Source organism: Bubalus bubalis, chromosome 7 (assembly GCF_019923935.1).
Source record: "Bubalus bubalis isolate 160015118507 breed Murrah chromosome 7, NDDB_SH_1, whole genome shotgun sequence".
NCBI classification, from domain to species: domain Eukaryota; kingdom Metazoa; phylum Chordata; class Mammalia; order Artiodactyla; family Bovidae; genus Bubalus; species Bubalus bubalis.
Genome location: NC_059163.1, coordinates 6,807,553 through 7,061,340, shown reverse-complemented (window position 1 = coordinate 7,061,340; position 253,788 = coordinate 6,807,553). Strand labels below are relative to the sequence as shown.

The window sequence follows — 253,788 nt, the reverse complement described above, 5'->3', positions numbered from 1 at the left end:
TTGTTATGCCTGGGGGTTGAAACCAGAGAAGATTTTATCTGGAAAAATACTTTGTGTGCTAAGATGTGTTCTTTTAAATAGGTGGGAGATATGCAAATAAAACAAGGAATTCAACAGCTATAGTCTCTCCCATCTCATCCTCAAAACACCAATGGTATTTGCAATCAGGAAGGGGTGAAAAAAAAATCTAGAGATACCCTGGGAGATTTCAGAGATTAGTCAGTAGGTCATTTTCCTAAATTCTTTATCATGATAGTGTCTCAGGACAAATATTTGTCATTGTAGTTTTAACAAAGGTAAGGGCACGGCTGTCCATTGTAGTAAGATATTGTTTCTCATGTGTTTCCCAGGTAATGAATTCTAATAAAGCAAAGCATATGACCACTGATTTATGAATGAGTTAATGGAAGGAGCGAACAGGAGGAGGAGAGGGCATGGCCAAACATCTGAGCAAATGACTGTCCCCTCTAAGTCTCACACACCCTTTAGTTCCACTGTTTCTCAGTGTCAACATCGTTCCCCACTGAACTGCAATTCCTCAGATAATCTAGCCCATAATACTCTCATGCCCACTCCCCTGGCCACAGTATTCCCTAGCTCCCTCTTTTTTTTGCATCCGGTCCATCCTTCCACATTCTTTGCTCATTCATATAATAAATATCATTCAATGCCTCTATGCATGAATCATTACATTGGGTTCTATGAAGATAATACAACACCAAGATGAATTTGGTGCAACCCCTTCTATCCACTTTCTAAGGAAATAAGAAAGGCAATGACACACATGCACACACAAAATACCTAGAATTCTGGAAATAATCATGCTAAAATATGACAAGCACTAAACTGGAGATAAAGACAAAATACCTTGGAAGGAATGCTGAGGGGAAAATGTTGACTCCAAAACTGGGATGTGAGAGAAAAAACAACTAGGGAAATCTCTGCCCCCTTGGCTTGAAGTGACCTATGGGACATGGAATGGCCAAAGTGAAGGGAGGGCACTTCCGATAGAGGGAACAATGGGGACAAAGCAGGAGAGTGAGTGCAGAGACCCAAAAGAGGAATCCATAGGCCATATCTGCAAGAGTCTCAAATGGCAACCTGAGAACTGGAGATTGTATTCATAAGAAAGTGTGAAGCCCCTGTGTGTTCTAGAGCTGGATGCTACTATTCACTATCGAGGGTGAAATTTACAATGATCAAGCAGCTGTACCTGTGGGCAATACTTCCTTCTCTCATCTTGCAGATCTATCTTGCTTTCATCTATTTCCTCTGCCTGCCATGAATTTTCCACTCATGGCTCTCCTTCCGTGTCAGGACATGGGTCTGGGAGGCCAAGGTAAATAAAGATTAGAGAAGAGAGATAAGAGGTGGTTTGAGATAGTCAGTTCAGTTCATTTCAGTCGTTCAGTCATGTCCAACTCTTTGCGACCCCATGAATTGGAGCACACCAGGCCTCCCTGTCCATCACCAACTCCCGGAGTTCACTCAAACTCACATCCATCCAATTGGTGATTCCATCCAGCATTCTCATTCACTGTCGCCCCTTCTCCTCCTGCCTCCAATCCCTCCCAGCATCAGAGTCTTTTCCAATGAGTCAACTCTTCGCATGAGGTGGCCAAAGTATTGGAGTTTCAGCTTTAGCATCAGTCCTTCCAATGAACACCCAGGGCTGATCTCCTTTAGAATGGACTGGTTGGATCTCCTTGCAGTCCAAGGGGCTCTCAAGAGCCTTCTCCAACACCACAGTTCAAAAGCATCAATTCTTCAGCGCTCAGCTTTCTTCATAGCCCAACTCTCACATCCATACATGACCACTGGAAAAACCACAGCCTTGACTAGACGGACCTTTGTTGGCAAAGTAATGTCTCTGCTTTTCAATATGCTATCTAGGTTGGTCATAACTTTCCTTCCAAAGAGTAAGAGTCTTTTAATTTCATGGCTGCAATCACCATCTGCAGTGATTTTGGAGCCCCCCAAAATAAAGTGTGACACTGTTTCCACTGTTTCCCCATCTATTTCCCATGAAGTGATGGGACCAGATGCCATGAGCTTCATTTTCTGAATGTTGAGCTTTAAGCCAACTTTTTCACTCTCCACTTTCACTTTCATCAAGAGGCTTTTGAGTTCCTCTTCACTTTCTGCCATAAGGGTGGTGTCATCTACATATCTGAGGTTATTGATATTTCTCCTGGCAATCTTGATTCCAGCTTGTGCTTCTTCCAGTCCAGCATTTCTCATGATGTACTCTGCATATAAGTTAAATAAGCAGGGTGACAATATACAGCCTTGATGTACTCCTCTTCCTATTTGGAACCAGTCTGTTGTTCCATGTCCAGTTCTAACTGTTGCTTCCTGACCTGTATATAGGTTTCTCAAGAGGCAGGTCAGGTGGTCTGGTATTCCCATCTCTTTCAGAATTTTCCAGTTTATTGTGATCCACACACTCAAAGGCTTTGGCATAGTCAATAAAGCAGAAATAGATGTTTTTCTGGAACTCTCTTGCTTTTTCCATGATCCAGCAGATGTTGGCAATTTGATCTCTGGTTACTCTGCCCATTCTAAAACCAGCTTGAACATCTGGAAGTTAACAGTTCATATATTGCTGAAGCCTGGCTTGGAAGATTTTGAGCATTACTTTACTAGCATGTGAGATGAGTGCAATTGTGCGGTAGTTTGAGCATTCTTTGGCATTGCCTTTCTTTGGGATTGGAATGAAAACTGACCTTTTCCAGTGCTGTGGCCACTGCTGAGTTTTCCAAATTTGCTGGCATATTGAGTGCAGCACTTTCACAGCATCATCTTTCAGGATTTGAAATAGCTCAACTGGAATTCCATCACCTCCACTAGCTTTGTTCATAGTGATGTTTTCTAAGGCCCACTTGACTTCACATTCCAGGATGTCTGGTTCTAGGTCAGTGATCACACCATCGTGATTATCTGGGTCGTGAAGCTCTTTTTTGTACAGTTCTTCTGTGTATTCTTGCCACCTCTTCTTAGTATCTTCTGCTTCTGTTAGGTCCATACAATTTCTGTCCTTTATCGAGCCTATCTTTGCATGAAATGTTCCCTTGGTATCTCTAATTTTCTTGAAGAGATCTCTAGTCTTTCCCATTCTGTTGTTTTCCTCTATTTCTTTGCATTGATCACTGAGGAAGGCTTTCTTATCTCTCCTTGCTATTCTTTGGAACTCTGCATTCAGATGCTTATATCTTTTATTTTCTCCTTTGCTTTTTGCTTCTCTTCTTTTCACAGCTATTTGTAAGGCCTCCCCAGACAGCCATTTTGCTTTTCTGCATTTCTTTTCCATGGGGATGGTCTTGATTCCTGTCTCCTGTACAATGTCACAAACCTCCGTCCATTGTTCATTAGGCACTCTATGTATCAGATCTAGTCCCTTAAATCTATTTCTCACTTCCACTGTATAATCATAAGGGATTTGATTTAGGTCATACCTGAATGGTCTAGTGGTTTTCCCTACTTTCTTCAATTTAAGTCTGAATTTGGCAATAAGGAATTCATGATCTGAGCCACAGTCAGCTCCCAGTCCTGTTTTTGCTGACTGTATAGAGCTTCTCCATCTTTGGCTGCAAAGAGTATAATCAATCTGATTTCAGTGTTGACCATCTGGTGATGTCCATGTGTAGAGTCTTCTCTTGTGTTGTTGGAAGAGGGTATTTGCTATGACCAGTGCATTTTCTTGGCAAAACTTTATTAGCCTTTGCCCTGCTTCGGTCCGTATTCCAAGGCCAAATTTGCCTGTTATCCAGGTGCTTCTTGACTTCCTACTTTTGCATTCCAGTCCCCTGTAATTAAAAGGACATCTTTTTTTTTTTTTTTTTTTTTGAGATAGTCATCTGCCTCTAAATAGCAGCTGAACCTGGAATTCCAAGCTGTAAAGTTTTTTTTTTTTTGTTTTGTTTTTTTTAAGAAAAATACAACAACCAGCCAACAGGAAAAGTTTATCTGGGGAAGAACAAAATACAGGCCCTTTGAAGACTATGGGATTTTCTGAAGAAACTGAAGATGGAAAAGTCATGAAAGACAGTCATGACCCAGAAGAGTATTATGTAATTTAAATTTTCTTCTCATGATCCTTTAATGCATTCATTTTTTGGACTCCGTTTTATTTACTTATCTGTTACATGTTTCTTGCAAAGCCTATTTTGAGTAGCTTTTTAAACTGAAGTTTCTTTAGCTGGAGGCTTGGTTCTAGGCCAAGGAATGAATTTTATTTTGAAATATCTGGCAGGATTGTGATGGGGATCAGAGAGCTAAAGTGGGAAAGGAAAGGCTATTTTGGTTTTAAAAGGATAAACTTTTAAGCAAAAGCAGGTGTCTTTTACTCCTTAAAAAATGACAGATAAAATTTATTCACATTTACTGATATTTGTATAAGGAAAGAAGAACAATTTTGGTTTAAAAAACTGCAAGTCCCATTCCAGTCATTCTTCATAAGAGCTGACTTGTAATGAACATGTATCAAGAAATGTTGGTTGACAATGTACTGTCTCATTCCATAAGGATTTAAAGCCACTTGGAAAGATTGATAAAATACAGAAAGGACACACGGGTCAAAAGAGGATGAGAACAAAAGGGCAAAACAAATAAACAAAAACAAAAGGGGGAGGTTAATACTAAACTGTGTCTGCATGAACACGCATGAACCTCTGTTATCCATTTACAGAACACATGTGTTTCCTTGTATGGGGGTATACAGAAGAACATTCCCAGGTCATTCATCATTGTGAATGATGTTTTTTGTAATGGAAAAAAAAAAGATTCCATGAACTTTAAATATACTTTTTCTCAGCCACCCAATGAAAAAGATCATGGATGTTTTATATTTAAAATACATTTTAAATATTAGTTATTGCTGCTTTGGAGAAGAGATTCTCCAGTATTCAAGCCTGAAGAATTCTATGGACAAAGGAGACTGGCAGGCTACAGTCCCTGGGATTGCAAAGTGTCGGACACAACCGATTGATTAACACTATTGTTAGTTTATACCTTCCTTTCTCTCTCGTTCTGTAGTTCCGCTATCAATAGATGCCATCACTACTCACCCTGTCACCAAAGCCAAAACCTAAGGGACATTCCGGATGTCTTCCTTCCCTTCCCCGGTGAATTTCATTCACTATAAGTGTTCATGGTTCTAGCCCCTAAGAGTACGTTTCTGAATCATTGTAGCTTTCCATTGCCAGTGTCAAGGTTTCATTTGTACATTTACCATCTCTCCTCTGAACTAATAAAAAAAAAAACCTTTTAGTTGAATCTTGGCCCCTGGACACAATCCTCCAATCCATTCTCCATATTAAGCTTGATCTGTCCTTCTATATGGGAGAAGGCAATGGCACCCCACTCCAGTACTGTTGCCCGGAAAATCCCATGGATGGAGGAGCCTGGTAGGCTGCAGTCCATGGGGTCGCTAAGAGTCAGACACGACTGAGAGATTTCACTTTCACTTTCCACTTTCATGCATTGGAGAAGGAAATGGCAACCCACTCCAGTGTTCTTGCCTGGAGAATCCCATGGATGGAGAAGCCTCGTAGGTTGCAGTCCATGGGGTCGCACAGAGTCAGACACGACTGAAGCGACTTAACAGCAGTCCTTCTATATTAAATACATGGTCAGGTCACTCCACAGCCTGAAGGCTATCAATGGCCTTCCAATGTCTGCAAAATAAGCTGTTTCTTGAAACCTAGACATAGTATTAAAAAGCAGAGACATCACTTTGCCAACGAGGATCCGTATAGTCAAAGCTATGGGTTTCCCAGTAGTCATGTATGGATGTGAGAGGTCAACTATAAAGAAGGCTGAGCACCAAAGAATTGATGTTTTCAAACTGGGTTCCGGAGAAGACTCTTGAGAGCCCCTTGGACAGGAAGGAGATCAAACTAATCAATCCTAAAGAAAAGCAACCCTGAATCTTCATTGGAAGGACTGATACTAAAGCTGAAGCTCCATTACTCTGGCCACCTGACATGAAGAGCCAACTCACTGGAAAAAACCCTGATGCTGGTGAAGATTGAGAGCAGGAAGAGAAGGGGGCAGCAGAGCATGAGATGGTTAGATAGCATCACCTACTCAATGGACATGAGTTTGAGAAAGCTTCATGAGATAGTGAAGGACAGGAAAGCCTGGCATGCTGCAGTTCATGGTGTCACAGAGTTAGACACAACTTAGTGACTGAACAACAATTTGAATATATTTATTTGCTACCTGACATGCATATCATTTTTCTGATATTCATACACAGTGTCCTCCTAAAGGACCACCTTCCTTCACATGCTACATCTTTGAGCTTCTAGGTAGAATAGACTCTTGCAGCTTGTAAATCTCAGGCCTGACCAATCAAAGCATAGCATTCTGCTCACCAAAATAATTCATTCAGGTAACTCAAACAGAACTGTGAGACTTTGCTGGTATGTCTATAAAAGAGACTCTCTTTCTTTCCCATTGGACTTGACCCTGTGAGACTCTAACAACCATATTACAATCACAAAACATAAACCACATGAGAGTGGAACCATGCACAGATGGTGTCAGAACACAGAGATAAAGAGAGAAATTTAAGATCACTTGGATCTTGATCTAGACATGTCTATAATAGCCAGCTCTTCCTTTGGACTTTTCAGTTACGACTGCCATTAAATGCCATTTCACTTAAGTCTTTTTGAGGAGGGTGTTCAGTCACTTGAAAAAGATGTTATCCTTCCTAATATTATTGCAAACAGCCTTTAGTTAGGCATTAGACTCTTTGGGATCTAGCCTCTGCCTACTTTTTCCTGAATATTTAGAAATTAGTCATTTATTAGGTATTAGACAATTCACCTTTTTATCTCAATCAATAGATTATATCATATGATATAAAATGTGTGTTTAATTTCTTTTTTAAATGATTCTTATTGTGATAAAAGTCACATGTATAAGAAGTACTATCTTAATCACATTTACCTGTACGATTTGGTGGCACCAAGTACATTCACATTTTTGTGCAACTCCCACCATCATCCATCTCCTCAACTTTTCACCTTCCTAGACTGAAACTTTGTCCCCAGTAAGTACTAAGTCCCTGTTCCGTCTCCCCACCCCACCTTCCATGCCCCTGACATCTACCAATGTGCCTTCAAACTCTACAAATCTGACTATTCAAGATACCGCGTATGTGAAAGTGAAAGTCGCTCAGTCGTGTCCAACTCTTTGGGACCCCATGGACTATACAGTCCATGGAATTCTCCAGGCCAGAATACTGGAGTGGGTAGCTGTTCCCTTCTCCATGGGATCTTCCCAACCCAGGGGTTGAACCCAGGTCTCTTGCATTGCAGGTGGATTCTTTACCAGCTGAGCCACCAGGGAGCCTTATACCTCATATAAGTGAAGTCAAACACTATTTTCTGCACCTGCTATATATTGGAATGCATTTTAAGATTCACTTAATATATGCCTTACAAACAGATTGTACCTTCTTTTTTTCCCTCTGCTATACAGTGAGTTCTCATTAATTATCTATTTTTTACATAATGGTGTATATATGTCAATCCCAGTTTCCCAATATATCCCAAATTCCTGCAGGTGAAGAGAGAAATAGTACCCCAGAAAAGCCCTGAGCCCATCCTGTGAGTTAATCAAGACTCTTAAGGTTATAATGGACAGAATCCAGTTCAAACCAGCTCAAGAATGGGGAACTCAATGAAGTAGCATTAAATTCTCTAGCCATATCTGGGTTCTCATTCATTGTCACCAGGATTTTATCTCTTCCCATCTCACAGATGGGTTCTCACCCAGTAGATTTCACTTTCAGGCAGACACCTGCCATTGTGACAAAGACAGCCACCAACAGCTCCAGGTTTGCATTTTGCAGTCTCAACAGAGAAAAAATATATACATTTTCTCTTTCTCTTTCTCAGTACTCCTAGCAAAAAATCTAAGGATGACAGTCCTTTAGTTCTGATTGGTCCTGCTTAAGTCATGAGTATGCCCCTTAATCAATGATTGGCTAAGGGAAGGTGGTGTTCCCATTGGCTAGGCCATGTCACATGTCCATTCCTAAAGTGAAGGACAGAATCAGCCCCACCTAAGTCATATGGAAAATAAAGGCACCAGGTCTAGGGAAAGAGAGCCTACTGATGGTCAGTCAAAAGCAACAGGTGACCTCTGTAGGCTGATTTCATATAAAATCAAAACCATATTTATTTTGTCTGCATTATACAAGATCAATCTGTTACCAGAATGGCTTTTCTCTGAGATAATCTAATTTTGCTCCTCTGTCCATGGAATTCTCCAGGCAAGAATACTGGAGTGGGTAGCCATTCCTTTCTCCAGGGGATCTTTCTGATCCAGGGATCAAAGCCGGGTCTCTGGCATTGCAGGCAGATTCTTTACTCTGAGCCACAGAGGAAGACTGGTATTTTGTCAGACTTGCTCAATACTGTACACTCCACAAACCTGGCATCTGAGATGATCACTCACTATAGGCTGTCTTAATGCTAGCTCCCAGTTGGCTTTTAATGAAAGCATGGATTGTTCTCAATTGAAATCTTCTTCTTCCCCTAAAATCTTCTGATTTTTCATATCAATATCCTAATATGTACAAAAATCTATGCAATTACCTTTGATAATTATAAACAAGAAGGAGCAAAGCATCCTTGGAGATTGGTCTCTTTGCAGAATCAAAGAAAAGCCAGTAAACCCAGTGCCTTCCTTGGCCAACATAATAATAGCACTGCTATGGGGCCCCATCAATTTGGCTGCATCACTATCGTCCCGTTTTCCTTCTTGCTTCTTGAGAGATCATCACTTGATGCCTAAAGGCACCAGCAGCTGCCATTTGCTCTGTGTCTTCTTTGTAACCGGTACCATCCTGGGTTCTTTTAGCTTTGTACCTTATTTCCTTCTCAGGAAAAGCAGTGCCTCTCCCACTTCCATCTCCCGCTCAAAGGAGCAGCATAGGATGGACACATCAGGACCCTCAATGCTGGGATGTAGCTTAAGAATGACAAGGGATGAGATCAAAGTTGAGGCCACCTACCACAGTCTCTATGGGTTCCTCTCGCCTTTGAATGTGCCACTCGGCGTCCAAACAGGACACACTAAAAAGGATTTCACTGTAGAGAGGTCAGTGGAACAACTGGATTCAGAAGGGCAGACAAGGTGAAAAGAAGCAGAAGCGTTAAGGTCCAAGCACTTGCCAGGGCAGGAACCATCACTGCCCCAGGCCTAGCGGGGAGGGGCGTGACAGTAGACGCTGAATGCAGCCGAGAGTGGGAGACTCGGAAGGAGACCTTCCTCCAGGAAGCATGCCTGGAGTGTGCCTGGCCATGACTAGGACCAGGCAGAAGTGGGGAGGGAGCCAAGGCAGGAAACTCTGACCCTGTGCTCCTCCAACCCTCCAGTATTCTCTCTCTCTCCTTCCCCAGCCAAACCCAGCAGATTCAGGAAGAAAGGGAGGCTGGGCAATGCTGTATGCAGAGAGGGGCTTCTCGGGGAAAGAACTGTGCTAAGAAGGATAGACAATTGAAGAGGAGTCAGGAATCGGGGTGGGAGCAAGTGAAAATTAAACAGCGCAGGACTCCTCTTTTTTGTTGTTTTCTGTTGTAGGGGGTTGCTTGTTTTGATTTTTGTTTTCGTTTTTTTTGTTTTTTTTTTTGCCTCACTACATGACAAGTAAGGCTTCCCTGATGGCTCTGGGGTAAAGATGCAAGAGCCATCGTTCAATCCTTGGGTCAGAAAGATCCCCTGGAGAAGGAAATGACAGCCCACTCCAGTATTCTTGCCTGGGAAACCCCATGGACAGAGGAGCCTGGCGGACTACAGTCCATGGGGTTGCAGAGTTGGACACAACTCAGAGACTAAATAACAACAACAACAGGTTATGCATGATCTTAGTTCACTAATCAGAGACTGAACCCATGCCCTCGCAGTAGAAGTGCAGAGTCTTAACCACTGGACCACCAGGGTCCCTCTCCTTAATCCCTTCCTTCTCTAGTTTCTCTCCAAAACTCCATGGAGGGGGTGCAATAGCCCTGTTGCCTCCTCTTGAGAAGAGCAGAAGGAACACCTTCTGGAGCTGCTTAGGGCTGTCAATAGTTCAAGCATAAGGAGCCCTCAGGCCTCAGAGTGGTCCAGGTCCAATTACAAGAAGATTACACTAGAGTTTGGGGCCAAGACCTGGCCATGATGACCAGATTTTGAAGAAGTGTCCCCTCCGTAAATCCCTCTCCTAAACTTGCAAAAGCCACAGGTAGCTGATTCCACATTCAAGGGTTCAAGTTTCTACCAGAGTTCCAGCTCATCAAGAGTTAAGTGTTCCTCTTACCCTGTTAGAGATGAGAAAAGCAATTCTGGGAGCCACTGAGCAAGAAGACACAGTCAAGCCTTAATACACATGGGGTTGGAATTCCTGCCTACTTCACCCCTGCTCTGTTATGAGCACACACACCTTACTCCCCGCCTCTCAAGACCACTTCACGGAGACCCTGTTTCATAGAGAGCTCATTGTGCTATGAGGGAAAAGCCCCATTTCTCAGCTGTCTTCCTTTCATGCTGGTTAATATACTTCCTACTTCAACTGGTAACTAAGCCTGTCACTATCAGGATGTGCTCAAGCATGACCAAAATATTCACTCTGGCTAGACCATGTAAATTTTACTTAGTGAAAACTGCACCCACCACCCTTGTTCTGCACACGGGACAAAGACTGGCCCTAAGAGACTGGTGCCGGGTCCATGGGTCTGGTTTAGTTCTGCCAAGGAGAACCCGGGCAATCTTTCACCATCATCATCATTATATCGCAGGCTTAGAAAAACCAGGCAGCCTCGATGCCTCTTGGCTTTCTTCACCAGACAGTCTGTACCGTACATACGTGCTCACACACACTCACACACACATACGCACACGCACACACACACACAGAGAGCCAGGAGCATGCAGGACTGCGCTTTTCATGGGCTTCATGCGTCCCTCAATGTGGGACCAAGATCAAGTGTAAGATGTACTGAATATGTTGGGTACCCAGAATTTTCTGGAGAAGAAAATTTAAAAAAGAAAAAAAGAAATTTGCCATGAGGATTGCTTAAATTCTGTGCCATGGTTTCCAAAAGACACAGTGACACGGACATGTCTCTTCTTTCTCTTCTACATCAGCAATACTGACGTTTGAAGACAGAGCATCTTCGTTGTGTGGTCTGTCTTGAACATCCTAGGACATGGAGCAGCATCCCTGGCCTCTACCTGGGGTAGTAGGAGTACCCAGCTCCCCTTCAGTAGCGAACAATCAATAATATCTCCAGACACTGCCAAATGTCCCTGGGGTCAAAATCGTCCCAGCCGAGAACTTCTGTACAGTATGTTCACAGTGACAGAGTCTACTCAGTCCCCACAATCTGCTTGCCAACAACCATCTTCCAAATGATCTTTTTATTCACAGACATAACCATGTGGCTGGTCACCATTTCAGGTAAGATCCTGGCTCCTTTCTGAGAACCCCTAGCTGAACTATATCCTGTCTTGAAAGCACACAAGAAGCAGCCAGAAACTATGCCCTCTCCCTCTCACCTTCCCCATTCCCTCTCACCTTAGCCAACATATTTCCCTTTTGTTTTGTCTAGGATACAAAACTCACAGAGTCTCCAACTTCGAAGCATGTATTCCAAGAAAATAATTGATCGTGCGTACAAAGATTTAATTACAAGAAAGAGCCTGCACTGAGGTTTATAATATGGAAAATTGGGGAACAGCCTAAGTGTCTGGTGATAGAATCGTGGTTAAACAAGCTGTGATACATTTATTCAGCAGAATATATACAGTGTCATTAAAAGTGATGAGGATGGAAATGCCTGGGCACCATAAGATGTTCAAGAAATAGTAACAGAACAAAGTAGGTTACTAGAGAATCTTTTCAGCGGTCATCCCATTTTTAAAGTCTGTTTGCATATGCATAGAAAGAGTCTGCATCAAAAGTAGTTACTAACAGAGTTTTTTTTTTTGTTGTTTTTTTTTTTTTAATTTTATTTTATTTTTAAACTTTACATAACTGTATTAGATTTGCCAAATATCAAAATGAATCCGCCACAGGTATACATGTTTTTTTTTTAATTTCTACCCTTTTGATCTTGAACTTCAATTTGTATAATAAATATATTTTACATAAAATTTTTATATAAGTTCTTAGATAGTCAGGGTCATCACACATGATTACACTTCCAAAGGACTGCAGAGAAAAGAGTCTAAGGAAAAAGAGGCTAGACACTATAGGCTGAAGAATGCACGACACCATCTTTGAAATTTCCTGGTGGCACAACTGGTTGTCCAATCCAGAGAGTTCTTTAAGGCAAAAACAAAGCAAAACGACCCCAGTTTATATATATTTTAAAGTATCCCACCCTAACTTAAACAGGGAAGGAAATGAGTCTGGAATTGACATCATTTTATTGTGTTTTTATTAGTCAGGAACTATAAATCCGAAGGGTTACCCACAGTATGGAGTCATTTAGAACCAAAGCGTTTCCTGGCTGGCAAAGGTGTTTATGAGCGGCCATATGAAGACGACTGGATCATGGCTCGGCTCCAGGACCATCATGGAGGTGGCAGGATTTATGGAACTCACGCCTTGCTCAATCTGGTCAGAATTCCAAGAAATAATCTGAAATCACTGAATGCAGAAAAATCATAAATCCTAAGATGTTGCAGCCATCCTCTTAAATTACAGCACCATCTTTTACAAGACTGCTTGTGAGAGACTGCCCCCGCTGAAATAAACAATGGGAAAAAGCTGTCTCCATAATCCCTCCCTGCCACAGCTTCAGACATTCTTAACATGGCAGTGCAGCTCTACCGTTACTGAAATTCCGCTGAAACAACGACGGCGTTTCAAGGATTTTCTGCAGAAAACCCCCAGGTCTAACTGTGCAGTCGGTCCTTGGTACACCCATCCCACTTCAGCTGATACTGCGGGCTGATCGGAAGGGGCTCAAGCATCCAGGGATTTGGGTATCCACAGGGCATCTGGAAACAACCCCTTGCTATAGTGAGGAACAACTGTATTCAGAACTAAAATTAAAGTACAGCTGCCTGAAGTGTTCCCGTGGTCAGAGTATTGGCAGATAATAATCAGATGGTTGGTAGGTGAGATGGTCAGAATCCCGGACACATATGTTGTTTAATCGCTCAGTCATGTTCTACTCTTTTGTGACCCCATAGACTGTAGACCTCCAGGCTCCTCTGTCCATGGGATTTCCCAGGCAAGCATACTGGAATGGGTTGCCATTTCCTTCCCCAGGGAATCTTTTGGACCCAGGGATCAAACCTGCATTGGCAGGTGGATTCTTTATCGCTGAGCCACATGGGAAACCCCAAACCAGAATATATATAAGTCACTATATAAAGTTAAATACATGCCCAAGAAGTCCTTATCCACTTGACTCCTCCTAGGCACAAAATTCAGATTAAATTCAGGATGTCCAATCAAATTTGAGTGTCATCTAGTGCAACAAATAACTGTTTGAGAATAAACATTTAACTGGGTGCCCTGTATTCTTATGTGCTAAATCTGGCAACTCTATCTGACTAGAATTCTCCTGCCAAGGCATGACATGAATCCAAGTGACCTTCAGGAGGGCTATGCATTAATTTCTCCTATAATAAGAAGCAGCTTTTCTTTTTTTTTTTTTTAATTTTATTTTATTTTTAGACTTTACATAACTGTATTAGTTTTGCCAAATATCAAAATGAATCCACCACAGGTATACATGTGTTCCCCATCCTGAACCCTTCTCCCTCCCCAGCTTTTCTTATGAGAAGGGATTCTTAGATTCCTGAAACAGCATCAAAGTCAGATTTAACTGAATCAGAAAGACAGAAGAAATGTTGGATGGAAAGTCAGAAGACAGAAGACCTAGTCCTGACTGCTGAGCCCTGCGTCCCAGGGTCGTAGATCTGAGACCTCACACCAAGGCCTCAAAAGTGGAGCCCAGAACCCAGGTCACCTTCAAAGTTGACTGAGCCCCTTTGTAACTGTTACTAAAAGCCCCTGATCATTTTAACAAGTTTCCTGTCTCCCAATTAAGCAAAGATACCCACTCAGTAAATACACTATAGTGTCTCAACCAATCACCTAATGCCAAGCATCCAGGAATTTACTTTGTCTGGAGGCTATAAAAATTGGCTATTAACCCCCAAGAACTGTCAACTCTCTCTGGTCTGTTGGGAGGTCAGCCTGCTGTGTCGCAGTGCTCACATTATCTCTGCTTTTTCTTCTTAATAAACCTGCTCCCTTCTGAAATGCTCTATATCTGGAAATGCTTTTCCAACCCATGCTCAGACTCCCTCAGTATTGGCAATTCCAATAACCAGCTTTGCATGACTTTGAGACAAGCCCTCTAAACCCTGTTTAAAGTCTGTTTCCATAGTACATCCAAAGCAGAAAACAAGTGATTGCCGCCCTTTCTCTGAACTCACAGCAAACATTGCTAAGTGATCACAGCGTTCCTTCCCACTGTGTCCAGAATTCTGCTTGGCAAAATCTCCAGGAGGCCACCATCCATGGACAAGACTACACCCTTGACAAGAAATCCACTTGCCTTCCTTGAAATAAATGAGCCAGCTCCAATGAGAATTTAGAATCCTTTGTGTTCCAAATTCAACCCTAAATGGCAAGATCATACCTAGTTTCATACTATTAAAAGCAAAACTTGACAACTACCTTCTGATGTAGATTTTTTTTTTTGCCTTATTTATGTATTTTTTCCTTAAACTTTGTATTTCGTATTAGGGTATATCCAATTAACAATGTTGTGATAGTTTCAGATAAACAGCAAAAGGTCTCAGCCCTACATATACATGTATCCATTCTCCCCCAAACTCCGCTCCCATCCAGGCTGCCACATAACCTTGAGCAGAGTTCTGTGTGCTGTGCAGTAGGTCCTTGTTGGTTATCCATTTTAAATATAGCAGTGCGTACATGTCTATCCCAGCTCCCTAACTATCCTTTACCCCCGTCCTTCCCCCTGGTGACCATAAGTCTGTTTTCTAAGCCTGTGAGTCTGCTTCTGTTTTGTAAGTTCATTTGTATTATTTCTTTTTAGATTCCACCTATAAGGAATGTCACAGGGTATTTCTTCTTCTCTGCCTGATGAAGCAGATTTTTCTTAATTCAGCACAAAAGAAATGGTCAAGGAATCCTGCTTTGATCAGACCTTGTAGGAACTGTCCTTGAGGACCTCAGTGAAGGATGTGGCAGGTCCTGATCCTCTCCTCAATATTGCCCTTGATTTTTCTTCCCTCCTTCTACATTGACCTTGATCCCTCTCCCCTTTGTGTCTGTTTCCTTCTGCACTCATGGGCTCCTCATATGACCCCTGGCTTTGCACCTCTGTGTGTCTTTTCTACCTTGCAGATTCTCCTTTCTCATCATTTCAGCCTCTCCTGGCCATTCCTGGTCCAGGGCAAGGTTGTGGCATCTTTCTTGCTTCAGGTCCAAGTGCCCGATCTATGCCTAATTCTCTCCCCATTTTCCAGTTCAAATGCCCCAGGGTGGGGGGTCTCACAGCTTAGCTGGTCCCTGTTTGCCAAGGGGCCAGTCTGGGGATGGGCTATGTGCTGAGTCAGAGCCCTCCCCTGGTCCAGCCAGCCAGGACTGGAAAGACCTGGTATAAAACAAGACTGCCTGGGCAAAACCCGTTAGCAGAAGATGTTAGTGTCTTCGTGTGTTTGCTTCTCTTTCTTTCTTTTCAAAAAGGTCTAAAGGGCAGATACCACGATGTACATAACATCATAGGATTTCTTGAAGACCAGAATTGACCGTGTATGTGAAAAGTGACTGTTCTAACTGGTTTCTTCCAAAAGCAGGCCCTAAGGCAGGGTCCTGAATGTAAGTAGTTTATTTGGGGGGTGCTGAAAACACCAATAACATAGTGAGGAAGCGATGGAGGGAAAGGAAAACAGCTCATATGTGTGTGTTACTAGGCAATGACCACAGTAGCTGACAGAAGTTTATTCCAGAGGGAAGCTGGGGAAATGGGAGACAACACAAGCCCAGAATGAGCTCGCCCCAAAAGCGCGGGAGCTGGAGGGTTTAAAGACCAACTCCCAGGAGTCCTTGGTGGGTGTTGTGTTCCCAGCACTTTGGACGCACACTGGTGGCCCTGCAGCACAGCGGATTCCCAAGGCTCTGCGAACCTCCTGTGGCTCAAATGGTAAAGAATCTGCCTGCAATGTGGGAGACCTGGGTTCGATCCCTGGGTCAGAAAGATCCCCTGGCAAAGGGAATGGCAACCCACTGCAGTACTCTTGCCTGAGAAGTTCCATGGACAGAGGAGCCTGGTGGGCTACAGTCCACGGGGTCCTAAAGAGTTGGACACGATTGAGTGACTAATACTTTCACTTTCAACGTTCTGGGAAGAGACCCCAGGCACAGAGAGGGAGATAAGACAAATGGACAAGCTTCCTGAACTCATTAAAGTCTAAGGAGTAGAGGAGAGGCACTGATATCACCCGCTGTAGCCCTCTGTCAACTCTCAAATCAACGTCACCTCCATGAGGGTGGGGAAACAGTGCCCAGCACATAACAGATGCTCAATACATATTTAAGGGATAAGTGAATGAATGATATAAAGTCCTATATAAATGAATGTAATTATTACTGGGGCCGTTGTTGTGGATCCTTCTTGTTTGTTTGCCTTCTATGCTCCTTGGAAGAAAAATTATGACCAACCTAGACAGCATATTAAAAAGCAGAGACATTACTTTGCTAACAAAGGTCCATCTATTAGTCAAGGCTATGGTTTTTCCAGTAGTCATGTATGGATGTGAGAGTTAGACCATAAAGAAAGCTGAGCACCAAAGAATTGATGCTTTTGAACTGTGGTGTTGGAGAAGACTCTTGAGAGTCCCTTGGACTGCAAGGAGATCCAACCAGTCCATCCTAAAGGAGATCAGTACTGAATATTCATTGGAAGGGCTGATGCTGAAGCTGAAACTCCAATACTTTGGCCACTTGATTTGAAGAACTGACTCATTTGAAAAGATCCTGATTCTGGGAAAGATTGAAGGCAGGAGGAGAAGGGGACGACAGAGGATGAGATAGTTGGATAGCATCACCAACTCAATGGACATGAGTTTGAGTGAACTCCGGGAGGTGGTGATGGACAGGGAGGCCTGGTGTGCTGCAGTCCATGGGGTCACAAAGAGTCAGACACAACTGTGAGACTGAATTGACTAATCCAATGAGGGCTTCCCTTGTGGCTCAGCTAGTAAAGAATCTGCCTGCAATGCAGGAGATCTCGGTTTGATTCCTGGATTGGGGAGATCCCCTGGAGAAGGGAAAGGCTACCCACTCCAGTATTTTGGCCTGGAGAATTCCACGGACTGTATAGTCCATGGGGTCACTAAGAGATGGACACGACTTAGAGACTTTCACATCACACATAGCCAGTGAAGGGATTAATAGGGTTGGAGATGGGTAAAGGGAGTGTTAAACAGGAAGAATGGACCACTAGCTGGTACCAGAAAAGGCCTGGCTTTTAATACCAACTCTTCTTTCATCACTACCACGACTTGGACAAAGCAGAGGAAGCATTTTCCTCCTGTATATTCTTCAAGTTGTATTTTAATGACTTCTTTTCTGTAATCTGTCCTTTGTATTATTTCAGTTTGATTTCAGCTGAATACAATGGTGATCGAGGAAGGAGGGGCGTATTTGTCTTCTTTCCTCAGTCCTGCATTCCAAGAACAACTTGGAGCCCTACTTTTGCTTAACCCCCAGCCCAACCAGGTCACAAACAAGACTGCAATAATGAATGTGAGGGGACAGTATGAACCCACCTCCACTGATAGTGGAGATGTTTCCATGTAATCCTGCTTCTCTCCTTGGCCACCACTAACCCGATTGTAAAATACACACAAGTGGAACAAAATACGGGCTTTCCCACTGGTAACACAGAGTCAAAGAATGCAACTTGGATATGAGGCTGAACAAACTCTCCAACAGTTGCCCCAAGGTCCAGAGCTTGGGGAACATTTGTCCTAGAGGATCGGAAACTTCTCTGGTCCTCAGAAAGGACCAAAGTCAGCTTCACCCCAGGTCAAGTTCATTGAACCCCACATTGTCCATACCTGCAAGTGGCGCTTTACACACAGCCCACTCCCAAGAGTGCCACAAAGGCCAGTGGATTGTAGACTCTTGTCATCTCACCAGGCAGAGAAGTTAGTCCTCCTCCCTCCACCCTTTGAAGTCATTGAAAGATAGAGATTGGCAATTTCAAGCCAGTAAGAGACTCAAAGTTCCTATTTTTTAAGATGGCAGGAACTTGGGGAGAAGGAGAAAACTGTTGCCTTCCCCATGTATCTAAGGGCTGAAAATTTATGTCCTATCAAAAAAGCAGATCTGAAAACCTATTTCTTTTTTAACTCTCAGTGAATGGATGGGAGCAAGCCCCTCATTGGATATGCAGAGGGAATTGCTCTACAGAAGAGTCGTTTCCAATTTCTCTTTCGTCCTGTTACACAGCAGTGCATTTAGGTCTGCACAGAAATCCTCAGTGCTTCTATAACAAGAACTGCATCTTCTGTTCGTTCCATCTCTCACACTAGTGTTAGTAAACTCTGCAGTCAGCGTTTAGCCCAGGAATTTAAGGATGTCAAGACCGAGGCTCAAATATGTCAAAAATAAAGCTGTTTTCTTTCCCCAAAACAGGGGGAGAAAATACACTTTTACTTTTGCTTCAAGGCTGTCTTTGATGGCAGGATGGAAAATGGCCAGCTTACTTTTAAGGGACTGACCTCTAGTGGCCAGCAACGATAACTCGTCTACTAGAAAACATTTTTCGACAAAAATCCAAGAATGAGCTTGGAGAGACATTAAAGATCATCTTTCTCTGTCCATTTCGTTTCTTAGTTACAGAAGAGGAAACAGCTATCCATGAAAGATCAGGAACTTGTCAATGGTTGCTAAGGCGGGACTGGAGGCCAAGTCTTCTATATTTCATTTGGTTCATCTCCTCCCATTGCCCAGCACATATTTAAAAGCTACCTTTCCATATATTCTGCAATTAAGAGACAAACAAAACTCTTTCAAAAAACTAAAAATAGAGTTACCGTACGATCCACCAATCCCACTCCTGGGCATATATCTGGAGAAGAGAAAAATGCAGTTCAAAAAGATGCATACACCCCAATGTTCATAGCATAGCACTATTATAGTAGCCAAGACATGAAGCAACCTAAATGTCCATCAACAGATGAATGGATTAAGAAGATATGGCATTTATATATATGAACATTACTCATGCATTAAAAGAAGAATGAAATAATGCCATTTGCAGCAATATGGATGGACCTAGAGATTATCATACTAGGTGAAGTAAATCAGAGAAAGACAAATACTTCCATCACTTATATGTGGAATATAAAAAATGATACAAATGAGCTTATTTACAAAACAGAAATAGACTCACTGACACAGAAAACAAAATTATGGTTACCAAAAGGAAAGGCTGGGAAGAAATAAATTAGGAATTTGGGATTATCTACACACTAATATATAGATATAATAGATAAAAAACAAGGACCTATTATATAGCATGTGCATGCTAAGTTGCTTCAGTCATGTCTAACTCTGCAACCCTATGGACTGTAGCCCTCCAGGCTCTTCTGGCCGAGGGATTTCCCAAACAAGAATACTGGAGTGGTTTTATTTCCTTCTCCAAGGGATCTTCCTGACCCAGGGATCGAAGCCAGGTCTCCTGCATTGCAGGCAGATTCTTTATGGTCTGAGCCACCAGAGAAACAGTTATTGTATAGCACAGATATATATTCAATATCTTACAATAAACTGTAGTGTAAAATAATCTAAAAAAGAATACATATATATGTATACATATATGTTAGGCTTCCCTAGTAGCTCAGATGGTAAAGAATCTGCCTGCAAAGCGGAAGACCCAGGTTTGATTCCTCGGTTGGGAAGATCCACTGGAGAAGGAAATGGCAACCCACTTCAGTATTCTTGCCTAAAGAATTTCATGGACTGAGGGGCCTGGAAAGCTATAGTCCATGGGGTCACAAAGAGTCAGACTGAGTGACTAACACTTATACATATGTGTCACTGAATCACTTTGCTATAAACCTGAAGCATTGTAAATCAACTATACTTATTTTTAAAAAATAAATTAGACAAATAGAACAACAACAAACTCTAATTTCAGGCAACCCTTCTATGACTTGCCATAAATCTAATTGGATAAAAGTGATTAGATAGTTCAATCCCCTTCTAGGTGGTAAACAGCTAGAAATTAAGAATTTTTTTAATTATCTTTAAATCTCTAGTACTTTTCATCATACTTGTCACATGGCATACATTTAATAAATGTAGATAGATGGACAGTTAGATTTTAATTTGAAATTATACATCAACCAAAACCAAAAGTCACTTGCCTGGTTCTCCAATTAGCAAGTGGCAGATCCAGAGTTTGAGACCAGCAGTTCAGTCTTACACTAAAAGCCACCATCCCAACCACTTGCCCTAGAGCCCCCTGCTACTGAGGATGGCCTTTCTAAATTTCACAGAAGCAACCTTTCTGACTGTCTGAATCAACACAGCTGATTCAAGAGGAGATAGTATTTTTCAGATGCACAGCTAAATGATTTTGCCCTCAAATAATGACCCAATAAAAATCATCCCTCGTATGTTGGTTCATTCCTTCAATCATTCAGTATATATTTATTGAGTGTTTACTATGTGCTGGGAATTTCCCTTAGTAATGAGAACCCACTGGGAAAGACTAAATGATGTCCCAGCCACTACGCTATCAGTAAGCCCTGGCAGAATAAAGAAAGAAGGCAGCCCTGATACCGAAGACAGAGCTTTCCCCAGGGTTAGTGGAGACGTGAATTAGGACACAGCCCTGAAGCTTGCGAGAATTTATGAATAAACCTCAACATCCCTTGATAAAATAACCCAGGTTGGTGGCGAAGAGAGAGAATCTTCAGATGGTCAGGGGCAAAACTGGTGTTTCTTTCCCCCAACCATCATTCTTAGAATTCATTTTGTTTTTGAAGATCTAGCAAACTCTACTAATACCATCATACTTGCTTCTGAAATTATTCTTCATCTCCTTACCCTTCCACCCCAAGCATGGGTATGAACCCTTTCTTTAATTTCCCACAGCCCAGATGAGGCCATGTGGGAATCATTCCAAGATTTTACTTAAGTCTCAGGGAAAACAGAGAGGAATGATAACAGTGTTTTTAAAAGATAGCAGCTATACATGGGGGCACCTGAGACCTACGGGCACCCTCCAGAGGTTGGCCAGACTCCTGTAGGATTGCTTTCCTATCTTGCCCTGGTTTGGCAGCATATGGCCGTGTCCAAACTTCCTACCACCCCAGGAAATTCCTCAAGTGTGTCAAAGCCCCTCAGAGTCCCAGCCCAAGACAGCAGAGTGTTGCATGATGACAAGAGTCCCTTTTCCCTTTTCCCCAAATTCCATCTCTCACCTTGTGAGAACACCAGAAGCTTCCTATTTACAGAGGGCTTTTACTCCAGAAATCTATTCGCTAGACAGTTTTTTTGGAATCAGCCATGCATTTCCAAAACCATCAACAGTTATTCAAATCAGAGGCAAGTCCTAGAAACTGCTATTTATATCCTGGCCCATCCAAGGATATAATGGACCAACTAAGGATGTTGGAAATACAGCTCTCCAGTTTGGCAGAAATCAAGAAGCGAACACAGACGCTCCTGCGGGTGTGCTTGCTAAGTCGCTTCTGTCATGCCTGACTCTTTGTGACCCTATGGACTGTAGCCTGCCAGTCTCCCCACAGGATTCTCCAGGCAGGAATACTAGAGTGGGTTGCCGTGACCTCCTCCAGGGTATCTTCCCAACCCAGGGACTGAACCTGTGTCTCCTACATTTTCCGCATTGGCAGGCGGGTTCTTTACCACTATTACCACCTGGGAAGCCCATAGATGCTCCTAGGCACTCTCTATATCCATATATCATCTGTACCAATATGAGGAGTCCATCCCCTACCAAATCCCCTGCATCTGGAGAGAAAGCGTTCTTGCCTCCACATGGAACTGTGGCTACAGAGACAAGAAAATTCTTGACCTGGAATCAATAGAGTAGTCATTCCTAAATTGAGTCCAGTAAACTCCCTCTGTTTCCTGAGTACCTTTAGTATTTGGGGAATTTGAAGGAAATGCAGTATAATTTGTGGCACCATAGGACATGAGAAAATAATAGATGGATCAGAGTGCAGAGTGAAACCGAATATAGTATTTTTTATCAAGAGATATTGTCAGCTGCTCTTCTATCTAGTAATCCCAGCAACTTTCCTCGGATAAGACCTTGTTTCCATGAAGGGTCATTTGAGCACCTCTTCTTGATTATGCAACGAAAGACAAGGGGACACCCATTGCCCTGGGAAAGGGGGACATCACAGAATTTTCTGTGACATGACGGATGCTGCCCTTTCCGTCCCTTGCATCCTTGACATCAGTGAATAAATCTGCAAAATATCCTGGGGACAAAAGAGACTTAGATGCTGACCTTCCTGCTAAATTTCGACAGCACTTAAACCTCTCTGATAGAAGACCTAAACAGATATTTCGCCAAAGAAGGCATACAGAGGGCCAATAAACACATGAAAAGATGCTCAACATCATTAATAATGAGAGAAATGCAAATCAAAACTACAATGTGGTATCAGCTCACACCATTCAGAATGAGCATCATCAAAAGATCTACAAGCAGTAAATGCTGGAGAGGACTGGAGAAAAGAGAACTTTCCTACACTGTTGGTGGGAATGTAAACTGATACAACCATTATGGAGAATAGTCTTTTAAGAACTAGGAAGAAATCTACCAAATGACCCAGCAACACCACTACTGGGCATATACCCTGAGAAAACCACAGTTCTAAAAGACATTTGCACCTGAATATTCATTGCAGCACTATTTACAAAATCCAGAACACAGAAGCCACCAAAATGTCTATCAACAGATGAATGGATAAAGAAGATGTGCTCACAGCAGGAGAAGCCACCGAAATGAGAAGCCCCTGCGCCGCAACAAAGAGTAGCCCCTGCTTGAAACAACTAGAGAAAAGCCTGTGCGCAGCAGCGAAGACCCCATCCAGAAAAATAAATAAAATTCAAGAAAAGAAAACGAGATTGTCGTGATATTTGTACCCTAAGCTGATGACACAGGTAAGACCAGTGAGATGCACTTAAGGGAATTAGCTAGAGAAGAGAATGTAAAAATTGTAGGAAAGGAACCTTTTCGAGGCTTCCCAGGTGGAAAGAAGTGAAGTAAAGCAAAAGTCGTATCCAACTCTTTGTGACTGACCCCATGGACTATACAGTCCAGGGATTTCTCCAGGCCAGAATACTGCAGTGGGCAGCCTTTCCCTTCTCCAGGGGATCTTCCCAACCCAGGGATCGAACCCAAGTCTCCCACATTGCAAGCGGATTCTTTACCAGCTGAGCCACAAGGGAAGCCCCAATGGTAAAGAAACCACCTGCCAAAGCAGGAGACACAAGAGACATGGTTTTCATCCCTGGGTTGGGAAGATCCCCTGGAGGAGGGCATAGCAACCCACTCCAGAATTCTTGCTTGGAGGATCTCTTGGACAGAGGAGCCTGGAGGGCTACAGTCCATAGGGTCGCAAAGAGTCAGACACAAGTGAAGCAACTTAGAACCCAAGCATGCAACATTTTCAAAGAGAAAAATACTCAGACTAGAGCACTAGTTTTCTGTACATAAGAGCATCTCCAGTCATTTTAAATTATGACATGAGTCTCTAAATAAAATGAATCTTACAACATTTTCTTCTGAATAGCTCAGACAGCTCTCTTAGGAAGTGGGAGTGTTGTGCTGGCTTCCGCAGCACATATACTAAAAAAAAAAAAAATAGGAAGTGGGAGTGTGGTGAAATGAAACAAATGAGGAAAAAAAAAAGTGTTGCAGTTCAACAAAGGTTGGAAATCATGGCCCCGGAAGAACAAAATTAAATGCTTTAATATCTATAAAATAAAAATAGGCCACACAATCAACATATCTGAGTCAGTAAATGTTTCTCTCCATTTGCTATAGAAACAACAGGTTCAAATTTACTGGAGTCCGAGTTATATTTCAAGGAGAGATGTATATAATTCAGTAAATTGGAAAATATAAATCAAATGTTGAAGAATGCAGTTTTATAAAATTTATGATTCAAAGGTGATTCTTCAGCTTCCAAGTTAAGCCTTATTTTAGTGATGTATTTTCCCCTGTGAAACATTTTTCTTTCGTGGAGAATAAATCAGCTACAATCAAAAATATTTTCAAACTGCAAGAGCCGAGTAAGAATGACACATTCGTCTGAAGTTGAAACTGTGTTCCACATGTCCAGATGTACAAGCAGGCTTTAGCCATTTATTGACTTAATGCATCATTGCAGCTTTTATCTGGGTGCTTTCCTACACTTTCATCTCAGGTACTATAATTTTTCCATGTTGATTCTAGTGTTCTAATCTCCCAAAAGGGTTTCTAATGCATCATGCTTTAGTGATATTACCCTTGAAGGCATTGAGTGCATTTTTCTAGTTTCTTTTATGTATACATGTAGAAATTATGTGTCTCAGAGTCCCATGTAAAAAAATAATAACTATATTTCATTCATCAATTCATTCATTCATCTATTTATTTATTGAAAGATATGACTGCTACGGTTATCATTGATGCATAACAAATGAGCCCCAAAATGCAGTGACTTAAAAGAGTGATTTTATTATGCACATGGATTTCATGAAACAGGAATTTGAACAAAGCAGAACTGGTGGACTAATCTCTACTCCACAATATCTGGGGCCTCAGCTGAGAAACTTGAACCCTGGGAGGTGAGTCAATGTTTAGGGGCTGGAATCACCCAAAGACTTGCTCAGGTGCAAGTCTGGAGCCCTGACTAGGGCGACTCAAGGACTAAGACTGGAACTGTGAAACGGCTCAGCTGCCAGGGAAAACAGTTTGGCGGTTCCACAAAAAGTTAGACAAAGGATTATGATGCCACCCAACAATCCACTGCGAGGTATATATACGCAAAAGCGTTGAAAATGGGGCTTCAAACAGATTCTTGTACATGACTATTTACTGCAGCATTATTCACAGTAGCCCAAAGGTAGAGACAAGCAAGCGTTCATCAGCAGATGGAGGGTAAGCAAGGTGTGGAATATTACTCGGCCCTCCAAAGGAACGATGTACCGATGAGTGCTGCAACGTGGACGAAACTCGGAAGCCTCGTGCTAAAAGGAAGGCCAGACACAAAGGGACACGCGCTGTGTGAGTTCACTCACGCCAGGTGTCTAGAATAGGCGAGTTCACCGAGACAGAACATAGATTACAGGCCGCCCGGGGCAGGGGGGCAGGAGAAATGGGGATTTATTGTTTAAAGAGTAAAGAGCTTCTTTTTGTTGTCTATGTGCTATAGTCTTCTGTTAGTTTGGCTGGCCCAAAATAAGCTTTGTTTCCTTTAAATAAAAAGAATTTGTAGTCAAATAATATAATTACTATGTTAATTAATTAAATATATTAATTATTTAACTGCAGATTCTTTGTTTTAATTGGAGGATAACTGCTTTACGATATGGCCTTAGTTCTGCTGCACACAACGTGAGTCAGCTGAATGTCTACATACATCCTGCCTCCCTCGAGCCTTCCTTCCACCCACCCCGTGGCACCCCTCTAAGCATCACAGAGCACCGAGCTGAGCGCCCTGTGTGACACCGCAGCTTCCCACTAGCCATCTATCTTACACACAGTAGGGTAGATATATGTGAATGCTGCTGCTGCTGCTGCTGCTAAGTCACTTCAGTCGTGTCCGACTCTGTGAGACCCCATAGACGGCAGCCCACCAGGCTCCCCCGTCCCTGGGATTCTCCAGGCAAGAGCACTGGAGTGCGTTGCCATTTCCTTCTCCAATGCATGAAAGTGAAAAGTGAAAGTGAAATCGCTCAGTCGTGTCCGACTCTTAGCGACCCCATGGACTGTAGCCCACCAGGCTCCTCCGTCCATGGGATTTTCCAGGCAAGAGTGCTGGAGTGGGCTGCCATTGCCTTCTCCGATGTGAATGCTACTAAGGAGTGAAGAGTCTCTGTTTGGGGTAATGAAGTCACAGTGACGGTGCTTGTGCAGCCTTGTATGCAACTGAGGCCACTTACTTGTACACTTAAAAATGGCTAAAACAGCAAACTTAATGTCACATATATATTTGTCATATATATATATTCATAACAAAAATGTCTCACCAGATACAAATAGTTTTATGGACAAGTTCATAAAACAGATCATGTATGTGTATGTGTGATAAAGACAGAGACAGACAGAAACAGAGAGACAGAGAAAGACAGGGAGAGAGAGAAAGAAAACATATCTGTCTTCCTTTTTAATATTAGAATATCCTTCATTCTCAAGAACAATACAGGAAAAATAATAGGCCAAACTCAGCAACGAACATTAAGGCCCCCAAAAATCTAAATATTAGTAACAAAATCCCAACAATTAATTTTTAAAACATCTTGACCAAGTTTAGTGCATCCTAGGAATATCATTGCAATAACAGCATTAAGAGAAGAAAAATATCATATACGATTACCTCAAAAGATCCAGGAAAAACAATTCCGTGACGTGTGATCCAACGCTCATTCATGATTAAAAGCTCTTCAGTCAGATAGGAACACTTAACCTAAAAAATGAGATTTTTGCATTTGAATTTAAAACAAGTCTGCTAGATTCATCTATTTTGCTTGCATAAGAATTTTTGCAAGAAATGTCATTTTTGAACACTGCTTTTTAATGATTTTAGAATGTAATGGGAGATGGATAATTCTTATGAACTGTTTTAGTTTAAGTAAATACTAAAAGATAAGGGAGGATTTCCCTGGTGGCCCAGTGGCTGAAGTTCCACGCCCCCAGTGCACCGGGCCCGGGTTTGATCCCTGGTCAGGGAACTAGATCCTTCATGCTGCAACTATGAGAGCTCACGTGCCAGAACCAAGACCCGATGCAGCCAAATAAGCAAACAGTTCAAAGAAAAGGGAGCTCATAATCAGAAGGTAGTTAGCACAAATGTAGTAAACAAATTCTACCTGTTTTAACAGTCGACCACTTCAAGTAGATGATCTTTTATAAAAATATCTACTACGTCCCCCCAAATTATTCTGTTCTCAGCTAATCCTCAATGTGACTGTATTCAGAGATAGGGATTTTAGGAGGTAATTAAGATTAAATGAAGTCTTAATGGTGGGACCCTAATTATATAGGACTCGTACCTTTATTTCAGATCAGTTCAGTTCAGTTCAGTTCAGTCACTCAGTCGTGTCCAACTCTTTGCAACCCCATGGAAGGAAGCACACCAGGCCTCCCTGTCTATCACTAACTCCCGGAGTTTACTTAAACTCGTGTCCATTGAGTCAGAGATGCCATCCAACCATCCGATCCTCTGTTATCCCCTTCCATTCCCACCTTCAATCTTTGCCAGCATTGGAGTCTTTTCCAATGAGTCAGCTGTTCACATCAGGTGGCCAAAGTACTGCAGTTTCAGCTTCAGCATTAATCTTACCAGTGAATATTAAGGACTGATCTCCTTTAGGATAGACTGGTTGGATCTCCTTGCAGTCCAAGGGACTCTCAGGAGTCTTCTCCAACACCACAGTTCAAAAGCATCAATTCTTCGGCGCTCAGCTTTCTTCACAGTCCAACTCTTACATCCATACATGACCACAGGAAAAACCATAGCCTTGACTAAAAGGACCTTTGTCAGCAAAGTAATGTCTATGCTTTTTAATATGCTGTCTAGGTTGGTCATAGCTTTTCTTCCAAGGAGTAAGCATCTTTTAATTTCATGGCTGCAGTCACCATCTGCAGTGATTTTGGAGCCCAAAAAATAAAGTCTGACACTGTTTCCACTGTTTCCCCATCTATTTGCCATGAAGTGATGGGACCAGATGCCATGATCTTAGTTTTCTGAATATTGAGCTTTAAGCCAACTTTTTCACTCTCCTCTTTCACGTTCATCAAGAGGCTCTTTAGTTCTTCTTCACTTTCTGCCATAAGGGTGGTGTCATCTGCATATCTGAGGTTATTGATATTTCTCCTGGCAATCTTGATTCCAGCTTGTGCTTCATCCAGCCTGGCATTTTGCGTGATGTACTCTGCATATAAGTTAAATAAGCAGAGTGACAATATACAGCCTTGACGTACTCCTTTCCTGATTTGGAACCAGTCTGTTGTTCCATGTCCAGTTCTAACTGTTGCTTCAGATCTGTTATTTCAGATCAGCACATGGAATTCTCCAGGCCAGAATACTGGAGTGGGTAGCCTTTCCCTTCTCCAGGGGATCTTCCCAAGGGATCTAACCCAGGTCTCCCACATTGCAGGCAGATTCTTTACCAGCCGAGCTATGAAGGAAGGTGGCTTTACATAAAGAAGAGGGAGCGCTCTCTCTCTCTCTCTTCTTCAGGCACCAGGAAAGGCCATGTGAGAACACAGTGAGAAGATGGTTGTCTGCAAGTCAGGAAGAGAGTCCTCACCAAACACCAAACCACTGGCAACTTGATCTTGAACTTCCGGCCTCCAGACCTGTGAGAAAATAAATCTCTGTGGTTTAAGCCACCGGGGCTATGGTACTCTGTTAAAGCAGCCTAAGCTAAAACAGCATCCACATTTTTCTTTCAATTTAATAAACCTTACAGCATTTACTGGGCTTTTCCAGGTGGCTCAGGGGTAAACAATCTGCCTGCCAATGCAAGAGACGTAAGAGATGCAGGTTCAAGCCATGGGTCTGGGTCTGGAAGATCCCCTGAAGAAAGAAATGGCAACCCACTTCAGTTTTCTTGCCTGGGAAATCCCATGGATAGATGAGCCTGGTGGTCTACAGTCCATGGGGTCACAAAAGAGTTGGCTGTGACTTAGCAACAAAATAACAACAGCATTTACTGTGTGCTGGACTTCCCTGGTGGCTCAGACGGTTAAGCATCTGTCTACAATGTGGGAGACCCGGGTTCGATCCCTGGGTAGGGAAGAGCCCCTGCAGAAGGACGTGGCAATCCACTCCAGCACTCTTGCCTGGAAAATCCCATGGACAGAGGAGTCTGGTAGGCTACAGTCCATGGGATCGCAAAGAGTTGGACACAACTGAGCAACTTCACTTTCAGTTTTGGGCAAATATTAACTCAATAAACCTTATCATGACCCTCTACAGTAAGTACTATTATTAACCTCAATTTACAAATGAGGACACTGAAATCTTAAGAAGTTAAGGAATTTGACCAAGATTCCTCAGCTCTAAGATCCAGTGTCCAGAGTCTCTCTCTTCTCTGCTCTTGAACTACACTGGACATGGTGCTGCTGCTGCTGCTGCTAAGTCGCTTCAGTCGTGTCCGACTCTTTGCGACCCCATAGACCGCAGCCCACCAGGCTCCTCTGTCCCTGGGATTCTCCAGGCAAGAACACTGGAGTGGGTTGCCATTTCCTTCTCCAATGCATGAAAGTGAAAAGTGAAAGTGACGTCACTCAGTCGTGTCCGACTCTAGTGACCCCACAGACTGCAGCCCACCAGGCTCCTCCATCCATGGGATTTTCCAGGCAAGAGTACTGGAGTGGGGTGTCATTGCCTTCTCTGACTGAACACGGTAGATCTCATCAATTTCTCCTCCATGTCTTTCATCCAAAATTTTCCTAGTTTCAATCTCTCTGTGCCAACTTTGAATTTTTAAATCTATCTTTTACATCACTCATTTTCTGTCCAGCTCTCTCATCCCATCCTTTGCTTTAAATTTAAAAATTAATATATATATGAATATATGACTCATACATATACAGCATTGCAAATCAACTATATCCCAATAACTTTTTTAAATTCACTACTTTATTATTCACTTCTAAAAGCTCTAGCTGGTTCTTTTTCACCTTTTCCTGATCTTTTTGACAGTATCGCCCTCTTTCATAGTTTCAAAGCCTCCTTTTAAGTTCTTTAATGGTCCTTGTTTTTTTCTGATTCTCCATATGATCACTGTATCATCAGAAGTTCTTGGGTATCTGTTGCACCCTCTGACTGTCGGCAGACTCCTGAGTGTTTCCTCCTATGTGTCTGATTTTGGATTGTGAGTTCACCTTTAGCAGGTTTTTTCGTGATTATGCAGTCATGTCCGACTCTTCACAACCCCATGGACTGCAGCATGGATCAGGTTTATCTGCAGCAACTCTGAATGGACTACTTGAAGGCGTGTGTCTCCAGAAAAGTTTTGTATCTGCCCTTGGGCACCCAACAGTAGCCTGATACAGTAGCCTGAGCCCATTTTTAAAAATGTGTCCCCTGGGGAGTTCCTAAATGATGTAGGTAGCATAAATAAGGCAATTCAGCAACCTGGTGCAGGCCGGGGTTATGAACTCCCTGGAGAATATTTCTCCTGCCACATGCAAAGCTGGCGAGCCGAGACAGAGCAGTTTTCTCCTGGTGGCCCGGCCCAGCGCTGGGTCACAGGCCCTTTCAATTGAAAGACTTCTTTCAATTCTGAGAGTCTTCTTTGCGTTACTTCTTTGACACATTGTGCTTTTTTGCTTGCTTGACTCTCTTTCTGTTTAACTGCAAGTTGCATTTCTTAACCTGTGACCCTCTCGGTTTCTCTCTATTGCCTTTCTGTAAAGGCAACGTGCTGCTTCTTTCATTGAAGGAGCCAGAAATGCCTGTGCCTGGGACCTGCTATTTGTGACCATTCAGTTCCTCCAGAAAATAATGTCCTGTGTTTTTCAATTTGATGCCAGTGAAGGTGGGACCATACAGTCCATGGGATTCTCCAGGCCAGAATACTGAAATGGATAGCCTTTCCCTTCTCCAGAGGATCTTCCCAACCCACGGATAGAACCCAGGTCTCCTGCACTGCAGGCAGATTCTTTACCAGCTAAGCCACAGGGAAGTCCAAGAATACTGGAGTGGCTAGCCTATCCCTTCTCCAGCGGATCTTCCCAACCCAGGAATCCAATCCAGGTCTCCCGCACTGCAGGCGGATCCTTTACCAGCTGAGCCACCAGGGAAGCCCCCTACTTGATTAGGACCCAGCTTAATGACCTTACTGTAAACTGATTACCTCTGTAAAGACCTTGTCTCCAAACAACGTCACATTCTGAGGTCCTGGGAATTAAGACTAGAACATATCTTTCCGGGGGACACAATTCAGCCCAGCACACTGCAGGGCGAAATCCTGGGCCTCTCTGAAGTGCTGCTGAGCAGACCAGCTCATGCCCTCATTCTGGTGCCTAGCTGACCCACCCCACCCCTCCCCACACACACACAGATGCACACACACATAAACACACACACACAGATACATATACGCAGGCACACATATATGCATAGTCACATACACAAACACATAGACACAGACTCTTAGACATATACACAGAGACACACATACACAGAGAGATGCACACACGCACAGATACACACACATACACATACAGAGACTCACACACGCATGCAGATACATACACCCAGATACACACATGTACACACACACCTAGACACTCAGACAGACACACGTACACACATATGCAGACACACACAGACACACAGATGCACCCACATACATATACAAAGATGCACGCACAGAAATACATACACAGACACACACAGATATATACACACACAGAGACAGACCCAGAGACACACGCAAACCCACACAGACAGGGACACACACAGAAGGACCCAGATACACACATACACACGTCCTAGGATACTCGGCGTGTGGCTTTCTTTGGTCTGTTCATTCCAGTCCTCAATCATTGGCTTTGCCTCTTTTTCCATTTCCTTTGCTTTTTGAGCCTTACCAGTGATCTCCTCTTTCAATAAGTTCAGGTTGATTCAGAGAATAAGCAGAGTCATCTCACACATTCAATTTTCCACGTTTAACCAGAGAACAGTCCACACCAACCTCAGGGAGCATGAGAGGCAGACAAGTCGGACATCCTCACCCTGTAACGAGGACCCTTCCTGATTCTAAGCCACCCATCTCTGAGCATTGCCTGCCTGCCATTGATCAGAAGTGCCCAGTGACCTATAACGTGAGGGAGGGGGCTGCTCTGAAAACTTGGCCTCCTGTCTGCCCAGCGCCCCCAGGCTCATTCTCTGTGTGCTTCTCCTGTGAGCTGTGCGCTTCTGCTCACCCTGGTGTGTGCTTCTGTGCTAGAAGTAACCTGTCGCTTTAAAAGAAAAAAAAAAAGCCGTGGAGTGACCTTCCTTAGGAACGGGTTGCTAAGCGGGTGTTTTTGCTGAGACGTGGCTGCAGCTTCCCAGGGAGCAGCCCAGGAGCCGCCCCAACACTCAGCCTTTGCCCTTCGGAATTTTTTAGAAGCATCATCAGGGAGAGCCGTCTCGCTCCACTTTCAACACAGAAAGCAGAATCTGCAAAGTGCCCTGAAAAGTTCCTTAAGGTAAATCAGTTCCTCCCGGGAGCAGGGCTGGAGCAGTGAGGTCCTGCTAGCGCAGGCTCGGAGCTCAGCCTCTCCCCTGGATACCCTGAGCCGATTTAATGAATTGTAAACATAGGAGTCCTTGTCGTTATAATATTTATGCTTTACTTCTGAGATGAAAACATGGAGCACGACTCGGGCTGCTTTGCTTAGAGCCACTGCCTGGTGCCTAGCTTGCAGGAAATGTAAGTCCAGCTCATGACAGCCCCTGGGGGAGAATGCCTTCTAAAATCTCCCTCCACTTCCTTCCTGGAACGTGCCCGCCATCCTCTTGCATTCCTGTCTCCCAGAAATACTGGTTGCAGGCTGCATTTCTGGGTCTTTTCGTGCGAGTCGGTTCAAGGGGCAAAGTACTAGTTACTGCAAGCTTCACTTTCCTCAGCATTAGACAGAGGAAGGGCTGCTACAGACAAAGGCTGACTGCTCTCCCCCAGAGACAAAGAATTCTATCAGCTGCGAATTAAGCTGATCCTTTCCCTTCGTTGCAAAGAGGGGCTCTGAAAGGCTGATAAAGCCTAAGGGGAAATCCATGGATGTTACTGGATGTTCATATAAACTTTTCTGCAAGTAAATTCAGCACCAGAAAGAAATCTCTGGCAAATGGATCTCCTCGAGCTTATTTAAGGAGTCATTCAACCAAACATGCATTGAACAGTCCAGGGCACCAGGCTTCAGCAAGCTGTTGAAGTTTAGAGTGTGCAAAAGGGAGCCAGACCAGGTCAGGAGCTCGGAGTTTGCTGGAGAGACAGACCTATGAACAGATAACAGCACAGCGAGATAACTGCCACAGGAGATTTATGAAAGGCTTTGAGTGCTCAAAGCACCGCGGAATGACCCCCAGGGAGGGCCCGGAAGCACTTCGCGCTCACGCAGTGAATGCACTGGGCGTGTATCATCCCACAGCTCAGATGCGGTGTTTATATGTACTCTGAAGACCATACTCACTATATTGAGCTGATAAAATGATTCTATAAAGCTGCTTGTCACTCACCTTTTACTCTAGGAAGCAATGGCTGGAAGAACTTGGAGAATTAGGTAAAGAAATCAAACAGGGTGTGTTTCGACCTGCCCAGAGGTCCAGGCTTTAACAAGATAAGACAGAAAAAGCTAAGTGCTGTCCATGGGTAGAAAAGGCTCATGGGATTTAAGACACAGGAAGGTTTCAGAAACACCCTAAAAGGAAACAGAAAGGAAACTGCCCTGGGCCAGCTGAGGCGAGGGTGAGAAGTGTTATTCGGTCCAATGACTCAAAGTTGAGAACCGAAGGCATTCCTGGAAGATCTGATGTCACCTAAGGTCTTTCATATGATTCCATTTCCACCCCCCCACTTTTTTTTTTTTTTACCCTCCCTATAACTTTCTTCTACTTTCCCCCCTCTAGGATCACATTTTCTTAAAAATACCACTTTTCAGTATTGACAGCCTGGTCCATGATGGGCAGTTTACTACATACATTCTATCATCATTTGAAAGAAAGTGAAAGTGAAAATCACTCAGTCATGTCCAACACTTTGTTACCCCACAGACTATACAGTCCATGGAATTCTCCAGGCCAGAATACTGGAATGGGTAGCCTTTCCCTTCTCCAGGGAATCTTCCCAACCCAGGGATCAAACCCAGGTCTCCCACATTGCAGACAGATTCTTTACCAGCTGAGTCACAAGGGAAGCCCAAGAATACTGGAGTGGGTAGCCTATCCCTTCTCCAGGGGATACTCCTGACCCAGGAATTGAACCAGGGTCTCCTTCATTGCAGGCGGCTTCTTTACCAACCGAGCTATCAGCGAAGCCCTGAGTCATGGAGATTCTATCATTTAACCCTAATAAAACAATCACTTATCGAGGTAGGAATTATAATCACAAGTTTACAGATACAGAAATGTATCTCAGAGGGCTGAAGGCATTTATCCCAGATCACATAACTGATAAATAGAGCTGGAATTTGAACCCAGGTCCATACAATTGTTTACAAAGTCCTCACTCTTTCTATAAAACTATGTCTTAGGTGTTCTGGAGTAGGGTGCATACATTATATTATCTTTCTTTCTTTTTTCATGGAGATATTAGAAGATCGAACCTGTTATGTTATCTTTTAAGCAGCCAAGTTTGAAATGCCTCGCATACAACGCCACCCTCTTCGTATACTTTCCGTCCTTTTCCCCTGCGTCCTATAGAATCTACCACAAGATGCTCTGGGTAGGACTCTGATCACTTGATGGCCCTTGGAGAAGGTCCGGTTGTTTGGGTGAAGGTGTCAGTACGTTCCTTGAAAAATATCTTTGGTTTCCTGCATTGAGTTAAACTAAATAAACCGGTGACCTAAAGTAGACAAAGTCCTTTCACAAGGGGGAAGTCCTCTGTGCTTTTCAGTTGTAAGTATTTCCAGAATGGTGGACTAAGAGAGACGAGTTACTGGCATCACAAAACAAGGCTGAGTGCTGAAACAGAGAGGCAGGGGGCCATGGAGGAGGGCTGCAGCGGTCAAGTTCTGAACATGACGTTTAATAATCATAATGGCAAATCGTGGAGCCTGTCCGAGCTTAACCTCAGAGGATCCTCCATCGCCTCCTGTGCAAAGGCCTTTACTGCTGGCTGGAAGTGTTCCTGTGAGCCCTAGTGATAAAGTGCATCTAGAGAGAGCACAAATAAGGCTACACTGAACCACAGCTCCCATTTTGATGTTGCAGGAGGAATATATTATTAATGACACACACTCAATACGCATGATGATGACAAGCTGCATATTAACGTTAGGGAGTATTGATTTGTTTTCTCAGCAACAGTGTTCATAACAAGATAAATTTTGATGTCATTTGATTTCCTTGGAAACTCATTCAAAGGTAATGATCAGGAATACACACGGAGGAAAAAAAATCAACCCCATCACATTTTTCATGTTCTGCTTCTATTTCTTTCATATGTAACATTTTCAATTTATGGAGGATCTTTTTTTAGCCACTAAAATATTGCACAGTTCTTTTTTCCCCATTTCATAATTACCAGAGTTGTGCTTCAGAGAGTTCCCATGTCCTGTAGCATTTTACGTTGACTATCTGCCCTCTGGTTCTCTCTAGATTACCTCCTCACCCTTTTATTTTTCTTGGCTGCTTGCGGCATTTCCCTTCCTCCATTCTTTGTAGCCTGTGAGAAGGTCTGAACAGGAGACAATAGAATTTCAGATGTTTTATTTCCCTTCAACATTCTAACTCCTCGTTAGGGTCAAAGAAAGCTTGAGTGCTTCAGATGAGCTGCTTACGTGACCAAGTCCAGTTAAGATTCCAATTCCACAGCTATTAAGAAGGGCTTATAATATGTCAGCCCTGCCATTCCTCCTGCGTTCTCTCCTTTAATCTTCTCAGCATCTCAAGGATGACAATGACGTGCCGAAGGGCTCCAGAATGTGGCCAAGGAAGACACGGACAGAAAAGAATGATTTAGTCATTCATTCAACAAACATTTATCATGTCTACTGGGTACAGCAGTCCTAGGCTCTGGGGCTAAACAATGACCAAAGATTCCTGCCCTCCTGTAACTTGTGTTCTAATGAGAATGGGCAGATGGCAACAAATAAATATATATGTCAACTGGTGATAAATACCATGGAAAAAGAAATCTCTATAAGGTGGTTGAGGAGCTCCAAGGGGGTGGCGGGGAGGCAATTATTGTAAGCATTCAGGGAGGATGTCTCTCTGATAAAATGAAATATGAGCAGAGCCTTGAGGGAAATGAAAGAGAGAGAGAGTCCGAAAATGCTTGGGACAGAGAGTTCTAAGCAGATCCACTGCAAAGGCTCGGAGCCAAGAGGATTCAAGTGTAGATCCTACAAGGCCTTGTAGACCATTGAAGGATTTTGTGCTTAACTCTGTTAAAAGAGGGAGGTCACTGGAGAATTTTGAGCAAAGGAATGATATGACCTCACTTACACACTAAACAATTCACTCTGGCTTCAATACAGAGAATGGATTGTAGGTAAGTGAGGCTGGAAGCAGAGAAGTCAGGAGAAGGTCGCTCAGTAGAGTCCGACTCTTTGTGACCCCATGGACCGTAGTCCATGGAATTCTCCAGGCAAGAATACTGGAGTGGGTAGCATTTCCCTTCTCCAGGGGATCTGCCCAGCCCAGGGATCAAACCCAGGTCTCCCACATTGCAGGCAGATTCCTTACCAGCTGAGCCAAAAGGGAAGCTTAAATCAGAAGACTCTTACAAAAAGTCCCTAAGAGATAACCATGCCAGACCAGGGTGGCAACAGTGAGGTGTTTAGAGCTGGTTGGATTCTCAATATAATATGAAGGTGAAGCAGGTAAGGTTTCTGATGGACTGGACGTGATGTGTCGTGTGAGAGTCACAGAGGACTCAAGGATGACTCCGATGTTTCTGGCCTGGTGGGGGAAAAGATGGAGTTCTGTGCATTATAGCATGCAGATGACACCACCCTTATGGCAGAAAGTGAAGAAGAATTAAAAAGCCTCTTGATGAACATGAAAGAGGAGAGTGAAAAAGTTGGCTTAAAGCTCAACATTCAGAAAACTAAGATCATGGCATCTGGTCCTGTCACTTCATGGCAAATAGATAGAGAAATAGTGGAAACAGTGGCAGACTTTATTTTGGGGGGCTCCAAAATCACTGCAGATGGTGGTTGCAGCCATGAAATAAAAAGACACATACTCCTTGGAGGAAAAGTTGTGACCAACCTAGATAGCATATTAAAAAGCAGAGACATTACTTTGTCAACAAAGGTCCATCTAGTCAAGGCTATGGTTTTTCCAGTAGTCATGAATGGATGTGAGAGTTGAACTATAAAGAAAGCTGAGCACCGAAGAATTGATGCTTTTGAACTGTGGTGTTGGAGAAGACTCTTGAGAGTCCCTTGGACTGCTAGGAGATCCAACCAGTCTATCCTAAAGGAAATCAGTCCTGAATGTTCATTGGAAGGACTGATGTTGAAACTGAAACTCCAATACTTTGGCCACCTCATGTGAAGAGCTGACTCATTTGAAAAGACCCTGATGCTGGGAAAGATTGAAGGCAGGAGAAGAAGGGGACAACAGAGGATGAGATGGTTGGATGACATCACCAACTTAATGGACATGAGTTTGGGTAAACTCAAGGGGTTGGTGATGGACAGGGAGGCCTGGTGTGTTGCAGTCCATGGGGTTGCAAAGAGTCAGACCCAACTGAATGATTGAACTGAACTGTGCCGTATAGCAAGGAAGGCTGCAGGACATGCAGATTCAGGGTGATGACAAGGAGCTTGTTTGGGGCCCAGGTAGTAGAGTGGTAAAGAATCTGGCTGCCAATGCAAGAGACACGGGTTCAATCCCTGGCTCAGGAAGATCCCCTAGAGTGGGAAATGGCAACCCAATCCAGTATTCTTGCCTGGAACATTTCAGGAACAGAGGAGCCTGGCGGGGTCACAAAGAGCTGGACACAACTAAGTGACTGAGCACACACACAGGAAGGTGTCTGTGGAGCATGTGCATACTTGAGTCTGGAGTTCTGGGGAGATGTGTGGACCTTGGTCTAACTGTGGGGAGTTTCAGTAGGCAGACAGTACTTAAAGTCAAGAGACGAGACACGCTCACCAAGGGAGTGAGTTGAGGGAGGCTCTTCCCCAGACACTGTCACGCGTGGTGCTCACCAGACCAGCAGTTTGAGCAGGAGAAGCAGTGGGCAGGCGAAGAACTGGAAAAGAGTGTGCCTGAGAAGCCAAGAAAAGAAGGTCTTGCAAGAAAAAGAAGGCAACGAGTCACTTTCCTTACTTACCGCCTTTGATGGGGCAACTAAGCTGAGGATTGAGGACTGAACATGAGACATGGTGATGCGGAGGTCCTCATGAAGAAGAAAAGCTAAAATTTTACATAGCCTCCTTCTCCTTCTGCCTCTGTAACTCAACTTGCAAAGTCTGGATCATATAGGTCACGTAGTCTCAGAAAGTGGGGACTCACAACACTAGGAATTGGAGCTTATCTCACTCACACTTGTCCTGCTCTTTGCAACTGCCCAGCCCCTGCAAACCTGTTTAATCAAGTGTAAAGATCAGGCACCCCTCTCCCCGTCTTGACTGCTGTTCCTGCGTGCACGTGAAATCTCTTAGTTTAAACCAGCCTATTAACAGCTGGTGTTGCCCATTGTAGTCTGTCTACAAAAGCTCTGTAACCCCTTTGTTCAGGGCTCAGATCTTGGAGTATTAACTCCTCTGGGCCCGCCAGCGTAATAAACCTGAGTTCTCCAACTCTCCGAGTGGTGCTTGGTTTCTCGAGGACTGGTTTCTGCAACACTCAGAGATGCTGGCAAGAGCACAGTCAGGAAGTGCTGGGCTCAAAACACTGATTTGGAAAGAGAGGGTCTGAGGAGTTCCTTGTAGAGGGCTGAACAATTGAGTGATGGGTAGAAAGAGACATGAAACCCAGAGAGAGCTTTTTTTAAGGAAACGGCCTTTGTACACAGATGGGAATGAACCCAAAAAGCAGGAAGAATGGATTATGCAGGTAAAGGGGGGAGACCGTCTGAATCAAGGTCCTGGACAGGGAGAGGGTGGAAGCAGGACCCAGGCAGAGACCTTGGCCCAGATGGGAGCAGGACAGACCACAGGAGCTATTGGAAGCAGAGGGGATGCCATGATTCAGTGGGGTGGGGCAGGGGAGGGAAGGGGGCCTCTCTGGCCTCACCTCTTTGCCCTTGAAATGAGAACCAAAGCCAAGAGCAGAGAGTGAGGAGGGACAGAATGGTGGACATTTGAAGGGAGAGGAAAGTGAAAGTCACTCAGGCGTGTCCGACTCTTTGCGACCCCATGGATTGTAGCCTGCCAAGCTTCTGTGTCCATGGGATTCTCCAAGCAAAAATACTGGAGTGAGTAGCCATTCCCTTCTCGAAGGGATCTTCCCAACCCAGGAATGGAACCCAGGTCTCTTGCCTTGCAGGCAGATTCTTTAACGTCTGATCCACCAGGGAAGGGAGAGGAGAGGCTATGAAATAATCGTTCCGGAGCTAGATTTCCACCAGGGTCGTCGGACACCAAGGGCAGAACCCTCTCCTGAGTCCCACCTCCTGCACAGGAAAGCCAGGTTCCTTGCCAAGCTCTGGGGACTGAGGGTCCAGCCTCCTTCCTTCTCCTCTGGGGTTCATGTCCATCAGGCCTGGGGCCTAAGAATGTATTCCTTGGGGCTGGACTCAGCTCAAACACTTCCCTAGCCATCAAGGTTAGCTTTAGAGTTGTCAATAGTAAGAAGAAAGATGTTTGGCTGAGTTCAAAGGGCCTGACTTCTTCTTTGTTCTTTGCCTGTCAGGGAGGAGCCACCTCCGAGAAAATGAAGTCCAAGGAAGAAAAAGTGAAAATAATTACAGAGGTGAGTGGTGGCTTAGATGTACCTGACAGATGTGTGAGTGTGTGTATGCACGTGTGTCACACGTGTTGGTGAATGGAAGTTAGGCCAGCAACAAGCATTTATTGCACACATACTGCAAGTGTAGGGCTTCCGCAATGGCTCAGAGGTAAAGAATCCACCCGCAATGCAGGAGACACAGGAAATGCGGGTTCGATCCCTGGGTCAGGAAGATCCCCTAGAGGAGGGCATGACAACCCACTCCAGTATTCTTGCCAGGAGAATCCCATGGACAGAGGAGCCTGGCGGGCTACAGTCCATGGGGTCACAAAGAGTCGGACTTGACTGAGCATGCTTTGTCATCATTTCGTGAATTCCAACAGACAGCAGTTCTGAGTTACCACCTACGACAGGGCCCAGTTCTGCTGAAGCACCTGGTCTCCAAAGAAATTCAACATGAGGGTAACAATTATAGATTATGACAGCTAATAAAATCCCCACAGGGTCCTGCAATTTCTAACTCTTTCTGTGCAAAACATCATTAAACACCATCTGGAGCAGAGGAGGAAGGCCAGCTCCAGTTTGGAGATTATAGACCACCAAACAGAAAAGAAAGTATTCCTCTCAGTCTTTGCTTCTCTCTTGGCTCCAGTGCTTAGTAACTTGAGACCACAGAGGCAGAAATGGGACAATATGCTGTTTTCAATATGTACTTCACAAGCCTGAAGGAATCCAGATCAGACCAGGAAGACTCACTTTAAGCAAGATAAGTACTAACAACTTAGCTCCATCTAGCTGTGTTCATTCATTCACGCAACAAAGATGGATTGTGCCTCTGGTCCCTGGCGCTACAACACTGAAAAAAACCCTGAGTCCTCTTGGAATTCACATTCGGTCTAATTTGAGGTCCTTCTGCACAGCTTTCCATTGATGGAGGATCGAAACTTGATTGGAAAGCCAAAAAAAAAAAAAATATATATATATATATATATATATGAAGATTTCTCACAAGTCCGATCTAAGTCAATAAGAACTTTGACTTGAATTAAGAGCCATAGTTGCACACTCAACATTAATGTCTTATAATCCAAGTTGGTGAATTCCTGGTAGGCCCTGAAGAAGAAGGCTTAAAAGAGGGTGGGGCTCGCACCCAGCGGACGTCAGTTGGATCAGGTCCTGTAGACAAAGGCCGTGCCCCTTCCCTGGCTGGGACCTCACTTCCCTCCGCAGTTAAGGCTCAGGTCTCCTCTAACTGAGGCCAAGCACACTGTGGTGTGGTTAGAGCCCAGCCCAGCAAACTGTATGCCATTTCTTTGAAACCTTATATGATTCAAATCCATGCTTTGTGTTCCAAATTCCAGCAGAAGTACCGAAATTTCCCAATTTCAGGAAAAAAATGTCAAATAAATCTGGTATCGCAGGAGAGGTTCTAGATTCATCCCGCAACCTCTTTTACACTCAGAGGTGCTTGTGCTCTGGTTTGAAAAAGTCAGACTAGAAAACTTTAAAGCTGGAAACTAGAGAAGCTTCAGTTTTAAAAACTTTTGACCACAAATTTAGAAAGCATCATGTGGAAAAAGAAACCAAATTGGCACTGTTACAGGATTTCTCCCCTTTCAAAAAGACCTGCAAAAATTTCCATTAAGTCCAAACATCCATGGTGATTTCACACGTACCTTCATTAACCTCTACCGGCTTGTAAGGCTGGGAGCAGAGAAGCCCAAGCCTGGAAACCCTTAGGCTGATTCTGTCTTCTTGGGCTAGGGGCCTCCATCTGGGTCAGAACATCGGTCCTGGAAGATCCACTTGCTGGTGGCCTTCATGATGTTATGACTTTTGAAGGAAGTCACCAGGCACCTCTTGTGCCCACAAGGCCTGGAACACAGTGAAAGTGAAAAAGTCACTCAGTCGTGTCTGACTCTTTGCAACCCCATGGACTATACAGTCCATGGAATTCTCCAGGCCAGAACACAGGAGTGGGTGGCCTTTCCCGTTTCCAGGGCATCTTCACAACCCAGGGATTGAACTCAGGTCTCCCACATTGCAGGTGGATTCTTTTACCATCTGAGCCACAAGGAAAGCCCCCTGGAACACAGTAAGCACCCAGTTAATGCCCCAGGCCTGAATGGGCACCTGGGGCCATGGAATCTCCAACACCATCTCATTGACCATCTTTCCATCTGGATACAACTTTTCAAGAATGTGTCTCTTTGGAGCAAAGCAGATGGTGGCTGTGTAGCTCTGTCAACTGCCCCTTCAGCCACATTCGGCAGTAGGGGGTGTAGGGTCCAGGCCAAGGCGGTCATCGGAACACCTAAGAATCCCACCCCTCTTCCTTTCTTACCATTTTTTCTGATTTACACATACACACTAAGTGACCACACTTCCATTTGCATTTTCACAAAGGAGTTCATTGACAACGGTGAGGATGCAGAAGAGGAAAGACAGAAGAAGCCCTTGAAGGTTCCAAGACAAAAAAGAAAGAAGCAGGTAGGGACGGCAGAAGCCCGCGTCTGCCTACTGGGCTGTCGGAGAAGAGCCCACCGCATCCAGAGGGGCCGCGCGGCCTCCCGTGGGTACCAGCACTTGGGATTCTCTGGAGGAGACAGGGATGCGGGTGGGTGGTCCAGGTGAAGGGCCTCATGGATGACCCTCACCATGAAGCCATGGGCAGCGTTTGGAGCATCTTTCCCCTAAGGTTTCTCCCATCCCTGGAGAGAAGTTTGGAAGTGCTGGAAAGAGGCCCTTCAGTACCGTCATTGTCGACCGCAACTCAGCACTTGCCATGGCTGCTTGCCATCTGCCTCGACCAGGATGAAAGCACGAGCTGCTGTAGCCACTGACCTCCAACATCCCCTGGAGGAGTTCAGGGTGGAGAGCAGACAGGAGGCGCTCTGTGCTCTGCGAAACTGGCAGGATAGGTCATAGTCAGATGTTCTCAGGAGCTGATTTTACGAGCCCACTTCTTACATCTCCTTGTATCTAGAAAAACACTAAACTCCTTCATGGGGACGACTGTTTCTCGTGACTAGCAGAAGCTTCACGAGACCAGCAGAAACTTTCTACAAAAAAAAAAAAATACGTGCTTGATTGCATGTACCCACCCTTTACCAAAATCACTAATATACCGTCTTTTCCCCCTCCCTCTTTGGAGCAGCTTCTCCAGAAGCTGCTATCAGAGGTGCTGTCTCCCAAGCTGCAGTCCTCATTTTGGCCCAAATAAAACTTAACTCGCAGCTCCCATATCGTGCATCTTTTTTTTTTAAGTCGACATCATCAAAGGCCATAAACTAAGATGTGCAGTAGATGGCAGTGCAGGATAACAAATCTTGGGAACTCCCACTTTCTCCAACTCCAAGCCCAAATTCCGGCTCGGTCTAAACCAGAGGCCAACCCCCTTCTCCCGGGCGGAGTGCTGGCTGGTGGTCCCGCCCCTGGCCCTGCTCTCCCTCAGAAGCTGCCCTTCCTGGCTTAGAGCATCCTGGGTAAGAGCCACCTTCTCAAGGTAAATAGATGCCCTTGCCAAGGAGTCGTCCCCTGTGGAGGGAGGCAGGAAAGATCTCGTGGAGGGGCAGTTTGATCGGGAAAATCCAGATGCCAGCAAGGGAGGAGGGAGGAAGAGGGAACGCCATTTTGAGCCAGCAGTCACGTGATGCGACTGCCTGGAGGGGGAGCCAGGGAGGTGGGGAGGGCAGTGGGAGAGCTGAAGTCTGGAGATAGACCCCCTTTTCAGCTCCCTGCCTCACCCAGCACCATCCCATTGGGACAAACTGGGCCTTGGCGCCTCCTTCTCTGCTGGTGGATGGAGCGGGCCGGTGGGGGTGGCGGGGGGAGGGAAGTGGTACCCGGCCAGAGGGCTGGTCCCCTGGCCACTCAGGGAGCTTTAACCCTTCCTGCAGGGCCAGCCGGGGGCCAGGGAGCCCCAAGGAGACAGCAGATGAGCCAGTGCAGAAGCAAAGAGCTCAAGTTCCCAGTTCCAAGGCCACAGGCACAGTGAGCAGGGGTGACCAGGGTGGAGGTGCAGCTACTGAGCTGGAGGAAGGCATGGGGATGGAGAGAAGGTGTGCACTTTCCAGAGACATGTCTTTCCTCCACTGCACAGGAGCCCTGATCAAGACCACGTGCAGTTGTCCGGGCTTTGTGAGAAATCTGGGGGACGGTTTCTAACCCCAGTGGCACTTCAGAATCACTAGAGGATTTTTTAATATATATCAGATGTCTCAGGTCTACCCCAGGACATTTATTTAAGTCAGAATGTCTGTGGTTTACCAAGTGCCTGACAGGTAGCAGCATCTCAGTGAATGGGCTTTTTATTTCCCTTCGTTTACAGTGAGGAAGGAAGGTAGGCAGTTCACTAACTCACCCAGAGTCCCACTGTACATTGGGGTTCAGAGGCCAGCCTTTGGCTGGTCCAAAGGCCATCACTCACCTGTGGCCTCCATTGCTCCTTCTGCTCACCTGCCCACCCTCCTCTAAGAGTCTGCGGGAGGAGTCAGAGGCTGGTGTTTGCCTTAGATTAACCCACAACATTTTGACTGCTTCTTTCAAATGGGCTTCCCTGGTGGTTCAGTAGTAAAGTACCTGCCTACCAATGCAGCAGAAGCAGTTTCGATCCCTGGTCAGGAAGATCCCCTGGAGTAGGAAATGGCAACCCACTCCAGTGTTCTTGCCTGGAGAACCCCATGGACAGAGGAAGAGGAGTCTGGCAGGCTGCAGTCCATGGGGTCGCAAAGAATCAGACAACCGAGCATACTCTCTCACCAAATGAGTTAGGGCTGGGATCAAGCAGTCTGATCCCGATTTTTATAGTTCCCTTTCCTCCAAATTTTACAGAGTGCTACACATTGTACCTAGAAAAAGTGAAAATACTCATTTTATTTTAGGATGCCTGGGTCACTCTCTCCAACAAGAAACCTCTTAGAGAAAAGATCACCACTGCTTCCTGTGGGGTGAGAGGGTGGTGACCACAGACATCCAGGTGACAGAGACCAGGATTATCTAGATCTGAATAGGATCGAGGCCTGTCCCTTTGCTAAGTGACCCACCTCATCCCGAGACAGGATCTGAGTCAACCAAAGCTCTGGGAGCCACAACCTCTGACTCTATGCCCACAGCTGCCGGCTGCCGGCCGTGAGGAAATGGTGTTGGAAAACTCCCCTGTGGACCAACAGGAGCCGGTACAAGAGGGCTCTGACACCCGCCTCCTGGGCATGACGAGCCGACGGGGCGCCCGGAGTAAGTGTCTCTGCATTCAGTTCATTCGGTATTTATCTGCTGCCTCCTGTGACTGGCACAGAGCAACACAGGCACTTGTCATGGGAACTGTTTTGTTTTTTTTTTTTGGTACGTGTCCACCACCCTCCACAACACTTCACCCCAGTTCTGAGAGTAAATTTCTAGGTTAGCATCTGTCTGGGAGACAGGACACAACCACAGGACATAGTTATATAGCTACAGAATTTTGGAAGCAAATAATCAGATAGGTAGAAATTCAAAGGCAGGTGAAATAGCAAGGCATATTTGTCAATGATGGGACTGGAATCTGATGATGGAAAATCTGAGGATGTCTCTGAGGCTCTCAGAGACCTTGTCCTTTGAGGGCCCCTTCTCTCATCCCTCCCCCAACCCCTCCCACAACACATACACACTCAATTTCCCCTCCAGGAACCATGGCCTGTATTTTACCACAGGATTACTCTTCCTCAACACAGTGACCATTATTCATTATCTGCTCATTGTAGGGAAAATTATTACCCCTCACTTGTTGCTTTAAAAAAAAAAATCTATTTACTTAATTATTTGGCTGCTTCGGGTCTTAATTGCGACACATGGGATCTTAGATCTTTGTTGCAGCATGCAGGATCTCTAGTTGTGGCATGTGGGATCTGGTTCCCTGACCAGCGATTGAACCGGGCTCCCTGCATTGGGGAATCTTAGCCACTGGACCACCAGGGAAGTCCTTGTTCCTTTTTTCAAGCAATGGATTAGACCAGAGAAGGAAGTGTGTTACACTTCTTAACTGTTACATAATTATTACTCAGTTGTTACCCTATTTCCCTGTAACTAAGCTGGGGAGTAAAGTACCTATTGGAAATTAGAGAGCTTTTGGAAGTAAGCTCATCTGAAGTCCGACCCTAAGAAAAATGCGGTTCCCATCTGAGAGCAATAACACAATAGGACTGGTACAAGTGACTAGAGCAGAACCACGCTTTAGTCCACACAGCTGCTTCCGTTCCTAAATGCACAGAATTGTTCATTACCAAAGATTACAGTTTATCTTGGTGTGCTCAGACTGCCCGAATATACTATACCATAGCCTGGATGGCTCAAAAAAACAAACTTTTATTTTCTCACAAATTCTGGAGGCTAGAAGTCCACGATCAAGGTGCCCACGGGGTCAGCCTCCAGTGAGGCCTTTCTTCCTGTCTTGTAGGTGGCCGCCATCTCCCTGTGTATTCCCTCTGGTGTCTCCTCCTAGAAGGACACTAACCCTTTTGCACTGGGGCCCCATCGCATAGCCTCTTCATGACCTCTTTAGGGGCCCTATCCCCAAATACAGTCACACTGAGGGTCAGGGCTTCAACTTACAAATGTGGGGACAGTTCAGTCCATAGCACAACTATGGAATATTTAATTACCTGTTTTAAGCTCAAGGGGGAAGAAAATGTCAGAATGTGTCCAGGAATAAAGGCTCTGTGAAATGTGAATTCTTTCCTTCTTTCTAAAATGGGAGAGATAACACTTCAGTATCACCATGGGGTTGATTGTGAGGATCAAATCAAGAGGATGTGCAAACATTTTAAATAGTGTGTGCTGTTTTAAATGTTTAAATAATATGCATTAGTATTCTAAATTAGAGATTGAAATGGCAACCCACTCCAGTATGCTTGCCTAGAAAAATCCCATGGACAGAGGAGCCTGGGGGGCTACAGTCCATGGGGTCGCAAAGAGTCAGATACAGCTGAGCACTTGTCAGCAGCAGTATTCTAAATAGATAAATACACAGTAAATAAGGGGGTTTAGAGGGAGATAAGGGCTTCCCAGGTGGCACTAGTGGTAAACAACCCATCTGCCAAAGCAGGAGACACAGAGATATGGGTTTGAGCCCCGGTTGGAAAGATTCCCTGGAGAAGGAAATGGCAGCCCACTCCAATATCCTTGCCTGGAAAATTCCATGGACAGAGGAGCCTGATGGGCTACAGTCCATGGGGTCGCAGAGTGTCAGACACGACTGTGCACACATCTAGTAGTATAGTGAAAAGTGAAACTGAAAGTCACTCAGTCATGTCCGATTCTTTGCGACCCCATGGAGTATACAGTCCATGGAATTCTCCAGACCAGAATACTGGAGCGGGTAGCCTTTCCTTTCTCCAGGGAATCTTCCCGACCAACAGATTGAACCCTGGTCTCCCACGTTGCAGGTGGATTCTTTACCAGCTGAGCCACAAGGGACGCCCAAGACAAACACAACCATCATCTGGCACACTGGCCGGGAATCGAACCCGGGTCTCCCACGTGGGAGGCGAGAATTCTACCTCTGAACCACCAATGCGGTAGTATAGTAGAGAGAGATAAAAGACAATCTATGCATTAGTCCAAAAGAAAAAGATTAAAACCACTATGTATGATTTGAAGAGGGAAGGGACGATCCAATGCTAAGGTGTGCCTGCCTGAGAAAGGTTGTGACCAGCCTGGCGCTCAGGGCAGAGCTGGAGGCTGATGCTGATTCGGCAGCACTGGTGAGCGAGATGTAGAGAAAACCCCAAATGAGCTGGGGGGCACTAGGTGGATGAGCAGCCTGAGTGGACAGGCATCCATCAGAAACGAGAGGTCAAGACCAGCAGGAAGCAGTCAGTGGTCAAGAGGGCAGATCAGGTCTCATTCACTGTGTCAATGCAGGTCAGAGTGAGAGGCAGATGCGTTCGAGGAATGAGGATCCCAAGGAGACTGCCTGAGACAGGCATACATCAGAAGCCATACAGGACATGCAGGAATCTCCGTGGGGGGGTCCTGGGGACCGAGGGCTCCAGACCGAGAGCTCTGAAACACAAAAACGAGTGCAGAAAACAGTGCATCTGAAAGCCTCCGTGTCTCTTTTTTAAAGTTAATTGTTATTGGAGTATAGTTGCTTTACCATGTTGTGTTAGTTTCTGCGGTACAGCAAAATGAATCAGACATATGCATACATACGTCTCCTCCTTTTAAATGTCCCTTCCCATTCACGTGACCACAGAGCATTAAGTAGAGTTCCCTGTGCTAGACCCTGGAGGAGGGCATGGCAACCCACTTCAGTATCCTTGCCGGGAGAATCCCATGGACAGAGGAGCCTGGCGGGCTACAGTCCATGGGGTCACAAAGAGTTGGACACGACTGAGAGACTAGGTGTGCATGCATGCCTGTGCCATAGAGTAAGTTCTCATTAGTTGTCTATTTTAAGTTGCTTCAGTCACGTCCTAAGTCCTTGAGACCCTTTGGTCAGTAGTCCACCAGACTCCTCTGTCCATGGGATTTCCCAGGCAAGAATACTGGAGTGGATTGCCATGCCCTCCTCCAAGGGATCTTCCTGACCCAGAGATCAAACCCATGGCTCCTGCGTCTCCTGCCTTACAGGCAGATTCTTTACATTGAGCTGCCAGGAAAGCCCCGTCTATTTTATACATAGTATCACTGGTATATGTGTGTCAACCCCAATCTCCCAGTTCCTCCCACTGCTCCCTTGGTGTCTATACATTCATTCTTCTCTACGTTTGTGTCTCTGTTTCTGCTTTGCAAATAGGTTTATCCGCACCATTATTCTGATTCCACATATGTGCATTAATAGACAATACTTGTTTTTCTCTCTCTGACTTGCTTCACTCTGTATGATAGTCTCTAGGTCCACCCATGTCTCTGCAAACGGCACGATTGTCTAGCAAAAGGGATTTCCATCATGCAGGCATGTTTTCTACTTGACCCCTTTTCTTATTTTTCCACAATGAAACTGGAAACATAAACTTATTTCCTGTACTAACAACATTTCAGCTCATCTATTAAGGTTTTATATGTATGGTTATCAAAGGAATTTGGATATTCTCAAAGTAAATCTGATGTCACCAAGGCAACTGCCAAGAATCCTAAACAGAGTACCCTTGGGGACCCTATTTTTCATTATGAAAATTCAAATCTACACAGAAGTAAAAAGTATAGTGAAGCGTATATTATCCAAGGATTAACAAGATTTTGCCACATTTTTTTTTTCTTCTTGTCTTTGCCAGAGAATTTTTAATTATTAAAAAAAAACATAAAACTTTCCATCTCAATCGTTTTTCAAGGTACAGTTGAGTAGAATTACCTATATTCACGCTGTTGTGCAGTAGATCTCCAGAACTAGTTCATTTTGTAAAATTGAAATGCTATCCCTGTTAAAGAGCAGCTCCCCACTTTTCCTCCCCTGGGCCCTGGAAACCACTCTCTGTTTCAGTGAATTTGACTACTTTGGATACCTCTTGGGCTTCCCTGCTGTCTCAGTGGGAAGGAATCTACTTGCAGTGCAGGAGATGAAAGAGAAATGGGTTTGATCCCAGGGTGGGGAAGATCCCCTAGAGAAGGAAATGGCAACCCACTCCAGTATTCTTGCCTGGAGAATCCCATGGACAGAGGAGCCTGGTGTACTCCATTCCATAGAGTCGCAAAGAGTCAGACCCAACTGAAGCACCCAAGCACGTGCACACACAGATGCCTAGTGTGAGTGGAATCATACAGTATCTGTCTTTGTGACTGGCTAACTTCACTTGACATCATGTCTTCAAGGTTCATATTGTAGCTTGTGACAGGGACCCCTTTTAAGGCTGAATAATATTCCATGTATCCCAAGACTACCCTTGGCTTATCCATTTATCCTTCATGAACTTTTGGGTTGCTTCTCCCTCTTGACTATTGCTAATAATGCTGCTTTCAATATGAACATGCAAATACCTCTTCAAGATCCTACTTTTAATTTTGTTGGATATATACCAAGAAGTGAAATTCCTGGTTCCTATGGTATTTCTAGGCTTCCCAGGTGTCTCAGTGGCAAAGAATCCACCTGCCAATGCAAGAGACATGGGTTTGACCCCTGGGTCCAGAAGATCCCCTGGAGAAGGTAATGGCAACCCACTCCATTATTCTTACTTGGAGAAGCCCATGGATAGAAGCTACAGTCTACAGGGTCACAAAGACTTGGACATGACTAAACATGAGCAAGAACAAATATGACATTTCTAATTTGAATTTTTTGAGGAAACCATCATTACTCTTTTCCATACCAGGTACACCAAAGTTTTACATGTCCACCAACAATGCACAAAGCTTCCCATTTTTCCATATCTTCACCAACACTGGTTGTTTTCCTTTTGTTTGTTTGTTTTTTAATAGTAGCCACCCTCATTTATGTGAGATGATATCACACGGTGGTTTTACTTTGTGTTTTTCTAATGAGTAGTTGTAGCTCAGTCAATAAAGAATCTGCCTGCCGTGCAGGAGACCCGGGTTCGATCCCTGGATTGGGAAGATCCCCTGGAGAAGGAAATGGAAACCCACTCCAGTATCCTTGCCTGGAAAATCTCATGGACACAGGAGTCTGGTGGGCTTCAGTCCGTAGGGTTGCAAAGAATCAGGCACAACTGAGCAACTAACACTTACTTACTTTAATGAGTAGTGATGTTGGCCATCTTTTCACAAGCTTGTTGACCAGTTATCATCATTGCAGAAAGGCCTATCCCTTGACCATTTTCTGATCAGATTACTTGCTTTCTTGTTATTATTGTTGAGTTGTAGGAGTTCTTTACATATCCTGGGCAATAATCCCTTATCAGATATATGATTTGTAAATATTCTCTTCCACTCCATACTTCGTCTTCTTACTCTGTTGACTGTGTCCTCCAAGGCACAGAAGTTTGAAGTATTTTAGCCATTGTCTACTTTAATCCTCGTTGCCTGTGATTTTGGTGTCACATCCAAGAAATCATTACCAATCTCAGTGTCAGAAGATTTCCTCTGTGTTTTTCTAGCAATTTTATAATTTTAGGTCTTACAATTATGACTTCAATCCATCTTGAGTTTATTGTATAAGGTAAGGGCCAACTTCATTCTTTCCCATGTGGATAGCAAGTTTCCCATCACCATTTGTGGAAGATACTGTCTTTTCTCCAGTGAGTGATCTTCACATCCTTGTTGAAGATTATTTGGCCATATCTTCAAGGTTTTATTTCTGAGCTCTCTATTCTATTTTATTGCTCTATATGTCTGTCTTTGTGCCAGTACCCACTCCAGTACTCTTGCCTGGAAAATCCCATGGATGGAGGAGCCTGGTAGGCTGCAGTCCATGGGGTCGCTAAGAGTCGGACACGACTGAGCGACTTCCCTTTCACTTCTCACTTTCATGCATTGGAGAAGGAAATGGCAGCCCACTCCAGCGTTCTTGCCTGGAGAATCCCAGGGATGGGGGAGCCTGGTGGGCTACCGTCTATGGGGTCGCACAGAGTCAGACACGACTGAAGCGACTTAGCAGCAGCAGCAGCCCACTGTTTTCATTGCTGTAGCTTTTTAATGTTTTCAAATCATGAAGTCTGAGCCTGCAACTTCGCTCTTTTTCAAAATTGGTTTGGCTATTGGAAGGTCCCTTAATAATCCATATGAATTTTAGGATGAATTTTTTAATGAGAGAAATGCCATCGAGACGGTGATAGTGATTGCACTAAGTCTATTGATTGCCTCAGTAGTATTGACATTTAATAGTGTCAAGTTTTCCAGTCTTTGAATATGAGATGACTTTCCATTTATTTGTGTCTTTAATTTCTCTCAGCAGTGTTTTATAGTGTACAAGTGTTTTCCCTCTTGGGTTAAATCCATTCCTAAGTGTTTTATTTTCATGCTATTATAAATGCAACCATTTTCTTAGTTTCCCTTTTTAGATGTTTCATGGTTAGTGTATAGAGACACAACTAATTTTTGCATATGAATTTTCTATGCTGCAACTTGGAGAAGGCAATGGCACCCCACTCCAGTACTCTTGCCTGGAAAATCCCATGGATGGAGGAGCCTGGTAGGCTGCAGTCCATGGGGTCGCTGAGGGTCAGACACGACTGAGCGACTTCACTTTCTCTTTTCACCTTCTTGCATTGGAGAAGGAAATGGCAACCCACTCCAGTGTTCTTGCCTGGAGAATCCCAGGGACGGGGGAGCCTGGTGGGCTGCCGTCTATGGGGTCGCACAGAGTCGGACACGACTGAAGCAACTTAGCAGCAGCAGCAGCAGCATGCTGCAACTTTGCTGAATTTGCTTATTTGCTTCCACAGTTTGTGCATGCATACTTGTGTGTGTGTGTGTGTGTGTGTATGCATTTGTGTGGAATCTTTAGGATTTTCTCTACAAAAGACCATATCATCTTATACCCTGAGGAAACCACAATTGAAAAAGATATATATTCCCCCAATGTTCATTGCAGTATTGTTTGCAATAACTGGAACATGGAAGCAACCTAGATGTCCATCAGCAGATGAATGGATGGGGAATTTGTGGTACATATACACAAGGAATATTACTCGGCTATAAACAGGAACACACTTGAGTCACTTCTAATGAGGTGGGTGAACCTAGGGCCTGTTATACAGATCGAAGTAAGTCTGAAAGAGAAAGACAAGTACTGTATATTAATGCTTATATATGGGATCTGGAAAGATAGTACGGATGATTCTACATGCAGAGCACCAAAGGAGACACAGATGTAAAGAAGAGACTTTTGGACATAGTTGGGGAAGGGGAGGATGGGATGATTTGAGAGAATAGCACTGAAACACACACATTACTGTATGTAAAATAGATGGCCAGTGGGAGTTTGATCCATGATGCAGGGAACCCAAAGCCAGTGCTCCGTGACATCCTAGAGGGGTAGGGTGGGGAGGGAGGTGGGAGAAGCATTCAGGAGGACACAGTATACCCATAGCAGATTCATGTTGATGTATGGCAAAAACCATCACAATATTGTAAAGTAATTATCCTCCAATTAAAATAAATAATAATTTTTTAAAGAAAGACCATGTCATCTGCACACAGAGATAATTTGACTTCTTCCCCTCCAATCTGGATGCCTTTTGTAACTTATTCTCTCTGTGTTAGTCTATTAGCTCTGTTAGTACTCTAGACTGGGGAGCTTATTAGGAGCAGAAATTTATTTCTCACAGTTCTGAAGCCTGAGAAATCCAAGATAAAGGCACCAGCAGATATGGTGTCTGGTAAGGAGGGTCTCCTTTTTCGTTCCTATGTGGCCGTCTTCTTCTTGTGTTCTCACATGGTAGAAGGGGCAAGGGAGCTCTCTGGGGTCTTTTTCATAAGGGCACTAATCTCATTCGTGAAAGCTCTACCCTCTCATGACCTAATCACCTCCCAAAGGCCCTGCCTCCAAATACCATCACACTGGGGATTAGTTTTCAACATCACAGTTTGGGAGGACACAGCCTACAGCTCTTGCCAAATGCCCAGGTCTGGATTTGTAGCACTGTGTTGAGTGCTAGAAGCTTGAGCTTCCTAGAAGTGGAGAGGGGGGCTTCCTTGCCTTGTTCCTCACCTTGGAGGAGGTGCTTTCAGTTTTTCACAACTGAGTGTGTTAGTTGTGGGCTTTTCATATATGACCTTTACCATGTTGAAGTAATTTCCTTCTGTTCTGAGTTTGTTGAATGTTTTTATCGTAAAAGGATGTTGAATTTTGTCCGATGCTTTTTCTGTATCCATTCGGGTGATCATGCGGTTTCTGGCCTTTGTTCTGTTAATGATGTGTGTTACATTGATTGATTTTCATATATTGAGTCCTTCTGGCACCCCTCCCCAACCTGCGCTGGGACTAATAAAAGGTTCAAGAGGCTGTTTCTCATGACCGATTTATAAACACTACTTATCTACCCTTTTTCTAGGCAAAACCTCGGATTCAGTGGTTTCCCTATTCCAAAAAGGTTTACGCTAAGGAAGTTGTGGGATTGTTTTAAGCTCATATGATTTCATTGTAGTTTTCTTCCTTAAACACTTGTTTACCTGAAGCATCCTCCTCTCCCCCAGAAAGAGAAAAAGAGACAGAGGGAAAGGGGAGGAAGGGAAGGATGGAGGGAAGAGACAGAAAAACAAATCTGGCAACCTTGAACTTTGAGAGTAAAAGAGGAAAGAAAGGAAGGAAGAATGAAAGACAAATAGATCATAAATCTCTTGAACTCAGAGAGAGAAAGCAGACAAACAGATGATACACCTGATGACCTTGAACTCTGAGAACTTAATACTGTGTGCTAAGCCAGGCAGCGAGCTTTCTGATGAGATTTCCATCAAGATTCCTCATTCTCTTTTCTTACGCTTACTCCATTATGTTGCCCAAAATTAAGAGAAATAAACATTTCAAGTCCACAAACATTCCCTGACATCAGAGCTCACTACTACTTGTCACTGCTTTTGGTCATGGGACCTGGAGCAACAAGCTAGATTCCCTCAGCTGCAGGAGCCTCGTTTATAAAATGAAGATCATAAAAGCCTTGGCTTCATGCCGCTGTCATGACAATGAAATCAGATGATACATAGCAAGCGCCCCGCAGAGGGGCTGGCACCAGCGTCCTCACCTTCTCCAGCTGGAAGAAGAACTTGATACTAAGTAACCAACACAAAGAATTCCCTCTTCTGAGGGTGAGGGTGATCATACAGCAGGCCCCGTCTTTATATGCACTACATTACTCCGAGCAGCTCCGTCATCAGGCATTGTTTTACAGTTCAGGAAATTCAGGTTCAAAGAGAACCAGCCCCTGTAGATGGTAGAGCCAGAACTGAAACTCCAGCCTACAGATGTCAGGGAAATCTGTTCTTTTTGGTTTTGCTATTGCTATTGTTGAAGTGTAACTGATTTACAATGTTATGTTAATTTCTGCTGTACAGCAAAGTGATTCAATCGTACACATATATACATTCCTTTTCATATTTTCTATTATGATTTATCACAGAATATTGAATATAGTTCCCACAACTTATCTCATTGATACTAAATGAATTTGTGTTTATAATTGCCGCACTACAGCCTCATTCTACACCCACAAATCTTAACTCTGATCGGTCTTTAAAGATAATGGTTTACAGTTGCCCAGGGAAAGTCCAATGCTGTCTGTATTTTACTCGTGGCCATGCTCTGGCTTCCCTGTGGTCACTTACTACCCAATGACCACAACACCAGCCCACCACATCCTGCCAACCAAGTCTGCCTGCTCTGTTGTTGTTCATTCTCTAAGTCTTGTCTGACTCTCTGCGACCCCGCGGACTGCAGCATGCCAGGCTTCCCTGTCCTTCACCATCTCCCAGAGTTTGTTCAAACTCCTGTCCATTGAGTTGGTGATGCCATCCAACCATCTCATCCTCTGTTGTCCCCTTCTCCCCTGCCCTCAATCTTTTCCAGTATCAGGATGAGTCAGCTCTTTGCCTCAGGTGGTCAAAGTACTGAAGCTTCAGCTTCAGCATCAGTCCTTCCAATGACTATTTAAGACTGATCTCCTTTAGGATAGACTGGTTGGATCCCCTTGCTGCCCAAGGGACTCTCAAGAGTCTTCTCCAACACCACAGCTCAAAAGCGTCAGTTCTTCAGCACTCAGCCTTATTTATGGTCCAACTTTCACATCCATACATGACTACTGGAAAAACCATAGCTTGGACTTGCTCACCTACGTCCAAATTTTTGACTCCCTCTTGATGGTTCACTCCCCAAACCTCTTATGGGTCTGGTCTGTTGCTCAATTCTACTCCCCCAGCTCCTGACCTTGAACCTATGACCTTCTCTATACTGTAGCATCCCTACAGGCTACAGGGCTCCAAGTGTTGTCAAGTCCAGATTGTCTTCAGATACTTAGATACAAGCATCCTTGATGATCTGGCGTCCCCCACTGCCCCAGGCACATGCCCAGAGGGGCCACCTCCCTGATGAACAGCAGTATAAACCCACGCACTGAAAGCTTCGGCTTCTAATTGCTATTCAAACATGTACATAGTCAACGACATATTCAGTGACATTCCAAATAAAGACGATAGCATTGCGCTGAACGGGTGCTTGTTCCAAATCAAATAAACATTTAGGAAAAAAGTACACATTACTGCCGCAATTCCAACTTGCACCATCTCTTAAGGGAGGAACTATCAAATGCTAAGTAGTTTCTTATGAACATAAATTTCTTCATTACTGACATCTGTTTTCCATTCATTTGTGTTGGTTTCTCTGATTAAAGCATCATTTCCGAGCCAATTTTTCAGTATCGATTGCAAATAAAGTTCAGAATCCAGTGAAATTTGATGCAAATGAAAGAAAAACAGATCATTTATTTTAGGCATACTTTTAAAAGTCACCAAGAGCTGGAGAGACTGACCCAGGAAACAAATGTTATAAAGTTCAGTACAAGACAAAGAGAACCTCCCAAAGGAGCGGCTCTTGGGAGTTGCCTTGGAGCCCAGCAGCTGGAGAAGGAAAGAAGATTCTAGTCAGAGGATGCACACTGATGTAGGAAATGTCAAAACTTCATCCATGCTGGAGTTCACGACCTCACAGGGAACTGGGTGGGGGGGTTGAATTACAGTACTAAGTAAAATATTTATATAAATAAAAATAAATAGTATGCTATATTCAGTAACATTTTTTTCTGAATATTATGTTTGACATTTTAAGAAAAAAAAAAAAAGAAAACTTTCTGGTTGGGGAGACACTAGCCAATTGTTTAGAAATATAGAGACAGCAAAGACCCCAGACTGGAGCATGCCTGAAATGCTAACTAACCAAGCCAGAGCCTTACGCCTTCTGTTTGGCCAGTCCAATCCTAGGAAGCAAGAGTCCTCTGCCTGGATCATCGCAGGGCCAGGTACCCGGCAACAAGGGACCACCCTGTACCTCAGAGCCCATCAGAACGGCTCAAACTGGCCCGTCCTAACCTGCTTACCCCGCCCTGCCCCCTCTTTCCCTCAGAAACCCCACAAAAGCTGAGGTAGAAGCCCTCACCCTCTTCTGTCTTCTCCTCCTGACCACCTTATTGCCTTTCCACATGCCCTGCATGGCACACCCTGCCCCCTGCTACAGAACCTGAGCCTCTCCTCTGTCTCTGCACGTGGCCACACCTGACTGTCCGTCTCTTAGGACAAAGAATATTAAACAGACCCATCTTTATTATTGGGCTTCCCAGGTGTGGCAAAGACCCCTCCTGCCAATGCAAGGGACATAAGAGATGTGGGTTCGATCCCTGGGTTGGGAAGATCCCCTGGAGGAAGGCATGACAACCTCTTCCAGTAGTTTTGCCTGGAGAATCCCATGGACAGGGGAGACTGGCAGGCTACAGTCCATAGGGCTGCAAAAAGTCAGACATGACCGAAGGGACTTAGCCTGCACACATCTTTATCATGAATTATCAAGAAAGGCATTTTCCCAAAAACTCCTTCATAGCAAAATTTCTCCAGGGCCATCTATTCGCATTCTATCTGCAGTCTTGAACTTTCTCCTCTAACTGAGATCCCCACTGCCTGTCGACCCTGTCCTTATTGAGGTCCCTGTGAACCACACATTCGCTCAGTTCTAGGGTCAGCTCTTCATCTACCTTCCTCAACAGTCAGCCGCACTCCCTGCACCTCGCACTTCCCCTCCTCAGCACTCAGCTCCTAGTCACCACTCTCCTGGGTCTTCCATCTCCCTCGCTGGCTGGACCTCCCCACCTCTTCGTGGGTTCCTGCACCCCAGCCTCTAACAGTTGGAGCCCCTAAGCTGGGTGATCAGCCCCCTTTCCTTAATCAACATTCATTCTCTCTGTCATCTCGAGACTTTCAATTCCAGCTTCTAGATACTGTAAGTATAACTGATCAGCCCCCGGTTTTTTAAAAATTTATTTAAATTGGAGGCTAACTACTTTACAATATTGTATTGCTTTTGCCATACATCAACATGAATCTGCCGCAGGTGTACATGTGTTCCCCATCCTGAACCCCCCTCCCACCTCCCTCCCCGTACTGAATGGGTAAGAAAGCTGTGGTACATATACACAGTCCCCGATTTTTATCTCCAGTCTGGGACTTTCTCAGACTAAATGTGAACTACCTACTCAAAACCACGTTTGCCTATCGCATAAGACAGCTCGCATTTTAATAGACTTGTGGAAGTATAACTTGCATATCATAAAATTCACCCATTGTAAATATACAATTCAATGACGTTTAGTAAATGTCTAGATCTGTGTAACCATCACTAAAATCCAGTTTTAGGACATTTTCATCACTCCAAAAGTTCCTTGATGCCTATTTGAAGCCACTGCCATCCCCAGCCCTAGACAAACACTGATTTGTGTTAAATATTTGAATTAAATATATTCCTGTAAATATGCCTTTTCTAGACATTTCATGTGAACAGAATCATACAATATGTAGCACTTTGTGTTTGACTTCTTTCCTTTAGCATAATGTTTTTCAAGATAATAAACGTGGTAGCGTATATCCTCACTGTGTTCCTTCTTATTGCCAAATCCTATTCCATCATCTGGATATGTGTGCACACATTTTATTTACATTCACCTAGTAATGGATATTAGGATTATTTCTAGTTTGGGGCCATTATAAGCCATGCTTCTATGAACCAGGTCATATGATGAATGTATATATTTAGCTTTATATGAAACTGCTAATCTGTTTCACAAAGTGGCTGTATCATTTCACTTTCCCACCAACAGTGTGTGAGAGTTTCTGTTTGTTCACTAAAAACAACTGATTTTATCTGTGATTTCCATTGAACCCTTTATAAGGCATGAACAGTGATATTTCATTGTGCTTTTAACCTAGTATTTCCCTAGTGCTTAATGATGTGGAGTATTTTTCAGATGCTTATTAGCCGCTTGTATATTATCTTAGTAAACTATTTAATTTTTTACACATTATTAATTGGATTCTTCATCTTACTGAGGAATTGTAAGAGTTCTCTATATACCCTGAATACAAGTACTTTATCCGGTCTATAGTTAGAAAGTATTTTCTCCAAGCAAATGTCTAACCTTTTCATCTTCTTTGCTTTATAATCGTATTTATGTGTTTATTTTGGCTGTGCTGGGGTTTTGTTGCTGCGTGGGCTTTTCTGTAGTTGCGCTGAGCAGGGGCTACTCTCTCGTTGTGGTGTGCAGGCTTCTCATTGCAGTGGCCTCTCTTACTGCGGAGCACAGGCTCTAGGGTGAGCAAGCTTCAGTAGTTGCAGCTCAAGGGCCCAATAGTTGCAGTCCCCAGGCTCTAGAGACATTACTTTGCCAACATAGGTCCATCTAGTCAAGGCTATGGTTTTTCCAGTGCTCATGTATGGATGTGAGAGTTGGACTCTAAAGAAAGCTGAGGGCCAAAGAATTGATGCTTTTGAACTGTGGTGTTGGAGAGGACTCTTGAGAGTCCCTTGGACTGTAAGGATATCCAACCAGCCCATCCTAAAGATCAGTCCTGGGTGTTCATTGGAAGGACTGATGTTGGAGCTGAAACTCCAATACTTCGGCCACCTCACGTGAAGAGCTGATTCATTGGAAAAGACCCTGACGCTGGGAAAGATTGAAGGTGGGAAGAGAAGGGGATGACAGAGGATGAGATGGTTGAATGGCCTCACCGACTCAATGGACATGAGTTTGGGTAAACTCTGGGAGTTGGTGATGGACAGGGAAGCCTGGCAATCTACGGTCCTTGGGGTCGCAAAGAGTCGGACACGACTGAGCAACTGAACTGAACTGAACTGAGGCTCTAGAGCCACAGGTATGTGGGATCTTCCTGGACTAGGGATCAAACCCATGTCCTCTGCATTGGTAGGCAGATTCTTTACCACTGAGCCACCAAGGAAGCCCCCTTTTCCAAAACAAAAGTTTTTAATCATGGTGAAGTCAAATTATCACTTCTTTTCTAATATGGATTGTATCTAAAAATTCTTTGTTAAACCCAAGGTCATGGACATTTTCTCGCATATTTTCTTTTGGAAGTTTCCTGTTTTTAGCTCTTACATTTAGTTAGGTCCATGAACTATTTTGAGACAACCCAAATGTTACTCGACTGAAACTGAGCTTCTGATCTCCTTCTTTCAACCCTGACCTGTTTCTCCTACAAAATTCTTCCAGTTTCAGAAGCTTTATCTACCATCTCTCCTCTTGGAAGTCTCTGAAGCTTATTAAAGTTGGTCATGAGGGTGGGAAAATCCTGGTCATCTCCATCTCACTAGAGAAGACATTTCATCTTTTCTGCTATTGTTGCTAGTCTCTCAGTTGCGTGTCCAGCTCTTTGCAGCCCTATGGACTGTAACCCTCCAGGCTCTTCTGTCCATGGGATTCTCCAGGCAAGAATACTGGAGTGGTTGCCATGCCTGCCTCCAGGGGATCTTCCCTACCCAGGGATCAAACCTGTATCTCCTGCATTGCAGGCAGATTCTTTACCATCTGAGCCACCAGGACAAGGTTGGAGTGGACAGATGTGGGTTGCCATGCCCGCCTCCAGGGGATCTTCCCAACCCAGGGATCGAACCCATGTCCCTCATGTCTCCTGCATTGGCAGGCAGGTTCTTTACCACTCATGCCACCTGGGAGGCCCCAGGTGAGAGATTTCTCCCAGACCCCTGGGAGAAAGATTTTGTAGTTGATGCTTGAACTGAATTCTCTAAGCCATCGGTCCCAAGAGTGGGTTGGGTAGACTGTGTACTCATACTCTGTCAGAGATTAACTGCCGCAAAAACATTTCAAGCTCAGAAGCTTTACCTACTATTTCCCTTCTTAGAAATTTGAGAAGCTTGTTTGAGACGGTCACCCTGGCATCTCCCACACAGCGCTTGGCCCTCCTGATGCTTCTGTTGTCTTTTCCACTCCGCTCAAGGCAATGTGGAAGGCTCAACCCGAGGCAAAACGGTCAGGTCAAAGCGTATCTATGATGTTCTTTACCACTCTTCAGAGTCTCAGGCCCGTTGGAAGCCCCATTGCCCTGTGAAATCACCATGATGGTGCCAGAGTGCAGGGACAATCTGCAAAGCTGGCGGGGCTGGTCTCACCCAGACAGATGGTCCCTGTACCTGCTGGCTGACGCTGCTATAGATGTGTGGCTTGAACTGCAGACACTGAGTTCTCACTGTTCTAGAGGTTGGGAGTCCAAATCAGGGTGCTGGGAGCACTTCCAAGATCGTGGAGGGAAGACCTTAGAAGCCTGCCTGCCTGTCCATAGAAACAAGGTCACATCGACTCAGGGGCAGTAGGTGAGAAGATTGGAAAATTATTTCAAAGGGCAGTGCCTTTTTTATTAGAAGGTGGTGTGTGTTTTCCGAGGAGTCAAGTATCACAGGAGTGTTTTAGAGAAAAATGGACGGTGTTCATCGTTTGACGAAGTCTGTAAAGAGAGAGACATGGGGTGCAGTGAGTGTGGGTGACGGGAGAAGGTGTCAGCACAGAGAAGATCTGGGAGCCGTTTGCAAACATGAGGCTGATGAGGCTCTCAGGCTCACAGGTCTGCTGGACAGCCGGGGAAGTGTTGTCAAATCCATTGATATAACCCCTGCTGCCCTGATGAAAAACATCCCTTGGCCACAGAATCCTGGACATTATGTATATATTTTTAATGGAATGTCTTGAAATTCTCTCATTGTCCATAAGCTCTTGCACACCCTCAAATCAAATCTTTCAAAATTCAAAGAATTGTTTGCATTGCACTCTTTCAGTCCAATATCTCTCATACCTTCATATTCCTCCATGTTTTCCTTTTCATTACAATGTGCCAGGTACAAAAGTCACCGACAGAGTCCTTGCCGTCAAGCAGGTCACATCCTAGCTGGGGAAATAACATCTCACCACCTAGTTGTACAGATCGGATTTAGAAATCTTTATACCCTCCAAAGTTGCTTCCCTGGTGGCTCAGAGGTTAAAGCATCTGCCCGCAATGTGGGAGACCTGGGTTCGATCCCTGGGTCAGGAAGATCCCCTGGAGAAGGAAATGGCACCCCACTCCAGTACTCTTGCCTGGAGAATCCCATGGAGGGAGGAGCCTTGTAGGCTACAGTCCATGGGGTCACAAAGTGTCGAACACGACTGAGCGACTTCACTTTTACTTTTCATACCCTCCAAATGTCTTTCACTAACACCGAGTGTATTTTTAAAAATCAAGAAAGAGCTATTTTTTACCCCCTCAACATTTTTCAAGACTTTTTAAACTAATACTTGCTAAAGAAGCCCCTTCCGTTTTATTCAGAGCAGATGGTTTTTAAATAAAATATCTTGTCTCTTTTAAACAATATAAAATTATTCTAATGAACTCTGTGTTTGTTGTTTTGTTGTTGCTTAGCGCTAAGTCATGGCCAACTCTTTTTGCGACCCCCATGGAGTGTAGCCCACGAGGCTCCTCTGTCCATGGGATTTCCCAGGCAAGAATACTAGAGTGGGTTGCCATTTCCTCCTCCAAAGGATCTTTCTGATCCAAGGATTGAACCTCATCTCCTGCATTGGTAGGTGGATTCTTTACCACTGAGCCATCAGGGAAGTCCCATGGAGTTCATTAGAACAATTTTATGAATTATATCTTGCCTCTTTTAAAGAGTAACTCACAAAATTATTCTAATGAATGCTATGTAGGCAGCAGCTATTTTAAGTCAACTTGAAAAACTAGATCTCTTTTAAAAATAAAAGAGGAGGAATAGTAAATAAACAAGAGGTTTTTTTTTGTTTTTTTTTTTTCATGTTCAAAGACATTGCTTCTTTCTGGGGGCAGAAGGAGGGGGGTGATCAGCCAGAGAGCAGGGGTCCAGTCTAGAAATCCTTCCCTTCTTTATCCGCCTAGGTGGTCCACACACACTTAATGACGCTTAACCTGTGCCCACCCTCTGTGGCTGGAGACCACAGAACCTGGGGGAGGAAGAAGATATTAATGCAATAACCACACAAATACATAAATTCAAAGTGTGACAAATGTGAAACAGAAAAAGTCACAGGCCTCTGACATGGGGATATGATCCACCATGGGTAGATGGTCTTTATTTATTTATTTATTTATTTTCTGTTTAACTTGCAAGTTTTGGGAAACAATGACTTGATTTTTAAAGTTGGCTTTAAAAAAAAAAAAAAAAAAACGCCAAAGGCCTGTTCAGGCTACTGAAGGAGATTCTTGTAAAGAACTTGAACCTCAGCCCGCACATGTAAGGCTGTGATCTTTAAGATGATTATTTCAGGCCTTCCACCAGGCACGGAGGAAGCCTCGGGCAGGTGGTTGGCACCTGATAAAGTAGGATTTTACATCCTTCTGTCACACGAAAGGAAGGACACTTGGCCTTGGCACTGAGTGACCAGGCTGCAGAAAGCTCCCTCTTCTACACAATCAGAGGCGAGGGGTCAGCACGGCGGGCTCTGCCCAGCGCAGCTTCCTCTCTCCCCACTGTTCCTTCCACCTGCTGATAAAGCATCTTGCCTTCTCTCTTTGTCTTTCACTTGTGAGCGTTCTTCCTTTAACAGGGCAGATGGCTACAGGATCAGAAAACTCCTCTCTCCATACTCTTTTTCTCAAATGTCAGCATCACCAGGGTAGAAACACTTCCTCGGTCTCCATCTCAGGCACTGGACCCCTTCCTGGAGCTCAGCATGCAGGACCAGTACACGTTCCCATATCCTGCCGGCATCTCAGACTTGTCCCAGCTCTGATTTACAGGAGTAAACCAATCCCCCTCCTCACCAGTACCCCCTAGGCTGGCATGCCTCCACTTTTTCTCTCTCAGGAGCCCCAAATCCATACTTACCTCAGCCGAAACCTCAGACACGTTCGCCTTCTCTAAACTGGGGGTCCTCCGGACTTGAGTGTGTCTTAAAAATTACCCAGATGGTGGCTACAGGTTCTGCAGGTGGTGGCTACAGGTTCTGATTTAGTGGATCTGTCTGGGGTTAGGCCTGAGCGTTTGCCGGTCCACCAATTGCCCAGAAGGTGCTGCTGCTGGGGGAATTAGTGCTCGCCTCGGGCTTCCCTCATGACTCAGCTGGTAAAGAATCTGCTGGCAATGTGGGAGACCTAGGTTTGATCCCTGGGTTAGGAAGATCTCCTGGAGAAGGGAAAGGCTACCCACTCCAGTATTCTGGCCTGGAGAATTCCATGGACTGTATAGTTCATGGGGTCGCAAAGAGTCAGACACAACTGAGCAACTTTCACTCCCCATCATCACTAGGAACCACCGTGTCATCTTTTTGTGGCCTCTTTGCAACCATGCCCACTGGCTCCCTCTTTATTATCCCAGCTGGGGTCTCTCCATCTCCACCCCAACCATCCTGTGCCTGCAGCCCTAGGAGCAGCTCCAGAAAATGCTGCTTCTCCTTCTCTGCTCTCCATGTTCTTCAAGGCATCCCCACCACATAGAAAATATATTCCAGTTTCTTTCATGTAACATCAGAGGCTCTCCGTGACTTGACCCCAAACTCCTTCTGCAATCTTTTCTTCTACTTCCTCCCAGTAGAGCCCTCTCTCCTTTAAGTATCGTAACATTCTGTTCCCCAAGCCTTTTGTTGTATTCCTATCCCTTTCATTATGGTGTAGAGCATTTAGGATCAAATCCTAAGCACTGTACCTCCTGAGTATGCAATCATCATCCCAGTCACTTTTTTGAAGACTTTTTTAGTATTTATTTTTATTTATTCATTTGGCTGTGTTGGCTCTTGGTTGCAATACACGAGACCTTTCAGTTGTAGCATGTGGGACCCATTTCCCTGAAAAGGGATCAAACCCAGGTCCCCTGCACTGAGAGCAAGGAGTCTTAGCCACTGAACCACCAGGGAAGTCCCACAATGCCAGTTACTCCAGGGTCTTCATCTTCAAGAGGCCTAGTGAGTGATCCCTCCTAGCAGGAATGGCATAAAGTTGATGAGAAGATGCAGTCAGTCAACACATTATCACAGAGCCTGGGACATAATAGCTAAACAACATTTCATGATATTTATGTATAGGTTTGTGCTAAGTCACGTCAGTCGTGTCCAACTCTTGGCAACCCCATGGTCTGTAGCCTGCCAGGCTCCTCTGTCTATGAGGATTCTCCAGGCAAGAATACTGGAGTGGGTTTGCCATGCCCTGCTCCAGGGGATCTTCCCAACCCAGGGATCGAACCTAGGTCTCCTGTGGCTCCTGCCTTGCAGGCGGATTCTTTACTGCTGAGCCACGAAGAGTTTATGTACAGGTTTAATACTATGTACAAAATAAATGTTGTCTGTTCAATATAGCCCAAGGCTATGGCTTGAGCCTGTAGAAAAACTTTCTCTGATCGAAGCTATCAGCGTTGTTGAAAGTCGAACCCCAAAATCAATCAATAGTCATTCATTCATCCAAGGAGCCTATTGTCAAATCAATAAATTCAAGAGCTTCTTCCCAATGGTAATTGAACTGGTGTGCTTGCGCCTTGAAAAATCAAGTGTCATTCGTTCAATTCTTAGTTAAGTCCACGTGTCAGCCCTGGTAGGACCGAGGTTGTCACTGTCTGTCTTAAAGAAGCCAAGACACGTCCTTATTACGTCACATGGTGGGGGTGTTGCTCAGCTTTATCTCATGATGGCTTATGTGAAATTCTAAATTTGCAAAATAAAATGATATTCTCTTGTTATTTTTTAATCTAATCTTCCCTTTGGAAGAAAAAGATGTTGTTTTAAAGTAATTTTCTTGTATTGTTTTAGGCTTGCCTCCAATCCCTTCAGCTTCCAGAACAGGCTTTGCAGAATTTTCCATGAGAGAACGCATGAGGGAGAAATTGCAGGCTGCAAGGGTGAGAGAAACCCCAGAGATATTTTGCTCGGCGCCGATTACCTTGCTTCCAGTCTTGTCTAGCTTGATTCATTTGCTCAAAACTGCGTGAATTTGAATACTGTTAAATTTGTTTTCATGCTCCAAAGGTTAATGCAGCATTTAACTATGAGCACAGATGAAAGTTACACTTAAGAAGAATGTAATGTCCTTCTTCTAAACCATTGTTTTTACCTCTTAAAGAAGCATAACATGCGTATTTTACTGACTGATTTCCTCCCGAGATGGTGACTGAGGTTTCGTAGCATCACTGACATTCTGTAGCAGTAATTTTCTCTTCGACTTTTTAGTCCAAAGCAGAAAGTGTGCTCCTGCAGGAAATTCCCACCCCTCGGCCCAGGCGCTTACGAAGACCCACCGAGAAAGAAGCGGAGACTGAATTTGGCACGGAGGTGAGAAATAGGCCACCCCTACTTTGTGACCAAAGACAGTGATGCCAAATAGAAATGTTCCAGCAAAAGTTCTAGAACAGAGCTATGCACAGAGGGGCTGTTAAACACTCATTAATAACAATAGCTGCTATTTATAGATGCTACTTGGTGCTGGGCATTTTGCCAAGTCTTTCCCCATGTTATTAGATGCCCTTATCCCAACACCTCTATGAGTTGGGTACCATAATTTTCATTCACATTTGACATATGAGGTTCAGAGGGCCTGTCAAGCCATCCCCAGGTCACAGAGCACGTGTGTGGACAAGTCAGTATTGGATTCCAGCTCTGTCTCATTCCCAGTGTGTCTCATGGGTCAGTGGTGCTGGGTCCATGGATCTTGCTGGCAAACAGAGAAAGAGATAAGAATAGAATCCAATCGTGGGGATTTTGAGTGTTACACTAAGGTGCCCCGATGGTTTTTTCTTAGCCACGGAAAGCAACTGACAATAGGATCGGGTGGTGATTTGAATGCACCGGGGTGACTTGTTTGAGTCTGAGATGCTAGTGAGACACCTCAGCGTGCTCCTCAGATGCACAGAGAGGCAGGGACCTGGCCTGGAGACACAGATTTAGGAAGTATTTGAACTGTGGTGAGTTTTGAAGTTTTAAGGGTGTGAATGACGATGGTCCCACACTTGGAGAAAAACTGACAATAAAGGCCCACGAGGCAAAGAGGAAGCCTGTTAAAGACCGAAAGATGTATCAGCCATGTGGCTGAAGGACCAACACATCTAGGGTGGAAGAAGGAGCATAAAGATCAACAGGGCACATGGCTCAGTGAAGTGTTTGCAAGTCTAACCCAGTGGTGTGTTGATGATGATGGTTTTGGTTGTTTTTAAAGTCTAAGCATTAGGGATATTTCTGGAGCAAAGTCACAAATTTCTTAGATGATGCCTTTTCTTTTTCTATAATGAGATGTTACAGATTTTCATTTACCTATATTCATCCCCAACAAGCCAGAGATTGCATGATTACAGGGAAAGTTGCAGTCATGCTCATAGGTTTTCAGAACACTCACTTGGTCCCCTAAAATGGCTTCATGACAACTGGCTACTCTGTTCTACAGAGGACACATTTCTTTTTCTTTATTTCCAATTTATTTTCTTCCATGAGAGCCGTAAGTGTAAGATCCATAGTTCTAAAGTATTGGAAAATAAAGAAAAAGTACCAAGACTTTCCTGGTGAGCAGGTGGTTAAAACTTCATCTTCCAATGCAGAGGGTGAGAGTTTGATCCCTGGTCAGGGAACTAATATTCCACATGCTTCTTGGTCCAAAAATCCCAAAACATAAGAACAGAAGCAATATTGTAATAAATCTAATAAATTCAATAAAGACTAAAATAGTCCACATCAAAAAAAATGTTATTTTAAAGGAAAAAGTCCCTAAAATCCCATTATTATGACACAGATACTTTGGTTGTTTTGGTAGGTGTGTGAGTAAGCAATAGGAGGGTGTTGTCTCCCATGTCTGGTGTTGTCTGCACCTTCTTGATGGATAATCCTTTCACACAATCGTGGTAGTTTTAGCTTGTCCAATAGGCCATGAATACGATATCCAAATCAAGTTGGTAGTTTTAGAAGTAAAAATATACTCCTTTGGCTCACAGAGTTGTTTATTTCTCTTTGTGAGCAGGAACTTGACCTTTTGTCTAACAGAGTGCATAGCTCCTAAGAGCCACTCTCTGAAAGTGAGGCAAACACCACATGCCTTGTCCGCGGACCTGATCTCAGATTTCCAATGGAACATATCACTCACAAGCACAGTTATTCATGTACATACCTTAGCCCAGAAGAAGAATATAAAAAGCAGTCGATTTTGGTCCTATGGGGCAAAGAGCACATGAAAAGGCCAGGTGCTGGACCTCAGCTGCCCAGCACTAAATTCTGGCACTCTCACTCACTAGCTGCATGACCTTGGATGTGTAACTTAAAGAAGTGGGAATAACACAGAACATTTGACTCCTTGGTCTCCACTAGGCATGACCAAAATGTCTCTGTTTTGTGGACCTGGCTCATTGTCCCAGGTGCCCCAGGTTCTGATCCCTTGACACACTCTACCTGTCGCCAGCATCTCTCGGAGGCTCCTTCCTGCCGGGTGTCCAGTGGACTCTGAACACACAGCAGTGACAGTCAGGGCCCCTTTCAAGGAGCCCAGTGGGGATGACAGGCAGGTGACCAGACAGTGGAAGTGCAGGCTAGTTAAGATCCATGGTGGGTGCCTTGAGGAAGCCTTGGAAAGGGCACTTCCCTTGGGGTCAGGTTATGTAAAATATGAAGTGTTTTGCCTTAGGCAATGGTTTCTTATCTGTGACTCAAAAACACAAGTGGCAAAAGAATACATCAGTACACTGGACTTCATCAGAATTAAACACGTTTCCATTTCAAAGGAAACCAAGAAAAAAGTGAAAAGATGGGAATGCAAACTAGTACAGCCACTATGGAGAACAGTGTGGAGATTCCTTAAAAAACTGGAAATAGACATGCCTTATGATCCAGCAATCCCACTGCTGGGCATACACGCTGAGAAAACCAGAAGGGAAAGAGACACGAGTACCCCAATGTTCATCGCAGCACTGTTTATAATAGCCAGGACATGGAAGCAACCTAGATGTCCATCAGCAGATGAATGGATAAGAAAGCTGTGGTACATATACACAATGGAGTATTATTCAGCCATTAAAAAGAATACATTTGAATCAGTTCTAATGAGGTGCATGAAACTGGAGCCTATTATACAGAGTGAAGTAAGCCAGAAAGAAAAACACCAATACAGTATACTAACACATATATATGGAATTTAGAAAGATGGTAACAATAACCCTGTGTACGAGACAGCAAAAGAGACACTGATGTATAGAACAGTCTTATGGACTCTGTGGGAGAGGGAGAGGGTGGGAAGATTTGGGAGAATGGCATTGAAACATGCAAAATATCATGTATGAAATGAGTTGCCAGTCCAGGTTCGATGCACGATACTGGATGCTTGGGGCTGGTGCACTGGGACGACCCAGAGGGATGGAATGGGGAGGGAGGAGGGAAGAGGGTTCAGGATGGGGAACACATGTATACCTGTGGCGGATTCATTTTGATATTTGGCAAATCTAATACAGTTATGTAAAGTTTAAAAATAAAATAAAATTAAAAAAACCAAAAAAACAAAAAAAACAAAACAAAACAAAAAAAAGAGGTAGACTGGGAGAAAATATATACAAAATATAGAGATATAAGCCTATTGAGAAATAACAAGTAACTACAATGTATATCCTGAATGGGATTCCGTAACAGATGAAAAAGGACATTAGGTGGCAATCTGTGGAAATAAGAATAAAGTATAAACTTTAGTTAATAATGTACTATTAGTCCCTTATGACAAATGTACTATATTAATATATTAATAACTGGGGAAACTGGGCATGCATACACTGGAATTCTCTGTATCATTATTACTACCTTTTTAATCATTTTGTAAATCTAAAATTGTTCTAAAATTAAAAGATTATTTTAAAATGTGAAAAAAAAAAAGTGAAAAGACAAACATGCATAATGGGAGAAATTATTTGCAAATCATTTATCTTGATTAGTATCATTCCTCATACTGAGAATATATAAAAATTGGAGATATCTGCAAGACCATCTAGATTAGGCTGTCTTTAGGGAATTAAAAATATTGACTAGTAGTTAGAAGAGAGGTAATTATGCTTTGGTCAAAGTAATGAGACTTGAGATTGTCTAGCTCAAGCTAGAAGAGGGTCATAGAGCCTTCTTGGAGGTTACAACAAATTCAAGGATGAGAAAGAATTCTTAGCTGGACACAGCACACATCATCACAGGCATTCACTTGAAATTGAATATTATTACTTTAAGCTTTTATGAAGATACTATAGATAATAGTTCTTTAAAATTTAATTCTGCACACAGTCATTTTAAACATATTTAATGGCTTTTCTTATGCTAATATAATTTATAAACTTTTAAATACTTTGAGATTTTGACAAAAATTAAATTACCACCGTTTTGATCAAGTCCATACATATCATAGTAAAACTGTCAATCTTATAATTTTAAAAGATACCAAAGAAATTATATTGTCCAAACTTACTGTCCTTTCTGTCAAGCTGATGCAGAAAGAGATGGAAAGAAACAGAAAGAATAAAATACTGATCTCCACATACACATATTTGCCAAATGGAATTTTACCTACTTATTTTATTTTTTAAATTGCTAACGTTAGACTTTCTGCCTGGTCTTCTTCTGTTTTATTATCATTCTTTAGATGTCTCTAAAACCTAAGGCTTGCCTATACAGAGCTAAGCTTCTCGTCTCTCTGATCAGTTGACTCCTTGGCTTATTTATGTGTTTCAAATGTATCAGTCTCTGTCTTGGGCTCTAGGAGGTGAAGGATTCTGAGGCAGACAGGAGCAGAATGGCATCTTCAACAGTGAGCAAGAAAGGTTTAGCCTTATTTTATGAGAAAGACTGAACTTAGCAGACCCTTAGAAAGCCTTCCTGACCCTTCCCTGGTGGCTCAGTGGTAAAGAATCTGCCTACCAAGCAGGAAATATGGGTTCGATCCCTGAGTCGAGAAGATTCCCCTGGAGAAGGAAATGGCAACCCACTCCAGTATTCTTGCCTAGGAAATCCCATGGACAGAGGAGTCTGGTGGGCTATGGTCCATGCAGTCACAAAAGAGTTGAACACAACCTAGTGACTAAACCACCACCACCAATTTTTAAACGTGTTTATCCTTACATTACATAATACTCATCTGCTTCTTTCCTTGTCTTCAAAAGAGCCACTTAAAATTCTGGAATTTACCAAGACAAATATTAACTCTGCATTGCACTGTGAAATTTATTCATTACCACTGCTTCAACCTTTGTATAATTGAATGCTATTAGTTAAGTATTTGGGCTTCCCTGATAGTTCAGCTGGTAAAGAATCTGCCTGCAATGCAGGAGACCCCACTTTGATTCCTGGGTCAGGACAATCCCCTGGAAAAGGAATAGGCTACCCACTCCGGGATACATGGGCTTCCCTGTTGGCTCAGATGGTAAAGAATCCACCTGCAATTCAGGAGACCTGGGTTCTATCTCTGGATTGGGAAGATCCCCTGGAGGAAGGCATGGCATTTTTGCCTGGAGAACCCCATGGACAGAAGAGCCTGGCAGGCTTCAGTCCGTAGAGTTGCAAAGAGTCAAACACGACTGAAGCAACTTAACACGCACGCACAGTTATCTATTTAACCTACTACTGCAAAATGAGAAAATGGAGGGAAAGCACAGAATCTTACATAAATCAGAATTGTATGTATTCTCTTAATATCATGATAGATTGCACCCAACTGATGCCCTCATTTTTATTCTGCCCATTGCTGGACATTCAGCTGCACTTGCGTGGAATTTCATAGCACCTTAGCTTGCTGTTCCAAGTATTTCTAGCTTTCATCACAGAATGTCTCTGGATAAATGCCTGAGGAGACCCACTCAGCCATTCTGAGATTCACACAAAACTGGAAGAGCCAGGGCCTGGGGCAACCCTTACCCACTTGTACTTATTTACAACCAGATGTGGTTGACGCTCTTCATCATAGACTGTTTCAAGATGATCCTCTGTGAGCTGGATAATCTATTGATCTTTAGGGTGAAATAGCATTTCCATTTGGAGGTTTATTGACTGTAAAATTTTGTATTCATTTAGTCATGAGAGAGACAGAGCTGAGGAAGAAAACAATCAGCCACTTTACCATTCAAATATATTTGTAAACATTTCATTCCCTAGAAATTGTGAGATGCATCAATGGTCAGAAGATAAAGCCTTTTGAGGGCTAATGCTTGTTTTTTTTAATAATCCTCAGTTTCTTGCTTTAAATGATGTATCTGTTATTTTTTTCCATTTGTATAGCTGGATAGAGAGGTACAAAGGACTCAACAAGAACATGACTCCCACGGTCATTCAAGAGTAAAGTTCCACGATTCTGTACGAAAAATCAAGTCTAAACTCCCGGTGAGAAATCCTGTCTTTTAAAATCATGCTACCTTTAAATTATGTAGGCTTTAAATCATGTATCTTATTGATTTGTTTCTGTTTTTTCAAAATTGTCAATGAGAGATAACTATACACGTAAGCTGACTCCTACTACATGAAATATGCAAGAAAAAAATATGAGGAATGAGTCCTACTTTTAAATCCTAGAATCTTATGGAGAAATTAGAAAGGAAAGCTGCCTATTGTTGGGAAAGAAAAATGCCTGGAAGGACAGGAAATGTTCTTGATAAGCTGATTTGTTCAGCTGTGAAGTTGTTACCAGCTTTTATTATGGGAAAAAGGGAGATACTAATGCAAGAATTAAAACAAACCAGAAATGGTATTTTTTCAAAGTTTAACAAACCCTGTATTGCTCATAATTAAAAGTATCTCAGCACTGGCCTATAAATCACTTTTTGGCATCTTAATCATCTTTTCTAAAGCTTTTAACTTCTGTGAATAATATGTTTTTGTGTTTGTAGAAAGGTAAATAATTGCTGATTTATATTTTTTAAAAAGTAACTCATTAAAGTTACTTAACTAAGGAGGCCTGTCGTATTTGTTAAAGTTCATTACCATCAACAGGTAATGTGTTTAGGAAGCCTGGAATGCTCTTAGCGTCCAGCCAGCTGTCAGTGAACTGTGCAGAGCTTATGTCAGCACAGATAATCTGAAATTCTATTGCTTGCTTCCTCTCTGTAGGTTCCACCTGGCTTCCCTTCTGCTGAGGAAGCGTATAACTTCTTTACTTTCAACTTTGATCCCGAACCAGAGGAATCAGAGGAAAAACCAAAAGCCAAAAATAGACATGGAGCTAACCGAGAGGAAAAGGAAGGAGAGGAAGAAGAGCCACCTGTACAGGAAGGAGTAAGCAAAATGGTATTTAGTATAAGAATAGTAATGAGGAGAGGGAAGACCTTAACGGTGGTAGTGATGATCACGTTGGTGGTGATGGTGGTGATGATGATGGTGATGATGATGATGGCCGTGATGCTGGCAGTGGTGATGGTGGTGGTGATGATGGTGATGGGTGGTGATGGTGGTGATGATGTGGTGATGGTGGTGATGGTGGTGATGGTGGTGGTGGTGATGGTGGTGATGGTGGTGGTGATGATGGTGGTGATGGTGGTGGTGATGATGGTGGTGATGATGATGATGGCCGTGATGCTGGCAGTGGTGATGGTGGTGGTGATGATGGTGATGGGTGGTGATGGTGGTGATGATGTGGTGATGGTGGTGATGGTGGTGATGGTGGTGGTGGTGATGGTGGTGGTGATGGTGATGGTGATGATGATGATGGTGGTGGTGATGGTGATGGTGATGGTGATGGTGGTGGTGGTGATGGTGGTGGTGATGGTGATGGTGATGGTGATGGTGATGATGGTGGTGATGATGGTGGTGATGGTGATGGTGATGATGATGGTGGTGATGGTGGTGATGGTAGTGATGATGATGATGATGTCCTAACTAGGAAGAAAGTGGCTAGGAGCAAACACACCACCACCATATAGATCAGCTCATCCACATCCTGAGCTCTTCAGATGATTCAGAAGGATAAACAGGGCTCTTTTAAAGGGTTTGTTAAAATAGATGGCTGGCCATTTTTCCAAGTTCCCAATCTAGTAGGTCTTCCCTGGGACGAGAGACCTTACTTTTTGGCACCAGGTCTAGATACAGGTGGTCTGGCTAACCTGCCTCTTGAGAAACCTATATGCAGGTCAGGAAGCAGCAGTTAGAACTGGACATGGAACAACAGACTGGTTCCAAATACGAAAAGGAGTCCGTCAAGGCTATATATTGTCACCCTGTTTATTTAACTTATATGCAGAGTACATCATGAGAAACGCTGGGCTGGAAGAAGCACAAGCTGGAATCAAGATTGCCAGGAGAAATATCAATACCTCAGATATGCAGATGACACCACCCTTATGGCAGAAAGTGAAGAGGAACTAAAGAGCCTCTTGATGAAAGTGAAAGAGGAGAGTGAAAAAGTTGGGTTAAAGCTCAACATTCAGAAAATGAATCATGGAATCTGGTCCAGATCATGGATCTGGTCCCATCATGGGAAATAGATGGGGAAACAGTGGAAACAGTGTCAGACTTTATTTTTGGGGCTCCAAAATCACTACAGATGGTGATTGCAGCCATGAAATTAAAAGACACTTACTCCTTGGAAGGAAAGTTATGACCAACCTAAATAGCATATTGAAAAGCAGAGACATTACTTTGCCAACATAGGTCCGTCTAGTCAAGGCTATGGTTTTTCTAGTGGTAATGTATGGATGCAAGAGTTGGACTGTGAAGAAAGCTGAGCACCAAAGAATTGATGCTTTTGAACTGTGGTGTTGGAGAATACTCTTCAGAGTACCTTGGACTGCAAGGAGATCCAACCAGTCCATCCTAAAGGAGATCAGTGCTGGGTGTTCATTGGAAGGACTGATGCTGAAGCTGAAACTCCAATACTTTGTCCACCTCATGCAAAGAACTGACTCATTTGAAAAGAGCCTGATGCTGGGAGGGATTGGGGGCAGGAGGAGAAGGGGACGACAGAGGATGAGATGGCTGGATGGCATCACTGACTCGATGGACATGAGTTTGAGTGAACTCCGGGAGTTGGTGATGGACAGGGAGGCCTGGTGTGCTGTGATTCATGGGGTCGCAAAGAGTCAGACATGACTGAGCGACTGAACTGAACTGAACTAGATACAGGAGATCATGGAGAAAAGAAGAATGATCATAGCTTTAAAAGAGCCTGGAATGAACTTAACTGGAAAAGAAGAGAGAGTGGGTTTAAAAACAAACAGCTAGAAGAGATCAAGCCCTGATCCTTTGGAGTGGGAGCACAGACTCCAAGACCCTAGACTACCAGAGAACTAACCCCAGGGAGTATCAAATAGTGAGAACTCACACAAAGAAAATCACCTGAATACAAGACCCGGCATCACCCAACCACCAGTAGCACCCTGTGCAGGACACCTCATCTAAACAACAGACTAAACAAAACTACAAACCCAATCACCAGCAGACAGGATTACCACCTCACTCAGCCTTGCCCATCAGAGGGAAAACAAACAAATAAACAAACAAACAAAAATTCACAAATCTCACCCTATAAGCTTATACCAATCACTGGACCAACCTTAGGAGGACAGAAACCAAAAGGAAGAAAGAATTCAACCTTGAAGCCTGGGAAAAGGAGACCTCAAACACAATAAGTTAAAAAAATAATAATGAAAAGGCAGAGAAATCCTACACAGATGAAGGAACAAACTAGAAACCCAAGTCCAAACAAATGAAGAGGAAATAGGCAAACTACCTGGAAAAGAATTCAGAATAATGATGGTAAAGATGATCAAAAACCTTGAAAACAAAATGGAGAAAATGCATGAATCGATTAAGCAAGACCTAGAAGAATAAACATTCAGAGACAAACAGCACAATTACTGAAATTAAAACTACTCTAGAAGGAATCAATAGCAGAATATCTGAAGCAGAAGAACAAATCAATGAGCTGGCAGATAAAATGGTGGAAGTAACTTCTGAAGAGCAGAATAAAGTAAAAAGAATGAAAAGAACTGAGGATAGTCTCAGAGACCTCTGGGACAATATCAAACGCAGGTCCTAAAAGTGCTGTGAATGCTAGGTTCACATTACTTTCTGTAGCCTCAATTTCACCCTATAATTTGGGGGGTGGGGGCCTTGATTAAGTATATTCAGCTTTCTCTCTCTCGTGGGGAAAAAAAGTGGAGCAATACAGTTTGCAGATTTTTCTTGCTAGACTCCACACAAGGATTAGTATTCATTTCACGTACAAAAATGTCTGCCTCTCCAAGGCAAATGCAGCCTAGTGCTCTCTCCTCTCCGCCTTACAGGTGAACAGTTTTCTGTGCCCCATACCACACCCAAGCTACAACTCAGATTCTGTAATTGTGGGTGGGATATGTGAGACCAGAGAAAACACACCATGAAAAATGGGCAGACTTGAATAGCCATCTCTCCAAGGAAGATACACAAGTGGCCAAAAAGTACATAAAAAGATGCTGAGCAGCACTAATCATTAGGGAAATGCAAATCAAAACCACAATGAAATACCACCTTACACAAATCAGAATGACTATTAAAAATAGATAGGAGGTAGATAGGAAGGAAAGAAGGAAGGGAGAGCAGACAAGTGTTGGCAAGGATGCAGAGAAACTTGTGCATTGCTCATGCTGTTGCAAGGTGGTGTAGCTGCTATGAAAAATTCCAATGGCTCTCCAAAAATTTAAACATAGAACTACCATATGATCCAGCAACCCCAGTCCTGGGTATATACCCCAAAGAATTAAAAGCAGGCATTCAGATCACTGTATACTCAAGTTAATAGAAGCATTATTTACAGTAGCCAAAAGTGAAAGCAATCTAACTGCCCATCAAGAGAAGAATGGATGAGTAAAATATGGTATATACAAGAGAATATTATTTAGCATGAAGGAAGGAAATTAGAATAAATGCTAAACATGGCTGAACCTTAAAGACATTATGCTAAGTGAAATAAGCCAGTTATCTGAAATGAATAAGACAAACTTTGTGTGAGTATTTTCACACTCACCGTGGATGCAGTCTTTCTGGTGAACCAGCTGCAGGTCCTGGCTTTGCTCTGCTATCCTTTCTGAAGTTTTCTCAGCCTGTCTTTGCTCAAAGTAGAGCTGGGGCAGGAACAAAAAGGGTCACATACTGATACTGCAGGATATTTTCTCTTTTCATTCTTTTGAAGTTTCTGACATTCTCTGTCTTCAGCTCTTGCTGAGAGCTTGGTTACTATGCAGATTTACTTTACTCTTTTTATTATTTTGTGTACTTAGCAAGGAAATATTAGGTAATTCAGCTACAGCCATTGTCTTCAGCTACCTGGCAGTCTCCATAGCATTTTAAAGGGTGCTGCTCTTAGATGGATGTCAGGTTTAAACTTTAGAAAGAAGAACAAGACAGAGAAAGAAAAGAAGGAAAAAAGGAGAAGGAAGAGAAAGAAAAGGCAGAAAAGTTTGGAAAATATTCAAACTACGTTAAAATACTTCAGCTGGCAGTTGTGATTACAGGTTCTGTGCTTAGAATTTTTACATGCATCATTTAATTTTTATTCTCACAAAACCCAAGGAAATAAGATCTATTAATATCTTAATCTTGAAAATAAGAAAACCAGGGATCTGAAAGGTAGGTAAATTCCTCACAGTCACCCAGGCAGTACAAGGCAAAGCTGGGAGTCAAGCCCAGGCAATCTGAACAGGGTGTGGACCCCACACTTGGCACCTTTCCCGTGGGGTTAGTGCCAAGGCCGAAGGTTAAATTATGCATAACTCATGAACCCAAGTTTTTTAAGTCATTGTCAAAGAATAGACACCCACAAAGGAGGACACACTCACTGAGGTTTCACTTGCCTTGCTTAGCACATCTCTTCTGACTCTTGTGATTTTGGCATTTTCCAAGTATGTGGAATAGTGAAAAAACAAAGCATATTAAATAGGAAAGTCAGTATCATTTTATGCTTTCTTTCAGAAAAAGATAAAAGGAAAAGGTAACTTTGTCTTAGGATATGTTGTTTGGTGCATTTAATATCATGGATTGTTTTTCCAAGTACGTTAATTGTCTTTGGGACTTCCCTGGTGGCTCAGTCAGTTCAGTCACTCAGTTGTGTCCGACTCTTTGCGACCCCATGGACTGCAGCACTCCAGGCTTCCCTGTCCATCACCAACTCCTGGAGCTTGCTTCCCTGGTGGCTCAGATGGTAAAAAATCTGCCTGCAATACGAGAGACCTGGGTTTGATCCCTGGGTTGGGAAGATGCTCTGGAGGAGAGCATGGCAACCCACTCCAGTATTCTTGCCTGGAGAATCCCATGGACAGAGGAGCCTGGCAGGCTCCAGTCCACAGGGTCACAAAGTCAGAGCCGACTCAGCAACTGACACATTCACTGTCGCTAACTATCTTTGCGGGATTGTTCCTTGATGTTCTTTCATGTGATGCAGGATGAGGAAGAGTGGTTGGATGGCAAAGATGCGGAGGATCTTCTCCTGGGCTTAGATCACACAGCTGAAGACTTTGTGGCAGTCAGACCTGCTGATTATGAAAGTGTCCACGTTCGGCTGCAGAAGGAGAAAGAGCTCCTGTTCATACCCAGCAGACGGACAGGTACTTTCTCTCTTTATCTTCCTGCCCAGCTTCGGCATGCTTGTTTTCCTTCAGACAAAATAGAGATGGTGTGTAAAGTTCAAGTGAAAGTGCTAGTCGCTCAGCCATGTCCGACTCTTTGCGACCCATGGACGATAACTCGCCTGGCTCCTCTGTCCATGGGGTTTCCTAGGCAAGAATACTGGAATGGGTAGACATTTCCTTCTCCAGATGTATAAAAATGCCCCATTTCCACAAATGAACCCAATTTCCAATTTGACTTAATAATCAAGAAACAGGTTCAAATCATCCTACTCATCCCTTCTCCTACTGTGTCTGCAAGTCTGTTCTCTATGTCTGCATCACTTTGAGAGAGTAGCGTGGAAACATACACATCACCATGTGTAAAATAGATCAGTTCAGTTCAGTTCAGTCGCTCAGTTGTGTCTGACTCTGTGACCCCATGGACTGCAGCACTCCAGGCCTTCCCTGTCCATCACCATCTCCCGGAGTTTACTCAAACTCATGTCCATCAAGTCGGTAATGCCATCCAACCATCTCATCCTCTGTCATCCCCTTCTCCTCCTGCCTTCAATCTTTCCCAGCATCAGGGTCTTTTCCAACGAGTCAATTCTTCACATCAGGTGGCCACAGTATTGGAGTTTCAGCTTCAGCATCATTCCTTAAATGAATATTCAGGACTGATTTCCTTTAGGAAATTGGTTGGGTTGGTTGGATCTCCTTGCAGTACTAGGGACTCTCAAGATTCTTCTCCCACACCACAGTTCAAAAGCATCAATTATTCAGCACTCAGCTTTCTTGATAGTCTGACTTTCATATCCATACGTGACTACTGGAAAAACCATAGCTTTGACTAAGACGGACCTTTGTTGGCAAAGTAATGTCTCTGCTTTTTAACATGCTGTCTAGGCTGGTAAAAATAGACAGCCAGTGGGCACTTGCTTATGACACAGGGAGCTTAGATCTGGTGCTCTGTCACAACCTAGAGGAGTGAGATAGGCTGAGAGGTGGGGGGGGAAGGTTCAGGAGAGAGGGGACAGATGTATACCTATAACTGATTCATGTTGATGTGTGGCAAAAGCCAACACAATATTATAAAGCAATTATCTTCCAACAGTCCTTGGCAGGCTGTTGCTGCCTGTCACTCCCACAGACCCCGCAGACTGTGTCCGCAGAGATCTGTTCTACGAATAGATCCAAGAGTGAGGAAGTAAATGGAGTCATGTGGACTCCAGCAAACTTTGTAATTTACAAAGCACTTCCTCATCCTTCACCCCATTTAATTCTCCCAGGAGCCTAGAAAGACAGATATTTTCATCCCTTATGTACGAGAGGACAGAGCTCAGAGAAGAGGCTGGCCCAGGCTCACGCCACTGATGAGGCCAGCAGCCTCCCCTCTGGTCTGGGTACCATACTCCTTGCAGTGTGCGAAGCCACGGGGGCCAGTTAGGTATTGAATTATTTCATGATTCTCCAACATGGTGCTGCAGGAAAACACGTCCACCTCCCCCTTGGTCCTGCTTCTAGACATCGGTCTGGGGCATTTGCACTTTCCAAGAACAAAAGTAAAACCTCTGCTGGTGACTTTATTCACCAAACCACAGTTTGAAATGTTCAGGTTGGCACTGATGTGGCTTGTGTGTGCTTATGAACTGTCTAGTGCCTACGTATAAAAAGCTTCCTGAGAACGTGCAGCCCAGGTACCTGGAAGATGAAGGCCTTTACATCGGGGCAAGGCCGGAGGTGCCGCGAACCAACCAGAACATCATGGAGAACAGGCTCCTGACCCAGGAACCGGTGAGCTCTCAGCCCTGTTCTCTAGTGTAGACAAGGAGGGATTCACAGAGGGTCTTTATCCTGACGGCGTCACTGCGGGGTGGGGCTCATTTCCTCCTGAGGGTGTCTGCAGACTGGTTCATTCTGTCGCTGTTTTGTTGTTATTGTTTTTTAATTTGTTGTCAATACCTTTAGTGACCCTCAAACATCACCGCTCTCCGCTCAATCCTACCTTTCCCAAGCTGGATTTAGGCTCTTCCTACTAAACCAGATATTGGCAAACCTTTTCCCAATTCACAGAAATTTTTAATTGTCCCAAGATAGAATGTTCTCAATTGTTTTTCTCCATGGTCGTCTGTCTTGAAATTTTCACGAATACAATTTCCCTGGTGGTCCAGTGGTTAAGAATCCACCTGCCAATGCAGGGACACGAATTTAATCCCTGGTCCAGGAAGATCCCACATGCCATGGGGCAACTAAGCCAGCTCTCCGCAACTACTGAGCCCACGCTCTAGAGCCTGGGAGCCACCGCCACTGAAGTCTGTGTGCCTAGACCCTGTGCTCTGCAACAGGAGAAGCTGCCACAATTGGAAGGCCCAGCACTGCAGCTAGAGGTTAGCCCCTGCTCACCCCAATAGAGAGAGCCCCTGCTTAGCAACAGAGATACCAGTGCCACCAAAAAACTTAAAAATAAATTTTAAAAAATTGTTTCATAGAAAATATGCTTTTCTTAAGCACTCCTTTTAACGTGAAAATGAACGTCACTCAGTTGTGTCTGACTCTTTGTGACCCCCTTGGACTGTAGTGTATGAACTTCTCCAGGCCAGAATACTGGAGTGGGTGGCCTTTCCCTTCTCCAGGGGATCTTCCCAACCCATGGATCAAACACAGGTCTCCTGCATTGCAGGCAGATTCTTTACCAGCTGAGCCACAAAGGAAGCCCAAGCACTCTTATTAGCTTTTTCTTAAACTTTTTTTTATCAGGAGGGGGCTGAAAACTCTCTCTTAACTCTGGGTGGGTGGCGAGGGGGGTGCATTACTGAGGACTCAATTTTTTTAAATTTCTATTGGAATACAGTTGATTTACAATGTTGTGTTAGCTGCAGGATATACATATAGCCACTTTTTTTATGTAGACTCTTTTCGTATATAGCCATTGCAGAGTGCGGAGTAGAGTTCCCTGTGCTATATGGTGGTGGTGGTTTAGTCTAAGCCGTGTCCAACTTTTGTGACCCATGGACTGTAGCCCACCAGGCTCCTCTGTCCATGAGATTCTCCAGAAAAGAATACTGGAGTGGGTTCTCCAGGGAATCTTCCCGACCCAGGGATCAAACCCCATTCTCCTGCACTGCAGACAGATTCTTCACTAGCTGAGCTATGAGGGAAGCTCATGCTATTTCAGTTCAGTTCAGTTGCTCAGTTGTGTCCGACTCTTTGCAACCCAATGAATCACAGCACGCCAGGCCTCCCTGTCCATCACCAACTCACGGAGTTCACTCAAACTCATGTCCACCGAGTCAGTGATGCCATCCAGCCATCTCATTCTCTGTCATCCCCTTCTCCTCCTGTCCCCAATCCCTCCCAGCATCAGGGTCTTTTCCAGTGAGTCAACTCTTCGCATGAGATGGTCAAAGTATTGGAGTTTCAGCTTCAGCATCAGTCCTTTCAATGAACACCCAGGACTGATCTCCTTTAGGATGGACTGGTTGGATCTCCTTGCAGTCCAAGGGACTCTCAAGAGTCTTCTCCAACACCACAGTTCAAAAGCATCAGTTCTTCGGCTTTCTTCATGGTCCAACTCTCACATCCATACATGACCACTGGAAAAACCATAGCCCTGACTAGATGGACCTTTGTTGGCAAAGTAATGTCTCTGTGTTTTAATATGCTATCTAGATTGGTCATAACTTTCCTTCCAAGAAATAAGCGTCTTTTAATTTCCTGAGGTTGTTGATATTTCTCTCGGCTGTGGCTAGTTCATGTTGATATATGGCAGAAACCAAAGCACTATTGTAAAGCAATTATCTTTAATTTAAAATAAATATTTTTTTTAAAAATAAAAGATCTACAGGACCAGGGGGAGGTGCATGAAATATACATGGTGACAGAGAATTTCCCCACAAACGCTGTTTATTTTTGTAAACTATTTTCTGTCCTTCTGCTTGATCCCAGGGGAGGAGATGGTTCGGAGATGACGGGAGGATCCTGGCACTGCCAAACCCCATCAAGCCGGTTCCTTCACGGCCACCCATGTTGACACAGGAGCAGGACATTAAGGTAGAACTGGAAACACTGTATAAAAAGGTAAACCTCCCCTCCCATTTTTAATACATGAATTTACTTGAAAGTGCTTTGCTTTTTGAAGGGCTTGGAGTGATGAATTTGCAACATCCTATTTTGACTTTTCTTAACTAATTCACTATCTTGCACATAAAGAACAAACAGCAAGCCTGTTATATAAGACTGAGTCTCCTGCCCACACCGAATCCTTCCTTAAATCCTTTCTTACATCAGCAACAAGCTTCTCAGGTAGGAAGGCTTGGGTCAGTGTCTTTATTCCCATATCCAGGTTAGCTGCCCCAATATTTTTTCTTTTCTCTCTGTCATCTCACATATACTGCAGGGTTATTTCCCCCACTGTCTCTGTATTATGTCACTGGAGATTTTCTATCGTCACAAATCCTTTCTATGGTATTTTCCCCAGCTCTTTTACCACACTGCCTGGCTTGAGTCCTGGCCCTGCCTCTGGTTTGGCTCACTTGACCCTCCCTCCTCTCTCTGCTGGTGTTTCTTCCTTTGCAAAATGGCATGGGCCTACTAGGATTGTTGTGCAGATGGTTGAGATAATACACCAAAGTGCTTAGAACAGGACTCAGTGAGGTCTGATGGGCTGGTGTTGAATAGGCAGTTGCCTGCCTTCACTTTTTTTTTTTCCCCCAACAATAAATGATTACATTTATGAATTATCCTTTTTTAAAAAAATTATCAAATAAATATATTCTTGGGGAAAGAAGCTATATTAAAATTAAAAGAATTGCTAGGCTTTGGTTACATGTTTCTTTAATATCAGATACATTCTTACTGAAAGTTCAGATAAATCTATGAACACATAGTGACATTAGAGATTAGAGGATTATTTTTTAAATGTTTCCAATTTGGGTCAACATAGAATGACTTTTTACTATGAAATCACTTCTAAGCTTTCAATCATGTCCCTTAAACGTCATATCATGGTTTTTGTTTGCTGTATTATCATTACAACATTATTATCAAAGCTTACAACTTACACATCTTGTCCAGGACCACAATTTCCAATATTCTTTAGCTTTAGTTTTGTACTTATATGAATTTAATGATGCAGTTTATGCTTTTTTACAATCTTTCTGTTCCTCAAGGATTTTGTTTTTCTTAGTTTTTTAGCTGACAAATATTTTGTTTCTGTGTCTTGGAGCTTCTGTTGTTGTTTCCTTGTTTTCCTAAGATATATCCATTTGTACTTGGGCTTCCCTGGTGGCTCAGACATTAGAGAATCTGCCTGCAATGCAGGAGACCTGGGTTCAATCCCTGGGTCAGAAAGATTCCTTGGAGAAGGAATGGCAACCCACTCCAGTATTCTGGCCTGAAGAATTCCATGGACAGAGGAGCCAGGCCGGCTATAGTCCATGGTGTTGCAAAGAGTCAGACACAACTTAGCAACTCACACCCCCACACACAATCCAGGTGCACTTATTCCTTAAATTCTTGTGTATTAAGAAAGACCTGTTTTATTTTTTCTTGTTTGTTTTTATTTCCTTCCTTCATGTTGAATTATATTGCTCTTGCTCTCCTGAAATGTAGCAAGGATCACGTCATTCAGAAACTTGAAATGTGTAACACTTTGACACTGCTAAAGCCAAACAGAATAAGAGGATATAAGATCATTCTATAAAGCTATAGAACTATAGAGCTATAGAGTTGGGTGATGAACAGAGAAGACATGGACCCAAATCAGAGAATCTAAGCTGGGTGTCTACTAAGTCGTGGCTTTGGGCAGCTCCCTTGACTGCTGTGAAGATGTTTCCTTAATTAAAAAATCACCATCATCTCTACCTCATACGACCATTATGAGTTTTGAGATGATGTATGTATTTGCCCTTTTATTAAATTGTGAATTTCTATAAAATATTGTTATCAGAGACAAATATTAATGAGTGGCTACTCTGTACAGAAATGTGGACCCTAGGAGTGGATTTACAAAGCAAGCATAAACCCAAGCCCCAGGCCATGAGGGATTTACCATCTACTTGCTTTATGACAAAGATACATGATATAATTAGTGATCTAGACAGTATCAACTTGTACCTAATAATCCATCAGTTTCTCTCTCCATCCATCCATCTCCTTCAGCATGAAACACTGATATAATGAAGCACAAATTTATGGGCTAAAATTAGAAAATAGAAGAGTCATTACTATGGAGAGTAGGATCTTGAGGGAGGCCATTAATCTTATCTGTCTCCTTCAGAAGTTCTGCGCTACTTGGGAAATGCACAGGAATCAGAGAAGGGTGCAGATCTCAGTTTCAGCTACGGGTGAGGCTGGATAGGAGAATGCGGCTTGGACCCAAGACGGATTGGGCTCCCTGCTCCCTCTCCCATGAATTATGGCCCCTGTGTAGAGAGTTTACCATGTGGAGTGCATGCTGAAGCCACGGGCCAGTGAGCAGGCCCTCAGGAGATGGCTGAGTAAGGACAGCTAGATGCCACCGGTGACTCTGTCCAGCCAAGAACCTGGACTAGTGGATCTTGGGCTTCAACTAAATCTCCACTCAGACACAGTCTTCCTTCTCTTTGGGCAAGGAGCCAGTGGGGAGAGCACAGAGGGTTTCCTTCCAGTCCTTTTGAGAGGGGAGAGCTTCCTAGCTTTGGGAAGAAACAGGAAAGTAGAGGAAGATAAGAGTTCCACTAAGAGGGGCTGGTCATCCTGCATCACAGAGCAAAGAAGTTAGAGAAGAGAGATCTGCATGAGCTGGAGTCTTCTGAGACCATTTCCTGGAGTTAGGCTGCAAACACAGCAAAGCATGGAGAACATGCCAGGCTTCTGCTATGAAAGAAGCAAAGGTCATATTAAAAGAGTTATTCTGTTTAGTTGCTAAGTCATGTCCAACTCTTTTGCAAACCCATAGACTATAGCCCTAGGCTCCTCTGTCCATGGGATTTCCCAGGCAAGAATACTGGAGTGGGTTGCCACTTCCTCCTCCAGGGCATCTTCTGACTCAGGGATGGAGCTGCATCCCTTGTGTCTCCTGCATTGGCAGGCAGGTTCTTTACCACTAGCATGCCCTGGGGAGCCCTCTGTCCCCTGCTACATTAGAAGAACTGTAGTAGTCAGCACTCTTTGAGTTGTAAGTGACAGAAACCCACCGAAAACTAGCCTAAGAGGAGAGAACTTAGTGACTCACAAAGCTGGAAGGACCTGGAGATGAATCACAAAACGAAGGTGGGGCTTTAGGAACCGGGACCCTGGGGCCAGGGACTCAGTGCTGGCAGTCTCTCTCTCTGCGTCTCCTTCCTCTGGTTCTCCTCGAATGGAGAACCCTCTGTCCTATGGAATGGAGAAACTTCTCTCCTGTTGTAGGCAGTCCAGAATTTTCCATGGCTTAGGACATTGATAATGTAAGCTCAGAGATGCCAGAGGAAAAGGATCATATCTTGTAGCAAGATCCCCATGATCAACACCAAGGACAAACTGGTCAGTTTTAAGAGGAACATACACTCCCCAACCTGACATCCTGGAGACATACCCAGAAGATGGAGAATGAGAAAACTTCCCAGGAAGACCAGAACAACAGCTGTAGAATCTATTGCTGGCTCTGGGCTGGATTCAGGTTCTCTTGCTATTGTTTTCTGAGGGAGGGCAAATACATACATTTTACTTTAATTCCACCAATGATTGCTCTCTCTCTGTACAACCTTGAAATTTTTCTTTCATCGGCATGCAACCCTGCTTGCACTGAGAATGTCAGCAGACAATCCACATGCTCCGCCTCTGATAGTTTAGATTTTCAATTTTCCACCAAAGACTGAAGAATGAAACAACTTCGAAATGAAAATAATATACCATAGAAATATTATTGGTTCAGCAGTAAAGAATCCGCCTGCAATGCAGGAGCTGCAGGAGATGAGGGTTCGATTCCTGGGTCGGGAAGATCCCCTGGAGGAGGAAATAGTAACCCACTCCAGTATTCTTGCTGGGAAAGCCCATGGACAGAGGAGCCTGGTGGGCTATAGTCCACAAGGTCGCAAAGAGCTGGACTGAGCACACAGCACACACACAGGCCCATGCCATCGGCATTACTCACTCACACCAAGCAGAGTATAAGGCAGAACCTGAGGGCCACACTCTGAGTGAGCCCATAACTCTGAAACCTCTGGTAAGAGGAACGGCTAAGCAAGAACCAGCAGGAGCCAGGCAGTTGGAGAGGAATGTTTCCATTAAGTCTCTGGATTGATGCTCAGGGGCACAAGTCTTTAAGAGGTGGAAATGTTTTAATTAATCCAGGTGGCCAGAAAGATCGTAAGACACATGGTCACCACCTGCAGGTTCAAACCCTTAACACGACGGCAGGTTATAATTGAATACTCTTACCCAAAAGAAAGAGGAAAGAGATGGGCCTTTGTTGTGGCAGCATGATGGGTGAAGATATTAATGTCAGAACTAGGGCTTTCAGAAGGTACAAAATATTGGTGGAATATGACCTCTGTGGGGATGGGGTTCCCTCCCTGTAAATCCAAAGGGAGATTTGACTCAGCATATTTTGGAGCTATAATACTTTGGCCATCTGATGCAAAGAGCCGACTCACTGGAAAAGACTCTGAGGATGAGAAAGATTGAAGGCAAAAGGAGAAAGGGGTGGCAGAGGATGAGATGATTTTATAGCATCACCTACTCAAGGGACATGAATCTGAGCAAACTTCAGGAGATAGAGAAGGATAGAGTAGCCTTGTGGGCTGCAGTCTGTGGGGTCACAAAGAGTCAGACATGACTTACAACTGAACAGCAATGCCTGAGGTATAGTTAATCCATTTTTTTTCAAACCTACCTTATTTGTAAACACATCCCAATTTTACAAGAACAATTTTTTTTAAATAAAAAAATCTGTGTGTAGGTCTTCTCATCAAAGACAGACTGACTTATTTTCTAAGAAAGAAAACTTACTGTTTTCTGAAAATGGAGGGTATGCCATATTGGATGCCTGTAGGAAATCACAAATCCTAAATATACATTAAGAGTCTGCTAATCTTTTAGGGGGGAAATAAGTATGAAATTGAAAGACTAAAATGAAATACACTCATATATCCTTACTCATGAATATCGATACAAAGAAGGTAACACAAAACCCAACAACGAATTTACTGGTAAATGAAGACTCATATGTGTATGTGTTACTGTCAAATATTGCTACTACTTCAATGACTAATAGTAACTGAAAAGCAGATCACACTGTATAACAAGTGTGAATGCCTCTTTGTCCATGCATCCATGCACATCCACACACATCCACACAGCGTGACCTCCAAGCTTAGTCTGATGGGGAGAACAATGGGATCTTGTGAGCTAGGATTCTAATTCTGGAGTCCGCCCATCGGCTTTCCATCCCTCCCTCTGCATATCTCAGGCTTCATCCTTCCTGCTCCAGGTTGTAAAGCTCATGTCCCAGTTTCCCCCTTTCAATCTATGGCTGCTCACAAACAGGTCCCGCTACGTGTAGTCAACCACTCATCTCTTGGAGTTATTGCAGGAAGGTGGACCCCTTCCAGAGCCCACGAGTAGGATCTTGTGTAACAGCCCGTGGGTCCCTGACAGAATGAGTGAGGTGATATACGTGATGTACTTTATACAATGCCTTGTTCTTGTTCAGTTGCTCAGTCATGTCCAACTCTTTGTGACCCCATGGACTATAGCTTGCCAGGCTCCTCTGTCCCTGGAATTCTCCAGGCAAGAATACTGGAGTGGGTTGCTATTCTCTTCTCCATGGGATCTTCCCAACCCAGGGATTGAACCTGGGTCTCCTGCATTGCAGGTGGATTCTTTACTGTCTGAGCCACCAGGAAGCCTTATATGATGCCTGGTGACATACAAAATGCCAGTGGGATCTTTATCCTCAGAGGTGGAGCCAGAGCTGGAATCCAGGGCTTCTGTCCCTAGTTCAGCACCTTTACATGATACCATGAAGAAGGTTAAACGAAGAGACTCCTGAACATGTTACCCACAGCCAAAGAAGGATGAAAGCGTCACTTCTGAGTAGAGTAGTTGCAGCTGCCATTTAACCTCATAACTTGTAAATAAAACATTTGGGCCACATAATCTTTTCAACCTAGACAGTATATTAAAAAGCAGAGACATTACTTTGCCAACAAAGGTCCGTCTAGTCAAAGCTATGGTTTTTCCAGTGGTCATGTATGGATGTGAGAGTTGGACTATAAAGAAAGCTGAGCGCCGAAGAATTGATGCTTTTGAACTGTGGTGTTGGAGAAGACTCTTGAGAGTCCCTTGGACTGCAAGGAGATCCAACCAGTCCATCCTAAAGGAGATTAGTCCTGGGTGTTCATTGGAAGGACTGATGCTGAAGCTGAAACTCCAATACCTTGGCCACCAGATGCAAAGAACTGAGTCATTTGAAAAGACCCTGATGCTGGAAAAGATTGCAGGTGAGAGGAAAAAGGGATGACAGAGGATGAGGTGGTTGGATGGCATCACTGACTCAATGGACATGAGTTTGAGTAAACTCTGGGAGTTGGTGACAGACATGGAGGCCTGGCATGCTACAGTCCATGGGGTCGCAAAGAGTCGGACACAACTGAGCAACTGAACTGAACTGAACTGGCTGAATATTTTCCAGACAACATAAATAACTTCCAGAAGTTCCTCTCTGCAAAGGGGAGGCTTGAAGAAGTGTGAAAGCCCACATTCTGACTGTAGTCAGTATTCATGACAAGGAGAGAACATGAAGACACAAAATCAAAAAGGTCACCTCCCCGTTTTGGAGCTCCTGGCCTCCAAAACTAGATTCCCAGAAGAGCAGCAGTGATCGACATAGAGTATCTGAATGAGTTTAATGAAGAAAAACACACGTTGATATAGCACACTGTGCACCAAGTGATCCAGGAAAGTCCCAGTGGAAATTTCCACTCCTGTTTTTGACACACTCAGCTGCCCACCTCCCTCTTGCTCTGTTATTTTGCAGACTAATTTTCTTCTTCCCAGGAAAACAAGAGCCAGCACGAAGCTCGGTTCAGTAAGTTAGTCTCTGGCTGTTGTCTGCAAACTAAAAACTTGTCCACATGGAGAGAGTGTCTACGATCCAAGTAATGATCAGTTTGGACTAGAATCTATGCTCTTCTCATTAAAAGAATTTCAAGGTCACCAGCTGCAAAACCCGAGAGTTCCAGGAAATGAGATAGTCGCATGACAAAGATTAGGGCTATGACTCAGTAGAGATAAATGCTGAAAGACCTAGAAAAGCAAGATTGAAGTGGTGTTCAGAAAAGGGCAGGCCCCGAAAGCTCCAGGGAACGGGGACTGGAGCGTGGTTCTCCTGGCTTGATCAGGGTAGAAGGGACTTTGCGCCTGGCTTTCCCATTGCACGTTAGAACTAGGAAGTGCTTGACTGTGTTTCCCCCACACTCTGCTCTCTTTGGCAGGCAGTAAAATACATCCACAGAAGTCAGCATCTCATTGGATCTGGGGACTCTCCTGGCAATTTCCAACTGGACATTGATATTTTGGGGTTAATCTTCACGCATCACCCCTGTTTTAGCCGAGAGCATGTGTTGGCAGCCAAGCTGGCCCAGTTGTATGACCAGTACCTCGCAAGACGCCAGAGGAACAAGGCAAAGTTTCTCACTGATAAGGTATCTGTGATCTCTTGCATGCCAATTATTGATGGGGTTGGTTCTCCCGAGGAGCCCAATTGATACAAATACCTAACCAGCAGCAAAGGCTCATGTGCCTCCTTCATGTTCCCTCTGTCTAGGATGTGATGTGTTGTCCTACCTATAGGCACAATAAAGTCTAGGACAATGTACGCTTAATGTGTGCAAATTCAGTGGCACATGCTTGGCTTATAGAGCCATTTGTGCAAACCGAGCAAATGATCTCACCTACCTCGAATGGGTATTAGATGGAAGATACGAGGCTGCGTCTTGCCTGTGTGATCTCAGAGGGTGAGATTGTTCACGGTTTGAGAATTTCTTGGTCCTCAGAGACATTCTCATCATTACATGTTAATTTCCCCAATAGGATACCTATTGGGGTATCAACAAAAACAACAAAAGTCAGTTGTTTCAACTGATGCTCAAAGAAATGGCTATCCATTTTGGATTTACTTCTAATGTGACACTGTCCTGTGGAATATTCATGGGTAGTCTTGATTACAGATAATTTTAGTCTTAGGCCCTGATCTTAAATCTTACTGCCCAAATAAGAGATAATACCACAATGCCTGCTCTTATGAGTCTGTAATTTTATGTTCTGTATCGCAAGAATATCATTCTGTGTCCAGACTTCAGAAAAGACTCCATTTCCCTTGAAAGAAAACTTGTTTCTGGGACACTAGAGTAAAGGAAGCACCTGTCATGAGCAGATGGGTCTGGACCACAGAATAAGAATGGACACACACGGTCCAAGAGGGAGGGGACGTATGTATACCTGTGGCTGATTCATACTGATGGATGGCAGAAACCAGCGCAATATTGTAAAACAATTATTCTCCAATTAAAAATAAATAAACTACACAAATAAAGACTAGAGGCAATACTTCTGTCAAAGTTCACTTCGGTGGAAGCGTGCAGATGTCTGAGTGCTTGCACATCCGTTGCGTCGTCCTAAACGATGCCTGTCTGAGGTTGCAGGCATCATCTTACCCTGGAGAAGTGGGCGGGTCCAAGCACATCACTTGTGGTGAGGAGTAGAGCTTCTAACTCAAAACTTGAATCCACATCTCTTTAAGCTCCACGCTCTAAGAAGTGCTGTTCAGATGGGCCTTAATCCAGCAAAAACTCCTAAGACTCTTGAAACAACCCCCAAAACCATCAATGAATACAAATCTGAGATTCGGTGAGTAAAGTCTATGATTATAACTGCTGCTTTTTTCCCTGTGCTTGTTGAGAGTTTATTTTTTCAGAGTTTTTCCTGAATGCATTGAATACATTATAACCAAATGGGCTTCCCAGGAGATGCTAGTGGTAAAGAATCTGCCGGCAATGCAGGAGACCCAGGTTTGATCCCTGGGTGGAAAAGATCTCCTGGAGAAGGAAATAGTTACCCACTCCAGTATTCTTGCCTGGAGAATCCCATGGACAGAGGAGCCTGGTGGGCTACAGTCCATGGAGTCACAGAGAGTTGGACACAACTGAGCGACGGGCACTTTCACTGTCAAACGAAATAATGAGATATGTCCAGTGTATTAACACCAAATTTGAAGCCCAATAAGAGAATGAGGATGAAGGTGGGGGCATGGAGGACTGGGGAAAGTGGTTGGGGGGAGCAGAATATGATAACTTGCACCCTCTGTTGGTGTAAACAAATATTGCTACAGCCACCACTTCTGAGAGAGTGTCTTGTTCAGAAATGAACAAAGAGTTGAAAATGCCCATGAGTTAGAATCCTGCAATTCTGCTTAAGACACTCCAAAGAGCTATGGGCACCTGTACCCTGGAGACGTGTGCAAGGGTTCCACAGTATCACTTACAACAGCAAGAAGCTCGAGATAACCCCACACCAGAATGAACCCCTCAGCTTCGGTCTTGTAATGAACATCCATACTAGTTAAGAATGACTGAATTAGACCTGTGTGTATCGTGGATACAATAGTGTGGAGTGAAAAAATCCAGTTGGAAGAGGATACTCGCTGTGTGATACGGGTCATGAAACCTAAAGACCACGTGAAATGATACTCATGTCTTCCAGGTACACACACATCTGTGTCACGTAGGGATAGAAAAGACACATATGCCAGTTTCTTCCTCCAGGGCGGGAAAGAAGGGGATGAATGGAGAGGTCTCCAAACGTAACTCTAAACATTGCAAACAAACAAAAACCCTGAGTAAATGATCACTGAAGACTCAGATGATCGGATTTTTCAGAAATGAAGTAGTTTTTTTTTCAGGTTTTTAGGTTACTTCTTGAAGTACCTTTATTATTTTTTTTTTAACTTTTGAACTTTTTGTTTTATATTGGAATAAAGGCTTCTCAAGTAAAGAATCTGCCAACACAGGAGCCGTGGGAGACACCGATGCAATCACTGGGTTGGGAAGATCCCCTAGAGGAGGAAATGGCAACCCTCTCCAGTATTCTTGCCATGGACAGAGGAGCCTGGAGGGCTATAGTCCATGGGGTCACAAAGAGTCAGACACGACTGAGTGATGGAGCAAGGACACACACATAGCTGATAAAACAGTGTTGAGATAGTTTCAGGAGACAGCAGAGGGACTCAGCCATGCATATACATGTGTCCATTCTTCAAACTCCCCTCCCGTCAAGGCTGCCACATAACATTGAGCAGAGTTCCCTGTGCTATACAGTAGGATCTTGTTGGTCATCCATTTTAAATATAACAGTGTGTGCATGTCCATCCCAAACGTCCTAACTGTCCAAAACGAGTCTTATTCTAGTTCATGGCCTTCTAGCTTTTCTAAGGTCTTCAAAGAGTCCTCAGTCTTGACCACCCAATAACTAACTGGCTGTTATTTTCCGCCATCTTCCTTTTCCATGATACCGACTGAATGACCTTCAGTCCTTTATCTGTGTGTCTGTCTTCTGAGCTGAACTATAAACTTCTTGAGGATAGAAAGTAAAAGTGTTAGTTACTTAGTCATGTCCAGCTCTTTGTGACCCTATGGACTGTAGCCCGCCAGGCTCCTCTGTCCATGGGATTCTCCAGACAAGAATACTGGAATGGGTTGCTGTTTCCTTCTCCAGGGGATCTTCCCGACCCAGGGATCGAACTTGGGTCTCCTGCATTGCAGGCAGATTCTTTACTGTCTGAACCACCAGGGAAGCCTCTTGAGGACAGAGACACCTATCTCTTACGTGCTTCTGAATCCCCTGGGATGACATCAGGTGCTTGCTCAAGAGGAAAAAAAATTGAATTAATTAATCTACTAACTAATAGCATAATGAAGCACATTTGGGTTTTGGATTTGGCTATTATTTGTAGAGGGGACAAAATTAGGCATTAAATAATTCCCAAATACATAAAGTATCATTTTCATTCAATAAGAATGAAAACATTTTCAAATGATGCCTCTACAAATCAAGCCAAACTTTGCTAATCTAGTCAGCACAGAAAACTCGCCAGGGCATGTAGTAGCATTACTTCATCTCCTAAATGTAGAACTTGTGATTTGTACTAACACAGATAGACTTTAATATACCAGTTGTTAACTGGTTCAGCAACATACTTTCCTATTTACAATAATTTAGTCCTTGAGAACTATATTTACTGGGCCCTTTATTTTCACAACTTCAAAGGTGGCTGTTTGTTTAAGACTGCACTGTATAAATGAGAATTTTAAATGGTTCAGTTCAGTTCAGTCACTCAGTCATGTCCAACTCTTTGTGACCCCATGAACCACAGCATGCCAGGCCTCCCTGTCCATCACCAACTCCCGAAGTCCAACCAAACCCATGTCCATTGAGTCGATGATGCCATCCAACCATCTCATCCTCTGTTGTCCCCTTCTCCTTCCGCCCTCAATCTTTCCCAGCATCAGGGTCTTTTCCAATGAGTCAACTCTCCGCATGAGGTGGCCAAAGTATTGGAGTTTCAGCTTTAACATCAGTCCTTCCAATGGACACCCAGGACTGATCTCCTTTAGGATGGACTGGTTGGATCTCCTTGCAGTCCAAGGGACTCTCAAGAGTCTTCTCCAAAACCACAGTTCAAAAGCATCAATTCTTCGGCGCTCAGCTTTCTTTATAGTCCAACTCTCACATCCATACATGACCACTGGAAAAACCATAGCCTTGACTAGACGGACCTTTGCTGGCAAAGTAATGTCTCTGCTTTTTAATATGCTGTCTAGGTAATTTAGTCTTATTGAAGTCAGATTCTTCCAGAGAAAACAAAATTAAATAACCTCTCGAAACAGACCAGTATCCTACTGACTTCAAATTTGCATTTCATATTTTTGGTTTTCTAGTACATAAGAAATGTCATAGTTATGAAATTAATTATACAATCACTATAGTGTTATTAGTTTTTATTTTTAATTTGCAAACACACCCATATAACTTTTAAATACATATCCATATACTATATCTCCTAGGCAAACAAGAAAACTGCGTGATGCTGAACAAGAAAAAGATCGAACATTGCTTAAGACCATCATAAAAGTCTGGAAAGAGATGAAGTCCCTCCGAGAGTTCCAGAGGTTTACAAATACTCCCTTGAAACTTGTTTTGCGAAAGTAAGCTTTTTTCAAACATTGTTTTATTGGGTTATAGCATGCATAGAAAATGTATTTGCTGTTATTATTACTCTGTCACTTAATTTCAAGAAATACCTAGAGTGTTGTAAATTATTTTAAGGGAAAAAGTTGACCAGAAAGCCGACGAAGAAGCATATGAAGCAGAAATTCAGGCCGAGATAAATGAATTGCTGGAAGAGCACACAGAAGAGTACGAACAGAGGATGGAAGTGTACAGAGTCACACTGCAGCAGTGGAAAGCCTGGAAGAAAGCCCAGGTCTGTGAACAGCCTTAAACAGAGCTGCCCTGGAGGACAGAGGGTGCTGGGAGGAGGCCGCTTGGGGCAGGAGGAGGGAAACTGGGCAGGCAGACTGGGGTCCCCTGCTTGCTCTTCTCTGTCTCCTCCTGGCCCTCTTGCTCGGGAACAAAAGGATGAGAGGGTGAACTGGTTGATGCACTTGTCGAAAATGTGACCCGGCCAGCGGATACCAGAGCCAGCTTTTTCCAAAGACTGGTCTCTGTATCAGGCTGTGACTATCTGAGTGAGCAAATAAGTAAAACATAGTAATTGCTCATGAGTGTGTCAAGTGCTGTGCTAAGCCTTTTACACACCTTACACCAATGAATGTAGGGTATTGTGCTTCTGGGTTTCTGTCAGAAAATTGTGTGACTTTGTACACATGTCCCTGCAAAACTGAATCAGGAACAATAAGTAAAAATCAGGATGTGTAACAGGCATAAGTTCATCCACCTCAGTTCAACTGACTCACATTTCTTCTTTTTCATGGCTCAGTAATAGTCCATTGTATACATGTACCACAACATCTTTATCTATTCATCTGTTGATGGACATTTAGGTTGCTTTCATGTCCTGGCTATTGTACACAGTGCTGCAGTGAACATTAGGGTACATGAGAGGTAGGAAGGAGGCCCAAGAGGAAGGGGATATATGGAGATATATATATATATATACTTACAATTGATTCACACTGTTATGTGGCAGCAACCAAAACAAAAGTGTAAAATGATTGCCCTCCAATTAAAAATAAAAATTAAAAAAAAGATCAGTGTGACCTGCAGGACCAGTTCTGCTCACAAGCCTTACTTTAATTTCAAGATGCGTCCTTGGTCTTTAGAACTGATCACATGAATAACCAACTTTTTTAAGCTCTCTGTAGGGACCAGGCACTGTGATAAGTGCTTTCCAGGCGTGATCTCATTTCAACAGCTCTGGGAAAAAATCTCCTATGATTGTTCCCATTTTGTAAACGGGGGTGAAGCTGGGTTTGCATCCCAGGCCTATCTGAAGACTGTGCTTTTCAAAGAAATTCCAAAATTTCTACTTAAGATAAGTTTGCCTCTTACCCAACAGAGGGCCAAAAAGAAGAAAAAGAAACAGGAAGTGGAAGAGGATCCGGCCGATGAGGAGAGGGAGGAGCCAGGTCCCGGGGAGGAGCCTGAGAAGCCCGCCCCTCCAGAGCCCGTGGACAGAGCGGTGATAGAGCAGCAGGTGAGGGAGAGAGCAGCCCAGAGCCGGAGGAGGCCGGGGGAGCCCACGCTGGTCCCGGAGTTGAGCCTGGCGGGGAGCGTGACGCCCAACGACCAGTGTCCCAGGTGAGCAGACGCTCCGACCGTGAATGAGGTTGACATGCGAGGCACACACGCACATGTGCACCCTATGGAGTATACACCACCTGGCCAGCATGGAATGATCGGGAGGATCCTGAGCTCTCTATAGCCATATGTTAGCTTGGACTGTATGCTGCTGCAGGTATTTGTCCAGACTTTGGTGATTTCCTATGGCTCACCCACCCAGTATACCGCCACTGGCCCCAGGGGAGTTCACTACTGGAAGCTGCCTGGAGGGAGTGCTCTGCACAGTGCCTGCCTGCGTGGCTTCTGCATCTGTAACCTCAGTGTGTCCTTTCTGATCACTGCTAGCACATGCCCTCTCCCTGGCAAAGTGGATTCCTATCCACTGTACCACCAGGGACGTCCCCATGGTATGTCTTTTAAAGGGAAAATTTAGGTTTGATTTTGCAGTCTTTGACAATGAGTCCCATTTTGACCAAAAATGTATACCTCCGTCTGAAGTTTCTGAGTTTTCACTGGGTTTGGGGACTATAAACCAGGTTTCCCTGAGTCAGTGATTATAACCCACCCCCTTCATCAGGCCGTCAGGGGAGGGGGCTGAGCAGAAGAAGGAGGTGTATCAGGTCTGTCACTGGCGTGAGGTTACTGGAAATAAGCCTTTTTAAAAATTCAGAGTCAAGTCTTTGGGGGTCTTGGATACTTCTTGAGATGGTGTCAAATGTTTTTTATAGGAAAAATAATTGAGCAATTTCACACCTAGGATGGGCCTAAATTCAGTTCAGTTCAGTCACTCAGTCATGTCCGACTCTTTTCAGCCCCATGGACTGCAGCACAGCAGGCTTCCCTGTCCATCACCAACTCCCAGAAGCTTGCTCAAAACTCATGTCCATCAAGGCCTAAATTATAGAGATGTAAAAAGTTAAACCTACTCTCCCAGTTTAATGAGTACAGAATTTCTATTTGGGATGATGAGAACATTCTAGAGAAGAATAGTGGTGTCGGTCACATCACATTGCAGATGTACTTAAGGCCACAAAATGGTTTACTTAAATAATGTTAACATGGTAAGTATTACATTGTGTGTATACATATAACCATAATATTAAAAAAAATAACACTCAAAAAACCCTGAGTATGTTTTGGATTTTTCTGCTCTCACCTTTTCAAATCCTTAACAGACTGAGTTACTATTGACTTAAGCAATAAGTGGCATTTGGAGTGGGCATCTCTACAAATAAATAAGTGGGCATCTCTACAAATAAAGACTGCTCTTGAAGGTGTTGACTTTTTTTTTTTAACTTCCTGGCTATAAGAATGATATGCTTACTGGGATACCTCCTGTCTTCTACTGGGATTCAAACGACCTTTAAAAATAAGGAACCTTTCTTAGTTCCCTACAGCCAAAGAGCAGTGACTCACCGTCAGAAACTATTAGGAAAAAGTTTGGATTTTGGAAAAGCTGAGTTGACCCAACTGCTACAATATGCTATGATTTTTTTTTAGGATAAAACATCACATCCAAACATAAACCACTATTAGCCTTTATGGTCTGAATTCACTCCATTTGACAAATAATATGATTCTGTTTACTTAAACTGTTGGGATGCAAACGTAAGGCTTGCTTGGAAAAAAAATTTAAAGACTGTAGCACAACAATGCTTGGACCACAGTTCTAAATCACCTGTAGGCTTTCCAGTACCTCTTATTTCACATCACATGTATTGTTATATCGGATTTCCTTCCCATTTAGGTCACCGCAGAACACTGAGCAGTTTCCTGTGCTATACAGTAGGTTGCAGGGAGGTGTCCCTGCAAGACCTGTGGCTGCCTTGGTTCAGTGAAGACTGAAGCAACTGGAACGTCACCTCCAGTGTATCTCACTCTGCTCAGCACCCTTGTGTCAGCCACTCCACTTACACTTAGTACACGAATATTGACCCACCCGTGGATGGTCTCACTCTGCAGGGTGGAGGTCATGCGAAGGGAGGACATCAAGAGACGCTCAGTGTTCCTAAAGGTGACCTTCAACAACAAGGAGGTGTCCAGGACAGAGAGCCGGCCGCTCGGGGCGGACTTCCGAGTTCACTTTGGACAGATTTTCAATTTGCAAATATTCAACTGGCCGGAGAGCTTAACGTTGCAGGTACCTTTTTAAAATTTTCTCTCCATTTTTTAAAATTCATTTTTATTGGGCTATAGTTGCTTTATAATGTCGTGTTAGTTTCTACTGTACAGCAAAGTGAATCAGTTCTACGTATACATGTATCCTCCCTTTTTTGGATTTCCTTCCCATTTAGGTCACCACAGACCACTGAGTAGAGTTCCCTGTGCTTTACAGTAGGTTCTCATTAGCTGTCTGTTTTATTCATAGTAGCAATAGTATATGGGCTTCCCGGGTGGCTCAGTGGGTAAAGAACCCACCTGCCAAAGCAGGATACACAAGAGATATGGGTTCGATCCCTGAGTTAAGAAGATCTGCTGGAGGAGGGCATGGCAACCCATGCCAGTATTCTTGCCTGGAAAATCCCATGGACAGAGGAGCCTGGTGGGCTACAATCCATGGGATCGCAAAGAGTCAGACAACTGAAGTGACTGTAGTGTATATATGTCAGTCCCAATCTCCCAATTTTTCCCACTCCATATTTTAATATAGTCACTGTCCCAAGAATTTTTGCTCATCACAGGTGCGAGATGGCTTTAAGTCGTCCATTGGTTACACTGGTGTCCTGATAGAGTCTCAAAGGCAACAGAAGGTCGAGGCACATCTTAAGGTCTTGGCAGAGAAGATCTGTTACCCTGCTTGGCTCCCAAAAATGCTGGCAGAGTAACTGACCACGGTGCTCAAGTGTGTGTCTCAGGACAAGACGGGGGGATAAGGGAGAGGGGGAGAGTAGAGAGATCTCTGGCTCATTCATTAGAGAACTTCAACCTCACGCTGAACCAAGATTCTGGCATAATATACCAGAGAAGTCAATTTCTGTAATCACAGATCATTTTGATAGGGGTGGTGGTACAGGTGCTAGGATCCCCCCAAAATAAATCAAACTCCCCACTAGCCTAAAGGCCAGCGTTAGCAATCTATTTATTTGTGTCTGTTATCATTTTCTAAAGCTGGCATAACTAAGTACCACAAATCTGGTGATTTAAGACAAAAGATGTTTATTCTCTCAAAGTTCTGAAGGCCCTGAAGTCTGAGGTCAAGGTGTCAGTAGGGCCGTGCTCTCTCCAGAAGCTCTAGAGAAGAACCTTTCCTGCCTCTGCAGCTCCTGGTGGCTCCAGGTGTTCCTTGGCTTGTGGCAGCGTCACTCTAAACTGTGCTTCCATCTCCACGTGGCCTTCTCACATCTGTGTGTCCTTTTTTGTCTCTTACGAGGACACTCTTGTTGGATTTAGGACTCACCTTAATCCAGTATGAGCTCATCTGGATCTTTAACTAATTATACCTGGAAAGACTATTTTTTTCAATTACGGTCACATTCTGTGATCCCAGGTAGACATAAATTTTTACAGGACACTATTCAGCCCACTGGGCTTCCCTAGTCGTCGTTCAGTGGAAACTACCTGCAGTGCATGAAACGCAGGTTCAATCCCTGGGTCAGGAAGATCCCCTGGAGGAGGAGATGGCAACCCACTCCAGTATTCTTGCCTAGGAAATCCCATGGACAGAGAAGCCTCATGAGCTACAGTCCATGCGGTTGCAAAAAGTGGGACACAATTTAGTGACTAAGCAACAGCGATGAAAAACAAGACAAATTCAACCCACTTCAGTGTCTTAGGCTTGCTGTTCTGGCAAAGCCTCTCATGTTGCTGACAGGTTCTGGTTCACGATACTAACAGGCACGTTAATTAGGCTTGCAAATATGTGGCACATGTGCTGCTGTCTGCCATCTCCCACCCATGCAGAAACCACTAGTCCTTATCCACCACTTGTGCAGAAATCTCTCTCTCTTTTTTTTAATTGGAGGATAATTTACAATGTTATGTTAGTTTCTGCTGTACATCAACGTGAGTCAGCTCTTTGTATATATATATCCCCTGCTTCTTGAGCCTTCCTCCAAGGCCCTCATCCCACCCATTTTCCTTATCACATAGCACGGGGCTGAGCCCCCCCAAGCTATCTGTTTTACATATGGTAATATATGTCTGTCGATGCTGATCTCTCAATTTGTCCCTTCGTCCCACCCTGTCCTTCCCCCACTGTGTCCACAAGTCCTTTCTCTGCATCTGTGTCTCTATTCCTGCCCTGAAAATAGGTTCATCAGTACCATTTTTCTAGATTTTATATACATGTGTTAATATATAATATTAGTTTTTCTCTTTCTGACATACTACTCTGTGCAACAGACTCTAGGTTCATCCACCTCACTACAACTGACTCAGAAATTTCTCCTTCTTATCCACCACCCTTGCTAGAAATGACAGCTAAGCATGCCTATTTTCCCCCACTGAGCCTGGATATAACTTCAGACTCCTCCTCAACATTGTACTCCAGGCAGCCAATATTTCTTATTATAATTGACATTAAGTCCACAGATACAACTACAGCTGTGTAGTTAGCAAAATATTTTAGTATTTCTCCACTGAATGATTGAGTACTGGTTATAGATACAGTTAATTGAGAGAATATTGTATTTTGACTGTCTAGAAATAATATTGTACCATTTGGAAATTTTCCATATGATTGCAAGTTTTGAATAAGGAAGGTTCAACAATTACTGGCAACTTCAGGAGGGTAAGAAAAGTCACCTTAAAAGCATCTGTTTATGCCAGTGATATCAAATGCTTAACTTTAGAGGGTAATGTGCTTCAGAAAATGTTCCGAGACTCTCAGAATGATCATGTATCCCTTGATGATTCAACACCAAGCTCCAAATGTTTGTTGCTTGATTGTGGAGAGCCAACTGAGGGTCTGATGCTGAGCCAGGAGTTTAGTGGAACGTTGGAAGCTGTGTATAAAGAGCGATGTGCATGGCCCTGCCTGTGGGAGCTTTAAATCCAGCTGGGAGATGAGAGAGACAACTATTGGAGTGACCCAGAAGTTCATTCAGGTTTCTCTATACTCTGTCACAAAAAACCCAAATGACCCTTTTGATCCACCCAATGCAAAGAAATAACACTAAGCAGAGTATGGATACACAGGATATGGAAGGGAACAGTGTCGACTGTGATGTTTGATTTTTTTTTGCATGTTTCAAACCATAGGACTCAGTGTTTCCTAGCCAGGCTTGAGATCGGCTGCCAGGGCAACCCTACAAAGCAGAGGATAAGGCCACCAACTCACCCGGAAAGCCCAGGAGGAAGGGGATGAGGCTGGGGACTCACAGAGGAAATGGGAGGAGGAATTAATTAAAGCAACACTGCAGCCTTGAGGGCTTCCCAGGTGGCGCTAGTGGTAAAGAATACTCCTGACAATGCAGGAGACATAAGACACGCGGGTTCAGTCCCTGGATTGGAACAATCCCCTGGAAGAGGGCATGGAAATCTATTCCAGTTATTCTTGCCTGGAGAATCCCCATGGACAGAGGAGCCTGGGGGGCTACAGTCCATGGGGTCACAAAGAGTCAGACATGACTGAAGTGACTTAGCGCACACACATACACAGCCTTGAAAGAAGGGATTGGCAGGACTTGATGATTGCTTCATTTGTTGTTGTTGTTCATTCGTTGAGTCTGACTCTGCAACCCCATGGACTGTAACCCACCGCACTCCTTTGTCCATGGAGTTTTTCAGGCAAGAATACTTGAGTGGGTTGTCATTTCCTTCTCTAGGAGATCTTCCTAGACCAGGGATTGAACCCGCATTTCCTGCATTGACAGGCGGATTCTTTACCACTGAGCCACCTGGGAAGCCTGTGATGGTTTGACTAGAGAGAGTAAAAAGAAAGAGCCTCAGAGTTGGCCCCAAGTGAAGGGTGAGATGGGACTTCACAAGACAGAAGCTGAAACGGGACCAGAGTCCTTCCAGAAAGGTCTTGAAACTTCGGGATTCTGAAGTCTTTCCAAAATAAATGCTTGTTGTTGTTCAGCCACTCAGTCGTGTCCCACTCTCTGCAACTCCATGGACTTGGTCTTTCACAAAATTGAAGTTTGACTTAGAAATAGAGAAAGCTTAGTGATAATGACCTTCACTCCTTTTCCTTTATCATGCACACCTGTCAGGCCACCCCATACTCATCAACCTGACTCCCCAAAACTAACAACAGCTGTGTAATATTGTTGGGTGGCTTTTACGCATATTAGCGTTATTGTTTTTTTCCTTATGAATCAGTCCTGTTGAGCTTTTATATTCCTGGCACGTGGACTGAGATAGGGAACTTTCCTTTTAACCCAGCTGGAAGTCACTTGACTCTCCCTTTCAGAGTCTCTCCTGGTTTCTCTGGCTTTTCTGATAGAACCGCACTCTCTGGGTGGAGACACCAGTCCTGTTTGGAGATGTGTCCTGGATGACCCTCCTTCATCTTCCCGGGACAAGGGGGAGAGAGAATGAAATACCCAGAGGAGGCTTCCTCCCAGAAGCTCAGCAGGGAAGGGATCGGGGGTTGACAGGGGACCATGGTTTACTTTAGGGTGTGGTTGATTGGAGCACGTTTGTCAGCTGTGGGAAAAGCGGCCAGTGCAGAAAAGATTGATGACTTGGAAAATAAAAGGGAAAACTGGAAGGAGAGGGTGGGAGAGGGAAAGGAAAGAGGGTGGGAGTGTTGAGAGATGATGGGATGAGATACTGCATCCATCAACCACAAGTGCTCCAGTCAACAACACCCTAAAGTACACCACGTCCCGTCAACCCCCGACTCCTTCTCTGCTGAGCTTCTGGGAGGAAGCCTCCTCTGGGTATCTTCATTCTCTCTCCCCCTCGTTCTGGGGAGATGGAGGAGGGCCATCCAGGACACATCTCCAAATAGGACCGGTGTCCCCACCCTGAGAGTATGGTTCTAACAGAAAAGCCAGAGAAACCAGGAAACTCATGAACCTGTAGTATCCCATAGGTTCATGAGAGGTGAATCAAGACAGAATAGCAGGACTTTCCTGGTGGCCCAGTGGTTACGATTTTGCCTTCCAGTGCAGGGGCTGGGGGTTCAAACCCTGGTCAGAGCTAAGATCCCACATGCCTTGCATCCAAAAAAAAAAAAAAAACAGAAAACAGAAACAAGATTGTAACAAATTCAAAAATGATCCACATCAAAAACACTCTTTAAACAAAAAATACAGAATAGGAAGTTCCTTTGAGTTGGGAGTGATGACACAGAGGAGGGCGGGCCTCGGTCACCCAGAGTCTTTTCAGGGAGGGAGGGGAGTCTCTGGGTGCAGAAGTAAACAGTGTCTGATCCAACACTGAGGGGAAGTGGGGACATCAGCCACGGCGCCACCGGGGCTGAGATCGCAGGGCGGCCCCCTGAACCAAATCCGCTGCTACCACATGTGCAGGATAAGCCGTGCCGTGCTTTGCTTTGCTTTGCTTTGCTTAGGTTTTAAGATCAGAGAATCACGACTTAAGACCTTGCCATATAAACCACTTCACGATGGACTCTTCTTTCATCTGGCTTAATGCCCCTACATTTTTCTAAGATTTGGCTTATCGACACTATCCTAAGCACGGTTGTTAGCAGGTAAATTTGCACCAGAATGTTGACTTAGAGCAAAGCTCATTCCAAATGCAGCAGAAGTTAATAATAACCTCACAGAGTCCCAGTTTGGTAGCAGTTGATCTAATTGCTATTCTGAATTCACTGCTGCCTTTTTTTTTTTTTTAATACAACAGGAATTTTTGAACCATTGAACATAAATTATATTCCCTGTCTTATTTCTTCATTAACATTTCACCTTCAAACAGACACACACACTCATTTTGCTTAGAGCAGTGCTTCTCAATGAAGATAACGTTGTACCCCCGGGGGCCATCCGGCAATGTCTGGTGACGTTTTAATCATTACAGGTGAGGAGCTACTGGCACCTCTCGTAGGTAGAAGCCAGCGATGCTGGTGAACACTGTGCAGCGCACAGCACGACACATCACAGCAAAGGGCTGTTCAGCCCCAAAGTCAGGCGTGCTGAAGCTGAGAACCCCTGACTTGGAAAGAAAACACACTTTCAACTTAATTATGCAGAAAGCGGTTTATAAATATTTATAAAGCCCAATGACTCAATGGACATGAGTTGAGCAAGCTCTAGGAGTTGGTGATGGACAGGGAAGCCAGGTGTGCTGGCGTACATGGGGTCACAAAGAGTCGGACATGACTGAACGACCGAACTGAACTGAACTGATGAAGCCCGAAGTGTCCACTCTCTGACTTTTAAAAAGAGCATTCTATTCTAGCATTAAATAGAGCTGCGATTTAAAAAATTAGGGAGTCTTGAAAACACAGATCTTACATATTCAAGTTTAATGTAAATAAAAAAAATTCTTATTTTACAAAGCTTTTGTTGTTGTTGTTTAGTCACTAAGTTTTATCTGACTCTTTTGAGACCCCAGGGACTGTAGCCTGCCTAGTTCCTCTGTCCATGGAATTCTCCAGGCAAGAATACTGGAGTGAGTAGCCATTCCATTTTCCGGGGATCTTCCTGACCCAGGGACCCAACCCGGATCTCCTGCATTGCAGGTGGATTCATTACTGTCAGAGCGACCAGGGGAGCCCAAGAGTTAGAGATACAAAGTCAGGAAAGGTTTAACTAAATGCTTAATACGCATTTATGTCACCTTCTGAAGCATTTTACCAACATAAATGGTATTTTCTGACTGTTGGTATGGTTTGTATTCCCTTAACTTGAAGTAATATCAAAGTTTTATTAGTCCCTCATGTTTTTAAGCATTTGCGAAAATGCAGTTTGCTTTTTACCTCCTTATTTTTGGGCACCCAGAAATATAGATGATTTAACTCTAAATATGGAATATGCCCTAACATTCCTATAAATTCTCAGAAGCTTAATGTCTTCCTTGAGAAAAACTAGGGTGCCTTGAAAAGACATTCTTACAAGTTAAAATTTAATTTAAATAAAAGAAATGCCTATTTTATAAAACTGAATAAAATCAACTGGCCAACAGGATTTAATGAGATATTTGGGAAGCGTAATCATGTTTATGAAAGACCTTTGTAAACTGCAAAGTATTAGAAAAATGCACATGCTTGTTGCCAACTGTATGCCCAGATGAAGAAGAAACGGCATTTATACAGAAGGAAAGAGGTTTTCATCCATCTCAGCTAAGCTGCACCACTGCCTTCCTGCTGAACTTTGGGTAACATCCTCATTTTACAATGAGAGCAAAAGTGGGGGAATGTCACGCCCAAGATCAAGTTGCAGTGTCAGGGTTCAGATCCAGACCAATCGGACCACAAGGCTGCCCCATCCTGTCCACCACACCGCCCTCTGCAGGCAGTGGGAGGAGCTGACCGTCCACTGGGCAACTCCCAAGTCTACCAGCGGTTTAGAGAAGGGAACAATTCCATCCCATGGATTTGTCATCTAACACCTCGCTTCCAGTGACAGTCAACATGCTCCTTTCTAAAGATATCAATACATAGAGACGAGGTACTGAGCAATCAAAGGGAAATCAAACAAGGTCCCTACCCTCAGGAATCTCACTCTTCAGTGAGACAAATGATAAACAAGGAATTTCAGTAGAGGGGATAAGCAGTCCTACAGGGAAAGCCCAGGGATTGGTGGGGGCATTCAAGTAAGTGTGGGTGGGCACGTGACAACCTCGTGCAGTGCTCACGCAGGGTCCGATACAGCAGAGCACTTTCCAGGGAGTTCAAACACCCTCACAAAGTGGACAGTGCACCCTCCCCTGGCCAGGAGAGCCAGTCCCTTGAGAATCTGAGAAACCAGAGAGTCGGAGACAGGAAGGGCTCGGTGATCTTTTAATCACAACTGCCCGTGCTAAAGGCTGTGCTTTAACCTTTTGTTACCGTTGTGTTGTTGTTTAGTCACTAAGTTGTGTCCCACTGTTTTTCGACACCATGGACTATAGCACACCAGGCTCCTCTGTCCATGGGATTTCCCAGGCAAGAACACTGGAGTGGGTTGCCATTTCCTTCTCCAGGGCATCTTTCCAACCCAGGAATTGAACCCATGTCTCCTGCATTAGCAGGTCGTTTCTTTAACACTGAGCCACCTGGGGAAACCCAACCTTTGCTTTTAGCCATTGTTTATACAGCATTTCCATGTTTTGTGATTCTTTCATTTAGGTTCTTAATTCTCTTTCAATCATTATTTCTCACCAATCTGTCTAAAGTAATTATATTTACTTTATAAATCATGGATTATGGCTATGGCTTTAAAAGATTTCTTAACTTTTATTCACCTTTCTGATTTTCCTTGACCCGAGAGGAAAACATAACAAAAAGTGAATGCATCCTGAAGTGAGACAGTGGTAGATTCACATCCCAGCTTTGTGACTCACGAGATGAAGGACCAGGAGAAATTTCTCCCCTCTGCTGAGCCCCACATCCATCGTCTAGGATTGCGGGGTCTGATATCTTGCTCAATCTTTACCAGAAACCATCCTTTATAGGACTGTGGTTAAGATTAAGCACAGTATCAGACCTAAAGCTCTTAGTGGCTTCACACAAAGAAAGGCCTGTCTGGGTGAATAAAAATTCAAGAAGTACAAAAAGAATTTTAAAGAAAGAAAAATGCGCCATTCTCTCTGGCTGGAACTTTATGCCAGAGAGTCCATAACTTAGCAGGTCAAACCAAGGTCTCTTGTACAGTAAGCAACAACCTGTTCCATGTTCTTTATAGTCTGTGATATTATAAAACCGCAGGCTCTTATGAGAAGCTGGGATAAGCCAAAAAATTGACCTTTCTTTTTCCATTAGAGTTCTAAACCAATAAAAGTATAGAGAAAATCTGTAAAAAAAAGATACAAAGAGAGAGGGATCATTTATAAATTAATAGAGGCTTGAGGGACATACCAATCAACTGCCGTGTATGAAATCATTGTCATCCTGATTCAAAATATTATAGTAATTTTTTGAGATTCTGAAGGGCATTTGAAACTTACTGATATTTGGCATTATTCAGGAATTGCTGTGATAATTGTATGGTAATTATGCCTTTTTATATCCTCTTTTAGAGATACATATTGAAATATTTACAGCTGAAATGATGTCTAAGCTCAGAATACTAATGAAGAGGCAAATAGTTGAGAAGATAGATAAAACCAGATTGACAATAACTTAATGGTAATTGAAGCTAGGTAGGTGATGGGTTCATTGTATATTATTCTTCTGATATTACATATATTTGAAACTTTCTTTAAAAGATCTTTTTAATATAGATCACAATATCAGCAAGATATTTAAAAATATCACCTGTCTACTAATTAAGATGAAGTTGGAGAGTGTGGCTCCCTGCTGAGCCCTTGAATCAAGCAGGGGTAAGCCCTGAACAGTCACAGGTCTCTTGATGCGCCCAGCATGTTAGAAGAGCTCACAGTGGTACTCAGTCTGGGGTCTTGAGTTCAGTTCCTATGGAGCCTCTGCCTTTGTCTTTGTCCCAGTAGCCCCTACAAACTCAATCAGCCACGTTGCAAATGTGAGCTGGTGAATACCAGGCAGATGAGGCCTGCATAGCAGGCCACACGAATCCATCCTTCTCATCCTTAGAAAAGAATCCACAGCACAACATGTGCTGTGTTAAGGGAGGATGGGCAGAGAGACTCCATAGTGTCATCTTTGCACATTCAGGTGGTGAGTGGAAAGATAATCAGAGGGGGATCGATTACATCAGAAGAGAAACAGGAACAGTTCATCGAGAGATGAATGGATAAAGGAGTTGTGGTACATACATGCAATGGAATATTACTCAGCCATAAAAAGGAACGAAATTGAGCCAGTTCCAGTGAGGTGGATAAACCTAGAGCCTGTTATACAGAGTGCAGTAAGTCAGAAAGAGAAAAACAAATATTATATATTAGCGTATACGTATGGAATCTAGAAAAATGGTACTGATGAACCTATTTGCATGGCAGGAATAGAGATAAGATGTAGAGAATGGACTTTTGGACACAGTACAGGGGAGGGGAGAGTGGGACGAACTGAGAGTGCAGCATTGATGTATATACACCATCACATGTAAAGCAGAGAGCTAGTGGGGAGCTGCTGAACAGCACAGGGGACTCAGCTCAGGGCTCCATGATGACTTAGAGTGGCAGGAAGGGGGTAGGTGTAAGGGAGGTTCAAGAGGCTGGGGACATATGTATACCTTTGGCTGATTCGTATGGATGTATAGCAGAAACCAACAACTGTAAACCAATTATCCTCCAATTAAAAATAAATTTAAAAATAAAAAAGAGGGAGGAGATATATGTATACTCGGAGAAGGCAGTAGCACCCCACCAAGTAGTACTCTTGCTTGGAAAATCCCATGGATGGAGGAGCCTGGTAGGCTGCAGTCCATGGGGTCGCTAAGAGTCAGACACGCCAGAGCGACTTCACTTTCACTTTTCACTTTCATGCGTTGGAGAAGGAAATGGCAACCCACTCCCGTGTTCTTGCCTGGAGAATCCCAGGGACAGGAGAGCCTGATGGGCTGCCGTCATGGGGTCGCACAGAGTCGGACACGACTGAAGTGACTTAGCAGCAGCAGTAGCAGAGCTGATTCACGTTGTTGTACAGCAGAAACTAACACAGCATTATAAAGCAATTATCCTCCAATTAAAAATAAAAAGATAGAAATGTTTCATTAGTAGAAATAAAAGAGCAAGATCTGCATTTTAGAAAAATATGTACCAGCCAGAGAGGCTTCGTGGGGAGAGACAATGGAACCTGGAAGGAAGGCAGCAGAACTGAGAAATATTTTATCTTTTTCCCACAAAAGTGAAATGACCCAGGAATGCAGGGGAAGCTTGATCACATGGAGCAGAGGGTCCGACTGAGACCATATTGTATATTTGCAATCGGTGGATGCCCTGGCAATGGGGTCTTCATCTCGAGGTGAAGGCATGATGATGAGACCACAGTAATTAGCATCAGAACTATAGATGGTCCCGTTGACCCCATTTGGGGACAGAAGGTCTGTGAAGGAGATGGATAGGGCTCAGCAACTAACAAAAAAAATGAAGGTCCTAAAGGAAACACTGAGAGGTTTACCAAGAATAGATTTTATATTAATAATACCAATAATTCTTTTCTATTACCAATAATAGATTTGACCCAATACCCTCGAGTACTTCAGGGTATAATGCTTTTCCTACTGACTCTGAAGTTGGTGCAGATAATAAACCATCTGGTGGCTTGTCCAAATTATCTCACCTTTCTACCTGATGCTGTTGCTCTCTGAAATAACTGGAACCAGGAAAAAGAGGAAGCCTATTCTCCAAAACTAATGTGTATTCATTTGAAATAGAAATATTTGCAGTACCCTGGTGCTTTGTAATCAACCTCTCTACCACAGATGATTGGGCCAGGCAAGAAGACAGGATGCTGATAACGTGCCAAATAGGGTATGATCTGGTCTCCATGGGGACCAGAGCAGTACAACTCAACCCTCCACTCTGACATGGATGCTCTGGACTAGACCAGTGAACAGCACAGACAAAGGGACTGATGATCTGGGAGCGAGCACCCTCTGTTGCTATTTTTATTTGGCTCTTTCTCTCCCTCAATTGCAGGTCTATGAGGCAGTTGGACACAGGGGCACCACCCTGCTGGCGGAAGTGTTTCTGCCTATTCCTGAAACCGCTCTTGTCAGTGGAAGGGCTCCCATTGAAGAAGTGGAGTTTAGCAGTAACCAGCATGTGACCCTGGACCACGAGGGCGTCGGAAGCGGTACTGAAGGCCTCAGCGGCTCACAGAATCACTGTCAGATTTGAATATCTTTTTCTTTTCCCTTATCAGACAACCAGACAATTACAACATTGCTATCAGAAATTCAGATGAAAGCAATAATCACATATGATTTTTTGCAAAGTAATTTTCACACACTATGGGCAGCCAGTAAATTCATGTAACTGCACAAGTATGGCCACGTGCATTAAGGGCCTTTAGATTGCCTTTGACACCTTAATTCAACTTCTAGGAATCTTTCCTGAAAAAATAATTCAAAATGAAGATAGAACTTTTGTGCATTAAAAAAAAAAAAGTACATCATAGTGTTATCTGTATGGTGGAAAAGTCTGAAAGAAAATAACTGTAATGGGGATATTATTAAATACTATTCTCTCATCTCTCATTCTCTCATGGACTTTCTCACTCTGTCAACCATGTTTTTTTAACCTCTCTTTAATGTGCTTGACATCTCTTTCTTTCACTTCTATATTCTGTGTAATCTCTTTAAATCAGTCTTCTAAGCCATGAATTCACTTTCTGGCTGTGTCTAGTCATTGAAATTCATCACTGAGTTCCTCATTTCAATGATTGTATTTTTCCCCTTCCTATTTAGTTTTTTTCACAATCAGTTCTGACAGCCTTTTGCCATTTTCTGGCACTCTCAGTCATTTCATTCATTCATTCATTTGTGTGCGTGTTAGCCTCTCAGTAGTGTCCAACTCTTTGTGACCCCATGGACTGTAACCTGCCAGGCTCCTCTGTCCATAGAATTCTCCAGGCGAGAATATTTTTCAGTATTCTGTATCTGGCATTCCAACACCTGTCTGCTTATCGGTCTGATTCTGTTTCCTCGCATGCCTGGTGATTTTTTGTTGTGAGTGCATATCTGGAGGCAAGAATCCCTTGAGTCCCAAATGCGATCACCAGTTGAAAAGCCTGGAGATCTAAGCTTTTAGTTCCAACTCTGTTACTGACAAACTGTGTGACCCTCATAATCACATAACCTCTTTGACTATCATCTTCCTCTTTCATAAGAGGGGTCTAATAATACCTCCCTTAAATGTCTTATGGGGTTATTTTGAAGATCAAGATGCAGTGTTCAGTATGAAGGAAAGATTTTTTTTTAAGTCATAAAGTAAAATAAGTACACTTTGTTTAATTATTTTTATTTTGGCTGCGCTGGGTCTTCATCGCAACATTCAGCTCGTCATTGCAACACACAGGCTTAGTTGCCCTGTGGCATGTGGGATCTTAGTTCCCCGCTACTACTAAGTCGCTTCAGTCGTGTCTGACTCTGTGACCCCATAGACAGCAGCCCACCAGGCTCCCCCGTCCCTGGGATTCTCCAGGCAAGAACACTGGAGTGGGTTGCCATTTCCTTCTCCAATGCATGAAAGTGAAAAGTGAAAGTGAAGTCACTCAGTCATGTCCGACTCTTTGTGACCCCATGGACTGCAGCCTACCAGGCTCCTCCACCCATGGGGTTTTCCAGGCTAGAGTACTGGAGTGGGGTGCCATTGCCTTCTCCTGGTCAGTTCCCTGACCAGGGGTCAAACCTGTGTCCCCTGCATTGGAAGGCAGATTGTTAACCACTGGACCACCAGGGAAGCCCCTGAAGGAAAGCTCTTTAGAAAACACAAAGAGGCTATTATAGGGTTACCAGTGGTGTTGTTTTGTGTTAATATCACTAATATTAACTTGGACTCCAGAGCAAGAAGTTCCTGTAAAAGTGAAAAAGTGAAAGTCACTCAGTCAACTCTTTGTGACCGCATGGACTATACAGTCCACGGAATTCTCCAGGCCAGCATACTGGAGTGGGTAGCCTTTCCCTTCTCCAGGGTATCTTCCCAACCCAGGGATCGAACCCTGGTCTCCTGCATTGCTGGTGGATTCTTTACCAGCTGAGCCACCAGGAAAGCCTATGTTTCATGCTTAAAAATCTTTTCTCCTTTTACATGATTAATGTCCTGTCCAGAGACTTTTTGTCATTAATGTCAAATCAGTGGGAGCCCAGTCAGTGAGGCTTTAAAGTTTCTAGCATAGCTGAGCGACAGCATCTGTGGACTGGTCAGTGCCTGCCAGGTCTGTCTGAGGCTTTGCAGGTTTTTCCTCACTTGACATGCTGTTTCTCATTCCAGGCACGCTCTCACCTGAGGGCCTTTGCATCCTTCTTTCTACCAAGAAGGCTCTTTCCCAAGACACCTACATGCCTCCCTTCCACTTTCTTCAGGCCTTTTCATTATTCAGAAGGGACCTCTCAAGGAGCCTTCCCTTGCCACTTAACATTGGAAAGTTCAACCCCTGCCTCCTCCTCAAACATATATTTTCTAACACTTTTCATACTTTTTTCTCTTTTGCACTTACTACTCTCTAACATGGGGTTTCCCTAGTGGCTCAGTGGTAAAAAATCTGCCTACAATGCAGGAGACATGGGTTGGATCCCTGGGTGGGGAAGATCCCCTGGAGAAGGAAATGGCAACTCACACCAGTATTCTTGCCTGGAGAATCCCATGGACAGAGGAGCCTGATGGGCTACAGTCCTTGGGGTCACAAAGATGGACACAACTTAGCAACTAAATCACCACCACCACTCTCTAACATGCTAGCCTAATCTCTTTATTTATCACATCTATAATCTGTCTTTCCTACTTGAATGTAAATTCCGTGAGGTCAGGGATTGCTATCAGTTTTCTTTACTGCTGTCTTGGTGACTAGAGTAGTGCCTGGCATGAAGTAGGGGCTCAAATGGGTATCTACTGAATGAATGAAGGATGTCTTCACAGTAATCCTTAAAAGGGGGTACTATTATTATTATTATAGTATGGGCTTCCCTGATAGCTCAGTTGGTAAAGAATCCGCCTGCAACACAGGAGACCCCAGTTCACTTCCTGGGTCGGGAAGATACGCTGGAAAAGGGAAAGGCTATCCACTCTGGTATTCTGGGCCTGGAGAATTCCATGGACTGCATACTCCATGGGGGTCACAAAGAGTAGGACACAACTGAGCAACTTTCACTTTCATTATTATTATCTCCATTTTATACATAGCGAAACTAAGGTTCAGAGAAGTTAAGCAATTTGTCCATGGTCACACAGCTGTTAAGTGGCAGAATATATATGCAGTTGGTCCCAGCGCAGAGTGCATCACTCCTCATAATGCTACACTCTGCTATCAGAGATACAGCCGAGGGGCCCACCGTGTCACCACCTGAAGCTCCACGCTGTTGATCTGAATGATGTGTTCCATCCCCCTACCCCCACCCATTCTGTTCCATTTGTCTGCTCTCTGCTTTGCCTTCTCACTAGCATGGGGCTCACTCCCTCTTTCTAAACAGCATCCTTTTTCATCCGCTGCTTCCTCAGGAGTGCCCTTCTCATTTGAAGCTGACGGTGGTAATCAACTGATTCTAATGACCTCGGGGAAAGTGTCCAACAGCGTGGCATGGGCCATTGGAGAAAATGGGATTCCTTTAATTCCTCCGTTGTCGCAGCAGAATATTGGATTCAGAAGGTAACGTGTGGCTAGAACAGCTGATGAGCGAGGGCAGCATTGGCGTCAGCGCGATTCAGGGGGGAAAGGCTTGCAGTCTCACAGTCTTTCCTTTTATTGTCACGTGCCAGTATTTTCAGGGGTTTTGTGTGTGTTCTTATGATAAAAACTAAAATGTTAATATCCTGAAAAATACTGGATGTTTGTCAGCATCAGACACCAGTAAGCCTGTGAAATATTCTTTTCGCAGTTTTGCAGATGGGGAAAGCACATGGTACGTGTTGTTGCTCAGTCTGTCAGTCAAGGCCCACTCTTTGTGACCCCGTGGACTGCAGCTCACCAGGCTCCCCTGTCCTCCACGATCTCCAGGAGCTTGCTCAAATTTGTGTCCATTGGGTTGGTGATGCCATCCAACCATCTCATCCTCTGCCACCCTTTTCTCCTCCTGCCTGCAATCTTTCTGAGCATCAGGATCTTTTCCAGTGAGTCAGCTCTTCGCATCAGGTGGCCAAAGTATTGGAGCTTCAGCATCAGTCCTTCCAGTGAACATTGGCATGGCATATAGTTGTATCTATTTGGCCCTCAGTCAGAGATCACTGTAAAATGTGACTGATGTAGAAACTTCTGGGTATATGAAAGGCCCTATTCTCAGTCCCCTTCCTTGATTGCTAGCTGTCGGTTTCACTCAGAACAGCAGGAAGGGACTCACTCCAGACGGACAGGCCACCCCTCTTAGTGGTTGATGCCCATCCAGGCAGCCTGGACTGTAGAGCCAGGTGCCTGGGTTCCAGTCTTGCTTCTGTGGCTCCCCAATAGGTGTGTCTTGAGTGGATCATCTTACTGTCATGGCCTCAGTAGCCTCCATAAAATGAAAGGACTAACCTTTTCTTTTTTTTTTTTTTTAATTTATCTATTTGGCTGCACCAAGTCCTCGTTGCAGTGTGCAGGATTTTAGTTGTGATGGGATCTAGTTCCCTGCCGAGGGATCGAACCCAAGCCTCTTGCCTTGGGAGCAGGGAGTCTTGACCACTGGACCACCAGGGAAGTCCCAAGAGGACTTATCTTGATCATCAGGAAGATACGTTCCAAGTCACAGGCTGTCATTTGCAACATGTGGAAAAACAGCGGAACAGGGCTGGTTTTGTTCCCTTTACGCCCTCTCCTTCCAATGTAAACACCTGTATCCATGTGATAATAACAATACGGTCTTTCTCAGCCAGGAGCCTGGCAGCATTTCCAGGGGAGGCTTGTTTATGCCTTTACGTACAAGCCTCCTGTACTTTGTCTCATTGAGTTTCCTGCTGAGGTCAAAGCTCCAGCTCCTCGGGAGAGAAGGAAAAACAGTGTGAGTGATGGGAGACGCAGCCCTGTTAATAAAGGCCCAGCTCAACTGTGGTGACCACCTGGCCCCCTTGGAATTCAGTCATGTCCAAAGTTGGGGCTTAAGTTAGTTGTATAAATGTTTGTTTCTTCTCTTTTATTTTAGCCTCAGCCCCAAGTGGTCCCCAGTTACCTAGGAAGTGGGACCTTCCCGGCATCCTACACCAGGTGCCCTGGTCTGGATCCAGAGACTCAGGACACTGGTGTGCTGGGCACAGTTGCAGAAATGCAGGGTCACATTTTGATTCCTTCTATTTATGCTTCTTTTCCCCCCAGATGTACTGAGATCTCATTGACATGTAAAATTGTGTAAGTTTAAGATGTACAACATAATGTTTTGATATTCTAGATATTGCAAAATGATTTTCACAATAAGTTTGGGTAACATCCATTGACACACATAGTTACAGATTTTTCCCCCCTTGGGCTGAGAAATTTTAACATCTACTCTCTTAGCAATTTCCAAGCGTACAATAGAGTATTATTAGCTACACTCATATAATCATACATAGATTGAAGGCAGGAGGAAAAGGGGGTGGCCCAGGATGAGATGGTTAGATAGCATCACCACACTCTGGATATGAATGTGAGCAAACTCCGGGAGATGGTGAAGGACAGGGAAGCCTGGGGTGCTGCAGTCCATGGGGTCACAAAGAGATGGGCATGACTGAGCGACTGAACAACAACAGCAGCTACGGTCACCACGCTGTACATTAGAGTCCCAGGACTTATTCATCTTACAACTAGAAGTTTGTACTCTGAAATGGCTTCAGCCATTTATCCACCCCCCGACCTCTGGCTCCACCAATCTTTTCTCTGTTTCTACATGTTTGGTTATTTTAGATTCCACATCAAAGTGAGATCGTCTCACTTAGCATAATGCCTCAGTGCCCATCCATGCTGTTGCAAATGGAAGGACTTCCTTCTTTGATGACTGAATTATATATACATACACACAGATCACATTTTACTTGTCCATGTGTCCACTGACGGACACTTGGGTGGTCTGCATGTCTTGGCTGTTATAACTCATACTGCAGTAAACATGGGCTGCAGAGACCTCCCCAGGACACTGATTTTGTTTACTTTGGATGTATCCCCAGAAGTCAGGTTGCAGGACCATGTGCTTGCTCTACTTTTAACTTCCTGAGCCTCCATACTGTTTTTCACAGCGGCTGCACCAACTTATGTTCCCACCAACAGTGCACAAGGAATTCCCCTCTCACATCCTTGCCAGCACTTGTTATTGCTCGCCTTTTATGACAGCCATTCTGACAAGTGTGAAGTGACATTTCGCTGTGGTTTTGATTTGCATTTCCCTGATGATTGAGCACCTTTTCATGTGTCCGTTGGCCATTTGTATGTCTTTGGAAAAATGTCCATTCAGATCCTTTGCCCATTTGTTAATCAGATGGTTTTGTCGCCATTGAGTTGAATGAGTTCCTTATATTTTTTGGATGTTTTTATGCCTTATTAGATACATGCTTTGAAAATATTTTCTGCCACCATTCATGCTTTTTTATTACCCTTATAACATATTTAATAGCAACTATCAGGTAAGGAAAAATGGCAGAAGTCCTTCCTACAATCAGACTTTCCTTCACAGAGCAGGGCTGACCCTGCAGTCCTGTGGTCCTGATGCAGACTGCTCTGTGAGGAAGTCTGTCTCAAGGAATCAACTTCTGTTTTCAGCGCTTTGAAGAGAGCAGATGCCATCTCTTCTATCGGCACGTCAGGACTGACAGACATGAAGAAGTTGGCCAAGTGGGCAGCAGAGTCCAAGCTTGACCCCAACGACCCCAGCAATGGCCCCCTGATGCAGCTGATCTCGGTAACGTGGCAGGAGACATGGGCACACACCACTTCTCCCCTCAGTGTGGAAACCAAAGGGCAGGGCTTTTTACACAGGTCGTCTTTCACACTATGTTCTCCTGCACCGGAGTGTGTAAGAACGTGAGGGCTGGGTTGAATGACAGGTTTAAATTCTAGCTCTGCACCTACTGACTGTGTGAGCAAGACAAACGTGGTCCGAAGCCCATGATGCCCTCACAGTGTTGTTGGGAAGAAATGAGCTGCTGGTGTCAGCCTCTAACTGTCCACACTCAGCACGCAGAAAGCACCAGGTACTGCTGAGGCTACGGGGCTTCCCAGGTGGCGCTAGTGGTAAAGAACCCTAAATGGTAATCTAATTGTCCAACCAGAAAAACGAGCAAAACCACCATTTCTGAAGACACCCCAATACAGGAGAAATAAGCAATGCAGGTTCGATCCCTGGGTTGGGAAGATGCCCTGGAGAAGGAAATAGCTATCCACTCCAGTATTTTTGCCTGGAGAAGCCCATGGACAGAGGAACGTAGCCCATGGGGGGCTACAGACCATGGGATCACAAAGAGTCAGACACAACTGAGTGACTAAACACTTGGTCCCCTTGATGTTTCTTCTTTTTAACTGTTTGCCTCGCAGAGAAGCACAAAACACAGGGCTTGCTTTCCTGTTGCTGTTGCTTAGTCACGTCAGACTCTTTGCGACCCCACGGACTGCAGCACGCCAGGCTTCCCTGTCCTTCACCATCTCCCGGAGTTTACTCAAGCTCATGTCCATTGAGTCGGTGATGCCATCCAACCACCTCATCCTTGCCTTCCTGAATAGCCCCTTTTATGAACCAGGATTGTCTCCGCAGGATCACCTTTCCCATTGCAAAGCCCCAGCGGATCTCTGCTCCTGGAATCTCTCTCTCTGCAGGTCAAGGCTGCAGCTGACAAAGCTCCCAGCAAGGGAGCAAATGGACCCCTGGGCAGAGTGCAGCCCAGACCTGCTCGTCCTCTCAGGGTTGCTGAAGCTGTGCTTTCTACGCTGGTGCCTGGGCCCATCTCTGGTTCACTTGTCCTAACAACCAAGGCCACAGAGTGCCGGCCAGGAACAAGACAACGTGGCCGTGGAGCCAAGTGCAGCTGACTGACCGGGGCCCTTATTTATGTGCATAGTTATAGTCTAAAAATTATATTTTAAAAATGTTTTAGTCACTAAGTCGTGTCCGAATCTTTGCGACCCCATTTACTGTAGCCCGCCAGGCTCCTCTGTCCTTGGGATTCTCCAGGCAAGGATACTGGGTGGATTGCCATTTCCTTCTTCAGGGGATCTTTCTGACTCAAGGATTGAACCCAGGTCCCCTGCATTGGAGGCAGATTCTTTACCAACTGAGCTACAAAGTTTAAAAAATACATTTAAATATATATTTTATATATATTATGTATATGAATAATCTTATTTGCAGTGCTGTGTGCTCAGTCACTCAGTCCTGGCTGACTCTCTGCAACCCCCATGGACTGTAGCCCACCAGGTTCCTCTGTCCATGGGATTTCCCAGGCAAGAATACTGAGTGGGTTGCCATTTCCTTCTCCAGGGGATCTTTCTGACCCAGGGATCGAACCTGAGTCTCCTGTGTATTTTTTGCAGTAGGCGTTTGGTAACACGCTGATATAATTGACTCATTTATCAGTCTGTTATATTTTCATAACACCTATTAGGGGAACATGCATACCAGACATGAACCGTTTACTTTTTATTTCTGTGGAAAAAATGATTTACGGTACTTTTAATAACTATTCAATGAAGATAATAGCATCTCCCTCATTGCCATTATATTTGACTGTGTTTTCTCTTTAAATGAAATAGTGGATGTTTCAAGCATATCCAAAACTGTTCACCATTCAACGTCATTCCCAAAAAGCTCAGTGCCAGGTTTCCTTGGGTGAAGTCTGCCTGTCACCTGGAGCTTTGTATTCCCTGGTTTATAGGTTGCTACCAGTGGTGAATCCTACATCCCTGATTTCTTCCGACTCGAACAGCTACAACAGGAATTTAACTTTGTTTCGGATGAGGAATTAAGTAGATCCAAACGATTCAGGCTGCTGCTTCTTAGAAGCCAGGAGGTGCCAGAGTTCCGACATTATAAGCAAATTCCACTGTATGACCGAGAAATTATGGAAAAAGTATTTCAGGTAAGAGATTGTCTTAGAGGGGTTAATAAAATAATGAAATATTTACCATGCCATTTTGTATACTATTATATATATGTGGGTATCCTTGTGGTGTTCTCAGTAGCAATATTGATTTCTTCTTTATTGCACTTTACATAGCCTTTTCATTATTTTTCTTGAATCCAAAGTTTAAATCATCTCTTTGTCTCAGTCTAGTGACATCTAAACTAGGAAAAATTAGTGTCATAGGGGCTGAAGAATCTCTTCAGTGTTAGTGTGGCAAACAGTCCTGCCTGGCTTAGTCAGGAATTCGATGCCCTTTTTTTTCAAATTAATTTATTTACTTAAATGGCTGCGTCGGTCTCGTTGAGGCCTGCAGGATCTTCGTTGCATCACGAGGTATCTTTCCCTGCACTGCACAGACTCTCTAGTTGTGGCTTGTGGGCTTAGTGGCTCACATGTGGGATCTTAGTTTCCCGACCAGGGTTCAAACCTACGTCACCTTCATTGCAAGGCAGATTCTTAACCACTGGACCACCAGGGAAGTCCCTCAATACCGTTTTAACCCATTAAGTATTTACTAAGCACAAAGCACAGCGGTAAGCGCTTCTTGGAAGATAGATGGGTAGGATTGAACAGCCTGGGTGAGGGGGTAGGAAGTGGGGAACAGGTCTGGTCAGGATGCTGCAGGCAGCTGGAGACAGAAAGCCTTGGGGGAGGTTGGAGTGGGGCAGGCCAGGGAAAGCTGGACAAGTGTATGTTTGATGAGGTAAAGAAATAGCCACTAGAAATTAATATCAGTATGACTTCTTTTGTTTGTTTATTTTCACTGCCATTACTCTAGGAGGTGGATCCCAAAAGATACTGCTGCAATTTATATCAAAGAGTATTCTGCTTTACATTTTCCTCTAAGAGTTTTATAGTGTGTGGCCTTACATTTAGGTCTTTGATCAAAAGCAGTATGATTTTTCATGCAGAAATTATTCTTGGAGAGATGTCTTTGGTTACTTGGTTCTTCTTTGTTATCAGTTTGGACTTGTGATTATAAGTGATAAAAACCCAATTTGAGCCAGCTCCTGTACCGGGGGAGTTTATGAGATGATGAAATCACAAAATCAAGTTAAGTGTCTAAGACATCTGAATGACAGGAGCTCGTCTGCCCCTCAGAGCCACCCAAGGAGTGCTAGGCTCCTTCTCCTTCCTGTGGGGGCTTCACGTGGTATGGTGGCTTCAATTTCCCCCATTGCAGACAGATTTCTCTGCTTGATCATTTGGCCACCAGTATTACCCAAGTTTATACCTAGGAGCCTCAGCCAGGAGGGAGAGGTGTGTCCTCTTGTCCCAAGTCTAACAATCTTGGGGACAGGGTCTTCTCTAGTGTACAGTGGTTAAGAATCTCCTTTGCAAGGCAGGGGATGAGGGTTTGATCCCTGGGGAACTGAGATCTCACATGCCACAACAAAGACCCCATGTTTTGCAACTAAGACCTGATAATAAATAAATATTTTTTATGCAGCCAAATAGTAAATAAAATTTTTTTTTTTAAGAAAACCATCTTGAAGATAGCTCTTAAGCCACAAAGGCTGGGTTAGGAGCCACCCAGGCTGGGTTAGGAGCCAGGGCGTTAGCTATGACCAGAGAAGGACTGAAGGAGATCATGGCAGCTTCCTGGGGCCCACATGGAATTTTCTTGATAGAAAAAAAAAAGAGGAAAGTATAGCTGCCTAGGAAGAGAAAGCCAAAGGCACCCACTACTCTCCTCCAAGTAGGTGACCCAGGTCAACTGCAACCAGTTACTAACAACTAAGATGTTAGTTACTCATTTTGTATTTGCTTTACTTGAAATAGAAAGACAAAAATTAAGCAGGGGCTTTGGCTAAGCCATTTGGGTGAGCTTAGTATCTTGATCTACAGTGACTCGATTATCTCTATGGCCTCAGTTTCTTCTGCGTGAACTCTCTAACTTGTTACAAACAAATATCGTGTATTATACAAGGAATTTAGAAAAATGGTACTGATGAACCTACTTGCAGGGCAGGAATAGAGACGCAGACCTAGAGAATGGACTTTGGACACAGAGGGGGAAGGAGACGGTGGGGCGAATTGAGAGAGTAGATAGCTAATGGGAAGCTGCTACAAAGAACAGGAAACTCAGTTTGATGCCCTGAGATGACCTGGAAGGATGAGATCCTGAGTGGGGGGAACGCTCAAAAGGGAGGGAATATATGCATACATATAGCTGATTCACATTGTTGTACAGCAGAAACCAACACAAACTGCAAAGCAATTATACTCTAATTTTTAAACAAAACTTTTGTTTTGTTTAAGCATTGTAACTTGTAACTACTTGTAAAGCAGTTCAATCAACTGTTTCCAAATCCTGGATGCTGCATCAAAGATCAACTCTGAACCTGAAGTTCAGAGGGAAGTAGAAGGAAGATTTAGAACCACAATTTGTGACTTAAACTACACATGACGAATAATTCTCTAATGTGGACTGTAGCCGCCAGGCTCCTCTGTCCATGGAATTTTCCAGGCAAGAATCCTGGAGTGGGTTGCCATGCCTTTCTCCAGGGGATCTTCCCGACCTAGGAATTGAACCCTGGTCTCCTGCACTGTAGACAGATTCTGTACTGTCTGAGCCACCAGGAAAGCTCAATCTCAAAAAAGGCATGAGAGTACCAGTATTTTAAAATCATAGATGTATTGTTTCCTTTTCATTTTAGGACTATGAGAAACGGTTACGAGACAGAAATGTAATCGAAACCAAGGACCACATAGACACCCACAGGGCCACAGTAGCAAAGTACCTGCAGCAGGTAAGGAAAATCATTTCAAACAGTCCTCGTAGGGGGCAGACAGGCAGCATCCTGATGTTGGAGAAGGGAGGTCTCCATCCTCAACCCTGTTGGCTTATTTTCTCATAATCGTTGTTGCTGTTTACTTGCTTATCGTGTTCCACTCTATTACAACCCTATAGACTATAGCCCACCAGGCTCCTCTGTCTGTGGGATTTCCCAGGCAAGAATAACTGGAGTGGGTTGCCATTTCCTTGTTAGGGAGTCCCTCAAAGAATATTCTAAACTGCAAAATTCCAGGGTCACAATGGCAACATGAATAACCGCTCTCTTCTTTTAAGACTAGACATAAAGTCACTTATCCTATAGTAGTCTGTAATCCTTTATGGCTTGCCAGGATCCTCTGTCCATGGGATTTTTCAGGCAAGAATACTGGAGTGGGTTGCCATTTCCTTCTCCAAGGGGTCAAACCCACATCTGCATTGGCAGATGGGTTCTTTACCACTGAGCCACCAGGGAAGCCCTCCTCATAATTACAGATATAAAATTGATTAGCAACTATCTTCATCTTTGTAACATAGTTACTTGGTTCTCCTTTGTATTAGCTTGGATTCATGATTATAAGTGATAAAAAGTCCAGTTTGAACTAGCTCCGGCACCGAAGGGAATGTATTTAGTGAGGAAACACTGAAACCACCAGGATTGGTCTCGGTTTATTATCAGTGGTTATCTTGAGGCGTATGATTACAAGGCACTTACTTTCTAAATCATGATTTTTTAAAAAATATTTGAATGTTTGCTGTGCAAAAACTTGCAAATTTGATTCGATCCCATTTGCTTACTTTTGTTTTTATTTCTATTATTATTTATTTCTATTATTATTACTATTGTTTTATTTCTATTGCCTCAGAAGGCAACTAAATACAGAATTACCATATGAATGTGTGCATCTTATTACCTTGGTAATAAAAAAGTTTTATAAACCACATACTCACTGCCCTTCTGCACTAGAAAATCAAAATATTTTGTCCTTCCTTTAATTAATTTAACTTGTAAGAAATGCTACGATGACTACAGTACATTTCCCAGCCGGTTAATCTACCCTGTAGGTTTTATATAAAAAAATAATTTATGACATTTAAGAGAGCCTCCATTTAAAAAATAATTAGGAACTAAATCAGTCTGAATAGGGGAAGAACTTAATCAGTTCTGAAGTGTGTGTGCTTCAAAGTGTGTTAGTCACTCAGTTGTGTCCAACTCATTGTGACCCCATGAACTCGAGCCCGCCAAGTTCCTCTGTCCGTGGAATTCTCCAGGCAAGAATATTGGAATGGGTAGCCATTCCACTCCAGGGGATCTTCCTGACCCAGGGGTCAGACCCAGGTCTCCTGCATTGCAGGCAGATTCTTTACTGTTTGGTGCACCAGGGAAGCCCAAAGGTGAAAGCTTTAGTCCCTCAGTTGTGTCCGACTCTTTGTGACCCCATGGACTGTAGCCCGCCAGGCTCCTCTGTCTATGGAACTTTCAAGGCAAGAATACTGGAGTGAATATCCGTTCCCTTCTTCAGGGGACCTTCCCGACCCAGGGGTTAAACCCAGGTCTCCTGCACTGCAGGCAGATTCTTTACCATCTGAGCGGCCAGGGAAGCCCTCGTGTGTTTCAAGACAGGTCCTGTTTTCTGTAGTTGTTCATTCATTTTTGTTGTTGTTCAGTTGCCACATTGTGTCTGACTTTTTCCGATACCATGGACTGCAGCACGCCAGGCCTCCCTGTCCCTCACCATCTCCTGGAGTTTGCCCAAGTTCCTGTCCGTTGAATCAGTGATGCCATCCAACTATCTCATCCTCTGTCACCCTTTTCTCCTTCTGCCTTCAGTGTTTCCCAGCATCAGGGTCTTTTCCAAAGAGTCATTCATTCATTCAGCTAAATTTTCTACCAGGAATTTGTCCAGATCCTGAGAATATAGCAGTGGACAAAACAGAACGCCCCTGCCTTAGGGAGCTTACGTTAGCGAGGAAAGCTGGTTGATTTACTGTAGGAAGGGGTCAGAGCTGTGATGGAATGCGAAAGGGCCACCACACCGCGGTGACATTCGAGCAGAGAATGGTGCAGTTCAGCAAACAAGAACAATTAAATAAGTCTTTCTCTCCCTCAGGTTAGAGAATCAGTGATAAATCGTTTCCTCATTGCGAAACACCATTTTCTTCTTTCGGATCTGGTAGTAGAAGAAGAAGTTCCCAATATCAGGTAAAAAAAAAAATCTTGTTATTTCTTGTAAAAATTATTTGTATTGTATTATATTAAATATTCCCTGTGAATGTAAGATTTCTATCAGGGTATGGTATGCATTTGGCCCCCTAACAGTACTGGAAACTGGTAAAGCCTGATGAACGCCTGATGTCACATTTTGGGGGGGATTCTGTTAGCACGAGTATCACGAGACCCTCTCCATCACATTCCAGTGGACCCCATCTCACCTCCCACCACCCCCAAGGGCGCTTCCCCAGCCTTGGCCATCTTCCATTCCAGTCACGTGAAATGTGACAGCATCCTTTCCAGCACATCGTCCTCCTGCCTTCATCACCTCCCTGGGCCGAGGTCTCCCTCACTCCCCCATCACAGGGCAGTGGGGTGGCCGAGAATTATCCCGCTGAGATTCTGAGTGGCAGGGAGAGGCCTGGTTCCAGCACCACCACTGGGAGGCACAGAGCTGCCCTGTGTTTGGTGACGGGTGGGCAGCAGGGGAAAATGGGTATTTACATAGAAGTTGGGGATTGACTCTATTTGTTTGCTAGATCGTCTTCCTATCATTTAAAATAATCCTCAAATGGTCTCAAGTCGAGGCGGACGCATGAAAGATGAAAGAGAACTTTCTATATTGGTGGGCTTGCACAGTCCATTAACTTCATGACCCTTCCTGTGGTTAAATCTCTTGGTCTCCTGAAAGGGCTTCCCTGGTGGCTCAGCTGGTAAAGAATCTGCCTGCAATGTGGGAGACCTGGGTTTGATCGCTGGGTTGGGAAGATCCCCTGGAGAAGGGAAAGGCTACCCACTCCAGTATTCTGGCCTGGAGAATTCTGTAGAGTATATAATCCACGGGGTTGCAAAGAGTTTTTGTGCAAACTCACAAAAAGTCTTTGGACATATGTTGCAAAGTTGTTGGACACAACAGATGGTCTCCTGAAAAGGTTATTTCCTACGCATGGACTTCCTCTCTGCCACCCAGCTGGCAAGGAGACAAAAAACTGGTGCAATCCATGGCAAGGAGTCAAAAAACTGGTGCAATCCATGGGAGCCCCTTTTCCTGGCTTTGCCTCCATCCTCATAAAGAAGGGAGGCTGTGCCCACAGAAAATTCATGCAAAGTGAAAGTTAAGTTGCTCAGTTATATCCGACTCTTTGCGACCCCATGGACTATATATAGCCTACCAGGTTCCACCGTCCATGGGATTTTCCAGGCAAGAATACTGGAGTGGGTTGCCATTTCCTTCTCCAGGAGATCTTCCTGACCCAGGGATTGAACCCAGGTCTCCCGCATTGTAGGCAGACACTTTACCATCTGAGCCACCAGGGAAGTCCTCTCCATCCCAGGCCCACAGTCCAATCATTGACTGTTTCGTTTTTCAATCATGAAAATTACACTTTAGATGATGATTTTTCATGCTGTTTTTCCATTTCTTTTCTTTCTTTTTCTTTTTTCTGCTTTACTTTTCTGCATTAAGTTCTGAAGGCTCAGGGTATGTTCTTTCTTCTTTTCATTTTGGTTTGTTCTTGGCTTTAGATAAGATATTTCTGTATATAATGGTCCCAGCCACCAAGATGTTCTCATGCTGACTATGGGGACAGCTAAGTCTTGTGACAGGAGATATTCCTCGGGGAGGGAGCAAGTATTGAGGAAAGAAGCGATGTGCTTTGTTAGAACCTCCTGGCAAAGGTTTTTCTCTGAGGTTCCCAAGTCTGGGTTAGGCAGGCGTCCTGGCAGAGTGATTAAAAAGATGGGCTATAATTTGTGACAGTGTGGATGGACTTTTGAGGGCATTCTGTTAAATAGGATGAGTCAGAGAAAGATAATATCTCTGGGATTCTCACTTATATGTGGAATCTAAAAGAGCCAAACTAGTAAGAACAGAGACTAGACTGTTGGTCACAAGGGGCTAGGGGCAGGGGGATTGGGGGGATATTTAAGGGTAGAAGGGTATAAGCCTGCAACCAGTGGATAAATAAGTCCTGGAGATCTAATGTACAGCGTAGTGATTATCGTCAACAATATAAACTTCAAGGGTGCTAAGAGACTGGATCTTAATTGTTCACACCACACACACACAAAAAAAACAATAATTACCTAAAGTGATAGATAGAGGTGTCGTCTAATGCTACCTACGGTGGTAACCATAATGCCATGTATTAATGTATCAAACAAATCTACTGTATACCTTGAACTTATACAGTGTTATATATCAACTGTATCTCACTAAAATTCTAAAATTAAAATGTACAGTAAAACCAAAAAAGACATTTGCAAAAATGTAAAATAGTGTCACTCTCCTCACACTCTTGGTTTTGGGAAAGATAGTTATTTTTTCACAAATTTTACATCACATTGTTATATAATGTGCTTATCCTTGTCCCAAATGAGTTAATGAAAAGATATATGCAGATATTCAAAGAAAAGGTTGGGCTGTCAAGTCAGGGTGATCTGAGCTTGAACCCCAGCTCCCTCTCCTCCTATTTAGGAGCCTCCAGCAAATTCTATGACCTCTCAGAGCCTCCAGTTTCTTCATATGAAAAATGGGGTAACACCTTGTAAGGATTAGAAAGAGTATACGTAAGGCCCCTCGCACTCTGCTTGACCCGTAGCGGTGCTGGTAAAGGGTAGCTCCTCTGTGCTCCCTTGGAAGGCCCTGGGGGGCTCACGGAACCACAGGCCCTGGGAGTCCCTTGGGAGTCATCTCCCTGGGCTGGCACGTGCCTCTTGGAAGGAGGGCTCCAGTCCAGCCAGCTCTTCTGTACTCACAGAGAAGAGCAGCGTGAGCGTTGCCAGCCTGAGGCTAGCTCTGCCCAGCTGGCGTTGCTCTGTGGCTGTCAGGCTTAGCCATTCACATCAGCTTCCCGATACGAAGTCTCCGCTGTGCTCTCTTTAGTCTCTGGGGCAGAATTAAACTTGCTGTTCCCTGGCCCTTCTGATTCATAGACTGTGTTGCTTTCACCTTCCAGGAAGTGTTCATGGGTGTCATCTCAGTGAGAGGCAGAGACAGAGAGAGGTAGAGAGATCCCCCTGGCCCCCTCCCCTGCCTTCCTCCTATCTCCATCCCCTCCTTTCTCCAGCATAATCACCGTGGCATCGTGACCTCTGTCATCATCCCAACGGTCACTGTGTTAGGGCATCTGCTAATGCTAGACCCGTACTCAGGGGCTCTGTGTACGCGCCTCGCTTAGTCCTCTCAATAACCCCAAGAGGTAGGTATTAATATTCCATTATACAGATGATGAAACAGAGACAGCAAGAGGTGAAATGATTTGCCCAAGGTGAGCAGGATGCACTGGCCCTGAAAAGTGGTAGAACTGCGGTGAAGAGGGTCAACGAGGAAGGTGGAAGGAAGCATTCGGTGTTGCAGGATTGGCAGGAGCAAAAGCGGGCAGTTGGCAAGCTCAGGCCACGTTTGAGGGGCTGGGGGATGAGCAAGGCAGAGGGCAAGCAGGAGGTGCAGGGCGGGGCCCAGAACCTGAGTTATCTGCCTCGGATCAGAAGCTGCTAAAATATACGTTCATCATCTACGCAGTAGATCTCCCCCATCTTGGGAGAATCTTTTGACAATTCCCACCCCTCCTCAAAGAGACAAAGAGTTTTTCAGGGGCCCATGAGGGACCTGGGGGCTGAGTGTGGGAAGGTGTCTCGTGAACTTTCCCGATCTTTCTTTTCCCTAGAGTCCTAACTCTGTTCTGTAATCATTAGCATTTTGGGCCTGAGCCTTTTCAAGCTGGCAGAACAAAAGCGACCACTGAGGCCAAGGAGAAAAGGCCGGAAGAAGGTGACAGCCCAAAACCTGTCCGATGGAGACATAAAGCTGCTGGTGAACATCATCCGGGCTTACGACATTCCGGTGAGGAAGCCGACGGCCAGGTGAGAGCCCTCAAGCCGGCCTGGGATGGGAGCTGCAGGACCCCACCTCTTCACAGTGTGTTCACTCTCATCATCAACAGAGTTGTTGCTCTGTGGGGGCTGAGGGGAGGGATGGGGGTGAGGGTGGGTGTTCTTGATGATGTCAGGGCCCCATTAGTTCCAAGTAACAGAACCAAGGTGGCACTAGAGGTAAAGAGCCTGCCTGCCAATGCAAGAGACGTGGGTTCGATACCTGGCTCTGGAAGGTCCCCTGGTGGGGTCATGGCAACCCATTCCTGTCTTCTTGCCTGGAGAATCCCATGGACAGAGGAGCCTGGTGGGCTACAGTCCATGGGACTACAGAGAGTCAGACATGACTGAGCGACTGTGCACAGCACAGCACGACAGAACCAAATCAGTCAATTTAGGGTAAAGAGGGGCTTTGTTGGCTATATCTCACAGAACAAGAGGACAACAGATATGGTGGAACCATGTGGGAGACCAAAAATTAAGCTGGTGTCTTCAAAGGTCCTTTGTCTCTCTTGCTTCTGTGTGAATTTGCTTCACTCTTTGTGTGATGGAAGTGATTCATCCTCGCCGGTTCCACCCCCAGTCATCAGCTCCCCAAAAGGTCATAGCCCAGCTCGGGTGCTGAGCCACATCTAGTTACCTATAGTCAGGGGCGGGTTCACAGGGACTAGCCCTGAAGATGGGGGACAGTCCTCAGAGAAGTGGGTGAGAGCTGGGCAGATACCCCAAAGGTGCATATTCTAGATTCCGAAACATGTGCTGTGAGCACAAAACTGTGACTTCTTTTTTATCTGCCCAGGGAAAGGAATTACACCCACTGTATTTCATACACTGGGGCAATGGGGACTCCTCAGCCATAAGGAAGTGTTAATCGATTCGTTGTCTCTGACTCTTTGCTACCCCATGGGCTGTAGCCCGCCAGGCTACATCCGCCATGGGATTCTCCAGGCTAGAATACTGGGGTGGGTTGCCATTCCTTTCTCCAGGGGATCTTCCTGACCCCGGGATCAAACCCAGGTCACCTGCATTGCAGGCAGATTCTTTTACTGTCTGAGCCACCAGGGAAACCCAACTATAAGTAAGGTGAGCTTAAATTTCTTAGCCCCTTGGAGAACAGAGACAGAAGGACCAAGAATGACTCCTCTCTGCTGGTGCCCTTACCAGTGTGATGAGGGAGGCTATACCTTACTGTACACTACGCCAGGCACTTTCGTATCTATGATTTCACTTACTTCTCACCACTATGACTGTCTCCATTTTACAAAAGGGCGAATGGAAGTGAAGAGCTTGTCGTGGCTTGCCCAAGGGCCTCCAGCTGTCTGATTATAGACGTTCCCTGTTCTAGCCTGGGCCTCTTTCCTCCCTAGGTTCTTCCCTTTAAATGATCTATCCACTCCCACCCCCCCTATTATTTTGCCCTACTTTTTTCTTCTGCTAACTCATCTACCCATGACAGAACATCTGATCATCACCAACTATTCCCAGTGTTTGGTCACATTTTGTTTTGTGAACGTCTGTCTAAGCTCTTGAATCTGTGCCATAGCATAGCTTCCCCAAGCCACATCCCAGCCTTTTCATCTTGATCGCACTAAAGCTCAACTGTGGGGTGAAAAGCTGTTTTTTTTTTTTATTTTAAAGAATAGGCAATAGGTATTATTTTTGATTTCTATTAAGTTTTTTAACATTTAAACGATTTCATTCAAATCATTACAAAGAAGCATAATTGACCCTATTGTTTTACATTTAGTGTAGACTCATCAAGTCAGCTCAGATACCAACTCTTGCACCAAATCCACCCAAGTCTTAGCCCTCTCCCCTTAAGACTAAACTAAACAGGATTTTCAGTGCTCTCTCTGCTCTCTTATATCCCATGCCCTCCAGTCTAACACATACCCCACTATATTATGACTCTTTGTTTATCTAGTCTAAGCTAAAGTGTATCTTATTGGCCTTTGCAGCCCCAGAGTCTAACAGATTGCTAAAGTACAGGAGGTACTAAACAGATGTTTGTGTAATAATGCAATGGACAGTGTTCCAAATGGGAAAAAGGTTTTCTCTGGTAGCTGTTGAGTTAAATGTTCCACTTTCCTTGTATCGTAGTTTGTCTGAAACCCTTTTTGTGAAAATGTAAGACAGTCTGGTGGAAAGAGACAAGGTATACCTTGCCAATGAATGTGAAATACTAGATACACCAGAAAATTCAAAACAAATATGCAAGTGGGTTGTTGGGATGAGGGGGAAGGTGTCTGGGAGAGGATCTCTGGACATGACCTTCATTTCTTCCTTTATGAATGGCAGTTCAAAAGGGAAAGAGGACAAGACTTGTAGATCCTAACTCAAGCTAGGAATCACTGACAACCTTTTGCCAGTGATGCCTGGCAGGCCCAGAGAGAGATATCTTACCTGGGATGGGTAGCTCAAGCTTCCTGGAGTATGAAGTTTCAAAGAACATACAGAGAAAGAGGACCTGAATTGGATGGAGGCAGGGCAGGCTGGTTAGAAGGCTCAGGATTCTGCTACCTGAAAGGGACTGATGCTCTCAATTATGGGGATGAGGCACCCACGAGACCATAAAGAGAAAAGGTCTCTTCTTCTATTCCAGCCAGACATGCAGACCTAAGGAAGGATGTTGGAAAGGTTCTGGTAGTCACTAGGTGAGTAGGGAGGACCAGAGCATATGAAAAGACTTCTAAAGTGTCAACAAGCTTTGCAAGAATGTCTGCCAGGATAACTGTCAGCACCAAACATCTTTGGAGAAACCATCTGCTCAGTAACATAATTAGACTTTCCCTGTCATTTATTTCTTCTGTTCATTTTTCCCTCCTAGTAAATTCCACCAGACATCAAGATCTTCAAGGACCTTCATTGAAAAGCACGCTGCTTCCCCGACAACACACAGCCCAGCCCACAGTGCCGACTACCCCCTCGGCCAGGTGAGATACCCAAGTGCTGGCTCTCTGGTTAGAATCTTGCCCCTTATGTTTTTAAGAATTGCCTAGAAAGTTCATAATCCATTTTCTGTCTCATTTTCTTTGGAAATATACTATTTAGAATCATGTTTTTCCTCTGCTCAGAACAAAATAATTCTACTAACTGTTACAGACTGTTTTCTCTTGAATAAAAAAAAATAGTATAGAAATTTGTTAAAAGTATATGCATAAACTTCCAAACTTCCAGTTTCTGCTCAGGATTTAGTGAGCTGAAAAGGGTTTCAATCCTAAACTGAAACAAACCAATAACAAAAAATCTAGCAAAACAGAAACTGTACATGTTCTTTTTTTTTCTTTTAAAGGTTTTAGTACGTCCTTTTGTAGAAGTTTCATTTCAGCGAACGATCTGCCATACAACCACAGCAGAAGGACCAAATCCCAGCTGGAATGAAGAACTTGAACTTCCATTTAGGTAGGCATATTTTTCTCATACCACAAGTGATTCCAATCAAGGGGGAAAAAAAATGGGACAATGTCCAGCTTTTGAAATGTGGGTTCATTGTTAGGATACCCCACTCAACTCCAGGCTCTGGTTCCTTAGAGCCCAAGCTTTCCACTCCCTTGACCCCATAGGCCCTACACTGATTTTCTTTTCTTCCCTATCTCCCCAGCTCTGGGAGCCTTAAGTAATTTCAAACCCAAATCTCCTTCATTGCAGGTGGTCTCCTGCATTTTGGGTTGTTTCTTTACCAACTGAGCCACCTTGGAAACAGAACTAGTTAAGTCAGAAGACAAACAGGAAAAAAAAGAGAGAGAGAAATAGATACCACTTTTCTACACAGTATAAGCAAAAAAGAATGAGCAAAGTTCAAGGCCAACGCTCAACCAAGCCGATGCAGTGGCCTGGTTTGGAGCCATGCCATGGAGAGGGCTGCTCTGGCCAGGCCTGGCAAAACTCAGAGCAGCTGTTATTGTAGCAGATGAACCTCACCTCGGTCTTGGTTAATTGGCGGGAAAAGTGACTGGGCTTCCCTGTTGGCTCAGTGGTAAAGAACTCGCCAGCCAACGCAGGAGACACAGCTTCAATCCCCGGGTGGGGAAGATCCCCTGGAGGAGGAATTGGCAACCCACTCCAGCATTCTTGCCTGGGAAACCCCATGGACAGAGGAGCCAGGCAGGCTGCAGTCCATGAGGTCACAAAGAGTCAGACAGGACTTAGAGACGAAACAACAAACCACGCTGTAGGATCCCCATGCTGGAGAAACCCTTTAACTGAAAGAACTGCCGTTAGTCCTCATTTCTTTGCTCATATTCCTGTTTGGACACTGGAGTGCTCACTATTTCTCTTTTGCTCCTTTCGTGGTCTCTGATCGTGGTGCGCATCTGCAGGGCCCCCAACGGGGATTACAGCACCGCCAGCCTGCAGTCAGTGAAAGACGACGTGTTCATCAACATCTTCGATGAAGTGCTGTATGATGTCTTGGAGGTGAGCTCACGTTTTTGAGGAAGATGTCTGTACTTGTTTTCATATCCTCTACCCGCCGTGCAAGGCCTGTCAGGGAGGAGAAATTTTCCCCTTATTCTTGTGGGCTCTGTTAGCTGGTCTGATAATTAAGCTGACACAAGATAGATTAACAGGGGGAAAAGAAACCGACTTTTAATTTTGTGCATACAGAAGTCTCATAGATATAGGATCTAGGAAGTGACCAAGGCAGACAGCTTTTATACTTTTTAGACAAAGAAATGATAAAGATGTGAGGAGTTGACGAGATAAGGATGTTTGGATTCAATGTGGTAAATTAGTAAAGGCTAACAAGGTGCATTTATGCAGCCTCCCCGGCCCTGGGGTCCCTCTCTGGTGAAAAGGTGTCTCTCTACGCAAGATGCAGAGAAGGTACCTTTCCCCGGGTTGGGGTGGGGGAGCGGGGGTGGGTTATTTCTTGCTTTCTAGAGACTGGAGACAAAGGAGGGTCTGGGTGTTCTTGCACCAGCTGTTTTTCAAATAACTTGAATTCAAAATAACCAATCTGCCACTTTGGCAGGTCTGGGGGCAGCCTGCCCTCAGTACCGTAGGTCCCCAAACTCGGGATGTTTGAAACCTGACATGTATGAATGAGGAACGGGAGGAAGGAGGAAGAGAAACAGCTTTTTTAAAACAATAATTTTATTTATTTATCTTTGGCTGGGCTGGGTCTTTGCTTCTCTGAGGGCTTTCTCTAGCTGCAGTGCAAGGTCTTACTGCTGTGGCTTCTCTTGTTTCTGTTCACTGGCTCCAGGGCGCATGGGCTTACTTGCGCCAAGGCACGCGGGATCTTCCGGGACCAGAGATCAAACCCGTGTCTCCTGCACTGGCAGGCGGGTTCTTAACTACTGCGCCACCAGGGAAGCCTGAGAACCAGCCCTTTTGTTTTCAATCTGAGTGTCTGCTATGATCCAGGAATTGTGCTAATTCTTTATTAGCACATTGCCTTAGCTCTTTCTAAGCACACTGTCTTAATTCTAAAATAACCCATGAAATAGATTATCATTTTTCTTGTTGTTTTGTTTTTTCTTTTTTAAAATATTAATTTATTCAGTTGGCCACACTGGGTCTTAGCTGTGGCATGTGGGAGCTAGTCCCCTGACCAGGGATTGAACCTGGGCCCCCTGTATTGGAAGTGCAGAATCATACCCACTGAACCACCAGGGAAGTCCCCAAAGTAGACCGTTAAACTCCCAATTTATTAATGAGGAAACTGAGGTCCAGAGAGGTTAAATGACTTTCCTGGTTTTTACATAACTATTAAGTGTCTCAACAAGAATGTGACTTACATCTGTTTAACCTAAACCTACCGTGCTTTCAGCTAAAATCCTGCTGCTTTCCTGCTGTCGAGTTACTTATTAAATGACTGTCTGGAGTTGTTAAACAATTATGACTTCCCACCCCTCCTTTAGGACGACCGTGAAAGAGGAAGTGGAATCCACACTCGTATTGAGAGACACTGGCTGGGGTGTGTGAAAATTCCCTTCAGCACGATATATTTCCAAGCAAGGGTAAGCGTCTGAAGTCAGAATTCCATGGCAATGGGGAACTGCTCTATCCAGCTTTCCTGGTACAGCTTTCTTTGTGGAGGTATACCCTTAACACTGGGGCTTCCTTGATGGCTTAGTAGTAAAGAATCCGCCTGCCAATGCAGGAGATGGGGGCTCGATCCCTGGGTCGGGAAGATCCCCAGGAGGAGGAAATGGCAACCCACTCCAGTATTCTTGCCTAGGAAATCCCATGGACAGAGGAGCGTGGTGGGCTACAGTCCGTGGGGCCCCAGAGTCAGTTGGATACGATTCAGCGATTGAGCAGGAGCACCCTTAACCCTGAGAGGACCGACGTGCAAGGCCACTATTGGAAAGATAAAAATCACTATGTAAAGCCACTGATCTGTCATATTTGCATGACTTAATAAAACATCTGTCTTCCTGACGATTGGTAGTTCATGCGCTGCTTTTCCAATCTGATAGTTTTTTTTAACACTTAAATAGATGTGAAGAAGGTAGGACAAAGTAGAAACTTGTCAAAAATGACAGAAGTCGGGTGGACAGATGCCTGAGAATAACCTGAAGAAAACAATCAGCCCAGCTGATGGCCCCTTTAATCAAGTGCGTTCATGTTTCCAGAGTCCTCACTGTTTCAGAAATGAACATCGGTTGACTCGCTCAACTAAGTACCGTTCTTCAGAGTTTAACAGTTTTGTGTAAGAGGATCCATCAGGTTAACAATTCTTGAATGGCAGAGCAACTCTAATCTGGGACAGTTAAAGGTTTTGAAATGGCATTAACACCCCAGTATTAAATCCATAGCAACAGGGAGCTTTGAGGCAAAGTCATGCTAATCTCACACAGCTCCAGAGGAGACGGTGTAATTCCACAGGTGATGGCCGCATGGAACAAACGCTGCCTCTGTCAGAGCCTCGGGCAAGACCCAGAACAAAACTCCAGTCTGAGAGGCTTGAATTGGTTGGAATATCAAGAATCGTTTGGCATTGCAGTCTTCCCTAGACCAAAGGGACTGTCTATAGGTGATGCTGCAGTTTTATGCTTGCCAGAAACTCTACAGTACTTTCCTCTTGGACTAGATTTGAAATGAAAAATAGAATTTAAAGAGCACATCATTTTGCAAATCCTACTTCCCATGTTATGTGGCATCACACGAGGAAGGGTACTCAGAAGTAGTTCCTCCAAAGCCCTTCCCGATAAAGGAGTAAACTGCTTTTCTATATTCTGGTAACAACCACACTCTGGTTGAGTCCCCTAAAGTAAGCACCTCACTGGCTTCTAGGGAAGCCTGCTCTCCTTCCATTCGCTCTGTCATCAGTTTCTTCTTTGAATTGTGCCGTGAGCCAAGTTCCTCCCTGTTGTTGCTGCTGCCTAGTCGGTAAGTCTGACTCTTTGTGACCCTATGTACTGTAGCCCGCCAGGGCTCTCTGTCTGTGGGATTCTCCAGGCAAGAATACTAGAGTGGGTTGCCATTTCTTTCTCCAGGGGAACTTCCCGACCCAGGGATCGAACCCGCATCTTCTGCATCGGCAGGCAGATTCTTTGCCACAGACTTGTTTTGCCGATTGAGTTGTGAGGTTTAATTAAGGTGACAAACTAGCTATATGATATGTGCCTGATAAATACAATTATTTCTATTATTATTGGGCTTCCCTGGTGGCCCATTTATTTCTATTATTATTACTGCATCAGAATTCTGTTCATTTTGTGTGGCTCCAAACCGAGATCTATGAATAATGGGTTCCAGGGAGGAACTTGGGCGTCCCAGGTGGCTCAGTGGTAAAGAATCTGGCTGCCAATGCAGGAAATGCAGGTTCCATCCCTGGGTCGGGAAGATCCCCTGGAGGCGGAACTGGCAACCCACACCAGTATTCTTGCCTGGAAAATTCCATGGACAAAGAAGCCTGGTGGGCTACAGTCCATGGGGTCGCGGAGTCAGACACGACTGAGCCACTGAGCACGCACTCATGCACTAGGAGGGACGTAACTGGTATCTAGTGCACTGAGGTCAGGAAAGCTGCAGATGCCCTACAAGGCCCAGGCCTGCCTCCATAACAGAGCTATCCGGTCCCAGCACCGACAGTGCCCAGGGTGAGAAACTCTGTCTTAAGTTCTTACACTTCAGCTATTTGGAGATGGTGCCCATTGCCTCCTGGCCCATCTGTCATTTCAGCTGAAGTTTATACGGCGCTGTGTTTACACTCTTCCTCCCCCTGCATCCTCTCATCTGCCTGGTTCAGGCTTTAGGGAAACTCCAAGGTAAGTGTTAGTCACTCAGTTGTATCTGACTCTCTGTGACCCCATGGACTGTAGCCCACCAGGCTCCTCTGTCCGTGGGATTCTCCAGGCAAGAATACTGGAGTGGGTTGCCGTTTCCTTCTCCAGGGGATCTTCCCGACCCAGGGATCGAACCTGGGTCTCCCGCATTGCAGGCAGACTCTTTACCGACTGAGCCACTAGGGAAGACCCACCAAAGCAAGGAGGAAAATAAATAAGAGCTTATTTCATTCCTCTCTAGAGGGCACAGTCACTGAAAGCTTCAGTTCTTTCTGTCTGTCTTCTGAGAAATAAATGTCGCAAAAGACTGAAATAAAAATTGGATTCTTAGAAAATCTGTGAGTCTCAAATTCTAGCCCTGAGTAGTTTTGTGGCACCAGACAGTCTTTCGTAAACTTGATTGTTTTGACTACAAAGGTGTAAAAAGTTCTGCCTTTTTGAACGTCTGTGTAAGTTAGGTCGTTTTATGTAAGTGGCTTGTAATTCATTCAGCCTGCATCCAGCCTCCTGTGTATGCACACCAAACACTGCTACCTGTTGGAGAAGGGTGACACAAGAGGGAACACAATACAGATTCTGTGTGCAGAGAACAATAATCTAAAAGTATATGAAAAATATGCACACAACAAAGCCTGGCAGAATGTGTCAGTGCGATAAATGAAAGAAGCAAGCTACGTGGGAGGCTGGCGGAGATGACAAAACAAACCACGAAGGAGATAGTATCTGACCTGAGCCTTGAAAAATGATTCAAATTCTAAAATGTGGAGACAGGGAGCTGGGCATCCCAGCAAAGCGGACTGGCTGCCAGCTCACGCTTGCCATGGGCCAGGCATTTTTCTTAGTGTTTTACATCTATTAATCCACTCAACACACATAATTACCCTACAAAGCAGGTACTATTATTGTTTCCTTTTTACAAATGCAGAAGTTGAGTCACTTGGGGTTTAACCCAGGATTTGAACCCAGGCAACCTAGTGTGGGAAAGATTGAAGGCAGGAGGAGAGGGGACAGCAGAGGATGAGATGGTTGGATGGCATCACTGACTCAGTGGACATGAGTTTGAGTGAGCTCAGGGAGATGGCAAAGGACAGGGAAGCCTGGCGAGCTGCAGTCCATGGGGTCACAAAGAGTGGGACATGACTGAGCCGCTGAAGAACAACCACCACCTAGTGTGGGTATCAACCTGCACAACTAGTACACGCTCTGCTGAGCCAAGCAAAGCAGGCAAGGAGAGAGACAGCCTTGCTGAGGGGGCTTAAGGAGACAAGCCTAGAGAGACGGGTGAGGCCTGAATACCAGTCTGAGCAGTTTCTACTGAATTCATCACATCATGGGGAGCTGACTTGCCTTTGAACTTCTTTTGGAAAATCACCAGGATGCTTCAGTTCAGTTCAGTTGCTCAGTCGTGTCTGACTCTTTGTGACCCCATGGACTGCAGCACGCCAGGCCTCCCTGTCTATCACCAACCTCCGGAGCTTGATCAAACTCAAGTCCACCAAGTCGATGCCATCCAACCGTCTCATCCTCTATCATCCCCTTCTCCTCCCGCCTTCACTCTTTCCCAGCATCAGGGTCTTCTCCAGTGAGTCAGCTCTTCGCATCAGGTAGCCTAAGTATTGCAGTTGCCACTTCAGCACCAGTCCTTCCAATGAATACTGAGGACTGATTTCCCTTAGGATGAACTGGTTGGATCGCCTTGAAGTCCAAGGGACTCTCAAGAGTCTTCTCCAACACCACAGTTCAGAAGCATCACTTCTTCAGCGCTCAGCTTTCTTTATGGTCCAACTCTCACATCCACACATGACCACTCTCACTCTCTCACCAGGATGCTTACTAGTTGTATTTTCTTCACAGATCGATGGGACGTTTAAGATCGATATTCCCCCAGTGCTCCTGGGCTACAGTAAGGAGCGAAGCGTGATGATGGACCGGGGTTTTGACTCTGTCCGAAGCCTGAGTGAAGGCTCTTACATCACCCTGTTCATTACCTTGGAGCCTCAGCTGGTTCCTGGGGAGTCGGTTCGAGAAAAGGTAACTGTGTAGTCTCTGGGATCCCATATGAGATGCGGACGAAACGTGAGAGAGGCTTGCTAGGCTATGCTTTCGTAAAATTAGACTGAACAGATGAGCAGAGGTTTCCTTTCTTGAGCATCTATTATTACATTCAGAGGGGAGCTTCCAAACCGGGAGAGAGCAGACTATGACTGGGGCCAACAGGCCGAAAACCAGAGGGCCCTTTGCACTGGGCATTCTTCCCAGGCAACTGACCTCCTACTGCAGGAGTTTTAAGAGCCCTGTGGCCTTCCTTCCTTAAAATGAGATTATCTAAGCTGTCAGCTGCTGCCTTCAGTGGCTTTTCACTGCCCCACTGTGGCTGTAGGTGGCATTTCTCTTAGACCTCCAAAATGCGGGCTTACGAAAATCCCTCTGAAATGCAAACTCGGCTGCTCCTTGTGCATTGACAGGACCCGGGCGTCCTAAACACACAGCAGCAGAAACGACCCCTCAGGGAGCCCCTGCAGGTTCTTCAGGAGAGAGAGGTTCTTGCCCTAAACAGTAGGGACCATAACCTGGAATTGTTTTTCCGCTCAACAGCAACTGCCAGGATTAGCAGATTAGTCTTCCCTCCACCATCATCCCACACTGAGCCATACCATGCGATTTTTCTTAAGTGATTTACTCATGGAATTGTCTAAGAAAATCAGTAGTAACTCCTGAAACTCGTATTTGAACATCCCTACCTTGTCTCGGTAAAAACGAATGTGTTTTAAAGTAGATGACTTCTGTTAATGAAGCCTTCCTCTTATTTTCTTTTTCCTTTCTTGCCTCTGATAGATGGGTGACATGCTTAAAAAGGTACCATGTATTTTGTTTTGCTGTTCATCAGTCAGTGGGTATTGAGCTTTCGTCCCCTGCTTCTGTCCTCTGCCTCGTTATAGAAGCTGCTGGGTCCTAATGTACGTGTAATCCCCTGGCCAGGAACTACAGACGTCTGCAGTTCATGTCTAGTTTTGCCTCTGGGCCCATGTCATCTTGTCAGAAAGATTCTCATTTAGCTCTGAATCTGGAAGTCACATGTCAGACTGTCAGCTGCACACTGGGAGCCACTTCCACTGTTTCCAAGCCCATAAGCCCATGGCCTGCTCCTTAGAGAAGCAGTGCGGTTATGACATTTATTTCTGGCCAGTGGGGCTGCCACAGTACAGGTGTTCAAAGAGAGGGGGGGGAAAAAAGGAAACATTCAGTTTTCTGTAAGTATTCACATTAACCAAAAGTTCAGGAATTGAGCCAGTTAAGAATCTTCCAAATTTCATGTTGAATCAACTGTGAATTTGTTGGTTCTACCTTTATTCGTTTTATAATAAATAACCCCAATCCTTTTAGTATTTAGCTTTCGCCTGGCATTTCTCAGATTACCAACTCAGCATGTGTTGTTGTTGTTTAGTTGCTCAGGCACGTCCGCCTCTTTTGCAACTCCATGGACTGTGTAGCCTGCCAGACTCCTCTGTCCATGGAATTCTCCAGCAAGAATACTGGGGTGGGTTGCCATTTTCTTCTCCAGGGCATCTTCCCGACCCGGGGATCGAACCTGTGTCTACTGCACTAGCAAGCAGATTCTTTACCACTGAGAAACCAAGGAAACCCTCACCAGTTTAGCATACGACTCCTTAAATTACTGCTTCAGCCCATTAAATGGTAATTCTGGTAATTTAAACAGGTATTAACAACCATTATGAGATACCTGTTAAACGTTTACCTTATGCATGCTCGGTGCAGAGAAGAACACAGAATGACTCAGACATGGGCCCTGCTCCCAAGAAGCACTGGCTATGGAGTCAAAATGCACAGCAGATATTCAGGTCCATGTGGTAGAAAAAGTTTTATATTGGGTTGGCCGAAATGTTCGTTCATGTTTTACCCTAACAGCTTACAGAAAACCCAAACGAAAAAAAAAAAAAAAGAAAACCCAAACGAAGTTGTCGGCCAACCCAGTACATACTTGTTTCGATCTGGAATGCCAACAGTCAGTGCTGATGCCAGAGTTTCACTCTTCTCTCTGGACATGCCGATAGGTGCCTCTCTCTAATGCCTCCCTGGCACACAGTGTCTATCCCTATAGGATCTCTGGTCAAGTATTAGTATTTTAAGCCCCTGATTCCTTATTAATGGTCTCTAGACTAGCTTACTCCTTGGAAGGAAAGTTATGACCAACCTAGACAGCATATTAAAAAGCAGAGACATTACTTTGCCAACAAAGGTCCGTCTTGTCAAGGCTATGGTTTTTCCTGTGGTCATGTATGGATGTGAGAGTTGGACTGTGAAGAAGGCTGAGCGTCAAAGAATCGATGCTTTTGAACTGTGGTGTTGGAGAAGACTCTTGAGAGTCCCTTGGGCTGCAAGGAGATCCAACAAGTCCATCCTAAATGAGATCAGTCCTGGGTGTTCATTGGAAGGACTGATGTTGAAACTGAAACTCCAATACTTCGGCCACCTGATGCGAAGAGATGACTCATTGGAAAAGACCCTGATGCTGGGAAAGATTGAGGGCAGGAGGAGAAGGGGACAACAGAGGATGAGATGGTTGGATGGCATCACCAACTCAATGGATATGGGTTTGGGTGGACTCCGGGAGTTGGTAATGGACAGGGAGTCCTGGCGTGCTGCGGTTCATGGGGTCACAAAGAGTTGGATATGACTGAGCGACTGAACTGAACAGAACTGAACTAGACTAGAAGTTTCTTGAGGGGTCTGCCTTATATACATTTATCCAGACTGCTTCAGACCCTTTAGACTTTCAGCAAATATTTTTAATAATTGGATAGATGGATAAATATATAAACTAATGAGTTTAAAGGAAGCAGGGATGAATTCAAAAGGATGCTTTTTTTCACATCACCCTTGTTTCATAATTCTCTATCTCTTTAAGGTTATGATTATTTCTACCCTAAGCGTCTGTGACACACCCATACTGAAGTTTTATAAGCTCACTTTTTTTCATTTACTTATAAATTCATCATGACACCTATGTGGTAGCTACCGAGTCCTGGCACTGTGCTGAATACGTGGTCATAATGACGATGGTGTAATGACAATGTTAAGATTCAGATGTGAGTGGGCGTCTTGTGAGAATGCCCAGGAGGGTTTTGGAGATGCCTCCATCCTATCTCCCCCCAACTGCTTCGAGTACAGCCATCAAATTAGAAACAGGAACCACAGTTCAGCTCCAATATAAGACAAGTCAAGAACACTCCAAGCTCATGAAGGAGGGGATAGATGTATACTTATGGCTGATTCATGTTGTTGTAGAGCAGAAACCAACACAATATTGTGAAACAATTATCCTCCAATGAAAATTTTTTTTAAAGCCATAACTTATGGAATAAAAAAAGAACAATTTTATATTCTAGGTCCTATTAAAAGTCATAAAATAGTAATGGGATGTTATCTGTGCTCTCATTCATTCATTCGGTAACACTTATTAAACACTTTACCATGTGCTGGCTAGTATCCTCCATACTGAAGATTTAAACAAAAAAACTAGATCAAAACAAAATCCCTGACTTCAGGAGTCCTAATCTGTGAGGGGAACAGTGTAATCAAATATGTCGGCAGCTTTAAATGCTAAAATAAATAAAAAGTATGAAGGGGATGTCTGGAGGTATTGCCCTACTCAAAAAAAAAAAAAAAAAAACAACTTTCAAGCACTGCCAGGAATGTAAACCTTACTTAAAAGTTGACTTTCTAGTAAAATTTTGTGTTTGTCAAAGTAAGTAATCAACCATACATAAATTTTTATACTAAACAACAAAAATTTTGTAAGAACACTGCTTTATTCATGCTACTTTTAAGCAATGCCTTTAAGGAAAAATGACACCATATGTCCAGAGACAAGTGAAATCTGTTTCATCTGCTTGAGTTACTTTAAAAAGTCTGAGATTTGGCTCAGCTTGGATCAGAGAACCACTTTTAAAAGCATTTTTTAAATGTTTAAGTATTATACACTTCACATTTCTAGTTCTGCTTCCTTTTACTTCAGGCTCATTAGTGTTATTTATTACATTGGCTCTGGATTAAAACCTTTTAACACATCCGTATATACTTGTTGCTTCCCAGTGGCTAAGCAGTAAAGAAGCTGCCTGCCAATGCAGGCGATGCGGGTTCGATCCCAGGTCGGGAAGATCCCCTGGAGAAAGAAATGGCAACCAACTCCAGTATTCTTGCCTGGAAAATCCCATGGACAGAGGAGCCTGGTGGGCTGCAGTCCATGGGGTCAAAAAGCTGGAGGCAATTGAGCACAGATGTATGGATATATATTTATAAATCTGTTATCCTTTTAACATGAGCTGCTTTAGCTTTGCACTTGAGACATTAGGTTTCTGAGTCCCTCTAATACCAACATCAAAATACACATAAAACTATTGCTTGGACTCATCAATCAGAATTAGTACATCATAGCTTAATTTTTATGTGTTGCTTTATTAATCTAATACTTTCCATATGGCTGTATGCCTAATGACTACTTTCTTGTTGCTGTTCAGTCACTGAGTTGTGTCTGACTCTTTGCGACACCCTGGACTTCAGAACGCCAGGCTTCCCTGTCCTTCACTATCTCCCAGGATTTGCCAAACGCATGTCCATTGAGTCGGTGATGCTTTCTAACCATCTCATCCTCTGCTGCCCCCTCCTCCTCCTGCCTTCAATCTTTCCCAGCATAAGGGTCTTTTCCAATGAGTCAGCTCTTTGCATCAGGTGACCAAAGTATTGGAGCTTCAGCTTCAGCATCAGTCTTTCCAGTGAATATCCAGGATTGACTTCTTTTAGGATTGCCTGGTTTGATCTCCTTTCAATGTCATTGAATTTTTAATGAGTCATTTTTAATGAGTCCATCTGATTTTTAGATTATAAATACAATTAAATAAGACTTCAGGAACACCAGGGCATGACAGTGTTGTTAAGGGGGGTCACCGAATCACACCTCATGAAGCACATGTTGAGTCCACGTTGACTGTGGGATCCAAATAGGTTCCACCATATCTCCTGTAATCATACACGTCTTTCCTTTTGAAGTTTGATTCTCAGGAAGATGAGAAATTGCTTCAAGCAACAGAGAAGTTTCGAGCTGAGTGTGCCTTGAAGTTTCCCAGCCGGCAGTGCCTCACCACAGTGGTTGACATTAGCGGGAAGACCGTCTTCGTCACTCGTTATCTCAAGCCTTTAAACCCTCCTCAGGAGCTCCTTGATGCTTACCCCAACAACCCCCAGGCAACAGCGGTAAGCATTTCATAGCGAATCAGTATCGGCGCTTAAAAGGTTTTAAAATTTAGTATGTGAAAGTCGCTCAGTTGTGTCTGATGCTTTGCGACCCCATGGACTGTATATAGCCTGCCAGGTTCCTCCGTCCATGGAATTCTCTGGGCCAGAATACCGGAATGGGTAGCCATTCTCTTCTCCAGGAGATTTTCCCAACCTAGAGATTGAACCCAGGTCTCCCGCATTGCAGGCAGATTCTTTACCATCTGAGCCACTAGGGAAGCCCAAAGTTCAGTATGTTACCCTCTTAATTACTATATTTCATGGTACTTAGGATAGTAACTATGTCAAGAACATTAGTGATTAATGATAAAGATCTTTTTTAGTACCACGAGGCTTACTTTCCTTACAAAAGTCTGAAGGTACCAGCAAGGATAATAACCCTTGCTCCATTTGTTCAGTGAATTCATTAATTATTGAGTGCTTACTGTGGCCCTGACATTACACTGGGGGCTGGAAAATTAACACCTGGAAGACGCTCCCCATGAGTACAGCATTTAGGACATCTCCACAAAGCACATCCCTACCAGGCTGTTAAATGCGCATCGTTCTCTGCCTGTAAAGAACCACACCTATCAGAGTCTCAAATGAACAGAACTGTGTGTTGAATAGACTACTCTTTTTATCCTTTCCAGCTTATTTATTTTATACATAAACATGTTGCACCATCTTTTTTTTTTAACTTCTTTTTAAATTTTTTTAAATTATCAAAATATGATAATACATTTATAGGAGACTTGGAAAATACAGACCATATAGTTCCACTATATATTACAATTATTTTTTTAAGTAGATACATTAAGATTTTTAGTTGGAGTTTCAATATCAAACTCTGAAAAATTAATAGAATGAATATATAGAGACGTAGAAGGATATAGTAGACCTGAAAAGCACAATGAACCAATTCAAGGTAATTAAGATTTATACAATTTTCACACAACAGTAGGATACAAATGCTATTCAAGTTCCCATAGACTGTAAACCAGGAGACACTGGAACATATCCAGGGACATAAGACCAGGTACAAAACTTTCATGATATAAAGGTATTACAATCATACAAAGTCTTGAACAGGCTATTCTTAATTGAACACTGTAACTCATAACTGTCTTTGGAGAGTGGATTGTAAGACAGTAACTCCTGCTAGTGAGTTATTAATATAGCAGTTTAGGGACAGAGAAGGAAGGCTCTCAGAAAATCCTAGATGCAACACATAATGACAAGTAAAGAAAACAGGAAATCTGTGTAGAATTCAACAAGTGATGGCACCCACTCCAGTCCTCTTGCCTGGAAAATCCCACGGACGGAGGAGCCTGGCGGGCTGCAGTCCATGGGGTTGCGAAGAGTCGGAGACGACTGAGCGACTTCACTTTGACTTTTCACTTTCATGCATTGGAGAAGGAAATGGCAACCCACTCCAGTGTTCTTGCCTGGAGAATCCCAGGGACGGGGGAACCTGGTGGGCTGCCATCTATGGGGTCGCACAGAGTCGGACATGACTGAAGCGACTTAGCAGTAGCAGCAGGTGGCTCAGACAGTAAAGAATCCACCTGCAATGAAGGAGACCTGGGTTCGATCCTAGATCGGGAAGATGCCCTGGAGAAGGAAATGGCTACCCACTCCAGTATTCTTGCCTGGAGGATCCCATGGACAGAGCAGCCTGGTAGGCTATAGCCCATGTCGGAAAGAGTCAGACATCACTGAGCGACTGACACTTTCTTTCACTTTCAACAAGCATTGTCTTCATAGAAATAATATAAAACCTGTGTGGTTGAAAAATCAAGATAAAACAAAAATCCTGAAAAACATGTATATATGTCAGGATGGATTGATGAGACTATTTTAATGCCCTATATTTTCCAAGGGCAAAGATAAATGTTTTTAACTTTAGAAAGAAAGTGAAAGTGAAGTCGCTCTGTCATGTCCGACTCTTTGCGACGCCATGAACTGTTGCCTACGAGGCTCCTCCATTCATGGGATTTTCCAGGCAAGAGTACTGGAGTGGGTTGCCGTTCCCTTCTCCAGGGAATCTTCCCAACTCAGGGATCGAACCCAGGTCTCCCGCATTGCAGGCAGACGCTTTACAATCTGAGCTACCAGGAAAGCCCAACTTTAGAGTTTAAGTTAAATATTCAGAATCGAAATTTCTAGATAAACAACTTAAAAGAATCTTAAAAATTGGGTATAACTTCCAAACTAGCAGAAGATAAAATAACAAAATGGAGTAAAGAGAGTGAGGAGGGGAAAAAACACTGAAAAAGTGTGAAAAATAAAAAGCACAGAATAAGGTAGTAGAAATAGCCTAAATATTTACCAGTAATCACAATCAAAGTGAAGGGATTAAACTTTCCAGTTAAAACACAGACTGTAAAGCTAGATTTTTAAAACAGTTTGTAGTGGAACTTGACACAGTGATTCTAATATTTATACAGCAGCGCAAAGAGCCAAAAATAGCAAAATAATCCTGCAGAGTAAGAAGGGCTCAGTGGGAAGATCTACCATGTCATACGGTCACTAAGGTAAAAGCGTACTGACACACAGATAAAGAAAGAGAAGTTAAAAATCCAGAATAGAGCTACACAAATATGACCCACACAAACCTGATGTGTGACAAAGCTGGCACTGGAAATTAGTGAAGGAAGAACTATTACACAAGCGCAGTGGGACCACTGACTTCACATATGGAGAAAAGAGAAACAGCAATTCCTGCTTCTCACCATTCAACAGATAGGCTGAGAACGTAAATATGAAAGGCATTTTTATCCATAAGACCTGATATAGGAAGATCACTAAACAAGCCACAAAAAAGCACTGACTATAAAGAGAAAGAATAAACTGGACCACATTACGACTGAGAACCTGAGTCTAACGAAAGAACAGCACAAAGGAAATGAAAAGACAAGCCACAGTCGGGAGAGGATATCTATAGCTGAGCCACCAGGGAAGTCATATACTAGACAAAAGAATAGTAACCAAAATATATTTTTTGAAAACTACAAATAAACTTGAAAATATGCAAAATACTTAAATACAAAGTCACAGAAGTGGAAACATGAAGGGCCAATAAGCATATAAAAAGATGTTCGTCCTCCTTAGAAATTACAGAAATATGAATGGCAACCACAGTGATGCACCAGCCTTGGTTTCTAAATACCACCATCCTCTAAATGCATAGAGTTGGACACGACTTAGCGACTGAACAACAGCTATCTAAACAGAACCAGGACTTATTAGAGAAACGGGTGCTCAGGAACAGTTCTAACAGTAAGGGGAAAGGAAAAAGAAGACGAGGACATTTCAAAGATACACAAGAGCCTTCTGTAAAAGGCTTTCTTCATCTGTAAAAGATGGATAATAACAATAGTCTTCCTCGGGATGTTTGGAGAGGATTAAACGAGATACTATTAACACAACACTTAGTTAGCACTTGTGAGGATTCATTTTGTTCACATAAATGTCTGTGATACATGAAATTTTCTTGCAAGAAATGAGGTACAGGATCCAGCTTTCTATTTTCTTGGGAAAATAGTTACAGCTAATTTTGTTTAAACAGGAACTGGTGGCCCGATACGTGTCTCTGATTCCTTTCTTGCCCGACACCGTCTCCTTTGCTGGTGTTTGTGACCTGTGGAGCACTTCGGATGTAAGTATTCTTCCTCACAGACGTGCTGGCTTCATGGAATATCAGTAAATGGCTTGCTTAGTTTTAAATTGCAACACCCGTTAGTCATTATAAAAGTCTACACGGCCATCTGTCTAACAGAATGAACTAAATTCATTCCGAAATACTTTTTTCTTCCTGGTTCAATCTACCCATACTTCAGGAGTCACGCAAAAACTAATTATTTGTGCATATACACACACACACACCTACTTCAGATGTCTTAATGCTGATTTGTTCCCCCAAAGTTTTATTCATAAAATAATCAAAATCACATTTTATATTACATGGGAAATTGCATATTCCTTAATTTACGGGGGCCTCTTAAGGCATGTCATTATTCATGCAGTAAGTATTTCTTGGTCCCCTGATACATGTCAGACACTGTACAGAGTTCAGGCTATGAGCAGAATAAACATGGCCTCTGACCTCCTGGAACTTACAATGTATGCCAGCTACATAAACTTCAAAATGAGTCTTCAATGGTATAAACATGTATTATCACTGGTATTCATTTGGCTTCTGGATCTCAGGTACTGTGTTGGCATAAAGTTGAACTGTGATATACAACTCCCTTTGAAGAATAGCTCTAAAAGGAAGAAACTGAGTACACTTTTAATTATTTGTTCCCCAATATATTTTAGAAACACAGTGTTGACAATTTTAGAGATAAAATTTCACAACCTTAAGATATTTAAAAGAAGACATACAATGAATAGAAGAGCTATGTGCTCTAGAGCCAGACAAGCTTTCCACTTCCTAGGTATTGCTTCATCTCTCTGTGCCTCCACTTCCTCATCTGTAAAATGGGAAGATGAGAGTATGGCCTTCAAAGGTTTATTCCAGGATCCATTGAACTGACTCATGCAGTGTGCTTAAAAAACAGTGTGGCACTGGGATGGGAGGTCAGGATGTGAACAGGCAGAGCACAGAGGATTTCCAGAGCAACGAAAACACACCACATGATACCACAATGACCGACTGGTCAAACCCACAGAACGTACAACACCAAGAGGGAGCCCTGTATGTAAACTATGCTCTTTAGGTGATTATTGTGTCAGTGTGGGTTTATCAGCTCTAACACGTGTCCCGCTCTGGTTGGGGATGTTGATGATGTGCATGTGTGGGAACAAGAAAACATGGGAAATATCTGTAGCTTCTTTCCAGCATTGCTGTGAAGCTAAAACTGCTCTAGAAAATAAAGTCTTTAAAAAGAAAGTGTTAGCACATACTGCTACTGCTAAGTCACTTCAGTTGTGTCCGACTCTGTGAGACCCCATAGACGGCAGCCCACCAGGCTCCCCCGTCCCTGGGATTCTCCAGGCAAGAATACTGGAGTGGGTTGCCATTTCCTTCTCCGATGCATGAAAGTGAAAAGTGAAAGTGAAGTCGCTCAGTCGTGTCCGACTCTTAGCGACCCCATGGACTGCAGCCTACCAGGCTCCTCCGCCCATGGGATTTTCCAGGCAAGAGTACTGGAGTGGGGTGCCATTGCCTTCTCCACATAGAGGGCTATCATACATAAGTTCAACATGAAAACTGAAACTTTGACATTTATCTCCCTGACCCCACCCCATAATCGATTCTAGAAATTCATGTCATTGAAATGTCAGAGAAAACACCATGTCCAACTAAAATTGGGTGTTTTTTTTTAACAATATATCTTATCTTTTAAACCACTGATTTTAAGAGTGACTTTTAAAAATCCTTTACAGCCCGTCTAGAGTGAAGCAGCCAATGAACATAATTTTTCTTTCCTTTTGTTCAGCAATTTCTCGATCTCCTGGCAGGAGATGAAGAAGAACACGCAGTTTTACTATGCAATTACTTCCTCTCCATGGGAAAGAAGGCCTGGCTGGTGACGGGCAATGCTATTCCCGAGGTAGGACCATTAGGCTGGCTCTCTCTGAGAAGGTCATTGTCTAACATGGTGCTGTTATGTTCCAGGTCATGGGCAGGACTTATTTTCATAGCAGTTCTTGGAGCTGCAAAGAAAGTAGCCCAGAGAAGCCACAGTAGGGAGAGAAAACCAGTGATGAGACAAGACAGGGTTTTCGGGGTACTTGAGCCCTATACTTCTGAGGATGTTCTGGGCAAATCTGAGCCCTTTTCCACCCATCACCCCCATCTGGCTCTGCCCTCCCGCCCATCTTACTAAGAGTTCTGATTCCCTCAGCGATCGAGTGTTATTCATGCCGAGGAATGAAAGGATCTGAAGAAGTGTGGCTGGGGTAGAGATCCTTTCACACCTGCTTCTTCCACAAGCAGCTGCTGTTAGGCTGGCATGCGAAGCAGAACAAGGCAGATAACCACAGGGGCAAAGAGAAGAATGTTCATGCCATGTACTGGTGTCTCTGTTATTTTTATTAGACCGGAAATAGAGACTACTAAAATCTGTTTCCCCAGCCCACTGCAAATACCCCTAAACTGGGGGCAGGTTGGGAGTAGTTTGAGGGTACAAATTTTAAAGTCTCATGGATTGAAGCAGCTTAACTTAAAAGTGTTTCAGAAAACAGGCTCCCAGGCTCTGGGAATCCTTGGTGATGAGACAGCACAGGCTTCTGCTAGACAGGCAAGGTCACAACTGAACCCTAAGTTATTTTCAATCTCTGTCTTCCAGAGAGCCTGGAACCAGGAAAAGAGTACAGGACTAGAAGTCCCCAGGCCCGGGTTCAAGGCTCTGCCCACTCCTCACAAGCTGTGTGACTAAACGAGTTGCTTGACAACTATGAGCTTCATATAAAGAAAGTTGGGATGGTAATTTCTACCCCGCCTTCCCCAGAAGCCTAGAGTGAGCATCAATGAAATCACACACAAGAAATAAATGAATGAATAAATGCACACTGTAAAAGGAGGGTCTAATAATACACGAGTATTCTGAATAAAAAGTTAACATCCCTTTGCAGGTTTTCACTCCCAAGCCCACCCCTCCTCGGGTATACTCAACCGTCAAGAGTTCAGAAGTATCCTTTCACAGTACTTTCTATTCGTTTACATAATTATAAAAGTGTATCAAATATCAATCCCTGAATTAGAAACAGGAATTTTCAAATTCTGTTTAGAATTTTCCTTCTAAACAGGAATTAGAAGTTTTATTCAGATATAATCAGCCTTCTAAATACTTAAAAGGCAAGCTTGCTCACTCTAAAAAGAAAACCCAGTTACTATTTATTTCCATCAATAATCATGCTTCAGCCAATCTTAAGATATGTTGCCATTCAACACCATGGATGGACCTAGAGGGTACTATGCTAAGTGGAATAAGTCAGAGAAAGACAAATAATGTAATGTGGAATCTAAAAGCCAAAGTAAATTAACAAAATAATGAAACGGAAACAGAGTCATAGATACAGCAAAAAACGCAGGTGATTGCCAGAGGCCAGGGCGGACAGTGGCGAGGAGAGAAATATGTGAGGAGGGTTCAGTACAAACTTTCAGTTATAAAATAAATGAGTTACAGCTACTCATTATGCAATGTATAGTATGGGAAATGTAGTTAACAATTATGTAATGTCTTCATATGGTAACAGATGATAACCAGACATCACGATGGTCATTTTGAAATGTACAGAAATATCAAATCACTATATTGTTTACCAGGAATTAACATAGTGTTGTAGGTCAATTATACTCCAAAACAAACAAACTCAAAGAAAAGAGATCAGATTTGTGGCTACCAGAGGCAGGGGACTGGGGAGTTAGAATTAGATAAGGTAATCAAAGGGTACAAACCTCCAGTTATAAAACAAGTTCTCAGGATGCAATGTACAATATACTAAAGATAATTCACATTGCTGTACATTATAAATGAAAACTGTTAAGAGAGTAAATCTTAAGGGTTCTCATCACAAGAAAAAAAATTTTTTTCTTGTGTATTTAAAGATATCTATATGAGATGATGGATGTTCACTAAACATATTGTGGTCATCATTTGATGATGTAAGTAAGTTAAGTTATGTTGTACTCCTTAGACTTACACAGCACTGTACGCCAATTATATCAATAAAATTGAAAATATATGTATCCCATTTAACTTTTAAAAACAAGATACATTAGTTCAGTAACATGACCATCCCTATTTGGTCAGCATACTGAAGTAGTTGAAGGTGCAAGAATTATGCAAGAGTAAACTTTTGATTTTATTAATTCAACATAATCTAGAACTTCAAACTAATTTTCACCATTAGCCATGGGGTTTAGAAATTAGATGTCCAACTAAAATAATGAACTGTCTGTACAAACTCCTCTTGGCCCTAATTGCATAATTAATTGGAAACTGGCTTAATGGCTGTTTTCTTTCAGGGTCCAACCGCCTATGTGCTAACTCGGGAACAAAGTCACTACTTAATATGGAACCCCTGCAGTGGACATTTTTATGGACAATTTGATACTTTCTGCCCCTTAAAAAGTGTGAGCTGCTTAATAGGTCCTGATAATGTAAGTATTACCATTTCCTCTGAAATATGGTTGGTTGACTATTTTTTTTAACTGACCTATTAATTTTAATAATATTTGTGTGCCAGAAAATTTACATATATATGTATATGTGTGTGTGTATATATATATATATGTGTGTATATATATATATATATAAAATTGTTGCTATTCATTCACTAAGTCATGTCTAACTCTTTGCAACCTCATGTACTGCAGCACGTCAGGCTCCTTCTTCCTCCACTATCTCCTGGACTTTGCTCAAGTTCATGTCCATTGAGTTGTACTGGACCTGGTGGCTCAGACAGTAAAGAATCAGCCTGCAATGTAGGAGATACAGTTTCAATCTCTGGGTCGGGGAGATCCCCCGGAGAAAGGCACGGCGAACCACTCCAGTATTCTTGGCTGGAGAATTCCATGGAATGAGGGGTCTGGCAAGCTACAGTCCATGGGGTTGCAAAGAGTCAGACGTGACTGAGAAACTATCACTTTTACTTTTCACACTCAATTAATTATTGAGTTGGTATTGGTAATTAAAGATAGTGTCAAGCAAAGGTACTCTATAAGGCACTGGTTAAAACCATGAGCTATTAGATCTCACTGCCTGAGTTTAAACTCCAATGTCAGTGTTTACCAGTTGTGTATGCTTAGGAAAGTTTCTTAATCTTAAACAGCATCAGTTTCTTCCCCGGTTAAATGAAGGTATTTGCTAGTAACTACAGAGTAGTCGTGAGAAGTAAATGAGATAATCACTACAAAGCAACTATCACACAGTAGCAACCCCGTGTTGGCTCCTGTGACTGTTTTTCTGATCATCATCTACCTTAGGAATCTCTGAACTGACTACTAAAATGATTCAGAAGAATCATTTCAACAGGTAGCCCCAATATATGTATTCTTATTTGTAAATTATATACTTACTTATGTATCGATACACTATTTACATTACACAGAGAAGACATATCTTTCTTAAAGAGAGATAATTAGAGGGTCTAAAATTTCTTCCCGTGTCACTGTGATGTGCTCCGTGCTGTGAAGGCCTCTGGTCTACGGGTTACTACCAGAAGTAGAGACAAGACACGCTGAGCACCCGGCAAAGTACCTGTCTGCCACAGGGATTCAGCAAACGGTAACTATTATTAACCACAAGTGTGAAAAGAGAAGTGCAGCATCCCGTGTGCATGGTACTGTTTTTAATTAAAAGCACAGGGATAATCACAGATGATCTGCTAAGCTCCATCTACATGTAGAGAAGCACTTTAAGGTCATATTAGTAGTCAGGCAGAGTCGGCGGGTACCGGAAAAACCTTGGAAGAATTCCATTCTCTGTCAGAATTATTAGCTCTCAAAACAATTACCGTATGGCTGACCAATTCACATAAAGCCAAGTGCTGTGAGCAGGAAATAAGCCTTTCCTCCTCTTCTGTCAAGACGGACAGCAGTGGTTCAGGGTGCCGGCAGCGGCCAGGACGGAGCCTGCTCGAAGCCTCAGTCGCCCTCCAGAGAGGACCCGCCCGAGGCTCACGCTCTGGGTCCGGCCCCCTGAACCTCCGCTGCCTCTGCTCCACCACCTCCTTAGAGACTGCCAGGCTTTCTCCTCCTTCACTCCTCTGCCAAGAAGTCAGTCCTTCCCATCCATGTTTGTGTTTCCATTCCCACTCCAACACCTGCCTCTGTTAAGTTTTCTCTGTCATTCTCTATAGATATGCTTCTCCAACCCAGCTATACCCTAAACTACCACTGCCCCTCCTTCTCTTCCTTCCAAAATTCTTTAAATTCTATTTATATGCCCTGCTTCCACTTTCTCAGACTTTATTGCTGTTAAGTCTCCCAGTCGTGTCCGACCCTTTGCGACCCCATGGACTGCAGCACACCAGGCCTCGCTGTCCATCACCAACTCCTGGAGTTTGCCCAAGTTCATATCCATTGTATCAGTGATGCCATCCAGCCGTCTCATCCCCGATGCCCTTTTCTCCTTCTCAGACTTTAATCCTCTATAATCTAGTCCTCTTCCCTGATCAGCCTACAGAAATAAACTCTGAGAAGTACCATTGTCTTGCTAATGGATAAATAAGTCCAGTGGTTTATTCTCCTCACTCACTTCTCCTCTTCTATGGCGCATGACACAACTAATCACCTCTTCATGGAAAAAAAAAAAAAAAAAAAAAAAACACTTGCCTATGCTTGGTTTACTAGTAAAGGACTTTTGGTTTTCATTTCTCTGCAACAGCTTCTCAGGTTTCTGCCACTAACTTTTCTTTCCACACTTTGAAAGTAGATTTTCCTGAAAATTCTATATTTAGATTTCTTGCAGAACCACACTTATTATTCATTATAGCTCTATCTAGTTTATCCTGGCAAAAAAAAAAAAGTCATAATTCTATCACTAGCCCAGGAATCTTTGGAACCTGAATCTTCAACTGTTTGCTAGACAGCGAGGTGCTGATCAAAATCTCAAACTCAGGACATCCATAACTCAAGTCATTTTTCCTTTATCTCTGAAAACAGCCCCTCCTCCTGGCCCTCCCACTTCTACAGAGGTCAGGCACTCAGATTCAAACCCCATAACTGTCCTTGAGTTTCCCCCTCCCCTACTTCCTACTTCAATCCTATTAACAGATATTAGTACCAAACGATACAGATACCACCCCTTCTGTTTTCCAGGTCATGTCATTATTATTTCATCCTGCATTACTATAAATAACCAAGTAAATAATCTGTCTCCAGCTCAGTCCATCGTTTGGTCCACTGCTGCCTGGTTATTTCCGAATGTTCAGCTTTCCTCATGCGATGGCTCAGAAAGTACTGAAGGCACCTCACTGTATATAAATCTAAGAATAAACGTCTCACCTTGGATTCTAATCTGACTTCAGCCGTCTTCCCAGTGCTATTTCCGACTGCTTTTCTGCACATTCCCTACCCTACAGCCAGACTGTAGTTCTTAAAAACCTTGCCTTCTTAAAACTACTTGCCCCTATCCCTGTCTAATCTCCAGAGCAAATAATATTCCTGTTAAAACAGAAGGTAGATTTTCATCCCTCTGCTTAAAATACTCCATTGACTTCTTGGCTCACTCCAAAGTCAGAGCCTCAACCTTTACAATGGCCCCCAAGGCTTCTACGACCTGACACCTGCCTGGCCCCATCTTCACTGATCCCTTTCTTGCTTCTACGTGCTCACTCCTCTGAAGTCACTTTGTTCTCTTTGCTGTCTCTCAAACGTGCATTGCATTTGCTATTTCCTCTGCATGGATGACCCTTCCCCTTACCAGACAGCTTAATTCTCCCCTCACTTCATGCTCTCTCCAGTGAAAACATCCGTATGTGTGCGTGTGTGTGTCAGTTATGTCCGACTCTGCGACCCTGTCCAGGGATTCTCCAGGCAAGAATACTGGCGTGGGTTGCCACTCCTGCCTAGCCTCCAATCTCACCTCTTACTGCATAGCTTTCTCTATAACCCATGTTAAGTTTAACTATTGCCACAACAAAACACTAAAAGCTCATCCTCAAACTAAATGGCTTCAGACAGTTATTCTCATGGACCCATCAGTCAGCCAGGATGGTTCTGCTGACAAGGCTGGGAGCGCCCTGCTTCATGCGTTTTTATTCTGGGACTTGGGGCAATGACAGTCAGTGGGGGCACAAGAGGGCAAGCAGGAACATGCAGGGCTTCTTTGGGGGCTGGGACACAGAATAGTGACACCATCTGTTACGCTATGCCTCTCTACTTAGCACAAGTCAAGAGCCAAGGAAATACATTTCTAATTTCTACCCTTTTAGTGGCAGGCTTCCTGGGTGGCTCAGTGGTAAAGAATCCACCTGCTAATGCAGGAGATGCAGGTTCAGTCCCTGGGTCGGAAAGATCCCCTGGAGAAGGAAATGGCAACCCACTCAAGTATTCTTGCCTGGAGAATCCCATGGACAGAGGTATCTTGACGGCTACAGTCCATGGGGTCGCAAAAGAGTTGGGCACAACTTAGTGACTAAACAACTGCCAAGTAACAGGGCAAAGGCTGTGGGTATAGGCAGGGGTGCAGAACCGGGCCAGTGATGCCCTCTCCCACGCCATGTATCGTCTGATATCCCATCTATCTGTTTGTCTGCACTGTCTTCTCATTAGCTACTACGTGCCGGTAGAAACTCTGTTTCATTTACAATTTTATCCACGACTGTATTAGAACTGAGCCTAGATACAAGACGCTTGAAGATTATGTTGAATGGGACAAATTCACCACTCAGGCACACAGTTACAGGTAGTAGTCATGCCTATCACATGCCAACCAGGAGCTGTGCCAGATGCTAATGACACAGTGGTGAATACAGCACGGGACAGAAGTCCTCAGGGAAACATCTCAGTCTAGTGAGACAAACAACGATAAATACGAACAGTAGTAATAAAATAGCTAACAGCTCCTGAGGACTTAGTATATACCAGGCATTGTTCTAAAGAGACGTAAATAAATTAACTCGCTTAATCTTATGAGGTAAGTACTATTATCCCACTTTTATAGAGGAGGTAAGTTTCTAATCACCAGGAACTACCTTATTTCAGCAATCTACATTCAATAGTAAGGTCCACCTTGACTGCAGGAATACAAAAATGTAAGACATGACCCATGGCAACTACGTGATGCCACTGATTGTAAAATGCTTGTCGGTGTTAAGAATCAAAACATGACAAAAAATGGGCAAGCAGTGTGTTGTCTTGCTGTCTCTCTGCTGCCTCTCTCGAAACACTCACATGTGTATACACATACATCTGCCACCATATACACTAAGGTAGTCTTGTCTTTTTTAGATTTGGTTTAATATTCAACAATATGATTCCCCACTACGGATAAATTTTGATGTCACCAAGCCCAAGCTATGGAAATCTTTCTTTTCAAGAAGTCTTCCATATCCTGGCCTTTCCAGTGTTCAGGTATGTATATATTGTTAACAATTAAATGTAGACAGACAGGTCTCCCCTGGTGGTTCAGATGGTAAAGAACCTGCCGGCAATGGAGGAGATGCGGGTTCAATCCCTGGTTTGGGAAGATCCCCTGGAGAAGGAAATCGCAATCCACTCCAGTGTTCTTGCCTGGGGAATCCCACGGACAGAGGAGCCTGGTGGGCTACAGTCCATGGGGTTGCAAAAGAGTCAGACATGACTTAACAACTAATACTTTCACTTTCAAATGCAGACAAAGAAAGGGAGGAATTTGACATGGTTATACTGGGTAGCCCGATACTTTTTGATCCTTAATTCCACTCCTAGGTATTTAGTCTAGGATAATTCTTCATTTTCAAACTCAGTTAAGGCTAATTCCCAATAAGAAACAGACCATCATATGATGAACCCACTATACATACATAAAAGAATAAATTTGATAGAGTCCTGTGATCTAAAAAAATGCCACAAAATATATTTCACTTAATTTTTCAGATGCTGGTCTCAATTCAATAAATTAACTTCATCACGTTTCATGTTGAAACATGAAATCAAAGAGTTCAGGGCATGATCCAGGATGGACTCATTAATTTAGAGGGTCCCGGACATTATTAGATTATAAATAGTAAGCCTGAGACGTATTACTAAAACTTTAAATTTGATAGCTATCAGTTCAGTTCAGTTCAGTCCCTCAGTGGTGTCCGACTCTTTGTGACCCTATGAATCGCAGCAAGCCAGGCCTCCCTGTCCATCACACACATGGAGTTCACTCAGAGACACGTCCATTGAGTCAGTGATGCCATCCAGCCATCTCATCCTCTGTCGTCCCCTTCTCCTCCTGCCCCCAATCCCTCCCAGCATCAGAGTCTTTTCCAATGAGTCAACTCTGAGTAGCCAAAGTACTGGAGTTTCAGCTTTAGCATCATTCCTTCCAAAGAAATCCAAAGGCTGATCTCCTTCAGAATGGACTGGTTGGATCTCCTTGCAGTCCAAGGGACTCTCAAGAGTCTTCTCCAACACCACAGTTCAAAAGCATCAATTCTTTGGTGCTCAGCTTTCTTCACGGTCCAACTCTCACATCCATACATGACCACTGGAAAAACCACAGCCTTGACCAGATGGACCTTTGCTGGCAAAGTAATGTCTCTGCTTTTGAATATGCTATCTAGGTTGGTCATAACGTTCCTTCCAAGGAGTAAGCATCTTTTAATTTCATGGCTGCAATCACCATCTGCAGTGATTTTGGAGCCCCCAAAAATAAAGTCTGACACTGTTTCCACTGTTTCCCCATCTATTTCCCATGAAGTGATGGGACCAGATGCCATGATCTTCGTTTTCTGAATGGTGAGCTTTAAGCCAACTTTTTCACTCTCCACTTTCACTTTCATCAAGAGGCTTTTGAGTTCCTCTTCACTTTCTGCCATAAGGGTGGTGTCATCTACATATCTGAGGTTATTGATATTTCTCCTGGCAATCTTGATTCCAGCTTGTGCTTCTTCCAGTCCAGCGTTTCTCATGATGTACTCTGCATATAAGTTAAATAAGCAAGGTGACAATATGCAGCCTTGACGTACTCCTTTTCCTATTTGGAACCAGTCTGTTGTTCCATGTCCAGTTCTAACTCTTGCTTCCTGACCTGTATACAGATTTCTCAAGAGGCAGGTCAGGTGGTCTGGTATTCCCATCTCCTTCAGAATTTTCCACAGTTTATTGTGATCCACACAGTCAAAGGCTTTGGCATAGTCAAGAAAGCAGAAATAGATGTTTTTCTGGAACTCTCTTGCTTTTTCCATGATCCAGCAGATGTTGGCAATTTGATCTCTGGTTCCTCTGCCTTTTCTAAAACCAGCTTGAACATCAGGAAGTTCATGGTTCACGTATTGCTGAAGCCTGGCTTGGAGAATTTTGAGCATTACTTTACTAGCATGTGAGATGAGTGCAATTGTGTAGTAGTTTGAGCATTCTTTGGCATTGCCTTTCTTTGGGATCGGAATGAAAACTGACTTTTCCAGTGCTGTGGCCACTGCTGAGTTTTCCAAATTTGCTGGCATATTGAGTGCAGTACTTTCATAGCATGATCTTTTAGGATTTGAAATAGCTCAACTGCAATTCCATCCCCTCCACTAGGTTTGTTCATAGTGATGCTTTCTAAGGCCCACTTGACTTCACATTCCAGGATGTCTGGCTCTAGGTCAGTGATCACACCATTGTGATTATCTGGGTCATCAAGATCTTTTTTGTACAGTTCTTCTGTGTATTTTTGCCATCTCTTCTTAATATCTTCTGCTTCTGTTAGGTCCATCCCATTTCTGTCCTTTATCAAGCCCATCTTTGCATGAAATATTCCCTTGGTATCTCTGATTTTCTTTTCTTTTTTTTTTTTTAATTTTATTTTTAAACCTGAAACACTATTAGTTTTGCCAAACATCAAAACAAATCCACCACAGGTATACATACGCTCCCCATTATCTCTGATTTTCTTGAAGAGATCGCTAGTCTTTCCCATTCTGTTGTTTTCCTCTATTTCTTTGCATTGATCGCTGAAGAAGGCTTTCTTATCTCTTCTTGCTATTCTTTGGAACTCTGCATTCAGATGTTTATATCTTTCCTTTTCTCCTTTGCTTTTCGCTTCTCTTCTTTTCACAGCTATTTGTAAGGCCTCCCCAGACAGCCATTTTGCTTTTTTGCATTTCTTTTCCATGGGGATGGTCTTGATCCCTGTCTCCTGTACAATGTCGTGAACCTCATTCCATAGTTCATCAGGCACCCTATCTATCAGATCTAGGCCCTTAAATCTATTTCTCACTTCCACTGTATAATCATAAGGGATTTGATTTAGGTCATACCTGAATGGTCTAGTGGTTTTCCGTACTTTCTTCAATTTCAGTCTGAATTTGGCAATAAGGAGTTCATGGTCTGAGCCACAGTCAGCTCCTGGTCTTGTTTTTGTTGACTGTATAAAGCTCCATCTTTGGCTGCAAAGAATATAATGAATCTGATTTCAGTGTTGACCATCTGGTGATGTCCATGTGTAGAGTCTTCTCTTGTATTGTTGGAAGAGGGTGTTTACTATGACCAGTGCATGTTCTTGGCAAAACTCTATTAGTCTTTGCCCTGCTTCATTCCGTATTCCAAGGTAAATTTGCCCGTACTCCAGGTGTTTCTTGACTTCCTACTTTTGCATTCCAGTCCCCTATAATGAAAAGGACATCTTTTTTGGGTGTTAGTTCTAAAAGGTCTTGTAGGTCTTCATAGAACCATTCAACTTCAGCTTCTTCAGCGTTACTGGTTGGGGCATAGACTTGGATTACTGTGATATTGAATGGTTTGCCTTGGAAACGAACAGAGATCATTCTGTCATTTTTGAGATTGCATCCAAGTACTGCATTTCGGACTCTTTTATTGACCATGATGGCTACTTCATTTCTTCTGAGGGATTCCTGCCCGCAGTAGTAGATATAATGGTCATCTGAGTTAAATTCACCCATTCCAGTCCATTTTAGTTCACTGATTCCTAGAATGTCGACATTCACTCTTGCCATCTCTTGTTTGACCACTTCCAATTTGCCTTGATTCATGGACCTGACATTCCAGGTTCCTATGCAATATTGCTCTTTACAGCATCAGACCTTGCTTCTATCACCAGTCACACCCACAGCTGGGTATTGCTTTTGCTTTGGCTCCATCCCTTCATTCTTTCTGGAGTTATTTCTCCACTGATCTCCAGTAGCATATTAGGCACCTGCTGACCTTGGGAGTTCCTCTTTCAGTATCCTATCATTTTGCCTTTTCATACTGTTTATGGGGTTCTCAAGGCAAGAATACTGAAGTGGTTTGCCATTCCCTTCTCCAGTGGACCACACTCTGTCAGATCTCTCCACCATGACCCGCCCATCTTCGGTTGCCCCACGGGCATGGCTTAGTTTCATTGAGTTAGACAAGGCTATGGTCCAAGTGTGATATATACAAACTGTGTAATATAAAATGTATTCTTTGCTGTGGATCAAATCTTTCCAAAAAACGTTTTAAGAAAAATCACTGTTGAGAAATTCTTCATGGATACAAGGTAACATAAAAGTTTTCATAGGAGAATTATTTGCAGAAGCCTAAGGACTGGAAGGACAGAAGGGGTAAATTATGGTATATATAGTGGAGTATTTTATAGTAGTTACACAAATGAATCCATATTTATGAATCTTAGTTAAGCACACTGAAAATACGTATTTGCTATCCTTTCTAAATATGTTAAAGGGGAAAATAATATGTTCACAGGATAAAACTACTAAAGTTTAAAAAAGTGAAAAGCAATACAGTATACTGTTTAGGGATATGTATATCTGTAGTTAAATCACAAACACAGTTCACTAATTTGCCTGTCTGCACTGACTATAACGTAAACACCGCAAGGGCAGGGAATCTGTTCATACGGGCTACATCCTCTTCACCTGTTTAAGTGTCTGACACACAGTAGGTCTTCAATACATGTTGAATGAAAGAGTGCTGAAAAAAACAAATTCAGATTGTGGTTACTTCTGTGAGAGAAAGGGTAATAAAACTGAGAAAGAACTACACAGCACTGTAATTCATTTGTGATGCTTTATTTAAAAGCAGATCTTGGGTACACTGGCATCTGCGATATTATCCTAACTCAATGAAGAGTTCATAATTTTAAAAAAAATTAGAGAAGGATGTACAGCTATTAAAATAAACTGATTCCTAAAAAATTTCTGAACTGTTTTTTTTTTTTCTTTTATAGCCAGAAGAGCTTATTTACCAGCGCACAGACAAGGTGGCTGCAGCTGAACTGCAAGACAGGTCACATGATAACCCATAAATCCACATGCAGTCTGTCACTAGGAGTGTTACTGTCAAACCAAACAGTTCTCAGCCTCGATCAGTGTGAACAGCAATTAAACTTTAATTTGTGTTTACAAAGTTCCAATGTGGCCTCTAAATCCCAAGGCTCTGGCATCAGCATGGTGCAAGCCACAGGGCAGTGAAGTCCAGCACTGATAGGTAGTTCTCCAGAAACTTCCCCCCAGATTAGAGTTCAACAGCATGCCATGCATGGGTCCCGTGCAGTAATCTCACAATCCTGGGCTTAAAAAGGCCCATTTTGTCCCATCAGTGGTTCAGTGAACTTCAGCTACTTTCTAAACCTAGCACATGGGATTAATAGATGGCTGGTAAGAGCCTGTTTGAGGCCCATAATCCTTATCATGAACCCTGTAAAACAGAACTTTTATTTTCCCAGTTTCACAAGGCTCAAAGAGGTCCCCGTACTTGTCGGGTGTTTAAGGGACTTCTGAGCCCAGCCAGACCTTCCCAGTTCCAAAGCCTGTATGTCCTTTCTGCTGTCTCAGGCCACAGGAAGAGATGCATGTCAAACTGTACAAGATTACAGAGAGCCTTTTATGGTATTATTACTAAAAAACACCCATTTACTCTCAACTCCAAATTTAAAATAAAGTTGTGAGATCCTGAGAACAACTAATTCCTGGGGGGAAAAAAAATCTTGTTTCTTCTCAAAGTTTCAAAATGCTATTTTTGGTACTTTTGTTTATGAGGGAAAAGTCAAGTCAACCCCAAAAAATGGAGCTTTTTTTTTTTTTTTTTTTTCATAAACAGGATTGAAAAAATACTAAAAGAAAAAATCATGGACTGGCGGCCGCGCCATCTGACTCGGTGGAACAGATACTGCACCTCCACACTGCGTCACTTCTTGCCTCTCTTAGAAAGGAACCAAGAAGACGTGGAGGACGACCACAGAGCAGAACTGCTCAAACAGCTAGGAGACTACAGGGTAAGCAGTCCATTTCAAATTGGAAACTGCTCAGTACGATGGGCTTTGGAATCAAAGCGTCTAGATTACTTCCTAAACTATATAGATGAAGCAGCAGAGACTAAAAAATGTGATTAGAAGTTCATAGCTCAAGAATGAACCCACCATTAAATAGCAAAATGTCTCTATAAAACAGAAATATCACCGTTTTTTTGTAGGAGGGTCCTATGAAAATTATCTTTTATAAAATTGCAAGAGTATTACATAAAATGAAAATGTCTGGCTAAATTATGTTAGACTCAACTGAGCATAAAGGTGAAGCCAACTTTCTTGAGCAGACTTTAAGGATCTGACTTTATTCTGATTGCTTTTTGTTACTACTAGGCAATATATATTCTCTGCTGTCAGTAGTGCTGTGTGTTCATACCCTACAGCTGGATACCGAAACCTAGAAAGCAGTGGCAAACTGAAACAGTAAGCCTCATAGGTCAACAGTATGAAACCAAGCTGGACATTTTTAAAATCTATTTATTTTTACTTCTGGCTGCACGGGGTCTTTGTTGCTGCACACGAGCTTTCTCTAGTTGCAGCAAGGGCCACTCTAGCTGCGACGCATGGACTTCTCCTCGCAGTGGTTTCTCTGGTTGCAGAGCACAGGCTCTAGGCGCGCGAGCTGAGTAGCTGTGGTGCACGGGCTTAGTTCCCCACAGCATGTGGGATCCTCCCGGACCAGGGACCAAACCCATGTCCTCTGCATTGGCAGGCGGATTCTTAACCACAGGACCACCAGGAAGGTCCCAAGTTGGACATTTAATTCTATTCAGTGACTAAAACTTACCCTTTAACTTCTAAGGCTAGGTTCCAGCTGCGATGCTTTCAAGTAACAGAAAACTTATTTCAAACAAGCATGAGCATTAACAAATTTTAGGGGTGAGTAGCTATTGGGGCTATACCACATGTCTGTACATCTTCCCACTCTGCCCTCCTCCATGTGATGGCATCATCCACAGACTGGTTTTCCTCATGGGAGCACAGGAATAGTTCCTGGTAGCACTCATATATGGACACACGTGGGCTGGAATAGTTCCTGGTACAGCTCACAAAGGGACACATGTTGCTCTAAGCAGCAGAGAACATCTGTATGCCATTACTCCTTACAAGTTTCCCAGATTATATACCCTCTTTCCTGTAGATCAACACTGAGGCCAGTAGAATGTGTTAATCTACCCTAGGTTCCTGGTACTGCATGGGTTTCTTTCTATGCAAACTCGGGGCTATGAGGAAGAAGGAAGGGAACAGTGGAGGGTGGCTGGGTGATTAACAGGTATCTTAAACATCAAGTCAGTATGTTAGCAATTAAAACACTTAGACTCTCTCCATTTTCTATAATGCTAATATATAGCTGAATGGAAAAACAAAGCTAAATAAATGACTTTAAGACCCAAAAGGAAGACTTCCTACTTAGAACTGCACATACTTAATTAGGGGGAAAATACAGTGAAAACTTCACATTCAATAATGATTAAAATGTTGGTTGTTTTGTTTTCCTGCAGTTCTCTGGATTCCCCCTTCACATGCCATACTCTGAGGTGAAGCCTTTGATTGAAGCTGTGTACAGCACTGGAGTACATAATATTGACGCTCCTAATGTTGAATTTGCTTTAGCTGTGTATGTCCACCCATACCCCAGAAATGTTTTGTCTGTCTGGATCTATGTTGCCTCCCTTATACGAAACAGATAATACTTCCCTGTATGTTTTATATCATGTAAAATTTATAATTAAGATGTGAGAATATTTTTTTAAGTGCTCTTGATCTGTAAAAGAAAATACTTGCAAATAATGAAATAAAATTATCATGATTTTCAAAATGTGCAAATTTAGTAGTCTGCCTTGTCTCTGCCACTCTGACCCTAAATTCAACTGTGACAACTCAGAGTTCCTATGACCTTTATAGCTCTATGCTTTCACACTTGGCTCACCTTCTACTGGGAATGATCTTCTTTGCCAGTAAGATATCCTATGCACTTAGATAGAAAGAATTAATATTGTTAAAATAGCCATACTGCTCAAAGCAATCTATAGATTTAAGGTGCTCACTATCAAATTACCCTTGACATTTTTCACAGAACTGAAACAAATAATCCTAAAATTTATATGCAACCTCAAAAGACCCAGGATTGCCAAAGTAATCCTGAGGACAAAAATCAAAGCAGGAGTAGCAGTCCTCCCAGACTTCAGACAACACTGTAAAAGCACAGTAATCAAAACAGCATGGTACTGGCACAAAAACACACATATAGATCAACAGAACAGAACAGAGCCCAGACATAAACCCACACACCTTTGGACAAGTGATCCTCAACAAAGAAGGCAAGGATATACAATGGAGAAAGACAGTCACTTCAGCAAGTGGTGCTGGGAAAGCTGGTCAGCATCACGGAAGTCAATGAATTTTGCACACATACTCACACCGTGAACAAAAATAAACTCAAAATGGTTTAAAGACTCAATCTAAGACATGACACCATAAAACTCCTAGAAGAAAACAAGGTAAAACATTCTCTGATTTAAATCATAGCAATTTTTTCTTAGATCAGTCACCCAACACAAAAGAAATAAAAAATAAACAAATGGGACCTAATCAAACTTACAAGATTTTGCACAACAAAGGAAACCATTAAAAAAACCAAAAAGACAACCTATGGACTGCAAGAAAACATCTGCAAATGGCATAAACAACAAGGGCTTAATTTCTAAAAGCTAAAAAACAGCTCATATAGCTCAGTATCAAAAAACCAATCTAATCAAAAAGTGGGCAGAAGACCTAAATAAGACATTTCTTCAAAGAAGACATACAGATGACAAACAGGCACATGATGAGATGTTCAATATCTCTAGTTGTAAGAGAAATGTAAATCAAAATTACAATGAGGGACCACCTCACACAGGTCAGAATGGCCATCATCAAAAAGCCTGTAAGTTAATGCTGGAGAGGGTGTGGAGAATATGGAACCCTCCTACACTGTGAGATATAAATTGGTGAAGCTACTATAGAGGTTCTCTCTAAAAAAAAATTAAAGTTATCATATGATCCAGCAATCCCCAAAAGAGATGAAAACTCTAATTTGAGAAGATACATGCCCACTTATGTTCACAGAAGCACTATTCACAATAGCCCTGAATGGCAACAACCTAAATGTCCACCGACATGTGAATGGATAAAAAAGATGTGGTACACACAGACAGTGGAATATTACTCAGTCATTAAAAAGGATGAAGTGTTGCCATTTGTGGCAACATGGATGAACCTTGAGATTATCATATTAAGTAAGTCAAACAAAGACAAATATCATACCACTTATATGTAGAATCTAAAAAATAAAACAAATGAACTTATTTACAAAGCAGAAACAGACTCACAGACACAGAAACCAAACTGAAGGGAGAGAGGGATAAATTAGGAATACAAGATTAGCAGATACACCCTATTACATATAAAACAGATGAAGAACAAAGACCTACTGTACAGCACAAAGAACTATATTATCTTGTAAAAACCTAAAATACACTATTCATCTGAAATTAACAATACTGTAAATCAACTTTACTTCAATTTAAGAAAAAGAGGTATCCAGGGAGGGTAATTAGGTTATAGAGCACTCAGGATAGAGCCCTCAAGTTGGGATTTAGTGCTCTAACAACAGACAGGAGAATTTACTTCACTTCTACACCATGCATGGATACAATGAGATGTCTATCAACAAACCAGAAAGAGACCCCATGAGACACCAGATCTGCCAAAATCTTGACTCTGGACTTCACAGCCTCTAGAAATGTCAGGAATACATGTTATTTAAGCCACCCAGATTATGGCATTCTCTTTTAACAGCCCAAATCAACTAATCAAAAGTCAGGTAATATTAAAAAAAAAAAAAACACTAAATATATGTACTGACATGGAAAGTGGTACACAAAATAGAAACATGTAAAACAGGATTTCTCAACAGCAGCACTATTGATTTTGCTTTCTTCTATGAAATCTTTCTTCTATGCTTTCTTCTCTGCAATCACCCCGTTTTTTCCATCTTTTAAAGGTTAAAACCTTGAAGCTTTCAACAGCTAAGCCAAATATCTCTCTTGGCAAATGTCACATCGCACTTGAAAATATGTGGGTTATTTTCAAATATCTTTTGATGCTGGCTTCTAAAGTGAGAAGACTCCTTATGATTTCAGTATCTTTAGACCATGAAATTTTTGCTCCTTGTTTTCATCCCTAGATATGTTCCAGGGTCTCCTGCTTTATAGTCTAAGGGAACTTGAATAGAATTTGTATCCTGCTGTTGTGTGAAAACTGTTTAAATCTTAATTATGTTGTATTGGTTCATAGTGCTTTTCAGGTCTACCATATCCTTCTACTTTTATATCTAATCATTCTATTCATTTTAGGGAGTTTGATACTGAAAATCCAACTAAAAATCTTAATTTATCTACTTTAAAAAATAATTGTTACAGCAGACCTATATGCAATTTTGTCCCATATTTTCCAGCTCAGTTCGGTTCGGTCACTCAGTCATGTCTGATTTTTTGCGACCCCATGAACTGCAGCACGCCAGGCCTCCCTGTCCATCACCAATTCCCCAAGTCCACCCAAACTCATGTCCATTGAGTCGGTGATGCCATCCAACCATCTCATCTTCTGTCGTCCCCTTCTCCTCCTGTCCTCAATCTTTCCCAGCATCAGGGTCTTTTCCAATGAGTCAGCTCTTCACATCAGGTGGCCAAAGTACTGGAGTTTCAGCTTCAACATCAGTCCTTCCAATGAACACCCAGGACTGATCTCCTTTAGGATGGACTGGGTGGACCTCCTTGCAATCCAAGGGACTCTCAAGGGTCTTCTCCAACACCCCAGTTCAAAAGCATCAATTCTTGGGCGCTCAGCTTTCTTTAGAGTCTAACTCTCACATCCATACATGACTACTGGAAAAACCATAGCCTTGACTAGATGGACCTTTGTTGGCAAAATAATGTTATCATACTTCCATAATTTAAAAATGAAAAAAAAAAAAGACAAGGATGCCCACTCTTGCCACTTTTATTCAACATACTATTGGAACTCCTGGTCACAGCATTAAGACAAAAAAAAAAAAAAAAAAAGCATCCAAATTGGAAAGGAAAGGTTAAAAGTGTCACTGCCTGTAGATGACATGATACTGTATACAGAAAGCCCTTATGGCATCACTAAAATACTATTCAAACTATTTAATTCCACACAGTTGCAGGATTCAAAATTAGTATTTGTTGCTCCTTAGTATCCACAGGAGATTGGTTCCAAGACCCTCTGACACCAAAATTTTCAGATGTTCAAGTTCTTTACAGTTGGTCACATGCATTTGCAGGTTCTACACCCACGGATCCAATCAACCACAGATTGTGAAATATTCTCCAACCGTGTTTGGTTGTATCCACAGGTGCAGAAACCACAGAGAGGGAGGGCCAACTGGACAGATATCTGTTGCATTTCTATATGGTAATAACAAACTATCAGAGAAATTAATAAAACAATCCCATTTACAACTGCATCAAAAAGAATACAAAACCTACAAATAAACCTAGCCAAAGAGGTAAAGTACAAGCTATGAGACACTGATGAAAGAAACTAAAGACAACACAAATGAAAAGATATGCTGCACTTGTGAACTGGAGGAATTAATATTGTTAAACTGGCCATACTACTCAAGGCAATCTACAGATTCAACGCTAGCTCTATCAAAATACCAAAAGAACTGTCACAAAACTAGAACAAATAATTCTAAAACTGAATGTAAACACAAAAGACCTTGAACAACCAAAACAATCTTGAGAAAGAACAAAAAAGTTGGAGGTATCATGCTTCCTAATAAAAAACAGACACACAGATCAATGGAACAGAGTCGAGTCCAGAAGTAAACTCACACCAAAATGGTTAATTAATCTATGACAAAGGTGGCAAGAATACAAATGGAGAAAGGACAGCCTCTTTAATAAACAGTATTTCAAAAACTGGACAGCTTTATTATAAAAATAATAAAATTGGACTAGTTTCTCACAACTAATACAAAATAAACTCAAAATGCATTAGACTTAAACCTGAGACCCCAAACCATAAAACTCTCACCAGAAAAGAGAGGCAGTATGCTCTTTGATATTGGTCTTACCAATAGCTGCGATATGTCTCCTCAGGCAATGACAATAAAAGCAAAAACAAGCAAATGGGGCCGCATCAAACTAATGAGCTTTTACATGGAGGAAGGAAAAAAACCTCTCAACAAAACAAAAAGGCTGCCTACTGAATGGGAGAAGACATTTGCAAAATGATATACTTGACAAAGGGTTAATATCCAAAACATACAAAGAACTCATACAACTCCACATCAAAAAAAACAAACCAGATTAAAAAATGGTCAGTAGATGACTTCCCTGGCAGTCCAGCGGTTAAGATTTTGCCTTCTAATGCACAGAGTGCCGGTTTGATCCCTAGTCAGGGAAGTAAGATCTCACACACCTTGTGGCCAAAAAAAACAAAACATAAAACCTAAGCAATATTATATTGCTTAAAATTGTATTGTATAAAATTCAATAAAAACTTTAAAAATGGTCCAGGTCAAAAAAAAAGAAATCTTTAAATAAAAATGGTCAATAGACCTGAATAAATATTTTTTCAAAGACATACAGCCAGCCAACAGATCCATGAAAATATGCTCAACATTGTGACTAGGAAAATGCTCAAATCGAAACCACAATCAGGTACCACTTCAAACCAGCCAGAACAGCTACTAACAAAAAGACAATATATAACAAGTGCTGTGAGATGGAGGGAAGAGAAGCCTCATGCACTGTGAGTGGCACTGTACATTAATGCAGCCCCTATGGAAAACAGTATGGAGGATGCTCCAAAAAAAATAGCCATTTCACTTCTGAGTATTTACCCAAACAAAAACACTAATTTGAAAAGTTAAATGCACTCAGTGTTAACTGCTACATTATTTATAATAACCATGGTATCAAAACAACCTGAATCAATGGAAAGATCTATGGATAAAGAAGATATGATGTGTGTGCATGCGCACGCACCCACGTGTGTGTATGGAATACTCCTCAGCCATAAAAAAATCTTGCTACTTGAAACAACATGGATGGATCTAGAGGATATTAATTAAAATATGTCAGAGAAAAAAAAAACCATGAAATGATTTCACTTATATGTGCAATCTAAAAAACAAAACAAAAGCAGTCCCAGTGGCTATGGGAAGGGAGTGGGGGGTAATAGGGAAAGGGGAATAAGAGGTAAAGACCCTGTTACATAATAAATAGGTGTCAAGTTATCATGCAGTACACTTAAAAAACACTGTACATCAACTATATTTTAATAAAAAATAAACTTAGAAGAAATGTTAAACCATTCAGTTCAGTTCAGTCACTTACTCGTGTCCAACTCTTTGCGACCCCATAAACTTCAGCACACCAGGCCTCCCTGTCTATCACTAACTCCCAGAGTTCACCCAAACTCATGTCCATTGAGTCGGTGATGCCATCCAGCCATCTCATCCTCTGTCGTTCCCTTCTCCTCCTGCCCCCAATCCCTCCCAGCATCAGAGTCTTTTCCAATGAGTCAACTCTTCACATGAGGTGGCCAAAGTACTGCAGTTTCAGCTATAGCATCAATCCTTCCAAAGAACACCCAGGACTGATCTTTAGGATGGACTGGTTGGATCTCCTTGCAGCCCAAGGGACTCTCAAGAGTCTTCTCCAGTACCACAGTTCAAAAGCAGCAATTCTTTGGCACTCAGCTTTCTTCACAGTCCAACTCTCACATCCATACATGACCACTAGAAAAACCATAGCCTTGATTAGACAGACCTTTGTTGGCAAAGTAATGTCTCTGCTTTTGAATATGCGATCTAAGTTGGTCATAACGTTCCTTCCAAGGAGTAAGCATCTTTTAATTTCATGGCTGCAGTCACCATCTGCAGTGATTTTGGAGCCCAAAAAATAAAGTCTGACACCGTTTCCACTGTTTCCCCATGTATTTCCCATGAAGTGATGGGACCAGATGCCATGATCTTCGTTTTCTGAATGGTGAGTTTTTGCCAACTTTTTCAAACTCCTCTTTCATTAAGAGGCTTTTTAGTTCCTCTTTACTTTCTGCCATAAGGGTGGTGTCATCTGCATATCTGAGGTTATTGGTATTTCTCCCGGCAATCTTGATTCCAGCTTGTGCTTCTTCCAGTCCAGCGTTTCTCATGATGTACTCTGCATATAAGCTGAATAAGCAGGGTGACAATATACAGCCTTGATATACTCCTTTCCCTATTTGGAACCAGTCTGTTGTTCCATGTCCAGTTCTAACTGTTGCTTCCTGACTCGCATACAGGTTTCTCAAGAGGCAGGTCAGGTGGTCTGGTATTCCCATCTCCTTCAGAATTTTCCACAGTTTATTGTGATCCACACAGTCAAAGGCTTTGGCATAGTCAAGAAAGCAGAAATAGATGTTTTTCTGGAACTCTCTTGCTTTTTCCATGATCCAGCAGATGTTGGCAATCTGATCTCTGGTTCCTTTGCCTTTTCTAAAACCAGCTTGAACATCAGGAAGTTCATGGTTCACGTATTGCTGAAGCCTGGCTTGGAGAATTTTGAGCATTACTTTACTAGCGTGTGAGATGAGTGCAATTGTGCGGTAGTTTGAGCATTCTTTGGCATTGCCTTTCTTTGGGATTGGAATGAAAACTGACCTCTTCCAGTGCTATGGCCACTGCTGAGTTTTCCAAATTTGCTGGCATATTGAGTGCAGCACTTTCACAGCATCATCTTTCAGGATTTGGAATAGCTCAACTGGAATTCCATCACCTCCACTAGCTTTGTTCATAGTGATACTTTCTAAGGCCCACTTGACTTCACATTCCAGGATGTCTGGCTCTAGGTCAGTGATCACAGCATCGTGATCATCTGGGTCGTGAAGATCTTTTTTGTACAGTTCTTCTGTGTATTCTTGCCACCTCTTCTTAATATCTTCTGCTTCTCTTTAGGTCCATATCATTTCTGTCCTTTATTGAGCCCATCTTTCCATGAAATGTTCCCTTGGTATCTCTAATTTTCTTGAAAAGATCTCTATAGTCTTTCCCATTCTGTTGTTTTCCTCTATTTCTTTGCATTGATCACTGAGGAAGGCTCTCTTATCTCTCCTTGCTATTCTTTGGAACTCTGCATGCAGATGCTTTTATCTTTCCTTTTCTCCTTTGCTTTTCGCTTCTCGTCTTTTCACAGCTATTTATTTGTAAGGCCTCCCCAGCCAGCCATTTTGCTTTTTTGCACTTCTTTTCCATGGGGATGGTCTTGATCCCTGTCTCCTGTACAATGTCATGAACCTCCATCCATAGTTCATCAGGCACTCTATCTATCAGATCTAGTTCCTTAAATGAAACAGCAGTGCTATTTAAAATTTAAATGCAGGTTATGCTACCTCCCCATGAAACAGGTCAGGAGGTGATAGAAAAACAGTGAGTTTCCATATGACAATGTGTTCATATACTCAAGTCAGTTTGGTTCAAGACTGCCAAGTCCTGTTTAATAGTTTTCTAAACATCAAGTAGCACAGAACAAAGAGAAAGAGGAGCCCCTCAATTACCTGAAACTCCTATAAAATCAGTTGCTCAAATTAATTACTTTATAAAGAATAACATTTAAGCCAAGTCCCCAAATACCATTTAATCATGATTTTTTCCTTAAGTATTATCAAAACTTTTACTCCCCGAATATGACATTTTTCTGATTACATGGGTATAACCTTAAGTCCTCCTGTGGTGACTCACAACCATAGTTACAAATGACTAATTTCATGCAGTTTGATGGAAGTCCCCCAGAAGACTTATTTCAGTTTGTTTTCTTGAAATTGTCCCTAATGTCAACTTATTCTTTTTATTCAAACAAATTTTATTAAATGCTTAAGGAAATAAAAATACAGTAACCACAGAACACTCAACCTACAAAATAAAACTTCTGACCGTGTAACTGTTCCCTAAAACTCAAATGTCCTCTCAAGTTCTCTAAGGGAATCAGACTTTTAAAGGAGGCAGCAAGGTGCAGTGTTGCCGCAAGAGGCGTGAGGACTTTTATAAGCTAAGATACACGCACTCAAAGGATAAGATGGTCTGATCATTCAGCTGCCCCACACTACATACAAGAAACTACAGGGGTTCCATCTTAACAATTCACTAATGTTAACAGCAATGGAATCAAAATCACAGAATCCTTAGGGGAAAGTGAAACTTCAGAGTCATTAGACGTCCTTTCTTACAGGTGATCTTCTCTCGGAGTGTTTAGTTCAAACATTAGGTAAACTGAAAAGCAGAGTGACTTCTCCTGATTTATAGTCTTATCAACTGATCCTTCCTTCATTTTAGGCAACTCTGTGTAAAGTAGTTTCCAATTAGCCTGAACTGGAATCTGCCCACCTCTAGTTGGTATCTTTCCTACTCCTTCTCTTCCTCAATGAAACAAACAAAAAAATACTTGGGACCACAAGAAACATGACTGCAAGATTACCTCCTCTTCTATAGCCTTATAGGTATTTATAAAAATAATATGGTATGCTGCTGATATAATACTACACACAGCATGATGTAAACTTTAGTCAATATGTGCCTTTCTGAGTAACATGTCTCCATCCCAACTGTCATTTCACGCAGCAAAGATAAGCCTACAAATCTGAATTTCGACTACTGCACAATTAATTTCAAAGAGACAATTCAGCTCAACAAAATCAGGTATCCGTCTAAAACTACAGATAGTTCTAGGGTCACTGATTGCATGGGAGTTCAAAAGACCCATGTTGTCCTATTTCACAGTAAAGTAACTCTGGACTGAGATTTATAACACAATCAAAACACAAAAGAGATTACTTGGTAAAGTCCTCAAAGAAGATTTTATTTATGTATTTCTTCAAATGACTGTGGGACTTTTAAAAACCCCTCCCAAACGTGACACGTTTTCAGACAGTGGTGGGGACTGGGGTCTCTGAAGAAAGGAAGTACAAAGACACTGGTGCTGTGCCGGCTCAAGGAGCCGACACCAGGAAGCCGATTTATTTCACAATCTTAAGAAGATCTTACATGTGGGTATGTTTGAACTGGCCCTCTGGGAACTGTTCAAATTAAAGGAAACATTATGGAAAAGAGACCGGTTTCCAAAACGTGCAGTCTCTGAAAATAAAACTTCAGAAATGTATGTCTGAAAAGATCTGCAAAGCTTGGTACAGTGTTTATCTATATAAAGATAACCAATTACCCATTGACTTCAAAACTCAAAATAATGTAAAAAACACTTTAAATGGCATGGCATTAGTGACAACTTTTTTTTCAAATTATTCAATTTTAAAGAAATCTGATAAAACTGTTCTCACCCTATGACAAGATCTAATCCCTTTCTAAAACAGAAGTACGATTTGCAAAGAGAAACAACACTGTACAATTCACTGGTAAATTAAGATTTCTGAGGCTGTAAGAAATGGGGCCAAAACAAGTCACTCAAAAAAGGGATGGTTAACACAAGAAATGTGCTATAAGTAAAGTGCATGAAAGGAAGCCTGCTCAGCTAAATGAAGTAGACAGGGGTCAGAAGTCAAGGGTCATTCGCCAGAGCGGCAGCAGGCTCGAAAACCACACTGCAGGTTCTGGCATCCGCTGGCGGTGTCAGCATGTGGACCTGCATGAAAACAGAGAAGTGTGAAAGGAGGAAATTCTCATCACATAAAAGTAAGCTTGCTAGTGAAAGAACTGTAAAACATTGATTATTTTTACTGGTAATACATTTATACCATAGAAATGAAATCCCCATGAGTGTATAAAAAATTATTCAGCACAAAAGTCACCAAAAGCAGTTTAACTTTAACTAACACAGGTAAATGAAAAAGAGGAAGGAAAAGAAATAATTTTGTTGGCAATAATCCTACAAAATAAAAAATCCAGGGTGAAATAACTCACAGAATCAAGACTGCCAGGCTAAGTGAACAATGGATCTCTTACACCATGAACATCCTTCCCAGAAATATTATTAAGGCAAAAACAACCTCATCTGTAATGGATAAGCTAAAGAATCCACTATTCAAAAATTATAATAAATACTATATCTAAAATATCTGTTAAAAATAAACTATGTAGATCTAGCCTTAACATGTTTGCCATATTGTTATTTAACATCTGTTCCCCCAAATAAATCATGTGCTATGGTTAAATTATATTCCAGAATTAAGTATGCAATGAATAAATAATTAAAAACACATCTAAAACATAATAAAAACTGTGATTCAATTACAAAGAAAGCATTAAACATCTGTGGAATAACTGACATTTCATTCCAATCACATTATGCAATTCAAGACACTAGACTAAAAGATGCATTAGGGAATGCAGCTGAGAATTAGAAAGTGTCAAAGAGACAGCACGGCACATATTCAAATGTTAAGTACTCTGAATGAATCATAGTTTTCAAAAAGGCAAGCAAATGTGGAAAAAGACATTTGAACTATATTGAAGCCTTTTTTTACTGGTAATACATTTATACCATATGTATGTCTGCACCATGAACAAAGTTAATTAGTTCTTTACTCATCAATTAGAACCAAAATATTTGCATTTGTAATACTAAGGACCATAAAAATACATGAAATATAATTTTATTGTAGAAAATAACATTTTATAAAAAGGATTAAAACTGAAAAATCATAGTACTCTGGGATGACACCAAGACGTTAACTCAGAAAAATATGCTAAATTAGTTTCATTTTGTTTTCTGAAGTATCAAACCATTGCAAAAGGCAACTATGCTAATACCAACGTAAGAAAATAACAACTTGCAAATCAACACCCAGAACACACCTACTTCCCAGAATTTAACTATTCTTTGTATTCTTGAAATGGCAATATACAAAATACTAAAGAATAATTTCTTAGGATATACAAAGAAGTACAGCATTCATATAGCTAACTATGAAAATAATAATGTATCTTTAGGAAAAGAAAGAAACCGGCTTTACAACCATAGTGGAACTGCAATAGCTTATGATTTCATTTGTCTCCAAATACTTATGTTTAACTTTTAAAGTAATATTATGTCTGGGATATAGGGGGCAAATAAGGGAATGCATAATGGTCTATCAAAGAGGACAGGCCTCTTTGCTGAAGAGGCCTCTTTGCCTCATTTGCTGAAGCCAATGATACATAGGCTTCACTGTATTATTATGTTTATATGTTTAAAATTTTCAGTAATTTTAAGTCTAAAATCATTTCAAATATAAAACTGAATTACCACAAAGCCTATTTTTTGCTTAATCAAAATGAAAATGTGTTCTTTTAAAATAAAAACTTGAATGTGTCAAAACTTAAAATTCACAAAGCAGCACTTTTGTTAAGATTATTTTCTCTTAAAATAAGACACAACACTAGCAATCTTAATCACAGAATCAAAATGAAATCTCTTAGTACGTGTTATCAGATATTAGAAACACCCTATGAAGGAATCCTGTGGCTTGAAAATCTTCTCGCACTGACAACCTTTGACCAGGTATTCCCTTTGAACACATTTTCAGCTTTAACTGATACTCCCCAACCTCCTTTCTGAGTCCGCTTTCCTCCCTGCTTACTCTGGTCACTGCTGGGCCCGCCAGTCACTGAGAGGCACCTTTCTCCGAGACCCAAGGCCCTGCCTCACTGCCACTGCCCTGCCCTGACACAGCCCCTGGGATGGAATGTTTACACTGGCGGCTTTTACGAAAACATAACTATAATTTTCTCAGTGTATAATTCTAACTATTCTGAAAGGGAGAAATAAGAGGAAAGAGACATGGAGACTTCAGTACAGTATTCCAAAATGAAACTAAATCAGATTGATTATATCTTTGCAGCCAAAGATGGAGAAGCTCTATACAGTCAGCAAAAACAAGACCAGGAGCTGACTGTGGCTCAGACCATGAACTCCTTATTGCCAAATTCAGACTGAAATTGAAGAAAGTAGGGAAAACCACTAGACCATTCAGGTATGACCTAAATCAAATCCCTTATGATTATACAGTGGAAGTGAGAAATAGATTTAAGGGCCTAGATCTGATGGATAGAGTGCCTGATGAACTATGGAATGAGGTTCGTGACACTGTAAGGAGCCAGAGATCAAGACCATCCCCATGGAAAAGAAATGCAAAAAAGCAAAATGGCTGGCTGGGGAGGCCTTACAAATAGCTGTGAAAAGAAGAGAAGCAAAAAGCAAAGGAGAAAAGGAAAGATATAAACATCTGAATGCAGAGTTCCAAAGAATAGCAAGAAGAGATAAGAAAGCCTTCTTCAGCGATCAATGCAAAGAAATAGAGGAAAACAACAGAATGGGAAAGACTAGAGATCTCTTCAAGAAAATCAGAGATACCAAAGGAACATTTCATGCAAAGATGGGCTCGATAAAGGACAGAAATGGTATGGACCTAATAGAAGCAGAAGATATTAAGAAGAGGTGGCAAGAATACACAGAAGAACTGTACAAAAAAGATCTTCACGACCCAGATGATCACGTTGGTGTCATCACTGACCTAGAGCCAGACATCCTGGAATGTGAAGTCAAGTGGACCTTAGAAAGCATCACTACGAACAAAGCTAGTGGAGGTGATGGAATTCCAGTTGAGCTATTTCAAATCCTGAAAGATGATGCTACGAAAGTGCTGCACTCAATATGCCAGCAAATTTGGAAAACTCAGCAGTGGCCACAGCACTGGAAAAGGTCAGTTTTCATTCCAATCCCAAAGAAAGGCAATGCCAAAGAATGCTCAAACTCAAATTGCACTCATCTCACACGCTAGTCAAGTAATGCTTAAAATTCTCCAAGCCAGGCTTCAGCAATACGTGAACCGTGAACTTCCTGATGTTCAAGCTGGTTTTAGAAAAAGCAGAGGAACCGGAGATCATATTGCCAACATCCGCTGGATCATGGAAAAAGCAAGAGAGTTCCAGAAAAATATCTATTTCTGCTTTCTTGACTATGCCAAAGCCTTTGACTGTGTGGATCACAATAAACTGTGGAAAATTCTGAAAGAGATGGGAATACCAGACCACCTGATCTGCCTCTTGAGAAATCTGTATGCAGGTCCAGGAAGCAACAGTTAGAACTGGACATGAAACAACAGACTGGTTCCAAATAGGAAAAGGAGTACATCAAGGCTGCATATTGTCACCCTGCTTATTTAACTTCTATGCAGAGTACATCATGAGAAACGCTGGACTGAAAAAAACACAAGCTGGAATCAAGATTGCCGGGAGAAATATCAATAACCTCAGATATGCAGATGACACCACCCTTATGGCAGAAAGTGAAGAGGAACTAAAAAAACTAAGATCATAGCATCTGGTCCCATCACTTCACGGGAAATAGATGGGAAACAGTGGAAACAGTGTCAGACTTTATTTTTCTGGGCTCCAAAATCACTGCAGATGGTGAATGCAGCCATGAAATTAAAAGACACTTACTCCTTGGAAGGAAGGTTATGACCAACCTAGATAGCATATTCAAAAGCAGAGACATTACTTTGCCAACAAAGGTCCGTCTAGTCAAGGCTATGGTTTTTCCTGTGGTCATGTATGGATGTGAGAGTTGGACTGTGAAGAAGGCTGAGCGCCTAAGAATTGATGCTTTTGAACTGTGGTGTTGGAGAAGGAGAAGACTCTTGAGAGTCCCTTGGACTGCAAGGAGATCCAACCAGTCCATTCTGAAGGAGATCAGCCCTGGGATTTCTTTGGAAGGAATGATGCTGAAGCTGAAACTCCAGTACTTTGGCCACCTCATGCGAAGAGTTGACTCATTGGAAAAGACTCTGATGCTGGGAGGGATTGGGGGCAAGAGGAGAAGAGGACAACAGAGGATGAGATGGCTGGATGGCATCACTAACTCGATGGACGTGAGTCTGAGTGAACTCCAGGAGTTGGTATGGATAGGGAGGCCTGGTGTGCTGCAATTCATGGGGTCGCAAAGAGTCGGACACGACTGAGCGACTGATCTGATCTGATAATACTTCAAAATGTCTATACTCGTGTTTTCTTTAAAAGGACAGAAAGGTAAGGAAGAAATTTTATACTGAAATCAAAAGTGGCCTAGGAAAAAGTCCTAAGCGATGGCTGAAATCAATGAAGTAAAGTATCTAGTGGTTCGCAAGAGAGAAAATAAAAGGGAGAAAGTGAAAGGGCTTCCCTGGTGGCTCAGATGGTAAAGCATCTGCCCGCAATGCAGGAGACCCAGGGTTCGATCCCTGGGTTGGGAAGATCCCCTGGAGAAGGAAATGTCAACCCACTCCAGTATTCTTGCCTGGAAAATCCCATTTCCAGAGGAACTTGGTGGGCTACAGTCCATGAGGTCGCGAAGAGTCAGACATGACTGAGCAACTCCACTTTCACTTTCATGGGAGCCAAGTGGATCAAGCATGCCACTTAAAAGAGTCGTACTTTTCCAAACACAGGTATATTCCATTTAATTGTGATCTGCTTTACTGCACTTTGCCGATACTGCATTTTTACAAACTAAAAGTCTGTGGCCACCCTCCACTGAGCTAGTCTACTGGCACTATTTCCAACAGCATTTGCTCCCTTCTTGTCTCTGTGTCAAATTTTGGTAATTCTCACAATATTTCAAGCTTTTTCATTATTATTGTATTTGTTACAGTCCGTGATCTGTGGTCAGTGATCTTTGATGTACTACCATGACTATTCTGAAGGCTCAGATGATGGCTAGCATTTTTTAGCACTGAAGTATTTTAAATTATGTACATTGCTTTTTTAGACATAAAGCTATTACACTTAATAGACTGCAGGATAGTGCTGACGTAACTTTTACATACACTGGGAAACCAAAATATTCATGTGGCTCACTTTATTGCAACGTTCCTTTATTATAGTGCTCTGGAACCAAACTTGTAGTATCTTCGAGGAATGCCTATACCACACAGTTTTTCATCATTCTCCCCCAAATACAGAGGCCCACGGTCCTCAGTGTTCACTCTGGAGATCTGAGTCACTCTTTTTTCTCAAAGTCTCAGGGATGGCAGTAGCGCTAATAGAGGAAGGAATGCAGGAACGAAAGTATGTGCCCTACGTTAGGTAGAAATAACCCTATCCTGATGCCTGTCAGTCTCTCCTTATTCGTCACAAAGTTATTGCTCCTACTGATATAAAATGGGCTCCCTTTCTCAAACACACACTAGGATATCTGTCTGAGTTTCAATGGAAGTCTAAGGGCATAACTGTACTTAGCCAATAACTATAACACCACCTCAAAACTACAATCCCATTGAAAGGTCAATGACATTCCAGGTGACTGGAATTTAGACATAAAGCTATTACACTTAATAGACTGCAGGATAGTGCTGACGTAACTTTTTTTATGGATAATAATCCATAAAATAATACATAAAAATGGATTCATCCATGAATGGATTTTATTTTGTTGAAAGCCTACAGCAAAGCAAAGGTAAAGACAATCACTGTTTTTAAGTTAGTTTCATACTGTTGGAAACAGGGTTAAACAGCAATTTCCAAAGCATGGAAGTCATAAGCAATGTTAACAGTTAAGATGCTCCAGTATCACAGGAGGACTGTTCAGAAAAGGGAATAAATGGACAATAGAATAAACAGGCCACAGAAAAAGCGAGGTAGAATTAGAAAGAGATATGACTAAGATATGCTGGGTTGCCAAGGATCTCTAGATGCACTTACGTAGACATGGAGTTCAAAAGGTAAACACTGGACTTATCACCAGTAAATAGCAATCTTGATATGAGATTAAAAAAACAACCCGGTGGTTATAATATATGAGGGTTAAGTTACAGTAGAGGATAATAAATAGAAAACTGACATCTGCATAATCATCAAATAAAATCTTTAAATGCATGGTAAAAATAAATTTCATAAGAAAACGTTCTTTAAAAATATTAGAAAAGAAGAGCTATAATATTAGCTATCATTATCTTCCCAAATTTTTATTACTGAATTATTTGTTTTTCTCAGATTTTAAGCACATTAGTTATGCTGTGTATCTGCACTTACCTTCACTTACCTTTAAAATTCCTTTTAACTTAAATTAGAAATATAAGAGAGCAAGTCATCTGAGACTGTGTCACCTACCATGAGCTAATCTCTCTTAATTCACAAACATACACTGAAATGCAAATCAGTACGAAAAGTCTATGTGCTATCACTGCTCAAACGTTCTTCAGAGCGCTAAAATCATGCAATTCCATCTACTGCTTCTTAAACGACAAAGAATTTTTTAAATGTCACGGCTAAGAAGTCTTCTTTATACTTAAATCTTAACTTTTTTGTCAAAAAACAAGTTTAATTGTGACGAAGAATCATTCAGAAGAACAAAAATGTCATTTTATGTCAATGCTTAGTACAGTGTTTTGCTCACAGGAGACAATGCTTGATAATTAATGTATCTTCTCCAAAATCTCTGCTAGTGCTTAGGAAACAGAAAATCTTGCTTCATCACTTGTTTAATGAACATTATTTATCAGTATTTACTTCTTTTAGTAGTAACCTGGTAGTTAACTATGTAAATAAATTCTTTTGACAAAATGAATTTTCACTGTGTTATTCTCAAATATTAAAATAAAATGTATCACCTGAATATGCCCCCTATTAGTCTAAGAACATGTATAAAAATACTGGCTACTTTCCAAACTAATAAAACTAATAATGAAAAGACAGCCATTACACAATCACTAAATATTTACTATACAAGCTGAACTGTAATGAAAGATACTGGATCAATCCCATGTCATCTTGCAAAACTGGAAACAAAGCAACTTTATTTAACACTTTCTAGGTTGTCAAAATGTCCTTTAAGGAAAAGACTGTTACTGGAGTACTGCTTTAAGAGCAACTGGCTGGAACTCTGGAACATATTATAAGTTCATATGACAAGTCACCCTGTAAATTTTAAAGGATTTCCATTTCCCGCAAATCATTCTTTAAGAAGCTGTAAAAGGAGACTTGGTATTCGATTATACAAGCACTGTCTATTTTGTTTCAAACCCTTTAAAGACAGATATGGTCATTAAAATTGGCTTATTGAAAATTAGCACTCATTTCATCAAAAAAAAAAGATCTTAACAAAAGGAATTCAACAAACATTCAACAAATACAGCAGCTCCTCTGGAACACTTTAAGATTTATATATTCAAAATAGGTCAAAATGAAAGAATTTCTAACATACTAACAAGTTTTAAAAAAGATACATGCAAAAGCAGCAGACAGGTCATAAAAATGAAGTGAAACCCAATCCCCCCACCAACCCAATATCTATATACCCTAAAATAAGTATAACAAATTAGGTTTGAAGACATATTCCCTTAAGTATAACCTATACTGAAATCAATGTAGACAAATCAAATGTAACCTATCAATAAGATATTTTTCCTACAAAAAATAATTGCTTATTGATTACTTCTCATAATATATAAGCCTTAGTAACCACAATGGTAAAATTACAATGACATAACCATACAAGAAAATAAACAAATAAGTAAAACTCTTCCCAAACTCCCGAAGCAGCACATGCGCCACCACACCACTCACACTCTTTCACACACGCAGCAGGTTGCAACCAATATGACACTCACTTTCACCATTTCTTATACACCACAGGCAATGGAGAGCAAAGAAATGCTCCAACTTAGAGCTGCGATTTCCAGAACACAGGAGGTCATCTCCCGCATCACCAATGTGATTCCAGAAACAAAAGAGGTGCTATCTTCTGTCTCTTCATATGTACTTTAATAAAAACCTCATCTCTGAGAAACAGTAAATGTGCTAACTTCTCTGCCTACTGGGCTGCCGTTCAAGAAGATACCATTCCTCTAGTCTTCCTGGCCTCAGTCCAGTTTCCTGCCTGAGAGAAACTCAGTTGATCTTCCCATGATCTTAAGACGAAATTGGACCCTCAAAAATAACAATATATGATGTAAAAAGACACAGCAGAATCTGAACCATGTAAACTTTTCCCAGTTAGAAATACAGGAGGTTGATTTGCTTATGCTTCAGGACTTCTGAACTGCAGTGTCCACCAGCGATTACCAGATGACCAACAGGGCAGTGAACGCACTTTGAAAAAGCACATTAAACAGTCCCTCTGCAGGGTAGGAATAGGCTTTAAAAAACAAAACAAAACAAAACATCAAGAAATATTTACCTGATGATGTTAAAAGAAAGTGCAGGACTCAATCTCCAAAATACTATAGGGATTTTAGTCACATTTAAAGCACCTCCGTCTCTTCCCATTACCACACTCACCATCCTCCTCCATCTTCCAAGAGGTTTATCTGGAACCAGACTCAGGGTCCCTGAGGAGCTCACATCACCCAAGTCCCCCTTTTCCTACTGTACTATGATGCTTTCTTGCCCTACAAGAAAACTGACTATCCTCCCTAAGAACTGCTGTTATCTAGAACGTCAGTACCTCTCTACCGTTAATGAGTGCTCTTTCACTAGAAGAAATTCCCCAAATTTTATAAGAACTTTAGTAATTCTACAAAAACTTGCCCCTCTGGATTGATTAAACTATTACATATTTCTAAAATCTGGTAGAATGCATAGCTGAAATCTCTCTCCATAAGAAAAGCTCAAGTTTAGAAAAGGACTAAATCTGAAATTGCAAAAATGTGTGGTAATTAGAAATCTAGAAAACACAATAGAAATCCTAAGAATTATCAGAACTGTTAAAAAGTGTTAAGTCAACTCCTCGAAAATTATCTCATTGTTTAAAAAGGCATTACCGTTAATGTTGTCACAGTAGTAAAAGTATTCATCATTTAGAGAAGGACATGCTGAAACCAAGTCCTGCAGGCCTGCACCAGTTACAGTAAGACAACCAGAGAGATTAAGGTGCTCCAAGTAAGGCAGCCCTCCTCCCAGAGTCAAAACCCTGCAAGAGAAGCAATCCAACAACGAGAACAGATTAACAATTAAAAGACGACTCTATGAAAACTTACACATCTGCATGGTCCAGTGGAATATGAACAGATCCTTCAGTCTGAAAACGAGGAAAACTAAAGAATTTCTATAAAACATGACAACTAACTTCATCCTTAGGTAGGACACTGTACATTTAATGGGGACATTTACAAAGACATTCATTCAATAAACAAGTCTTATGAAATTTTCTTTATAAGAACATGATAGTCAATTCTTACAGGAAGGAAATACTGAATATTAGAATTGTAATCTTCATTCTCCTACCAAATTGTCTAAGTAAAAATTATTGAGAAAATTACTAAACACTTTGGTAGTTCCTCGAAGAGTTAGAGTCAGCCTATAACCCAAAATTACTTTCCTAGGTGCATACCCAAGGGAAGTGAAAACACATGCTCACAGAAAAACTTGCAAACAAATGTTCACAGCAGCATTACTCATAATACCCCCAAAGTGGAAAGAATCCAAATGTTCACCAATGAATGAGTGGATAAACAAAATTTAGTATAAATAGGATGCAGCTACAAAGTACTGATACATGCTACAGCACAGATGAACCTTGAAAACTCAGTGCTAAATGAAAAAAGTCAGACACAAAAGACCATATATTAGCTAATTTCATTTATACGAAATGTCCAAAACAGGCAGAAAAGACAGACAATGTGGATTACTGGTTGCCAGGGGCTGGGGACAAAGAGGAATGAGGAATGACTCCTAATGAGTACATGGCTTCTTTTCGGTTTAATGAAAATGTTTCTAATTGGATAGTGGCAGTGGTTGCCAACCTTGTAAATATATTAAAACCACTGATTTGTACCCTTAAAAAAAAACAGATTTAATGTGAATTCCATTTCACTAAAAATGAAAACATTAGGTTTCATGGCATACTTTAAAAGAAGTTTTTAAAATACTATTTATACAAAAATGGTAAAATGAGAAATTGACTAAAATGACAACGGCAGAGCTGAAAAATATCAAGAGCAAAATTGAGAACATCAAATTTCAGTATGCAACAGCAAAAACTGGGAAAACTAGCAACAGTCCATCTGGACAGGGATATCAAAAAGCCTATAATACAATAAATTCAGTTAAAAAAAAAAAGATAATTAGCATCATTACACAGGCACATGGAAATCAGGAAGTAAAGGTAAGGAAATGTATGTAAACTATTGAAATCAGAATAAACTAGGGAAATATTTATATACTCAGTGAGAAACACGGATGGACAAACGTCGGGAAATACATTTTAATGTTTTGTCACTGCATGTTTAAAAGACAAAACTGGTCAATCAAAAAGGATTTATCAAGACCCCAATATACATGACAGATTTAAATGCACACTTCCCCTGATATTTTAACTGAAAAAGACTGATTCTTTTTCTTAAATCACAGATTCCCTGATCCATCCCAGAGTTTAGTAACAGCAGCAGTTCAGAACCTCTGTGTCTTCACTGGGCCAAGTAATTACAGACAGACATCTTTAAAGGAAGACAATATAAGGTTTATACTTTATTGAATCTTTTTTTTTCCTGTAAAGTTGAATAGCTCATAATAAAAAATAAAACAACTTCTAAAAAGGGACCTAAAAGATCTCAGAAGGTACCTCAATGCACAGACTACCTCATGTTCTAAAACTTAAAAACTTTCAGGACATTGAGGACAGACTGCATGGAATATAAGCAACATTTTAACTGGAATGGAGATAGAAACAAGCAGAAGTCAGCCAATACATGCATGTTACAGAGCCAGCAAATGGATGAAGACAAGAGAAGTACAGTGGAGGCAGACCTCAGAGGTGACTGCAGGTCAGGTTCCAGACCACTGCAACCAGGCAGCTCTCACAATAAAGCAAGTCATACCAATTTTTTGTTTTTCTAGTGCATGTAAAAAAGTTGTGTTCACATCATACTGTAGAGTCTATTAAGTTTGCAACAGCTATGTCTAAATAACTATATGCATCACTTCAGTTCAGTTCAGTCACTCAGTCGTGTCCACCTTAATGAGACACATTTTACTGGTATTAGGGTGGTGCAAAAGTAATTGCAGATTCCAGTGGCCACAGGACTGGAAAAGGTCAATCTTCATCCCAATTCCCAAGAAGGGTAGTACTAAAGAATGTGCTAACCATCAGACAATTGCATTCATCTCCCAGGTTAGTAAGGTCCTGCTTAAAATCTTGCATGCTAAGCTTCAGCATGATGCAAACCAAGAACTTCCAGATGTCCAAGCTGGGTTTCAAGAAAGAAGAGGAACCAGAGATCAAGTTGCTAACATCTGCTGGGTCATAGAGAAAGCAAGGGAATTCCAGAAAAACATCTACCCCTATTTCATTGAGTACACCAAAGCCTTTGACTGTGTGGATCATAATCAACTGTGGAAAGCTCTTCAAGAGATGGGAATACCAGACCATCTTACCTGTCTCCTGAGAAACCTGTATGAGGGTCAAGAAGCAATTGGTAGAACCCTGTATGGAACAAATGACTGGTTCAAGACTGAGAAAGGAGTATGACGGGGCTGTCTGCTATCACCCTGTTTGTTTAACCTATATGCTGAGCACATCATGAAAAACGCAGGGCTGGATGAGTTACAAGCTGGAGTCAAGATAGGCAGGAGAAACATCAACAACCTCAGATATGCAGATGATACCATTCTAATGGCAGAAAGCAAAGAGGAACTAAAGAGCCTCTTGATGAGGGTGAAGGAGGAGAGTTAAAGAGCCAGCTTAAATATTAAAAAAAACTAAGATCATGACATCCGGCCCCATTATTTCATGGCAAATAGAAAGGGAAAAGATGGAAGTAGTGACAGATTTCTTCTTCTTGGGCTCTAAAATCACTGTGGATGGTGACTGCAGCCATGAAATCAGAAGATGATTGCTTCTTAGAAGGAAAGTTATGACAAATTTAGACAGTGTATTGAAAACCAGAGACTACTCTGTCGACAAAGGTCAAGGCTATGGTCTTCCCAGTGGTCACATACAGTTGTGAGAGCTGGACCATAAAGAAGGCAGAATGCCAAAGAACTGATGCCTTCCAATGTGGTGGTGGAGAAGACTCCTGAAAGTCCCTCAGACGTTGCTCAAGAGGGTCAACTGTTTCAAGGTCACTCAGCATTTGAAGATCAAATCATTCATATCTTAAGAGAAATCAACCCTGAATACTTGTTGGAAGGACTGATGCTAAAGATGAAGCTCCAGTATTCTGGTCATCTGATGTGAACAGCCAACTCACTGGAAAAGTCCCTGATGCTGGGAAAGACTGAGGGCAGAAGAAGAGGGCATCAGAGGATGAGATGGCTGGATGGCATCACTGATGCAATGGACATCAACTTGGGCAAACATCGGGAGATGGTGAGGGACAGGGAGACCTGGCATGCTGGCAATCCACGGGGTCGCAAAGAGTCGGACATGACTGGGTAACTGAACAACAAAAGGCTGGTGCAAAAGTAACTGCAGATTTTGCATTGTTGAAATTTGCCATTTGACACTGGAATACTTTCTTAAATAAAGATGGTTAAGCTATACATCATTCCAATGCACATTTCTTGTTTTGTTTTTTTGCTAATGACTTATTGTGTGCATGTTAAGTCGCTTCAGTCCAATCCGATTCTTTGCGATCCTATGCACCATAGCCCGCCAGGCTCCTCTGTCCGTGGGATTCTGCAGGCAAGAATACTGGAGCGAATTACCATTTCTTTCTCCAGTGGATCTTCCCAAGCCAGGGATTGAACCCACATCTCTTCAATCTCCAGCATTGGCAGGTGGGTTCTTTACCGTATTTTATTTTTATTTTAGACTATGGAAATGATGTTAGGCAAGAAGTAAATTCGAGTGATTTTCTTATTCAAGTTCAAAATGGGTCATAAAGCAGTGGAGACAACTCGCAACATCAGCAACACATCTGGCCCAGGAAATGCTAACGTGGAATAGTGGTGGTTCAAGCAGTTCTGCAAAGGAGACGAGGCCCTGGCGAGGAGGCACAGTGGCCGGCCGCCGGACGCTGACCACCAACTGAGAGCGATCACCAAGGCTGATCCTCTGAAACTACACGAGACACTGCTGAAGAAGGTCAACTGTTCAAGGTCACTCGGCATTTGAAGCAAATTGGAAAGGTGAAAAAGCTCGATAAATGGGTCCCTCATGAACAAATTTAAAGAACTGTCCTTCTGAGGTGTCTTCTTCTCTTATTCTATACAATAACAAACCATTTCTTCGTTGGACTGTGATGTGCAACGAAAAGTGGATTTTATATGACACCCAGTGATAACCAACTCAGTGGACTGAGAAGCCCCGAAGCACTTCCCAAAGCCAAACTTGCACAGAAAAAAGATCATGGTCACTGTCTGGTGGTCTGCTGCCTGTCTGATCCACTACAGCTTTCTGAATCCCAGCAAAACCATTACATCTTTGAAGTGTGCTCAGCAAATCGATGAGACGCAACGAAAACTGCAACGCCTGCAGCTGGCATTGGTCAACAGAAAGGGCCCAGTTCTCTTCCATGACAATGACTGACTGCACATAGCACATCCAATGCTTCAAAAGTTGAATAGGGCTAGGAAGGTTTGCCTTGATCCACAGGCTGCAGAATGGATGCTGTGTTAGCAGGCATGAAAACAACATTAATCTCACTGTAAACTTCCATCAGAGCTTTTGGGTGACCAGGTACATTATCTCTGAGCAATATTTTGAAACAAACCTTTTTTTTTTTACTGAACAGTAGATCTCAACAGTGGACTTAAATAATTCATGTTGTAAACAGATGTGCCGTCATGCAGGCTTTGTCATTCCATTTACAGAGCACAAGCAGAGTAGATTTAACATCATTCTTAAGGGCCCTAGGATTTTCAGAATGGTAAATAAGCATTGGCTTCAACTTGAAATCATCAGCTGCATTAATTCCTAACAAGAGAGTCAGCCTGTCCTTTGAAGCCAGGCACTGATTTCTCCCCTACAGCTAGGCAAGTTCTAGACGGCATCTTCTTTCAATATAAGGCGTTTCACCAATACTGCAAATCTGTTGTTTAGTTCAACTACTTTCATTAGTTTACCTTAGCCAGATCTTCTGAATAATTGACTGCAATTTCTATAATCTTGCACTTTAATACATTATGGCTTCTTTCCTTAAACCTCATGATCCAACCTCTGCTGGCTTCCAACTTTCCATCTGCAGCTTCCTCACCTCTCTCAGCTGTCACAGAATTGAAGAGAGTTAGAGTTTTACTCTGAGTTAGGCTCTGGCTTCGAAAAATACGGTGGCTAGTTTGATCTTCTATCCAAACCTCTGTAACTTTCTCCTTACCAGCAACTTGGCTGTTTCGCTTTCTTATCATTCATTTGTTCAATGAAGTAGCACTTTTAATTCCTTCAAGAAATTTTCCTTTGCTTTTACAACTTGGCTAACTGGTGCAAAGGACCTAGTTTTCAGCCTGCCTTGGCTTCGGGCATGCCTTCTTAACTAGGCTTAATCATTTCTAGCTTTTGATTTAAAGTGAGATGCGTGACTCTTCATTCTGCATGAAGAGGTCACGTATAGGGCTATTTACTGGCCTGATTTCAATACTTCCGCGTCTCAGGATGGAGAGAGACAGGGAAACAGCCAGTTGGTGAAGCAGTCAGAATACACACAGACAGCATTTATCAATTAAGTTTGCCGTCTTGTATGGTTTGTGGCACTCCAAAACAATAGTACCATGAGAGATCACTGGTCACAGACCATCATAACAAATATAATAATAATGAAAGTTTGAAGAATTAAAGTGTAATACAGAGATGTGAAGTGAGCAAATACTGTCAGAAAAATGCCATTGACAGACCTGCTCAATGCAGGGTTGTCACACACCTCCAATCTGTACGTAATGCAATTATCTACAAAGTATGATGAAGCAAAATACAATAAAACAAGATATGCCTATATGTTGGAGGAAAAGGAAATAGATGAGTATAGTTAAAGAAAGGATGGTTCTCTTGTGTGTGTGTGTGTCACATTTATATTCACCTATTTGATGTCTTTTATTTGTAAAAGGTGAAGATGGGAGGAAGTAAAAAGATATTTAAAGAAGGTAACAAGAGGTAAACTACAGGGGCAAGCAAGGGCCAAGAATGTGAACTTTCATCAAAGGGCAGTTAGACTCACTGCAAGACTTAGATAAAGGAGTAATAACAAGTAATAAGAAATGCATTCTAGAAAGACGACTCTAGTCTACTTTTTATCAACAATGTCCAAGTATGCCAGGCACAGGCCTACACAGTAAAATGCAAAACACAATCTCTGCCCTCAACCAAAGACGGAAACATTTAAACAAAGTATTAATAATACATGTGATAAGAAAAAAAAGTTTTAGAAATATATCAAGTTATGGAAATAATACAGATCAGGGAGTGATTCAAAGCAGTAATCTTTAAAAGGACAGAACAAAATCCAGAATTCAATGATTCTGTACAATTCACATTATCTGGTGTCCAATCAAAAACTATTAAACACAGAAAGAATAAAAAAAACAGTAAACAGACCAATAAATGATAAAGATGATGAAATTAATACATAATGACTTTAAAATAGATTTTATGTTAAATATGCTCAAGGATTTAAAAGAAAATACAAACATAATGAAACAAAAATATCTATGTACTTTTACTATTTTGGTATGTTTTAATACATTTACATACATTGTGTATTTATGTGTGTGTGTGTAGGTATATGGGGGTGAACATGAGTACACCAAATGAAACTTCAAGTCATGAAAAATACAGGACCTGAAACAAAAAGTACACTGAAGGAGATCAGCAGTGACTAGACACTGCAAAACCAACGCGTGGACTTGGAAAAACGACCAGATTAACCAAAACGAAGTGCCAACAGAAAAACAGAAACAGTGAGGGAAAAAAGCCCTGGTATTATGAGTTGAATTGTGTCTTAGCCCTCAGTATCATAAATGTGATTCCAGTTGGAAATATGATCTTTGCAGAATTAATCAAGTTAAGATCAGGTCATTAGGGTGGGCCTTAATCCAGCATGACTGATGCCCCCCCACACACATATACACACAGATAATGCCATGTGAAGATGTATAAATACATAGACACAAAAATGGGACAGCCATGAGAAGACGACAGAGGCACAGACCGGGCCTACTGTGCCACAGCCCAAGCGACACCTAGTTCCATAAGAGGTGGGAAACTTAGGAAAAGACGCTCCCTTAAAAGTTCCCAGAGGGAGCATTGATTGGCCAACACCTTGATTATAGAACTCTGGTCTCCAGAACTGTGAGAGAATAAATTCCTATCATTTTAACCACCTTGTTTGTGGTGCTGTGTTATGACAGTCAGGGAACTACTACAATCAAGTGACCTATAGGACAGCATCAAGAAGTCTAACATACATGAATTCCCAGCAGGAAGCAAGGGCTATGCAGAACAGCGAAGAGAGGAAAGTACTAGAGGAAATCATGGCTGAATCTTGTTTTTCAATTTTATGAAAGCTAGAAACAACAGATCCAAGAATCTCAATAAGATATCCCAAGCAAGATGATGAAGCTATCCATATCTATAGACACCAAGGCATACCATGTGCTAAATGCTTTCAAAGTAGAAATGAAGTTTTTAAGGCAGCTAAAGAAAAAAACATGTATTACATACAGAAGAATGAAGATAAAAGTTGAATACAATTTTCATAAATTATTCAAACTGAAAGACAATGGAACATCTTAAAAGTACTAAAACAAAACTACTAACCTAGAATTCTATACACAGTGAAAATCTTTATAAAATGAAAGTGAAATAGTTTTCCAGACAAGAGTTGAGAGAATTTTTACTGTCAAAAGACTTACAGTGCGAAAAACTACAGAGGACTTGGCAGGCAAAAGAAAAATATTACCAAATGGAAACATGAAACTTTATAATAGAAGAATGCCAAAAAAGGTGAAACAAAATGTGTTAATTTTTTTTTCTAAAAGACAACTGTTCAAAGAAAAAATATTAACAACGTTATTCTGAAGTTTAAAACTTATATAGAAATAAAATATTTAACAAAAACAGCACAAAGAATGGGGAGGGGAACAAGAGCTTACTCTTTTAAGATTCTTACATTCTTTGTGAAGTCGTATAATACCATTTGAAAGCAGAAAGTGATTAGTTAAAAATGCCCACACAAAAGTATAAAACGTAATTATAAATCTATGTTAAAGGGTACAGAAAGTATAAAGAGATTCCCTGATAGTTCAGTTGGTAAAGAATCCGCCTGCAATGCAGGAAACCCTGGTACGATTCCTGGGTCGGGAAGATCCACTGGAGAAGGGATAGGCTACCCACTCCAGTATTCTCGGGCTTCCCTTGTAGCTCAGCTAGTAAAAGAATCTGCCTGCAATGCAAGAGACCTAGGTTTGACTCCTGGGTTGGGAAGATGCCCTGGAGAAGGAAAAGTCTACCCACTCCAGTATTCCGGCCTGGACAATTCCATGGACTGTATAATAGTCCATGGGGTCACAGAGTTGGACATGACTGAGCAACTTTCACTTTGTATTTTGTACTATGTATAAACGGAGCAACAATGGAGAAACAGACATAGAGAACAGACTTATGGACATGGGGAGAGGGGAGGAGAGGGTGAGATGCATGGAAAGACGAACATGGAAACATGCATTACCATGTGTAAAATAGACAGGCAACAGCAATTTGCTGTTTGGCTCAGGAAACCCAAACAGGGGCTCTGTATCAGCCTAGAGGGGTGGGATGGGGAGGGAGATGGGAGGGAGGTTCAAAGGGAGGGGATATATGTATACCTATGGCTGATTCATGTTGAGGTTTTAAAAAAAAACAAAGATGTAAACTGTATCTGTAACAATATAAAGGGAGATGAAACAGATGTCAAGAGCAGGGTGTCTGTAGATGACTGAAACTAAGCTGATTATCAAACTACATTGTTTTAAGCTTCAAGGTGTTAATTTTATCCTTTAACCCCCCAAAAAAAATTTTTTTTAAAATAAAGAAAATAGGGGGAAAGGGAATCAAATGGTATACAACAAACAAAACATAAAATGAGGACATCACTAAGAAAATGATAAGGGAAAATGAAAGTCATAAGGGAAAGAAACAGCTAAATAGCATAAAGTCCCCCTCATCAGTAATTACTTGAAATATGAATCCATCAGATTCTCCTACCAAAAGGTAGCAATTAGCAGACAACAGATTTTTTTTTAATTTTAATAAAAAAATTTTAAAAACATGGATCCATCTATACACTCTCTATGACAGACCTCACTTTTGATGCAAAGACACAAAGAGGTTAAAAATGAAAGCATGAGAAAAGATTTCCATGCAGAAAGCAACCGAAGGAGAGGACTTCCTGGCAGTCCTGAGGTTAAGACGCCACAGCTCCACTGCAGGGAACACTGGCTGAGTCTCTGGTTGGGGAACTAGGTCCAACCTGCCACAAAACGTGGCCAAAACAAAGTAACCAAAATACAGCCAGGGTGGCTGTAACACTGTGAAATGAAAGAGATTTTAAATTTTAAAAAGGTAACCTTTAGAAAGCAAAGGATATGATATATTGTCAAAAGGCTCACCACTCCACTCAGAAGATTAAAAAAATTATGAACACACATTTAACAGAGCTCCAAAATATACAAAACTGAAAGAACTAAGGGGAAAAATGAACAGTCCTCCAAAAACGGTTGGCGATTTCAATACTTCATTTTCAATAATGGATAGAACAACAGAAGAAGACCAAAAGGGAAATAGAGAACTTGAACTACACTCTAAACTGATTAGCCCTAACAAACATATAGAGAACATTCCAGTCAACAGCAGAATACACATTCTTCTCAAGCGCACAAGGAATACTTAAGACCATGTTTGGCCACAAAAAAAATTTTTAAAGGTTTACTAAATTTTAAAAGATTGACTGTTCTGTCTGATAGTCTACCTTTCTTGTCTTACTTCTACCATTAGATTGAAAACTCTATGAAAGCAAGGACTTTGTCTCATTTACTCTGGATCCCTATCAGCTGGAAGAGGGCAAGTCACACAGTAGATAATCATTACCAAGATAATCTAATTAAAAGAGCTGTACTTTGTAAAATCTGAGCTGCACTCAAACTGCAGTTCCTAAGGTAGTTCCTGTGTTCCCCATTCCCCCAATGAATTCTTCCCTGAATTTAAACTCTGTCATAGCCTTATTGCCCACTATTTCCCAATACACATCCTTCACTACAACCAAACCAGAAAACCAAGTCTCCTTTGAATATTCCCTACAGTCCAACTTAATCTGCTAAAGACCATACTTAAAAGACAAGTGGGATTCTTAGGCTTTATGTTGGATGAATTTTCACTGTTTAACATGCCTGACACCCATTATTAAAGAGCCTGAGTAAAATTCAAGTCTATGACAGGGTAAAAGAGAAAACATGAAATCAATTTCTGAAGCCTCATGTCACAGATAATCAAAACAACTACTGCACACTATTAATGCGAGAACACTGTCACAACAAAATAACCTGACAACAGCTACACAGCGCTTTTGTTGCTGTTTAGTCGATAAGACATGTCTGACTCTTTGCGACCCCAGGGACTGTAGCCCACCAGGCTCCTCTGTCCATGGGATTTTCCAGGCAAGCATCCTAGAGTGGGTTGCCATGCCTTTCTCCAGGGGATCTTCCCGACCTAAGGATCGAACCCATCTCCTGCCTGGCAGGCATTTACTGTGGGCTCAAATGCCTACCACTGCTTGGAATGGGCTCTTCTCCGTCATCCATCAATATCCCTCGTCTTTCTTCAAAGTTCAATTCAGGGTCATCTTTTCATTCCATTTTCTGATCATTTGCTGCAACTGGATGAGATGCCCAACATCCCTTAGAGAATGTACACACACAATACACAGATGTGTATTCCTTCTCTGTTACAAGTCTTAGAGGGTAAAAACCATCCTATTCAACTTTACATAAACTAAAGCACCTCAGCAAATGTGTTGGAGGTATTTGCTAAGTATTTGTTAAACTTTTTAAGTTCTTCCTTGCCACAAACAAACTGAACTCACTGAAATGTCATGTTGAAGTTGTAACACTCCAACAGTGCGATATAGCAGAAGTGGTGAACTCTTTCAGGTAAACAAACCAGCTGAAAAGAATGACTTAGATTCAAAATTTTACACGCCACTGAGGAGAACATGTCCGTTTCCTAGTATTCTGCAACTGATTACTCACCTGAGACCATGGTCTGTGATCTGATAACATCCAGACAGACTGAGAAACAGAAGCACACGCCCAGTCTCTTGATCAGATTTTTCACTCCCAGAGTAAATTAAGTCTTTTTCCCTAAACAGTCTAGTCCTTGGTGCTTTTCTACACAGCGCGGAAGACTCTGGGAGTGCTGACATAGTTCTTAAAGCTGTTCCTGTACAACAATATGAATGACCACAATATGCAAAGGCCGGAGAAGCACAATGTTGTTGCCAGCAGACACTAGTCCTTAGTCCAACAATGTCCTTACTGTAACAAGCAGAGGAGGGACAACTGAAGTTGGATGCTGTTTCCATTACACAAAGACTTTCAACATTTCTATGTCTCCATTCTACAGCATCTTCAATATCAGCCAAATCTTCAGCATCTAACATCCACACATAAGGTGAAGTGAAATCGTCAGAAGAAATAGGCTTAGTCCAGGGGTGTTCATTATCTACTTCTTCTCCAATATCCTTGTTAGTTACATCATGCAAACAAGCAGATTGCTTGAAAGACTGCATGGTAATGTCTTTATTTTTCCATGTAGTCGAAGTAACTTTGCTTGTAGAAGTTTTTAAAAGGCCACTCTCATGAGTTGTCAAAATTCCAAGAGCTCTAGAAATCTTCTCTAGAGCCACATCTGTGATTTTTTCACATCCAGATAGATCAAGATGCCGAAGACTCTGGCAGCAACCAAGCCAAGACCAACTGTTAATTAAGAGGTAACAAGACTATTAGTGAATATCATTAAATTCTTCAAAAGCATTTATTTATATGTAAATAAATGGAAACTACAGGAAAGACTTTAAATCTAATATAATCAATCAAACATTTACTGAATATCTACTGTCAAGCATTTTTTTAGATGCTGGGACTATGCAAAGGTAACAGGAATAACTGGGAACTAAGAGTACTGTTAACCCAACAGAAGGGGAGGGAAGGAGAAGGGTATAGAAAGGAAACACTGTCTTTCATCCTGAAAAATAATCAGTCAAGGAGAAAAGCTGCACACACATGAGAGAAGGAAAATAATAATTAAGAGGAGCATTCTCTTAATTGTTTCAGGAGAACAAGCTCCAGGAACTGGTAGAGAATCAGCCTTAGCCAGGGAAGCATACACGGCCCTCTCTGAAACAGGAAGACAGGTACTGATAAAAGACTAGGTGGGAAAGTGCAGGGTGAGGCAGAGGAGGAGGAAAGTAGTGGCATCCAAGGAAATAAAGTCTGAATGCAGCTTGAAAAAAAGTCAGAACTTCAGAATAAGTACAAAGAGTAAGAGCGAGCTTGGCCAAATGGTACCGCGAGACCAACCGAAAACAAAAATGTCTTTAAAACACAGCCCCAATCTATACTACTGCACAGCACAGCACAAGAGCCTAGACACAGGTGGAGATTACAAAGATGACAGGATGACACAAATTTAAGTCTGGGGACCTAAAGACAAGAATAAAGAATTGGAGGGCGCCATCAAGTTATTGCTATAACATGACCAAAATCTGATAGCAAAAAATAATAGCATGATTAAACTGCAATGATGCAAATGAAAAACTACAGAACAATTCTATCAATTCATAGCTGGAAATCATCAAATTTAAATACTCAAAAATAACTAACCTGTCAAACGCAGAATCTGAAATGTCAGTTTGGGTGAGATCCAAATGCTCCAAATTAGGACAAAGCTCTAAAATCTGCCTAACCTAAAAGGGAGAAAATAATCACTGTGAAGATCTGCAGATGCTTAGTTAGGGTTGGAGACATAACTTTCAGTAAACAATATATCCAAGAGTTCTCAAACTTTTCTACATGTAATAATCACTTCAATTTTGCATTACAAATATATATTGTGATGAAACCCTTATTAATTTACATTTTTAAGGAATACCCAAGGAGATTCTGATGTAGGATGTCACAAGATCATCTTTTATAAAACCGTGATTTAATCTCATCTGCCCATCTTACCATGCCTTACATATTATAGAGTCATGTATGACTTCCCCTTATAGTCCAGTGGTTAAGAATACATGCCTTGTAACTAGCCTCCAATTAAAATTTAAAAAATAAAATGAAAAAAAAAAAAAAAAAAAAAAAAAAGAATCCATGCCTCCAAGGCAAGAGGCCTGGGTTCAATCTCTGGTCAGGGAACTAAGATGCCACATGCCTCACGGTGCAGCAAAAAAACATTTAAAAACAAAAAAACCTGAGCTTCGTCACTTAACATCTGTGAAACTAAGTAAACTGTTTAACCTCTCTTAGTCTCTCTTTCCTTTTCTATAATGTGTAGCAATGATATCTACGTACAAAGATTACTATGAGAACTGAAATGAAAAAAGGACAAAATCAGCAGTGTATGCCTACCTACGGGAAGGCACACTCGTGGGTAAAGTTATTTTTCTTCTTAATTAAGCTTAGCAATAAGCAAACCAAATGGAGATCATTGCTACTTTTTCTTAATACCCAAGCTAGCGCAAATTTATACCTACCATTTTGCTGGAAACTGCAGAGCTGTAGGCTAATACTAAAGTTTTTACAGAAGTGCCAACATATGGTAGAACATTATGAATTAAGCCGTGGAGTAAACGTTTTTCCATTTGTGCAATGCTGATAGCAATCGACTCCTCTCCAGACTCTTCTGAAAAATGAATTCAAAAGTCTAAGAACATGATAAACCAGTTATAATCAGGCTACTCAAGGAATCACTATGTCATTAAATATGAAATACTTTTTGCTCTCCTTAAACTCCCTTATATATGCAAAGCAAATTTAATGAACAAGTTCTCATCAGCCAGCACTTAATATTTAATAGTCTTGATATCAACTGAAAAGAGACAAAGAGGGAAAAGAAGTTTAAACGGGAAGGAAGGGGTGAAGTTTTCACATGATTCAAGGTCGAAGGCAATCTTTTTCTCAAGCTAATTAACAATCTTCTATTCAAGCTAATTAACAGAGGGGAGATTAAAAAGAACTCCAGTTTCAGGTACTGAAAAAATTTTGGAAAAAATACTTTGACTACTTAACGAACAGTACAAGTTCTTCAAAAGAATATAGGAATTGAAGAGGAAAATGAACCACAGTAAAAATAATAAAAAGTATTTTCATTATCTCACATAAATAAAAGGGACATGGACCTAGAAGAGATTTGAAACAAGTTAGGCTGGCCATAATGAGTCAAGGAAGGAAAAATACCTTAGAATTTTTAAAAAATTAAAAATGAGCAAAGCTTTTGCTTTTTGCTTAATAACGTCTGTAAAGCTTAGATGTTTAAAAAAGGATGCAATACTGTAACAACAAGTACGAAAAACAAAAAATAAAAAACCCAATTTGATACAAGGAAAAAACACACTACACTAAGAACAATGAATTAATAATCTTATCCTACTACTTTCTTGCTTACCTGAAGATCTAACTCGAATGTCTCTAAACATAAAACAGTTCAACAGGAGAAGCTGAGGAAGTCTCATTTAACACAAAACTGAGTGTAGCAGACAAAAGGAATTTAAGTAGAAAGAGTAATTCTGAATTTTGACTAATGTTTCCACGTTACAGATATTATTCTAAATTCTTCCTTTACCCAAACATAAATGTAAAATATAGGAATAAAAATGACTTTTAGTGAACCCTATTTATTCTACTATAATTTTATTTCCAAATAAAAATGACTTTTAGTGAACTCTATTTATTCTACTATAATTTTATTTCCAAATGATTCTTTTGTTTCTGTGGCTGTCTCTAAATATGTACTGTTTACTGTGAAATCCTAAGAAAAAGAAAACAAAACATCCTATGAAGAGTAATAACTTCTCTGCAAGACTAGTAAAAACAGCTAAGCTGAAAAAGCACTAACATAGATGGCAGATCCAAGTTTAGTCTTGGATATACTACACAGCTAAAAAGATATATTACCTTAGAAAAGCTCCATCATTATAACCTTAACCCTTCCCTTTCAATGTGAAAGAAAACAACAGTCTCTTTGTCTATCTTTAAGAGCTGAGATAAACACATTAAGTTTGATAAGACCTTTAAAACTCAACACAGATATTATGAATTGATTTTTTTAGAATGGGTAAATCAAGTTTTCCTAATAGTTCAGTTGGTAAAGAATCTGCCTGCAATGCAAGAGACCCCAGTTCAACTCCTGAGTCGGGAAGATTCCCTGGAGAAGGGAATGAATACCCACTCCAGTATTCTTGGGCTTCCCTTGTGGCTCACCTGATAAAGAACCCGCCTGCAATGTGGGAGACCTGGCTAAGATCCCTGGATTGGGAAGATCCCCTGGAGAAGGGAACGGATACCCACTCCAGTATTCTGGCCTGGAGAATTCCAAAGACTGTATAGTCCATGCGGTCACAAAGAGTCAGACATAACTGAATGAGTTTCACTTCCCTAAGGTGACGTAAGACTAAAGACCGTAACTCCTTGAGGCTTTGCTCAAATTTCTCAAGAGACCTTACTACCCACTCTATGGGAAATGGTAACTTCTTTCCTCTCTTCCTGGCACACTTTTCCATTATTTTTCTCCACAGCACTTGATACTACCTAATAAAGTACGTATTTTGCCTGTGTTTACTGTCAGTCATCTCCTCTAAATTTTAAGCTAAACAAAGCCAAGGATTTTTTTCCATTTTGTTCACTATTAACCTCATGCCAAAAAAGTGCCTGCCACAGGGTAAGCATATCACCAAATACCACTGGAATAGACCTCTTCCTTATATGACACCTTCAAAACATTTAAAACTATGCCACATTGTTTATTTCATAAAAATAAACCTGATACTGAAAGAGTCATCTCTGTATTTATAGTCCTTACTTTCCACAAGTTTATTTTGCCAGCCCAGCTAACTATAAGTGGGCAGCTTACAAATAAATTCCTACAGGTTCAATTTTATGACGTATAAGAATATCTTATTCATCAATTCTTTCTTTTTACTACTTCATCATCTTTTAATAATCATTATCTAGGATAATATCAAGACAGAATTGTGTCTTTCTCCTCCATATTCCCAAAAAGCATCTTTCTGCACCTCTCCTACAGCATTTTCCAATATGCACCATGATGAAGAATCTTACATTCTCAATACTTCCGTCTGTGAGTTCTTTGAGGGCAACACGAAGTCTTAGTCACCTCTGAATTCTCCCACAGTGCTTAACGAATGCCTACACTAGTCTATAAAATCCTCTACCATTTACAAGGAGTTCCCATATATATTACTTCTTAATTCTACAGCCACATGAGGCAAGTGGCATGACTGTTTACAAATGAATAAACAGCTTCATGCTGCTTCCTCTGGGCCACGGACAACTCAAAAATACTACTGAACTGATCAAATGAAGTGGCCCTAAAAACACATGGTAAACTGCAGAGCACTAAAATAAATGTATATTATTTCAATAAGGAAAAAAGCCATCATCTTCTGATTTTTTAGGTGTTTGCATAAATACAAAAGCATATGGGAATCAAGCCTATACACAATTAAAAATTAAACAGAATTTTAAGTACACTTACTATTCTGTCAAAGTTTAGAAAACACAAACTACATAAATCCTAGCACCTACATACTTGTTAAAGTCAGTCAAGTCAAGTCAAGTCAAGTCGCTCAGTCGTGTCCAGCTCTTTGCGACCCCATGGACTATAGCCCACCAGGCTTCTCCGTCCACGGGATTTTCCAGGCAAGAATACTGGAGTGGGTAGACATTTCCTTCTCCACATACTTGTTAAATGTAACATTAATTATTAAAACACTATGTAACAGTTTTACTTCTAAGCATAGCTTACCAGATTCATCTATATCAGCATCTTCATCCCACTCCTGAAAAGCACGACTTTCATCTTGTCTGTTCTTCACCCATTCCTCATCAGGTTCAGTATCAAGTTCAGTTGCAGGACCACTATACCAGTCACCTACTCAACAAATAAACAAAAGGAACATTAGATTATGTGCTTAGTCTCTCAATTGTGTCCGACTCTTTGCAACGCCATGGACTGTAGTCCACCAGGTTCCTTAGTCCATGGGGATTCTCCAGGCAAGAATACTGGAGTGGGTTACCATGCCCTCCTCCAGGGGATCTTCCCAACCCAGGGATCAAACCCAGGTCTCCGGCATTGCAGGTGGATTCTTTACTGTCTGACACAGCAGGGAAGCCCAAGATTAGATTGGCTATCATTAAAAAAAAGAAAAAAAAAAACATTTTTTTTTCTTCTTCTCCTAAAGTAACTTATTTACAACAAAAATCTCGGCACAAAATAAATACATGAGCTCTAGGCAATGAGCTAACTATTGTCAGAAATACTCAACTGCGATTTTAAAAAGTACACTTAAATAAGCACAAAATTCAATTTCAGACACACCAAAAGAACTATGACAAATAATTATCAATAGTCTTACATGCAATTTCAGAAATCACTGAAAACAACCAAACCTCTTTCCCCTGCTGTGGCTTCAACACTGGCTCCAGCAATACCTCCATTACAACAGCTAATAAACAAAACGAAGCAAGACTTTCTATTCAGCAGTGAATTAGTCAGCAATTCAGAAGTAGGTGGGAACAGAAATCAAAGGAAAAAAGTAAGGTAAACCATACATTTAAAGATCCCGCAGAATGCACTGAAATTAAATTACTTGATTGTGAAGAGACTATGCACAATTAAATTCCTGAACTCCTAACATTAGTAAATCTATCAATAACTTAGTGCTCCTCAATCTTCAGTTCAGTCACTCAGTCGTGTTTGACTCTTTGTGACCCCGTGGACTGCAGCACACCAGGCTTTCCCTGTCCATCACCAACTCCTGGAGTATACCCAAACTCATGTCCATTGAGTCGGTGATGCCATCGAACCATCTCATCCTCTGTGGTCCCCTTCTCCCGCCCTCAATCTTTCCCAGCATCAGGGTCTTCTCCAATAAGTCCGTTCTTCGCATCAGGTGGCCAAAGTATTGGAGTTTCCAATTTCAGCATCAGTCCTTCCAATGAATATTCAGGACTGATTTCCTTTAGGATTGACTGGATTCTAAGGTTAAGGATCTTCAACCTCAGCACCAATGATATCCTGAAGCGGACGACAGAGGATGAGCCATGGGGTCACAAAGAGTCAAACACGACTGAGCGACTGAAGTGAACTGAACTGATATTCTGGGCTGGCTAATTCTTCCTTGCAGAGGGCCCTCCTGTGCACTGGGGGGTGCTGAGCAGTAACTCTGGCCTCCACTCAATGGATGTCAGTGCAATACTCCAAGTTGGAACAAACAAGAACGCCTCCATTTCAAAACAGGGGACATTTCAAAACATCCCTTGGAAGGGGCAAAATCAATTGTGATCGAGAACAACAGGAAACAAATACTGTAAATAAATTAAAATCATTTTTATTGGAACTTTTTAAGTATATTAAAAACACAAAGAAAAAACCAAAATACAGCATATACAAGATCTAGTTAACGTCACAGAAATCTAGCCTATCATTGTTATATTTGATATTTGTATCAAACAGTACCTAATTATGTATTAATAAGTAATTTTTCATAATCAAAGATACAGTTAAAAAAGAATATTTGATATATCCATACTTGCTTTATTTGACTTTTCACTTAATATATTATTATCCCCAATAGGAAAAATTATTTCACATTAATAATTCTAATCACTTGGTTTATATAAGTCTACCTAATACTCCAAACAGCTTAATGAGAAAACATTAAATATCCAGCAAAAGCCTATTTTAAAAGTGCTACATATTAATATAAAAAAATAAAACTTTTAAAATTAGGTTTATAGCTTATGTAAAATAATATATATTTCCATGTCAAAGTGACAAATTACAGAAAATTAAAAAAAAAAAAACAATGTAAATGTGAAGTAAATACTCACCTAGAAAACTTGTTTTAATTCAGTGACAGAAGAATAAATGCCGTATTAGTTGCATTTATACCATGACTGCATCACATGCTCATGAAAACAAAATTTTCTTTCTTTACTTAGCCCAATGAAATTAACTAATTCAAAATGGTTAAGTTATAGAATGAGGCATTACTAATCACAAAAAAAAATGCTATAGACAAAAACAAATTAAGTTATCTTGAGCCACTATCAAAATGGAAACAATACTGCCTCATTTTTAAATTTTATCAGATTATTCTGTATTTTTAAAATACTCATCTAATTATTTAAAGCTGCTCTGACAACCTATTAATTTTAGTTTTAAGTTTCTGTTATGGAAAATTCCAATCATAGTCAAAAGTAGGAATAAGTAGCATTAAACAAGCTGGATAACGAACACCTATGTACCTATCACCTATCTTCAACAATTATCAACATTTTGCCAATTATTTTTCATTCCATCCTCAATTATTTTTTCATAATTATTTTAAAGGAAATTCACACATCACACAATTCACCCATGAATACTTAAGCATTACTAGCTTTTACAAACTGTATACAAAGAAAGACCTATAATCTAGCTATAAAACCTAGCTTTTAGTCAACCTTTCAGAGTTTCCCTCTCTGGCCTTGCTTATTAATGTCTATATGTGTTCACCTAAAAAAAAAAAAAAAAAAGACTAAAATATTTTTAAAACAAATTAAGCATCTCTTTACCTACCTCTGGCCCAATGAACAGGGTAAAGATGCTTCCAGAGTGATCCAGTCTTTGCCAGCTGAGACCATTTAGTGCTCACTTGACTGCAGCGACATAATTCTTGAGGATTAAGATAACTGAAAATTGACACCATTACCTCAGGAGGAAGATGAGTTATACCTGTGGATTGTTCTGACACCTCTGCTTCTGAAATAAAGAAGGAAAAGTTTAACATTAAAGGCTACAAGAGCAAATGCAGTAAGAAATTACAATCACATTTCTCTAAGTAAAATCCAGTGCCTGAAGTCCACTCCTTCCTGCTTGCAAGATGTGAAAAGGAAATAACGTGGATTAGAGGTAACATGGAGATGTTAAACTGTTAAGGCTCTGCAGGGTTAAACGATCATGGCCCAAATCATACTGCATCAGTGGGAGCTACAGTAATGAACACAGAACTGACTTCCTTTTACAAAGGCGTCACCAAAAAAAAAACAATGCTCACTTTATAGTATAAGAAGCATCATTTGAAAGAGCAATCCAACAGGTCACACAGCTTTAAGTCAGCAAGTACAGAGTCAGCCAGATTATGAGATCTCCAAGGCATTTATAATGACATACCAATCTCACCGTGTTTTCCGTTCATGCATGACAAGTATTTCCCTTGTGTTTCCTCTTTGATTTTCACGTTTCATGTAAGAGCTCGTGAAATCTGACCTCTTTAACCTTTCGGTGCCCTAATCTACTTATCCTACTTAAGAGCCAGTTGAGACAATATAACGTAATTATTTCTAATGCTGGTATACATTTACCAAGGATCTTTTGTCAGCAACTATTACAGAAAACAGTCGCTGGACATCCAATTGCCTATAATGTATTATTTCAGTAGCAATATTCCAAAGGAAAACTGAAAATGAGATATACAATAAAGAATGTAAAATAAAAAAGTTTCATCATTAAAGTAGTGAGAAGAATTTGAATATCTTATACATTTGTCTTTCACAAAGCAACTTAAATAAATGCTATCATAAAATTACTTTAACCTAACCCTTTTCAAATGGCAAATATTTTAAACACAACACAGCTATAATTTACTTTGAAGGAATGGGAAAATTCAATGTAACAAGTGTGGTGTTTTTAAATCTTATGTTATAATTACAACCAAACCAGACACAACAGGTCTTGGCTTGGTGTGTAAGGCAGAAGCTGTACTTCAGAGGGAAGCACATAAGATTTATGGGTTTAATTACAGCCTAACCTACAAAAACAATTTTGTTTCAACACGTTCAACATGCATCTCACCTACTTTGTTAAACAAAAATAAGAGAAAAGGAGCAATTTCAAAGACTTTGAAGCAATTTAAGGAATGTCATTGCTATGCCCATCTAGCAAAAGCAAAGGAATCTTTACTAGCCTAAGGATATCAATAATTTTATTTAATGATGTTTTAAAACACAAAGTTATTGAAGAAAAGAAAGAATAAAAATGAGGAAACAGTCTGTTAAGAAAAAAAGCAGGCATATTTTATTTCCATTTGTCATCTATTTTCTCAAACTGAATATACACAGGAAAACTACACCTCTCATATTCACTCCCCTGTGTATTTCTGCATATAAGCTATGAGAAAGGGTAAAGATGAAACTATAAGCATTAAATGATTTTGAAAACTGAGTTAACAAAACCAGGGACAGATACAAACAGCCACTGTGGTCAGTGGAGCTCAGAAAATTGGATGATACTGCAAAAGTGCTCTACATATGGTAGTTTCCAATAATTCTGATTGGAAATAATAATACCTAGTATTATTGAAATATTATTAAAATATTATTATATATAAGTAGTAGTATTGACAGTTATTACTGCTAATCAATATTATTTTATATAAACTACTTTAAGAAATACTATATTGCATGTGGCCCAAATAAATGAGCTGTATAAATCATCACTGGTGTTTAGTTGCTAAGTTTAGTTTGACTCTTCTGCAACTCCATGGACTGCAGCTCACCAGGCTCCTCTGTCCATGGGATTTCCGAGGCAAGAATACAGGAATGGGTTGCCGTTTCCTTCTCCAAGGGATCTTCCCCACCCAGTGATCCAACTCATGTCTCCTGTATTGGCAGGCAGATTCTTTACCACTGAGCCACCAAGTTCAGTTCAGTTCAGTCACTCAGTCGTGTCCGACTCTGCAACCCCATGAATCGCAGCACGCCAGGCCTCCCTGTCCATCACAAACTCCCAGAGTTCAATCAAACTCATGTCCATCAAGTCAGTGATGCCATCTAGCCATCTCATCCTCTGTTGTTCCCTTCTCCTCCTGCCCCTAACCCCTCCCAGCATCAGAGTCTTTTCCAATGAGTCAACTCTTCACATGAGGTGGCCAAAGTACTGGAGTTTCAGCTTTAGCATCATTCCTTCCAAAGAACACCCAGGAAGGATCTCCTTTAAAATGGACTGGTTGGATCTCCTTGCAGTCCAAGGGACTCGCAAGAGTCTTCTCCAACACCACAGTTCAAAAGCATCAATTCTTCGGCGCTCAGCCTTCTTCACAGTCCAACTCTCATATCCATAGGAAACCCATAAATTATCACAGACAACAATAAAGTCTAAGAAACTATTGTCCTCAATTAAATTTACTATACTTTAAAACAAATGGCTTCAATTATTTTTCAAACAAAATATTAAGTTCATAACAACAAGAAGTAAACAGGCTTGGGATGAATAAATCACTAGCTATCTAAACATATGACTCTCACCTTTATCTGACTTTTCATCCACAGAATATTTAAAAAACTTCTGCCGCTCCTCAGCTTGATTCCAGAGGCTAAGACCTCTAAGGAGTTCTGCAGTATCCTTCTGAGAGCAGTGCTGTGCAATCACTTTCTTTTTAATATCCTTAAGCTCTTCATAGGTAAAATATTCCATTAACATGGGCTGAAAAACCTAAAGCAAACACAATACTCATAAGGAAATATGCTTAATTAGTTTTGTTTTAATGTCTATATTTTAAAGTATTAATAGTTCAAGTGTAGTATTATGACCACATATTTGGAAAGCATGTTAACACTAAGCTAATTTACCCAAAACTTGCAAAGAATACCACCATCAAGATCCTTCTATGGTTTTTTCAGTCGATTTGAAAGTATTCGACCGAGAAGGTCTTCCTGCATACACTGCATCATACACTCTTAATTGTCCTCTTCTGGTGAGACACTTAAGTCAGTTAACTGTCTTCTGCCACTACAGTAACTGACCTCTACACAAGCAGGGCCTCTGAATCACATGAGAATGGTACCCAATGCGCTGGAACCAGAAAAATCAGAGCTCGATGACTCCTTCAACTATTCAATATCATCTAGGAGATTTCATCTTCAAAACAGATGCTTGGTCCCAACCTCCAACTGACAGAATCAGAATCCTCAGAGGTGGGGTCAAGCGCTTTTTTCCCTTGTTCCACAGATCATGTCAGTGGTGCGTCGCACGTTAAGAAACACTGCTTTAATAACTCAGTGGTTTTAGAACTGGTTGCATATTTGCATTTTACAGTGATTTGGGGAGCCTTTAAAATATACCCATGTTAATATCTACTTTCCATATGATTTAACTGATCTAGAAAGGGCTTAAAAGTAGATTTTTTTTTAATAGCCATCTGATTATCAAGTGAAGCCTTATTACAGTGAGAACCACTATAATACCTGATTTACAGCTGAACAAAAATCCAGTACCTCACAAAATATTCCCTCTATTCCTTTCCTGATACTCACCCCACTTTAGAAAAAATAGAGAATAAGGAAGTGTTTTGCTCATCCATTTAGTGACATCCTAACAGGCATGCACTAGGCATAAGGCTGCTAAGTTCAACACCACCATTTAATTACTAAAATCCACTACTAAAAAAAAAGAACACTAAAAATGTTTAAACTTAGGATGAACACAGAAAACATTAAAATATATATATATAAAAAAATCTGCTAATAGTTCAGAAAAGACATTAGAGGCATAAACAGTTAACATTCAACATGGTACATCCACACAGTAAAACAACAAATGCGTTTTGAGTACATGAATTCATCCTTAATTCAGTGGAAAGCAATAAGCTCTCTAAGGAGACAAAATTAATGCTTTTTTCCCTTGGGTTTTTTCTTTGTTTTCTAAAACGTTCTAGAGGTTCATCTTCCTATGTATTATTTTGAAGAATCAAAATAACACTTTTTAATTTTATAGATCAAAATCACAAGGAGGAAAAATTATACTTACCTCCTCTTCCTCTTTCATGTGAGGAAGAAAGTCTTTTGTAAAAGCCTCCAGTCTCTCTTTCAGTTGTTTTGCATAATTTAACTGCTCATACTCATTCTAGAAATAAAAAATTGTATTCTATAAAAATTTGGCGTCTTAATTTATATTATATCTGATCCTATAAAGTCCGTTTGAAATGTTACTTGAAACTTCAGAAAAAAAATTAGACTAACAAATACCAAAGTGGGCTCTGTACTTCTCTAAGCACAAAAGATGGCCTCAAAACATCTCTTTCAAGAATCCTGACATCCTTTACTAATGTGATCTCCTACTTCTTTTTAAGAAGTCTAGAATAGCAAGCACCTGCTCAAAACTTTTACTGATTTCTAATGCATGTATTTATACCATTCTAATATGTTCATTTTCCTAATATACCTCTAAGCAGTCCACAAGAGTCTACTGGACTATATTCACTACAAAATCCCTTTAAGGTCGCCTAGTGTATCCTCCACTAAACAATTCAGAATAGCTGTTACATGACCCTGCAGAACACCATATACACTTCTAAAGGCAAGGCTCTTGCTACTGCTTGAAGTAAAGCACTGTAATCCTGGACAACAGCTACACTGTTCCTCCCCATTCGAACTAGGATCATATGTCCCTGTAACTTATCCATCACTACATGTGGAGAATTTACAAAACAGTGAAACTGATAAAATGCGGGAACATTTTATTCCCTGCTGAGTCCTCTCTCTCTAGTCTCCTCCTTTCTGAACTAATTTATAGTCAACTGCTTCCTAACAATCTATCCAACGTCCTATTCTCTCAGGATTTTACACAATTTCCCTAAGCATACTCAAATTTGCTTTTCCAAACCAAATTACTCTTCCAAGCTTGAAGCCCAACTAATGCTTCCTCCTGCTAATCAACGTGCACCTGGACTGCACAAACAGGTCACACTCAACTTGTCCATAAGGGATCCCTTCATTCCCCAAGTCTCATCTGTACTCCCTAGAAAGTCAAGCTCGAGTCTCAGTTTCATTTTCTTTCTTTCTCCTTCCCCCTTTATATGCAAACACTGGTGGTGTTTAGTCGCCAAGTCAGGAACGTCTCTTGGGACCCCATGGACATCGTCCACCAGGCTCCTCTGTCCACGGGATTTCCCAGGCAAGAATACTGGAGTGGGCTGCCATTTCGTCCTCCAGGCGATCTTCCTGACCCAGGGATCGAACCTGCTTGTCCTGTACAGGCAGGCAGATTCCTTACCACTGAGCCACTAGGGAAGCTATTCGCAAGCACTACCTTTATCAATCTCATGTCCTACGTTGTTCTGAAGTCTGTTCCCTCCCCTCTATCTTTGCTAGCCACTACTTTAGTTCTGATCTTAATCATTTCATTGCATAGGTAATGCATGAACAAAATATCAAAGAGTATAATGAAGCATTTAATAAATACCACCTTCCTTCCCAGTACCTCTCCCTAGGCAATCTCCCACCTCCCTACAAGTGCCTACCATGTACTCTTGACTATTACAATCATCTTTTTATAACAACCATCCTGCTTGAGCCTTTTCTTTCCCTTCAATCCATCCTCTTCCCTGCTGCACAACACTCTTTCTAGAATTTAAACTTATCAATGAAAGGTCCATGGTGGTCTGACAGAGCTGCAACTGAAGTCCATGTTTCACCAAGCCAAAAGGGGGACAGAGGAAGATCAAATTTCAAATACCCTATAATAAATAAATAAAATTAATAGAGAAATTCCTCTACACAATTATCCTAAATGATACCCAACAATATCTTTAATCTTCTGTTACACAATTAAAAATTATTCTTTGTAATCAGCCCTATGGCCCTGCTCATTCTAAGTAACAATCTTACTTTTGGTGGTGGTTTAGTCACTAAGTCGTGTCCGACTCTTGCAACCCAATGGACTGTAGCTTGTCAGATTCCTCTGTCCATGGGATTTCCCAGGCAAGAATACTGGAGTGGGTTGCCATTTCCTTCTCCAGGGGATCTTTGGGACCCAGGAATCGAACCCAGATCTCCTACATTGCAGGTGAATTCTTTACCAACTGAGCTAAAAGAGAAGCCCATCTTACCTTTAGTCACCAATAACTGCATCTATTGGGGCTTCCCTGGTGGCTCAGTGGTAAGAATCTGCCTGTAAAGCAGGAGACCCAGGTATGATCTCTGGGTCGGAAAGAGCCCCTGGAGGAGGGTATGGTAACCCACTCCAGTACTCTTGCCCGGAGAATTCCATGGACTGAGGAGCCTGGCGGGCTACCGGCCACAGGGTAGCAAAACAGCGACTAGCCAACCACAAAGAAGTATTACAAAGATGCTCACAAACCTGAGTCTTCTCAGGCTCCGCTGAGTCTTCTCAATTAGGCTCTGACCCTGAGGTCTGTCCTTGGCCCAGTTATTCCAGTTTCAGCAAAAACCATCCAGAATCAGTTTATTCACCCTACCCCGACCACCCTTAGCATTTGATAACCCCCAGTTATCTATGCATCCTCAATCTCTTGCCACCTTGGTCTGTCTTCAGCAAAAGGCAACAAGGGTCAGTCTAGCTGGAATCTCCCAGCCTTGATGCTTCCTCTTACTAATTTTCCTGAACCTTAGCCTGCTCTCTGGCTTTCCCCACTAGCCCTTGTCATACTCGGGAGTTTAGCCCAATCTCTCTCCCTGACTGCAAAACTCCACTGCAGTAATCCCCTGAAAAAAGTCTTCCTTACTGTCTTTAACAAGTGTCATTTTTTTAAAACACGGTATCATTTGCTATGAAACACTAGCAAGTTTTGCCAATGACATATCAGAAGATGGCACGAGCTGTGATAAATATCCATTTGTACAACTCACCTTAACATTCTTCAGACCCTTTTCAAAGAGGCTAAGCATCTCAGAGAGTTTATTGTCAGAATGAACATTATAAATGGTCTGGCTGCGTTGTTGAAGCAAACCAATAATGTATTCATTTTCAATCTGCTCATGCATTTTGAACTCCTTAAAAGTAGCATACAGAGACTGCAGAAGAGCACGGAAATCATTGTTGTTGGAAAAGTTGGTTTTAGAAAGCTGGAAAAAAATTAAAAAGAAGGCATAATAAGTACATGCAAATATGCATCAAAAGGAAATATTCAAATGCATTCCTACTTAGTTTTGTACAGAGCAAAATACCTCCCTTAAACTTTGTTAAAGCAGAAAAGGAAACTCCTAAATTATAAGTTTTAATGGTATAATAAAAAGTGCCCCAGGTCAGGAAGATGTTGATTTCTGAAGGAAAGGATGTATACACCAACAAATCACAGTTTCTTTAAATATCAGATTAAACCAGACTCCCTCAAAACCTAAAATTCCATTACTCTATATCTATATACTAAATTCCATATACTAAACACAGATACTTCATAGAGTTATATGTAAACATTAAAGGAGCTGTGTTAGGATAAAGTGACACACTTTTTTCTTTGTTCAAATGCCCTGTATGCTATTATACTACTTTTATAATATAAAAAATTCAGAAACTTTCTATTATACATTGTTTTAATTTTAATATCAAGATGAGTCTGATTTGTTCAGAAAATAAAGTACTAAGCTATTAGAACATTATTAATTTTAGGAGAACTCTTTTTTTTTTTTTTTTTAAAGAAAACCACGGTAAACAATTAGCATTTTATATAAGGAACCATGTACTTTTCTAGAGCGGAGGCACTTCAGCAGTACAATGTGAAAACCTTGTACATCAGGGCATAAGAAAGTACATGCTCTTGAAGGAAAGGCTAAAAATCAATGAAAATATAAATAAATATATACACAGTCACGTTCTCTAATTCTGTTCAACAAGAGAAAATGACAATCCTGATATAATTTTATTTTTCTGCATTTAATGTCAAGTTAAATTCTCATGTTGAAAGCATACATATTATCAAGAAACTTGATTCAAGCTGAAGTTCAAAGTAATATTCAAACCTTCTGTTATCTCCACTGTCATATTCAATCCATCTTCTATGATGTCAATTCCAGTTTCAAAACCCATTTTAAAAGTGAAAATCTGATTAGGTTAAAAACAACACAGAGTAAATGAAGAAGAAGCTACAAACACCACACTTCCTAGATTTATTCTGCCAAGTCTGATCTAGTATCCCAAAAATGGAGAATAGTCTATGGTGTCTTAATTGCCTGTTTTGGGCAAGAAGACCAGGCTCATGACGCAGCATCAGAAAGATGACAGACTCCTAAAGTAAGACTATTCCACTATATAATTTAACTAAGGATCTTCTGTGAAAGGCAGAGGAATGAGGCATAAGGGTCATTTACAAAAAAACAAGACGTTAGAGTCAGATTCTCTAGGGGTGTTTCCCTCCTACTTGTCCACCAGGCTCAGTAACTCTGGGCAAGCTATTTTCGCCAACGTCTTAGTTTCTTCTCGGTGTTAAATGGGAATGATAAAACTACCTGTACTTCACATAGCTGCTGTGAGATTAAACTGGTGCTTGGTAAACATTAGCTATCATTACTTTGAAAATTAAACATTCATTTTTATAAAAATTCATGCAAAAATGAATTTTTTTATTTTTCATATTAAAAAACTTATTCAAATATTTAATGAGCAGCTATTATAAGCCAGTCACTGTTTCTGGTAGTTGGGATAGCTCAGTGCACAAAACAGATATCTCTGCCTTTATCAAGTTTACATTCTAGTGATGGGAAATAAAATAACAAACTAACCACAATAAATAAATTACTTATAACAGGTGCTGGCAGCTTTTTCTGTAAAGGGCCAGATATTTTAAGTTTTGTGGGGCATACCGTCTGTAGCAACTATTTAATTAGTTGTTGCAGCACATAAGTAGTCACATGAATCCATGGCCATATTCCAATAAAATTTTATTAATATTTATGGGCACTAAAATTTTAATTTCATATAATTTTTGCATGTCATAAAATATTATTCTTATTTTTCCCAAAGACTTAAAAATGTAAAAACCATTCTTAGCTCCTTAGCCACACAAAAATAACTGACTGGATAGAGTTGGTTAACCCAAGGTTGTAAATTTTATCCTAAGAAATGTCACACAAAATTACAACAAAATTCACTAGTGGCTAATCTCAGCAAATACTATCATGTGTCACTGTATTAAAAATGAGTCAGTAGAGATACTGATAAGAGGTATAACAAATGAAAACATTAGTGATAACTATAAAATTTTTTAAAAAACAAAAAGGATAGCAGAAAACTAAATAATGCCCTCACGTGAGTTATGGAAAATAACATCTTAAAAGACACGCAGGAAGTTTTGCATATGTTCTCACTGGACTATTAGAAAATCTTTCATATTTAGTAACAAGCTCAGGTAAAGATCAGGTCATGCTACAGACTGAGAACCCAAATCAGAGGAAAGGACTCTCAGCAGTACAGAGTCAGTCCCGCAGAGCGGTTACAGATGCTGACTGCAGCTAGCCTGCTTAGGTGTGAACCCATCTCTGCCAGCTTGGTCCCTCACTCCCCTTCTTCCCCAGTAAAACAGGTCTAATGACATTAACTACCTAATAAGGCTCTTGTGACAATTTAATAAGCTAATATATTTAAAGAACAAGGAATATAACATACATAATCCTACTTAGGTTTTTCTCTTATTCCTATGAAAAAGTGAAAGTGAAAGTGTTAGTCACTCAGTTGTGTCCGACTCTTGTGACTCCATGGACTGTAGCCTGCCAGGATCCTCTGCCCATGAGTTCTCCAGGCAAAGAATACTGTAGTGGGTTGTCATTTCTTTCCCCAGGGGATCTTCCCAACCCAGAAACTGAACCCAGGTCTCCTGCATTGCAGAGAGATTCTTTACCAACTGAGCTATTTAGCCCAAATAAAGTTATCATTAGAAGTCCTTATTCTACCTGACAGTTTTTCTCCACTTGAAAAGAGCAACTGTCTTTAACCAGGTATCTAAAGTCAGTGCAGTGAAAAGAATAACCTGAGCATACACAAATTAACTTTTTAAAAAATTATGCATATGAATCATTGTTTAAAATTGCTTGCCTCTGCAAAGTTATTCAATCATAGAGACTTGATTGAAAAAAAAAATTAACCTAGACACTAATAACATCTGGGACATATTGAGGCCTACATGTGGTAGGTACTATACTAAATAATTTCAAGTATTATACTAAATAATTTCAAGTATTCCTTAATTCTTAACAACAATCCTAGTAAATTGATGTTACATTTACCCTTTTACAGGTGAAAAACCTGAAGCTCAGAGAAAATAACTTATCCCAAACCATACAACTCGAAGACACAAAACAGAGATCAAGTCTCTGGGCCTGTGAAACCTACTTACTTCCCACAAGATATCATGTTAGTCTCCATCATGAAGCTATCTTTTCAGATCCAACAGAGTACACTGTCAGTGCTTGCTCTAAAGGACTCCTTCTCACTGAGGGGTTGATTTTGCCCCCAAGGAACTCCTGGACAAGGTCTAGAGAATGTTTAGCTGTCTCTACTGCATCTCAGTGGGTAGGGCAGGAAAGGACTGAACACCCTGCTGTGCACAGGACAGCCTCCACACCAAAGCATGACCCGGCCCAAAACATGAGCAGCGCTGCACTTGAGAACCACGGCTCCAAAGAGAGTTTTCTCAACCATGCTTAACCACGACCTTTAGTGTGAAATACACTCCAGTCCAGACACATACACATCACAGACACTTCCACCAAATTTCAGGAAACAACACTTCTCTCCCTAACCTGTGATGTTCTCTTTATCATTTACTTTTCTATTTCATATTTTTAATGCTATTTCTGATCCACAAAACTGATTCCATGACCCACTAATGGGTCACAGAACTCACTCTGAAAAACACGGTAGGATTATAAAAGTTCCAAAGTGAACTGTAAGCTTATATCCCTTGATGTATGGCAAACTTAACACAGGACCAGGATGCATATAATCAACAAATAACAACACTCAGTACATTGTATCTCCTATATTTTCAAAGAATTTTTAACTGACTTTCTGTCTCAGACACTCTACAATGTAAAATCATACTTACAGCCTGGCCTTAAACTGAGTTGAAGTTGTGTGTCACTTAAAAAAGACTATGTATTAAGTTCAAAAACAGATATGAAAAACAGCATAACAAAAACTCAAATAATATTACCCCAAGTAAGTTTTTACTTTTTCGTTCCTCAGCCAGATAATCCTTTCATTTAATCAAGACAGATTTACACTGAATGAAGAAACCTTAGTAATTATCTGCTCAAACTAACAAAAAACCTATGATCCACCAATGAAATGTTCTGCATAAAATCATGTAATTAGTAACAAGGAGCAGAACCAGTACAGTGACACAAAAACATGGGCTTCAGAAAGGAAAAAGAGTCCTAAAGACGAAAATTCAGCCTCCCCTAATTACTAGTTGGGCTTCTCTGGTGGCTCAGACAGCAAAGCGTCTGCCTGCAATGCGGGAGACCTGGGTTTGGTAAAGTGTCTGCCTGCAATGCGGGAGACCCAGGTTCGAAGTTGAGTGAGTTAGTTCGTAAGTTATTAATACTTAACCACTAAGTCTGTTTCCTCATCTTTAAATAAGGACAATACTTGTCTCACGGGGCTCTTGTGAGGATTAAAAATAAGGAAGCACGTAATAAGAATGCGTTGAATTCCCTTTTCTTTCCCCTCCTTAGCTCTCAATTCAATATTCTCTCCAATAAATCAATCTTCCCAATGTCAGTCAATAACAGTTTCAACAGGTATGCAGAGAGATAGAAAAACAAGGAAAACTAAATATATTCTTCATAAAGCTATACTCATTCAATTTTTCAAAAAAATAATCTGTTCAAATTATTCTGAGCTTGTTTTCTCCCTAAGGCTTTGGTCATAAAATGTCCTATCTTTATAAAATGATAAAATAGATTGCATAAGATTCTTCTCTGAAAAACTTGGGCACTCCATGAAGCCTCCACCAACTGAACTTTTTATAGCTGGTCAACGTATAAGTCTGGAAATCTCTGTACCATGCACATCCTTACAACCATCACATACTTTGCTCTCAGAAACAACTCAAAGAGACTGTAAGCCCACTTCTGACCCTTTAATGTAAAGCTGACCAAGTATCACCCTCTTTGCTCTCACCATAGGTCATCTGGATTTCCACACAGCACAAACCTTAGACGATCATCTGAAGAACAGAAATGGTCTCAAACGGCCAATACAAGCTACCACAGGGCCAGCTGACAGTAAAAACTCCACGCTCACTGGCAGAATTAATGCTGTTAAGTTTTGAGGATTAGGGAAAAACTGAGGCATTAGAATAAACTGGAAAAAGGATGTGATCCAATATAAATGTTGCCTAAAATCATCCCAATTTGGAAGGTGAGTGAATTAGCACCATTTCATAATAGATTGTCACCAAAAATTTTTTCAGAAACTATTCTGGCTTCATACAAAGAAAATTAAACTAGGAATCAGGATCCTGACTTGGCTTCCATTTGGATCCATCACTGACTACTTATGCAAACTTGGTCTAACTAATCTAAGCCTACACATCGCCTACACACACCTAACTAAAAAGACTGCTATCTGGATAACAAGAGTAAAAAACTTTTCCATAAAATCTATAAATGTAAAAGAAAACCCATGAGCAAAGTATTAAATTAGGTATTATAGAGCAATATTTAATATAGCTCACAACTTCAGAATAAATTATTCTAAATAAACTGGCCTAAGCACATAAATAATGGTTGTTACTAATAAACAAATGAATGCTTCTAAAATACACCATACTTGAAAAGTCAATATTCAAAATAAAACTGACTTCTTTATAATTACTGAGCATTCAGAGACAACATAAAGAATACCATGAATTAACATATCTTGTATCCTTTAACTACAAAAACTAGTTCTCATTTTGTGAGGTTTTACTATATGCTGTTTGGGTTGGATACCCCTGGTCTATCCAAACAAAACATGGTAAAGGCAAAAGTTGAGGTGATAAATGAATAAAAACATATAGTCCTTTGAGACAATTCAGCCATCATAAAATACTTTTTTCTCTTCTAGCTCCCAAGGGCATACTAGGAGAAATTTCAATTAACTATTAGCATCAAAAAGAAATCCAGATGTAGAATTTCTATGCATTTTCCCCCCTAAATCACCTTGGTCTCTGATCCATAGTTCATAAAAATTGGAATTAATCTTCCTGATGAATATATACAACAATCTAATTCAAAATTAGTGATAATTTTAATTTCTGCTATATCAAATTGACAATGCTTTCAAGAAGGCGCACTGCAACTACCAAGAATCTTATTTGACTAAAATATTGCTTTTAAAAAGGGCAATGTATTTTCAAAATTTGTTCTAACCTTCTCAATCACCAGGTAATGATACACAACATTAGTGACTGACTGCTTCAAATTTTTTAAACAAGGCTGGTTAGTCTATTGTGTAACTAAATAAAGTTGTGATCCTTAACTATTTGGGGAGGGTCACTATCATTTGGATATCTGATGAAAGCCATTAAGTCCTTAGAAAAATGCACCAAAATGTTCAAAATTCCAGGTGGTCTTGGACTGCCTCTCCCCAACCTATAATAGAAGATTTCACATTCTATTACTTCCTCATTAACTTTACCTTTGCCAATTTTGAGAAAGTTAAAAAACCTCCCCAATTTTTTTCTTTCCTGCAACTGAAGGATACTGTCAGAATAACTAAGTTCAAAGGTCAGAGCAGGTGAAAACACTACAGTAGGCTAACTCAAAAATCCAAAGTATATAGACTTAACTGACCACTTACCCACTTATTATGTTTCTCCTGGATAAGTGGCTCTTACCCTTGGCTGCACGCTGGACTCACGGAGAACTTTAAATACCTGATGCCGGGTCCCACCCTCAGAAATGCTGATTGTAGCGGTTAGGGCATAGGGACTTTTAACAGCTTTGGGGTGATTCTAATGAGCAAAGAAGGTTGAGAACCACTATCCTAGACTACCCTAGTATTTAAACCGATATCTGAATCGTGTATTTTTAATTTTCAAAATGGAGGGAGGAAAAAGATGGTTGTGGATGCTTTTTGAAGTGTGGCCTGGCACTGAACACTGAGGGCATCCTCCAAGCAACTCGCTGGGCTGTAAGAACACCTCTTTTCTCTCAACAGTGCTGCCATTTCTGAAAGTTCATCAAAGCTGACTTCTACGCTGAAGCATTACAGGTCTTTAAGTGCTTTTTTGTTTGATTCACTGCTACACAAAGCAGGACTGCCAGAAGGTGGACTCTCCCCAACACAAATGTTTGACAAAAATGACTCCTAACACTGTTTTAAAATCATAGGCAAAAAGCCCTGGGATAGCTCCACAAATGTGCTTTTTCAGCTTTAGGCTGCACCTATTGAGAGCACAAAACGGCTCTCGCAGTTCCACCAACTTGTTCCCAGGCCCTTTTATTCGAGCCCACGTAAAGAATTCCAGCAGAGAATAGCTGTCTCATAACAAAACCGACCTCCAGCAAACGCTCCGGACAATCAAAGTTGCAAGGGGGAAAAGAAAAAAAAAAAAATGACTGCAAATAAAAGAGTGAATGTTCTCTGCTTCTTAAGCCAAGAAACCTTTCTCCCACATCAAGCCCCTGCAAAGCTGAGGGCGCTTAAAAATAATAGTAATGGGCAGACGGAGTCGGGAAGAAGATGCCTGCGGGGCCAGGATGCAGGTCAGGGGTTCAGAAGAAGGATGGATGGGTGAAGAGGCACGGGGAGACTCCCCCAAAGCCGGCCGGGGCAGGGCGGAGGGGAACAAGGCTGAAATGGGAGGGGGTGCAGCTGCGAGGACGGCCTGCGCCGGGCGGAGGAAGCCCGCAGGTGGCCGGCCCGGGTCCCCAGGGGCCGGTGGGGGGCCAGGAGGCCAAGGGGCCCCTCTCCCCCGGGGGACCCGGCGGGAGGCCCGCGCGGCCGCGGGGAGCGCGCCCCCGAGGGCGGCGGCTGGCCAGGCCCTCGACCGGGAGGGGGCCGCGCCGCGAGCTCCTGGGGACACGTCCGAGGCGGCCGGCCCGGCAAGACGCGGGCTCCCGGGGACAGCGCCGCGCTGACAGCTGCGCAGGCGGCGGTTCGCGCGGCGCACGGCCCCTGGACGCTGAGGGCGCCGCGCAGGCCGGGCCCGCCCGGAGACCGGCCCGCGCCTCCCCTCCGCCCGCGCGCCGCCCGGAGCCCGGGGCCCCGCACAGCAGTACCTTGTCGCAGTAGAGCCCCACCAGCTGCTTCATCCGCCAGTGCGGGGCGGTGAAGACGTCCACTTCTTCGGGGAAGGGCGCCATGGCCACCGCCTCAGCCGCCGCCGCCTCAGCAGCCGCGGCCGCCGCCTCTCCATAGACACCCTCGCCGCGGGGCAGAGGCGGCGCGCCCCCCTGCGCATGCGCCCGCCCCGTCGGCGCGCGCGCCCGGGCTGCCCTGCCGGAGGAGGCGCGGGGGCGCGCGCGGGCCGCCGCCGCCATGCGGTCCCTGCCGAACCACGTGACCCGACGCGCGGTGGAGGCTCGCGCTTCCACCTCCCAGTTCCACTCTCGTTCCTCGTCTGCCCGAGAAAGAAACCGAGTCTTTCCCCCTGTTTGTTTCTCTGTTAACGTTTCGCAACAGAAAAGACACGCTCTGACGGGAGAGGGTCGTCTCAGAGGCGTTGTCGGCGCTCCTCTTGGCCGCTGCGCCCACCAGGCCTTGAGGCCGAGGCGCCGAGTACAAAGGGCCGCGGTCGGTCGGCCCGGCCGCCCAGTTCGCCTGAGCGCCTGCGCTGGGCGCGCCCCGGCCCCCACGAACCCCCCTTCGCCTCCAGGCCTTTCCAGGTGCCTGCTCGGCCCCCCGGCCGGAGCGCTGACCTCCCTGCCCGGCGGTCAGGGGTCCCCAGCGATGAGGGCAACCGGGCCTGGGGAGCTGCAGAACTCAGCAAACAGCGAAAGCAGGCCGAGGACGGACAATGGCGGCCCTTGGGCTTGAGGGCGGGCGGGGAAGCCCGGGGCTGGGGGCTGGGCGCTGGGCGGGAAGGCCGAGTGGAATCGTGAAGGAGGACTCCTGGGAGGGAAAGTGTCTCCTGGGAATCAAAGGCGGGAAGACGCTTGAAGCTCAGAAATACCCGGTCAGGGTTGTCAGTAAGGGCCCTGGGTGCTGGAGAGTCTCGAGGGTAAATGATCCCAGAAAGTCGGTTGCGGGGAAAGAACCGCAGGACACATCCCTCCATTTTAAGCTGAGACTCAGAGAGAAAGAATACTTCAACCAGGTCACTGGCAAGAAAAAGGTCAGTCTCTTCCGGACGGTTGACTGATCCTGGCCTCAGTCCTCCAGGAGACCTAGGAAGACCCCGTTATGGGCTTTGCTCGTCCAGATCAGACCTGGACTGTGTGAAATGAAAATATTGCCTGCCATGTCAATAAATAAGAAATGTTTTACGGCCATCAGCGATTTCTGGCATCCCAATGTGAATGAGGTGCCCAAAATGGAACACAGTGTCTGTGATCCAACAGATGCTGCCACCCTCCCCCTGGGGGCGGAGTGGGGGGCGGGGGGCGGGTGTTGCTCGTGGGGCGGAGGGGGGCGGATGCAAGAAGCAGCTATTTGCCATTCCTTAAGGTGATCGAGGAAACAGGATTGGCTGAGTTCAGTGAGCCCAGAGGCTGGCATTTTCCCATACATAGCACGCTATGTATTTGATTTTTCTTACATCACAATGATCTTTGATGTTCAGACTGCCTGGCTCCCTTTGTTGCAAGCTTGTATATAGCCTGACTTCCCCCCACCCCTGCCTCCTTGGAGCGGTTTTCTCTGAGCTACTGAGATGCTGTCTCCCCAGCTTGAGTCCTAACCGGTCCCATCAAATAAAAATAACTCTCTACTTTCAGGTTTTGACTATTTTTTAGTCGACAGCTGGTTGGTTGGAGGGTTCATGAACACACAGAGAAATGGGAGAGAAAACAGGAAAGGTTGAAAACCTGGGGTTATGGAGTGTGTGTGTGTGTGTGTGTGTGTGTGTGTGTACAGTCACCTTCAACGCTTTGTGACTCCCATGGACTGTAGCCCATCACGCTTCTTTGTCTATGGGATTTCCTAGGCGAGATTATTTGAGTGGGTTGGCATTTCCTCCTCCAAGGGATCTTTCTGACCCAGGGATTGAACCCATGTCTCCTGCATCTCCTGAATTGGCAGGTGGATTCTTTACCATTGAGCCGTCTGGGAAGCCCTGTTAGGTAATTTGCTTAATGACTATAAACTCCAGGAGAGCAAGAAGCAGGTGTATTCTGTTCAACCCTTACATCCGTACTATGAGAGTTCCAAGACAACATAGGGGTTTGATGAATATTCAATAAATGATGGAGTAGAAGAGTATAAGAACTTTGCATAAGAATGCTTCCGTTTATTTCTAATCTTACTATGTGCCACTTATTGAAAGGCAGTATGAGCAGTTTTTAAGAGCACACTTTGGCGCTGAAGTTGGATTCCTGGTTTGAAGGATACGACATGTGTGACCTTGAGCAAGCTTCCCTAATTTCTCTGTGCCTCAGGTTCCTCATATATGTAATGGGTTTAATACAGCCATGAACTCAATGCTTGTGCCCCCCTCAAATTCACATGTTGAAACCCTACTCCTCATGTGATGTTATGAGGTGGGCATTTGGGAGGTAATAGGATTAGATGAAGTCATGAAAGTAAAACCCTAATAATGAATCCCTAAGGAGCTCACTACCCTTCTCTGCTCATTTGCATGTGAAGACCTGAGAAATCAACAATCAGGCCCTCGGCATGCTGACACCTGATCTTGGACTTCCAACCTCCAGAACTAGGGAAAATAAATTTCAACTGCTTATAAGCCACCCTGCCTATGCATGGGCTTCCCTAGTAGCTCAGCTGGTAAAAGAATCTGCCTGCAATGCAGGAGACCTGGGTTCGATTCCTGGGTTGGGAAGATCCCTTGGAGAAGGGGTAGGCTACCCACTCCAGTATTCTTGCCTGGAGAATTCCATGGACAGAGGAGTCAGGCAGGGTACAGTCCTGCAGGGTCTCAAAAAGTCAGACACGACTGAGCGACTTTCGCTGTCTGTGGTATTTTAACAGTCTGAACAACTGAGACAAATACCTACCTCATAGGATTGTTATGAGAATTAAGAGAGTTCATATAGTTGAATTGCTTATAAGAGTACCTAGCACATAGTAGGCTTTCCCCAGTGGCTCAATAGTAAAGAATCCACCTGCAATGTGGAAGCCACAGGAGACGTGCATTTCATACTTGAATCGGGAAGATCCCCTGGAGGAGAGCACAGCAGCCTACTCCAGTATTCTTGCTGGGAAAAATCCCATGGACAGAGGAGCCTGGCAGGCTACAGTCCATAGGGTCACAAAGAGTCAGACACAACTGAAGTGACTGAACTGTGTGAGGTGTACTGCAGGAAACTTAAGTCTTGGTATTAATTGCCTAGCATCCCATAAATTAGTGAGGAATCTGGCCATATGATCTGGGCGTAATGATACCATGCTAGGCATTCTGTTAGTTGTGTAGGATACAGAGATGATGACTTGTACATATTCTGTCTTAGAAATGGAAACAATTCTTGTATAATAGAATATAGAGAAGGTCCTTGATCAGAGCAGATCAGTCACTCAGTCCTGTCCGACTCTTCGAGACCCCATGAATCGCAGCACGCCAGGCCTCCCTGTCCGTCACCAACTCCCTGAGTTCACTGAGACTCACGTCCATCGAGTCAGTGATGCCATTCAGCCATCTCATCCTCTGTCGTCCCCTTCTCCTCTTCCCCCAATCCATCCCAGCATCAGAGTCTTTTCCAATAAGTCAACTCTTCCCATGAGGTGGCCAAAGTACTGGAGTTTCAGCTTTAGCATCATTCCTTCCAAAGAAATCCCAGGGCTGATCTCCTTCAGAATGGACAGGTTGGATCTCCTTGCAGTCCAAGGGACTCTCAAGAGTCTTCTCCTTCTCCAACACCACAGTTCAAAAGCATCAATTCTTAGGCGCTCAGCCTTCTTCACAGTCCAACTCTCACATCCATACATGACCACAGGAAAAACCATAGCCTTGACTAGATGAACCTTTGTTGGCAAAGTAATATCTCTGCTTTTGAATATGCTATCTAGGTTGGTCATAACTTTCCTTCCAAGGAGTAAGCGTCTTTTAATTTCATGGCTGCAGTCACCAGCTCTAGTGATTTTGGAGCCCAGAAAAATAAAGTCTGACACTGTTTCCCCTGTTTCCCCATCTATTTCCCATGAAGTGATGGGACCAGATGCCATGATCTTTGTTTTCTGAATGTTGAGCTTTAAGCCAACTTTTTCACTCTCCACTTTCACTTTCATCAAGAGGCTTTTGAGTTCCTCTTCACTTTCTGCCATAAGGGTGGTGTCATCTGCATATCTGAGGTTATTGATATTTCTCCCGGCAATCTTGATTCCAGCTTGTGTTTCTTCCAGTCCAACGTTTCTCATGATGTACTCTGCATAGAAGTTAAATAAACAGGGTCACAATATACAGCCTTGACGAACTCCTTTTCCTATTTGGAACCAGTCTGTTGTTCCATGTCCAGTTCTAACTCTTGCTTCCTGACCTGCATACAAATTTCTCAAGAGGCAGGTCAGGTGGTCTGGTATTCCCATCTCTTTCAGAATTTTCCACAGTTTATTGTGATCCACACAGTCAAAGGCTTTGGCATAGTCAATAAAGCAGAAATAGATGTTTTTCTGGAACTCTCTTGCTTTTTCCATGATCCAGTGGATGTTGGCAATTTGATGTCTGGTTCCTCTGCCTTTTCTAAAACCAGCTTGAACATCAGGAAGTTCACGGTTCACATATTGCTGAAGCCTGGCTTGGAGAATTTTGAGCATTACTTTACTAGTATGTGAGATGAGGGCAATTGTGCGGTAGTTTGAGCATTCTTTGGCATTGCCTTTCTTTGGGATTGGAATGAAAACTGACCTTTTCCAGTCCTGTGACCACTGCTGAGTTTTCCAAATTTGCTGGCATATTGAGTGCAGCACTTTCACAGCATCATCTTTCAGGATTTGGAATAGCTCAACTGGAATTCCATCACCTCCACTAGCTTTGTTCATAGTGATGCTTTCTAAGGCCTGCTTGACTTCACATTCCAGGATGTCTGGCTCTAGGTCAGTGATCACACCATCATGATTATCTGGGTCGTGAAGAGCTTTTTTGTACAGTTCTTCTGTGTATTCTTGCCACCTCTTCTTAGTATCTTCTGCTTCTGTTAGGTCCATACCATTTCTGTCCTTTATCAAGCCCATCTTTGCATGAAATGTTCCTTTGGTATCTCTGATTTTCTTGAAGAGATCTCTAGTCTTTCCCATTCTGTTGTTTTCTTCTATTTCTTTGCATTGATCGCTGAGGAAGGCTTTCTTATCTCTTCTTGCTATTCTTTGGAACTCTGCATTCAGATGTTTATATCTTTCCTTTTCTCCTTTGCTTTTCGCTTCTCTTCTTTTCACAGCTATTTGTAAGGCCTCCCCAGACAGCCATTTTGCTTTTTTGCATTTCTTTTCCATGGGGATGGTCTTGATCCCTGTCTCCTGTACAATGTCACGAACCTCATTCCATAGTTCATCAGGCACTCTACCTATCAGATCTAGATCCTCTCCCCCGTCTTCATTCTTTTTAAACTCTACTATTTCACTACGGCTTTGCGTCTATATTTTCTGATATCCCCCAGAAGACATTTTCTTATTTTCCTTCTGTTTCTTTACCCTATTCTGATCTGTCACTCGAGTTGTCTTGAAATGTGGATCCAGACCTCAGGTCAACCAGTTACACAGAGCAATGAGCTCCATGAGACTAGGCACATGGTTTGATCCTCAGCACTTAGGACAATGCCTGTCATACATACACTGAGTACTCAATCTTTGTTGAATAAAGAAAGAAGGAATGAGGGAAGTTCATAGCATTCTGTAATTTCACCATTTCTTGTGTTAGTCCCTCAGCTGTGTCCAACTCTTTGCAACCCCACGGACTGTAGCCCGCCAGGCTCCTCTGTCCGGGGGATGCTCCAGGAAAGAATATTGGAGTGGATTGCCATTTGCTTCTCCAGGGGCTCTTCCCAACCCAGAGATCGAACCCTGGTCTCGTGCATTGCAGGCAGACTCTCACCACATTTTGTTTCACAATAGCAGTTTGTGTCTGTCGTTCACCAGTATACCCCTAGAACCAGGCACATTGAATAGGTGCTTAACAAACAAACAAACAAAAAGGCGTTCCACACAGTTTCACTGTAAACTAGACCTCGAAGCAGTGTAGTTAGCTGAACGGTAGTAACACCAGGTTGGACTGGTCATTTCAGGGAATTTAAGATAATAAAATGAGAGAAAGTAATTAAAAAAAAAAAAAGTAATAAGTCCCGTGGGTCATTCTTCCCTTCAGAAAAAGCTATTAACTTTTGCACCATGTGCTGAGTAAGGTAATAATTAATCACCAGATACATCCAGAATACATGATTGATTTACATTAAACTTTAGCCCTAAAAAGAAGACATTGATCAGCCTTATGGGTTCCTGCAACTACAGCAGATCAGGAACTGCTATTAAGGTCAAGGTTATTGGCTTAATCATGCCTTTATGATTTCTTCTGACAAATGAAAGTGAAGGAATTCTAACAACCATCTCCTCAAACATCATGTGAGCAGTAGGGTTTCAACATCTGAATTTGATGAGGGCAAAAGCACTGAATTAAAGGCTGTATTAACTCCATTTTACATATGAGGAAACAGAGGCACAGAGAAGTCACAGGTAACAAGGGACTAGATAAGGCATGAAAACAGAGCAGCAAAAATGCACAGTGCGTAGTGCCTAATGGGCTGGTAACGCCTTTCCTTTTCTCGTTCTCTCTGAAAACAGCATGCTATGGGGGAAAAATGCCAAATCATTCCCTGGTGACCTAAATGTCTGATGACATGAGGCCTCTTTACTGGTATTGTTGCAGTGAAAGGGGAAAAAGAGGAATGAGTTGGTTTCTTTTTTTTTTTTTTCTTTCTTTCCTAAGAACAAAGGTAGTGAGCAGGCCTGATCACTCCTAGTTTTTATTCTGTTACTTTGACCATCTGATTCGAAGAGCCGACTCATTGGAAAAGACCCTGATGCTAGGAAAAGATTGAAGGCCAAAGGAGAAGAGGGTGGTAGATGATGAGTTGGTTAGATGGCAGTTGGTGATGGACAGGGAAGCCTGGAGTGCTATAAAGAATTGGACATGACTTAGTGACTGAACTACAATCAGTAATCTGTAACTAAATTTGCTTTTCTGCCCCCTAAATCCGCAGGACCTACATTTCACACCTGTTCCCATTTGATTCTATGCTAATTACATCCTGTTTCTGGGGCTCACCTTTACAAACCACCCCTCTTAGTTTTTCTCTTTTTGCATTAGAGAAAGAAGGCCACAGTGCTCCCAGACTGCCAGACTCAGTTACTGGGTTACCTGACACCAGCCTGTGACTGTTAATTGAAACAATGCAAGCGGAAGGAGAATACTAGATCCTGACCCCTTTGTTCCTCCCCCCTCATCTTATATAAGCCTCTAGACTCTTTGTGGAAGGGCCAGGGGCAGTTCTTCAGGCAGAAGCCAACATTCCTCCACCCCCCCCCCGACCCCGCCCTCACCACTCCACCAGCTGAAGATTAGAAATAGAAAGCCACCTTTCTATTTCCTCCAAACTCTGTCTCCATTTTTTTTTTAATTCATATTTGGTGGGCAGAGAAAGCCAAGTTTGGCAGCAACACTATTTTCCATCCCTGGTTTTGAGGGCCCTGGAGAGGGTTACAAGTCAGGGAAAGTCCATTCTAAGGCATTTATATTTAACTGTTTAACTGAGTTTATGACACAGCAGTTTTCCAGGCAAGCAGTGCATTAGTTGTGAAAGTAAGCAATGAAAGGTCGTTGCTACCCCCAATGGAGAAGGAAACAGCAACCCACTCCAGTGTTCTTGCCTGGAGAATCCTAGGGACAGAGGAGCCTGGTGGGCTGCCGTCTATGGGGTCCCACAGAGTGGGACACGACTGAAGCGACTTAGCAGCAGCAGCAGCAACCCCCAACAGTTGGAATCCCAAACCTAACTCAGTACCAGAGCTGATCCTTACTGTCAGTCAAAATAAGCAATTAAGTGCACGCAAGCCTGCGCGCGCGCGCGCGCGCGCGCGCGCACACACACACACACACACACACACACACACACACACAGGGCGGGCTAGGTTGATTGATTTAGGAATAAAGCTCTTAGCAGGGATGATGGCATTTTTAAAAGAAAAGATAGCCAATGAGTTGAAATGTGAGGCCCAGTGCTATGTTTTGTTTGTCTTTTTTTTTCTTTCATTTTCCTTTCAAATGCTGTATTTGCACACAAAGCTCAGAGTATGAAATATACATAGGCCTGCATTTTGCCACAAGCTTTTACTTTCTCTCTTTTAACTTAAATAGCAAGTGCTATTATTATTTTCCCATTGGTTTTCACTAAATTGAGATGAGTGGTTGGGTGTATTCTTTTGCTGGGGTGGTCAAAAGTAAATATGACAGACTTAACAACAGAAACTTTGTTTCTCATAGTTCTGGAAGTCCAGCATCGAGGTATCCGCAGGTTTAATGCCTTCTGGGGCCTCTCTCCTGGGCTTGGAAATGGCCACTTTCCCCCGGTGTCCTCACACGGCTTTTGCTCTGTGCCTGTGCAAGTCTGGCATCTACGTCCTAATCTCCTTCTCAAATAAGGACACCAGCATGATTGCACTAGGGTCCACCCCAACCACCTCATTTTCACTTAATCACCTCTTTAATGGCCCTATCTCAGAATACAGTCGCCGTAGATCCTGAGGGTTAGGACTTCAATAAAGGAATTTGAAGGGAGCACAATTCAGCCTTTAACTCTACAGAAAGAAAAGCTTGTCATAAAGTATAATAAAGGCTTTTGCACAATGAGAAAAATAATGGGAAACAACTGGATGTCTCTCAATAGAATACTGGATAGTTGATAAATTATAGTACATTCATTCAATAGACAAATAAATATGCACCTGCTAGAAAGTATAAGATAGATCTATATTTGCTGCTATGAAATGAAACCAAGGTGTTCCAAGTTAAGAGGGGAAAAACAACGGAGAGAACATTTTGTTAAATATGTTCTCCTTTTTTTTTTTTTAATATAGTATGTGTTTCTAGAATAAGACAGCAAAAATTTGTAAGCAGGGCTCCTAGGATGAGAAACAGTTAAATGTTTTTAAATACATCCATACCCTTTGGTACAGTTTTAATATTTTTCTGTGTTCACCTGTTTTCCTTATAGTTATAAAAATCTGTCAATAGTAATGCATTTTAAGAACATTTTAAGTCATTAAATATACTAACATGTTTGGTTGTATATAATCAGTAGCTACAGTTCTAGTTTCAGGTAGAGCCATTTGATGTTGTTGTTGCTCAGTTGCTAAGTTGTGTCCAGCTCTTTGCACCCCCAAGGGCTGTGTCAGGCCAGACTCCTCTGTCCTCTGTCTCCCAGAGTTTGCTCAGATTCTTGTCCATCGAGTCGGTGATGCTATCTAACCGTCTCATCCTTTACCTCCCTCTTCTCCTGCCCTCAGTCTTTCCCAGCATCAAGATCTTTTCCAATGAATCAGTTCTTCATGTCAGGTTGCCAAAGTATTCGAGTTTCAACCTCAGCATCAGTCCTTCTAGTGAATATTCAGGGTTGATTTCCTTTAGGGTTGACTGGTTTGATCTCTTTACTGTCCAAGGGACTCTCAAGAGCCTTCTTCAGCACCACTGTTTGAAGGCATTAATTCTTTGGCACTCAGCCTTCTTTATGGTCCAACTCTCACATTTTACATGACTATTGGAAAAATCATACATCTGACTATATGGACCTTTGTCGGCAAAGTGATGTTTCTGTTTTTTAATACGTGGTCTGGGTTTGTCATAGCTTTTCTTCTAAGGACAAGTGACTTTTAATTTCATGGCTGCAGTCTCCATCAGCAGTGATTTTGGAGCCCAAGAAAATAAAACCCATCAGTGCTTTCACTTTTTCACCTTCTGTTTATGATTACCCCAAAACTATATTCTAATCTGCCCTGCCTCTGACTACTCTGATTACACCGCCCTTGGGTCCACATCTATTTTTCTAGTAGGAATGGAAGCCTCCTTGAGGGAAGGGACAGGGTTTTTAATGACCTTGTAGAAGTAGGTATGATAAAAGGTTAACTGAAAACAACATGATCAAAATTCCACATGATGCACACCAAGCTTATAAAAATGCATAAAAAGGATTGCAAATAAATGGCACAGAGTCTTATTAAGTCTCCTCTGAGAGACACAGTTACAAATGATTCCCTCCCTCCTTTAGGTGTTTCTCTTCTTTGCAATGTTTTGAATAAGTATGTTTACTTTTGATGTCAGAATACAGAAATGACTATATTACAAACAATCTTACAGCAACTATATTTTAAAATACCTTAGAAAGGGGATTGGAGAAGGAAATGGCAACCCACTCCAGTATTCTTGCATGAAAAATCCCACGGACGGAGAAACCTGGTAGGCTACAGTCCATGGGGTCGCAAAGGGTCGGACACAACTGAGCGACTTCACTACACTTCGAAAGGGGGTAAAAGGAAATGCTGTGTATCAAAACGTTGGCACTGGCTTTTGGTGGTGGGACTATGACTTGTTGGAGGCGAGGAGAGCTACTTTTGTTCCTCAAAATTTTAGCAACGAATTTGTTTTCAAATTTTGTATTTGAAAAATAAAATTAAGGTTTTGGGTTTTTTTTTTTTTAAGATTTCAGTTTAATTAATATCCATCATCTTTAGATCCACCATTGCAGAGCTATATCCAGTTTCTCGGAAGCCCTGCGCTACCACCCAGACATATAGATGCCTCCTGTACCTGTGCCGGAGACCTGTGCGTGCATCTCCTGCTGCACAGTCCCATCTTCTGGCGTGGGTCTCTCCCAGTCTTTACTAGGAAGCCATTCCAGTGAGTTCTAGCTGAGTTCTCTTCCTTAGACCACCAAGCCATTGTGGCACTTCCTACAGGACATAGACACAGGACCCTCTTCACCAAGGTTAGGCTGCCCTGGACTTCCCTGGTGCTCCACTGGTTAAGAATCTACCTGCCAATACAGGGGACAAGGCTGTGATCCCTGGTAGGGGAAGATCCCACATACCATGGCCCCACTAAGCCCTGGAGCCCCAGCTACTGAAGCCCGAGTGCCCTAGAGCCCACGCTCTGCAAGAAGAGAAGCCGCCACAATGCGAAGCCCCTGCACCGCAACTGGAGGGTATCCCCCACTCGCTGCGACTAGAGAAAGCCCCTGCTCCTCAACCAAGACCCAGCACAGCCACGGATAAATAAAAAAGTAAATAATAAAGTGCAGCTAGCCACTAGGAAGTCGGGGGTTATCTGCCACATTGGGCGTTTTCCTGTCTGGTGGCCCTCTGTGCTCACAGTGAGTCTGTGTCCATTTCTAGAACTTCAAGTTTGCATTTCTGAAGCACAGTCTTGACTCAAAGAAAAGGGCAACAGATCCGAATGCTGGTGCTACTTTCTCTAGCCTTTTTTTCAAGGTGTGGAGCTCTCTCCCCAAGAGGAGGTTTACTCATGCCTCACAAGTGAGAAAAAGAAATGCTGGGACATATACAAAGGCACAGGAGAACAGAAGAGCTGCGGAGAAGAAGAGGCATAAAAGATAAGACGGAAATTAAAAGATGAGGAAACGCAGAGTGGGGGAAGGATTAAAGAAAGATAAAAGATAGAGGTGGAAGTAAACAGAAGAAAACAACAATCAAGATATATTGACAGGAATTTGCTGTATGGCTCAGGAAACTCAAACGGGGGCTCTGTATCAATCTAGAGAGTGGAATGGGAAGGGAGACGGGAGGGAGGTTCAAAAGGGAGGGGATATATGTATACCTATGGCTGATTCGTGTTAAGGTTTGACAGAAAACAACAAAATTCTGTGAAGCAATTATTCTTCAATTAAAAAAAAAAAAAAAAGATGCACTGTGGCCAGGACTTCCCTGGTGGTCCATTGGCTGAGACTCTGTGCTCCCAATGCGGGGGACACAGGTTCAATTCCTAGTCAGGGAACTAGATCCCACACGCCACAACACTGAGAGCTGCACTGCAACTAAATCCCCCTGAGTGGTGAAACTAAGAACTGGTAGAGACAAATAAATAAATAAATTTTTTTTAATGCATTGAGGTCTTAACATGTACCAGGTACTTAAGTGCTTCACATGAGAATTGTCATGTGTAATCCCCACAACGACTACATGTGGAAGGTTCTACCATTTTTTCCACTTGATGGGAAAAGGAAAATACTGTTTAGAGTTATTATTTGTCCAGGGTCATAGAGGTAGTGAGTGGGAAATCAGGAATTTAATGTATGTCTTTCGCACCCTAGAACCTGTACTAAACCTTACACTGAAAAACAGTTCTCTGTCGTCAGTTTACGTCAACACACTTAAATGCCTAACATGTGCTATTAACCTTTAACAGGAGCCAGAGGTGACAAGGAAGAATATAGGCCACACCACAAACTACATAAGTGTCTAAATATAGAGTAGTTCAGTTCCTTAGATTATCTTTGGAAAAGACATAGTTTAGATAATGCTAAGGCTACAGTTTGCTCCAGTAGTGATACTGTGCGGGGCCCCACAGGGCTTCTAGGCAGGAGGCCTTTCATGTCTTCTGTTTCTTTGTTGATCGGAAATAGCCTTCATTTATCCACCATGACCTTCCCTGAGTCCCAAAGAGCAGATTCAAACAGTTGATAACTGGGAAAGGGAGAGGATGTGAGACTCAGGAGAAACTAACAATCAGGAGCAGCCTTGGAGCAAGGTCCTATTTCCCCACCAAGGGATAAAATGTTGTTTTTGTTTAGGTGCTAAGTCACATCCGAGGCTTTTGTGACCCCATGGCCTGTAGTCTGACAGGCTCCTCTGTCCATGGGATTTCCCAGGCAAGATTATTGGAGTGGGTTGTCATTTCCTTCTCCAGGGAATCTTCCCAACCCAGGGATCAGACGTATGTCTCCTGCACTGGCAGGATTCTTTACCACTGAGCCACTAGGGAAGCCTCATGCACAACAATACCTTTGAGCTATTTTGCAAATACTATAACCCCTTCCAGGTGGGAGAAATTAACAATTGTCGATGGAATGCTGCCATAAGTGTGTAGACCCCAGTTGGACCTGAAGGTTGATGATATTGACTCCTGCTAACCTCACTACCAACGCATTAGAAAGATGTGCACAAGCTGATCATGCCCACTTTGAACAATTACTATAAAACTTCTCACTATGTTCCCCAAGTTGTGACACAGAGTTTTGAGGGCATTAGCCTACTGTGTCCCCTTTTACCTGGCAAAGCAGTAGAGCTACTTTTCTACTTCACCCAAAACTCTGTCTCCAAGATTCAATTCAGCACCAGTACACAGAGAAGTCGAGCTTTCAGCATCAGTAGAAATATGGAGATAAGATGTGTGTAGTGGTCCATAATGTTTCTTTGCAAAATTTCCAGAGAAATAAGAGCCTTCCATTTCCTAGACATACCTGTGTGTCACTTACCTATTCTTAACATGCCAAGTCAACAGCAACGCCAAAGACTCTATTATGAGCTGACTTGCAGGATGGTGCAGTGTATATGGCCCAAGGGAAAGGTGGTGACTAGTATCATGGACAACTTGCTTCAGCTGTTTTCAACATGTAGTGAGGGAAAGTTTAACCAGTTTCTGGAATGGAAAGGAATGATAAACTTCCTGTAAATTGTCAGGCTTGCATTCATTGTAATGATGACATCTGGCAGGTGATTGCTTAATCTCTTGCCTACACAGGCGGAGGTGAGTGTTTAGAGAAGTACCAGTTTGGTTTCCTTCCTCATAAACCCAAAATACAGTACAAAAAATATTCCCAGGTGTATAAGACAACTCTCGGAAATTTTTTAAATGCTAAGAGGTATATGAAAGTCCTGTAAGTGTTAGCCACTCAGTCATGTCCGACTCTTTGTGACCCCATGAATGGTAGCCTACCAGGCTCCTCTGTCCATGGAATTCTCCAGGCAAGAAAACTGGAATGGGTAGCCATTCCCTTCTCCAGGGAACTTCCTGACCCAGGGATTGAACCTGGGTCTCCTGCATTGCAGATTCTTTACCATCTGATCCACCAGAGAAGCCCATATGGATGGCAAGAGTTATATCAGCAGAAGGAAACAGGGCTGTCATATACACCTCCTTTCCAGTAGTCATGGACAGATGTGAGAGTTGGACCATAAAGAAGGCTGAACACCAAAGAATTGATGTTTTCAAACTGTGGGGCTGGAGAAGACTCTTGAGAGTCCCTTGGGCAGCAAAGAGATCAAACCAGTCAATCCTAAAGGAAATCAACCCTGAATAGCCACTGGAAGGATTGATGCTGAAGCTCTAGTATGCTGGCCACTCGATGTGAAGAGCCGACTCATTGGAAGACTCTGATGCTGGGAAAGATTGAAGGCAGGAGGAGAGGTGACAGAGATAGCGGATGAGATGGTTGGATGGCATCATCAACTCAATGGACAAAATTTGAGCAAACTCTGGAGTTAAAGGACAGAGAAGCCTGGCATGCTGCAGCCCATGGGGTCGCAAAGAGTTGAATGTAATTGAGTAACTTAATAAAAGATACACACCTGATTCTCATTAATTGATTGGGTTTGGGGGAACAACTTGGTTAATTCATTAAACATTGTCCTGAGATCTAATTCCATCTCTTGTGCCACACTGCTGCTGCTAAGTCACTTGAGTCGTGTCCGACTCTGTGCGACCCCATATACGGCAGCCCACCAGGCTCCCCCGTCCCTGGGATTCTCCAGGCAACACTACTGAACTCATAAACTCTGGAGCCTGCGTGCCACAGCATAATAGAGAGTCCTATACATTGAAACAAAAGATCTCACAGGATGCAACAAAGATTCCATGTGCTGCCACTAAGTGCAGATGCAGCCAAACAGATAAATACTTTAAAAAATAGTTAACTGACCGTTCAGTTCAGTTCAGTTGCTCAGTCGTGTCTGACTCTTTGCGACCCCGTGAATTGCAGCACGCCAGGCCTCCCTGTCCATCACCAACTCCCGGAATTCACTCAGACTCATGTCTGATACCATCCAGCCATCTCATCCTCTGTCGTCCCCTTCTCCTCCTGCCCCCAGTCCCTCCCAGCATCAGAGTCTTTTCCAATGAGTCAACTCTTCGCATGAGGTGGCCAAAGTACTGGAGTTTCAGCTTTAGCATCATTCCTTCCAAAGAAATCCCAGGGCTGATCTCCTTCAGAATGGACTGGTTGGATCTCCTTGCAGTCCAAGGGACTCTCAAGAGTCTTCTCCAACACCACAGTTCAAAAGCATCAATTCTTCAGCACTCAGCTTTCTTTATAGTCCAACTCTCACATCCATACATGACCACTGAAAAAACCATAGCCTTGACTAGACGGACCTTTGCTGGCAAAGTAATGTCTCTGCTTTTGAATATGCTATCTAGGTTGGTCATACCTTTCCTTTCAAGGAGTAAGTGTCTTTTAATTTCATGACTGCAGTCACCATCTGCAGTGATTTTGGAGCCCAAAAAAATAAAGTCTGACACTGTTTCCCCTGTTTCCCCATCTATTTCCCATGAAGTGATGGGACCAGATGCCGTGATCTTCGTTTTCTGAATGTTGAGCTTTAAGCCAACTTTTTCACTCTCCACTTGCACTTTCATCAAGAGGCTTTTTAGTTCCTCTTCACTTTCTGCCATAAGGGTGGTGTCATCTGCATATCTGAGGTTATTGATATTTCTCCCAGCAATCTTGATTCCAGCTTGTGTTTCTTCCAGTCCAGCGTTTCTCATGATGTACTCTGCATATACATTAAATAAGCAGGGTGACAATATACAGCCTTGACGGACTCCTTTTCCTATTTGGAACCAGTCTGTTGTTCCCTGTCCAGTTCTAACTGTTGCTTCCTGACCTGCATACAAATTTCTCAAGAGGCAGGTCAGGTGGTCTGGTATTCCCACCTCTTTCAGAATTTTCCACAGTTTATTGTGATCCACACAGTCAAAGGCTTTGACATAGTCAAGAAAGCAGAAATAGATGTTTTTCTGGAACTCTCTTGCTTTTTCCACGATCCAGTGGATGTTGGCAATTTGATCTCTGGTTCCTCTGCCTTTTCTAAAACCAGCTTGAACATCAGGAAGTTCATGGTTCACATATTGCTGAAGCCTGGCTTGGAGAATTTTGAGCATTGCTTTACTAGCGTGTGAGATGAGTGCATTTGTGTGGTAGTTTAAGCCTTTCAACTAGTTTACCTGTGATTTGTTCCATCCACTTTTCCTAAAACATCTCTGCCAGGATGAGTCTTTAGATGACTACAGACTTTTCACCTTATGTGTAAGACTGTAATGAAACATTGACATATGCTTGTAACTGAACTGAAAGTATTCTTTAACAGTATAGAGGATGTAAAGGCAAAGTGGGTAGTAATGTGGACCCAGTCTCTTCACCTGTAAAATGCAGTGAGATTCTATACCTCCCAGGATATCCTGAGAGTTACATGTTGTGTGGAACAGAGAGCCCAGCATAGGAAACACTAAATATTAGCTGTTACTTTTACCTATAAAATGAAGGGACAAGATGCTCTCTTTGGTCTCCTGCAGTTCTCAGCTTCTGGGACCCAAAAATAGTACCTTGAAAGATATTTCTTCAGGTTAATTCTACAGATTAATTTAGCAGGAGAAGAGAGGGACTCAGAGTTAGATTTGGCTGTTAAGTGACATAAAGCACAAAATGTCAGTCAGTGGTTGAAACAAGATAGAGGTATTCTCTTTGTCTCGTGGTATTAGCTATCTATTGCTGTATAATACACTACCCAAAACTTAGTGGTTTACAACTTTTGTGTCACGGTTTCAGGGGATTAGTCTATGGGGTCGCACGGAGTCAGATACAACTGAAGTGACTTGGCAGCAGCAGCAGAGGCTTAGTTGGGTCAATTTAGCTCAGGTTCTCTCATGAGAATACAATTAAACTGACGATCTAGCCACATAAAATAAAACAGTAAGGCATACTGACCGAGTCTGCCAGGAAATAATGAATAAGGAAGAGATAGTTGTGAAATACTTACCAAATATAAATGCCCAAGTTGAGTCAGCTTTAGGATGGGTTGAAATAAAAGGAATGCTATCATTCATGAAGAATCAAAGATCTAAACATGTTCAATGTTGCCTGTCTCTAACTGAACATTCCCGGAAAATGAGATTCCCCACCCCTTTTTACACAGTTTTAATATTTCTATGATCTTCCTCTACAATCATGCATTGATGACAGCCATCAGTCAGGGAAAGACTGACTATATACCAGCCACCACCTTATCTGACAATATTGTCAAGGAGGCTCTGCCAACCCAATTTTACACAGGGGGGAACCAAAGCTCAGAGGTGCAAGTAGGGTTTGAAGTCGTATCTCTCATTTTCACTGCACCATGAGACTCTTTCCCTCCTGTACTTTACTTCCTGTTAAACACAAGTCCTACCATGTAGTCTGCTGAGAGCTTACTTAGAAGAAGTGCAGACAGTGGGGAATAATATATGGCAGAACAGGAGACAGAGTGCATACTGCCTCAAGATTCTTAAGCTAACTGTCAGCTTACTGTTAGCTAAATTAATGAGAGAAGATCTGAAATAATAATTAAGAGTTAATGGTACGGTGCGGACAATGCAAGTACAGTAACACTTCAACCAGAGCGCTGTGGTGCCAAGGTCCCTAACTAGCCCTGTTTCTGGTGATGTTCCTCAAAATATGGTCCTTTGGGAACTCAATTAATATCACACCCCATTCTTTTAAAGATCTGATTTCTGAGACTCACCTTTGGAAATTTGAGTTAGCATATTTGGGTCAAGGTCTCAGACCTTATGATTTAGTTACATATGATTCCTATGTAACTCAAGTTTCAAAAATACTATTCCAGTTATTAGGAGACCCCAGTTCGATTCCTGGGTTGGGAAGATCCGCTGGAGAAGGGATAGGCTACCCACTCCAGTGTTCTTGGGCTTCCCTTGTAACTCAGCTGGTAAAGAATCCGCCTGCAATGGGGGGGCCTGGGTTCAATCCCTGGATTGGGAAGATCCCCTGGGGAAGGGAATGGCAACCCACTCCAGTATTCTTGCCTGGAGAATCCCATGGACAGAGGAGAGCTTGGTAGGCTACAGTCCCTGGGGTCACAAAGAGTCAGACACAACTGAGCGACTTTCACTCACACTCACTACTATATGTCAAGCATTATATGTTCACTATCTTCAATCTTCACAATAACCCACCAAGGCATTATAATCAATATTTTACAGAAGTGGCAACCTAGACTCAGAAGTGTTCAGGAACTTGCCATGGTTACATAACTATGAAGAGATTTGAGCTCAGCTCTGTTTACTCATGAATAAACAGTCTATCATTTCTCTAGTAATCTATCATGCAAATTTAGCTTTATTACATTTAGGGTATCATGTCATTGTGTTTCGCAAATGATACCATGAGTTCCATGAATTCTACTATCACCTTATCAAGTCTGAGAAACAGTGACATATAGTAGCCGTTCACTTAATAACAGGTATTTTTATTACTAAACATTTAAAACTATATAAAATAAGATACTGTATATTAATAGAATCTAGTATTAAGAGACATTAAAGGCCACAGGTTTCAAAATGGTTTGAGCCATTATAATGGTTCAGCAGACCCAGATGGGAATCAGACTGTCTGGATTCCAATCCCAGCTGGTCTACTTTCTTACTTACTACTATCAGAGAAAAACAGAACTTTATTTGCCTTCTGGGAATGAAGTCTGTTAATCTTGTTAAGCTATGAGCCTGTTTACTCTTCTGCTAAATTAACTGTGAAATGGAATAATAGAACTTATCTGACAGCAATGTCTGAGAATTCTGTTCAGTTCAGTTCAGTTGCTCAGTCATGTCCAACTCTGTGTGACCCCCATGGACTGTAGCACGCCAGGCCTCCCTGTCCATCACCAACTCCCTGACTCTACCCAAACTCATGTCCAATAAGTCAGTGATGCCATCCAACCATCTCATCTTCTGTTGTCCCCTTCTCCTCCTGCCTTCAATCTTTTCCAGCATCAGGGTCTTTTGAAATGAGTCATCTCTTAGCATCAGGTGGCCAAAGTATTGGAGTTTCAGCTTCAACATCAGCCCTTCCAATGAACTCTCAGGATTGATCTCCTTTAGGATGGACTGGTTGGATCTCCTTGCACTCCAAGGGATCCTCAAGAGTCTTCTCCAACACCACAGTTCAAAAGCATCAATTCTTCAGCTTTCAGCTTTCTCTATAGTCCAAATCTCACATCCATACATGACTACTGGAAAAACTATAGCTTTAACTAGATGGACCTTTGTTGGCAAAGTAATGTCTCTGCTTTTTAATATGCTGTCTAGGTTGGTCACAACTTTTCTTCCAAGAAGCAAGCGTCTTTTAATTTCATGGCTGCAATCACCATCTGCAGTGATTTTGGAGCCCCCAAAATTAAGTCGGTCGCTGTCTCCACTGTTTCCCCATCTATTTGCCATGAAGTGATGGGACCAGATGCCATGATCTTAGTTTTTCTGAATGTTGAGTTTTAAGCCAACATTTTCACTCTCCTCTTTCACTTTCATCCAGAGGCTCTTTAGTTCTTCTCCGCTTTCTGCCGTAAGGGTGGTGTCATCTACATATCTGAGGTTATTGATATTTCTCCCAGCAATCTTCATTCCAGCTTGTGCTTCCTCCAGCCCAGCGTCTCTTATGATGTACTCTGCATAGTAGTTAAATAAGCAGAGTGACAATATACAGCCTTGATGTACTCCTTTCCTGATTTGAAACCAGAAAATTAAATTAAATGTGAGGATTAAATGGGATTATACAAGTAAGGACTTTATAAGAGTGCCTGACATATAACCAAAGAGTTTAAAAAAGAAGACTTTGTTCATTTCTGTTGTTATCCAATAAACACAATGCGTCAGAAACTCCAGATTCAACTCAGCCGAAAGTAAACTTGAAAGACAGGGGAAGGGGAGAGGGCATAAAATTTAAAAGAATGACATAGCCCGAGGACACAACACAAACTGGTTAGAATCAAATAGGCCCAGGATGGCAGACAATTCCACTTGCACTAGACCTTGAGCCTCAGTAGATGCTCATTGTAAGACATCAACAAGCTAAGTGATACATTCACCAGTTCCATGACACTTCCAAGGCCGACCATCAAAGATCAAAAGTGGGTGGTGGCCCAATTCCAGAAATATCCACCCCTTCCTCATAAAGGGCTTTCCTGGTGGCTCAGATGGTAAAGAATTTGCCTGCAATGCTGGAGACCCAGGTTTAATCCCCAGGATGGAAAAATCCCCTCAAGAAGAGATTGGCTACCCTCTCCAGTATTCTTGCCTGGAGAATTCCTTGCACAGAGGAGCTTGGCCAGCTACAGTCCATTGGGGTCACAAAGAGTTGGACATGACTGAGAAACTAACACTCCCCAAAATAGCTGAAGTACGTCTCCCACTCATTATCCTATGAAATTACCCACTCCTATAAAAACAAATAACTCCATACCCAGGAGTAACACACACTCACCTTATGAGATGGCCCACATTCTGTCTGCAGAGTGTGTTTCTTTCCGAATCAGTTCAGTTCAGTCGCTCAGTTGTATCCAACTCTTTGTAACCCCATGAATCGCAGCACGCCAGGCCTTCCTGTCCATCACCAGTTCCCGGAGTTCACCCAAACTCATGTGCATCAAGTCAGTGATGCCATCCAGCCGTCTCATCCTCTGTTGTCCCCTTCTCCTCCTGCCCCCAATCCCTCCCAGCATCAGGGTCTTTTCCAGTGAGTCAACTCTTCGCATGAGGTGGCCAAAGTACTGGAGTTTCAGCCTCAGCATCAGTCCTTCCAATGAACACCCAGGACTGGTCTCCTTTAGGATGGACTGGTTGGATCTCCTTGCAGTCCAAGGGGCTTTCAAGAGTCTTCTCCAGCACCACAGTTCAAAAGCATCAATTCTTCCACACAAAGCTTTCTTCACAGTCCAACTCTCTGAATAAATCTACTTATTACCTATCACTTTGTCTCCCTCTGAATTTTTTCTGAGATGAAACATCAAAAACCTGAACTTCGTTGAGTCCTGAGACCAGGTGTGTGACCTCAGTTAAAAGACCTCCTACTTTGGCCAAATTCAAAGCCCAGTCAGGGTTTTGGCTGGGTTCAAGTCCCAACCTGAGGTGCATAGTTTCAAACTCCTGTGAGTGTGCCAAGTCTTTGTATTCTTATCACCCTAGCTTTTGTCACTGTTCACCTAGTCACCCTATCTAGAACAATGACAGCAAACAAACTTGAGTACAAGACCCTATTCTAAGGACTTTCAGTATAAAATTTTATCTTTTCTCAGAATGACTGGCGTGTAGGTACTATTATCATCCCTATGTTACTGATGCACAGAAATGACTCATTGGAAAAGACACTGATGCTGGGAAAGATTGAGAGCAGGAAGAAAAGGAGGCAACAGAGGATGAGATGGTTGGATAGCATCACTGACTCAATGGATAGGAGTTTGAGCAAACTCAGAGAGATAGTGAAGGACAGGGAAGCCAGGCATGCTGCAATCCATGAGGTCACAAGACTTAGTGACTAAACAAAAACAACAACTTTACAGATAAAAAAACTGAGATGGAAGAGATGCAAAATTTGCCCAAGGTTATTCCACTAACACAGAATCAAGATTTTAACATAGGCAATCTAGCCCCCAAACCTGTTATTTTATTTTTTATTTATTTTTATTTTTTGGCCACACCTCAAGGCTTGCAGTATCTAAGTTCCCCTACTGGGCCCTCTACAGTGAAAACACAGAGTCCTAATCATGCATATTTCAAGGAAATCTCCTAAACCTGTTATTTTAACTTACATGATATGGCCTCTAGAGATTTTTGAGTTATTTTTAAAGATTTAACTCTACATCACTTGAATATCTAATAAAATATACAGCCTTCTTAAACACCCCCAATCCATCCCCTTCTCAACTCACGCTGACGTAGACCTAGTTTAGGCTCTACTACCTTCTGCTTGAATGACCAGTCTCCTTGGTTTTAGCTTCCTCTCATTCAATCCTGCCAAACCAACCAGTCAAAAGGTTTCTATGGTAAATCTGATAAATAACTCTCCCATGATTAAAAACTTTGAATGCCACCCCAGTTTTTACTGAATAGGATGCAAATACATGTGTCAGTCAATGAGGTACCTGGTATAGTTCCTCAGCAACAATATTGAGTGTGTTACATTTTACTTTCGTCCATATGACCATGTCTTTTTCCCCACTAAAGTGGGCCCTTTTTGAAGGTAAGGACACTGTTTTGTTCATCTTTATTTAACCCATAAATCCCCAGATCCCAGCAGAACCATAGATACAGATGAAGCCATAATACTGTTAATATGTGAATCTGAATGATTCATTGCCCCACCAGCATGTGAGAGTTGGACCATCAAGAAGACTGAGTGCAAAAGAATTGATGCTTTCCAATTGTGGTGCTGGAGAAGGCTCTTGAGAGTCCCTTTGACAGCAAGAAGATCAAACTAGTCAATCCTAAAGGAAATCAACCCTGAATAATGATTGGAAGGACTAATGCTGAAGCTGAAGCCCCAATAGTTTGGCCACCTGATGCTAAGGAACCAACTCATTGGAAAAGACCCTGTTGCTGGGAAAGATTGAAGGCAACAGGAGAAGTGGGCAGCAGAGGATGAGATGGTTATTGGCTTCACTGACTCATGGACATGAGTTTGAGAAAACTAAGTGAGGTAGATAGTCAAGGACAAGGAAGCCAGGAGTGCAACAGTCCATGGGGTCACAAAGAGTCAGTGACTGAATGACTTAGTGACTGAACAACAACCGGCAAGTGCAGAATCTGTGGCTCCGGGAGAACGTGTCAACATTACTAAGAAGTGCTTTTGAGCCCCTAGGTGTGTTTCTCACAGTTAAGTTCAGTCACTCAGTCGTGTCCTACTCTTTGTGACTCCATTGCCGGCAGCATGCCAGGCTTCTCTGTTTATCACCAACTCCCGGAGCTTGCTCAAACTCATGGCCATTGGGTTGGTGATGCCATCCAACCATGTCATCTCTGTTGTCCCCTTCTCCTCCTGCCTTCACCATTTCCCAGGAACAGGGTCTTTTCCAATGAGTTGGTTCTTTGCATCAGGTGGCCAAAGTATTGGAGTTTCAGCTTCAACATCAGTCCTTCCAATGAATATTCAGGACTGATTTCCTTTAGGATGGACCCTGGTTGGATCTCCTTACAGTCCAAGGGACTCTCAAGAGTCTCCTATACCACAGTTCAAAAGCATCAATTCTTCGGCGCTCAGCTTTCTTTATGGTCCAACTCTCACATCCATTCGTGACTTCTCACAGGCTCTGTAACAAATTCACTCTCTTTATAGTATGCCACTACCTCAGATAACAAGAGAGCCATTGTGTCTCTTCCTTTCTTCCCCTGAGCCCTGTATTCTCATATCATCGTGAGCTTAGGTGCCAAGTTGTAAAGAATGGCTTTCTTCTTTGTGACATATTGTTAAAGTGGTCCCGAAGGAGGGTTATTTCAGCACCTGTGTCTTAAGTGAAATAGCTTTCAACTGTATCCAGTTACAGCCCTCCAGCTCCCTGGGCACCAGATTTGCTCTTAAGGGTCTGAGTCAGGGAAAATGTGAGGTTCAGCCACACTGTCATATTCAGAATCCCCACTTCACTCCATCAGTGGCTTTAGTGTTGATGCTTAGAGCTCAGCTGCTCTGTACACAAGTGCCAAATCTAATCTCAGAGACAGAGTACGGTAGAAAAGAGTAGCTGTATCATTTTACCTGTCAAAGGAGGACAAAGCGAGCTAATGCCCTCAAAACCGTGGGTCCCATGTTGGGGAACATAGTGAGAAGTTTTATAGCAATTGTTCATAGAGGACATTCAGTTCAGTTCAGTCACTCAGTCGCGTCCGACTCTTTGTGACACCATGGACTTCAGCATGCCAGGCCTCCCTGTCCATCACCAACTCTGAGAGTTTACTCAAACTCATGTCCATTGAGTTGGTGATGCCACCCAACCATCTCATCCTCTGTCGTCCCCTTCTCCTCCTGCCCCCAATCCCTCCCAGCATCAGAGTCTTTTCCAATGAGTCAACTCTTCGCATGAGGTGGCCAAAGTACTGGAGTTTCAGCTTCAACATCAGTCCTTCCAATGAACATCCAGGACTGATCTCCTTTAGAATGGACTGGTTGGACCTCCTTGCAGTCCAAGGGACTCTCAAGAGTCTTTTCCAACACCACAGTTCAAAAGCATCAATTCTTTGGCACTAAGCTTTCTTTATAGTCCAACTCTCACATCCATACATGACCACTGGAAAAACCATAGCCTTGACTAGATGGACCATTGTTGGCAAAGTAATGTGTCTGCTTTTTAATATACTATCTAGGTTGGACTTTGAGAGAGTCAATTTCTAGGTAGGTTTGTTGCAGGAAGGGGGACCCATTCCAGGGCCCAAAACTGGGCTCTTGTCTAACACTCAGAACTGAATTGTCCGAGGAGACATATCTGCTGACAAAGCACGAGATTTTATTGGGAAAGGGCACCCAGGTGGAGAGCAGTAGGGTAAGAGAACCCAGGAGAACAGCTCTGCCATGTGGCTCGCAGTCTCGGGTTTTATGGTGATGGGATTAGTTTCCTGGCGGTCTTTGGCCAATCACTCTAATTCAGAGTCTTTCCTGGTGGCACATGCATCGCTCAGCCAAGATGGATGCTAGCGAGAGGGATTCTGGGAAGTGGACAGACACATGGTGTCTCCTTTCGACCTTTCCCAAATTCTTCAGGTTGGTGGTGGATTAGTTTCGTCCACTAGACCATTCAAGTGTGACCTAAATCAAATGCCTTATGATTATACAGTGGAAGTGAGAAATAGATTTAAGGGCCTAGATCTGATAGAGTGCCTGATGAACTATGGAATGAGGTTCGTGACATTGTACAGGAGACAGGGATCAAGACCATCACTGGAAAAGAAATGCAAAAAAGCAAAATGGCTGTCTGGGGAGGCCTTACAAATAGCTGTGAAAAGAAGAGAAGCGAAAAGCAAAGGAAAAAAGGAAAGATATAAGCATCTGAATGCAGAGTTCCAAAGAATAGCAAGAAGAGATAAGAAAGCCTTCTTCAGCGATCAATGCAAAGAAATAGAGGAAAACAACAGAATGGGAGAGACTAGAGATCTCTTCAAGAAAATCAGAGATACCAAAGGAACATTTCATGCAAAGATGGGCTCGATAAAGGACAGAAATGGTATGGACCTAACAGAAGCAGAAGATATTAAGAAGAGATGGCAAGAATACACAGAAGAACTGTACAAAAAAGATCTTCATGACCCAGATAATCACGATGGTGTGATCACTGACCTAGAGCCAGACATCCTGGAATGTGAAGTCAAGTGGGCTTTAGAAAGCATCACTATGAACAAAGCTAGTGGAGGTGATGGAATTCCAGTTGAGCTATTCCAAATCCTGAAAGATGATGCTGTGAAAGTGCTGCACTCAATATGCCAGCAAATTTGGAAAACTCAGCAGTGGCCACAGGACTGGAAAAGGTCAGTTTTCATTCCAATCCCAAAGAAAGGCAATGCCAAAGAATGCTCAAACTAACACACAATTGCACTCATCTCACATGCTAGTAAAGTAATGCTCAAAATTCTCCAAGCCAGGCTTCAGCAATATGTGAACCGTGAACTTCCTGATGTTCAAGCTGGTTTTAGAAAAGGCAGAGGAACCAGACATCAAATTGCCAACATCTGCTGGATCATGGAAAAAGCCAGAGAGTTCCAGAAAAACATCTATTTCTGCTTTCTTGACTATGCCAAAGCCTTTGACTGTGTGGATCACAATAAACTGTGGAAAATTCTGAAGGAGATGGGAATACCAGACCACCTGATTTGCCTCTTGAGAAATCTGTATGCAGGTCAGGAAGCAACAGTTACAACTGGACATGGAACAACTGACTGGTTCCAAATAGGAAAAGGAGTACATCAAGGCTGTATATTGTCACCCTGTTTATTTAACTTCTATGCAGAGTACATCATGAGAAACGTTGGACTGGAAGAAACACAAGCTGGAATCAAGATTGCCGGGAGAAATATCAATAACCTCAGATATGCAGATGACACCACCCTTATGGCAGAAAGTGAAGAGGAACTCAAAAGCCTCTTGATGAAAGTGCAAGTGGAGAGTGAAAAAGTGGGCTTAAAGCTCACCATTCAGAAAATGAAGATCATGGCATCTGGTCCCATCACTTCCTGGCAAATAGATGGGGAAACAGTGGAAACAGTGTCAGACTTTATTTTTCTGGGCTCCAAAATCACTGCAGATGGTGACTGCAGCCATGAAATTAAAAGACACTTACTCCTTAGAAGGAAAGTTATGACCAACCTAGATAGCATATTCAAAAGCAGAGACATTACTTTGCCAACAAAGGTTCATCTAGTCAAGGCTATGGTTTTTCAGTAGTCATGTATGGATGTGAGAGTTGGACTGTGAAGAAGGCTGAGCGCCTAAGAATTGATGCTTTTGAACTGTGATGTTGGAGAAGACTCTTGAGAGTCCCTTGGACTGCAAGGAGATCCAACCAGTCCATTCTGAAGGAGATCAGCCCTGGGATTTCTTTGGAAGGAATGATGCTGAAGCTGAAACTCCAGTACTTTGGCCACCTCATGCGAAGAGTTGACTCATTGGAAAAGACTCTGATGCTGGGAGAGATTGGGGGAAGAGGAGAAAGGGACGACAGAGGATGAGATGGCTGAATGGCATCACTGACTCCATGGACGAGAGTCTGAGTGAACTCCGGGAGTTTGTGATGGACAGGGTGGCCTGGCGTGCTGTGATTCATGGGGTCACAAAGAGTCGGACACGACTGAACGACTGATCTGATCTGATTCCTTATCAGGATCTCCTGTCATAAAACAACTCATGCAAATGGTTGCTATGGTGCCTGGCCAGAGTGGGAGGTTTCAATCAGTGTGCTTCCCCTAACAGGTTGATAAGAAGTCCAGGGTCGCTGTGGAGGAGGAGAAAGGGGTCTAGAGCCCTCAGAAGGAGAAAGGGGTTTGGGCTCTCTACGAGAAAAGGACAAAGGTTCTTTTCTACATTGCTTTGTCTTACTCAATATAACAATATATTTTGAGGACATGTTTCTCCTTAACAAGAACCTTCTGACTAATTCTGTCATCTTAAAATGTATATTATGGGAGTGGGTCTGGTAAGATCTCTCTATTGTTCATTTTAATCTTGTTAATATAAGATGTTATGGGAGTGGGTCTGAAAAAGTATGTGCTGGTGGTTTAATCGTTAAGTTGTGTCCGACTCTTTGCAACCCCATGGACTATAGCCTACCAGGCTCCTCTGTCCATGGAATTCTACAGGCAAGAATACTGGAGTGGGTTGCCATTTCCTTCTCCAGGAGATCTTCCCAACCCAGGAATCAAACCCTGGTCTACCTACATTGCAGGCAGATTCTTTACCAACTGAGCTATGAGGGAAGCCCGAAAAAGTGTGTAAATCCTTGATAAGACTAGCTAAGGGGGAATTCTCCATCTCCCTTCTGATGTCTATGTCAGAAGATTTCCCTGTCCCTTTTCTTACTTTAATAAAGCTCTGCTACACAAAAGCTCTTGAGTGATCAAGCCTGGTCCCTGGTTCTGAAGCTAAATCTTCTTCGGAGACCATGAATCTGACCTTGTTCATTGTTAAGCTATCAAAGTGATCAGCCTGTGGTCATTCTTCTAATAGGTTGGTGGTGAGGTAAGTAGGAATCTGATTCTGGGAAAGACTGAAGGCAGGAGAGGGGGACGACAGGGGATAAGATGGTTGGATGGCATCACTGACTTGATGGACATGAGTTTGAGCAAGCTCCGGGAGTTGGTGATGCACAGGGAAGCCTGGCGTGCTGCAGTCCATGGGGTCACAAAGAGTAGGACACAACAGAGCAACTGAACTGAACTGAACTGAAGTAGGATTCAACATCATCAGCCTTCAGGTCTGGGGCCTACAAGCTTGTTGGCAGCATACCATCATTAATAATGGGGGGAGAGGGTTGGGTATCTGCCACCTAGCTCAAATATATTGTTGTTTGTATCCATTGATGGGGAAATAGGACTTTGCCCCAAGGCTGCTCCCTGGTCTTGAATCCCCTCCCTTCCCTGATTGACAACTGCTTGAATCTGCCTGTTGGAAGTCAGGGTAGGTCATAGAGGCTGAGCAAAGGCTGTCTCCTGCAATCAAAGAAGTGGGGGACACAGTGGATCAGTCTTGGTCCAGCTCAATTATTTTTCCCTTAAGATGATCTGTCTTGCATAAGTTACCTCTGTAAATTAGGTAAGACTTCCTACCAGTATGCCAGAGGTACCTAAAGTGATCTGAATCCCAGAGTGCCCACAGGGGATGCCCAAGGTATGCACTCCAAGGTACATTTGTCTCACCCCTTCCCATGCCCCTCACTAACTCCACTGCCTAGAATGGAGCTTTGTTCACCAGAGCCTCAATCAGTATTTTAAGACATGGAATAATATTTGAAATTTTATGCCACTTAAGGAAAACTAAAGTTTATCTGAGGAAAGGAACAAAAACTAGAATGAAACTATCTGACCTTCAGTCAAAACTACACAGAAATCCTGATATTTAAGGGTGGAAAGAAAAGACAAAAATGAAAACAAAAACCACAGGGTCTCAGCTGAGATGAGTTTAGCTGTTGCAAGACTACAGTCATCAGTATACATGCATCTATGTTCTCCAGAGGAATCTTTTGAAGACATCTGGGTCACAAGTGAATTAATTGTTCACAACCACACGCCACACCCTTTGGTCTGAAGAAAGAGGAACTGATCCATTTTCCTTATGGCCAATTGCAGTCAGAATTGCATCAAGTTCCTGTTGACACACTCTTTTCTTAAAAAAAAAAAAATACCATTTAATTATGCTGTTTCCGTATTGCAAATCCCTTTGATTGATTTGCCTTTTCAGATTTTAAATGTATGGGATTTGTTGTTGCTCTGATGACACTGCAGCCTGTTAGGCAACGTGGTATTAATGGAGAAAATTCACCCAATTGCTAACTAGATTAGGGTTTTAAACATTGGTAGTGTTTTCAGCTTATCAAAGCTGAACATTTTAATGTGAACATTTCAACAATATTAGTACTGTTACAAATTGCAACCATTAATTGTGAAATTCTCATCTCAGCCTTACTGGTTAGAATCATGGTGTCATGCAAAGGGCACCTGACTACATTTCGCAGTTCTTTGTCTCTTTCACTAAACAACTACATGATCATGGACAAGCTCGATAACTTTTATGACAATCTATGAGAAAACAATGCAAAAGTGCCTAGCATAACACTTGGCATATTGTATAGGCATTCAATATTTGTTAAAGTGAAAGGTTTAACAGATATTAAACAACTTACAGTCTTCATGGATTACACACTAAGTATATATTTGACCCTCTTATTTGACACGTAGAGCTTTCCGTGGTAGCTCAGCTGGTAAAGAATCCACCTGGAATGCAGGAGACCCTGGTTCGACTCCTGGGTTGTGAAGATCCCCTGGAGAAGGGATAGTCTACCCACTCCAGTATTCTTGGGCTTCCCTGGTGGCTCAGATGATAAAGAATCCACCTGCAATGTGGGAGACCTGGGTTTGATCCCTGGGTTGGGAAGATCTGGAGAAGGAAATGGCAACCCACTCCAGTATTCTTGCCTGGAGAATCCACCTGGACAGAGGAGCCTGGAGGGCTACAGTCCATGGGGTTACAAAGAGTCAGACACGACTAAGTGACTAAGCACATTTGACATGTAGATGTGGAAAGACTCATCATTACATTCATATGAGACTAAGCAAAGTCTCATATTGTCTCTAAATACAAGTCAAAAGTCATAAAATAGTGCTTTTAAAAACAACAGATCACAAGCTAATTGTGGACTGAAACCAGCGAGTCTTTTTCATAGAAAATGCCAGAGAAACTTACTCAAAGTCTGAGCAAGGAATATACCTATTGCCACAAGTAAATCCCATGGACTGAGGAGCCTGGTAGGCTGCAGTCCATGGGGTCGCTATGAGTCGGACACGACTGAGTGACTTCCCTTTCACTTTTCACTTTCATGCATTGGAGAAGGAAATGGCAACCCACTCCAGTGTTCTTGCCTGGAGAATCCCAGGGACAAGGGAGCCTGGTGGGCTGCCATCCAAGGGGTGCACAGAGTCAGACACGACTGAAACGACTTAGCAGCAGCAGCAACTTGTAATATTTTAATCAAATGAATACAAATTGAACTTACATCATATTTTTTAAGCAATAAGAATAAAGAATGATAAAGTGAAAACTGTTCAACTACTGGATCTGGGGTGCAAAAACAATAAGGAAAAATAGTTATTTTAAACAGCATATTTTGACCTCATTTATGACACCTTCTAAAGCAGAAAAAAAGTGTAATACAAAAGATTATAATAAAGTTTTTTTCTCTTTTTGCCTACTCCATGTGGCTTGTGGGGTCTTCGTTCCTTAACCAGGAATTGAACCCGGGCCCTTGGCAATGAAACTATGGAGTCCTAACCACTGCACCAGCAGGGAACTCCCATAATGAAGATAATTTAATATGTAGGTTTATCAAATTGTCAAAGATATTTTTAAAATAGAAGCGTAAAATCTTCAAAATTAAAAATCTCCTTGAACAAAACCTGCTGAATTTATTGATAAGGAAAGGGGACAAATACATCAAGATCGCAGTCTAAGCATTGTTAGTGATTAAACCTTACTATTGTCATTAAAGCACACTGAGAGACAGAAAATAATTCACATGTTTTCTTACAGCATGTTTGGATATGGTGTGTATAAATTAAAAATCTGATAAAAAATGCAGAGTGCTAACACAGTAGCTCATTTATGTTTTACCAGTGTGAAACACTTAGAAGCAATACTTATCACAAGTCCATAGAGATTTCAAAACCCAATTTGATGAAAATAACTTCTCAGCTTCTGAAACTGAAAAAAAGGTATTAAAAAAAATATTCATGTATTTGACTGTGCTGGGTCTTAGTTGCAGCATGTGGAGTCTTTAGTTGGCATGTGGGAATCTACCTCCCCATCTAGAGACTGAAACCTCACCTCGGAATTGGGAGTGTGGAGTCTTAGCCACTGGACCACCAGGCAAGTCCATGAAGGAAAGATATTGTACATCTAACGTTTCTGGCATGAACTTTTGTAACAGATTTATGGAGGCATCACTGACATACAGTGAACCACACATATGTAAAATGTACAGTTTGAGGTCTTGGCAGAAGTATAAACACAAGAAACTGTCACCTGAATAAAGATAATGAAAATCTTCCCCATCCCCAAGTCTCATTGTATCTTGGGTAAAGCCTCCTTCCTGCTCTTTCCCCTGCCCCTCCACCCTTGTCCCCACATCCCAGGCAATTAAAGTTCTTTTTGTCTCTATGTCTTTACTTTGCATTTCCTAGAATGTTATATAAATGGAATCATTTGTCTGACTTCTTTAACTCAGCATAATTATTTTTTAAACCCACCTATGTCATGGTTTGCTTCAATAGGTGATTCCTTTTTATTGCAGTGTAGTATAGTTGTGAAAAAAAGAGAAGCGAAAAGCAAAGGAGAAAAGGAAAGATATAAGCATCTGAATGCAGAGTTCCAAAGAATAGCAAGAAGAGATAAGAAAGCCTTCTTCAGCGATCAATGCAAAGAAATAGAGGAAAACAACAGAATGGGAAAGATTAGAGATCTCTTCAAGAATATTAGAGATACCAAGGGAACATTTCATGCTAAGATGGGCTTGATGAAGGACAGAAATGGTATGGACCTAACAGAAGCAGAAGATATTAAGAAGAGGTGGCAAGAATACACAGAAGAACTGTACATAAAAAGATCTTCACGACCCAGATAATCATGATGGTGTGATCACTGACCTAGAGCCAGACATCCTGGAATGTGAAGTCAAGTGGGCCTTAGAAAGCATCAGTATGAACAAAACTAGTGGAGGTGATGGAATTCCAGTTGAGCTATTCCAAATCCTGAAAGATGATGCTACAAAAGTGCTGCACTCAATATGCCAGCAAATTTGGAAAACTCAGCAGTGGCCACAGGACTGGAAAAGGTCAGTTTTCATTCCAATCCCAAAGAAAGGCAATGCCAAAGAATGCTCAAACTACCACACAATTGCACTCATCTCACATGCTAGTAAAGTAATGCTCAAAATTCTCCAAGCCAGGCTTCAGCAATACATGAACCGTGAACTTCCTAATGCTCAAGCTGGTTTTAGAAAAGGCAGAGGAACCAGAGATCAAATTGCCAACATCCGCTGGATCATGGAAAAAGCAAGAGAGTTCCAGAAAAACATCTATTTCTGCTTTCTTGACTATGCCAAAGCCTTTGACTGTGTGGATCACAATAAACTGGAAAATTCTGAAGGAGATGGGAATACCAGACCACCTGATCTGCCTCTTGAGAAATCTGTATACAGGTCAGGAAGCAAGAGTTAGAACTGGACATGGAACAACAGGCTGGTTCCAAATAGGAAAAGGAGTACGTCAAGGCTGCATATTGTCACCTTGCTTATTGAACTTCTATGCAGAGTACATCATGAGAAACGCTGGGCTGGAAGAAGCACAGGCTGGAATCAAGATTGCTGGGAGAAATATCAATAACCTCAGATACTCAGATGACACCACCCTTATGGCAGAAAGTGAAGAGGAACTAAAGAGCCTCTTGATGAAAGTGAAAGAGGAGAGTGAAAAAGTTGGCTTAAAGCTCAACATTCAGAAAACTAAGATCATTGCATCTGGACCCATCACTTCATGGCAAATAAATGGGGAAACAGTGGAAACAGTGGCTGACTTTATTTTGGGGGGCTCCAAAATCACTGCAGATGGTGATTGCAGCCATGAAATTAAAAGATGCTTGCTCCTTGGAAGAAAAGTTGTGACCAACCAAGACAGCATATTAAAAAGCGGAGACATTACTTTGTCAACAAAAGTCTGACTAGCCAAGGCTGTGGTTTTTCAGTAGTCATGTATGGATGTGAGAGTTGGACCTTATGGCTGAGCACTGAAGAATTGATGCTTTTGAACTGTGGTGTTGGAGAAGACTCTGGAGAGTCCCTTGGACTGCAAGGAGATCCAACCAGTCCATTCTAAAGGAGATGGGTTCTGGGTGTTCATTGGAAGGACTGATGTTGAAGCTGAAACTCCAGTACTTTGGCCACCTGATGTGAAGAGTTGACTCATTTGAAGAGACCCTGATGCTGGGAAAGGTTGAGGGCAGGATCAGAAGGGGTCGACAGAGGATGAGATGGCTGGATGGCATCACCGACTCAATGGACATGGGTTTGGGTGGACTCTGGGAGTTGGTGATGGACAGCGAGGCCTGGAGAGCTGGGGTTCATGGGGTTGCGAAGAGTCGGACACGACTGAGGGACTGAACCGAACTGAATTAGGTTTGTCAAAGCTTTTCTTCCAAGGAGCAGCATCTTGTAATTTCATAGCTGCAGTCACCATCTGCAGTGATTTTATAGCCCCCCAAAAAGAAAATCTGTCACGGCTTTTACATTCTTTACTCCTGGAAATATTTTTCCTTTGTTCTGAAATCTACTTTGTCTAGTAACAATAGATATTTTAAATTTCTGTTAATTAGTTTTACCATCATATCTTCTGCAGAAGGGCATTGCAACCAAGTCCAGCATTCTTGCCTGGAAAATCCCATGGACAGAGCAACCTGGCAGGTTACAGTTCCAAAAAGGGTTGCAAAGTGTCAGACATGATTGAAGTGACTTAGCATGCATGCATGCACTATCATATCTCTTTTTGCCTCCTTTTGTTTTTAACCTACATGAGTCATATAAGCAGCATATAATTAGGTCTTGCTCTTTTATCCAATCCAACAATCTCTGCATTATAACAGGGGTAAAGAGCCAGTGGTTCTCAACCGGAGGCAATTTTGCCCCCAGAAGAATTTGATGATCTCTGGAGATATTTTTTTAAATAACATTTTTAAAATGTAAAAGCTATTATTAGATTGTAGGCAGTAAACTAACAAGGCTACAGATCAGTTTGCTAGTCTAGTGTGTTTTCTTTTGCCTGAAAGATTGGACTTGCTTTGACATTTCTTGCATTACGGATCTGCGAGGGATGAATTCTTTCAGCTTTTGCCGGAGAAAGCTATTTTGCTTGTTTTTGGAGTATTTTCTCTGGGCGTAGAATTTTAGATTGAAGGGTTCTTTCTAGTTCTTTAAATAAGTTTGTCTACTGACTTCTCAACTGAATTATTTTCTAAAAGAAATGTCACTCTCATGTTGGAAACAGTGCCTTTTTTCCTTTTTTTTTTTTTATTAAAATTTTATCTTAATCACTGGTTTTAAGCAATTTGATTGTGATGTGCTTGAGGTAGTTGTTTTCCTGCTTCACGTACTTGGGACTCATCAATCGCCTTAGGTCTGTGGATTTATAATTTCTGTCATTAAAAAAAACTTTTTAGCTATTTCTTTAAATAAATCCTTCAGGTTCCTTCCATATCTCTTAGTCTCCTATTATAGGCATATTAGGCAGGTTCACAGCTCACTTGTTGGTCTTCTGTTTCTGTGCTTCATTTTGGATAGTTCTTATTGTAACATCTTCAGACTCATAAATCTTTTCTTCTACAGTGTCAAATCTGCCGTTAATCCACCCAGCATTTTATATCCCACACTCTATAGTTTTCATTTCTAGAAGTTTGGTCTATCTCACATGTCTCTACTTAACTTTTTTTTTTTTTTAAACAATTAATTAATTTTATTTATTTTTTTAAATTTTATTTTATTTTTAAATTTTACATAATTGTATTAGTTTTGCCAAATATCAAACACAGGGAATAGTTACAGTACGCTGTGCTTAGTTGTTTGTCATGTCTGACTCTTTGTGACCCCATGGATTGTAGCCCACCAGGCTTTCTGTCCATGGGGATTCTCCAGGCAAGAATACTGGAGTGGGTTGCCATTTCCTTTGTGACCCCATGGACTGTAGCCTACCAGGGTTCTCCAGGCAAGAATGCTGGAGTGGGTTGCCATTTCCTTCTCCAGGGGATCTTCCCGACCCAGGGATGGAACATGTCTCTGAGTCTCCTACGTTGGCAGGCGGATTCTTTACCTCTGCACCACTTGAGAGGTTACAGTGTAATGTGTGCAAATTTTAACATCTGTATCAGTTTCAATCGATTTGTCTCCTTACTGTGGGTCCTATTTTTCCACTTATTTGCATCTTTGGTAATTTTTGAGTGGATGCCAAGCAATGAAGATTTACCTTTCTAGATACTATATAGTTTTGTGTTCCTATAAGACTTTTGCTCTGGCATATTAACTTGGAAACCATTTGGTATTTTTAGGTCTTGTTTTAAATACAAGGCAGAACAGTGCTCAGCCTAGGGCTAATTATTCCCCGTAACTGGGCAAGACCCTTCTATGTACTGCATGCATTGCTCTGTGAGTGAGGTTTTTCCATATGTCTTGTGGGAACAGCCATTATCCCCAGCTCTCTTTGAGCTGGGGTCTATTGCTTGTAATACCTTCAGGTGGTCCTTTTCTTGGCCTCAGGCAAGTTCCTCACCGTCCTGCACTGATAAGTACTCACCTGAAAACTCAAGCGAACAAGCATCTTTCCAAATTTCTAGAGTTCTTTCTGTGCTGCTCTCTCCTGTTAGGCTG

The 253,788-nt window shown here is 42.4% G+C and overlaps 2 protein-coding genes and 1 non-coding gene across 9 annotated transcripts; 1 reads left to right on the top strand and 2 right to left on the bottom strand.

The window, feature by feature from the left end:
* The first annotated feature begins 32,291 nt into the window (after positions 1 to 32,291).
* On the top strand, positions 32,292 to 163,835 carry CC2D2A (coiled-coil and C2 domain containing 2A). Of its 4 annotated transcripts, none has more exons than XM_044945624.2 (37): positions 32,292 to 32,459; positions 39,784 to 39,843; positions 42,226 to 42,309; positions 44,934 to 45,054; positions 65,496 to 65,584; positions 65,913 to 66,014; positions 71,955 to 72,056; positions 72,780 to 72,944; positions 78,082 to 78,244; positions 79,905 to 80,041; positions 82,193 to 82,324; positions 89,704 to 89,913; positions 91,011 to 91,117; positions 94,330 to 94,470; positions 94,592 to 94,748; positions 95,844 to 96,085; positions 98,030 to 98,207; positions 109,676 to 109,832; positions 113,195 to 113,342; positions 116,394 to 116,532; positions 118,499 to 118,702; positions 121,408 to 121,500; positions 123,635 to 123,726; positions 127,432 to 127,599; positions 130,436 to 130,541; positions 130,901 to 131,010; positions 131,928 to 132,024; positions 133,473 to 133,571; positions 137,700 to 137,876; positions 142,914 to 143,117; positions 146,710 to 146,799; positions 148,586 to 148,699; positions 151,120 to 151,254; positions 156,049 to 156,171; positions 160,937 to 160,995; positions 161,809 to 161,983; positions 163,516 to 163,835. In XM_044945624.2, the coding sequence occupies exons 2-37, from the start codon at positions 39,805 to 39,807 to the stop codon at positions 163,702 to 163,704; spliced, it is 4,848 nt and encodes a 1,615-aa protein (XP_044801559.2). In that variant the 5' UTR covers positions 32,292 to 32,459; positions 39,784 to 39,804; the 3' UTR covers positions 163,705 to 163,835. The 4 variants fall into 4 exon arrangements, with proteins under 4 accessions (XP_044801559.2, XP_006055001.3, XP_044801561.2 ...); XM_006054939.4 differs by having other exon boundaries at positions 72,780 to 72,956; XM_044945626.2 differs by lacking the exons at positions 32,292 to 32,459; positions 39,784 to 39,843; positions 42,226 to 42,309 and adding exons at positions 43,149 to 43,324; positions 43,719 to 43,812 and having other exon boundaries at positions 72,780 to 72,956.
* On the bottom strand, positions 47,301 to 47,371 carry TRNAG-CCC. Its single transcript has one exon. It is a non-coding gene; the product is annotated as a tRNA-Gly (tRNA).
* A 9,067-nt stretch (positions 163,836 to 172,902) lies between the features above and the next one.
* FBXL5 (F-box and leucine rich repeat protein 5) lies at positions 172,903 to 231,705 on the bottom strand. Of its 4 annotated transcripts, none has more exons than XM_006054944.4 (11): positions 231,573 to 231,705; positions 209,856 to 210,071; positions 207,016 to 207,111; positions 205,515 to 205,701; positions 202,789 to 202,971; positions 199,972 to 200,097; positions 196,682 to 196,830; positions 195,816 to 195,898; positions 194,184 to 194,909; positions 182,795 to 182,943; positions 172,903 to 173,700 (listed from the first exon to the last, which is right to left on the bottom strand). In XM_006054944.4, exons 2-11 carry the CDS (start codon positions 209,988 to 209,990, stop codon positions 173,624 to 173,626), a joined length of 1,911 nt encoding a protein of 636 aa, XP_006055006.1. In that variant the 5' UTR covers positions 209,991 to 210,071; positions 231,573 to 231,705; the 3' UTR covers positions 172,903 to 173,623. The 4 variants fall into 4 exon arrangements, with proteins under 4 accessions (XP_006055006.1, XP_044801558.1, XP_025145457.1 ...); XM_044945623.2 differs by lacking the exon at positions 231,573 to 231,705 and adding an exon at positions 228,890 to 229,073; XM_025289672.2 differs by lacking the exon at positions 231,573 to 231,705 and adding an exon at positions 218,211 to 218,394.
* Positions 231,706 to 253,788: the final 22,083 nt, after the last annotated feature.

Coding starts and splice junctions, on each gene's coding strand:
- CC2D2A (XM_006054939.4), top strand. CDS start 39,805: ATGAAGTCCAAGGAAGAAAAAGTGAAAATAATTACAGAG. Junction 45,055..65,495: donor GAGCCGACGGGGCGCCCGGA/GTAAGTGTCTCT, acceptor GTATTGTTTTAG/GCTTGCCTCCAATCCCTTCA. Junction 132,025..133,472: donor TGCTGTATGATGTCTTGGAG/GTGAGCTCACGT, acceptor CCCCTCCTTTAG/GACGACCGTGAAAGAGGAAG.
- FBXL5 (XM_044945623.2), bottom strand. CDS start 229,021: ATGGCTTGGTGGTCTAAGGAAGAGAACTCAGCTAGAACTCACTGGAAT. Junction 207,112..209,855: donor AGGGTCTGAAGAATGTTAAG/GTGAGTTGTACA, acceptor TTTTATTTCTAG/AATGAGTATGAGCAGTTAAA. Junction 182,944..194,183: donor ATCACAGACCATGGTCTCAG/GTGAGTAATCAG, acceptor CTTCTCTTGCAG/GGTTTTGACTCTGGGAGGAG.